The 250,323-nt window shown below is 47.2% G+C and overlaps 1 protein-coding gene and 1 long non-coding RNA gene across 8 annotated transcripts; one reads left to right on the forward strand and one right to left on the reverse strand.

Annotated features, from left to right (window-relative positions):
- Positions 1-36,471: 36,471 nt before the first annotated feature.
- On the reverse strand, positions 36,472-228,326 carry LOC147105278 (tetraspanin-18B-like). Of its 7 annotated transcripts, XM_086011467.1 has the most exons (11): positions 146,538-146,624; positions 99,700-99,872; positions 97,202-97,374; positions 96,838-97,056; positions 50,072-50,172; positions 49,513-49,707; positions 46,693-46,767; positions 46,501-46,599; positions 43,266-43,445; positions 41,218-41,301; positions 36,472-39,647 (listed from the first exon to the last, which is right to left on the reverse strand). In XM_086011467.1, exons 5-11 carry the CDS (start codon positions 50,129-50,131, stop codon positions 39,600-39,602), a joined length of 741 nt encoding a protein of 246 aa, XP_085867593.1. In that variant the 5' UTR covers positions 50,132-50,172; positions 96,838-97,056; positions 97,202-97,374; positions 99,700-99,872; positions 146,538-146,624; the 3' UTR covers positions 36,472-39,599. The 7 variants fall into 7 exon arrangements, with proteins under 7 accessions (XP_085867593.1, XP_085867594.1, XP_085867590.1 ...); XM_086011468.1 differs by lacking the exon at positions 96,838-97,056; XM_086011464.1 differs by lacking the exons at positions 96,838-97,056; positions 97,202-97,374; positions 99,700-99,872 and adding an exon at positions 228,167-228,326 and having other exon boundaries at positions 146,538-146,649.
- On the forward strand, positions 149,496-158,449 carry LOC147105279 (uncharacterized). Its single transcript, XR_015081725.1, has 2 exons — positions 149,496-149,717; positions 156,816-158,449. It is a non-coding gene; the product is annotated as an uncharacterized LOC147105279 (long non-coding RNA).
- Positions 228,327-250,323: the final 21,997 nt, after the last annotated feature.

Raw genomic sequence — 250,323 nt, forward strand, 5'->3', positions numbered from 1 at the left:
TTCCATGAGGCAGCTGTAAAAGCCGACCTTGTGAAACAGAAGAGGAAACGTTACAAAAGACAAAATAAAAATGAGAAATGGTTTGACCACGAATGCAAAAATGCCAGAAAAGACCTGAGAAAAATATCAAACCAAAAGCATCGCCAACCAAACAATCCAGACCTACGTATTAGATACAATGAGACCCTCAAAAGATATAAACACACCATTAGGAAAAAAACACAAAATTATACCCACAAAATACTCGAAGAAATTGAAAACTCCATTAATCCAAATCAATTCTGGGATATGTGGAATAACCTGAGTACAACACAATTGCAAGCATTACCAATCCAAGATGGCGACATCTGGAGAACACATTTTGAAAACCTCTACAAAGACATCCCAATAAACGAAACAAACCCAAGTCAACATCATGTCACAGAAAAACTCCACACATTAGAAGCAACAATTAAAGACAACCAAAACCCTCTAGACTCCCCAATCACATGGAAAGAACTAGCCACAAAAACAAAATCTCTCCACCTAAAGAAAGCCTGTGGTCCAGACAACATCAAAAATGAAATGCTCAAGTTCAGCAATATGGAGATGCAGGGTGCTGTACTCAAGTTATTCAACATCATATTACGTTCAGGCTGTTTTCCCGGTATCTGGTGCCAAGGACTCATCTCCCCCATATATAAAAGTGGAAACAAATCAGACCCAAATAACTACCGCGGCATCTGTGTCAACAGTTGTCTAGGGAAGTTATTCTGCAGTATTCTAAATAGTAGATTACTGGATTTTCTTAACAAACATAATATCCTTAGAAAAAATCAAATAGGCTTTCTTCCAAAACACCGCACCACCGACCATATCTATACCCTTCACACTCTCATTGAAAAACATATACACCAAACAAAAAATGTGAAAATATTCGCTTGTTTCATTGACTTCAAGAAAGCCTTTGACTCGATCTGACACGAAGGGCTCTATTATAAACTTCTTCAGTGTGGAATAGGGGGCAAAGTCTATGACCTTATTAAATCGATGTATCTGAAAAATAAATGCGGTGTCAAAATTGGAGACAAATGCACCGGTTTCTTCACCCAGAGAAGAGGCGTCCGGCAGGGCTGCAATTTGAGCCCGACCCTGTTCAACATATACATAAATGAATTAGCAGACATGCTGGAGAAACGCGAGTCACCGGGTCCCTGTCTCCTGGATGGAGAAGTGAAATCCCTGTTCTATGCGGACGACCTGGTTCTGCTGTCTCCCACAGAACAGGGATTACAGCAACAACTAGACCTACTTGACAAATACTGCCAAAATTGGGCCCTAACAGTAAATCTAAAGAAAACCAACATCATGATTTTTCAAAAAAGGCCCAGGTGTCAGGAAAACAAACACCAGTTTACTCACAGTGATACCATCATAGGACACACTATGAGCTACACTTACCTTGGTCTAACCATTACAGCATCAGGGAGCTTCAACATAGCAGTGAATGCACTAAAAGAAAAAGCCCGAAGAGCCCTATATGCAATAAAAAGAAAATTCTACAACATCCAAATCCCAATCAAAATCTGGCTCAAAATATTTGACAGCATAATCCTGCCCATTGCGCTGTACGGTAGTGAGGTATGGGGCCCGCTCAATCACCATAGCTACACTAAATGGGAAAAACACACAATAGAAGCCCTACATGCAGAATTTTGCCGAAGCATTCTTTGCACCCAAAGCAAAACACCAACAAATGCATGCAGAGCCGAACTAGGCAGATACCCACTGATAATAAACATCCACAAACGAGCACTAAACTTCCTAAATCACCTCAAATCTAGCTCCCCAGACACCCTTCATTTTAAAGCCCTCCAGACCCAAGAGCTAAACCCAGAAAAGAGTCCCCTGAGTCAGCTGCTACTGAAACTAAGTACTCAGCCGGACCCTGACCAGCCCCAGACCAACACAGCCGTCCAAACACCAATCCGAGTGAACCAAATCATTAAAAAATGCAAAGAAACCTACCTGGAACATTGGAACAAAATAACCGAAAGCCAAAGCAGATTAGAATGTTACCGGGCCCTAAAAAGAGAATATAAACTGGCAGACTACCTCACGACCATCAGAGACACAAAACAGAGACAGACCCTCACCAGGTACAGACTAAGCGACCACCAACTGGAAATTGAAAAAGGCAGATACAAGAAATCCTGGCAGCCTAGAGAGAATAGAATATGCGATCAATGTCTGGCCGGCGAGGTTGAAACAGAGATGCATTTCCTCCTAAAATGCGAAAAATTCAACACATCAAGAAACATATTATTCAACAAGCTAAGCCAAACAACCCCAGATTTCAAGGAATTGGATGACCTGTCAAAATTGAGATTAGTCCTAGGAGAAGGAGACAGACCATACCTTGGGGCCAAATATGTAACAACATGTCACAACCTGAGGACTGTTTAAAATTAAGACTGTTTAAAATTAATATTGAACGTACCAAATGAAGTACAAAGACTGTTTAAAATTAATATTGTTTAAAAGTAATATTGTATGTACCCAACAAATGTCAAATCGATTGACACCTACAGAATGTTGGAAAACTGTACCTTTTTGCTATGTAAGCTTTGGCAATATGGTTCTCTGTAAACTTTCATGCCAATAAAGCATTTGAATTGGAATTGGAATTGGAGAGGCAGAGAGAGAGAGAGAGAGAGGCAGAGAGAGAGAGAGGCAGAGAGAGAGAGAGAGAGGCATAGAGAGAGAGGCAGAGAGAGAGAGAGAGAGAGAGGCAGAGAGAGAGAGAGAGAGAGAGGCATAGAGAGAGAGAGAGAGGCATAGAGAGAGAGAGAGAGAGAGAGAGGCATAGAGAGAGAGAGAGAGAGAGAGGCATAGAGAGAGAGAGAGAGGCATAGAGAGAGAGAGGCATAGAGAGAGAGAGGGAGAGAGGCATAGAGAGAGAGAGAGAGGCATAGAGAGAGAGAGAGAGAGAGGCATAGAGAGAGAGAGAGGCATAGAGAGAGAGAGAGAGGCATGGAGAGAGAGAGAGAGGCATAGAGAGAGAGAGCGAGGCAGAGAGAGGCATAGAGAGAGAGGCAGAGAGAAAGAGAGAGAGAGAGGCAGAGAGAGACATAGAGAGAGAGAGAGAGAGAGAGGCAGAGAGCGAGAGAGAGAGAGAGGCAGAGAGAGAGAGAGGCAGAGAGAGAGAGAGGCAGAGAGAGGCATAGAGAGAGAGAGAGAGGCAGAGAGAGAGTGCCCAGAAAGGACACCCCAGCCTATGTAATCCACAACACCAACAGGGAGATCGACACGAGATGTACTGCCCTCCCCAACGTCTACCTGGCCCATCACCCACACATCAACACAAGGGACCTCTATGACGAAATACATCTACTCAAACAGCGGATGTGGGTCTTCGCAAAAAACCTTATAAACACTGCCAAAAGACGCACCCCTCCCACCCCCTCTACCATTGGGAGCCATAACCCAAACAGGACCACCACTGTCCCCCACCCCCCTATACAAAACCAACAACAGAACCGTGCTTTTGTACCTGACCCCAGACCCCCCTCTAGACCACAGACTGTAGACGAAGAACTGAGAAAGATCAGGACGATGTTAAGCACCCTGATTGGAAAGCCGGAGAGGAATGCACTAAATTATTAATATTGTTATTTTATCATTGCTATTACTATTATTAGATAGCAGTATGTGCATGCCTCATGAAATTTATACTAAATCGTCATTTAGCATTATAGAAACTAGTGTTTTCACACTCGTCCCACAAAATAGGTCCATTTTATTTCGTTTTTGAACTATATAAATGCGTTCTTTCCACATAAGCTGCTGGAATATCCAGGGTCTCCGCTCCTCAACTTTTGGGATGAAGAGTACAGACCCTGAATTCCTAAAAGCTATAAAAGACATTGATATAATTGTGTTAACAGAAACATGGTGCCAAAAGGACGTGCCCACCCACTGTCCTCCAATGTACCATGAAATCATTGTGCCCTCAGTAAAGAACACTAAGACACGCAAGGGCAGAACCTCCGGGGGAATCTTGGTGTGGTATAAAGGAGAACTGGACAAACACATCTCACCGATAAAACAGGGGAAATCACATGTATGGCTAAAATTAGATAAAAATATAGGAATAACAAAAAAAGATGTCTACTTATGTGCGATCTACATACCTCCAATAGAATCGCCATATTTTGAAGAGGAGTTATTTGATACTCTCCACATGGAAATCAGCCATTTCCAGGCCAAAGGAAAGGTGCTACTATGTGGGGACCTAAATGCAAGGACCGGATGTGAACCCGACTTCATAGACCCACAGGGCAACAACCATGTGTTTGGCCAGACCCCTTTATATGTCACACCAGCCATCGCAAATCGGAACAACCTTGACTGTGAAATAAATAAAAGCGGTAGGGAGGTAGTGCAACTCTGCCGAGCCTTAGGCCTGTACATAGTTAACGGTAGGTTCAGAGGGGACTCCTTAGGGAGACTCACATATTCCTCAACTCTTGGGTCTAGTGTGGTGGATTATACAATCACTGACCTGGACCCCTGCGATATCAACGCATTCACTGTCAGGCAGCAATCCCCCCTCTCAGACCATAACCAAATAAATGTGTACCTTAAACTTTCTGCCCAAACTACAGACACAAAAAAGGAACCCAGTAAGCTCCATAAAATAAACCAGACATACAGATGGGCCCCAGACAGTGGAGATAAATTCATCACAGCACTAAATTCACCTGATCTCACAAGTAAAATATCAAAATTTAAAGAAAATCTATATAAGATCACCAGAGATGGTGTAAACATGGCCATAGATGATATAAATATGATCTTCCATGAGGCAGCTGTAAAAGCCGACCTTGTGAAACAGAAAAGGAAACGTTACAAAAGACAAAATAAAACTGAGAAATGGTTTGACCACGAATGCAAAAATGCCAGAAAAGACCTGAGAAAAATATCAAACCAAAAGCATCACCAACCAAACAATCCAGACCTACGTATTAGATACAATGAGACCCTCAAAAGATATAAACACACCATTAGGAACAAAACACAAAATTATACCCACAAAATACTTGAAGAAATTGAAAACTCCATTAATCCAAATCAATTCTGGGATATGTGGAATAACCTGAGTACAACACAATTGCAAGCATTACCAATCCAAGATGGCGACATCTGGAGAACACATTTTGAAAACCTGTACAAAGACATCCCAATAAACGAAACAAACCCAAGTCAACATCATGTCACAGAAAAACTCCACACATTAGAAGCAACAATTAAAGACAACCAAAACCCTCTAGACTCCCCAAACACATGGAAAGAACTAGCCACAAAAACAAAATCTCTCCACCTAAAGAAAGCCTGTGGTCCAGACAACATCAAAAATGAAATGCTCAAGTTCAGCAATATGGAGATGCAGGGTGCTGTACTCAAGTTATTCAACATCATATTACGTTCAGGCTGTTTTCCCGATATCTGGTGCCAAGGACTCATCTCTCCCATATATAAAAGTGGAAACAAATCAGACCCAAATAACTACCGCGGCATCTGTGTCAACAGTTGTCTAGGGAAGTTATTCTGCAGTATTCTAAATAGTAGATTACTGGATTTTCTTAACAAACATAATATCCTTAGAAAAAATCAAATAGGCTTTCTTCCAAAACACCGCACCACCGACCATGTCTATACCCTTCACACTCTCATTGAAAAACATATACACCAAACAAAAAATGGGAAAATATTCACTTGTTTCATTGACTTCAAGAAAGCCTTTGACTCTATCTGGCACGAAGGGCTCTATTATAAACTTCTTCAGTGTGGAATAGGGGGCAAAGTCTATGACCTTATTAAATCGATGTATCTGAAAAATAAATGCGGTGTCAAAATTGGAGACAAACGCACCGATTTCTTCACCCAGAGAAGAGGCGTCCGGCAGGGCTGCAATTTGAGCCTGACCCTGTTCAACATATACATAAATGAATTAGCAGACATGCTGGAGCAAAGCGAGTCACCGGGTCTCTGTCTCCTGGATGGAGAAGTGAAATCCCTGTTCTATGCGGACGACCTGGTTCTGCTGTCACCCACAGAACAGGGATTACAGCAAGAACTAGACCTACTTGACAAATACTGCCAAAATTGGGCCCTAACAGTAAATCTAAAGAAAACCAACATCATGATTTTTCAAAAAAGGCCCAGGTGTCAGGAAAACAAATACCAGTTTACTCTCAGTGATACCATCATAGGACACACTATGAGCTACACTTACCTTGGTCTAACCATTACAGCATCAGGGAGCTTCAGCATAGCAGTGAATGCACTAAAAGAAAAAGCCCGAAGAGCCCTATATGCAATAAAAAGAAAATTCTACAACATCCAAATCCCAATCAAAATCTGGCTCAAAATATTTGACAGCATAATCCTGCCCATTGCGCTGTACGGTAGTGAAGTATGGGGCCCGCTCAATCACCATAGCTACACTAAATGGGAAAAACACACAATAGAAGCCCTACATGCAGAATTTTGCCGAAGCATTCTTCGCACCCAAAGGAAAACACCAACAAATGCATGCAGAGCCGAACTAGGCAGATACCCACTGATAATAAACATCCACAAACGAGCACTAAACTTCCTAAATCACCTCAAATCTAGCTCCCCAGACACCCTTCATTTTAAAGCCTTCCAGACCCAAGAGCTAAACCCAGAAAAGAGTCCCCTGAGTCAGCTGCTACTGAAACTAAGTACTCCTACTCAGCCGGACCCTGACCAGTCCCAGACCAACACTGCCGTCCAAACACCAATCCGAGTGAACCAAATCATTAAACAATGCAAAGAAACCTACCTGGAACATTGGAACAATGTAACCAAAAGCCAAAGCAGATTAGAATGTTACCGGGCCCTAAAAAGAGAATATAAACTGGCAGACTATCTCTTGACCATCAGAGACACAAAACAGAGACAGACCCTCACCAGGTACAGACTAAGCGACCACCAACTAGCAATTGAAAAAGGAAGATACAAGAAATCCTGGCAGCCTAGAGAGAATAGAATATGTGATCAATGTCTGGCCGGCGAGGTTGAGACAGAGATGCATTTCCTCCTAAAATGCGAAAAATTCAACACAACAAGAAACATATTATTTGACAAGCTCAGCCAAAGAACCCCAGATTTCAAAGAATTGGATGACCTGTCAAAATTAAGATTAGTCCTTGGAGAAGGAGACAGACCATACCTTGGTGCCAAATATGTAACAACATGTCACAACCTGAGGACTGTTTAAAATTAATACTGAATGTACCCAACGATGTTCAACGACTGTTTAAATTAATACTGTTTAAACTAATATTGTATGTACCCAACGAAGGTCAAAACTGTTTGACACCTACAGAATGTTGGAAAACTGTACTTTTTGTTATGTAAGCTTTGGCAATATGGTTCCCTGTAAACTTTCATGCCAATAAAGCATTTGAATTGAATTGAATTGAATTGAGAGAGAGAGAGGCAGAGAGAGAGAGAGAGAGGCAGAGAGAGAGAGAGAGAGAGAGAGGCAGAGAGAGAGAGAGAGAGGGAGGCATAGAGAGAGAGAGAGAGAGAGGCATAGAGAGAGAGAGAGAGAGAGGCAGAGAGAGAGAGAGAGAGAGAGAGGCATAGAGAGAGAGAGAGAGAGAGGCATAGAGAGAGAGAGAGAGAGGCATAGAGAGAGAGAGAGAGAGGCATAGAGAGAGAGAGAGAGAGAGAGGCATATAGAGAGAGAGAGAGAGAGGCATAGAGAGAGAGAGAGAGAGAGGCATAGAGAGAGAGAGAGAGAGAGAGGCATAGAGAGAGAGAGAGAGAGAGAGAGAGGCATAGAGAGAGAGAGAGGCATAGAGAGAGAGAGAGAGAGAGGCATAGAGAGAGAGAGAGAGAGAGAGAGGCATTGAGAGAGAGAGAGAGAGAGAGAGAGAGGCATAGAGAGAGAGAGAGAGAGAGAGAGGCATAGAGAGAGAGAGAGAGAGAGGCATAGAGAGAGAGAGGCAGAGAGAGAGGCAGAGAGAGAGAGGCAGAGAGAGAGAGAGAGCGAGAGAGGCAGAGAGAGAGAGCGAACGAGAGAGAGAGGCAGGCATAGAGAGAGAGAGAGAGAGGCAGAGAGAGAGAGAGAATGAGGCAGTGAGAGAGAGAAAGAATGAGGCAGTGAGAGAGAGAGAGTGAGGCAGCGAGAGAGAGAGAGAGAGAGAGAGTGAGGCAGAGAGAGAGAGAGGGGCAGAGAGAGAGAGTGGGACAGAGAGAGAGAGAGTGGAGCAGAGAGAGTGTGTGAGGCATGTGATGAAATATGCCATTCATCACTCATCTGTATTCTCTGTGTGATTGTGCCTGTGACTGTGGTTTAGTTTCAGTTTCATTTCCCTTACCTCAGTTCCGTTTCCTCACCTTGTATTGTATTGTGTGTAGGGCTCTGCCCATACCTGGCCCCTATGTATGCAGGCTCAGCGTGCCTCACATCCAGTACTGCAGACCTCTGGATGGAAGACACCTCTCCACTGTGTGTTACCTTCTAAGTTAATAAAAGCCTTGTTTTGTTCCGCTAACATTGAGTCTCGGATTTATTGAGGCACATCAATTTTATTAACTTACTTTTCAACACAATGGATCAACTCTTGAAACCTGAACGTTTGGATTTGGACCAGCATGCTTCGGATGCATCGGCACGCTTCGGACACTGGTTTATGTGTATGGAATTCTTCCTGGACAATTCCGCAGCCGTCACAGGCGCTACGGACACTGAAAGTATGAAACTCGGAATCCTGCGGAATTGGGTAAGCCACAGGGTTTACCCCCTCATCCAAGGTGCCGACACGTACCCGCCGCCTGCGACATCTTAAAGGCGCATTACCAGCAGCCTACGAATGAGGTGTATGCTAGGCATCTGCTCGCTACTCGCGCACAGCGACCTGGGGAATCGCTGGATGAGTTCCTAGTCACCCTGAAAACGCTTGGCAAAGACTGCAAGTGCCAAGATGTAAAAGCCGCAGTGTACACTGACGAGCTTGTTCGCGATGCCTTCATCACAGGCCTCAGCTCCACTTACATCCGGCAGAGACTGCTGGAAAAAACGGGATTGGACCTGAAACAGGCTGTGGACACAGCGCGATCCCTGGATGTGGCCCAGAGAAACTCGGACGCCTACTCTTCAGCCCGCGCCGCCCACGCCGCCTTCAAAAGCATTAAGCGGGATATTGAGCGGGCCACGCTACAGGCAGTGGATGAGAACACTCCCTTTCAAGTGGAAAGTGATGCGTCTGACTTTGCCTTGGCGGCCACCCTCACCCAGGCGGGGCGGCCCGTAGCTTTCTTCTCGAGGACCCTCCAAGGGCCCGAGATCAGACACTCCTCCGTGGAAAAGGAGGCCCAAGCCATCGTGGAGGCAGTGCGCCACTGGCGCCACTACCTAGCCAGCAAACGCTTCACCCTACTTACCGACCAGTGGTCGGTAGCATTTATGTTCAATAATAAACAGAGGGGGAAGATTAAAAATGATAAGATTCTTAGGTGGCGGATCGAGCTCTCCACCTTCGATTATGACATCATTTACCGGCCAGGGGCCCTTAACGAATCCCCCGATGCCCTCTCACGAGGGATGTGTGCCAGCGCCACCGGGGATCGGCTACAGACCCTCCACAACGACCTCTGCCACCCAGGGGTCACACGGCTGTTCCACTTCATAAAGTCCCGTAACTTACCCTACTCGATTGAGGAAGTTCGGTCTCTGACCAGGAACTGCCGCACTTTCGCTGAGTGCAAGCCTCGGTTCTACCGCCCAGATAGAGCCCACTTAATCAAAGCTACACGGCCCTTTGAGCGGCTCAGCTTAGACTTCAAGGGCCCCCTCCCGTCCGTCGACCGCAATGTTTACTTCCTGAACATTGTGGATGAATACTCCCGTTTCCCATTCGCCTTCCTCTGCCCAGACATGACCAGTGCCACGGTCATTAAATGCCTCAACAGCCTGTTCTGCCTGTTCGGTATGCCGAGCTACATCCATACGGATAGGGGGGCGTCCTTCATGAGTGAAGAGCTACGCCAGTACATGCTGTCCAGGGGGATCGCCACGAGCCGTACCACCAGCTACAACCCCCAGGGTAACGGTCAAGTGGAGCGAGAGAATGGGACAGTATGGAAAGCAGTCACTCTAGCTCTAAGGACCAAGGGCCTCCCTATCTCCCGCTGGCAGGAAGTCCTCTCAGATGTGCTCCATTCGATACGGTCGCTATTGTGTACTGCCACTAATGCCACGCCTCATGAACGAATGTTTGTCTTTCCCCGGAAATCCACCTCAGGCATATCCATGCCGTCATGGCTCTCCACCCCAGGTCCGGTATTCGTGCGAAGGCATGTGAGGGGCCACAAGACGGACCCTCTCGTGGAGTCAGTGCACCTACTCCACGCCAACCCCCAATACGCGTATGTCCGGCACGCCGACGGAAAGGAGGACACCGTGTCCATAAAAGACGTCGCCCCAGCCGGTAACGACAACAACCACGGCAGAGAGAGAGTGAGTGAGGCAGAGAGAGAGTGAGTGAGGCAGAGAGAGAGAGTGAGGCAGAGAGAGAGTGAGGCAGAGAGAGAGAGAGTGAGGGTGAGGCAGAGAGAGAGAGAGTGAGGCAGAGAGAGAGTGAGGCAGAGAGAGAGAGAGTGAGGCAGAGAGAGAGTGAGGCAGAGAGAGAGTGAGAGAGAGAGTGAGTGAGGCAGAGAGAGAGTGAGTGAGGCAGAGAGAGTGAGGCGGCAGAGAGAGAGTGAGGGTGAGGCAGAGAGAGAGAGAGTGAGGCAGAGAGAGAGTGAGGCAGAGAGAGAGTGAGGCAGAGAGAGAGAGAGTGAGGCAGAGAGAGAGTGAGGCAGAGAGAGTGAGTGAGGCAGAGAGAGAGTGAGTGAGGCAGAGAGAGAGAGAGTGAGGCAGAGAGAGAGTGAGTGAGGCAGAGAGAGAGTGAGGCGGCAGAGAGAGAGTGAGGCAGAGAGAGAGAGTGAGGGTGAGGCAGAGAGAGAGAGAGTGAGGCAGAGAGAGAGTGAGGCAGAGAGAGAGTGAGTGAGGCAGAGAGAGAGTGAGTGAGGCAGAGAGCGAGAGAGTGAGGCAGAGAGAGAGAGAGTGAGGCAGGGAGAGAGTGAGGCAGAGAGAGAGAGTGAGGCAGAGAGAGAGAGAGTGAGGCAGAGAGAGAGAGAGTGAGGCAGAGAGAGAGTGAGGCAGAGAGAGAGTGAGGCAGAGAGAGAGTGGGGCAGAGAGAGGCAGGGAGAGAGAGAGAGTGAGGCAGAGAGAGAGAGAGTGAGGCAGAGAGAGAGTGAGTGAGGCAGAGAGAGAGTGAGTGAGGCAGAGAGAGAGTGAGTGAGGCAGAGAGAGAGTGAGTGAGGCAGAGAGAGAGACAGAGGCAGAGAGAGAGACAGAGAGAGAGAGAGTGAGACAGAGAGAGAGAGAGTGAGGCAGAGAGAGAGAGAGTGAGGCAGAGAGAGAGAGAGTGAGGCAGAGAGAGAGAGAGGTGAGGCAGAGAGAGAGAGTGAGGCAGAGAGAGAGAGAGAGAGGCAGAGAGAGAGAGAGTGAGGCAGAGAGAGAGAGAGTGAGGCAGAGAGAGAGAGAGTGAGGCAGATAGAGAGAGTGGGGCAGAGAGAGAGAGTGAGGCAGAGAGAGAGAGTGTGGGGCAGAGAGAGAGAGAGGCAGAGAGAGAGAGAGAGGGGCAGAGAGAGAGAGAGTGAGGCAGAGAGAGAGAGAGTGAGGCAGAGAGAGAGAGAGAGTGGGGCAGAGAGAGAGAGTGAGGCAGAGAGAGAGAGTGTGGGGCAGAGAGAGAGTGAGTGAGGCAGAGAGAGAGAGAGTGAGGCAGAGAGAGAGAGAGTGAGGCAGAGAGAGAGTGAGTGAGGCAGAGAGAGTGTGAGTGAGGCAGAGAGAGAGAGAGTGAGGCAGAGAGAGAGTGAGTGAGGCAGAGAGAGAGAGAGTGAGGCAGAGAGAGAGTGAGGCAGAGAGAGAGTGAGTGAGGCAGAGAGAGTGTGTGGGGCAGAGAGAGAGAGAGAGACTGGGGAGAGGGGGCAGAGAGAGAGTGGGGCAGAGAGAAAGAGTGGGGCGAGAGGGGCAGAGAGACATAGTGGGGCAGAGAGAGAGAGACTGGGACAGAGAGAGTGAGAGAGAGAGAGAGGGGAGGCAGAGAGAGGGAGAGGGGAGGCAGAAAGAAAGGGTGGGGAGAGTGGGGCAGAGAGAGAGAGACTGGGACAGAGAGAGAGTGAGAGAGAGAGAGACTAGGGCAGAGAGAGAGAGGGGAGGCGGAGAGAGAGAGGGAGAGGGGAGGCAGAGAGAGAGGGGACAGGGAGAGGGGGGGACAGGTCAGGAACTCAGTGGGGGGTAAAGAGTATGGAGAGCACAGTGGGGATGGCAGAAGAGCGTGATCCAGGTCTAAAGGAGGGGCTTGCGAGCGAGAACGTGATCCGGCTGGTAAGATCATGTTCTTCCAACCCCACCCCCTTTACACCTGCACCACGTTCTCTCTCTCCTCCCCCTAGACCTGGTTGATTTCTCGGAAAGCTCGGTGCCTGTGTGGCAAGTGATATCATTGGACTGGATGAAATCCGGAAGTCATGACACTGTCACTATTCACTTCATACTCAATAAACCTGTTAACAATCCGTGACCCACACACAATGCCCCATCTGTGGCGGGGTGGGGAGGGGGGGAAGGCCAGGTTCTTGGGCAGCGGAGGAGGAGATCAGGAACTTAACCCACGAGGGTGAGCCCTGTTTGTTCCAAATGAGCTCTGTTCTGTCTGGAGTAGGCAGTCAGAATGGCTCGAATTACACTTTGCAAAGTAATTGATTACGTAGGCAGGGAGGATCTATTTACACATTCCAGAGAAACTGTTGGGTGTGGCTTGTCCTCCAAGGGGACCAATCAGCAATCAGGGCTTGTCATCTAAGGGGAGCAATCAGGGCTTTAGGTGTTGCAAATAAACACATCCGTCTTTGAGCCCTCAATCACATTATCCCTTTCTAGTGCTGTAACAATATCTTTGATCAATACTGCCACCCCCTCCTTTTTTTCCTTCTCTATCTTTCCTGAATATATTGTAGCCAGGAATATTAAGTGCCCATTCCACCCCTTGTTTTAGCTAGGTCTCCGTTATTGCCACTATATCATAATCCCATGTGGCTACCTATGCCAGGATGTTGTCGGGGCCCTTTGCTGTATCCAGTGCGCTCAGCCATTTCTTGATATCACGTAGAGTGAATCGAATTGGCTGAAGACTGTGATGGTTGCGAACGTTTCAGCCTTGTTTTTTGCACTCACTTGCTGAGCTCCACCATCATTGAGGATGGGGATGTTCATGGAGCCTCCTCCCATTAGTTGTTTAACTGTCCACCACCATTCACGACTGGATGTGGCTGGACTGCATAACTTTGCTATGTTCCGTTGGTTGTGGGATCACTTAGCTCTGTCTATAGCATGCGATAGCACGGGGAACGGTAGTGTAGTGTTTATGTTACTGGATTACTAATTCAGAAGCCTGGACTAACGATCTGAGAGTCATGAGTTCAAATCCCACCACTGCACCATTCAGTTAATTAAATAAATCTGCAATAAAAAGCTAGCATCAATAATGACAACCATGAAACTACTGGATTGTTGTAAAAACCCATCTGGTTCACTAATTACAACACTGACTCCAGTTCAAATAGTACTTCATTGGCTGTAAAGCACTTTGAGATGTCCGGTGGTCATGAATGGCGCTATATAAATGCAAGTCTTTCTTTCTAATGTCCTTTAGGGAAGGAAATCTGCCGTCCTTACCCGGTCTGGCCTATATGTGACTCCAGACCCACAGCAATGTGGTTGATTCTTAACTGCCCTCTGAAATGGCCTAGCAAGCCACTTAGGTATGGGCAAGTAGACGCCCACATGAATGAATGAAAAAAAGTGCTGCTTCTGCTGTTTTGCATGTGTGTAGTCCTGTGTTGTAGCTTCACTAAGTTGGCACCTCATTTTCAGGTACGCCTGGTGCTGCTCCTGGCATGCTCTTCTACACTCCTCATTGAACCAGTGTTTGACGCCTGGTTTAATGGTAATGGTAGAGTGAGGGATATGCTGGGCCATGAGGTTACAGATTGTGGTGGCATACAATTCTGCTGCTGCTGATGGCCCACAGTGCCACATGGATGCCCAGTTTTGAGCTGCTAGATCTGTCCTGAATCTATCCCATTTAGCACCGTGGTAGTGCCACACAACAAGATGGAGGGTGTCCTCAGTGTGAAGACGGGACTTTGTCTCCACAAGGACTGTGCGGTGGTCACTCCTACCAATACTACCATAGACAGATTGATCTGCGACAGGTAGATTGGTGAGGACAGATTCATAAATGCATCAATAATTTCAAAATTAATTTAAATATCTAATTTAACTCTTCAGGTGGAATAATTTTACAACAAAGTGGAATTGAGTAAAAACTAGCAGAGAGCGAATTGGCTCTTTGTCCATCAGTTTTACTCCAAGTCTTATTCCCCATTACAAATTTGCCTTTTAGCTTAGATACTCTTGTTGCTAGTCACTCTCATAAGTGGTCTGAGTGTCTTACTTTTGGGGTGTGCCTGTACTGCCCAATGTGGAACTATATGATTGTGTAAATAAGAGTCAGAAGGTGTTGGGTTCAAGTACCACTCCAGAGACCTAAGCACAAAATCCAGGCTGACACGGAGTAGAGTGCTGCAGTGTCGGAGGTGCCGTATTTCAGATGAGACGTTAAACCGAGGCCCCATTTGCTCTCTCAGGTGGACGTAAAAGATCCAATGCTATTATTTTGAAGAAGAGCAGGGGAGTTATCCCCAGTGTCCTGGGCCAATATTTATCCCACAATCAACATCACCAAAACAGATTATCTGGTCATTATCACATTGCTGTTTGTGGGAGCTTGCTGTGCACAAATTGGCTGCTGCGTTTCCTACATCACAACAGTGACCACACTTCAAACATTGGCTGTAAAGCGCTTTGGGACGTCTTGAGGTCATGAAAGGTGCTAACTAAATGCACGTCTTTCTTTATTAGGAAAATTCAGTGAAACCAAAGCACCTCTTTTTCAATTTATTTTACAATCTCTATTTAACTGGGCTGATTGTAAACTGGTGCTATCGGTGGGATTATCGGTCAGGGAATGATTGCAGTCAAATTGGTCCTGTGAGAACGCTCCTCTGCAAAAGTTAAAAATGTTTTTTTAATTGCTGAAAGTCTTTATTAATTTGGATTTGAATCATTCCACTCTTCAAAATTTCCAATAAAATTTGTAGAATCGTTATTTATATAATGAATGAAAGAAAAGTGATTAATATTTTAAAAGTTGACAATATTTTTCCTTATTCAAATTGTGTGGTCGAGGTTAATAGCTCCAACCATTCATATGAAGGTATTTAGTGAGATGTAACTCTCCCTGTGCCCTTAGAAAACGATGCATAACTTTAAATCATTGGTTCATTGTACGCTGTCTCACGACTACTGCTGTGACCTAGGGTACAAATTAAGCCAAACGGCATCTTGGTGAATGAATTAAATATGATCCTGATTTAACTTTGATATGGGCCAGCAATTTAGTCTCATTTCATTTTTTTTAAGTCATTGGACCAAGGAGACGTCTTCTCATATTAAAAGCTCCAAACTGATTTGGACAGGTGTGTTTCTTACTGCATATGTGACTAATTGAAGGAAGTTCAAACCAAAAACTTGGGAGTCAAAGATTGCCGGATTCCAAAGCACAATTACTTAGAAATTCACAAAAACATTGTTGAAATATCTCATCCTCTGAGGCGCGGGAAGGCCAGATATTCTGAAGTTCGAAATACCAACAGAAAAAGCTGGAATAACTCAGCAGGTCAGGGCAGCACCCGTGGAGAGAGAAGCAGAGTCAACGCTTCAGGTCGAGGACCTTTCGTCGGGTGGGTTGTTCCAGGAGCTCATCGTTGATTCAGGTGTGTGAGTGGAAAGATTTCTTTATGTAATTGGGGATTCAGCTGGACACCAGAGTCCTTAGCAATGCTGAGTCAATATGCAAATGAGATAATTAGAAGAATATTAGAATCCAATTAGGGAAGCTCATGAATTTTAAATGTGCCCCCCCCGCCCCCCCCCGCCGCCCGTAGAAACATAAAGTTTGAACAGTAAAATCAGAACTGCTTTCTGGGAAACAGGCACTGTGCTTGCTGACAAACGTTAAGTCTGGATAAGGATTTCTGCTGATTATATTACACATGGCAAACCTGTTCTTCCACCTGTTGGTTAATGCTCGAAGGCTGCGGCTGAATTTAAATACAAATTCTTCTATTGTCTAAGATATTGGTCCTGAAACTCCTCAAATGCTTTTGACATAGGGTACAATTGGAGAGGGTGGAGACTGCACAGGAGCGGAAATTAAAGCGCTTTGGGATGTCCTGAGGTCGTGAAAGATGCGATATAAATGCAAGGCTTTCTTTCTTCCCATTTCACACTGTGAAAATACACCTGGAGAAACCACCAGACTGACACCTGGGATGGCAGGAATGACGTATGAGGAGCGATTGGGTCGATCGGGCTTATACTCGCTAGAGTTTAGAAGAATGAGAGGGGATCTCATTGAAACTTATAAAATTCTAACAGGACTAGGCAGACTAGATGCAGGAAGGATGTTCCCGATGGCTGGGGAGTCCAGAACCAGGGGTCACAGTCTAAGGATAAGGGGTAAGCCATTTAGGACAGAGATGAGGAGGAATTACTTCACCCAGAGAGTGGTGAACCTGTGGAATTCTCTACCACAGAAGGCAGTTGAGGTCAAGTCATTAAATATATTCAAAAAGGAGTTAGATATATTTCTTAAGGCTAAAGCGATCAAGGATATGGGGAAAAAGCAGGGACAGGGTACTGAATTTGGATGATCAGCCATGATCTCATTGAATGGCGGAGCAGGCTCGAGGGGCCGAATGGCCTACTCCTGCTCCTATCTTCTATGTTTCTATGAAGGTAGGAGGTTCTTCTTCTTAGGCAGTCCCTCGGAACCGAGGATGACTTGCTTCCACATTAAAAATGAGTTCTCAGGTGACTGATGAGTCCAATGCGGGACCTACAGTCTCTGTCACAGGTGGGGCAGACAGTGGTTGAAGGGGCGGGTGGGTGGGGTGCTTGGGTTGACGTGCGCTCCTTCCGCTGCTTGCGCTTGGCTTCCGCTTGCTCCCGGCGAAGAGACTCGAGGTGTTTGGCATCCTCCCGGACTAGGAGGTTACCACGGGGGGACTGAACAAGATCAGTTTGTTTTTGAGAAAAGGGTATGAATATTTTTTATTACCAAGAATTTGTTTTCAAAGGCAAGATTACCTCCTGTTTGACTCCATACTGCACTTTAACTGTGTTTCATCACTTGTGAAGCTGTAAGAGCCCTGGCATCCCAACAAATATATGCCAAGGAATTAAACAACTCCTTAAACCCCCACCCCTCCACCTTTCACCTCACGAATCAGAGTAGGGGCACGTAAATAAGGCTCCAGAGTTAAAATCGCCCAGGCAACAATCTCATGTTGTCTGCTTCAGCCCCCGCACCCACCCCACCCCCCCCCCGATTCCCACCCCAAGTTAAAATTGGCTCTTAAGGATAGGATTTGTTTAAGGCAAGTCATGTTTGACAAACTTGATCGAGATTTTGAAGTAATGTCTGATTGTATAAAGAGAATAAAGTAGGGTAAATAAATTTTCAGATGGGATTTAATAAGGTGTCTCACAAGTAGCTTGTCACAACAATACCCCAGCGGGAGTCCGCACCCTGAAGTTCTTTTGTCGTGACAGTGTCTCTTTAATATCTAAGTAAGCAGGAAGGGAGGATGAAGGCTGATTACACTGCAAATCCGGTATCTGTCTCATTCAGTGGCTCAAGGCAGGAAAGATCAAAGTCTCGCTCTAACAGAAGACCAGGAACTTGCTTACACACTGCTGACAACAAATGAGTTTTTGTGTGGGCAGGTTTACAGTGGCAGGCTGATTCCAGGCTGCCCCCTGCTGGAGTTCCTCCAGCATAAACTTGGCTGAAGAAATTATCTGATTTTTTTCGCCACCAGCCTTTCATTGACTGAAAAAATGTTCTACATTTCAAACATAAGGAAATTCCACTTGGCTCTTCCCCTTAGCAACACAGGCATAGAAACTCTAAGAACTCCCTTCCAGAAATGTTGGCAGTCATGAAGCTAATATAAACTACAGCATTACTCACAAGCACTTTTATTTAAAGTCTCTTTCTTTCAGCTTCTCTCAAACTTTCTTTGTGTCTCTGAATCTGTCTACAACTTGTTCTCATTCTTCCTTCCTTTGATATACAGGCCAACCTACAAACCTTGGAAAAGCAGTCAAACTCAAGATTTGGCCGTATTTGCAGGAAGGGGACCGAGCTGGGAACTGGGAATTTTTAAAAATTCGTTCATGGGATGTGGGCATCGCTGGCAAGGCCAGCATTTATTGCCCATCCCTAATTGCCCTTGAGAAGGTGGTGGTGAGCCACCTTCTTGAACCGCTGCAGTCCGTGTGGCGAAGGTGCTCCCACAGTGCTGTTAGGGAGGGAGTTCCAGGATTTTGACCCACCGACGATGAAGGATCGGCGATATACTTCCAAGTCATAATGGTGTGTGACTTGGAGGGGAACTTGGAGGTGATGATGTTCCCATGCGCCTACTGCCCTTGTCCTTCTGGATGGTAGAGGTCGTGGGTTTGGGAGGTGCTGCTGAAGAAGCCTTGTCGAGTTGCTGCAGTGCATCTTGCCGAATTACCTAGTCCGTAGGACAGGCCGGGAACCACAGATGCAGGTCGAACCGGGAGGCCAAAGAGAGGTGGCAGAGGATCCTGGGAGCAAAATGGAGGCGGTGCCCCAAAGCTGGACTGGCAGACCTCAAAATGTCTGGGTGAGAGGGGTTATGACCCTCCCGATCCCCCACTGGCTCTGCCACTTACCCTGAATAAATGCCTATGATCAAGGTCATGGCTTCAAAGCAACTCAATAATATTACATTGGTGTATGTAAAGAACTTACATTTCTGTAGCAGTGCTCAAATACAGCAAGACATCTCATTGCACTTTAAGGAATAATGAAATATAACAAGTCAATAAATGATTGCATAGGAGCATTAAGTAAGCTTGCATTCTACCACTCTGCTCCTTACCATACATTCTCCTTCCCCCCCACCCCCCCGGCATCTATTTCCGCCCCCACCCACTTTGACCATAGTTTGGTGACTAATGCACCGGATACTCCTCACCACCCTTCTCCTCTTGGTGGGCCCTCAGAGCCAATGGCCATTAATGTCATCTCTGTATGGCTGGGTACTCCAATTCTTGTGAAAGTTCTCATCTCCGATATACAGAGCTGACAATCAGAGCCAGAAGTGCTGGTAGCACATGAAGAGGAGGAGTGGGGCCTGCCCAGTGTATTAGAGCAGGATGGGCGGAGGGAGAGAGGAGTTTGCCTTGTCCGCTAATTTCAGCCCACAAGACTGGACAGCACAGGCAGGGGAAGATGTCCATCTAGAAAGCGGGCATTTGGCATGTATTCTTTGTGCCAGTCTCTCCTTGTCTTTACCTTTCGGATGCCTCTTAATCTCTGTACGCTTTTCACAGCTCTGTCTTTCTTTCTGCACACCTTCTTTCTCTCTTTCTTCCTTTCTCTACGCCTGGCTCTCTGTCTGCCTGTGACTTACTCTCTGTATACTTGTCTCTTTTTTCCCCCTGTTCATTTGGCATTCTCTGCTTCCCCTGTCACCTGACCCGGAGATACCGATGCAGGAATTATTTGACACCATCTGGATTATTCCAACATTATAAGTTGTTTTATAAACAGCCAATTGATGAAAAATATTAAAAATTACTAGCTATAAAATGACATCGCATTAACTTAAATGAATTCAGAGTCACCATGATCATAAATGTTATCACAAATTAGAGGGAGATGAACCATGGCCCCATTTCAATCGAATTTAAATGAGTATCTGCCTGCCTTCAGAGTCAGGCTGGCTGCAATGAAGATTGGGTTGGACAGCAAGCTGCCTGGTGCATTCAGGATCAGGATGCATAACAACGGCTGGACTCAAGGTTGACCCTTCATGATTTTGATTGCCTCTATCAAATCTCCCCTTAGCCTTCTCTGCTCTAAGGAGAACAATCCCAGCTTCTTTAGCCTCTCCACATAACTAAAGTCCCTCATCCCGACAAGACTTCTAAGACCAACAGATTGTGAAAAGTCACAGTTATATTTGTTTTACATGGTAATATCAGGACATCATTTGTAGGCTCTCTTGTAGGGTGGTGTAATTCTTCCTCTGGTCACAATGAAGTTTTGCTAATGCCAGAAAAGGGTGTTGAGTTTCCAGTTAGCAATAGCCAGACTTGTCAATTTTTGCATTCGGTATAAGAATGGCTCATTTTATGTTAAAATTTGCGATGGCTCAGCGAGTTTATCCAGTCAATAGCTGGGTTATACAGACCAGGCAGGTCCGTGGTTCAATCGCCAGTCTATATTGCATCAGATGATCTCAGCCGTGGTAGCAACGGAAGTGCTACAATTGGCCTCAGATCCGTTAAATTGGAGAGGGGAAAATCAGCCAGTGTGGCGGAGCCACTAAAGGACTCAGACCGTTTGTATATAATTCCCTTTAACAATATGTTAGCTACAGCCTGAGTCTGTATCTTTATTTGTACTGTTTACTTGTATAGAGCGTGATTGCTTTAACAGCGCGGGTAAACGCGATGACGTCACGCCGTACATCACGTGATCCCCCACTGGCGGGAAGAACGTGATGACGTCATGACGTTAACCACGGGACCAGCCAGCAGTCCTCGTGGAGCCTCCGAACTGAATAGACCTACACTCGATGTTCTCCTGCAGTTACTTGTTTAAACCTGTTAGTTTCCATTAAACTTCGTTTTGTTTAAGCGCCTGAGTGGACCTCAGTCTTTGGATAGGAACTAGACATTCCTACATTGGTGACCCCAACTTTTGCGAACGGTTTTCGCAGAAGATAATCAAGATGGAAACGAATGCCGTTACCTTGAAGCTATCGCAGTTCTGGGAGCAACAACCAGCCACGTGGTTCATCCAGGCTGAAGCCCAGTTTGCCACCAGGGACATCGTTGCGGATCAGACCCGTTATTATTACGTGGTCTCCGCCCTCGACAGCGCCACAGCCTCGCGGATCGTCAGCCTACTCAGTAGTCCGCCTACTGATCGCAAGTATGACACCTTAAAGGCGCGGTTGCTGCAGGTCTTCGGGCTCACGAAGTCGGAGCGCGCCCACCAGCTGCTCGCTATGCCCGGCCTCGGGGACTCCAAGCCGTCCGAGCCAGATGCTCACGCTCCTCGGGTCCGAGCCGGAATGCTTCCTCTTCAGGGAGCTATTCCTCAGCCTGCTCCCGGAGCAAGTTCAGGCTGCCCTAGCCAGGTCCGAAGTCACAGACTGCGCGGAGCTTGCTGCCGAAGCGGACAAGGTCTTTGCGGTGACACAACAGCACTGCGCGGCCACGAGGCGCCCATCCCCCACAGACGCTGCTCCAGCTCCTCAATCAGCGGGGTTGTGCTTTTACCACGCCCGTTTTGGCGCGAAAGCAAGATGCTGCCGCCCTCCCTGCAGCTTTTCGCACAAAAAAAAATACATCTTCAGACACCCTGGCGAAAGAGGACTGGATCTAACGAGCGCCCCGTGGCTGCAATGGCCATCGGAGACTCAGGGAAGCTTCTTTTCATCACCGACTCCCTATCTGGTCAACGTTTCCTTTGCGACACCGGGGCGCAGTGTAGCATCCTACCTGCGTCAAATCTCGATATACTAGCTGACGGCCACGGCCCCGCCCTCGCGGCGGTTAATGGCGCAACCGTTCCGACCTTCGGAAGGCGGCGGGTCCAGGTGTGTTTCAGCGGTCAGCATTTCCACTGGGAATTCATCATGGCCAAAGTCACGCAGGCCATCCTTGGGGCGGATATTTTGTGCGCCAACGGCCTATTGGTCGATGTCAGGCACCGCCGGTTGATCAACGCGGCCACGTTCCACTCCATCCCATGCCACCGCGGTAACCCCGTGCCGCGCACTCTCTTCTGTGCGGTCCCACCTCCAGACGACTTCACTCGGCTCCTCGGAGAGTTCCCAGATCTGACCAGGCCCACTTTCTCCTCCTTGGCTACTAAACATGGTGTGGAACATCACATCACCACCACCGGCCCCCCGGTTTATGCACGGGCCCGACGCCTCGAACCCGGCAAGCTTGCGGCTGTGAAAGCGGAGTTCGACACGATGGAGCGGCTGGGGATTATTCGCCAGTCGAATAGTCCCTGGTCTTCACCTCTCCACATTGTTCCGAAACCCAGCGGTGGATGGCGGCCATGCGGCGACTACCGATGCCTGAATGACGCCACTACTCCTGATCGGTACCCGATCCCGCATATCCAAGATTTCTCGGCCCATTTGGCGGGAAATACTTTTTTTCCGAAAGTCGACCTCGTCCGCGGTTACCACCAGGTCCCCGTGCACCCGCAAGACGTCCCGAAAACCGCAGTCATCACCCCATTTGGCCTGTTCGAATTTCTGCGAATGCCGTTTGGCTTAAAGAACGCTGCACAGGCTTTCCAGCGCTTAATGGACTCCGTGCTGCGGGATCTAAAATTCCTCTTCGTCTACCTTGACGACATCCTCATCGCCAGCCCTAGCAAAGAGGAGCACTTCTGCCATTTGTGTACCCTCTTCACACGCCTCAGTCAACACGGTTTGATTATCAACCCGGCCAAGTGCCAGTTTGGCCTGCAGCGGATTGACTTCTTGGGCCACCGCATTACATCAGACGGCGCAATTCCCTTACAGACGAAGGTCGAGGCGGTTACATCTTTCCCGCGCCCGCAGACCGTCAAGGCCCTACAGGAGTTCCTCGGGATGGTAAATTTCTATCACCGGTTCGTCCCTAAGGCGGCTCTGCTTATGCAGCCCTTGTACGAGGCCCTCAAGGCCAAGTCCGGTAAGGATCCCATCAGCTGGACGGCCGAGATGGACAGGGCGTTCATCGACACCAAAGGTGCCCTGACCAACGCAACCATGTTGGCGCACCCGCTTCCAGGTGCCATCATTACCCTTACCACCGACGCGTCGGACTACGCAATCGGCGCAGTGCAGGAACAGTGGGTGAATGGGACGTGGCAACCTCTTGCGTTTTTCAGCCGTCAACTACGGCGAAATGAAAGAAAGTACAGGAAACTTTGTGCTATCCGCCACCGACGGGACCGAGCTGTTGCCGTTCCCTCAAAACTGCCAGACAAACCAGCGTTAATGTTGAAGCATACGGAGCTTTTCAGCTCCATATCTGGCAACAAACACTGTTGCCAACAGCTTCTAAACAGTCGGCCGTACCTTGGAAGCGTCTCTGTTGCTTAGCAACAGCTTCAGAGAGACTTTGCAGAGCCTGACTGTTGAAAAAAAAGCCACGAGAAGAAAAAGAACCTCGAAGAAAAAAAAGCCACGAGAAGAAAAAAAACCTCGAAGAAAAAAACCTAACAAAACGGCTCCTGATTTTTGCCGGTGGCTCGAGCTTGCCGGACATTTAGCCTCCGGATAACAAAGTTTCCTGTACAGCACTTTCGACCGGGAGTTGCTGGCCCTTTTTCTAGCCATTCGCCATTTCCGGTTCTTACTAGAAGGACATCTGTTCACGGCTTATGTGGACCACAAGCCACTAACGTATGCTATGGCCAAGACCGCCGAACCGTGGTCAGCTCGGCAACAACGTCACCTGACGTTCATTTCAGAATTCACCACAGACATTCAGCATGTGTCCGGCAAAGAAAACCTGGTGGCGGATTGCCTCTCCCGCGCGACTGTGCACGCAGTCCAACTCGGAATCGACTATGCCCTCATGGCTGCAGATCAAGCCTCGGACCCGGAGGTCCAAGCATACAGGACCACCACCTCTAGCTTCCAGTGGCCAACGTCAAGTTCCATGCCGCAGGCACCACGCTACTTTGCGACGTCTCCATGGGAGTTCCCCACCCTATAGTTCCAGTCGCCTGGCGCCGAAAAGTGTTCGACGCCATACACGGTTTGTCACACCCTGGCATGAGGGCCTCACAAAGGCTGATGTCATCAAAATTCATCTGGAGAGGTATGCACCTGGATGTCCGCGACTGGGCCAACACCTGCGTGGTCTGCCAAAAGGCCAAGGTACAGCGTCATGTAAAAGCTCCATTGGCCACCTTCGCTGTTCCGGAGCGTCGATTCGACCACGTGAAAGTGGATCTTGTGGGGCTGCTTCCACTTTCTCAAGGTTTTACACACATCCTCACAATGGTAGACCGCACCACTGGATGACCAGAGGCAGTTCCTTTGGTTTCCACCACTTCGGCAGACGTGGCCAGAGCTTTCATCTCCTCTTGGGTTGCTCGTTTCGGCGTACCGGCGGACATTTCTTCCGATCGTGGACCGAAGTTTTCCTCTGAGCTCTGGAACGCTGTGGCTCAGGGGCTCGGCACCAAACTACATCGCACCACCGCCTATCATCCACAGGCGAACGGCCTGTGCGAGCGATTCCACAGGTCTCTCAAAGCCACTCTGCGGGCCAGTCTTCAAGGTGCGGGATGGGTGGACAGACTTCCCTGGGTTCTTTTGGGTCTTCGTATGGCGCCCAAAGAAGATTTACAATCCTCCTTGGCGGAATTCGTATATGGTCAACCACTACGAGTACCAGGGGATTTCCTCCCGTCTCCAACAGAGCCATGGTCCGCCTCCCAGCAACTCGTCAGCCACCAGGAGGCGGCCAGATGTTTCGCTTCAGTGCCTACATCGCATCACGGCTTACAGAGCTCCCACGTCCCAACTGAGCTGAAAAGTGCCGAGTACGTGTTTATCCGCCACGACGCTCACCAGGACCCGCTCAAGCCTCCTTACACTGGTCCTTTCCGTGTCATAGAGCCGGGAGACAAATCCTTTTCGGTCGATATCGGAGGAAAACCGGACCACATATCGGTTGACCAACTGAAGCCGGTGCACTTAGACCTGGACAGCCCAGTCGAAATCGCTCAACCGCCAAAACGGGGCCGACCGCCCAGTCGCCATGCCAGCTCCACCACAACCGCCCGACAGCTCGACCACTGGCCATCAGCTTCCACTTCAGGGTTACAGAAGTCGCTCGGACAGGCTTGTCCAGCCTCCTCGCTGTAGTGTATGTGCCTTTAAGTCAGAACTACTTTTTACAGCTCCTGTATACTGTAGTACCGGCAGTGACCAGACCGGTATATAAGCTTTACGCATGCCTCTGTACACCAGTCTAGAGATTACCCTCCTCCAGTAAAGACCTGTTATTTGTTAATGTACAGCATCCGTGTGATTATTTATCCACTGAACCACGGATCTAACAGTGGCGACGAGTGTCGATTCAAATCTACCTGCAACATAAAAGAAAAAAAAATAGTCGAGGCCAGGAACACGGGCGTCGACCACGAGCAACCGCCCAGCAGTCAGGCAGAGATACAACTTCGCTGGGGAGGCTGTGGAGAGCTGGGCTTGGTTCCCCAGCCACAACGAGCTGTAAGAAACCGACGACAGGTCCAGCGCAGACCCTTCCCGAGCAGCGGCGGCTGGAGCCGACCGACGGCGGAGAGAGAGCCGAGCAGCGTCGATGGGGTAAGACAGAGGGTGAAGAGCGCAGGGCGCAGCCGGGGGTTGAACACCGAGCAGCGTCGAGGAAAAATAAAGCAACCGGAGAGAGAGAGGGTAAGAAATAGCCGGGTCCTAGACTGAGCGGCGTCGAAAAATATCAAAAGAAGAACGCGCAGAGCACAGCCAGGGATCACGGGCTGATCAGGGTCCGCGGGGCGAAGCAAGGGGAGATGCCATTGAGCCACGGAGAAGAAGGAAGAGCGCGGGAGGCGCCATTGAGCTGCGGAGAAGCAGGGAGAGCGCGGGAGACGCCATTGAGCCACGGAGAAGCAGGGAGAGCGCGGGAGACGCCATTGAGCTGCGGAGAAGAAGGAAGAGCGCGGGAGATGCCATTTTTAGAAGCTGCAGCGGAGAAGAAGGGTGAGCGCGGGACGGAAGGAAAGCGCGGGAGACGCCATTTTGTGCTAGCGGAGAAGAAGGGGAAGCGCGGGAGGCGCCATTGGTGATAGTTAATGCACAACCAAGGATGCCGAAGAGTGGCAGTATCTCTACGTTCGACAATGAAGTCGAAGATTGGGCGACATATGTGGAACGTATTGAGGTGTACTGCAGGGCGAATGAAGTGCCAGATGCTAATAAAGCACTGGTTCTGTTAAATTCCATGGGTGCAAAAACTTATGGGTTACTGCGAAATCTAATAACCCCAGAGAAGCCGGTAAACAAGAATTTTGAAAGCATAGTAGAAATCCTACAGGACCACTTAAACCCCACACCGCTGCTGATAGCAGAACGATTTAAGTTCCATAAAAGGAACCAACACAAAGACGAAAGCAACGCTGAGTACCTAACGGAACTGCGCAAGCTATCGAAATACTGCCAGTTTGGAGCGGGACTAGCAGACACGTTAAGGGACAAGTTTGTGTGTGGGCTACAAAGTGAAGGAACCCAGAAACGGCTTCTATCAGAAAAGGACCTTACGCTGGACAAAGCTTTCAGTATGGCAGTATCACACGAAGCAGCCACAGAGATACAACAGAGACCGCAAGAATATGGCACCAACGAAATGACCTATGGAACAGGGAAGTGCTATCGCTGCGGCAGAACAACACATGACCAGAAAGATTGTTGGTTCAAGGACCAAGTGTGCAGACAGTGTGGGAAAACAGGACACATAGCAAGAGTCTGCAAGTCTGGGAAAAAAACCAACAGTAAGAAATTTCCACAGGAGAAGTACAAAAAGGTACACCAGGTGATGGACAGTGGTTCAGACGAACAGAAAAGTGACACAGACTCCGGAAGCAAGGAGTTGTGTTGTCTGAAACTACATAATGTAACCGAAAAGGAGGATCACCAGACTATCTGGGTTACACTCAAGATAGACGGAGTGCAAGTGGAAATGGAATTGGACACAGGGTCAGCTCTAACAGTCATAAATCAAAGAGACTACAAGCGGCTATTTTCACACATACCCTTGAAAGCTACAGAGATTGTCTTGAAGACGTATACGGGGCAAAAGGTCTACCCCAAAGGAAAAATAAGGGTGAAAGTGACATATAAAGGCCAGGAAATACCTAAAATGGATATATATGTATTGCCAAATGGAGGACCACCACTGCTAGGATGTGAATGGATCCGGAAGATACAATTAGATTGGCATTCCATACGGGCACTGAAGGTTGAGGCCAAAAAGGATGACGACGTCACACCTGGACAACTGTCAAAAATGCTAACTGACGCAAAAGAAGTGTTCCAGGGGGGACTAGGAACGCTAAAAGGAATAACAGCAACAGTTAAAATAGAGGAAAATGCAAGCCCAAAGTTTCTGAAGGCCAGACCAGTGCCTTATGCGATCAGGCCAGCTGTTGAAGCAGAGCTGGAAGGGTTGGAACGTTCAGGAGTACTGTCCAAAGTGGACTGGAGCGAGTGGGCTACACCCATCGTTCCTGTAATGAAGAGGTCGTTGAGTAATACGCCTGGGGAACCAAAGAAGGTCCGCATCTGTGGGGATTTTAAGGTGACAGTGAACCCAGTCCTTCACACGGTGCAATATCCGCTCCCACGTATTGAGGATATTTTCACCTCGCTATTCTTATGTTCATTAATAACTAGACATTCTTATTATGAACACAGCTAGCTTCTAGCTAGTCATTTATTCAGTACACGTTCTCTAGGTACAGTATCTGTAGAGATGCAGCATGTGTGCTCCTGTATGCAGGCTGCCATCTTGACTGTTGCCTTGTGGGTAGCCTAGTGCCTCATGGGTAATGTAGTCTTAATATCTATACAGCTGGGTAGTGTAGTCTTATATACATACAGCTATATACAGCTCTACACAGCTCTACGGCTCCACCTAGTGTCCACTATAGAATGACATGTTATTGATCATTACATCCCCCTTTCTTTGAGGTTTAACAAAATCAATATCAATCAACTTTCAAGAAAACAATAAAGATAATATCAGTAACACTTTTGTTAGTGCTCTATAAACATAAACATTTTCAAAACAGTCAACACATTTTCAAAGCTTTACATTGTACTCAAAGATTAAGTCTATCAGGCTTTTTTACTTCACGTGTGGATCTTCTCAACACGGGTAAGTCTGATGTGTCTTCATGAGATTGTTCTGGCGGTGAATGACAAGATGCAGTTGCGGCATTGTCATCAATCTGGTCTTGAATAGTCTCTTGTGTTTTTAGGAGGGAACGGCGGTTCCTCCCGAGAATCTGTCCTTCCTCAGTTCTAACAGTGTATGACCTTGGTCCTACTTCCTCAAGAACTGTAGCTTTCCTGCTCCATGCATCTGGATCCTCAATCCTGACAACATCATCCCTTGTCAATGGTTTTAGAGTTTTGGATGACTTGTCATAGTATGATTTCTGTTTCAGCTTTAACAGTTGAAGTCTCTGTCTCAGTTCCTCACTTTGCTGTTCTTTTGCACAGCAGGGTAGCGTGGTGCGCAACTTGCGACCCATTAGTAGTTCAGCAGGTGAAGAACCACAGTCTAAAGGTGAGGCTCGGTAGCTCAGCAGGGCGAGATAAGGATCAGACTTGCTTTCTGTCACTTTCTTCAGTAGCTGCTTGAGAACTTGAACACCTTTCTCTGCCTTACCATTTGACTGAGCATACAAAGGACTGGATGTGATGTGCTGAAAGTCATAATGTGCTGCAAACTGTTGCCACTCCTTACAGTTGAAGCACGGAACATTGTCGCTAACGGCAATCCTGGGAATTCCATGTCTGGCGAAGATGGATTTCACATGCATTATGACACTGCTTGCTGTGGTGCTTGAGAGCAGCGCCATCTCAGGATAGTTAGAATAGTAGTCAATCACTATTAGATAGTCTTTACCATTTAAATGAAAAAGGTCCATACCAACCTTTTGCCATGGTGCTGTTGGTATGTCAGCTACTATCATTGGTTCCTTTGCTTGTTTGTTTTGGTGTTTCTGACATGTCTCACATTTGCCTATCATGTTCTCAATGTCCTTATTTATGCCAGGCCAATAAACAGTGTCTCTTGCCCTCCTTTTGCATTTTTCAATTCTGAGGTGTCCCTCATGAATCCTTTTGAGCATGTCTTGACATAGAGCCTGTGGAATGACTATTCTGTTCTGTTTTAGTAATAGTCCACTTGCGACACTCAATTCTGACCTTATGTGAAAATATTTTGGACTGGAACCTTTTGGCCAACCATGATGAATGTTCTCTATTACTGTTTGTAATACTGTATCTTTTACTGTTTCTTCTGCTATTTGCTTTGATTTTGTGTCTGACACGGGCAGCGCAGCAGTGACCATACTCACATGAACATCCACGTCTTCTTCAGTAGAGCTCACATGACTCATTGTGGGTGCTCGGGATAGTGCATCTGCTAACACTATGTATTTGCCTGGTGTGTAGATCAGTTCAAAGTCATATCTTTGCAGCTTCATCATGAGTCGTTGAATCCTTGGAGACATCTCATTCAGGTTCTTTTTTATGATGGCAACCAGAGGGCTGTGGTCTGTTTCAACTGTGAAGGCGGGAAGTCCATATATGTAGCCATGAAACTTTTCTAGTCCAACTACCAAGCCTAGACATTCCTTTTCAATCTGGGCGTATCGACACTCAGTATCAGTCATAGACCTGGAGGCATAGGCAACAGGCTTCCAATCTTCACCCTCTGCTTGTAGCAAGACCGCACCTAGGCCATCTTTTGATGCATCTGTTGACACTTTGATTCTTTTTGTTGGGTCAAAGAAGGTGAGTACATGTGTGGCTGTCAGCACTGTTTTGAGGTTTATCCACTCTTGTTCATGTCTTTCTGTCCATGCGAACTCATTTGTTTTATGTAGCAGGTCTCACAGACAGGCTGTCTTGGCTGACAAGTTAGGAATGAACTTTCCAATGAAGTTTATCATCACCATGATGCGTAACACTCCTTTTTTGTCAGTGGGTCGGGGCATTTTGAGTATGGCGTTTACTTTTTCCATATCTGGCTCTATTCCTTTACCAGATAGATTACCTCCTAGGAAAGTGACTTCCTGGACGCCAAACTGACACTTGGCTTTGTTGAGCTTCAGTCCATTCCGGCGTATGCTCTGTAGCACTTTAGTCAGTCTCTCATTGTGTTCTTTCAGTGTGGAGCCCCAGATGATGATGTCATCAACATAGACCCGAACTCCTTCCAGACCTTCAATTATGTGTTCCATCGCTCTATGAAAGATTTCAGATGCAGATATTATCCTGAAAGGCATTCTGAGGAAACAATACCTGCCAAATGGTGTGTTGAAGGTACAGTATTTGGTGCTCTCTTCATCCAGTTTTAGTTGCCAAAATCCTTGTGAGGCATCGAGCTTTGTAAAGTATCTGGCACCTGACATTTCACTGGTGATTTCTTCTCGCTTGGGAATCTGGTAGTGTTCACGTTTTATGTTTGCATTTAAGTCCTTTGGATCCATGCATATTCTTAGATCATTGTTCTTTTTCTTTACACATACCATGGAGTTAACCCAGTCTGTTGGCTCTTTGACTTTCCTGATGACTCCTAGTGTGGTCATTCTGTCCAGTTCATTCTTGAGCCGGTCACGCAGGGGTGCTGGAACTCTTCGTGGAGCATGTACCACTGGCTGAGCATCCTCCTTTAGCTGGATCTTGTAAGTGAATGGTAGAACTCCAAATCCTTTGAACACATCCTGGAAATTATTCACTACAGAATCCACCGAGTCATCTGGTCTGCTTATGGCACAGTTTATACGGTAGACTCTCTTGACCAGTTCTAAGTCCTCACAAGCTTTGTCATCCAGCAGTGAATCAAGTCTTTCAGCCACAACAGAAAACATGAGATGATGCACTTTGTCTTTGACTGTCACTTTAAGTCTGCATACACCTAAGCTATCTATTTTTTGTCCATTATAGTCCTTCAGTAGTACTGACTTTTTCTGTATTTTGGGCTTTTCTTTCATATTGTTAATGTCACTCATACTGATTAAGTTTGCTTTTGCCCCAGTGTCTAGTTTCAAGGTAACAAATGCTCCATTTACCTGCAGTGGGATCATCCATTTGTCCTCTTTTACTGCATTAACTTTATGTTCAGCATTGTCCATTTCTGAGGGCTGCACATTTTCTGTATCCTTTTTGATATTGTCACATGACACCATTCCTACAAAAAATGTCTCACTTAAATCAGTGTCCTCAATTACATTAACTCGTTGCCCTTTCTTAGTTTTTACTTTTGAAAAGCATTGTTTGGCAAAGTGATTCTTTCCATTACACTTTGTGCACATTTTTCCAAATGTTGGGCATTGTCTTAACTGGTGTTTGTAACCACAGCGTTTACAATTAAAAATTTCATCCTCCGATTGCTTTTCATTTCTGTTCTGCCCACGTTTCTTCCCCTTGTAGGACACAGCACCGACAGCAGCATTATCACTCATTACAATCGCATCATTATTAATTTCACTGAAAGTCTTCGCGTGCTTTCGAGCTAGCTCGCTGGCTTGGCATATTTTCACTGCATTTTCCAAATTTAGTTCGGTTTCTCTCAACAGACGTTCCCTGACTTTTTTATCATGAATACCAAACACAATCTGGTCACGAATCATGGATGCTTTGAGCTCAAAGAAATTACATGTCTGTGCTTTCAGTTTCAGATCAGTTATAAAGCTATCAAAAGTCTCATTTTGCTGCTGTGTCCTTGAACAGAACATGTATCTTTCATAGGTCTCATTCTTTTTGGGAGAACAATGTGCATCAATTTTTTTTAGCACATCGTCTAATTTGTCTCTGTTCTCCGCTGGATTAAATACAAATGTATTAAATACCTCTATCGCCTGTGGGCCTGCAACCATAAGCAGCAACGCTATCTTCCTTGCGTCTGGCTTCGTACCGAATCCGATGGCTGCAATGTAGAGTTTGAATTGTTGTTTAAGAGTCTGCCAATTGTAGTCGATGTTTCCTGTGAGTTTCAAACGCTCTGGTGGCTTCAAATTCTCCATGTCACTTTTCACAATTTTCAGCAGATCTTCACCATCCTGGTACCATCTTATGTTCATTAATAACTAGACATTCTTATTATGAACACAGCTAGCTTCTAGCTAGTCATTTATTCAGTACACGTTCTCTAGGTACAGTATCTGTAGAGATGCAGCATGTGTGCTCCTGTGTGCAGGCTGCCATCTTGATTGTTGCCTTGTGGGTAGCCTAGTGCCTCATGGATAATGTAGTCTTAATATCTATACAGCTGGGTAGTGTAGTCTTATATACATACAGCTATATACAGCTCTACACAGCTCTACGGCTCCACCTAGTGTCCACTATAGAATGACATGTTATTGATCATTACAGCTATCTGGTGGTAAACGCTTCACCAAAATTGATCTAGCCCAGGCGTACTTGCAAATGGAGGTAGAAGAAGCTTCGAAACATTACCTTACGATCAACACTCATAAAGGTCTCTATCAATACAACTGGCTAGTGTTTGGAGTAGCCTCGGCTCCGGCTATCTGGCAAAGGGCAATGGATCAGGTCCTGCAAGGGATTCCAGGGACCCAATGTTATTTGGACGACATCTTGGTCATGGGCGAAAATGACGGTGATCACCTCGCTAACTTGGAGAAGGTGCGCACCAGATTAAAGGAGTATGGGCTACGAGCTAATCGCCACAAGTGCGAGTTTTTCCAGAAACAGATCTCGTATTGCGGCCACATCATCGATGAAGAGGGGTTACATAAGTCCCCTGACAAGATTGAGGCAGTAGTCAAGGCTCCAGCACCGGAAAATGTGTCACAACTGAGGTCATTCCTCGGGCTGGTAAACTATTACCACAAGTTCTTACCAAATTTGTCTATGGTATTACACCCGCTGAACACCCTACTGCAAACAGGGGTACCATGGAAGTGGGATGACGTAGACGAGCTTTCCAGAAGTGTAAAGAATTGATCACATCAAAAGAGGTGTTGGCCCATTTCAACCCAGCACTACCAATTCGTTTGGCATGTGATGCATCACCCTACGGCATTGGAGCGGTGCTGTCGCACAAATTCCCAGACGGGTTGGAGAGGCCAGTAGCCTTTGCGTCTCGGTCACTAACCTCAGCCGAGCGCAACTACGTCCAGATTGACAGGGAGGCCCTCAGCCTAGTATGGGGAGTAAAAAAATTCAACCACTATCTGCATGGGCAGAAGTTCACCTTGCTGACTGACCACCAACCACTTGTCTCCATCTTTAATCCTAAGAAGGGCGTTCCAGTAATGACTGCACAGCGGTTACAAAGATGGTCCCTGTTTCTAGGGGCGAATCAATATGAAATAGAATATAAAGGCACGAAACAGCATGGGAACGCTGATGGGCTATCGCGCCTGCCACTGCCTACTGTGGAGGAAGCACCAGCAGTGGACCCTATCGAGATATTTTATTCGTCGATAATTAAACAATTGCCAGAAACGGTTTGCCAGAGCAGATCTGCTCTGATAATGGACCACAGTTTGTGTCCGACGAGTTCCAAAAATTCATGAAAAGGAATGGGGTAAGGCATTACACATCCGCCCCGTATCATCCAGCCACCAATGGATTGGCTGAGAGGTTCGTACAAACCTTTAAGAAGGCGATAAAGGCCATGTGCGATGAGGAAATTCCACTACAGCATAAGATGGACAATTTCTTATTAGCCTACCGAAACGCGACACATGCAGTTACCAACCAGACCCCGGCCATGATGTTCTTTAACCGAAGGTTGAGATCTCGTCTGGACTTGCTCAGACCAAATGTGTGAAGAAATGTTGAGGACAAACAATTCCAGCACATCAATGAGAAGCCGACAAGGAGCTTCAATGTAGGGCAACCAGTCTTGGCCCGTGACTGTCGAACAGAGAAGTGGCAACCCGGAACGATATGTACAAGGCAGGGGCCATTAATGTACACAGTGGATGTCGGGGAGAACATTGTGAGACGCCACGTCGATCAGATCTTAGCGTCACAGGAACGCGTCAACCCCATGTCTCGAGTACCTGGGGATGAACCCGACATACCGGTAGCATCTACTTCAGACCCAGTAGCAGTGGAACCCGATGAACTACCCGATGAAAAGGGGTCAGAATCGCCTCTGCACCAAGAACAAGAACCTCTGGAAAGGGGCTATCCTGAAAGGGTCAGGAAGCCGCCCCAAAGACTGAATCTATAAATGGACTTTTGTTATTTAATGTACATGTAAAAATGTAATTGTTATTTGAATATTAAGGGGATTATTATTAATCTAAAAGGGGAGGAATTGTAGTGTATGTGCCTTTAAGTCAGAACTACTTTTTACAGCTCCTGTATACTGTAGTACCGGCAGTGACCACACCTGTATATAAGCTTTGCGCATGCCTCTGTACCCCAGTCTAGAAATTACCCTCCTCCAGTAAAGACCTGTTATTTGTTAATGTACAGCATCTGTGTGATTATTTATCCACTGAACCACGGATCTAACACTCGCCATCTCACTTTTGCTGTTGAAGACAATTCTGGGGGGGCGCATGTGGCGGAGCCACTAAAGGACTCAGACCGTTTTTATATAATTCCCTTTAACAACATGTTAGCTACAGCCTGAGTCTGTATCTTTATTTGTACTGTTTACTTGTATAGAGCGTGATTGCTTTAACAGCGCGGGTAAACGCGATTACATCACGCCGTACATCATGTGATCCCCCACTGGCGGGAAGAACGTGATGACGTCATGACGTCAACCACGGGACCAGCCAGCAGTCCTCGTGGAGCCTCCGAACTGAATAGACCTACACTCGATGTTCTCCTGCAGTTACTTGTTTAAACCTGCTAGTTTCCATTAAACTTCGTTTTGTTTAAGCGCCTGAGTGGACCTCAGTCTTTGGATAGGAACTAGACATTCCTGCACCAGCATTCCTGCACCTGATCCTCATATGTCGACCTATGCTGGAAGCAAGCTCATGGCTATCAGGTGAGGACAGGTCCCCCCAAAGGTTGGATAGCCTGTTGGCACTTGCTATCAAAGCTCGCACAAATTACTCGGGCAAGTTACCAGAAGATGTCTGGAGCCTGTGAAATGATTTCCCAGCAAGGAGTCAAAGCCTTTAGGAGAGTTGGGGATGGCTCAAAACTGGAGGGGAATTTATTAAATGTGACCCTATTCAACCCACTATGGAAAGTGAAGATTGCTTCATATTTAAACCAAGTGTTAACAGGATTACTGTCTGTGCCACTCTTTTTGGTCATAAGTCTCACTCCTAACAATTCCCTGCTCTGATAGCCCTGAGCACAAACACAAAGATCTACTTTCACCAAATCCAACGCCTGGTACATGAGTTATTGGGCTTGAAGCTGCAATATTTACTGAAGCTGTCACAGTGAGAATGGACTGCTTCAATAAGTATAGGTACTAATAAACTGAGGGATCATTACTTTTTAGGCCAATTGTACTACACATTTCATGTTGATCCAAAGCAGTTGTGCTTGAAGTCACCCAAATCGAGTTTAGGCCGTACTGCAAGGCTTTAGCTCCACGCCAACTGTAGTATAACCAGGCCCAGGAACTTGTGAACCTGCCTAATGTTAGCAAAATGCTGGCTCACTGGTAACATTACAGTTTAATCAGCATTTAGGTGCACACACAGAGCTCCATATTCCCTGGCCAGAGAACATTCAAGATTAGAATGAACAGGTGAATGAAGAAGGAAAGAAAGACTTGCATTTATATAGCGCCTTTCATGAACACAAGACATCTCAAAGCGCTTTACAGCCAATGAAGTACTTTTGAAGTGTAGTCACTGTTGTAACGTAGGAAACGCGGCAGCCAATTTGCGCACAGCAAGCTCCCACAAGCAGCAATGTGATAATGACCAGATAATCTGTTTTAGTGATGGCGGTTGAGATATAAATATTGGCCAGGACACTGGGGAGAACTCCCCTGCTCTTCTTCGAAATAGTGCTGTGGCATCTTTTACGTCCACCTGAGAGAGCTGATGGGGCCTCGGTTTAACGTCTCATCCGAAAGACGGCACCTTCAACAGGGCAGCACTCCCTCAGGACTGTATTTTGTGCTCAAGTCTCTGGAGTAGGACTTGAACCCACAACCTTCTGACTCAGATAGCCAAGAGTGCTACCAACTGAACCACGGTTGAAGGGTTAAAGGGATGTGGGAACAGGGTGGGTAAATGTGATTGGGACTATTTGCTCTCATGGAAGCTAAATGCAGACATGGATTGATTGGGCCGAATGACCAGTTCTCGTTTTGTAACATGTATTTGTAGTAACAGAGGACCATTACAGATTACTTCAGCTCCTAATTCTATCCTGTGCCATCATGAAAGCTTTTATGCCTTCCGAAGGCTGCAGAATAATACTGCACTATAATTTAACTTAAACTTTATCTGCTTACCAGATTTATTAAACAGTAATACAAGGTATGTATGGTAGCAATAATGCAATATATATTTTTACAATTGTTGTTAAACTTAGTTAGCACCTGTATAGTAAAATATAATAGTTTGCAATTGCTGTGTGAAACTATGATAGAAGTAATTTCCTTATATAATAGTTCCTTTCATTTTCTCACCATCTATGGAAACTATCTGGCCTGACTAATTCTCTTCGAAGCTTCCAGACTTACTGATTTGAAAAAGACAGGTTGATAAATACCTTCAAAACATGTAACAGGGTTCCAGTGAATTAAATAGCTGAATATTAAAAGGAGCTGTTAATCAGAAATATAGTTAAACAAGTCACACAAGATGTTTGTATTTGAATTGAATGGCTTGGCTTTTACCTTTGCCAAATGTGTCAAATTAAGCTGGCACATGATTTATGTGAGTGCAGCTAGTTGTACTCCCTTATGTACCATTACAGAAGCCAATAGCCTGTTAAATCTTAGACAGAAAAGATTTCTTTACCTCACTGTCCATTCAATATAGGTTGATTACTCTTTGTGTGAAGTACTTCCAGACATCAGTCCAAAATTTGCCTTTTACTAGTTCTAACCTATATCCACTTATCCTACTCTCACAATTTAGTTTGAAGTAACAGTTTGGGAGTTACCCCGAGTAAGGTGGGCTGGAGAATTTTACAGATATAATTGTAGCACCGATGGAAAATAAAGATGGCTAAATGGTGATGTCCAGAACTAATTAAACTAAAGCAGAAATATTTTACCAGGTGCAACTCTCAAATGAATAAGGATGCGATTCTTATTCAGTTGAATATGTTATCAGATTGGCCAAAAGATCAATGGAAATAAAGTTAGTGGATAAGTGTGGGATTGATAGCAAGGCCATGGGCCACGGCAAGAATCTGCAGAGTAGATTTGGGTCGAGTCCCAAGTTATGGCTGAGGTTATAAATGGTTACTTTGCATCAGTCTCCACGACTGAAAATGATGCTGAGCCAGTGTTGTTACATAAAGATGATGCTAAAATTTAATATGTAGCAGTGGATGTAGAAATAGTTCTGGCAAGAATAAGGGCTCATAAAGCAGACCGGGCTACTGGCCCAAACAGTGTCATTTTAATTTTAATTTATTCGTTCATGGGATGTGGGTGTCACCAGCAAGGCCAGCATTTATTGCCCATCCCTAATTGCCCTTGAGAAGGTGGCGGTGAGCCGCCTTCTTGAACCGCTGTTCTTTGTAGCGGTTTGGTACAACTGAGTGGCTTGCTAGGCCATTTCAGAGGGCAGTTAAGAGTCAACCACATTGCTGTGGGTCTGGAGTCACATATCGGTCAGACCGAGTAAGGACGGCAGATTTCCTTCCCTAAAGGACATTAGTGAACCAGATGGGTTTTTACGGCAATCCGGTAGTTTCATGGTCACCATTACTGACACTAGCTTTTTATTCCAGATTAATTGAATTAACTGAATTTAAATTCCACAGCTGCCGAGGTGGGATTTAAACTCATGTCTCCGGATCATTCGTCCAGGCCTCTGGATTATTAGTCCAGTAACATAACCACTATGCTACCGAAGGTACTAGAAAAAAATGGGGGCTTGTATTATATTATATATATTATATATTTAACAGCTCCAATAGTTCCAATGGACTGGAGTGATGTCTATATTTAAAAAGGGCAGTAAGTCAGAATAGGGATACTATAGGCCCACTAGTTTAATTTCAGTTATAGGCAAGTTGCTATAAGAGAAAAGATGCACTATACAATCATCCAGTATGCTCTGTAAGTTTTTAAAAATCCAATTGATAACCCTGGTATCAGGTACCCAAGTGCCCGTGCTCTGCTGCACGTCATAAGAAAATACTGGGGTAAGAATTCTAAAAGAACATTTATGATTTCACTAGAATTAATTATAACAAGGAATTCCTCACAAATCCATTTCTGATGGCGTTGCCCATAGTGACCAGAGGAATGCTTACATCATTATGCCCAGGTCTGAATTTTTTAGCTGTTTTTAAATGCTCAGAGGGCTCTCCAGCCTTGGGAACAGGATTCCACTTGCATAGCATAATAAATAAATTTTAAAATGTGTAAAAAATGTGTGTTGCCCTCTGCTGCTGCTTTTACATACTAGGCACAAAAGCTCGTTTTCATGTGTGTGCAAACCAAGGCAATGGACTACAACCAGTGCGTGACTAAATAATAGAATATTTCTCTCCGTTAGCACTGAGAGGAAATCTCAGTGGGGAACAACACAGCTCCCACAGTGGCAGCAGGAAACATAAACTAGGGCTGTTGCTGCCATGTTAATGCACTGCCCCGCGGAGTGATGGAGCACGGGCTGTCTGATGGGATTCTTTGAATGGCAAGTCTCCAATCCCAGCAGGCAAGTTTGCGTGGGGAGGTTGCCAAGTTGAATTCCCACCGTGAGGTGGAGGAGGGGCGGGGGGCACAGGGACTGAAGTGAACAAGTTGACCCATATCACTCCTGTCCTTCTCACAACCACCTCAGAAAAACACAAGGCTGGGAGCTGGTCGTCTGTTTGGGGAGGGGGAGAGAGGGGAGGTATAAGTTACAAAGTATGGGGGATAATAAATTAAAAGGGCAGCTTAAAAAAGATGTTTTGTTACAGACTATCAGGTTTAAGGTCAAAAATACAATGAGATAATACAAATATTCAAACAGAAGAAATATGAATATTCATATCACAATCCTTATCTATTACACTGTAATATAATTAGCTCCACATTACATTAGTACCCCACCACCACACAACCATTTAATAAGGGGCAATAACACTGTTAAAAAGTTAAGTGGCACATTCTTAACAGGATTAAAACAAAGATTATAAATGTGTGGACAGAAATATAAAAATGGTTCGGTTTTATCTTGTGTGCGTTTTTCTTTGTGAAGGTTTGCTTCTTTCCTTCTCAAATCCGATTTCAGCCGTTATTTGAATATAGTGTCAGTAAATCACTGCGGGCTACGCACATCCACCCAGTCATTGTCTAGCAAAAGCAGGGTGTTTCTTGCAGTCTGTTTCTTTGTTTGTTCAACACTGACTGGGGCGTTGTCCCTTCCTCCTGACGATGGTCAATACTAGTTATAGGTCCGGTACACGAAGATAGCAAGAGCCATAGCACCAAGCTGCAAAGGAAAAGAAAACAGATTTTGCTCTATGTAGTTTGCGCTGAGTTCATAGAATCATAGAATGATACAGCACAGAAGGAGGTCATTCGGCCCATCATGCCTGTGCCAGCTCTTTGAAAGAGCTCTCCAATTAATCCCACTCCCCTACAAATTTTCAAGTATTTATTCAGTTCCCTTTTGAAAATTACTATCGAGTCTGCTACCACCAACCTTTCAGGCAGTGCATTCCAGAACATAACTCGCTGTGTAAAAAAAATCACTTCATCTCCCCTCTGGTTCTTTTGCCAATTACCTTAAATCTTTGACCTCTAGTTCCTGACCTGTCTGAGTTATTGAACTTTTCCCACACATTGCTTCCCAGGGTGAAAGGGGATGTACAGTGTGTGGTGCATAACAGAAAGTAAAGAGGAAAGGAAGAAAATGGGGCAAAGCATCCACATCACAGGATCTAATTGGAGCAGAGTAACGCAATCGGATGTAATTATGCTTTTCTAAAAATGAATTCATGACATTAAATTTCCCAGAGATTATTATATTTGAATTTATTTCTACTCCTTTCCCTCCATTTTTCTCTAACCATGGGGTATTTTGATTCTGGGCGATAGTGTAAAGCGGGCGCTATCGGATCAGCTGCCCGTTACATATCTCTCCCGATTTTCCCTTCCATCAATGCGGAGAGGTGTATAACGGATCCAACATCGCCCGCTTTACACTATCGGCCAAAGTCAAGATCCACCTCCATGTGCTTGTCCTGCCCCTGCTTGAAAGGTGAACTGCCAGCAGGAAAAGTCACAAACGCAGGGCAGACAGGTTTTATTTGAATCCTCTTTAGATAGCGGAAGGCAATTGCTTGGTCTACTGCAGGGAACTGGAAATACTCACCCAACACAGGCACAGCAGTTTGAGTCTCGGGCACTTTTCTAGTTAATGCTTTGAGCTACCAATTTGGTAGTTACATAAATCAACTGTTCTCCCATCTTCTCCTGAAGCTACAAACTCTTGTTGTGGTTTCACAAACAGCAGCCACCTTCTCTGGTATCTGCAAAAGCACGATTTTCTGTCGCGTAATATGTACCTAGGACTAAGACCATATTTGGTCAGACAGAATTGGGAGGAAATTACTTTGAGCAGAAATGACTCTCCTGGACATTCCTTCCCCTTTGCACAATTGCTTTTTTTTTTAACATCGTTGTTCGATATGACAGTCGTGACAAAACAACCCAGATGACCAGAGATGGTCTTTTGGTTCATTTATAATTTGGCTACGGGCCTCAGACTGGTAAGTGCCTTAAGGCTCCCAGTCAGACAGTGCCCCATTTATACTGCCTGACTCAAACTAGCACTCTCCTGCCCGTCCATGTGCAGACTTTCTCATATAGCAGTTTACATGTTTAGTGAGCAATGGGAAACTTCCTTATATGCTCAAGAACACCTTGAGGGAGGATTTCCTCACTTGCCATTTGTAAACGTAGTTGTAAAAAGCGTGCTTACAGTTTCACTACAAGCACTGAACTTTTATTCTGTGCAGCCTTTCAAGATTTTTATACCTGCATAAAAGTGGCCTTACCTCAATTAAAAGCACTATTATACTGAACGCTCCAACCAGATGGACGTAATTCCGAAAATTCTCCGCAATCATTGAGAAACATCCCTGAAACAATAAAAATTAATGAATACCTCACCTATGAAGATTCAACACTGTGCTATAATCTGTAATTAGGTGAAAGTCTTGTATAGCGCATGCACTTCCTGTATATGTCACACTTACTTCCTGTGACACTTTCCCATGACACTTTGTTGATAACGCCCCAATAGCTCTAACAGCATAGCCCCCAATTCACCATGAGATCTGCTCATGTAATCAAGCAACCGCGGGTAAAATTCCCTTTCTTCCTGTCTCTACCTGCAAACATCTATGTGCTTCCACTTCTATTCATTACTGTTCCTCTGCTGTTTCTCTTCTCATGTATTTGTCCACAACCACAGTCAATCCACTTCAGAAGGGTAACTTATTGGGATAGAAATTGGTATGCTTTGCGCCCGTTTTGTGCCTGAAAATCGGGTGCAACGCCTACCAATTTTGTCCAGGCTGAGAAATAGGCGGCCAAGGCTCCTGCCAGAAACAGGCGGGAAGGGGCCTCATTAATCTATGCAGATTGGGGTCTTATGACGTACATAAGCGCTCGATACCATTCTGGAGTTCCAATGGGCGCATGTGTGCTGCTCAAGCTCCACTCATTGCAACTCTATGTAGAGCAGTCTAGTGGGCCTTAAAACCGCATTCATTAAAAGGTAAGTTTATTTAATGATTTTTGTGGGGCCTGGAAGGAGCATTAATTAGGAGAATTATTAAAATGAGGCCTAACCGTGAAAGTGGTTCGTGTCTCCGAGGAAGTTCATCGGGCAGGCAGTGGGCTCCCATGAAAATGGACCCCAAGGTATTATGCTGGCAATTGTAATATAGACCAAAGGTAGATTCTTTCATACAACCCTTATGAAGGGTTTTGATAGAGCAGATAGGGATAAATTGTTTCCACTGGCAAGAGGGTCGGTAACCAGAGGACATAAATTTAAGATAATTGGCAAAAGGGGGCGATGAGGAGAATTTTTTTCCCGCAGCGAGTTGTGATGATCTGGAATGCACTGCCTGAAAGGGCGGTTGAGGCAGATTCAATAATAACTTTCAAAAGGATATTGGATATATACTTGAAAAGGAAAAATTTGCAGGGTAATGGGAAAAAAGCAGAGGAGTGGGACTAATTGGATAGCTCTTTCAAAGAGTCGACACAGGCAGGATGGGCCAAATGGCCTCCTGTGCTGTATGTGTCTATGAACCCAGCATCAAATCTCATAGGAAGGAACATAGGAAGAGGAGTAGGCCATTCAGCCCCTCAAGCTTATTCCACCATTCAATTAGATCATGGTTGATCTGTATCTCAATACCTTTTACCTGCCTTGGTTCCATAACCATCATAGATCGCTGCTACCTTACTGTACCCCATTAGAAATGTAATCATGTTTACATGGTTTAGTGTCAGCTGTGCTCAGTTGGTAGCACCCTCACCTCTGAGTCAGTCGGTTGTGGGTTCAAGTCCCACTCCAGAGACTTGAGCACAAACATCCAGGCTGACACTCCAGTGCAGTGCTGAGGGAGTGCTGCACTGTTGGAGGTGCCGTCTTTCGGATGAGACGTTAAACAGAGGCCCTGTCTGCTCTCTCAGGTGGATGTAAAACATCCCATGGTGCTATTTCGAAGAAGAGCAGGGGAGTTCTCCCCGGTGTCCTGGCCAATATTTATCCCTCAAACAGCATCACAAAAACAGATTCTCTGGTCAATATCACATTGCTGTTTGTGGGAGCTTGCTGTGCGCAAATTGGCTGCTGCGTTTCCTATATTACAACAATAGTGACTACACTTCAAAAAAGTATACTTAACTGGCTGTAAAGTGCTTTGGAACGTCCGGTGGTCAGGAAGGGTGCTATATAAATGCAAGTCTTTCTTTCCTTATGATTTAATAGATAAATGCATCAAATAAATCCTGAAATTTCACTGGATGGAGCTACAGTGTGATTTATAACAATCCAACCAATAGGGTTTGTAGATATTCCATTTACCTTGTTGTTTATGTAGCCAACGTCTCCCTGTAAACATCTGTTCTTGTCTAGGAAGACCACCCCAAGGATTGTGCTGTTCCTCTTACAACATGTTTCAGGGAGCAGCATATTGGGGAAAAGCTCGTGAAAAGTGGAATTCTGTCCAAAATCCCGAGGCCCGTTTACACCACAGCAAGAAAACTGAAATGGCAAGTCACCAACTTTATGTCTTTGATACAAATTCTACTTCATAATGAAAAGAATATTAAAGGGTACGGGAAGGGAGTAGGAGAGTGGGATTAGACCGGATGGATCACGTGGAGAAAAACACAGACACAGAACTTGATGGGCTGAATGGCCTGTTTCTCTGTGCGGTCATGCATTGCACCACAAGCAGGGTCCAATTCTACCATCACACGACAGCCACACACATGCGCTTTTCAGCAAGGGATTACTGGATAATAACACTGAATCCAATGGAAGAGGTTCTGCAATGTAAATAAGCCATAAAATACCAATCTCACAGTAAGGTACCCGAGGCTGTGTACCCTGTGACTATCAACATGGGCGAGCCAACAGGTCAAGACCATCCAGACTCAATCCAAGGCACTACTGAGTTACTTGCTTTTGCCCAAGGCAGCAGTCAGTGTGCTACAACCGGCACCACTGCCCCCGTGTTAGGGAAGAGGGACTGGTTCTTGCTCCAAAGCACTAACCTGTGACCCCATTTAGGAGCACGGGTGTGGGTGTCAAGTGAGGATGGAATCAAACTCACTTGTGATGCATCACACGGCTAAGCTGCCTGTCGACTCTCACTTGTGAAGCATCACACGGCCAAGCTGCCTGTCGACTCTCACTTGTGATGCATCACATGGCCAAGCTGCCTGTCGACTCTCACTTGTGATGCATCACACGGCCAAGCTGCCTGTCGACTCTCACTTACATACATAGATACATAGAAGATAGGAGCAGGAGTAGGCCATTCGGCCCTTCGTGCCTGCTCCGCCATTCAATGAGATCATGGCTGATCCTTTAATTCAGTATCCCGTCCCCGCCTTCTCTCCGTAACCCTTAACCCCTTTTGCCCGTAGAAATATATCTAATTCCCTCTTAAATATATTTAATGAGCTGGCGTACACTGCCCTCTGTGGCAATGAGTTCCACAGGTTCACCACTCTCTGAGTGAAGAAATTCCCCCTCATCTCTGTCCTAAATGGTTTAGCCCTTATCCTTAAATTATGTCCTCTAGTTCTGTTCTCACCCGCCAAGGGAAACATTCCTTCTGCATCCAGTCTGTCTAGACCTGTCAGAATTTTATACACTTCTATGAGGTCCCCTCTCAATCTTCTAACTACCAGTTACTCCCTCAAAAAATTCCAATAGATTAGTCAAGCACGATTTACCCTTTGTAAATCCATGTTGACTCTGTCCTATCCTGTCCCCATTTGCTAAGTGCTCCGCTATTTCATCCTTAATGATGGACTCCAGCATTTTGCCCACAACTGATGTAAGGCTTACAGGTCTGTAATTACCTGCTTTTTCCCTACCCCCCTTTTTGAATAGTGGGGTAACGTTAGCTACCCTCCAATCCATGGGCACTGTTCCCGAGTCTAATGAATTCTGAAAAATCATCCTTAGTGCATCCGCTATCTCTAGGGCCACCTCCTTCAGTACCCTAGGATGCATGTTATCAGGCCCTGGGGATTTGTCCACCTTCAATCCCTTTAGCTTCCTTAACACCATATCCTTAGAGATATTGATTTGCGTCAGTTCCTCCTTTGCCAATGTCCCTATTTTTCCCGATATCCCAGGGAGGTTTTTTGTGTCTTCCTTCGTAAAGACTGACCCAAAGTATGCATTTAGTTGATCTGCCATTTCCTTATTTCCCATTATATATTCCCCCGTATCTGACTGCAATGGACCAACTTTGGTTTTCACCAGTCTTTTCCTTTTGATATACTTATAAAAGCTTTTGGAGTTAGTTTTTATATTTTCCGCCAGCTTGTTTTCGTAAGCTATTTTGCCCCTCTTGATTATGCCCTTTGCCCTCCTTTGCTCTATCTTAAACTGTTCCCAATCTTCCGCTCTGGCGCTTTTTTTGGCTATTTTATACGCCCTATCTTTGGATTTTATGCTGTCTCTAATTTCCCCTGTTATCCACGGTTGAGTCACCTTTTTAGATTTCCTTTTATGCCAGATTGGTATAAACAATTTTTGCAATTTTGTCATTCTATCTTTAAATGTTTGCCATTGTTTATCTACCTCCAGTCCTCCCAGGAACGTTGTCCAATCAGACCTACTCAGTTCCCGTCTCATGGCATCATAATTCCCCTTGTTTAAATTCAGGACCTTAGTCTCTGAGTCAATTTCTTCGCTCTCCATTTCGAGTGAGAAATCGATCATGTTATGATCGCTCTGACCCAAGGGTCCCCGTACAACAAGATTACTGATTAGTCCCTTCTCATTGCACAGTACCCAGTCCAATATAGCCTGTTCCCGAGTTGGTTCCTCGACATATTGATCCAGATAACCATCCCTTAAACACTCAAGGAATTCCTCCTCCTCATTATTTTTACTGATTAGGCTAGTCCAATCTATATGTAAGTTAAAGTCACCTATGATGACAGCTGTGCTCTTATTGCACGCTTCTCTAATTTCCCTCGTGATGCCCTCCCTAACCTCTATTTTACTATTTGGAGGCCTATATACCACTCCTATTAATGTTTTTCGCCCCTCGCTATTTCTTAGCTCCACCCATATAGATTCTGTATTAACTGAGTTAATATCCTTCCTTTCAATTGCATTTATCCCCTTTTTTACTAGCAATGCTACCCCTCCTCCCTTTCTTTTTTGTCGATCCTTCCTAAATACTGAATACCCCTGTATGTTAAGCTCCCAGCCCTGCTCACCCTGCAACCATGTTTCCGTAATCCCAATTAGATCATAATTATTAACCTCTATTTCCACAGCTAATTCATCTACCTTGTTCCTGATGCATCACACGGCCAAGCTGCCTGTCGACTCTCACTTGTGATGCATCACACAGCCAAGCTGCCTGTCGACTCTCACTTGTGATGCATCACACGGCCAAGCTACCTGTCGACTCTCACTTGTGATGCATCACACGGCCAAGCTGCCTGTCGACTCTCACTTGGGTGAGGCATAAGTTGGCAGATAACACCTGTGGAACTATAAGCAGCATAAATCAGCGCCTTCGGGGGTTGGGCGGAAGGAGAGAATTTTAAAAAAAACTTACGCCTATCATGATGGTGTTCCACGTCTTTGAAAGGGCATCTGTAGAATTGTCTCCTTTATACTTCATCTGCAATTCCTTTAAGAAATAATCCTTTCTTATCTGAATATAAATGACAGTGTTCGTATTTAGTACACTGTAATTACTAACAAATAGCTGAAAAGTAACAGTTTTTTTTTTGGCCATTGTACTTACCTGTTTTCTGAAGACTAATGCAAGGACAGCTGCAACTAACTCCAGGATGAAAATGATCAGAATCAGCAGCAAAAACTGCAATGAACAGGACACAATCAATGAATCCTTACGCCTTAAGCTATCTGCTTGAGTCGCTATGTGGGGAAGAATTCCACTGTTTGCCATTTAGAGCAAAGTCATAAATGTACATAAACAAGTGCAATTGCGATTTCACGGACACCAGAAATCTAAACTCTGACGCTTCAAACCAGAGATATTGAACCCAATGCACTACTTCTAGTTTCTGGGTATTTTGCCTTACACAGGCGCCTGGCCTTTGATTTTCACGAGGCTGTCAGCCTGTGTGATTCTGAAGCTGTTTGAATCGGGTTGGAGAAATTCAGTTGTAAACTGACTAGCAGTTATCTTGTCACGATTACCGATTTATTTAGGGGAGGACTTAAATCAAATTTGTGAACATTATCGAATTGTGGATGCAGCACACAAAATTCACTTTTTATTCAAACATGTACGATTTGGCTCGAGTTCGGTGGGTTTTAGAAAACTCAAGGAAGTGATCCTCTTTTTAAAATAAAATTGCCACACTACAGGATGGAATACGGCATAAGAGATGCCAAATGTAGTATGGATGAGCTGGAATCACCAGCAGGGGCTGCTCACAGCCTAGGACACTGATACTCTCAGCAACAAGCTCCACATTTCGGCTTTGTAACGGCAAGCCCTCAAATACATAACTGCATTAGCTCCTTATTTTCAAATTACTCAGGTTTGCTATTCAGTCAAATTCATTTTGTGATAATATTGGACCTTGGATAAAGGATCAAGAGCCACTGTCCAGGACAGCACCAAAGAAGAGAGGAGTAGAAGACGAAGAATATGAAGAAGAGGTGGCTAAACTTTGTTTAAAAAGCTTGTTGATTATTGAAAGAAGGGCAGACTGGAGGGGAAGGAGTTCCACATTTTTGAGGTAGTGGGAATGAATGAATTAAGAATAGGAAAAGTTACAATGGGTCTTCATTTCAGCACAGTGATTATGTAGCAAAGAATGTGGGGATGACATATTTGTAATTTGTTAAAATAAGCACAAAAGTTCAGAGGAAAAATGATCCTAGTTATATCGACACATTGATAAAGAAACGTCAGGGAGTTTCCACTTTGGAGTTATGATACCAGGTGCTTTAAAAATACTTCTAGCCTGGGAAATCTCACAAAAAGATGGCAGGACTAATGGAATTCTGGAAACTAATGTGACACAATTCTTTAAACCATTGGTTACAGAAGGTCTCGGAGAGTCTGTTATTATTTACAGAAAAACAAAAACAATTGTCTTTATATAGCATCTTTCATGACCTCAGGATGCAACAAAGCGCTTTACAGTCAATTAACTACTTTTGAAGAGTATTCACTGTGGTAATGTAGGAAACATGGCAGACAATTGTAATGTAGGAAACATGGCAGACAATTGTAATGTAGGAAACATGGCAGACAATTGTAATGTAGGAAACATGGCAGACAATTGTAATGTAGGAAACATGGCAGACAATTGTAATGTAGGAAACATGGCAGACAATTGTAATGTAGGAAACATGGCAGACAATTGTAATGTAGGAAACATGGCAGACAATTGTAATGTAGGAAACATGGCAGACAATTTGCAAACAGCAATGTGACGAAGGCCAAATGATCTGTTTTAGTGATGTTGTTTGAGGTATAAATATTGGTTAGGACACTGGGGAGAACTCCCCTGCTCTTCTGCAAACAGCATCATGGGATCTTTTACATCCACCTGAGAGGGCAGATGGTGCCTCAGTTCAATGTCTCATCCAAAAGATGTCACCTCTAACAGCCAGTGAAATGTCAGCCTAGATTATGTGCTCAAGTCTCTGGAGTGGGACTTGAACCCACAACCTTCTGCCCAGGAAGCAACAGTGTTACCAACTGAGCCAAGTCTAACTCCTTGGGAGCTTGTCAATACTTTACAGGGAGTACCTTGGAATGTGTCAATATTTTACAGGGATCACTGGGAGTGTGGCAATATTTACTGGGGGGTCCCTTGGATTGTGTCAATATTTTATAAGGGTGACTGGGAGCATGTCAATATTTTTATAGGGTCCCCCAGTCAGCAAAGCCACCACTTTCAACAATTATCAGACCATCAGAAAGGATCCCTGTGCTTCTAGAGATGGGCGAACTCCATAATTACCTTTAGTTTATTAAAATCATTTTGTCCAATTGGCTGGTGAGCAGACACTAATCCCTGACATAATTAGAATTCGTATGTTAAGAATCTGAATTAAATTTCAAAAAGCAATGTTCTTACATTACCTTTTGATTTTGGGAGGTAATGAAGCATTCGAGATGGATCTAAAACCAAAGCCTTGTACTGAGCCAGGTGATATCAGCAGTAAGGCTTACTGCAAATAGCCTCAATGCTCCTGGACAAGGGCAGGGAAAACCTCAGCCACAGGTTTCTGGTCCACATCAGTACCCAGTGAGCGCCTGATGGAAAGGGCAAAGGTGTGGACTTCAGGCAAGGGCGGTTAGGGTGCTCCCGAGGCCAAATGCTTGCCGCCACTCACCGGGCACAAATATGATGAATGACCAGCTGGGAAAGGGACCGGAGGAAAGGTGACGTATGTGGCACTGTACCCTTGCAAACCTAGCACCTGTTGGTGTTATACTATCGGGGTGCAATTTATCTCATTGATTATAAATTTGGGGGGGGGGAGAAATACAGATTGAATGTTAAGCATTCTCACACCTCTGAACATCAATCAAAAATAATCTGAAAGAATGAAGATTTCAAGTTGCTGTACGTACAGTCATAAGCAGTTGTTTGCTCTCTCGGATGGCTCCCCAGCAACCTAAGAACCCTAGGAAGAAGAGAATTACCCCGACTGACAGGATGATGTAAGCCCCAGTATAGATCAATGGGTTGGCGATCACAATGTTCTTGAAGCCATTGGGGTTGGTTGTAACCCAGATGCCAACTCCCAGCAGACAAATACCCCCTGCCTGTAACAGACCACAGCAATGTTATTACAGTGAGTTGCAGCCTGCTGCATTAAAATTCATCGAGAATCCTGCAATAATCTCCACAGCTCCTGGATATTATTTCATAACTGTTGTTAAGATAAAGTACCCTTTATCTCATAATATAATTAAGCCACATTCTAGACTTTAATAAAATTACACGGTATGTATTTGATTAAAGTTATTGAATAACAATGCCTGTTGCCATGGTCACAGGTTTTAATATCATTTCTTCTAATTACCAATCTCATGAATATTCTCAGAGTTTTCTACCCCAGTGCCTGTCTCCGTGCAGATAGCCATTCTCATCTGTTCGTAAGTATGACCAACCAGTTACAGTACTTACAAAAATTAAACTATTGGACACAAACATGAGGTACTTGATACAGGTCCGAGATTTTTCCATTTGGAATCCAGCAGTTTCTGTCGTTTTAAACGGCTTTCGGTCTGAAATGACAAGTGAAAGAACGCCTCAGTTTACACTTTGCAATCATTTAATTACCAATTTAGTGCGGGTTAATGCTTTTACAATCAACCTCCAAGTGGACTGAATACCACAACAGTAAAAAGACTAAACAATTCGCAACCAGTTCAAAAAAAAGTAGAGAAACTCTCCTTCTTTAATTCATGGATTTCAATACAGTTAGAAACACGGCTATGATACGGGGCTGAAAAGGCTGTTGCAGTTCAGCTGGTTGGTGGCAAAATTCCATAGAAAACATCGCAAAGGGATGATAATAAGTCAATTTAAATCCTTTTTCAAAGTTCCATCATCCCTCAATTTTCTTCACTTCTAAAGTACTTCCCAAAACAACCTGAAATGTCAGCCTCCAATTTTGTTTAATACTCCTGAGATAAAACAGTACAAAGTTTGTTGTACTTATTTAATTCTAAGGCTCTGTATTAACAATGTGGTTGTGATTAGGACCACAGATCGCTAGCAGGTTGGAGAGGTGGGCCCCACGTGCTTGACTTCCAGTCGAACAGATCACAACACAAACTTTCCATCATCAGATTTCTTACCAAACAGATAGGGAAGATAATTTATTTGTCAAGTTAGGATGATTTTGGGGGAGCACGTCAAAATATAAACAGAATGGCACAGATTAAATGGTAGTCAGCCTCCTTCGTACTGTCATAGTGGCAAGGCATTGCGTTGTCAATTGGTTTCACCATAAGCCGGTTACTAACCTCAGGTAGAATTTTTTTTTAAATTCCTTTATTGGATCTGGGCATCGCTGGCAAGGCCAGCATTTATTGCCCATCCCTAATTGCCCTTGAGAAGGTGGTGGTGAGCTGGCTTCTTGAACCGCTGCAGTCCATGTGGTGAAGCTACTCCCACAGTGCTGTTAGGGAGGGAATTCCAGGATTTTGACCCAGCAACGATGAAGGAACGGCCATATATTTCCAAGACAGGATGGTGTGTAACTTGGAGGGGAACTTGGAGGTGGTGGTGTTCCCATGCGCCTGCTGCTCTTGTCCTTCTAGGTGGAAGAGGTCGCGGGTTTGAGAGGTGCTGCCGAAGACCCCTTGGCGAGTTGCTGCAGTGCATCTTGTAGATGGTACACACTGCAGCCACGGTACGCCGGTGGTGGAGGGAGTGAATGTTTAAGGTGGTGGATGGGGTGCCAATGTGAGCAAAGGTACCAAAGAAGAGGCAAGCCGTCTCCCCAAAAGGGGCAGAGAGGAACAGTTGTGGACATTAATGCTCCTCTTGGCCCCACAAAAATTGACCCCCCCCCTCCCTCCCACCCACCACCCCATACCTGACTCTCCACCAGTATCGCTTCTACCCCCTTCCCCTTTAACTGACCTGGACTGGTTGGGTTCTATGGTGGTGCCAGCAGATTTCTCTCCCCGCAGAGTGTGCGAAGCTCGCCGATGGACCGCCATTGTGGGCCGACCATAAAAATGACTCGGGCCTCGGGCTGCTTCCACTGGTCACGCAAGCGAGCTAGCTCCGTCTGCCTGCTGCCCGATGGAAGCGCTCAAGTGAAAAGCGACCTTGTGTATATTAATTTAACATTCCTATCGCCTTTGGGCAGTTTGTTTCCTGGAATTTTAGTCCTACATACTTTCCGTCCCTGCCTGGTGTTTCACCAAGAAGTTCCTGTGAAGCTTCAACCATCTTTCCTTGTATGGACAATGACTAAATGAAGCCTGAACCGTTTGTAATTGTAGAGCTTTAAGCTATTTTCCTAAATATAACTGTCTGCTTCATTTGTGATTATTATTCACAATTAATTCATACTCAAAAACACGCCCTTCCAGACTGTGTGCAGCCCACCACTCCTAAGCTGGAGTACCAATTCACATTGCTGGTGGGGTATTGGTGCTCTCCCGAGACAGCGCAGATTTTAAGCCCCATTTTCCTGCGCACACAGGCAATTCTGTGATGCCGGAAAACACTGATTTGTGTTGCTGATGTCACAAAGTTCCACTAGATGCTGGGATGACTGTAACGTTATGCAGCTAGTGGACCGGAGCACGGTCAGGAGGCCATTCGCCATGACCACCCATATCGTACTGTTACACTCACTAACATCTACCCGTCGCCATGTTCTACTAGGTATAAGACCATGTTTTGGGGGCCAATGCTTCATTCTTATCTGTTGATTTGATGCATTACTCTTAGGTTATAACTAAATTGTACATTTTCCTCAGCTAATATTAGCAAAAAGGTTGGTGCAACTATAAAATGGGGAAGCCTATTTTTTCACTAACAGAGTAAAGTACTTCTAAAGTGGCTTTAATATAAATATTTTGCATCCTTTGCTAGTGTGTCTGAATTCCAACTATAAAATGTTTCTAAAAGACAAATCATAAGAATAGAGATCTCTGGTTATACATTCTTACTATTCATGGAGATAAGCCCATGAGCAAAAAGTATCTTCTAGAAAGTTGAAATTTGAGTTTTATAAACAGATTTTGAAGGGAGTGGGGGAGCACACTGATAAAAACATAATAAAAATCCACAGGAATCTGATTAATGAAAGGATAATGCAGAATCTTCACTGGAGAATAGAACTAATTAAACTGGAGGCCATTTCCTTCTGTACCTGAAGTGAAACGGTCTCTCTAGATTTAGATCTAAATTCATAAAATCTATGCTCACAAAATGCAAGAATCTTCTTTGGCCCTTGTACATCAAGGATATTGGATTCTATGCATTAGAGTTAGGTTTATATTTAGATTCGTACTGTAGTTCAAGTGTCACAAACTGCTGCTCTAGTTGAAGTTACTCAACAAATGGATTTTGCTCTGCTTAAATTATCTATCTGGTTCTGCAAATGGGCGGTGGTCGAGGTTTGTGATTACAAAGTCGGTGTGTTACTATTCACAGCATAGTAATCCATTGAGCAGTAGAATCAAAAACTTGGGGGCACGTTTTTGAAGGCAACCTAGACATTTTTAGCAGCAGGGAAACGGCAGTAGGGCCCAAAAAGCCTGTTCCACCTACATGACTCTCCCATATAAATCAATCCCTTCTCTGTCTAGAATTGTGTCTAATTACACCTAGAACCCATTTATAGTGTCTGCCTCAATAAATTTCCTCTTGGGTAATAAATTCCCACCCAACTCCCATTCATACTCAACGTCCTAATTTTTAAACTGATATTTGAACCCTCCTCCCACAGTGAACAGGTTGCCTGGGTCATCTTTGTCAATTCCCTCCATAGTGTAGTGTATGTAACCGTCTAAGGCAGAGCCGAGCAAGGGGAACTGTGCGAGAGCCAGTCCAGCGGCTGAACTGTCCTCCGTCAACGGGGGGTACCCAGCGCCGGTAGAGCCGAGCGAGCGGGAAAGAGACAGAGCCGAGCAAGGGGAACTGTGCGAGAGCCAGCCCAGCGGCTGAACCTGTTCGCCGTCAACGGGGTACCCAGAGCCGGTCGCCCTGCCATAAAATTTAAAAAAAAAAAGGGAAAGCCTTGAAGCCGACGCGCAGGCTGTGAACCTGAAAGCCAGCGGCCGTCGCCCGTGGGAAAAGTGTACCCCTCCCGCCAGGGAAGAAGCGCGGGAAGCCGCCATTAGGCGGGGAAGAAGACAGAAGCGGGAAACCGCCATTGAAGTGGGCGGGGAGAGAAGATAAGAGCGGGAAACTGCCATTTTCGCGGGAAAACTGCCATCTTAGAAAAAAAAAGAAATAATAATTTAAAGAAATACTTGTGTTGTTCCCAAAGAGAGGAAGATGCCTAAGCGTGGTAACATCAACGATTTTAATTCCGAAGTAGAAGACTGGGCCACGTACGTGGAACGCATTGAGATCTATTGTGAGGCCAATAAAATAGAAGAAGATGACAAAGCTATAACCTTGCTGAACTCGATGGGCGCAAAGACATACGGGCTCTTGAAGCATCTACTAGCACCAGCTAAACCGGCGGATCAGACTTTCGATGATATTGTGGCTGTCCTGGAGGACCACTTGAACCCTACACCGTTGATGTTGGCTGAACGATTCAAATTCTATGCGAGAACGCAACGGAAAGACGAAAGCAATGCGGAATACTTGGTTGAACTGCGGAGGCTAGCGAAAGACTGTCAGTTTAGGGACAACCTGGAAGAGGCACTGAGAGACAAATTCGTGTGCGGAATGTTGAAGGAAGAAACACAAAAACGACTGCTTGAAGAGAACGATCTTCCACTTGATAAGGCTGTCCTTATCGCAGCATCAAGCAAAGCCGCAGTGAAAGGAACTGCGGAAATGCAGCTAAAGGCAGCGGCACTCAGGGTACAACAAATTACTTTGGGTACAACGAAATGCTATCGTTGTGGAAAGACAACACACGACCAGAACCAATGCTGGTTTAAAAACCAAGAATGTAGGAAATGTGGCAAGCTTGGTCACATAGCTAAGGTATGCCAGTCAGGGAAGAAGACCAACAATAATGAGTCACCACAAAAGTGGTACAGAAAGGTACATGAGGTGACTAGGAAGAGTCCGGAGGAACAGAAGTCGGACTCACACTCCAACTGCAAAGGACTGGATAGTTTGAGAGTTCACAATGTGAGTAATGAAGCTGACCGACAAACTATCTGGATCACACTACAGATTGCAAAAGTCCAAGTGAAAATGGAAGTGGACACCGGATCGGCGCTGACGGTCATGAATAAGCATGACTATAAAAAGTTATTCAAGCATATTCCACTACGGGATACGGAACTAGTACTACAGACATACACGGGGCACAAAGTATTCCCCATCGGAAAGATAGAAGTCAAGGTGAGATACAAGGATAAAGATTACCAAAGGATGGACCTGTATGTGTTGCCTGAGGGAGGTCCACCACTTCTGGGACGGGAGTGGATCCGGAAAATAAAGATAGACTGGCATTCACTAAACACCATGACGGTGGATTCCGGAAAGGAAGATGTCAAACCTGAACGGTTGTCCAGAATATTGGACGAAGCTAAAGAGGTATTCCAGCAAGGACTGGGAACACTGCGAGGAATTAAAGCAAAGGTTAAGATTGCAGAACATGCAAGCCCAAAATTTTTCAAAGCCAGATCGGTACCTTATGCGATACGACCAGCTGTGGAGGCAGAACTGGAAGAACTTGAACGATCAGGGGTACTGTCAAAAGTGGACTGGAGTGAGTGGGCCACGCCCATTGTTCCCGTCATGAAGTCTTCACCAAGTAATAAGCCAGGGGGACCGGGGAAGGTCCGCATCTGCGGAGACTTCAAGATCACAGTGAATCCGGTGCTTCACACGGTACAATACCCGCTTCCGCGGATTGAAGATATCTTTGCTTCGTTGGCTGGAGGGAAACACTTCACCAAGATAGACCTGGCTCAGGCATACTTACAAATGGAAGTCGAGGAAGAGTCACGCCAGTACCTCACCAGCAACACACACAGAGGATTGTATCGTTATAATAGACTGGTTTTTGGGGTAGCTTCGGCTCCAGCAATTTGGCAGAGGGCCATGGAGCAGGTATTACAAGGAATTCCAAGCACGCAGTGCTACTTAGACGATATCCTAATTACGGGAGAAGACGAGGAAGAACACCTCACAAATTTGAAACTGGTGCTCACCAGGTTGAAGGAATATGGCCTTCGAGTTAATCGCAAGAAGTGTGAGTTTTTCCAAAAACGGATCTCGTACTGCGGTCATGTCATTGACCGAGAGGGGCTGCACAAGTCACCTGACAAGATAGAAGCTGTCGTGAAGGCCCCCGCTCCAGAAAACGTATCACAGTTAAGATCATTCTTGGGGTTGATTAATTATTATCACAAGTTTCTGCCAAATCTATCCACGGTGCTGCATCCGCTGAATGCTCTGTTGCGGAAAGAAATACCATGGAAGTGGAGTGAGGAATGTAAAAAGGCTTTTCGCAGAAGCAAGGAGTTGATTACCTCTGAAGAAGTGTTGGCTCATTTCAACCCAACGTTACCCCTTCGTCTAGCTTGTGATGCTTCCCCTTATGGAATTGGAGCAGTACTTTCTCACAAGTTACCAAATGGCTCGGAAAGGCCAGTGGCATTCGCGTCCCGATCATTGACCTCCGCGGAGCGAAATTATGCTCAAATAGATAGGGAGGCCCTCAGCCTTGTGTGGGGCGTGAAGAAATTCAATCATTACCTGCAAGGTAAGAAGTTCACATTACTGACAGACCACCAGCCGTTGGTGTCCATATTCAACCCAAACAAGGCCGTTTCCACCATGACAGCACAAAGGTTACAAAGGTGGTCCGTGTTACTTGGGGCACACCAATATGACATCGAATACAAAAGGTCCAAACAGCATGGAAATGCTGATGGGTTATCGCGCTTGCCATTGCCGATAGTAGAAGAAGCGACTACATTGGACCCGGTAGAGATGTTCCACTCATCCATAGTGGAGTGTCTACCAATAACAAATTCGATGATCGAAAACGAAACAAGAAATGACCCGACTCTTTCACGAGTCTATGATTTAACGGTGGAGGGATGGCCAGCACAGGGCGAACCAACACTGCAAGCATTTTCACAGAGGAAAGAACAGCTGTCAGTGTGTAGAGGAACCCTGATGTGTGGATCTAGAGTGGTGATTCCACCCAAACTTCAAAAGAAGGTGTTAAAGGAGCTGCACGAGGGACATCTGGGTGGAGTGAAGATGAAGAACCTAGCAAGAGCGTTTGTATGGTGGCCAGGCATCGATGTAGACATCGAAGAAATCACTAAGAACTGCCTAGGATGTCAGAAGGTTCAGAACGCGCCACCACAGGCTCTGCTGCATCCATGGGAGTGGCCCTCATCTCCTTGGCAAAGGGTACACATCGACTTTGCTGGTCCATTTATGGACTCAATGTTCCTAATAGCGGTGGATGCACACTCCAAGTGGCCGGAGGTAATAAAGATGACCACCACCACCACGGAAAAAACCATCACAGTGTTAAGGACTATGTTTGCTAGGAATGGCCTGCCGGAACAGATCTGTTCTGATAATGGACCGCAATTTGTGTCCGAAGAATTCAAGAAATTCTTAAAGAGCAATGGGGTTAAGCACTACACGTCAGCCCCATACCATCCCGCCTCCAATGGATTGGCTGAAAGGTTTGTCCAGACCTTCAAGAAGGCCATCAAGGCCATGGGTAATGAAGACATTAATTTACAACATAAGGTGGATAGCTTCTTGTTGGCGTACAGGAATGCAACACATGCGGTCACAAATCAAACTCCCGCCATGATGTTTTTTAATAGACGACTAAGATGCCGGCTGGATTTGCTCAAGCCAAACGTCAGAAGGGACGTAGAGAACCGGCAATTCCAGGGCATGAATGAAAGGGCCACTAGATCTTTTCAGATAGGTCAACAAGTTTTGGCCCGGGACTACCGTACCGAGAAATGGCAGCCTGGAACTATTGGAAAAAGGCTAGGGCCGTTGATGTATACGGTGGATCTTGGGGACAGTATAATAAGGCGCCATGTTGACCAGATCATAGGGTCAGCCACAACTGGCCAACCTACTTCACCACCTTACCCGGTTACTGTTGAAACCGAGATACCCAGAACACCTACCTCCGATCTGGTAATACTGGAATCAGAGGAACCTGACACTGTCTTTCAAGCCGAATCGACCTTGTCAGAAGCACCTACTACACTGCCAGGAATGACGACACCACTGAGGCGTTATCCGGACAGAGTCCGGAAACCTCCAGAGAGACTGAATCTGTGAACTGTCTTGCATAAAGTTGTATATATGTTATAATGTATGTTTAATGGGAAATACGTATGTTGTAAGCTAAAAAGGGAGGATTGTAGTGTATGTAACCGTCTACCTTTAAGAGACTATGTATGTAACCGTTCACCTTTAAGAGAACTATTTTAGGTGTGGCACTACTTGTTTGACTTCTGTATACGGTAATACCGACGGTGACCACACCGGTATATAAGTGCTGTGGCATGACTTATTGGGCAGATTCGCCCTGACCTTCGAATAGTAAAGTCCTGTTGTATGTTACTCCTGAAGTCTGTGTCGTAATTAACTGCACAACCCACAGACTTTACACATAGTCCTCAAAACCTGAGAACTGAGGGAATGTTGAGTCTTTTCTCAGATCCAATCAACCGAGGTTTTAGTCTGGTCACTGCAACTGATGTTTTCGCATCTTCACACACTTCTCTTGGAGTACAGTGTGAATTAGTGGGAGGATTTGCAGGCTGATTAACAGTCTGACAGACTGAACACTCCTTTGTGGCTGTAACTATCTTTACAGCAGCCGATGGGGTGGTTGGTATTATACGGCAGGAGGGTTTTACGGGCTCCAACAACACATACGATGAGGATCAGGCCATCCACACTCACCCGACCCGAGTATCCCACTAGATGTCAACCCAGGATTCAGAGCCAGAAGTTCCGGTTTCCACTCGCTGGGACTGTCTGGAGCTGGGATCGAACCTTGCACCTTCTGACTCAGAGATAGGAATGCTACCGCTAAGCCAAAGACTCACTCCTTGGGCAGCATGGGTGACTTGGTGCTTTGACCTGGTGAAGCCCAGCACCACGGTGCGGTGAAACGCAGGCTCATCATTCTGGTGGAAGCAGCAAGCAAAGGCCAGTTCCATATCCATGGGGAAGAGATGGAAAACTAGAGGAAAGATCAACCTTGGCCTTGCTCATACTGCCCCAGCTGTTGATTAAAGGAGCATTGGTGGTGATGGAGGCCTAGGCTGCCCAAGTGTCTCACCTGGAGCTAGGACGTGTTGAGAGCAGAAAATGCAATGGGGAAAAAATAAGCAGGATAGATACATTTAATTCGGCCCCTATTTTCCTTTTCTCAATACTGCGATATAGCCACCTAGAAATAAAAGATCAGTTGTAATGGGGGAGCGGGTTAAGATCGGGACACGATTGGAAGGCAGTGGGATCTGGGGGACGCGGGGGTGGGGGGTGTAATGAAATATGCCATTCATCAGGCACTCTGTATTCTCTGTGTTTGATTGTGCCTGTGACTGTGACAAGCAGGGGTGTTTAGTTTCAGTTTCATTTCCTTACCTGTATTGTATTGTGTGTAGGGCTCCGCCCATACCTGGCCCCTACTTAAGCAGGCCCCAGCGTGTCTCACAGGCAGTGCAGCAGATCTCTGGATGAGAGACACTCCTCCACTGTGTATTACTTTCTGAGTTAATAAAAGCCTTGCTTTGCTCCGTTCACGTTGAGTCTCGGATTCATTGAGGCACATCAATTTTATTAACTCAGTTTTCAACGCAATGGATCAACTCTTGAAACCCGAACGTTTGGATTTGGACCCGCATGCTTCGGACGCATCGGCACGATTCGGACACTGGTTTAAGTGTATGGAATTCTTCCTGGACAATTCCGCAGCCATCACAGACGCTACGGACGCTGAAAGTATGAAACTCGGAATCCTGCGGAATTGGGTAAGCCACCGGGTTTACCCCCTCATCCAAGACGCCGACACGTACCCGGCCGCCTGCGACATCCTAAAGGCGCATTACCAGCAGCCTACGAACGAGGTGTACGCTAGGCATCTGCTCGCTACTCGCACACAGCGACCTGGGGAATCGCTGGATGAGTTCCTAGTCACCCTGAAAACGCTTGGCAAAGACTGCAAGTGCCAAGATGTAAAAGCCGCAGTGTACACTGACGAGCTTGTTCGTGATGCCTTTATCACAGGCCTCAGCTCCACTTACATCCGGCAGAGACGACTGGAAAAAACGGGATGGGACCTGAAACAGGCTGTGGACACAGCGCGATCCCTGGATGTGGCCCAGAGAAACTCGGACGCCTACTCTTCAGCCCGCGCCGCCCACGCCACCACGTGTGCACCAAGGGCGCCGCCATCTTGGAAGGCATCTTCCCCGCCCGGCAGCCCGACACCGTCGGGGCCCCGCTCTCCCCCCAGAAGCCCTACGACAGCCGCGACGCGTCGGGGCCCCAACTGCTACTTCTGCGGGCAGCCGAAGCACACCAGAAACCTGTGCCCGGCGAAAGGCACCACCTGCTTTAAGTGCGGTAAGAAGGGGCACTTCGGGAAGGTGTGCAGAGGGAACCCCGCTGGAATACCTGCCACCGCCGCGTGTGCGTCGTGGGAGCGGCCATCTTGGACGCCATCTTGCCCGACCTCGTGGGGTCTGCCATCTTGTGAGCAGACAGCGTGGACGCCATCTTGTCTCGATCAGGACCCTACAGTGGCATCGGTCACAGTGGACCAGACCAGACCGCACCCGCTATCCAAATCAATGGTGGACATCGAGGTAAACGGGTGCGGGGTTAAATGTTTAATTGACAGTGGAAGCACGGAGAGTTTTATCCACCCTGAACTAGCACAACAACTCTCTCTAACGGTGGTCCCTGCTCGGGGCACCATCTCTATGGCTGATAAAACCCAGACATCGACCATTATGGGTTACTGCGCGGTACAATTGTCCGTTAACGGAACTGTATACGGTAATTTTAAATTACTAATCATGAAGAGTCTATGTGCGAGCGTGATCTTGGGCCTGGATTTCCAGTGTCACCACCAAAGCATCACGCTCAATTACGGTGGGTCCCAGCCGCCCCTCACAGTGTGCGGTCTGGCTACCCTGAAGGTAAAGCCGCCTTCGCTATTCGCGAACCTTACTCCCAACTGCCGGCCAATAGCGACCAAAAGCAGGAGGTACAGCTGGGAGGACAGGCGGTTTATCGCGACCGAGGTGGACAGGCTGCTGAGGGAGCGCGTTATTGAACGCAGCAACAGCCCGTGGCGCGCCCAAGTGGTGGTGGTGAGGGGTAGCGAGAAGAAACGGATGGTGATCGACTATAGCCAAACGATCAACATGTACACCCAACTAGACGCCTACCCGCTACCCCGCATATCAGAAATGGTGAACCAAATTGCCCAATACCGGGTGTTCCCCACCATCGACCTCAAGTCAGTGTACCACCAGCTCCCTATCAGACCAAAGGACCGCCTGTACACCGCCTTCGAGGTGAACGGACGCCTCTACCAATTCCTCAGAGTCCCCTTTGGGGTGACGAATGGGGTCTCGGTCTTCCAGAGGGAGATGGACCGCATGGTCGATGACCACCACTTGCAGGCAACCTTCCCCTACCTCGACAACGTCACCATCTGCGGTCACAACCAGCAGGATCACGACTCGAACCTCGAGAGGTTCCTGAAAACCGCACAAAAACTCAACCTCACTTACGAGGACAAGTGCGTTTTCAACACCACGCGCCTCTGCATACAAGGCAGCGTGGTGGAGAATGGGGAAATCGGACCAGACCCCGACCGATTGCGCCCCCTATGGGAGCTGCCCCTGCCCAACACTTCCAAAGCCCTGAAAAGGTGCCTGGGGTTATTTTCTTATTATGCCCAATGGGTCCCCAACTACTCCGACAAAGCCCGCCCCCTCTTGAAAGCATCCTCTTTTCCGCTCTCTGCTGAGGCCCACACCGCCTTCAAAAGCATTAAGCGGGATATTGAACGGGCCACGCTACAGGCAGTGGACGAGAACACTCCCTTTCAAGTGGAAAGTGATGCGTCTGACTTTGCCTTGGCGGCCACCCTCAACCAGGCGGGGCAGCCCGTAGCTTTCTTCTCGAGGACCCTCCAAGGGCCCGAGATCAGACACTCCTCCGTGGAAAAGGAGGCCCAAGCCATCGTGGAGGCAGTGCGCCACTGGCGCCACTACCTAGCCGGCAAACGCTTCACCCTACTTACCGACCAGCGGTCGGTAGCGTTTATGTTTAATAATAAACAGAAGGGGAAGATTAAAAATGATAAGATTCTCAGGTGGCGGATCGAGCTCTCCACCTTCGAGTATAACATCATTTACCGGCCAGGGGTCCTTAACGAATCCCCCGACGCCCTCTCACGAGGGATGTGTGCCAGCGCCACCGGGGATCGGCTACAGACCCTCCACAACGACCTCTGCCACCCAGGGGTCACACGGCTGTTCCACTTCATAAAGTCCCGCAACTTACCCTACTCGATTGAGGAAGTTCGGTCTCTGACCAGGAACTGCCGCACTTGCGCTGAGTGCAAGCCTCGGTTCTACCGCCCAGATAGAGCCCACTTAATCAAAGCTACACGGCCCTTTGAGCTGCTCAGCTTAGATTTCAAGGGCCCCCTCCCATCAGTCGACCGCAATGTTTACTTCCTGAACATTGTGGACGAATACTCCCGTTTCCCATTCGCCTTCCCCTGCCCAGACATGACCAGTGCCACGGTCATTAAATGCCTCAACAGCCTGTTCTGCCTGTTCGGTATGCCGAGCTACATCCATACGGATAGGGGGGCGTCCTTCATGAGTGAAGAGCTACGCCAGTACATGCTGTCCAGGGGGATCGCCACGAGCCGTACCACCAGCTACAACCCCCAGGGTAACGGCCAGGTGGAGCGAGAGAATGGGACAGTATGGAAAGCAGTCACTCTAGCTCTAAGGACCAAGGGCCTCCCTATCTCCCGCTGGCAGGAAGTCCTCCCAGATCACAGAAATCACAGAAACCCCACAGTGCAGATAGAGGCCATTTCGGCCCATCGAGCCTGCACCGACACATATCCCACCCGATCCCCGTAACCCCTGCACCAACACATATCCCACCCTATCCCCGTAACCCCACGTATTTAATCCCCCTAACACTAAGGGTCAATTTATCATAGCCAATCAACCTAACCTGCACATCTTTGGACTGTGGGAGGAAACCGGAGCACCCGGAGTCGCTATTGTGTACTGCCACTAATGTCACGCCTCATGAACGAATGTTTGTCTTTCCCCGGAAATCCACCTCAGGCGTATCCATGCCGTCATGGCTCTCCACCCCAGGTCCGGTATTTATACGAAGGCATGTGAGGGGCCACAAGACGGACCCTCTCGTGGAGTCAGTGCACCTACTACACGCCAACCCCCAATACGCGTATGTCCGGCACGCCGACGGAAGGGAGGACACCGTGTCCATAAAAGACGTCGCCCCAGCTGGTAACGACAACAACCACGACAACAACAGCAACTCTTACCCACCCACTATCCTTTCATCACCCCCGGAAGAACATCGATCAACGGTGCCCCCACCAACTACCCCTTCAACAACCCTGGCGGCGCCCCCGGCAGAGACCCAGGAGGCCACCGGGGACACCCAGCCAACACCCGCGGCACCACAACAGCTACGTCGGTCACAGAGGACTATCAAACCCCCGAACAGACTAAATCTGTAGAAGGGGTGAATGTGATGAAATATGCCATTCATCAGGCACTCTGTATTCTCTGTGTTTGATTGTGCCTGTGACTGTGACAAGCAGGGGAGTTTAGTTTCAGTTTCATTTCCTTACCTGTATTGTATTGTGTGTAGGGCTCCGCCCATACCTGGCCCCTACTTAAGCAGGCCCCAGCGTGTCTCACAGGCAGTACAGCAGATCTCTGGATGAGAGACACTTCTCCACTGTGTATTACTTTCTGAGTTAATAAAAGCCTTGCTTTGCTCCGTTAACGTTGAGTCTCGGATTCATTGAGGCACATCAGGGGGGCGGGTAAGTGACTGGCCTCATTTTAACTAACCCTGGCTCAGCCCGGTTTCTGCCAGGCAGTGGGATCTGGGGGGTGGGGGGGGGGGGGGCAAGTGACTGGCCTCATTTTAACTAACCCTGGCTCAGCCCGGTTTCTGCCAGGCAGTGGGATCTGGGGGGCGGGGGGGGGGGGGGGGCAAGTGACTGGCCTCATTTTAACTAACCCTGGCTCAGCCCGGTTTCTGCCAGGCAGCGGGATTTAAAATCAGGGCAGCTAGTTGATTATTGCAGTCCCTAACTGCTGTCGTAGGTGAGATGAACAAGCTCAATAGAGACTGGAAATCAAATCTAAAGCCTTCTGTCTGCGGGGTACCCTTATAAAGTGAGAAACTGGGGGAACTGCTTGATTGCCCTTTTCTTTCTCCACACTTTATTGCCCTCTGCACTCATGTCGACAACTTGCTTGTTCCTTTTGAAGGCGGAGGGAAGAGTTGGTTAGCTGCCCCCTTAGTGTGTCCCCTCCCCTATATAACTGCAAAGCTGGCTGCCGACCAACGCCTCTCAGGAAGATGGAAGGTTCCAGGCATTCAACCAGATAGAAATGAGTAACTTCAAAGCTGTAACAAACTTACCGTTTATATAATCTTTATAAATCACTCGTCTGAACAAAGTAATATTATTTTTTAAATTATCAATCACTCAAGCTTCACTTGTGACATCATCTGACCCCTTCCTCCCACATCTCTAATAGGCTTACGGCTCACCCTCAGGTATCCACTGTCTGTGTAATTCACTTGTATCTATTGTCTGTATTATTTACAATCTGTGTCTATCATTTTTGTAATATTGTAGTGTGTCATGCTGTTAGTGTAAAGAAGAAAGAGCTTTCATTGATGTAGCATCTTTCACGACTTCAGTACGTCGCAAAGCATTTCACAGCCAATGAAGTACTTTTGAAGTGTAGTCACTGTTGTAATGTAGGAAACACGGCAGCCAATTTGCGCACAGCAAGCTCCCACAGATAGCAATGTGATGATAATGACCAGATAAGCTGTTTTTTTAGGTGTTGGTTGAGGGATAAATATTGGCCAGGACATTAAGGAGAACCCCCATACTCCTCTTCAAAGTAGTGTCATGGGAACGTTTACATCCACCTGAGAGGGCAGGTGGGTCCTTGGTTTAACGCCTCATCTGAAAAACAGCAACTCTGACAGTGCAGCACTCCCTCAGCACTTGAACCCATAACCTTCTGACTCAGAGGCGAGAGTGCTAGGTAGGTTTTAAGGAGTGTCTTACAGGAGGAGAGAGAGGTAGAGAGACGGAGTGGTTTAGGGAGGGAATTCCAGAGCTTAGGGCCTAGGCAGCTGAAGGCACAGCCGCCAATGATGGAGCGATTAAAATCGGGGAAGCTCAAGAGGCCAGAATTGGAGGAGCGCAAATATCTCAGAGGGTTGTGGGGCTGGAGGAGGTTACAGAGATAGGGAGGGGCAAGGCCATGGAGGGATTTGAGAACAAGGATGAGAATTTTAAAATCGAGGCGTTGCTTAATGGGGAACCAATGTAGCTCAGCGAGCACAGGGGTGATGGCATGGATATGTGGTCGGAAGCTCATTTCGGGGTCAAATATGACACCAAGGTTGCAAACACTTGCGCCTGCTATTATCACCATCAGTCAAACCCTTCGAGCATCTCCCTGCTATTATCACCATCAGTCAAACCCTTCGAGCATCTCCCTGCTATTATCACCATCAGTCAAACCCTTCGAGCATCTCCCTGCTATTATCACCATCAGTCATTTCTGGCCGATGTTGCTCTTTTGCCTCTTGTCAAAAGTTTTATTTTCTTGCACTGCAAAATAGAAAACCCTTTTCACTGCAAGCGTTATAAAACACACTCAAATGCACAAAAAGGTTGCTTGTAAAAGAAAGAAAGACTTGCATTTCTATAGCGCCTTTCACGACCACCGAACATCTCAAAGCGCTTTACAGCCAATGAAGTGCTTTTAAAGTGTAGTCACTGTTGTAATGTGGGAAACGCGGCAGCCAATTTGCACACAGCAAGATCCCACAAACAGCAATGTGATATTGACCAGATAATCCGTTTTTGTTATGTTGGTTGAGGGATAAATATTGGCCCAGGACACCGGGGATAACTCCCCTGCTCTTCTTCAAAATAGTCCTGTGGGATCTTTTATGTCCACCTGAGATGCAGACGGGGCCTCAGTTTAACGTCTCATCTGAAAGACGGCACCTCCGACAGTGCAGCACTAAATGTAGGAATGTGAGGCTAAATTTTGTGCTCTCAAGTGGACATGACTGACTGCCCCCAGGCCTGGGTTTGTGATCTGTTATACTTTTATTGATCATTAATGTCACTCCTTACATACATGGGTTAAATCATTGACTGGCAAGCTTAAAAAGCTGGTGGTTGCCATGCATGTGTGAATTTAAGTGGGCGAACTGCCTCGCTCGCCTTGGCCCTGACAGTTTCTTGGATGTGCAGAGTGCTCCTCCTGCAACCAGGTTGCCAACTCTGGTTGGGTGTATTCCTGGAGGATCCATCACATGACCTCCCGCCACAAACTGCCCCGCCCCCACACTCCTGCCATTGGTCCATCCTCCACCGCCTTCCCACGCCAATGGGAAAGGGAACTGACTTTGTTACTCAATTGAATTAATGTTGACAGTTGGTGCAACAACCTTTTTTTCCCCTATCTCCAATATTTTTTTACCTAATAAATGAAGGTGTTCATTGATGACAAATGGGAAAAAAATGCAATTTTGTTGAACACCCCTATGATTTTTCTCCTGGGTTGCTTGCAGCAGTTTCTTGGAAGTTCACCTTCAATTCCTGAAGACTCCAGGACATTCCTTGGCACCACTACTCCTGCTGCTTTTAAAAAGTGAAGGTGGAGAAGCAGCAGCTTCAGCACTTGTGAAATCACCGTCGAACAAACTGTCTCAGCCTGTGTGCCCTCTTAAAACTTTCCTGCTGCCAGTCTAAAGCAGCATCCTGCTGTGCCTCCCACCTCATCCACTGCCACTACTCCCATGGTCCCCAAACACTGAGGCCAATGCCACAACACCACCCATCCTAAACCAACTCCAGGCCTTGGGCAAGCTACGCTCCCTCTCGCCAATCCATCTCCAAAAGTGCTCTGGCCTTTACCATTACTTTCTCTCTCACCTGCGTGCGTCACACGACGTACAAGAGCCGGTCAGCAAAACAACGTGTGCAAGTTGAGGACAGATACAATGGGAAAAGCAACAGGAGACCAAGCGGAGGACAGACGTACAGAGAAAGGGAGAAAGAAAGAAAAAGTGTCACAGAAAAATGGAGATGTACAGAGAAGACGAAAGGGTCTGACTGAGGGCCATAAAGGCAGAGATAAATAGTGGAAGCTAAAATGAAACACACAGAAAGAACTGGACAGTGGGCGAGAGATGGAGAGAGAGACACAGCAAGAGAGACCCAAATCTTAATTTAATTTCTATCCATAAGCAACGCCACAGGAGGTTGACTGGTTTTCTCGATAATTCATGCTCAAGGACCACTAGTCCTCATGTAATGCATTCCCAGGTACCCACTATTCTCTAATACATTCCCAGTACTCACTATTCTCTAATACATTCCCAGTACTCACTATTCTCTAATACATTCCCAGCACTCACTATTCTCTAATACATTCCCAGTGCTCACTATTCTCTAATACATTCCCAGTACCCGCTGTTCTCTAATACATTCCCAGTACTCACTATTCTCTAATACATTCTCAGTGCTCACTATTCTCTAATACATTCCCAGTACCCGCTGTTCTCTAATACATTCCCAGCACTCACTATTCTCAAATACATTCCCAGTGCTCACTATTCTCTAATACATTCCCAGTACCCACTATTCTCTAATACATTCCCAGTACTCACAATTCTCTAATACATTCCCAGTACTCACTATTCTCTATTACATTCCCAGCACTCACTATTCTCTAATACATTCCCAGGTACCCACTATTCTCTAATACATTCCCAGCACTCACTATTGTCTAATACATTCCCAGTACTCACTATTCTCTAATACATTCCCAGTACTTAATATTTTCTAATACATTCCCAGCACTCACTATTCTCTAATACATTTCCAGTACTCACTATTCTCTAATACATTCCCAGTACTCACCATTCTCTAAAACAATCCCAGTACTCACTATTCTCTAATACATTCCCAGTGCTCACTATTCTCTGATACATTCCCAGTTTGCAATATTTTCTAATATACTCCCAGTACTCACTATTCTCTAAAACAGTCCCAGTACTCACTATTCTCTGATACATTCCCAGTACTCAGTATTCTCGAACACATTCACAGTACTCACTATTCTCTAATACATTTCCAGTACTCACTAATCTCTAATACATTCCCAATCCTCATTATTCTCTAATACATTCCCAGTACTCAGTATTCTCTAAAACATTCCCAGTACTCACTATTCTATAATACATTCCCAATACTCACTATTCTCTAATACATTCCCAGTACTCACTATTCTCTAATGCATTCCCAGTACTCACTATTCTCTAATACATTCCCAGTACCCACTATTCTCTAATACATTCCCACTACCGACTATTCTCTCGAATGCAGTCCCAGTACTCTCTATTCTCTAATACAGTCCCAGTACTCACTATTCTCTAATACATTCCCAGTACTCACTATTTTCTAATACAGTCCCAGTACCCACTATTCGCGAATATATTCCCAGTACTCACTATTCTCTAATACATTCCCAGTATCCACTATTCGCTAATATATTCTCTGTACTCACTATTCTCTAATATATTCCCAGTACACCCTATTCTCTTGAATACATTCCCAGAACCCACTATTCTCTAATACATTCCCAGTACTCACTATTCTCTAATACATTCCCAGTACTCACTATTCTCTACTACATTCCCAGTACCCACTGTTCTCTATTCCATTCCCAGTACTCACTATTCTCTAATACAATCCCAGTACTCACTCTTCTCTAATACAATCCCAGTACTCACTATTCTCTAATACATTCCCAGTACTCACTATTCTCTAATACCTTCCCAGTACTCACTATTCTCTTGAATACATTCCCAGAACCCACTATTCTCTAATACATTCCCAGTATCCACTATTCTGTAATACATTCCCAGTACTCACCATTCTCTAAAACAATCCCAGTACTCACTATTCTCTAATACATTCCCAGTGCTCACTATTCTCTGATACATTCCCACTTTGCACTATTCTCTAATATATTCCCAGTACTCACTATTCTATAATACATTCCCAGTACTCACTAATCTCTAATACATTCCCAGTCCTCACTATTCTCTAATACATTCCCAGTACTCAGTATTCTCTAAAACATTCCCAGTACTCACTATTCTCTAATATATTCCCAGTACTCACTATTCTCGAATATATTCCCAGTACTCACTATTCTCTAATACATTCCCAGTACTCACTAATCTCTAATACATTCCCAGTACTCACTATTCTATAATACATTCCCAGTACTCACTATTCTCTAATACATTCCCAGTATCCACTATTCTCTAATATATTCCCAATACTCACTATTCTCTAATATATTCCCAGTACTCACTATTCTCTAATACATTCCCAGTACTCACTATTCTATAATACATTCCCAGTACTCACTATTCTCTTGAATACATTCCCAGAACCCACTACTCTCTAATACATTCCCAGTACTCACTATTCTCTAATACATTCCCAGTACTCACTATTCTCTAATACAGTCCCAGTACCCACTATTCGCGAATATATTCCCAGTACTCACTATTCTCTAATATATTCCCAGTACTCACTATTCTCCAATACATTCCCAGTATCCACTATTCGCTAATATATTCTCTGTACTCACTATCCTCTAATACATTCCCAGTACTCACTATTCTCTAATACAGTCCCAGTAATCACTATTCTCTAATACATTCCGAGTATACACTATTCTCTAATACATTCCCAGTGCTCACTATTCTCTAATACATTCCCAGTACTCACTATTCTCTCATACATTCCCAGTACTCACTATTCTCTAATACATTCCCAGTACTCAAAATTCTCTAATACATTCCCAGTACTCACTATTCTCTAATACATTCCCAGTACTCACTATTCTCTAATACATTCCCAGTACTCACTATTCTCTAATACATTCCCAGTATACACTATTCTCTAATACATTCCGAGTATACACTATTCTGTAATACATTCCCAGTGCTCACTATTCTCTAATACATTCCCAGTACTCACTATTCTCTAATACATTCCCAGTACTCAAAATTCTCTAATACATTTTCAGTACTCACTATTCTCTAATACATTCCCAGTATTAACTATTCTCTAATACATTCCCAGTATTCACTATTCTCTAATACATTCCCAGTACTCACTATTCTCTAATACATTCCCAGTACTCACTATTCTCTAATACATTCCCAGTACTCACTATTCTCTAATACATTCCCAGTATGCACTATTCTCTAATACATTCCCAGTACTCACTATTCTCTAATACATTCCCAGTGCTCACTATTCTCTAATACATTCCCAGTACTCACTATTCTCTCATACATTCCCAGTAGTCACTATTCTCTAATACATTCCCAGTACTCACAATTCTCTAATACATTCCCAGTACTCACTATTCTCGAATACATTCCAAGTACTCACGATTCTCTAATACAGTCCCAGTACACACTATTCTCTAATACATTCCCAGTACTCACGATTCTGATACATTCCCAGTACCCACTATTCTCTAATACATTCCCAATACTCACTATTCCTCGATACATTCCCAGTACTCACTATACTCTCAAATACATTCCCAGTGCTCACTATTCTCTAATACAATCCCAGTACTAACTATTCTTTAATACATTCCCAGTACCCACTATTCTATAATATATTCCCAGTAATCACTATTCTCTAATATATTCCTAGTACTCACTATTCTCGAATACATTCCCAGTACTCACTATTCTCTAATACATTCCCAGTACTCACTATTCACTAACACATTCCCAGTACCCACTGTTCTCTAATACATTCCCAGTACTCACTATTCTCTAATATATTCCCAGTACTCACTATTCGCTAATACATTCCCAGTACTCACTATTCTCTAATATATTCCCAGTACTCACTATTCTCTAATGCATTCCCAGTACTCACTCTTCTCTACTACATTCCCAGTACTCACTAGTCTCTAATACATTCCCAGTACTCACTAATCTCTAATACATTCCCAGTACTCACTATTCTCTAATACATTCCCTGTACTCACTATTCTCTAATACATTCCCAGTACTCACTATTCTCTAATACATTCCCAGTACTCACTATTCTCTAATACATTCCCCGTACTCACTATTCTCTAATACATTCCATGTACTCAATATTCTCTAACACATTCCCAGTACTCACTATTCTCTGATACAGTCCCAGTACTCACTATTCTCTAATACATTCCCAGTACTCACTATTCTCTAATACATTCCCAGTACTCACTATTCTCCAATACATTCCCAGTATACACTATTCTCTAATACATTCCCAGTACTCACTATTCTCTAATACATTCCGAGCATACACTATTCTCTAATACATTCCCAGTGCTCACTATTCTCTAATACATTCCCAGTACTCACTATTCTCTCATACATTCCCAGTACTCACTATTCTCTAATACATTCCCAGTACTCACTATTCTCTAATACATTCCCAGTACTCACTATTCTCTAATACATTCCAAGTACTCACGATTCTCTAATACAGTCCCAGTACACACTATTCTCTAATACATTCCCAGTACTCACGATTCTGATACATTCCCAGTACCCACTATTCTCTAATACATTCCCAATACTCACTATTCCTCGATACATTCCCAGTACTCACTATACTCTCAAATACATTCCCAGTGCTCACTATTCTCCAATACAATCCCAGTACTAACTATTCTTTAATACATTCCCAGTACCCACTATTCTATAATATATTCCCAGTAATCACTATTCTCTAATATATTCCTAGTACTCACTATTCTCGAATACATTCCCAGTACTCAGTATTCTCTAATACATTCCCAGTACTCACTATTCTCTAATACATTCCCAGTACTCACTATTCTCTAATACATTCCCAGTACCCACTGTTCTCTAATACATTCCCAGTACTCACTATTCTCTAATACATTCCCAGTACTCACTATTCACTAACACATTCCCAGTACCCACTGTTCTCTAATACATTCCCAGTACTCACTATTCTCTAATATATTCCCAGTACTCACTATTCGCTAATACATTCCCAGTACTCACTATTCTCTAATATATTCCCAGTACTCACTATTCTCTAATACATTCCCAGTACTCACTCTTCTCTACTACATTCCCAGTACTCACTAGTCTCTAATACATTCCCAGTACTCACTAATCTCTAATACATTCCCAGTACTCACTATTCCCTAATACATTCCCCGTACTCACTATTCTCTAATACATTCCCCGTACTCACTATTCCCTAATACATTCCCCGTACTCACTATTCTCTAATACATTCCCAGTACACACTATTCTCTTGAATACATTCCCAGAACCCACTATTCTCTAATACATTCCCAGTACTCACTATTCTCTAATACAGTCCCAGTAATCACTATTGTCTAATACATTCCGAGTATACACTATTCTCTAATACATTCCCAGTGCTCACTATTCTCTAATACATTCCCAGTACTCACTATTCTCTCATACATTCCCAGTACTCACTATTCTCTAATACATTCCCAGTACTCAAAATTCTCTAATACATTCCCAGTACTCACTATTCTCTAATACATTCCCAGTACTCACTATTCTCTAATACATTCCCAGTACTCACTATTCTCTAATACATTCCCAGTATACACTATTCTCTAATACATTCCCAGTACTCACTATTCTCTAATACATTCCGAGTATACACTATTCTCTAATACATTCCCAGTGCTCACTATTCTCTAATACATTCCCAGTACTCACTATTCTCTAATACATTCCCAGTACTCAAAATTCTCTTATACATTTTCAGTACTCACTATTCTCTAATACATTCCCAGTATTCACTATTCTCTAATACATTCCCAGTACTCACTATTCTCTAATACATTCCCAGTACTCACTATTCTCTAATACATTCCCAGTACTCACTATTCTCTAATACATTCCCAGTATACACTATTCTCTAATACATTCCCAGTACTCACTATTCTCTAATACATTCCGAGTATACACTATTCTCTAATACATTCCCAGTGCTCACTATTCTCTAATACATTCCCAGTACTCACTATTCTCTCATACATTCCCAGTAGTCACTATTCTCTAATACATTCCCAGTACTCACTATTCTCTAATACATTCCCAGTACTCACTATTCTCTAATACATTCCAAGTACTCACGATTCTCTAATACAGTCCCAGTACTCACTCTTCTCTACTACATTCCCAGTACTCACTAGTCTCTAATACATTCCCAGTACTCACTAATCTCCAATACATTCCCAGTACTCACTATTCTCTAATACATTCCCCGTACTCACTATTCTCTAATACATTCCCAGTACTCACTAGTCTCTAATACATTCCCAGTACTCACTAATCTCTAATACATTCCCAGTACTCACTATTCTCTAATACATTCCCCGTACTCACTATTCTCTAATACATTCCCAGTACTCACTATTCTCTAATACATTCCCAGTACTCACTATTCTCTAATACATTCCATGTACTCAATATTCTCTAACACATTCCCAGTACTCACTATTCTCTGATACAGTCCCAGTACTCACTATTCTCTAATACATTCCCAGTACTCACTATTCTCTAATACATTCCCAGTACTCACTATTCTCCAATACATTCCCAGTATACACTATTCTCTAATACATTCCCAGTACTCACTATTCTCTAATACATTCCGAGCATACACTATTCTCTAATACATTCCCAGTGCTCACTATTCTCTAATACATTCCCAGTACTCACTATTCTCTCATACATTCCCAGTACTCACTATTCTCTAATACATTCCCAGTACTCACTATTCTCTAATACATTCCCAGTACTCACTATTCTCTAATACATTCCAAGTACTCACGATTCTCTAATACAGTCCCAGTACACACTATTCTCTAATACATTCCCAGTACTCACGATTCTGATACATTCCCAGTACCCACTATTCTCTAATACATTCCCAATACTCACTATTCCTCGATACATTCCCAGTACTCACTATACTCTCAAATACATTCCCAGTGCTCACTATTCTCCAATACAATCCCAGTACTAACTATTCTTTAATACATTCCCAGTACCCACTATTCTATAATATATTCCCAGTAATCACTATTCTCTAATATATTCCTAGTACTCACTATTCTCGAATACATTCCCAGTACTCAGTATTCTCTGATACATTCCCAGTACTCACTATTCTCTAAGATGTTCCCAGTACTCACTATTCTCTAATACATTCCCAGTACTCATCATTCTCTAATACATTCCCAGTACTCACTATTCTCTAATACATTCCCAGTACTCACTATTCTCTAATACATTCCCAGTACTCACTATTCTCTAATACATTCCCAGTACCCACTGTTCTCTAATACATTCCCAGTACTCACTATTCTCTAATACATTCCCAGTACTCACTATTCACTAACACATTCCCAGTACCCACTGTTCTCTAATACATTCCCAGTACTCACTATTCTCTAATATATTCCCAGTACTCACTATTCGCTAATACATTCCCAGTACTCACTATTCTCTAATATATTCCCAGTACTCACTATTCTCTAATACATTCCCAGTACTCACTCTTCTCTACTACATTCCCAGTACTCACTAGTCTCTAATACATTCCCAGTACTCACTAATCTCTAATACATTCCCAGTACTCACTATTCTCTAATACATTCCCCGTACTCACTATTCCCTAATACATTCCCCGTACTCACTATTCTCTAATACATTCCCAGTACTCACTCTTCTCTAATACATTCCATGTACTCAATATTCTCTAACACATTCCCAGTACTCACTATTCTCTGATACAGTCCCAGTACTCACTATTCTCTAATACATTCCCAGTACTCACTATTCTCTAATACATTCCCAGTACTCACTATTCTCCAATACATTCCCAGTACTCAATAATCTCTAATACATTCCCAGTACTCACTATTCTCTAATACATTCCCAGTACTCACTATTCTCTAATAAATTCCCAGTACTCACTATTGTGATACATTCCCAGTACTCACTATACTCTGAAATAGATTCCCAGTACCCACTATTCCCTAATACATTCCCAGTACTCACTATTCCCTGATACATTTCCTGAACTCACTATACTCTCAAATAAATTCCCAGTAACCACTATTCTCTGATACATTCCCAGTACTCGCTATTCTCTGATACATTCCCAGTACTCACTATTCTCTGATACAGTCCCAGTACTCACTATTCTCTAATACATTCCCAGTACTCACTATTCTTTAATACATTCCCAGTACCGGCTATTCTCTCGAATACATTCCCAGTGCTCACTATTCTCTAATACATTCCCAGTACTCACTATTCTCTCGAATACATTCCCAGTACTCACGATTCTCTAATACATTCCCAGTACTCACTATTCTCTAATATATTCCCAGTACTCACTGTTGTCCGATACATTCCCAGTACACACTATACTCTAATACATTCCCAGTACTCACTCTTCTCTAATACATTCCCAGTACTCACTATTCTCTAACACATTCCCAGTACTCACTATTCTCTAATAAATACCCAGTACTCACTGTAGTGTCCATGTGTTGATAGAGACACTGAAGACTGGAGTTGGTTCATTGGTGTTTACTAAGCAAAGTCTGGAGGGGTACTAACGGATATAACACAATATACAGGCTTATATAGCCCGAGTGGCCATTACCGGCATTACAGCACATATGGGGCTCTTAAAGGCACATGCACTACAATTCCTCCCCTTTTAGCTAGCCAGTACATCATATTTTAAGTAATTATTAATTACATGTTATAAGAAAAATAATATACACATTGCTGTAGTTAATTAATAATAAGTCAGTCTATCTGGAGGCTTCCTGACTCAGTCTGGATAACGCATCGGTGGTGTAGTAGTTTCTGGTGGTGTAGTAGGTTCTTTTGGCAAGGCTGATTCGGCTTCAATGCCAGTGTCGGGTTCATCAGGTTCCAGTATCACCGGATCGGAGGTAGATATGGGTATCTCTACTTCATCGTTCGGCGTATAGAGTTGTGGTGCAGGTTGTCCCTTTTCGGATGACTCTATGATTTGGTCAGCATGGCGCCTTATTATGCTTTCTCCGATGTCCACGGTATACATCAGTGGTCCTAGTCGTGTGCAGATAGTTCCAGGCTGCCATTTCTCGGTACAGTAGTCCTGGGCCAAAACTTGTTGACCTATCTGGAAGGTTCTAGTTGGCCTTTCATTCATGCCTTGAAACTGTCGGTTCTCCACGTCCCTTCTGATGTTGGGCTTGACCAAATCCAGCCGGCATCTTAGGTTTCTATTGAAGAACATCATGGCGGGAGTTTGATTGGTAACCATATGTGTTGCATTCCTGTATGCGAACAAGAAGTTATCCACCTTGTGCTGAAGTTTTATGTCTTCATTACCCATGGCCTTTATGGCCTTCTTGAAGGTCTGGACAAACCTTTCACCCAATCCATTGGTGGCGTGATGGTATGGGGCGGACGTGTAGTGCTTAACCCCATTGTTTTTTAAGAACTTCCTGCATTCTTCGGACACAAATTGCGGTCCATTATCAGAACAGATCTGTTCCGGCAGGCCATTCCTGGCAAATATGGTCCTTAATACTGTGATGGTTTTTTCCGTGGTGGTGGAGGACATCTTTATTACCTCCGGCCACTTGGAGTGTGCATCAACCGCGATTAAGAACATTGAGTCCATAAATGGACCAGCAAAGTCGATGTGTACCCTTTGCCAGGGAGATGAGGGTCACTCCCATGGATGTAGAGGGGCTTGTGGTGGAGCGTTTTGGACCTTCTGGCATCCTAGGCAGTTCTTGGTCATTTCTTCGATGTCTCCATCGATACCTGGCCACCATACAAACGCCCTGGCTAGGTTCTTCATTTTCACTCCACCCAGATGCCCCTCGTGAAGCTCCTTTAGCACTTTATCCTGGCGTTTGGGTGGAATCACCACTCTGGATCCTCACATCAAGGTTCCTTGGCACACTGACAGCTGTTCTCTTCTTTGCGAGAATGCTGGCAACAGTGGTTCGCCATGTGCTGGCCATCCCTTCACTGTTAAATCGTAGACCCGTGAGAGAGTCGGGTCATTTCTCGTTTCCCTTTCAATGGCAGAATTTGTTACTGGTAGACATTCCACTATGGTAGAGTGGAACATCTCCACTGGGTCTACTGTAGGTGCCTCTTCTACCGTTGGCAATGGTAGGCGCGATAAACCGTCAGCATTCCCATGCTGTTTCGATCCTTTGTATTCTATGTTGTATTGGTGTGCCCCTAGAAAAAGGGACCACCTCTGCAGCCTTTGCGCTGTCATAATGGGAACACCCTTTTTAGGGTTGAATATGGAGATGAGGGGTTGATGGTCAGTCAACAAGGTAAATTTTTGTCCGTGTAGGTAATGGTTGAATTTCTTCTCTCCCCATACCAGGCTGAGTGCTTCCCTGTCGATTTGGCCATAGTTACGCTCAGCTGAGTTCAATGAGCGTGACGCAAAAGCTATCGGCCGTTCCGAGCCATCAGGGAATTTATGCGATAATACTGCTCCTATGCCGTAAGGGGATGCATCGCACGCCAGTCTGATTGGCAGTGATGGGTTGTAATGAGCCAAAACTTCTTTGGATGTGATTAAGTCTTTGCATTTATGGAAGGCAAGTTTGCAGTCTTCGTTCCATTTCCAAATTACTCCTGTTTGTAGCAGTTCATTAAGAGGGTGTAGAAGAGTTGATAAGTTCGGTAAAAATTTATGATAGTAATTTATTAATCCCAGGAACGACCTTAATTGTGAAACATTTTCAGGTGCTGGGGCTTTTATGACCGTTTCAATTTTTTCAGGTGACTTATGCAACCCTTCCTTATTTATTATGTGGCCACAATATGATATTTGATTTCGGAAAAATTCGCACTTGGGGCAATTTGCTCGTAGGCCCCGTTCTCTCAGCCTAGTGAGCACCTGCTCTAAATTGGCAAGGTGCTCGTTGTCGTTTTCTCCTGTTACAAGGATGTCGTCTAGGTAGCATTGAGTCCCTGGAATGCCTTGGAGGACTTGCTCCATAGCTCTTTGCCAGATAGCTGGAGCTGATGCTACTCCGAAAACCAGTCGATTGTACTGGTACAGACCTTTGTGTGTATTTATCGTGAGATATTTTTTAGAGGCCTCTTCAACCTCCATCTGTAGATATGCCTGTGCCAAGTCAATTTTGGTGAAACGTTTCCCTCCGGATAGTGAGGCGAAAATATCTTCTATCCTCGGAAGAGGATACTGTACCGTGTGAAGGACCGGGTTTACAGTCACCTTGAAGTCTCCACAGATGTGAATTTTTCTCTGTTCTTCAGATTTATCATTCTTCAATGCTTTCTTCATGACTGGGACGATGGGTGTTGCCCACTCGCTCCAATCTATTTTAGATAATACGCCTGCCTTTTCCAAATTCTCCAGCTCTGCCTCGACTGCTGGACGAATTGTGTATGGCACCGGTCTTGCCTTAAAAAACTTGGGAATTGCTGTATCTTCCACTTTTATTGAGGCAGTGATGCCTTTCAAGGTTCCTAGTTTCTCTTGAAACACTTCCTTGGCGTTGGCCAAGATGTCTTTTAATCGTACAGATATGACGTCATCATCATTTTTTTCCTTACTGGTCACCGTCAGTGCCTGAATGGAGTGCCAGTCTAAACGTATTTTTCTGATCCATTCACGTCCCAACAGCGGTGGACCACCATCTTGTAGAACGTATAAATACAACTTCTGTATTTCCTTGCCGCTGTATACAACAGGCACCCTTATTTTTCCTTTGGGGTATACTTTCTGCCCCGTATATGTTTTCAAGATAATGGATGTGTCTTTTAAAGGTATATGCGGAAATAGCCGCTCGTAATCCCGTCGATTTATGACGGTCAGAGCTGATCCTCTATCTAGCTCCATTTTAACTGGGGACCCTGCTATTGTGAGGGTAGCCCAAATGGTCTGGTAATCTTCTTTGGCAATTACATTATGTAATTTGAGAGAGCTTAGTCTCTTGTTCCCGGAGTCGCTATCGCTCTTCTGGTCTTCGGAGCTACTGTCCGTCATCATTTGTACCTTTCTGTGCTTTTCCTTATTGATTCTTTTCCTGTTAGTGGACTTTTTGTTTCCAGATCGGCACACCCGTGTAATGTGTCCCATCTTTCCGCATTGCCTGCATGCTTTGTCCTTGAACCAGCAGTCCCTCTGGTCATGGGTGGATCTGCCGCAGCAATAACATCTCTCGAAACCCCGTGTCACTTCATGGGTGCCGAAGTCCTGTGGCCTTTGCTGTATCTCTGCAGCTCCTATTGCACTGAAAGCCTTGTCCAGTGTTAAATCTTTCTCAGAAAATAGCCTTTTTTGTGTTTCTACACTTAGGGGACCGCAGACGAATTTGTCTCGCAGAGAATCTGCCAGTCCTGCCTCGAATTGGCAGTGTAGGGTATCAACAATCTCCTTAAAATTCTTGTCCATCGGTTCGGCTGGAGTGATTAAGTTTCATAACAGCTTGTATGTCTTTGCGCCCATTAGATCCAGAAGTACTGAAGCTTTTTCCTCATCATCTATTCCATTTGCGGTGCAATATACCTCCACTCTTTCCACATATGTGGTCCAATCCTCTATCTTGTTATCAAAAGCATCAATATTGCCAGAATTAGGCATCTTAGAAAAGATATGGCGCTTCCCGCACTTTTCTTTCTTTTCTGTAGAAAAGATATGGCGCTTCCCGCGCTTTCCCGCCGCTGCTGCCGATGACAACGCTGTTTCCCGCAGTTTCCGTTCTTTTTTTATTTATTTATTTATTTACAGTTGGAGACTCATTCCCGCCGGACTCTCTCTGTAGGTCTGAACGCCGACCTGCTTGCAGCCGCGGCCGTCTCCCGAGTGCTCCCTCCCCGTCTGTTACTGCTTGCCTCCGCTTTCGCTGCTTGGCCCAGCTGTAGAGCCAGCCGCTGGAGCCCCAGCCTGACGCCCAGGAAGGATTACCGTAGTACCTGCCACCAGCTTGGCCAGCTGGTGAAACAACAGCTTCTTTCACTTCTTGATTCTTCTGGACGCCAGAGGAATCGATGTCCTTGAGGTGCTGCCGAATTGTAGGTAAGTCCGTTTCCACTTCGTCGCCACTGTCGTGTCCGTGTGCTGATAGAGACACTGAAGACAGGAGTTGGTTCATAGGTGTTTACTAAGCAAAGTTTGGAGGGGGACTAACAGATATAACACAATATACAGGCTTATATAGCCCGAGTGGCCATTACCGGCATTACAGCACATATGGGGCTCTTAAAGGCACATACACTACACTCACTATTCTGATACATTCCCAGTACTCACTATACTCTGAAATAGATTCCCAGTACCCACTATTCCCTAATACATTCCCAGTACTCACTATTCCCTGATACATTCCCAGTACTCACTATACTCTCAAATAGATTCCCAGTAACCACTATTCTCTGATACATTCCCAGTACTCGCTATTCTCTGATACATTCCCAGTACTCACTATTCTGATACATTCTCAGTACTCTCTATTATCTAATAGATTTCCAGTACTCACTATTCTCTAATACATTCCGAGTACCCACTTTTCGCTGATACATTCCCAGTACTCACTATTCTCTAACACCTTCCCAGTACTCGCTTTTATCTAATACATTCCCAGTACCCACTATTGTCTAATACCTTTCCAGTACCCACTATTCTCTAATACATTCCCAGTACCCACTATTCTCTAATACCTTCCCAGTACCCATTATTCTCTGGAATCTATGTCCAACTATCTCCTATTCAAAGTGTGTTTGCCAATATGATCTTCAGTTTTTGTTAATTCTCATTTGGTTTGAAATGATTTTCTTCAAAACTCTATCAAACATACAGTGATGGTCTACACTTTGTACTTACTGTGCCTTGATGTTGGGGGAAAAACATGGAATTTACATGTAATAACTGTTTTGGCTCAAGTCTTTGTGAATTTGGCATGCTTGACAGTTGCAGCCATTTATTTAGGCTGGTAACAGTGCCTGGGGAGCTTATTTTACTCCAGTTCTACAGTGCCTTTCAGACAGAATATATTATATTTCAAAAGCTTGAAATAATCAAAGCTTCAGTATTTGGCAGAGATGGAGCAATATAATTCCTCAGCTATGTGGATGCTCAGATCAAGATATCGAAAACAATCATATTTAAATCTTTCCATTCTGTACATAAGCCCTGAGCAGGGGAATCGGGAAATACTGAGGGTGATTTTAAAAAATTTCCTTCCAATCTACTTTTCCCCGATACTGAATCTCACCTTGTTAAACAACGAATACACTTTGCCATTCTGAACGTTAAATTTTATTTTTTGTTAATGTGTTATTGTTTGATTACTTGAGGGGCATTTAAGAAAGAACTTGCATTTATTTAGCTAATTTCACGACCTCAGGACGTCCCAAAGCGCTTTACAGCCAACAAAATACTTTTTGAAGTGTAGTCACTGTTGTAAGGCAGGAAACGCGGCAGCCATTTTGCGCACAGCAAGCTCTCACAAACAGCAATGTGATAATGACCAGATCATCTGTTTTTTCAGTGGTGCTGGTTGAGGATCATGTTCCTCCAAAAGGAATGATTTTGAACCGAGGGCAGGTAGGGGAGACTAGGAGACGACAGCCCAAGGTGTCATCTGTAGTGTATGTAACCGTTCCACCTTTAAGAGAACTATTTTAAGGGTTGCACTACTTTATCTTGGCTGCTGTATACTGTAATACCGGTGGTGACCACACCGGTATATAAGTGCTGTGTAATGATTTATTGGGCAGTTCCGCCCTGACCTTCGACTAGTAAAGACCTGTTAAATTTTACTCTTGTGGTCTGTGTAGTAATTCTCAATATAACACACAGACTTAACAGTGGCGACGAGTACGATCTTACCCTGCGGCAGAGATACATCCAAGGCAGTTTAACGGGCGTCGAGAGGAGGCATCCGCCCTCATCATTCTGCTGAGAGAAGACTCGGGTCTGCAGAGCAAAGGAAGAATTCTGACACGAAGCCTTCCATCAGCAACAGGCAGTGATCATCCCTTCTATCACGGTGGTGGGTAAGCCGATCAGCGACGAGCAGCAAGTCGGCCACGTTGGCTGTGAGTAAGGGAGGGAAAAACGGAGGATATAAGGGCGGAGAACTCGACCACGGCCGGGGAAAAGAGCCGGACAGAAGTCGGGGCCAGAGGCGCTGAGACTGGGGCAGCATAAGGCACGGGAGCCGCGGTGAATGCAAATGCAGCCGGTGCGAAAGACCGGGCTGCAAGCGGGCTGGGAGACGCAACAGCGTCGAGAGAGAGCTCGACCGCCACCGGTGAAAAAGGCCAGGCAGCTACCGAGGCCACGAGGCGCAGCGACCGGGTCAACGTAAGGCGTGGGAGAAAATAAAAAAAATTAAAAAAAACGCGGAGAACTCAGCCGCAGCCGGGGGAAAGGACCGGACTGCAAGAGGGGCTGGGAGGCACGATTTGAAAACCGCTGGGGAGGGCGAACGCAGCAATACGGCAATCGCCATTACAGCCAGCGGGGGAGAAAGGCAAACGCGGGAAGCCGCCATTTTCGTAGGCGGGGGAAGAAGACAAGCGCGGGAAACCGCCATTTTGAAAAAAAAAAGAAAAGAAAAATTTCTTTTTGTTTCGCAAGAAGATTGCGAGGATGCCTAAGCGTGGTAACATCAACGATTTCGATCCCGATGTTGAAGATTGGGCCACGTATGTAGAACACATAGAGATATATTGTAAGGCAAATAAAATATCAGATGAAGATAAAGCACTAACCTTACTAAACTCAATGGGTGCGAAGACATACGGGCTATTGAAGCATCTTCTATCACCAGCTAAACCGGCGGATCAGACTTTCGCTAAAATTGTTGCTGTCCTGAAAAATCATTTGAACCCCACACCGCTGATGTTAGCGGAACGATTTAAATTTTATGCGAGAACGCAACTGAAAGAGGAAAGCAACGCGGAGTATTTAATTGAACTGCGCAAGCTAGCGAAATACTGTCAGTTTGGGGAAAGTCTGACAGAGGCACTGAGAGACAAATTCGTGTGTGGATTGTCGAAAGAAGGAACACAAAAGCGGCTGCTTGAAGAGAATGATCTTACACTTGATAAGGCTGTCACTATTGCAGCATCGCACGAAGCCGCAGCGAGAGGCACTGCGGAAATGCAGCTGAAGGCAGCGGTACTCAGCGTAGATCAAATGGCTTTGGGTACAACGAAATGTTATCGTTGTGGAAAGACAACACACGATCAGAACCAATGCTGGTTTAAAAACCAGGAATGTAGAAAATGTGGCAAGCTTGGTCACATAGCTAAAGTATGCCGGTCAGGAAAGAAGACCAGCAACAAAAAGTCACCGCAGGAAAAGTGCAGAAAGGTACATAAGGTGGCTGAGAAGAGTTCGGATGAACAAAATTCGGATTCAGACTCCAACAGCAAGGAACTGGGTAGTCTGAGAATTCACAATGTGAGTAAGGAAGTGATATACCTATCAATTCATCCAATGAAAAGCGACGAGTTAAGAAAGTAACTATAGGTTTTTATTGGCTAAATAACAGAGCCCACCCTCGTGGGTGATCGGGTACAACAAGGAGGAATGCCAGCCAGTCGACTACCTTTATACCTGGGCAGGTAGGTGGAGTCATGGGCGGAGTCAGCAGTGGTCAGCCCAGGTATAGCAGCGTGACAAGAGGCGACCTCGTATAGTGGTACAACAGTGTGAACAGTGATAACCATAGAGTAACGATATAACAGTGATAACTATAGTGTAACGATAGTGAACGATAAAAGTGGTTTACCACATTCACCCCTTGTTTAGATTTGAGTCCGGCGGGGTGAAGTGTACTACCAGTTCTGGTATGTCAGTCTGTCCGGAGGCCTCGTAAGCCTTTCTGATCGTCGCAGCGGCGGTGTTGCATTATCCGGTGTTAATGCTGGTGTCTGCGTGGTCGGCGAAGGCTCGTGGGGTTCCGGCATGCCGTCTACCTGGTCTGGAATTGGGGGGGTGGTGGGGGGTGGTGAAGGTGGTGTCTCCGGAGTGCCCGAGGGTGCGAGGTCTCGTAAGGAGACTGTGTCCTCCCGCCCGTCTGGGTATGCCACATAGGCGTACTGGGGGTTGGCGTGCAGGAGGTCCACCCTCTCGACCAGGGGGTCCGTTTTATGGGCCCTCACGTGCTTTCGCAGCAAGACGGGCCCCGGAGAGGTCAGCCAGGTTGGTAGCGAGGTTCCCGTAGTCGGCTTCCTGGGGAAAGCAAACATTCGTTCATGGGGGGTGGCGTTGATGGCAGTGCAAAGTAGTGACCGGGTGGAATGCAGCGCTGCCGGGAGGACTTCCTGCCAGCGGGAGGTTGGGAGGCCCTTAGACTTTAAGGCTAAGAGGACGGCCTTCCATACCGTCGCATTCTCTCTTTCTACCTGGCCGTTCCCTCGGGGGTTGTAGCTGGTGGTCCTGCTTACAGCAATACCTCTCGCTAGTAGGAACTGACGGAGTTCCTCGCTCATGAAGGAGGAGCCCCGGTCACTATGTATATAGTTTGGGAACCCGAACAAGGCGAAGAGGTCGTTCAGGCATTTAATGACCGTGGTACTGGTCATGTCTGGGCAGGGGAAGGCAAAGGGGAAACGGGAGTACTCATCAACAATGTTGAGGAAGTACACATTACAGTCAGAGGACGAGAGTGGCCCCTTATAGTCGATGCTCAGGCGCTCGAAGGGGCGGGTGGCCTTGATCAGGCTTGCTCTGTCCGGCCTAAAGAAGTGCGGTTTGCACTCGGCACAGGTCTGGCAGTTCCTGGTCATGGTCCTGACCTCCTCGATGGAGTAGGGCAGGTTGCGGGCCTTAATGAAGTGGTAAAGTCTGGTGACCCCGGGGTGGCAGAGGTCGTTGTGGAGGGTCTGAAGTCTATCACTTTGTGCGCTGGCGCATGTAATTCGTGACAGAGCATCGGGGGGTTCGTTCAGCTTACCTGGCCGGTACAAGATATCATAATCGTAGGTGGAGAGCTCGATTCTCCACCTCAAGATCTTGTCATTCTTGATTTTGCCCCTCAGCTTGTTATTAAACATAAAAGCGACCGAACGTTGGTCGGTAAGGAGGGTAAATCGTTTGCCTGCCAGGTAGTGCCTCCAGCGTCGTACCGCCTCCACAATCGCCTGGGCCTCCTTCTCGACCGACGAGTGTCGGATCTCAGGGCCCTGTAGGGTCCTTGAGAAGAAGGCCACCGGTCTCCCCTCCTGGTTAAGGGTGGCGGCTAGGGCGAAGTCGGATGCATCGCTCTCGACTTGGAAGGGGATGGACTCATCCACTGCGTGAATAGTGGCCTTGGCAATGTCTCCCTTAATGAGGGAGAAGGCTGCGCACGCTTCCTCCGTAAGGGGGAAGGATGTGGACTTCATGAGGGGTCTGGCTTTGTCCGCATAATTGGGCACCCATTGGGCATAGTAGGCGAAGAGCCCCAGGGTTCTCTTCAGTGCCTTTGGACAGTGGGGGAGGGGTAGCTCCATGAGGGGGCGCATTCTTTCGGGGTCGGGGCCGATGACTCCATTCTCTACTACACAGCCGAGGATGGCAAGGCGCGAGGTGTTAAACACACGTTTATCCTTATTGTAGGTGAGGTTCAGCCATTGGGCCGTACGGAGGAATCTCTCAAGATTAACATCGTGGTCCTGCCGGTCGCGGCCGCAGATGGTGACGTTATCTAGATAGGGGAACGTGGCGTGCAGCCCGTTCTGGTCAACCATCCGGTCCATCTCCCTTTGGAAGACCGAAACCCCGTTGGTGACGCCGAAGGGAACCCTAAGGAAGTGGTAGAGGCGGCCGTTCGCCTCGAAGGCTGTATACTGGCGGTCCTCAGGGCGGATAGGGAGTTGGTGATAGGCCGACTTAAGGTCGATGGTGGAGAATACCCGGTACTGCGCAATCTGATTGACCATATCAGATATGCGGGGAAGGGGGTATGCGTCCAGCTGGGTGTACCTGTTTATGGTCTGGCTGTAGTCGATGACCAGGCGGTTTTTATTGCCGGTCTTAACGACCACGACCTGGGCACGCCAGGGGCTGGTGCTCCCCTCGATGATGCCCTCCTTCAGGAGACGCTGCACCTCAGAGCTAATGAAAGCTCTGTCCCCGGCGCTGTACCGCCTGCTCTTGGTAGCGACGGGTTTGCAGTCGGGGGTGAGGTTAGCGAACAGGGAAGGTGGCGGGACCTTGAGGGTGGATAGGCCGCAGGTGTTACGCGGTGGGCGGTTTAAAATCTGCTGGTTGTCGACTGTGAGTGGGGGGAGGGGTCCGCCGTATGCTAGCGTGACACTTTGGAGGTGGGATTGGAAGTCTAGGCCTAGTAGGACGGCAGCGCATAGCTGGGGCAGGACGAGGAGTTTAAAATTTTTATACTCCGTACCCTTAACCGACAGGGTCACAACACAGTAGCCGCTGATGTCTGTGGCGTGTGACCTCGATGCCATCGAGATCCGGTTGCGCGTTGGCAGGACAGGGAGGGAGTAGTGGCTCACCGTGTCTGGGTGGATGAAGCTCTCCGTGCTTCCGCTGTCGAACAGGCAGGTCGTGGCGTGGCCGTTTACTTTGATGTCCATCATCGACTTGGACAGGTGATGCGGGCGGGCCTGGTCCAGTGTGACGGAGGCTAGTGTATAGCTGAGCGAGTTGTTGTAGTCTGCGGTTGAGGCGGTAGTCGGGTCTAGAGGCACGGTGGCGGTCGGGCGTGGTGGGTAAAATGGCGTCTCCCATGAGGTTGGGCAAAATGGCGGAGAAGATGGCTGCCCCCATAACTCACATGAGGCACTGCTGGTGTCGGCTGCCTGTATCAAAGATGGCCACCCCCATGACTCACATGTGGGGATGCTGGCCTCTGTTGCCTTGAAGGAAGATGGCCGCCCCCACAGCTCGCATGAGGCACTGCTGGCCTCTGATGATCCACCTCTGCAGGCCTTAGCGAAGTGGCCTTTCTTCATGCAGTTAGAGCAGGTAGAGTTCCTGGCTGGGCAGCGCGACCTCGGGTGTTTCGCCTGGCCGCAGAAGAAGCAGCCGGCGGCCTGATCGCGGGGGTCCGATGTCGGAGCCGGTACCGGGGGTGGCGGTCTCGATCGGGTCCGGGACGCCGACGCTGAGGTAGGTCCCAGGGGGGTTGCTGCGGGGGGTATCGCGGTCGGGGTCGGTCCCAAGTCCCAGGGTCGCGAGTTACAGTACCTTGAGTATGCCTCGAGGTCCCGATGGGCCACCTCTAGAGAGAGAGCGAGGGCTGCAGCTTTGTCCAGGTCGAGGTCCCTTGCTTCCAGTAGTCTTTGCCGTGAGTAGTCGGACCGCAGGCCTTTCACGAAGGCATCGCGGACATTGTCTTCAGTATTTTCTGCCGCCGTTACCGCTTTAAAGTTACAGTCTCTGCCGAGTGCTTGTAGCACCCGTAAAAATTCCTCCACGGGCTCTCCTGGCTGTTGCGGGCGGGATCTCAGGAGGTGTCTGGCATACATGGAATTTACCGGGGTTTGGTACTGTCTTTTCAGCCGGTTGATGGCGTCCTCGTATGTTTTAAGGTCCCGGATGAGTGCGAATACTTTAGGGCTCACTTGGGCGTTCAGAACTCTTAGCATGGATTTCTGAGGCACGCCGGATTCTCCCAGGTAGGCTTCGAAGCAGCTCAGCCAGTGTTCGAAGTCGAGGGCTGAGTTTGCTGCCTGTGGGTTTAGATCCAGGTACGGTGGTCTGAGGGCTCGCAGCCAGGCCGGCTGCTGTGGCTGTTGTAGCTGGGCATCTGGCTGGTCGCTTGGCTGGTCGTTTGACTGCTCAGGTGTCGACATTTTAAAATTTAGCCAATAAAATTGATATACCTATCAATTCATCCAATGAAAAGCGACGAGTTAAGAAAGTAACTATAGGTTTTTATTGGCTAAATAACAGAGCCCACCCTCGTGGGTGATCGGGTACAACAAGGAGGAATGCCAGCCAGTCGACTACCTTTATACCTGGGCAGGTAGGTGGAGTCATGGGCGGAGTCAGCAGTGGTCAGCCCAGGTATAGCAGCGTGACAAGAGGCGACCTCGTATAGTGGTACAACAGTGTGAACAGTGATAACCATAGAGTAACGATATAACAGTGATAACTATAGTGTAACGATAGTGAACGATAAAAGTAGTTTACCACAGGAAGCTGACCGACAAACTATCTGGGTCACACTGCAGATAGCAGGAGTCCAAGTGAAGATGGAATTGGACACCGGATCGGCGTTGACGGTCATGAATAAGCAAGATTACAAAAGGTTATTCAAACATATTCCCCTACGGGATACGAAGATAGTATTGCAGACATACACGGGGCAAAGAGTATACCCCATCGGAAAGATAAAAGTCAAGGTGGTACACAAGGGCAAAGAACACCAAGGAATGGACTTATATGTACTACCTGAGGGAGGTCCACCACTTCTGGGACGGGAGTGGATCAGGAAAATAAATATGGACTGGCACTCCCTAAACGCAATAACGGTAGATTCCGAGAAAAAAGATGTCAAACCTGAACGATTGTCCAGAATATTGGATGAGGCTAAAGAGGTGTTCCAACAGGGACTGGGAACACTGAGAGGAATTAAGGCAAAAATCAAGATTGCAGAACATGCAAACCCAAAATTTTTCAAAGCCAGACCGGTACCTTATGCGATACGACCTGCTGTGGAAGCTGAGCTGGAAGGGCTAGAACGTTCAGGAGTACTGTCTAAGGTGGACTGGAGTGAGTGGGCCACGCCCATTGTTCCCGTCATGAAGCGTTCATCGAGTAACAAGCCGGGGGAACCGGGGAAGGTCCGCATCTGTGGAGACTTCAAGATCACAGTTAATCCGGTGCTTCACACGGTGCAATATCCGCTTCCGCGGATTGAGGATATCTTTGCTTCATTGTCTGGCGGGAAACGCTTCACCAAGATAGACCTGGCGCAAGTGTACTTACAGATGGAAGTTGAGGAAGAGTCGCGCCAGTATCTCACAATCAACACGCCAGAGACTTGTATCGATATAATAGACTGGCTTTTGGAGTGGCTTCGGCTCCAGTAATTTGGCAGAGGGCCATGGAGCAGGTATTACAGGGAATTCCAAGCACTCAATGTTACTTGGACGATATCCTGATTACAGGAGATGACGATGAGGAACACCTTGCAAATTTGAAACTGGTGCTCACCAGGTTGAAGGAATATGGCCTTTGAGTTAATCGCCAGAAATGTGAGTTCTTTCAGAAACGGATCTCGTACTGTGGTCATGTCATTGACCAGGAGGGGCTGCACAAGTCACCTGACAAGATCGAAGCTGTTGTGAAGGCTCCCGCTCCGGAAAATGTATCCCAGTTGAGGTCGTTCCTAGGGTTGATTAACTATTACCATAAGTTTCTGCCAAATCTATCCACGGTGCTGCACCCGCTGAATGCTCTTTTGCAGAAAGAAGTACCATGGAAGTGGAGCGAGGACTGTAAGAAGGCCTTTCGCAAAAGCAAGGCATTGATCACCTCAGAGGAAGTGTTGGCTCACTTCAACCCAACGCTACCTATTCGTTTAGCTTGTGATGCTTCCCCTTATGGTATTGGAGCAGTACTCTCACACAAGTTGCCAAATGGCTCGGAAAGGCCAGTCGCATTTGCATCCAGATCATTGACCTCCGCTGAGCGCAACTATGCTCAGATAGATAGGGAGGCTCTCAGCCTGGTGTGGGGAGTAAAGAAGTTTAACCATTACCTGCAGGGCCAGAAGTTTACACTGCTGACAGACCACCAGCCGTTGGTATCCATATTCAACCCTAAAAAGGGCGTTTCCATTATGACAGCGCAAAGGCTACAGAGGTGGTCCCTTTTCCTAGGGGCACACCAATATGACATAGAATACAAAGGATCAAAACAGCATGGGAATGCTGACGGGTTATCGCGCCTACTGTTGCCAACGGTAGAAGAGGCGCCTACAGTGGACCCAGTGGAGATGTTCCACTCAACCATAGTGGAATGTCTACCAGTAACAAATTCTACCATCGAAAAGGAAACGAGAAATGACCCGACTCTCTCACGAGTCTACGGTTTAACGGTGAAGGGATGGCCAGCACATGGCGAACCACTGTTGCCAGCATTCTCGCAAAGAAGAGAGCAGCTGTCAGTGTGCCAAGGAACTTTGATGTGTGGATCCAGAGTGGTGATTCCACCCAAACTCCAGCATAAAGTGCTAAGGGAGCTTCACGAGGGGCATCTGGGTGGAGTAAAAATGAAGAACCTAGCCAGAGCGTTTGTGTGGTGGCCAGGTATCGATGGAGACATCGAAGAAATGACCAAGAGCTGTCTAGGATGCCAGAAGGTCCAAAACGCCCCACCACAAGCCCCTCTACATCCATGGGAGTGGCCCTCATCTCCATGGCAAAGGGTACATATCGACTTTGCTGGTCCATTTATGGACTCAATGTTCTTAATCGCGGTGGATGCACACTCCAAGTGGCCGGAGGTAATAAAGATGCCCTCCACCACCACGGAAAAAACCATCACAGTATTAAGGACCATATTTGCCAGGAATGGGCTGCCGGAACAGATCTGTTCTGATAATGGACCGCAATTTGTATCCGAAGAATTCAGGAAGTTCTTAAAAAACAATGGGGTTAAGCACTACACGTCCGCCCCATACCATCCCGCCACCAATGGATTAGCTGAAAGGTTTGTCCAGACCTTCAAGAAGGCCATAAAGGCCATGGGTAATGAAGACATAAATCTACAACATAAGGTAGATAACTTCTTGTTGGCGTACAGGAATGCAACACATGCGGTCACAAACCAAACTCCCGCCATGATGTTTTTCAATAGAAGACTAAGATGCCGGCTAGATTTGATCAAGCCAAACATCAGAAGGGTCGTAGAGAACCGGCAATTTCAAGGCATGAATGAAAGGCCAACTAGAACCTTCCAGATAGGTCAACAAGTTTTGGCCCGGGACTACCGTACCGAGAAATGGCAGCCTGGAACTATTTGCACACGACTAGGACCGCTGGTGTATACCGTGGACATTGGTGAAAGCATAATAAGGCGCCATGTTGACCAGATCATCGAGTCATCCGAAAAGGGACAACCTACTCCACAACACTATACGCCTAATGATGAAGCAGAGATACCCATAGTATCTACCTCCGATCCGGTGATACTGGAATCAGATGAACCCGACACTGGCATTCAAGCCGAATCGACCTTGCCAAAAGAACCTACTGCACCACCGAAAACTACTACACCACCGAGGCGTTATCCGGACCGAGTCAGGAAGCCTCCAGAGAGACTGAATCTGTGAACTGTTTTTACATGAAGTTGTGTATATATGTTATGATGTTATGTTTAATGGGGAATATATACTGTTAAGCTAAAAAGGGAGGATTGTCGTGTATGCAACCGTTCCACCTTTAAGACAACTATTTTAAGGGTTGCACTACTTTATCTTGGCTGCTGTATACTGTAATACCGGTGGTGACCACACCGGTATATAAGTGCTGTGTAATGATTTATTGGGCAGTTCCGCCCTGACCTTCGACTAGTAAAGACCTGTTAAATTTTACTCTTGTGGTCTGTGTAGTAATTCTCAATATAACACACAGACTTAACATCATCCCTCAGGAATGAAAAGCTACACATGGAAGGGGAAATGTCCCTCCATTCACTAACATTAGGGGACGTCCGCATTAGTGTTAACATGGGTCATTCCCTGCTTTAGACTCACACCAACTTGCTCAATATGTTTATCAAACAGAAGAAAATATACCCAAAGAGTCATTCCTTATTTAATTATTATTAAAGATCATTTTACCTTTTTTCACCCTCACATTTCCCCTTCCCTCCTGACTCATGCTGAAGTACAACTCCAACGCTGCTGGTTGTGCTCCAGTATCTCAACCAAGGGGACATTCTTCATGCCAGAGCCTGGACGATGGGTGTAAGAAGGCTATTTTTTCCATGGAGAGCATCACAACCAAGCTCGATCCTGTCCCTGACTCATGACTCATAACCACACATGCTGTGGGGGGCGGGCGACGTGGCCGGGGTTATCAGAAAGCAATCAAGAGCAGAGACCTTGGCCAGTTCTACAGCTCAAGGCCCACCAATTGAGGCCAATTTGTACCTTGAACCAAGCACTGGGGATTGAGCCAACCTGGAGTCGTTCTGGTTTGTGTGGTTCAGTATTACAGTACATTTACCCACCGAGCCCTTTTACCCCCATTATATTTTTAAAAATAATACTCTTAACTCCTCCTCCCTTCTTTTATATTTTACTGTGCCTTTGCCAGGTCCACAGGGCGGGCAGGCAAACTGCTCCCAGGCCCTACCCGACAGCACTTGATAACCAGCTGCTGAAAGCCCACGGCACCACACTGACTGACTCACCCACTGCTTTCCCCTCCTTATCCCATGAGGAACAGCCTGAGTTCCATTCACCACCCAGCAGGGTTTGGGAACATGCGAGGGGAACATAGATGTGATCCCACAGCTGTGTGTAGCCAAGCTGGCCAATGTTAAGACATTGAGGTAAAGGTTTAGGGATTACAATCCATCTTTCCATTCAACCAGAGTGAGTAGGACTAGTTAGTAAATGTTTTTACAAACTTAATACTGTACACAAAAACCATAAATGTTTCATAGGATTACATAGGATATACTGCACAGAAACAGGACCACAGAAACAGGTCATTTGGCCCAACCAGACCATGCCAGCGTTTATGCTCCACTCGAGCCTCCTCCCGTCTTTCTTAATCTAAATCTATGTTTATGTTAGACTTGTTAGACTTGGCATTTGATCCTGATTCTGACCCCAAAGTGTATTAGTCGTATATAGTCAGAAGTGGGGATGTTCGCTGATGACTACACAGTGCTCAGTGCCATTCGCAACTCCTCAGATAATGAAGCAGTCCTTGCCCACATGCAACAAGACCTGGACAACATTCAGGCTTGGTAAGTGGCAAGTTACATTCGTGCCACATAAGTGCCAGGCAATGACTATCTCCAACAAGTGAGAGTCTAACCACCACCCCTTGACATTCAATGGCATTACCATCACCAAATCCTTCACCATCAACATCCTGGGGGGTCACCATTGACCAGAAACTTAACTGGACCAGCCACAAAAATACTGTGGCAACAAGAGCAGGTCAGAGGCTAAGTATTCTGCGGCAAGTGTCTCACCTCCTGAAAGGAGTGTGATGGAATACTCTCCACTTGCCTGGATGAGTGCAGCTCCAACAATACTCAAGAAGCTCGACACCATCCAGGACAAAGCCGCCCGCTTGATTGGCACCCCATCCACCATCTTACATATTCACTCCCTCCACCACCGGCGTACCGTGGCTGCAGTGTGTACCATCTACAAGATGCACTGCAGCAACTCGCCAATGCTTCTTCGGCAGCACCTCCCAAACACGCGACCTCTTCCACCTAGAAGGACAAGGGCAGCAGGCGCATGGGAACACCACCACCTCCAAGTTCCCCTCCAAGTCACACACCATCCTGACTTTAAAGTATATCGCCGATCCTTTATCGTCGCTGGGTCAAAATCCTGGAACTCCCTCCCTAACAGCACTTTGGGAGTACCTTCACCACACGGACTGCAGCGATTCAAGGCGGCTCACCACCACCTTCTCAAGGGCAGCTAGGGATGGCCAATGAATGCTGGCCTTGCCAGCGATGGCCAGATTCTATGAACAAATAAAAAAATATGTGGCGCACTTACTGGCTGTGGCAGATGGGTTTAGTCCTCTGCTCCAAAATGTTGGGAACATCTATGCCAAGGTATCAACGGTTGATTCCTTCTGTTACTTTCCCAGCATTGCAAACACTGATGCTTCACTCAAGTCAGGGATGATTTTGTAATGGTCACAACTCACGTGGAAAATTCAAATATTTAGAGAGCTAAGTTTAAGTGTTCTTTGAGAATCACATGCATTAAAAAAAACGTCTGCAAGTTGCAAGTGCTGGTAACGCTGCTTGCCTTTGTGATAGTGTATATAATGAATTGCTCAGACAAAAACAATTCAAAATACAATTAATATAAACAGCTGTACCCTATTTGCAAAATGCTGTCTGGTTTATTCAACAACAACAACTTGTATTTATATCGCGCCTTTAATGTAGTAAAACGTCCCAAGCTGTTTCACAGGAGTATTTTAAGACAAAAAATTTGACACCGAGCCACATAAGGAGAAATTAGGGCAGGTGACCAAAAGCTTGGTCAAAGAGGTAGGTTTTAAGGAGCGTCTTAAAGGAGGAGAGAGAGGTAGCAAGGCGGAGAGGTTTAGGCAGGGAATTCCAGAGCTTAGGGCCTAGGCACAGAAGGCACGAAGAAGAGGTGTGCAGGAAGAAGTTTAATGACCTCACATGGTCAGAAAATGTAATTGTGGTGGCAGCAGCTGTCATTCATCTATATTTTAAACTTTACAGACTATATCAGTCAAAGTGTAGCAGCCAATTTAAGATTATAACCCTGTGAACTAATACCAATAAAATAAAATAGTGAACATAGAGTAAAGCTAAACTTTGCACACAATTTCACAATTCAAAGCTACTTAACTCTGGTGCATTAGCTAGTATTAGCCTCAAAGTGTCAGTGTGGGTTGGGGAGAGAACAGAAAGGACAGATAGTGTGGGGAAATAGAAAATGTGTTTTGTGGTGCCAAACATAATGTTGGATTAAAATCAAAACATTTTACAAGTTCAGAATTTAAATTTTGCAGATGCCAACTATGAATAAAATGTGCTGGAAGCTGCAAAGATATTCAGTGTCATTTTCACCTCTACTAAATTTTAACTACAGTGCAAACACAAAGTAAAAAAAGTGCTTTTTCTGTAGATCAGAAACAGCCGGCCAAGTGTTCCGTTTACCTTCTCTTAGCATGGCTGAATGACACGCTGGCATTTTACCACGAGGGTACACTGTAAAAGAGATTAAAATGGTGGCCTCCTGTGCAAAAACGGAGTCAGATCTTAATGCACAGAGGGAATTAAATGCAAAAATGATATTGTTGGCACCAATCAGGAGTGCAATACCAGCAGCAGGACATACATTTTTAACACTGTTAAATTGTTAATCACAGAAGATGTTTTGAACATCAGAAAACTAAAACTCATGTTAATCAAAAATCACAACTCATAGATGAAGGAAAATAATACATCATGGCTTTGAAAACACCAAAACCAAGAAAAAAATATCCTCCTAGCCTCACCCCTCCCTATCTCTGTAACCTCCTCTAGCCCAAAAGCTTTCCCCTGAACTCAGTTCTGACAGAAGGAGCTCAGTCAGCACACCTTGCCTGTGCCAGTGTAAGCTCCACATTGAACAATTACAGTTATATCGCATGTCTCTCAGAAATGTCCCAAAACACTTTGCATACAATAAATTACTTAGAAGTACAGTCACTGTTAGACAAATGCAGCAGCCATTTTGCACACAGCAAGATCCCACCAACGAGATGAATAGTAGTCTTTGATGGTGGGTAAGAGAGGAATGTTTGCTAGGACACCTGCTCTTCTTCAAATAATGCTGTGGGATCTTTAACCTCTACCTACTCTAATGTAATCTCCCCGCGTCTTTTAATCACTTATCCAGGTTTGCTTTTAGAAAGGAACAAATGAGAGGGGCACTGGTCGAGTTCTATGTGGACAGAAACCCGGGCAGTTAATCAATTGCAGTGACAATTGTAAAGCACTCTTTATTGGAACACTTTAGGCAGGTTTCCTGTGCGGTTACGGTGAGGGTACTATCACTACATTAATACAGCGTTGTTAGTCAGGTGGTGCCCATCATTACATGACAACATCCAGAAACCAGCACGAGATCTCACTGAATATCCTGGTAGTTGCATTTAATCTATTCACTTCTGGTCATGCAGATTGTCCTCAGCTCCACACATACAGAGTTCTGCCTGTTGCGAACTTACTCCCCAAATATTGATTTCTTACATCAATTATTGATGACCTATTTTAATTATGCTAAAATCCTTGCGGAGTACACCGGTTTGAGCACAGCTGTGCGAGGGCATCGCCTAAAAAAGAGAGCTGCCAAACTAAGCCCCGCACTGTGCAATCGCAGCCTTTGTCTTCTTTCCATGTAACTCACAGCCCCACAACTTCCAGCACTCCAAACACCTATCCCTCAGCAGCGCAAGACTCCAGATCTCACTGTATTAAAAACAGCGCGCAGTGATTGCTTCAGCAACCAGCATTCACAGCACCGGGATTTCACACCCTTCCAGTCGCTGACAGCAAACTGTGGATGTTGGAAATGACAGTACTCAAGGCAGTCACTGCCAGGCTATTCGGGCACAGGTTGTTTTTCATCCTTGCGTCATTTAACTCGGTAAACTTGCCCAACATCCCTGCACTCATCCAACTCTCGCTGCCACACTTCTTGAATCTGAAACACTTGCAGTTAAGAAAAATACTGCCTGCAGAGCAAAACTACATAAGTATCCAAGTACAAGACTGTGCTGGAAAAAGGGTTTGAGAAAATCACTTACCATGAATTATAATGGTAACAGAATCAGCAGCAGCAGAAAATCCCTGTACAGTCACAATATTTGATTAATAGGAATATTAGGATAAAGGGAATATTTTAGCTGATACAGAGTGTTCCTAGTCAGCAGCGAGAGACTTAAAAGCTCACAATCTATGATCAACAGTTCACCCAAGTGCCACTCATACATTCAATATTTTATATATATATACCAAATAAAATCCCATCGCTTAAGAAAAATGCACAATATTTCACAGCCAAATGACATCCAGTTCAACTCACCTTTATGTTGAGAGTATGAGTCTGTGGTGCTGGGAGCCTAATGCTTTCGCACAGTTGCCAGCACTTAGAGGACAAGCATAACACTAACTACACGCACATGGCTAGCCCATCCATCATATCGTAATAGAACATGACACGGGGCAACACCGAGGGTGAGAAGCGGGCAGCACTTCCCCTCAACGCTGCTGCACTCTGTGGCCAAGCCCACCACAAGGAGTTCTGCAGAGAGAAATATGCAGAGGAGGAGATAAAGAGATAAGGGTGGAAGTTGCTGTGAGCTCAAGCCTTTTATTAACAGCAATAAAAATGAAAACAGCATTTACACGGTGTTATTTTCTTAATGCAGAAGGATATAGAGACTGACCTAGTTGATTAAAGTGAGTAATGTTTTCATCCCTGGAGAGAAGGAATAGTTTTTTTTTCTCTCTGCAGTTGGTTTTTCTATACAGGGCTCAGGGGAGGTTTGCTCAATGCCTTTCTTTACAACAAAATTTAAGCCGCTCACTTGTGCTGCTTGAGGTTCGACACCCAGTAACCCTGCATTAAAAAAAAGTGCAGTTACTACCGAGTCTTTTCTCCAGTTTTAAATCCATGCCATGTTTACACGGTCACTCTTGGGTAATCCGCGCCTTCCTTCTCCTCGACCCCTCCCAAATCAGTAACCTCCTGTAAAAAATTCCGCAAGATTCCTGATCATCTTTGAAACCAGCATTGCGTGACAGTATCGCAGCGGATTGACTTTCTCTCTCTTGTAGATCTTACAGAGTCCTGCAGGGCAAAGCATAATTCCTCCAATGCTTTTCATAAGTAGTCGGCCATGAAAAGGTTCTTCACAGCCTGAGGTGGGTTTTAGCCGCCCCTCCTCACCACCACGCGCACACTCTCCTAATACAATGCCTAATCCTGAATTTGCACCACACAGTTTGTTCCATGTTTCAGGTTGCTGAGCTGTAACGAGAGGCTAAGGAAGGTAAATCTATTCCAATTGGAAAACTGAAAAATTAAGGAAAGGGGGCAGGGTTTTTTTTTACAAATGTCTTCCTTCCTTTTCTGAAGGTGTTTACTCTTACTAGGTCTGGCTCCACAGATACTGGCCCCTCATTGGTCATCCAAGGAACTATTGTTCATGTGTGAGCCTTGACAATGAGAATATTCACTGATGGAAATGGGGGAGCGGGCGGGGGAATGGGGACGAGAGCCAAATGTGATCGCATCCTCCGCTGACACCAGGCTTTCCAGCACAGATCACTAGATAGGGGTCAACAGTGCGAGCCTTAGGGTTGACAACTCTGGTTCACATGAATTCCCACCTCCAACCTCCACGCCCAGTCAAATAGCTTTTTCCCCCAGCCCCAATATTTTATAACTAATAAACAAAAGCATTCAAAGTAAATGAAAGAAAACACACTATTTTTTTTTAAATGCTCCAATGATTTTTCTCCCAGTTTGCTTACAGCACTATCCATGAGATTAATCTTTCGTTCGGGACAATCCTGGAGGGGTAGCAATCCTCAGAAGCCCTGGTTGCTGGGAGCCTAATGCTTTCGCACAGTTGCAAGCACTTGGAGGGCAAGCATAACACTAACTGCACGCACATGGCTAACCCATCCATCATATCGTAATAGAACACGACACGGGGCAACACCGAGGGTGAGAAGCGGGCAGCACTTCCCCTCAACGCTGCTGCACTCTGTGGCCAAGCCCATCACAAGGAATTCTGCAGAGAGGAATATGCAGAGGAGGAGATAAAGAGATAAGGGTGAAAGTTGCTGTGAACTCAAGCCTTTTATTAACAGCAATAAAAATCAAAACAACATTTACAAGGTGTTTTTTTCTTAATGCAGAAGGATGGAGAGACTTCCCCCCCGCCCTGGGTCAGGACAGTTCTAGCGCCCCAACACTATAGAACTATATGGAGTTTGGAAGTATGGAAGATTAAGGGTGATCTAATTGAGATGATTAAGATGATTAAAGGAATTAATAGGATAGATAGAGAGAAAGTACATCCTCTGGTGGGGGAGTCCAGAACAAGCAGGCATAACCTTAAAATTAGAGCTAGTCCGTTCAAGGATTGATGGCAGGAAGCACTTCTTAACACAAAGGATAGTGGAAATCTGGAATTCTCTCCCACAAGGAGCTGTTGAGGAGGTCAATTGAAAGATTTCTGTTAGGCAAGGAAATTAAGGGTTACAGAACCAAGGCGTTAAGATACAGACCAGCCATGATCTAATTAAATGTTGGAATCGGCTCAAGGGGTTGAATGGCCGACTCCTGTTCCTATTTTCCTCACTGCTCTCCTGGCTGAGATCAGCTAATGCAGCACTGCTGTTAGCATGTCCCGGTCAGTATAGCTCTGTAGACAAGCTACCCACTGGGTCATAAGAATATAAGAGATAGGAGCAGGAGTAGGCCATACAGCCCTCAAGCCTGCTCCGCCATTTAATAAGATCATGGCTGACCATCGACTTCAACTCCACTTTCCCGCCCGATCCCCATATCCCTCAATTCCCTTAGAGTCCAAAAATCTATCGATCTCAGCCTTGAATATACTCAACGACTGAGCCTCCACAGCCCTTTGGGGTAGAGAATTCCAAAGATTCACAACCCTCTGAGTGAAGAAACTCTGCCTCATCTCAGTCTTAGTTATTAATTTGAAAAAGAAGAAAGGGCTCAATATGTAGGGAAATATTTTACAGAAAAAACAGAGGATTTGACAAACTAAAGAAGCTTTGGTTAAAGTTATTGGGGAAGGAAAAGCGGGGGGGTGGGAGGGGGGAAGGGGTCGTACTTTCTGTTCTAAATACTGCCACAGTTTTCTCTTAAAAGATGAACATATAAATCACACATTCAGGCAGTAAGTACCTTGTATTCAAATCCTCGACTGTTTGCATCCTTCTGGAAGAGATGTAATGGCTGAATTTACTTCCTCAGCTGGTCCGTTTCCCTTTCAGTAGTAATTCCTTCGCAGTGAGAATCTTTTACTCAGAGAATACACTTCTAACGTCTGACAGAAAATACTGGCTTCCTTGAAGTCTCTGGGAAGGAATTGGATCGATTGGTGATTTGGCAAAAATTAGAAGGGAGTTGGCCAGAATATTGAAATAACTTAGAGATAAAAAAAGAACAAACTGGAAATGTTTGAAATCTGAACTATATAAAAAACAAATCTGCTGGGACTGCACATCAGGTTCAATAAACATATTTAATAGAGAAAAGACAGGCCAATGTTATGATGAAAGTCTCTACCCAAATTTAACCTTTTTTTCTCTGCTCTTTCTTCAAATGTTGATGGATGTGTGTACCTCATTTTATTCTCTCAAAAAATAATAGGGTGAGGACAAATATGTGGGGATGAAGAATATCCCAGCGTTTCTCACAAAGTGTCAGTGCCCTCTAAGTTTCACCAGCTGTGTTTAGTGACAGGAGTCACTGTTCAGTTCATTTCCATTATAAATAAGGGAAGAGAGGGGTACACAAAGTAGCATAGTGGTTATGTTATTGGACTAGTAATCCAGAGGCCAGGACTCATAATCCAGGAATTGTGAGTTATAATCCCACCATAACAGCTGGAGAACTTAAATTCAGTAAATAAATCATATCAATAATGTCATTATAAAACCCATCTGGTTCACTAATGTCCTTTAGGAAAGGCAGTCTCCTGTCCTTACTTGGTCTGGCCTATATGTGACTCCAGACCCACAACAATGTGGTTGACTCTTAACTGCCCTCTGGCCTAGCAAGCCATCTCAGTTAAGGACAATAAATGTCAGCAATACCCATATCCTGTGAATGAATTTTAAAAAAGATTGTCTGTGGGGTGATGAGGGGATACTGACATAGAATTGCCCCTCAGGAGATTCAGTGGCAGGGGTAGATTGCATGAGAGAGAGATTGAAGGCTTGTGAAAGGAACAGGCTTGATGGTCCAAATGACCTTTTCTCACTACACACTGATGTTCATATATAAATGTGCTGTTCTAAGCAGCAACACCTTGGGGAATTGCAAAAATAATTCTGGTACACAGCAGGCACCATATGAATTTAAACAAAATCATCAATTTTACAGATTCATTTTATCCAGAACTGTTCACATTTTAAAATCAAACACAAACCAGTTTTAACCATGGATTGTTTAACAAATTCTTGGCATTTGAGCTTTGGATCGCAGTGTCACATAATTCAAGAAAATAAAACTTACAATGTAACCCAATGTAAGGGTCACACACAGCTCCAAACCTTGGCCACAAGTAAAGAGTTTCTAAACCACCCCAGGATATTGCACTCTGTATCACGGTGTACACATTAGTGTCAGTGCCCTCTAAGTTTCACCAGCTGTGTTTAGTGACAGGAGTCACTGTTCAGTTCATTTCCATTATAAATAAGGGAAGAGAGGGGTACACAAAGTAGAAATTGTGAAAGACAGCACATTAATGATCAATAACATGTCATTCTATAGTGGACACTAGGTGGAGCCGTAGAGCTGTATATAGCTGTATGTATAAGACTACACTACCCAGCTATATATATATTAAGACTACATTACCCATGAGGCACCAGGCTACCCACAAGGCAACAGTCAAGATGGAAGCCTCTACAGATACTATACTGGTCCACATGTGCTCAATAAAGTAACTAGCAAAAGCTAGCTGTGTTCATAATAAGAATGTCTATTTATTAATGAACATAACATGGTACCAGGGTGGTGAAGATCTGCTGAAAATTGTGAAAAGCGACATGGAGAATTTGAAGCCACCAGAGCGTTTGAATCTCACAGAAAAAATCGACTACAATTGGCAGACTTTTAAAGAGCAATTCGAACTCTACATTGCAGCCATCGGATTCGGTACAAAGCCAGACGCAAGGAAGATAGCATTGCTGCTCACGGTTGCAGGCCCACAGGCGATAGAGGTATTTAATACATTTGTATTTAATCCAGCGGAGAACAGAGAAAAATTAGAAGATGTGCTAAAAAAATTTGATGCACATTGCTCTCCCAAAAAGAATGAGACGTATGAAAGATACATCTTCCGTTCTCGGACACAGCAACAAAATGAGACTTTTGTTAGCTTTATAACTGATCTGAAACTGAAAGCACAGACATGTAATTTCTCTGAGCTGAAATCATCCATGATTCGTGACCAGATTGTGTTTGGTATTCATGATAAAAAAAAGTCAGGGAACGTCTGTTGAGAGAAACCGAACTAAATTTGGAAAATGCAATGAAAATATGCCAAGCCAGCGAGCTAGCTCAAAAGCACATGAAGACTTTCAGTGAAATCAATAATGATGCGATTGTAATGAGTGAAAATGCTGCTGTCGGTGCTGTGTCCTACAAGGGGAAGAAACGTGGGCAGAACAGAAATGAAAAGCAATCGGAGGATGAAATTTTTAATTGTAAATGCTGTGTTTACAAACACCAGTTAAGACAATGCCCAGCGTTTGGAAAAATGTGCACAAAGTGTAATGGAAAGAATCACTTTGCCAAACAATGCTTTTCAAAAGTAAAAACAACAAAAGGGCAACAAGTTAATGTGATTGAGGACACTGATTTAAGTGAGACATTTTTTGTAGGAATGGTGTCATGTGACGATATCAAAAAAGATACAGAAAATGTGCAGCCCTCAGAAATGGACAATGCTGAACATAAAGTCAATGCAGTAAAAGTGGACAAATGGATGATCCCACTGCAGATAAATGGAGCATTAGTTACATTGAAACTGGACACTGGGGCAAAAGCAAACTTAATCAGTATGAGTGACATAAAAAATATGAAAGAAAAGCCCAAAATACAGAAAAAGTCAGTGCTACTGAAGGACTATAATGGACAGAAAATAGATAGCTTAGGTGTATGCAGACTTAAAGTGACAGTCAAAGACAAAGTGCATCATCATGTTTTCTGTTGTGGCTGAAAGACTTGATTCGATACTAGGTGACAAAGCTTGTGAAGACTTAGAACTGGTCAAGAGAGTCTACCGTATAAACTGTGCCATAAGCAGACCAGATGACTCAGGTGATGAAGCAGAGAGCCTATCAAGGATGAAAAGGCCAAAGGGTATCCATGTCTTCAAAAAGCCTAGTTTCTCCAAGAAGAAAGAAAAAGACTTTAAGGTCAAAGAGAAGCCAAAGGAAGAAAAGCACAAAGAGGAAAAACACAAGGAGAAAAAGTCCAAAGATATAACCGCAGCAGATGTTGTTAAGCAGTGGAAAGAGAAAAAGAAAAAGAAGAAGCCTGCACCAGAGCAGGAAGCAGTTCCGGTGGATACTCCTTCTTCCCTCAGGCCAATCTTTGGTGTTCCATTAGCCGAGGCTGCTGAGAGGACTATGCTGTATGATGGGATCCAGCTGCCAGCAGTTTTTCGAGAGTGCATTGAATACATTGAGAGTTATGGCATGAAGAGTGAAGGAAACACTGAAACCCTCTCCAAGCAAAGATCGCAAGGAGACCTCGATCTATACAAGAGCAGATTGATGACAATGCCGCAACTGTATCTTGTCATTCACCGCCAGAACAATCTCATGAAGACACATCAGACTTACCCGTGTTGAGAAGATCCACACGTGAAGTAAAAGAGCCTGATAGACTTAATCTTTGAGTACAATGTAAAGCTTTGAAAATGTGTTGACTGTTTTGAAAATGTTTATGTTTATAGAGCACTAACAAAAGTGTTACTGATATTATCTTTATTGTTTTCTTGAAAGTTGATTGATATAGATTTTGTTAAACCTCAAAGAAAGGGGGATGTAACGATCAATAACATGTCATTCTATAGTGGACACTAGGTGGAGCCGTAGAGCTGTATATAGCTGTATGTATAAGACTACACTACCCAGCTATATATATATTAAGACTACATTACCCATGAGGCACCAGGCTACCCACAAGGCAACAGTCAAGATGGAAGCCTCTACAGATACTGTACCAGTCCACATGTGCTCAATAAAGTAACTAGCAAAAGCTAGCTGTGTTCATAATAAGAATGTCTAATTATTAATGAACATAACAAGCACCTCCGACAGTGCAGCACTCCCTCAGTATTGCACAAGTGTCAACCTAGATTATGTGTTACAACTACTCTGGAGTGGGGTCTTGAACCCACAACCTTCTAACTCAAAGACAAGAGTGCTACCATTGAGCCACAGCTGACACCTGAATAGTGAGGACGAGCAGCAGGACACTCAGCACAGACTGGGGTAGAACCGTCTGGCCTGTATGGTCCATTCTACAACTGTGAATTTACCCACTACAGCCCCTGGGGCCACCGGCTGAGTGGTTTAAAGAAGATTAAAATTACATCACTGTACACATTTCCCAGAATTTCATTCATGAATATTTTTAAAACGCACAAAACAGCAATTTTCTTTTCCTTGTTGTGCTTTGCCCTCTTTGATCGACTTCAGACTAGAAGGAATTAGCCTATATTATCTGGGAACACTTCTCGCTGCATTCATCGCTTAAACCGCAAGATATCACAACTGTCACAGTTTTCTGATTGCAGTTATTTTCTGAGAAGTGTAGCAAAATGGATCAGCAACAGATAAAAAAAAAATCAAAGTTCAGAGCAGCTTCCCCAGGACCAAGACTAAGTGTCATTTTGAAAAGATGGCCATGAACAAAACTAGACAGAGAGGCCTTGGGAAAACCAAGGTCAAGTTGTTTTAAAAGTATTGCTATGCAGATGTTATTTTATGACAGTTGTAAAGAGAACCCTTAGTAATTTCTTGTAAGTTCTTTTAAGGTGGCGGTACATCAGCTTGGTAGCACAGTGCAGTGGTGTGATGAAACACAGGGTAGGGAGAGGTGCTCGTGGGTTTGCACCCATCAGTGTGGGGTACGGTAGGGAAGTGGATATGTTACAGTAATCCAGTAGGCCCAGGCTAATAATCCAGAGGTTGTGAGTTCAAATCCCACCATGGCCTTTTTAGAATTTGAATTCAGTTTTAAAAATCTGGAAGTAAAAAATATTTTAAAATATCAGTATACAATGATTGTCATAAAAAGCCAACTGGTTCACTAATGTCCTTTAGGTAAGGAAACCTGCTATCATCACCAATGTTCCCCCGAATTTTAAATTTGGGTGCACGTTCCCTTTAACGGGCTGCGTGGCCCATTCAAGTTCACATTGTAAAAGCCGGTTCTGGGCAGCGTGGGACCGGCAGACAGTTGCGGGCCGTGCACCTTAAAGGGAATAGTGGTCATTACCCGGTCTGGCCTATGTGTGACACCAGTCACACATCAGGGTGGTTAACACTTAACTGCCCTCTGAAGGGTCCTTGCAAGCCCCTCGGTAGTAACTAGGGATGGGCAGTAAATGCCAGCGACGCCTACACCCTGCGAATGAAGTTTAAAAATTCCCCATGTGCTGAGTCCCCCTAATCATAGAATCTTACAATACAGAAGGAGGCTGTATGGCCCATCGTGCCTGTGCCGATTCTCTGAAAGAGCTGTCTATTTATTCCCACTGTCCTGCTCTATGCGAGGCAGCCACCCCCCCCCCCCCCCCAACACCCCCCGCCCCAATCGTGGGCAGGCACCAGATTTTCTGGCCACATGAGACAGGTGAGCACCAGAGATATGCCAATAATGGCATGGGTACCCGCTGGTATCATGTCAATTAGGTACCCTCCCACTGACCTTGCCAAATTCAGCAAGGTCAGTGCCAGGAGGGCAGCAGCAGGCAGAGCGCACACCAAGGAGTTTCAGAGCCATTGTATATAGCACAATATTGAATGTGTTCATAGATATATCTACCTGGAACTGAAGAACAGAATGAATAATAAAATTCTATTTTTTAGGAGGGTGAGAAATTTGTATTCATCAACGTGAAGGGCATCCTACTATTGGCACCCAATCGCAAGCTGAAGTGTTCCCAGGTCAGATACTTCACAGGTCAGGTGAAAAGCAAAGCTTCCTCTCTCCGGGGAAGCTGTCCTCTGGTCACAATGTAGAGACAACATCATAACCATAGCAGGAAGATTTCCTTTGCTCATTATTTCGGGTGAAATAGTAAAAAGGGTTCGAAAAGAACAGGTTTAGAACTCTGTAAAAATAGTAACCGCAGGAAAGCTTCCCCAAATTATCTTAAATGAACTTCAGAACAAGACTCTCTACTTCATCAGTGTGATACTGTTCCATTTCCCACACTGCCAAGCTTGTGGTCACTCTGACCAAAATTGTCAGTCTGATGCTGGTAGTTGCTGAATTAATGGGTCATTTTAACTTAATTCTCCAGGCGAGAAACCCATGGGATAGAAACATAGAAACATAGGAGCAGGAGCAGAAGTAGGCCATTCGGCCCCTCGAGCCTGTTCCGCCATTCAATGAGATCATGGCTGATCATCCAAATTCAGTACCCTGTCCCCACTTTCTCCCCTTTCTCCCTTTAGCCTTCAAAAATATATCCCTCATAGAATCGTGTGGGACGTCAGTTTTGCACCCTGTCTAATATTGCTCTCTATTGACTTCAATGGTTAGTAAAATTGGGTGGGCTGTAAAACCAGCATTGCACCCGATCCGGTGAGATCCCCGGCGGACGGTTGACCCCCGATATCACGTAGCTTTTTGCTGTGGGTTGAAACTGCTCAAATTTATTTCCAGTGGGACTCTTGCAGCTGGCAAAGAGAGTGAGGAAACGTTGTCTCCACACCAACAGTCACTTGAGACGAATGAGTTAATGCTGACTTTGTTCAGGTTTTGGTACAGAGATTGATTGTCTTAGTATTTAGAGAGCGCAGCGTTCTAATCGGGCAGAAGCCAATTGAAAATTACTTTCTCGCAAATGGAGTTACAAACGTGAAATATCACAATAAATTTGAGCTGCCATCTCCACTTTTCAATAATCCGCTTGTCTTGTCAATTTCAGGTTAATTTCTTCAGTACAGAAGAAAACAAAACAGCAAATGATTTATGTTCGGATTTAGTAGTAGTTTATGTTTCGAAGTAAAATCGTCTGGGACAAACAGATTTCAGAAACTCTATAAAACGAAGGGTAATTAGAGAGGAGGCTCGTCTCATCACCACCACAGGGCACCATGAGGCATCACCAATAACCATTTATATCGCCAACGGTCAGGAACATCGGAAGATTATACTTGTGACTGTGGTCAATTCCTGGGCACAATCTCTGCAGTCAGCTCTCCCCCTCCCCCATAACTTAGACGAGGTACTCGTTTTATTCACCACAGAAGGCTGAATGAATTCAATCCACCACGCCACCAACCTGGCACTCAAAAAGAAAAGTAATTAAGAGAATGTAATTACAGGTCTTCAATTGGAGGGAGAACGAGACAGTTTAAAACATTCCTGTATGGGTCTATAAAAATAGCCAGGCAGAGGCATAAGGCACCTTAAAGCCTATAATATAGAAACAGAATGAAGTCATTCTCTCTGCATAAAAAGAGGCCAGTATTATTTTCCCTCTCGCTCAGGATGTGTCTCTATCCTCAATAATCTCTCTCGCTATCTAACTTTTTCTCTGTATCCTGATTCTTCCAGCAAGTTTCCTAGTGCAAAGCCGGGTGGGAATGTAAGTTGTGAGGAGGATGCAAGGAGGCGTCAAGGGGATATAGACAGGCTAAGTGAGTGGGCATGGCAAATGGAATATAATGTGGAGAAATGTGAAGATATCCACATTGGTCGGAAAAATAGAAAAGCAGAGTATTTTTTAAATGGTGAGAGATTGGGAATTGTTGGTGTTCAGAGGGACCTGGGTGTCCTTATACACAAATCACTGGAAGTTAACATGCAGGTACAGCAAGCAATTAGGAAAGCAAATGGTATATTGGCCTTTAATACAAGAGGATTTGAGTATAAGAGTAAAGTTGTCTTACTGCAATTATATAGGGCCATGGTGAGACCACACCTGGAGTATTGTGTACAGTTTTGGGGGGAGAAATTCGGTATAGCCCTGTTTGGGGCGCCATTAGCGGCCATGCGCAAAGTTTAGCGCCTGGCGCTAATTATCACCTCCGACGGCAAACTTGGCTTTTACCGCCCCTGGAGGTGATTGGAGCGCTAAATCAGGCGCTTCACACCTGTCTTAAGGCGCAAAGGCCGAGGAGCGAGGCGCTACCTCAGAGCGGTGGCGAAGCTCATGTGATGTCAGTCAGCAATGGAACACAGACACACTGGCACCGTCCAATTCTTAAAGGGGAGTTCTGACGAATGGTCATCGACCTGAAACATTAACTCTGTTTCTCTCTTCACAGATGCTGCTTGACCTGCTGAGTTTCTCCAGCATTTTCTGTTTTTATCTTAAAGGGGAGGGTTGATCTTGCTCTCCATCCACATTCTGCTCATTGCAGCCTTGAATCTCGGCCTGTACATCAAACCTGCTGGAAAGAACAATGGAGAGACCCAGGGAAAGAGCTCAGAGTGCAGTCCCCACAGTCTCTTCTAAATCGATACAAGGAAGGGCAAATCAAAATCAACCTGCTGCTCAGTACCCAAAACTCCTTCACACAGCGTTGAATCTCTCCAGAAGTCTCTCTCTCTCTCTCTCTCAGAATGCGTGGTGCAAAAATGTCACCAACAAAAAACGGCAGGAAGTGGTCGCCTTTAAATAGCGCTCCCCCAGTCCCTTTCTGACAGCATAACACTCCCCTCAACCTGTCATTGCTAGCGGCAGGCAGTAAGGCAGGGGGCACCACTCAATTTCCGGTCCTGGGCGTTGTGCACTCGACTGACACCACAATCGGCCGGCGCAGGAGATCGTGGCAGTAGTGTTTAGCGCCGCCGCAAAATGTCTAGTTAATTTCGCGAGCGGCGCAAACATTGCCACGCCCAGGTGCTAGTTGCTTTGCGCCCCATTAGCGCCCTCTTAAGGCGCTAATGGGAGGCGCGAACAACTGAATTTTTCCCCCTTGGTCTCCTTACCTAAGGAAGAATATACTTGCCATAGATGGAATACAACGAAGGTTTACCAGACTGATTCCTGGGATGGGGGGATTGTTCTATGAGGAGAGATTGAGTAGACTAGGCCTATATTCTCTGGAGTTTAGAAGAATGAGAGGTGATCTCATTGAAACATACAAAATTCTTACAGGGCTTGACAGGGTAGATGCAGGGAGGATGTTTCCCCTGGCTGGGGAGTCTAGAACCAGGGGTCACAGTCTCAGAATAATGGGTCGGCCATTTAGGACTGAGATGTGAAGAAATTTCTTCACTCAGAGGGTGGTGAATCTTTGGAATTCTCTACCCCAGAGGGCTGTGGAGGCTCAGTCGTTGAGTATATTCAAGACAGAGATCACTAGATTTTTGAATATTAAGGGATTCAAGTGATATGGGGATAGTTCAGGAAAGTGGAGATGAGGTAGAAGATCAGCCATGATCTGATGAAAGGGAGGAACTGAAAGAGATCAGTATTTGTAGGGAAATGGTGTTAGGGAAATTGATGGGCTTGAAGGCCGATAAATCCCCAGGGCCTGATAATCTACATCCTAGGGTACTTAAGGAAGTGGCCCTAGAAATAGTAGATACATTGCTGGTCATCTTCCAAAATTCGATAGACTCTGGAACAGTACCCATGGATTGGAGGGTAGCTAATGTTACCCCACTGTTCAAAAAAGGTGGTAGAGAGAAGACGGGGAATTACAGACCGGTGAGCCTGACATCGGTAGTGGGGAAAATGCTCGTGTCCATTATAAAAGATTTAATAGCAGAGCACTTGGAAAACAGTGACAGGATCGGACAAAGTCAACATGGATTTACAAAAGGTAAATCGTGCTTGACTAATCTACTGGAATTTTTGGAGGATGTAACTGGTAAAATAGATAAGGGAGAACCAGTGGATGTGGTGTATTTGGACTTTCAAAAGGCTTTCGATAAGGTCCCGCATAAGAGATTAGCGTGTAAAGTTAAGGCACATGGGATTGGGGGCAAGGTGTTGACTTGGATAGAGAACTGGTTGGCAGACAGAAAGCAAAGAGTTGGAATAAACGGGTCTTTTTCCAAGTGGCAGGCAGTGACTGCAGGGATCGGTCCTTGGACCCCAGCTATTCACAATATTGGCCCAGAAATTCGGGTCCCAACGCGTGAGTACGCACGGGGTACTCACGCGTGGACCCGATGGAAGTGCCGGTTTCTTGCATGCACTGCGCATGCGCGGGAAACCAGCACTTCCATTCCTCTGAACGAAGGGGTTCAGAAGTCGAACGCGTGCGCGCGGGAGTCTGCGCGTGCGCTTTGAACTTACGTTTTTTTTACAGGTTTTTCCGTGAGGGTAAGTCTTTAGATTTTAGAAATGTAAAAACCAGGCGTAAGGCCTGCATTTTAAAAGGTAAGTGGTCAATTAATTAAAATTAAAACATTTTTTTAGCCCCGTTTTTTTATAAAATTATTTTTTTCAAAAACTTAAATTATTCTTTAAAATAGTTATTTAATGTAATTTATAGTTTATTTAAAAAGTGTGGCTTTTTAAAAATTTATTTGAAGGTTTACTGTTATTTTGGGGCCCGTATATTCATAAGTTTAGACAGGTCTTCCTGTCAATCTTATGAATGGGCTTTTCCCTCCTCTGATTGGCTGCCCATGCCTTACGTGATCCCAGGGGATGCATCGCACTAACTATGCCCCTGGGACATGCAAGCACAGTGCGCCAGGAGTTGGAGCAGGCCTCGGGTCGGAATTCCACGGGAGCCCAGAGCTCAACGGCCGGCGCGCAAGGTAAGTGCAGGTCGGGGGCTTGCACCCGCGGGAAGCCCCCGACCCGAATTTCTGGGCCAATATATATTAATGATGTAGACGAGGGAACTAGATGTAATATCTCCAAGTTTTCAGGCGACACAAAGCTGGGTGGGCGTGTGTGCTGTGAGGAGGATGCCGAGAAACTCCAGTATGATTTGGACAGGTTGGGTGATTGGGCAGAAGCATGGCAGATGCAATATAACGTGGATAAATGCGAGGTTATCCACTTTGGTGTCAAAAACAGGAAGGCAGATTATTATCTGAATGGCAATAAATTGGGAGAAGGGGAAGTGCAACGAGACCTGGGTGTCCTTGTGCACCAGTTGCTGAAGGTAAGCATGCAGGTGCAGCAGGCGGTTAAGAAGGCAAGTGGTATGTTGGCCTTCGTAGCGAGAGGGTTTGAGTACAGGAACAAGGATGTCTTGCTGCAGTTGTACAGGGCCTTGGTGAGGCCACACCTTGAGTATTGTGTGCAGTTTTGGTCGCCTTATCTGAGGAAGGATGTTCTTGCCATGGAGGGAGTGCAGTGAAGATTCACCAGGCTGATACCTGGGATGGCAGGAATGACATATGAGGAGAGATTGGGTCGATTGGGCTTATACTCGCTGGAGTTTATAAGAATGAGAGGGGATCTCATTGAAACTTATAAAATTCTAACAGGACTAGACAGACTAGATGCAGGAAGGATGTTCCCGATGGTCGGGGAGTCCAGAACCAGGGGTCACAGTCTAAGGATAAGGGGTAAGCCATTTACGACAGAAATGAGGAGGAATTTCTTCACCCAGAGAGTGGTGAACCTGTGGAATTCTCTACCACAGAAGGCAGTAGAGGCCAATTCATTAAATATATTCAAGAAGGAGTTGGATATATTTCTTAAGGCTAAAGGGATCAAGGGATATGGAGAGAAGGCTGGAACGGGGTACTGAATTTGGATGATCAGCCATGATCTCATTGAATGGCAGAGCAGGCTCGAGGGGCCGAATGGCCTACTCCTGCTCCTATTTCTTATTTTCTTATAACGTAAAGACACGCACAGGGGCCCTGCAATTTCATTCACCTCATCACCTCGTGATTCAAACAACCCGACCTCGGGAACAAAAAGATTGATTTTACAACAAAACATGACAGTGATTGGAGTGTCGAAGCAGTGAATAAACTTTCAGGTATGGCTTAAATATGACATATAAATTAAGTTTTGTCCTAATATTGGACTACATCATCCTCCCTCCTGAAACTTACTGGTTACATAGACCAATGGCATTCGGTATGTTATTGCTTGATAAACAAATAAACAAGGAAAAAATTACAGGGCTATGGGGGAACGGCAGGGGAACGGGACTAATTGGTAGCTCTTTTAGACAGCTAGCACAGGCACAATGGTCGAATGGCCTCCTTCTGTGCTGTATGATTCTATGAAACAGCTGAGCCTTCTTTATGATAGCAAAATACTGCAGATATAACAACAGAAAATGCTGGAAAAACTCAGCAGGCCAGGCAACATCCGTGGAGAGAAATTAGAGTCAACATTTCGGGCCAAAACCCTTTGTCAAGACTAAAGAGGCACAGGGAATGAAATAGATTAAGAGGCCCGGCTGGGAGAGAACAAAAGAGAAGAGACATTAAGAGTTATTCAAAACGAGACGAGATGGTGATAGGACTAGTGGAGACAAAAGACAGCTCTAGATTAGGTGTGAAATGCGCCAGCAGAATGGGAGACAGCTGCCATGTGGGAGAGAGAAAAAAAGGAGAAGGGGGTGGGGGAAAGGCCAAAACAAAGGTGTGGATAAAAAATATAAGTAAAAATGTAATAGGGGCCAAGGTTATGATCTGAAATTGTTGAACTCAATATTGAGTCCGTGTGGTAAACCACTTTTATCGTTCACTATCGTTACACTATGGTTATCACTGTTATATCGTTACACTATGGTTATCACTGTTTACACTGTTGTATCACTACACGAGGTCGCCTCTTGTCACGCTGTTATACCTGGGCTGACCACTGCTGACTCCGCCCATGGCTCCACCTACTTGCCCAGGTATAAAGGTGGTCGACTGGCTGGTATTCCTCCTTGTTGGATCCGATCACCCACGAGGGTGGGCTCTGTTATTTAGCCAATAAAAACCTATAGTTACTGTCTTAACTCGTCGCTTTTCATTGGATGAATTGATAGGTATATCAATTTTATTGGCTAAATTTTGAAATGTCTTTAACGGAGCAGCCAAACGACCAGTCAGACGCCCAGCTACAACAGCCACAGCAGCCGGCCTGGCTGCGAGCCCTCCGACCGCCGTACCTGGATCTAAACCCACAGGCAGCAAACTCAGCCCTCGACTTCAAACACTGGCTGAGCTGTTTCGAATCCTACCTGGGAGAATCCGGCGTGCCTCAGAGATCCAAACTAAGAGTTCTGACTGCCCAAGTGAGCCCTAAAGTATTTGCACTCATCCAGGACCTTACTGCATACGAGGCCGCCCTCAACCTGCTGAAAGAGCAGTACCGGAGCCCGGTAAATTCTATGTATGCCAGACATCTCCTAGGATCCCGCCCGCAACAGCCAGAAGAGTCTGTAGATGAATTTTTACGGGTGCTACAAACACTCGGCAGGGACTGTGACTTTAAAGCTGTAACGGCTGCAGAAAATACTGAAGAGAATATCCGCGATGCCTTCGTGAAAGGCCTTCGGTCCGACTACTCACGGCAAAGACTGCTCGAATCAAAGGACCTCGACCTGAACACAGCTGCAGCCCTTGCTCGCTCTCTGGAAGTGGCCCATCGGGACCTCGAGGCCTATTCCAGGTACTGTGCTGCGCGACCCTGGGACTCGGGCCCGACCCCGACCGCAATACCCCTCGCACCGCCGCCTCTGGGACCTACCTCAGCGGCGGCGTCCCGGACCCGATCGGGACCGCCACCCCTGGTACCGGCTGCGACATCGCAGCCCCGCGATCGGGCCGCCGGCTGCTTTTTCTGTGGCCAGGCGAAACACCCGAGGGCGCGCTGCCCTGCAAGAAACGCGACCTGCTCCGACTGCCACAAGAAAGGTCACTTCGCGAAGGCCTGCAGGGGGAAAGCCACAGACGCCAGCAGTGCCTCATGCGAGTTGTGGGGGCGGCCATCTTTCATCAAGGCCACAGATGCCAGTATCCCCTCGTGTGAGTCGTGGGGGCGGCCATCTTTGATCAAGGCCACCGACACCGGCAGTGCCTCATGTGAGTTGTGGGGGCGGCCATCTTCTCCGCCATTTTATGCAACGTCGTGGGCACCGCCATTTTGTTCACCACACTCGACCGCCACCTTGTCAAAGTAAACGGCCACGCCACGACCTGCCTGTTCGACAGCGGAAGCACGGAGAGTTTCATCCATCCAGACACGGTGAGCCACTACTCCCTCACTGTCCAGCCAACGCGCAACCGGATCTCGATGGCGTCGAGGTCCCATTCAACAGACATCAGCGGATACTGTGTTGTGACCCTGTCGGTTAGGGGCACGGAGTATAAAAATTTTAAACTTCTCGTCCTGCCCCAACTCTGCGCTGCCGTCCTACTAGGGCTGGATTTCCAATCCCACCTTCAAAGTGTCACTTTGGCATACGGTGGACCCCTCCCCCCACTCACAGTCGACAACCAACAGCCTTTAAACCGCCCACCGCGTACCACCTGCGGCCTATCCACCCTCAGGGTTCCGCCCCCCTCCCTGTTCGCCAACCTCACCCGCGACTGTAAACCCGTCGCTACCAAGAGCAGGCGGTACAGCGCCGGGGACAGAGCTTTTATTAGCTCTGAGGTGCAGCGTCTCCTGAAAGAGGGCATCATCGAGAGGAGCAACAGCCCCTGGCGTGCCCAGGTCGTAGTCGTTAAGACCAGCGATAAAAACCGCCTAGTCATCGACTACAGCCAAACCATAAACCGGTACACCCAGCTGGACGCATACCCGCTTCCCCGCATATCTGATATGGTCAATCAGATTGCACAGTACCGAATATTCTCTACCATCGACCTTAAGTCGGCCTACCACCAACTCCCTATCCGCCCTGAGGACCGCCAGTATACCGCCTTCGAGGCGAATGGCCGCCTCTACCACTTCCTTAGGGTTCCCTTCGGCGTCACCAACGGGGTTTCGGTCTTCCAAAGGGAGATGGACCGGATGGTTGACCAGAATGGGCTGCAAGCCACGTTCCCCTATCTAGATAACATCACCATCTGCGGCCGCGACCGGCAGGACCATGATGTTAATCTGGAGAGATTCCTTCGTACGGCCCAATGGCTGAACCTCACCTACAATAAGGAGAAATGTGTGTTTAACACCTCGCGCCTTGCCATCCTCGGCTGCGTAGTAGAGAACGGAGTCATCGGCCCCGACCCCGAAAGAATGCGCCCCCTCATGGAGCTTCCCCTCCCCCACTGTCCAAAGGCGCTGAAGAGGACCCTGGGGCTCTTCGCCTACTATGCCCAATGGGTGCCGAATTATGCGGACAAAGCCAGACCCCTCATGAAGTCCGCCTCCTTCCCCCTGACGGCAGAAGCGTGCGCAGCCTTCTCCCTCATTAAGGGAGACATTGCTAAGGCCACAATGCACGCGGTGGATGAGTCTATCCCTTTCCAAGTGGAGAGCGATGCATCCGACTTCGCCCTAGCCGCAACCCTTAACCAGGAGGGGAGACCGGTGGCCTTCTTCTCAAGGACCCTCCAGGGCCCTGAGATCCGACACTCCTCGGTCGAGAAGGAGGCCCAGGCGATCGTGGAGGCTGTACGACGCTGGAGGCATTACCTGGCAGGCAAACGATTTACCCTCCTCACCGACCAGCGTTCGGTCGCTTTTATGTTTAATAACAAGCTGAGGGGCAAAATCAAGAACGACAAGATCTTGAGGTGGAGAATCGAGCTCTCCACCTATGATTATGAGATCTTGTACCGGCCTGGTAAACTGAACGAACCCCCAGATGCTCTATCACGAAGTACATGCGCCAACGCGCAAATTGATAGACTGCAGACCCTCCACAACGACCTCTGCCACCCTGGAGTCACCAGACTTTACCACTTCATTAAGGCCCGCAACCTGCCCTACTCCATCGAGGAGGTCAGGACCATGACCAGGAACTGCCAAACCTGTGCCGAATGCAAACCGCATTTCTTTAGGCCGGACAGAGCAAGCCTGATCAAGGCCACCCGCCCCTTCGAGCGCTTGAGCATCGATTTTAAGGGGCCCCTCCCGTCCTCTGACCGTAATGTGTACTTCCTCAACATCATTGACGAGTACTCCCGTTTCCCCTTTGCCTTCCCCTGCCCAGACATGACCAGTACCACGGTCATCAAATGCCTGAACGACCTCTTCGCCGTGTTCGGGTTCCCGAACTATATACATAGCGACCGGGGCTCCTCCTTCATGAGCGAGGAACTTCGCCAGTTCCTACTAGCGAGAGGTATTGCTGCAAGCAGGGCCACCAGCTACAACCCCCAAGGGAACGGCCAGGTGGAAAGAGAGAACGCGACTGTCTGGAAGGCCGTTCTCTTAGCCTTAAAGTCCAAGGGCCTCCCAACCTCTCGCTGGCAGGAAGTCCTCCCGGCAGCGCTGCATTCCATCCGGTCACTGCTTTGCACTGCCATTAACGCCACCCCCCATGAACGAATGTTTGTTTTCCCCAGGAAGTCGACTACGGGAACCACGCTACCAACTTGGCTGACCTCTCCAGGGCCCGTCTTGCTGTGAAAGCACGCGAGGGCCCATAAAACGGACCCCCTGGTCGAGAGGGTGGACCTCCTGCACGCCAACCCCCAGTACGCCTATGTGGCATACTCAGACGGGCGGGAGGACACAGTCTCCTTACGAGACCTCGCACCCTCGGGCATCCCTGAGACACCACCGTTACCCCCCACCACCCCCCCAAATCCAGCCCAGGTAGACGGCATGCCGGAACCCCACGAGCCTTCGCCGACCACGCAGACACCAGCATTAACATCGGATACTGCATCACCGCCGCCACTGCTGCGACGATTGGAAAGGCTTACGAGGCCTCCGGACAGACTGACATACCCGAACTGGTAGTACACTTCACCCCGCCGGACTCAAATCTAAACAAGGGGTGAATGTGGTAAACCACTTTTATCGTTCACTATCGTTACACTATGGTTATCACTGTTTACACTGTTGTATCACTACACGAGGTCGCCTCTTGTCACACTGTTATACCTGGGCTGACCACTGCTGACTCCGCCCATGGCTCCACCTACTTGCCCAGGTATAAAGGTGGTCGACTGGCTGGTATTCCTCCTTGTTGGATCCAATCACCCACGAGGGTGGGCTCTGTTATTTAGCCAATAAAAACCTATAGTTACTGTCTTAACTCGTCGCTTTTCATTGGCTGAATTGATAGGTATATCAGTCCGGAAGGCTGTAAAGTGCCTAGTCGGAAGATGAGGTGCTGTTCCTCGAGTTTACGTTGAGCTTCCGTGGAACAATGCAAGAGGCCGAGGATGGTGAGGTCCGAGTGGGAATGGGGCGGTGAATTAAAATGACAGGTGACCGGAAGCTCGGGGTCACCCTTACGGACTGAACGGAGGTGTTCCGCCTTCTTTATATCTCTCTGGCAAAGTACAGGGCAGTTCATCCTATGTTATTTTCCTGTGCAAAGACTAAAACTAACATATTCCTGTCCCCTGAAGCCATTGTACGTCAGCAAGATCAGAACTCAACCAAACAGTGATTTACAGCACCTGCCCTGTGAGACCTGCTGTCTGGTTCTACAGTTTCCTGTGATGTATGGCTGTGCACACTCTTGCTGACCAGCTATCCAGACTCTAATGGTCCATGCACAATCTCTTTAATAATATTCCTTCCGGCATCCTTAACAAGAAGAAAGAAGTCACTGATCCATTGGGAAATAGGGTCAAAAGTGGAACTGTCTAATCACTCGAAAGCTTGTTGATCTGAATGGTTTCGGTTCAACAAAGCTAAGCATTGCCTGTTGCTTCAAATTCAAATAAATTGCTTCTATGAATTAACCAGCGGTGTTAACAGTGGGATTAGTGAGCCATATGGACCATTAAATTCCCAGGCTCACTCTTTGGGCCATGCTGAGGTGATGGATCTGCTCTCTACCAGATCATAAGAATCTCTATATTGTATATTTGCAAGTGAAATTTTAACTAGACCAATGCCCTGGCATTTTTGAAGTGGACGTCAGCCTGCAATTACCCAGGAACTGCCCTTGTTTAAGCAGTTGGAATACAAGGTCAGGCCATCTGCTTTGATATCCGTTTCCACTTTGAACTCTGCTAACCAAATGACACACTTTTTGCAGAACAATGGATATCTAATTTTGGGAACACTTATCCGAGAGTGTCAAAGAATGCAGGATAGCAGCCGTTTCCCATTGTTGCCCCATCAGAGCGTCTCCTGCTAGGATAAAGAGCCATTGGGGGGAATTTTAACATGAGGCAGCGCGTGGGTTTAGGTGCGGGTCAAGGGTTAAAGTCAGCGATAAAGCGCTCACGTCCGGAAGCTGGCTCCAACCTGCCGACTTCCGGGTTTAATTCGGGCACATTCGGCTGGTTGCGTGTAACACCCTCCAGACGGGTTAGCAATTTAAATATTTTAATCGCTCCATTGTAGCGATATTTCAACCTACATTCGAATTTAACGGCGCATCCTCGGGTTTCCCGGGCTTCCTGAAACTCACCATTAAAGGCGAGAACGGAACAGCAATTTCTTGGGGCTCATTAAAAGTCAGGCAAATACAGCAATAAATACTCAGTGCTCACAGCTGCTTTCTTACCTACCACTGGGAAAGGGTTTGTTCCAAGTACTTGTGGTGAGAGGTTAGTTTCTGCACTTTGGAGGTATTAAGACTCAGATCAGGGTGGGTGGCGCCATGGCTGCCTTAGATTGGACCTCGGACAAGGAGCAAGATGACCATCAGTAGCAGAATCAGCCTGCTGTGGAGAAACCTGCAGTTGTTGAGCAGAGAGGGGCGCAGCAGAGGGCTGGAACTCGCAGGAGGCACTATCCGCATAACATGGTGTACAGGCAGAGGCTCAGCTTCCTTGACCTTTCAGAGGAGCAGTGTCTCCAGAGACTGAGGTTGTGGCGTCAGATGATGGCAGATATCTGCAGCCCCCTAGAAGAAGACCTGCTCCCTGCTGGGCCTGGTGGCCACGCATTACCAGTGGTTGTGAAAGTGATCACCGCCATCAATTTTTTTGCCTCCTGATCCTTCCGGGGTGCGGCCGGAGACATATCCCCGATCTCCCAGTCGGCTGCACATAAATGCATAAGGCAGGTAACTGATGGGTTGATTCACAATCATGTGAACTTCGCCTGTGATGAAGCTGGTCAGAATGAGCGGGCGCTCGGGTTTGCGTCTCTGGCTGGTATCCCACAGGTGCAGGGTGTCATCGACTGCACACACGTGGCAATCCGCGCACCCCCAGATCAACCAGGAGTATTTGTAAACCGCAAAGGGTTCCATTCCATCAACGTGCAGCTGGTGTGCCACCACAAGAAAAGGTTTATGCAGGTTTGCGCCAGATTCCCAGGGAGCAGTCCAAGTAGACTTAAGGGCTTACTGCTAAGAGACAAAAAATACCCCCTTCAAACTTGGCTGATGACATCCATGAGAAACCCAACCAATGAGGCCCAATGAAAGTCATATGACAACCAGATGCGTCATTGAGCAAGCAATCGGCATGCTCAAGATGCCTGGACAGATCTGGAGGTGCCCTTCAGTATTCACCTGTGAGGGTCTCCAGAATGATCGTGGTGCGCTGCGCTCTGCACAACATTGCACACCTGTGAGAATTGAAGCTGTAGGAGGAACAAGGCGCTGAGCACACATCATCTGCAGACGAATCTGAGGAGGAGGAGGGGGAAGATGGTGACCCCAACACAGCACCAGCTGCTCACATTACTGCTCGGGATGCCAGGGATTCACTTACAGCTGTGAGGTTCAGTTACTTACCACCATTGGACTGATGTAACATCCACACCCAACAGTCACTCTCATTTTCCCCTCCCCCCCCCCAATGTTCCCCCTAAGATGCATGGGTGCATGGCCGCGCATCAGGCAGGAGGTCCCTCGCAGGCCGTTCACAAGCTGTTGCCGCTGAAAGATATCGCACATGCAAATTTAAAGGGACCGCGCACAAAAAAAAATTAGAAGGAACATTGGCCTAGAAATTCACTATGGCCCCGCCAGCTGGCTAGCGCCCAAAAGTTAGCACTGGGCGGGAAGCCTATAGCGATCATCAGATATTCATTGTTAGCGCCCCAATTCAGAACCGGGCGCTATACCAGGGTGTGCCCGCCTCCGCTTGGGGCGCTGACACTGAATATCAGCGCTCTTGGCGCCGCTGCGCCACTCGCTGCGGAGCGGCAGGCTGCGGTACTGCAGGCCTCCTCCTTCTCTTAAGGGGGAGCTGCCTGCAACGGGGAGATCGCCGCTGGATAGTGCCGGCAAATGAGCCCGGCACCACGGAGAAGTGCCGGGCTCGCGGAAAGCAGCCGGCAATGCTGTGGGGGTGGGGGGGTGGAGGAGGCCGGGGAAGGAGGTGCGGGCAGGCGGCCGCCGAAAAAGCGGCCGGCTGCACCTTCCGCTTTAAAGCGCCCCACTAAGGCAGCAGGACGGCCCCGTTTTCTGGTCGCTGTTTGCGGCCGCTTCGGAGGAGGCGGCCGCAACTAAATATGGGGATCGGGCCGGTTTCGGGGCGGAACCGGGGCACTGCGCACACCGATGACGTCATCAGTGCCGGCGCAGCGCTAACGGCTACCGCCGCCAATACCGCTGCGCTGAATATCTGCGCAAACTCATTTCTGGCGCAAAATCACTCTTTAGGCGTTAACTGGGCGCAAAGCTGGCAGCGCCTTAATGAATTTCTAGGCCATTGTTCCCCTCCCCGCCCCAATCCCACTGATACAAAGCAGTCCTGCTACCGACCAACCACCCATTGGTCCCCACCAATTCATGTCTTCCCATTCATCAACAAGCAACTGAAAAGGCGAGTTGCCACCCAGCAACTAAAAAGTTTTACTCTTCCTTTTCCTACCCCTGTGGCTTCAGCAGAGGAAGAGGCAGGCTGCTCAGATCCCTGCTCTGACTGTGGAGATGCTCTTGGCCGGCGACCTCTGGGTTTTGGAGCCCATGAGGGCCCCGCCAAAGACTGCTCCATCTGCACCTGTGCAGGGGCAGACTTGACCATCGGGAGAGGAGGAAGCATGTCGGGTACTGACTGGAGTGGGGGGGGGGCAACAGGTAAGAAGTGGGAGCGCTTTGAGTGAAGTCCCCACTTCCATGTCCCCCTTCACCATCATCCCTCTCATGGGCCAGCCGCACTTCACTCCTACCACTCTGCTGGAGAGCAGCTTGGTGCAGATCAGTGACTCGCTGTAAGATCAAGGCTAAGGTGTCTGTCATCCTATTAAAGGCACCAGACATGTTGTCATCCAGAGTCTGCACAACCGTGGTCAAGGCCTGCATGGACTCCTTTGATTGCTGCGATTGATGTTCCACAGAGTTGGCCACTCTATCCATGGAAGAAGACATCCTCGCAATGCCCGGCGACATCATCCCACTCATGCTTGAGATGTACTCCTCCATTCTCTCTGCGATCGTGGACAGTGTGTGTGGAAGGCTTGTCAGTACATTGCAGAATTTCTGCTGCCCCTCAATGATTCTCCTTTTCATCGATGGCCCCCGGGGGTACAGTATCTGTGTCCAGCTGAACAGAGCTGGGCCCTCCGACGCAGACGCTCCACAGCTGTCTCTGCCACCACGGTCTGCTCTTGCTCACTTGTGAACTGAGTCACTGGATGAAAAAACCCAACTATTTTTCTAGCTGGTCCTACTGAAGAGTGAGTATCTGCGCTGGTGCATGGTAAGCATGAGTCCTGTGATGGTGCACCTTCAGAAGGAATTAGCTCCTCCGTGGATTTGTCGTCCGCGAGGTCCATCGACCGCTGCGGCACACATGAAGGCCCTGGCAGAGAGAAAAGACAAGGTAAGAATGTTGCAACTTATTACGAAAATGATCATATTTCACTCGCTGCTGAAATCAAGTCAACATGACTGAGTTGTGTATGACATGTGGGTCACTGATATTTAATTTTGTCACCAGGTAGCTGCGAGGTCCCAATCTCCGAAACGCCACTGATCTCCAGCACTTCCACCTCTACAGTTGTCAGCTGTGAGATCTGTGGAGGACCACCTCCAGTTTTCCCACTCTCCCTTGTGCTTTGCACGTCCTTCTCATGCAACAGGGGAGAGAACGGACCTATGAGAGACTGCAATGAAATGTGTTCACCCGATGGATGCAGTGCATTTTGTGAGGGTGACTATCAGGAAGGGCCATCAAATTGCTTAAGGATGAGGGTGAGTGGCAGTGGTGGATGGGTAGATGGTGATGTGAGGAAGTGCATAGAAAGAGAAGGATGGGTGCGCTTGCAAGGTAAGTGGGTGTGAGGAGTGATGTGATGGAGTAGGCTTGACAAGGCAGAGTGAGTAGGGGGATGTGCAAAACAGGATGTAGGTGAATGTGCAACTGTACTCACCTTTCCTGACCTGGTTAGGTCATTAAAGCGTTTCCTGCACTGGACCCAGGAGTGATGCACAATGCTTCTGCTGCTGACCTCTTGGGCCACTGGCAGCCACGCCTTCTTTGTGGCAGCAGCAGGTTTCTTCCTCCCGTTGCCGGTGAAGCGTATCTCTCTCCGGCTTCTCACTGCACCCAGCAGTGCATCAAGAGAGGCGGCACTAATGCGGGGCGCAGACTTTGAGCATCCCGAGTCCATATTCTGCAATTGGTGTCTCTGTGCCAAACCTCACAACTCCTCCAAATTCCATTTTTGGATTGGCCCTTTAAATACTCGAGTTGAGATCGTGTCATGCGGGTCCTCATCATGACCACTGCTGCGCATTCAACGCCAAACCCGGAAGTAAAATTATAATGAGGTGCCTGCGTTAAAATGCCACAGACAGACGCGCTGAAATTTCTTCCGGGTTTCCCACGCGATAACGGACCACCTCCCCCACCACCGCTCCCAACATGCCTCGAAGTTAATGTCGAGGCCATTACTCTGATGGTCTGTTGCATCTTTGGGTTCTCTGGGCTAGAAAGTGGTTTAGGTCTGTTTGCAGGCCTGAAATAGCACTTGCCAGGAGCTGGAGAACTCAAACTTGTCCCGGACTGCTCCACGGGCCTCATCAGCATAATTCCGGCAAGCTGCGGACGGCAACTGGGCATCCAGACACAGCTTGCCGGTTGACTCCCCACCAATTGGGGTTGGGTGCGACACCGGCAGTGGCCGTCAGGTAGGTCCTGGGTCGGGATGGAGAATGGTGGGGGGCACAAACGCGGGTTGTCAGCGGCCCTCAGGTGCACTACTGCTCCTCCTGGCTCCACACCAAAGTAAGTTAAGAAGAAGAAATGTACCTTTCTTTGGTGGCCTCCAGCGGTCCCTTTGGACCACTAGTTAAAACAGGAAAACCTGAGTGGAGCAGGCTCAGAGCTTAAACAGGCATTAAGCCCCTCATTAGCATATGCAGGGGGCCTAACACTTGTTTAAGGTGGTCTCCAGGGATAGCATCACAACCTGATCATATCCTTACGCAATGTCCAGACATGCGCACATTAACAGGTGTTGTTAGGGCATGATCAAGGATGGAAACTCTGGATAATTTTACTGCTGCCTAGCCCAGGGCTGCTAATTAGTCCCTCAACTGTTGCCTGAGCTAATATCAACTAACTCACTACTGTATGGCTCCGTATCACACTGGACAGTTAGTTTCCCCACTATATAATTGAGGAAGCTTGTCGACCTACTGTGATTATTTAGAAGTGCATGAAATTCTCAGGATTTTATTTTACAACTGATTCAACTAGGACAGCAATGGGTTATTGAAGCTGGCAAGAGAGACAAATTTGCTGTGGTTGTAGCATTGCTGTCATTGATAAGACATATGCTAAATACAGCAAGTCCTTTACTGCAACAGTTTGAGCTAACCTTTGTTTCTGTGTATCCTTAATTCTAAATAAAACTGATGATGTTGGCTGGAGATTTTGTCATCTATTGGCACAATGATGCACTGATCTGCTGCAGTACCAGTGGTAGGACATTGCTCGGTATTCTTTGCATGCCAAGTTCCCAAACTGTCCTGCGCTGTCAAGGAAAAGCGCTGAGTTGTGGCTTGCCATTCGCCATCAAGAGCAGCTTCCATACAGATCAGGACGGTCCCCAGTCTGTGCTGAGATAGCTGAAATTGGCAGTAAGGGTTTTACAATTGATCTAGGCCCTGAAATGTTAGCACGGTGTAATGTCGAGAAAGCAGCGGCTACCACTCTTCCGCCAGCTGGTGGTGGGTCTCACAAGCAGTAACTCTACACTGGTGTTATTGGGGAAATTAATTACTATTATTGCCCCAGGCCTCCATCCTAGGACCATGTATAGCAATACCACAGACTGCATTCGGAACTTTTCTATTATCTGTTGAGGACCAAGCAGGTTACTGCGCTGTCCTTTCATATCTAGAACCTGGACCTGTGTTCACCCAGACTGATGGGATGAAAGTCCCCTCTCTCTGCTGGCTCTGCATTCCCCATGAAATGAGTTTGAAGAAGCGTTAACCAAATTCTTGGTGGCTGCAAGTTGTAAGGTTCGCAAAATTCTGCAAAACCCCAAAACAGAAGAATAACCTTATTTAAAACGATTTTGGACCATTACAGTAGAAATCTGTAAAAAGGATAAAATATATGGTTGGGCCTAACAGAAGAATTCAAAGAGTTAAATTACACATTTTCCCTAAATGTAAGGACAGAAGAGATTTTGGACTGTTTTAAGGAATTATTGGGCCAAAGGGATTTAAAATTAAAATCCCAGGAAGATTTGGCTGGTTTAAAAGACATGTTCAGGCTTGCAAAAGGCTGTGACACAAGGGAGGTGGGGTGGGCCCCCAAGTTTGGATATTGGACAGTCTGGGAATGTCGTGGGCCACCTCAGCCTTTACATAAAGACAATAAAACCTGTTCCCGCCAAAATTCACAGAGCCAAGGTACATGACTAAAACAGTACATGTCCCCAGCAACACAAAGGAGAGAACATAGTCCAACAGGAACCAACATTAAAACAGCAGTCCAAAACCAATCAAAGAGATTTCCAAACGATTTACATTTTTAAACTAGTTTCAGGGCAATCCTGAAACCAATTGAAGGCCGATTAAAGTTAGATGGACCATCCCCGAAGCTCGCTAAGTTTAGATGGGCCATCCCGAAGCTCGTTAAAGTTTTAAAACCTATTAAAATTAACGAGCCCGCCAAATTTAACAAAGAAACCCAAGATTTGGCGGTCAGATAAGCCAGGCCTCACACTAGTATAATTGAGGCCTGCCTTTTCAGTGTTCAGACAATTCATTATCAAGGCAGCGAAGCACGGCGAGTACAGCAAGAACAGCAAGATCAACAGTTCAGTACAGCTCAATGGATCATCATCACCGGAGACTCGAAGGAACAAAAGGAGAATGAAAGTCGCGGCAACCGAAGGCCTACAGAAACCAACAACCACCAATATTACCACCAACCAGGTAATGTTGGGCCACCACAACCAACAAGAAACCAACCGCCGAAAAACTCACAAACCAAAGACTTGTTTCCACTCTACAGGCTAGTCTGACTTACCCCTGGGTAAGATTTGGACACAAAAGACCCTAAAACTAGCCCTAACCAAAGAAAATTGGGTACTCACCCGATACATTCAACAGCGCGACTAACCGCATCAGCGGACCAACCCAAACTGAAGACCCAATGCAGGTGCAGTCTTCTACCACGTACGGGGTATGGCAGGCCCCAACCGCCACAACTAAGGAGAACCCCGAAATCGCGAACCTCTACAATCTGTCAAGAAAGTCATTTTGGTGAGCATTTCCTGGTCCTCTGGATTCCAGCCTAGTTAGTGTAGTGGGGTTGGGAGGGTAAGGGATTTTGTATATTGTAATTCTCCCTCGCTTATTCCGAGTGTTCCCCACCCTTTTAGAGCATAAGTTTTTATTGTATTGTATATTTTCCTGTCTCAAAATAAAGATCTGAATTCTTTTGACCAACCCAGGTGTCTGTTGCAAGTTCATTACAACCCCCAAATAAGTCCAAAGTCTAGAACAAAAGGGAGTGGGAGTGATTCGAACCGCTCAAAGGAGTCAGAGGTGAAGCTGACAAACAACCCACACACCACCCCTTACAAAGTCCACAGTATGAAACTGTCATCCATCATTCTTACTGAGCAAAAATAAAATTTAAAAATTTGTTATTTCTGGGTATGCATAGTGATTGAAATTGCAAAGAGCCATCAGAGAAGGAGGCCATTCAGCCCAACACATCTGTGCCAGCTGCTCTTGAGCGATCCAAAACTAGTCCCACTGCTCTGATCGTCCCCACTAGCCCTGTAACTTTCTCTACTTCAAATGCTTACCTTCTTTTCCCTCGAAAGATGCAATGGTCTCTTGCCCCACCTGCTCCATGCTCAAACAACTCTCTGCATAAAAGCAAATTCTACTAACCTCTCTATTTACTCTGTAGAACCACTTCCAACTCCCTCTAAAATGATTGGCGATAGAATGTAGCCATATATGGTAGTTTACATTTTACTCAATATAGCCTTTCTGTACAAGGAAAACAATAAATTATTTGCAATTTTCAATTAACTGTAGCCTTGAATTCTGATTCAATAATAACTTGAAATCTTATTCAACTAGAATGATGCTTTATTTAAGACGACAGCAAGTGATTGTTTTTTAAATGCTGCACCCATTTTGTTTTCTTAGCTGGTCACTTTTAACTGCTATATTACTGCACGCTAATCCTTGCTGCTAAAATAAATGATTTGCTACATTACAAGCAGCACACTGACTTGCACCAGTTATGATTTAACAAACATTTACCATAATGGTCTTTATAACTAGCATGAATCCCAGGGGTATTTGGAAATTACCTGATAATTTAATTAAAATGTTGTAACACTGAATTGAACTATTACACTTTTGCTGTGCAGAAAAATGTGGAGCTAGCTTTCACTACTTTACCCCATCAAGGTTACTTAACCCCTCATCTCAGTAAAGCTCCCCCCCACCCCCAGCACTCTGTTTGTCATGTGCCTATGATTGGGATTCTTAGGAAGTGGCTACTGCTTTAGGTTTATGGCTGTCAAGATGTAGGAGCTAAATTTTTATTAGCTTTCATATGTGTGATAAAAATGATAACATCCGGGAAGTTATGTCATCACTTCCTGTGAACTATGAACTATGAACTATGAACTGTGTACATACCTCACTTCCTGTAAATGTCACTTCCTGTTGGACTGGTATAAATACTGGTCTGTTCAGTATTGTAAGAGGCTTCTACCAGAGGCATGGTAAAGACCTCTCTTGTATATAGTGTGTTTATAAGTTACTTAAAGCTTACTTTAAAGTTACTTGATGGTAAGTCTCCTTTTTCTTACATCAATTTAAGTAACTTAGTATTTACACTGACAAATACTAGACCTTCAGACAAACTCGGAAGTTAAGGATCCAGGGAACCACCCATCATGGAGAAAATCCTTAGACCTATTCGTCTGGACTTGGACCCGAATACACCAGCAGCTGGCAGGGTATGGAAGCATTGGTATCGTACTTTTGAGAATTTTCTGGATGAATGTAAAGTGGATGCTCCTGCTAAATTGAAGATACTTGTCAATTATGTGACCCCAAAAGTGTTCGAATATGTTGATGACTGGGATAGTTACGAAGAGGTGATTCGGGCACTTAAGAAACTGTATGCGAAGACCCCAAATGAGGTCTATGCTAGACATCTACTGGCCACAGCCCGACAAGGGCCAGGGGAATCAATTGACGAATTCCTGCAAGAACTTCGCAGGCTCAGCGTAGATTGTAACTTTCAGGCAGCCTCAGCTGAACTGTACCGCCAAGAAATGATTCGTGATGCTTTCATCTGCGGGATTGCCTCTCCATTTATACGCCAGCGTCTACTAGAAAGTAAAACACTTGAGCTACAAAAAGCTTTTGACCTAGCTTGTTCACTGGATTTGGCAAAGAGAAATGCAGACCTCTATCAGCTGCCCAGATCTCGATCTGCTGCTGTAGCTGCAACCAGACAATTCAAGCGGTCTCAGGTGAACCCTATCATGGGGGAATCTAATTCTGATAATTCTGATGAAGAAGAGGAGGACGACCCCACTTTAGCAGCCTCTTGGCAATCTAGGAAGGAATGCTTCTTTTGTGGAGATGCTTTTCACCCTAGGAAAACCTGCCCTGCTCGCAATGCAATCTGCAGTTATTGCGGGAAAAAAGGACACTTTGCTAAAGTTTGCCTATCAAGGGCCTCTACGAGGGCCAATCCAGCTAAGGCCTACCGAACTGCCCCAATTAGGGCCTATCAAGATGCTCCAGCTAGGACCTATCAAGCTTCCTCTCGAGCTCTCTCCCGAAGAAACACACCGAGAGTTTTAGCCACTCTCTGTGCAACGACACCAATTACAGCTGCTTGCCCACAGAACCTGTCTCAGGCAGCCACAAAAATTTCAATTAAAGGGCATACCTTAGATGCCTTAATTGACTCAGGAAGTACTGATAGTTTCATTAAGGAACAGATTGTTGCGAAATTGAAACTACATGTCTTCCCATCGGACCAGGCAATTGCGATGGCCCAGTCATCACTTAATACCAGAATCTCCGGCTTTTGTGTTGTTGATATGACACTTCATGGTCGTATGTATCCCTCCACCCGACTTTCGGTGCTCAAAGACTTATGTAGTGATCTCCTCTTAGGGCTGGACTTCCAAAAACAGCATAAGAAACTCACCATTGAGTTTGGTGGATCCAAACCCGGACTTACTATTTCTAATATACCATCTAAATTACCATTTTGTGCATTATCAGCAGCTTCACTTAATGAACCCTCATTATTTGCCAGTATTCCGCCTCAATGCCAACCGATAATAACGAAATCGCGGCGCTTTAATCAGGAAGACCAATCTTTTATTGCGGCTGAAATCTCTCGACTTCTAGCAGAGGATATCATTGAACCATGTTCGTCGCCCTGGCGGGCTCAAGTCGTCATTGTCAAGAACCCTCTAAAACCTCACAAACAGCGACTATGCATCGATTATTCGCAAACCATCAATCAATATACCGACTTGGATGCCTACCCATTGCCACGCATTGATGATATGGTTAATAAACTGGCCGAATACAAAGTGTTCTCAACTTACGATTTAAAAAGTGCCTATCATCAGTTACCCTTGAAGGTCTCAGATAAGCAGTACACAGCCTTTGAGGCTAATGGACGGCTGTACCAATTTTGTCGCCTCCCATTCGGGGTTACTAATGGAGTGGCTGTCTTTCAACGGGCAATGGATGGCCTGGTTAAGCAGGAAAACCTAAGGGACACTTTTCCCTATCTTGATAACATTACCATTGCAGGTCACGATCAACAGGAACACGACTCCAACCTCCAAAAATTTCGGGATGCCCTCCATCGCCGTAATTTGACCCTGAATGAATCCAAATCTGTTGAGTCGCAACCGACCATCAACATCCTTGGCTACTGCGTAGGCAATGGTATCATTAAGCCAGACCCAGAAAGACTTCGCCCGCTCCAAGAGCTCCCGTCACCTAAGAATCCAGCTTCTTTACGTCGGGCTCTCGGTCTGTTTGCATACTACGCTAAATGGATTCCTCATTTTTCGGACGAAATCCAACCCTTGCTGCATGCTAGATCATTTCCACTGGGAACAGCGGCTGTTGCAGCCTTTAACCTTCTCAAAAAACAGTTGGAGAAAGCGGCTCTTCACTCCATTGATGAGAATCTCCCTTTCGTGGTTGAATGTGATGCCTCGGAGGTGGCGATCTCGGCTACTCTGAATCAGGAAGGTCGTCCTGTAGCATTTATGTCCAGGACCTTACAAGGTGCCGAGCTACATTATCCTCCGGTTGAGAAAGAAGCCACAGCCATCATAGAGGCAGTACGGAAGTGGAACCATTTTCTAGCTCGCCAGCACTTTACGTTGATCACGGACCAACGATCAGTCGCCTTCATGCTCGATAATCGAAAACGAACCAAAATTAAGAATAATAAAATACAACTTTGGAGGATGGAACTGGCCTCTTTTGGTTATACCATTCTCTATCGGCCTGGCAAGGAGAATGTGGCCCCGGACACCCTCACACGGGCATTCTGCTCCACTATGTCATCCTCCACTCTCATGGATGTCCACAATGGTTTGTGTCATCCTGGCGTTACGCGCATGCTACATTTCGTACGATCACGGAATCTCCCTTTTTCCACTGGAGATGTAAAGAAAATATGCTCAGAATGCCGGCTTTGTGCGGAATTAAAACCTCAGTTCTTCCGCCCCTCAGATGGTATACTCATACATGCAACCCAACCGATGCAACGACTTAGCATCGATTTTAAGGGCCCAGTGCCCTCTTCAACTCGGAACACATATTTGCTCACCATGATTGACGAATATTCACGTTTTCCGTTTGCCTTCCCCTGCTCCAATATGCTGGCGTCCACAGTAATCTGCTGCCTTGAGCAGGTATTTTCTCTCTGTGGCATGCCGGCTTATATTCACTCAGATCGGGGTCCATCCTTTATGTCAAGGGAACTCAAGGACTACCTCTCAGAACGGGGAATTGCTACAAGCAAAACAACACCATACCATCCCATCGGAAATGGGCAGGTAGAGAGGTATAACGGTATCATCTGGAATTCCGTACGTCTCGCTTTAAGATCTCGGGGCCTACCAGACCAGCAATGGGAAACAGTGCTTCCGGATGCATTGCACTCTATACGGTCCCTGCTTTCTACAGCCACAAATACTACACCTCATGAGCGGTTCTTTGGATTCCAGCGTCGCTCATCTCATGGGACATCACTCCCGTCATGGCTAACTACTCCTGGACCTGTATTACTCCGAAGATACGTTCGGACGTCTAAAAATGACCCTCTTGTAGATGAGGTCGAACTAACCGATGCCAACCCCACCTATGCAAACATACGATATTCCGACGGCCGAGAATCTACCGTATCATTACGGGATCTGGCTCCCTGCCCACCAGGACCTAGTGGGACATCGGGTGATGGCATTTCACCAGGAAACTCTTGGGACCTATCGGGTACCCCTCTCCAGGATCCTGATCGGACACCAACTAGCTTGGTGCCGGTAGAACCCCGTGCTCAAGGTTGCGACCCTCCCAGTACCGCGCATGAAAGTACTGATCCGCCACAGACCAGCTCTGCACCTCCCTCTGAACAGAGGCAGTCCGACTTTGAACCTATTGGGGCTCGTACTCGAAGCCATGATCTCCCCGACCCTTCACAGGGCAATCCAGGCCACACAGACTCTGACCAATGGCCAACCGCATGTAAGCGGACCAGCGACCCTCTACGACGGGAATCCAAACGGGTGCGACTCTTCCTTGTTCGGCGGCTGCGGACCAAAAGGTAGACCACAGCCTCCTAATCCTGCAGGAGGGAAGAATGTGATAAAAATGATAACATCCGGGAAGTTATGTCATCACTTCCTGTGAACTATGAACTATGAACTGTGTACATACCTCACTTCCTGTAAATGTCACTTCCTGTTGGACTGGTATAAATACTGGTCTGTTCAGTATTGTAAGAGGCTTCTACCAGAGGCATGGTAAAGACCTCTCTTGTATATAGTGTGTTTATAAGTTACTTAAAGCTTACTTTAAAGTTACTTGATGGTAAGTCTCCTTTTTCTTACATCAATATGCATTCCATTAAGGGGTGATATATTGACTTTTTAAAAAAAAGATGTAATCTTTTTTTGATTGCGTGCGCATTCCAAGGACTGCCCACAAGGTGACTAGGGTTAAATTAGTATTCTGAAAATACAGACTCTATTATTTATTATTATCGATAAAACTATGTGAAGGGCATCATGAAAGACATGCATTTATATAGTGCCTTTCATGACCGCAGTACATCCCAAAGCACCATAGAGTCAATAGAGTGTAGTCACTGTTGTAAATTAGGAAACATCAATTGCACATACAGACAGCAATGTGATAATGACCAAGTAATCTGTTTTAATGATGTTGGTTGAGGGATAAAAGTTGGTCAAGACACCAGATGGGCCTTGGTTTAATGTCTTTGGTGAAAGGCAGCACCTTCAACAGTTCAAAATTCCCTCAGTACTGCCCTGGAGTGTCAGCCTAGATTTTTGTGTTCAAGTTTCTGGAGTGGGACTGTGAACTCACAACCTTCTAACTCAGTAGGCAAGAGTGCTACCCACTGAGCCACAGCTGACACCTTGACACCATGGTGGTTGAAGCCTGTAGGAGAGACGATAAGGTAAATCAAGAAACAGTGGTTAGGTGATGTCAAGCCTGAGGATTGCAGGGAAAAAAGAGACCAGTGAAGGCAGTAAGGAATTCCTCACAGTTTTAGATGTTGTGGAAAAAATGAGTTAGAATAGGAGATAGCCAGGAAAGAAGTGTTTACGATTTGCATACTTGCTTCCCTGAATGTGACCGTGAGGATAACAGGAAAATTCAGAGAAGCAATGATCATAATAGTGCTGATAAACTAGAGAGAGACAAGAAGGGTTGCGTTGGAAAGAAAAGTTGGAGGCAAGGGTTGAGAGAGGGTCCACTACCGGAAATAAAAACATTTCAAAGAGTGATGTGAGAAGGGCCACCTCCAATATGGGAACTGTTTTCTCGTTTGGGACAGAACTGGATTATATAGGGAATTAAGATTTGTTATGAACACAGGGAAAACAACAAAGTTTAATATCTGACAAGGGATTTTAATCGGCCCAATTTTCAAGCCTCTCTTCTTTCTCAGTACAATGGGAAATGCCTGATTTTTGTTGCTTTGGTAGCATGCAAACTAAAACTGGTACAATTCAGAAACAATCATGACTATAATGCTGGTTCTTGTTCAGTTTTGCCTTTCTCTGCTCATCAATGTGAGCATGTCACTGTTGGGGAATGGAACATTTTCAGCATTCATCACTGTCAGATCAGGAATAGTGTAAGATACTTGTGGAGTTGGTTTCCAGTACTTTACTTCAACAAAGTCCGTTAACCCCAACCACAGAAGAGGACCCCCGTCAATACTGTAATACAGGAAACTTTCGATTTACCGGCACCTAAATAACCGGAAATCTCAGTTAACCGGCAAAATTCAGGAGTAGGTTCAGGTAATTTTTATTACTTGCCTTCCTCCATGTGTTGCTGTGCAAGGGTGTGGCTACAGCTGTTGCTAAGCTACAGAGACGCTTGCAACTTGTGGCCATTGTTTTGAACGCAACAGGGTTTGTTGCTTTATACGGAGCTCTCAGCTCCGTATCTTTTACTATAGCTTTCGGTTATCCAGAATTTTTGATGAACTGGCACCACGTCGGTCCCATCGGTGCCGGATAAAAAAAAGTTTCCTGTAGCAAGAGCATGTTTCAGTTTCCACACCAGCTATCCTGATGACCTCTCTGTGTAAAGATGCCAATTTAGTTGCATTTAGTGTTGGAATGTCGCTAGTTTTGTGCTCCATTTATGAGCAACTGGGTAGATCATGCCTCAACTCAATTCAGATACAATGCTTGCAGCCAGCAAAGAGATAGTTGCCTGGAGTCTCTTTGTCTCTGCTGCAAAGTTAACAGGCCTTCAGTAGGGTGGGATATCTGCCCGGTCCTTGTCTGTGCTCAATTCCTGGAGTCAGGATAATTTATATATTGGGCAGTGGGTGTGAGGACACCTGATGGTGCCACTGGGGTACCTGCCTTAGGTGGGGTGGAGGGGGGTAGATAAATTGCTGCAGTGCCTTGCCATAAGGTGGCGAGGCTGGCAGTCCTAGTTGTAGATCTAACAAAACTTCAGCACTGGATGTTAGAATGTTACAGCACTCCTGATGTCAGACGATGCCAAGGCTTTTGGGCATCCAATGGCATATCTACTTCATTGCTATTCCATTTGAGAACACCCACCCAAATATGGATGGGCATATTCAGCAATCGCCGTCACTCCGGAGTAAAATCCTGAAGCAGTGGGGCATTGGAGACACAGCTCTGCTTCTTGTTTCCCTCCTCTGCCCACCCCAGTACTGTATCACCTAATAATAGGTGGAAAGGGAGAGGAAACTCTAGCCTCATTAGTCTGGGCTGAAATTAAACTGAGGTCCAAGAGTGAAAGGACATGTTATCCAACTGCCCCAACCAACTCTCACGTTACATTCATTGTCTAACAAATCTAACACGTACTTCTTTAAAAAAAAACTTTGGCAACAGACAATTAGCAAAATATTATTTTATCAAGCTACGTACATATTAAATAATTGATATAGGATACACACTGTGCTCAGAAGCCATGTGAGGACTATCTCAATGACCTTGTAACAATGTGAAATCATAGGCACACAATGAATCCTCAGAAAAGTGCTTTGGCAATGATGCAGGTTTTCATGGAACATCAGAGGAATGGAATAAGAAAGTTCCTGAGTAAATGTCTCTCCTCATAGAAGAGCTCTTGTGCTCTTTATCTGGTCTGAGGGAGTCCATGGACAAGCTAAGCAAAAGAGGCATCTGGTCAACGGGAATCAGCATGCGTGTGAATCTACCCAATCTGTCGTTTGATTTATCTTAAAGAGACTTTTCCTCGTGCCAAACATGTTCATCACAGGCTGGGCCTGAAACATAACCTGGGGGGCATGTGAAAAAGAAGAGAAATTGTTTGACTCTCCCTATGAAGCTGTCATTTGTATCAGCCAGTCTAAGGAAGAGGTGAGGGAGGAGACAGGGCTCAGCATCAGATTGAGAGTCTGAACAAAAAAACAATGCGATGACAGCAGGAAGAATTACTTTCATTACTGTTCCTTTAAATTAGATTGAAATTTACCCTATTACAAATCTAGGGTCTGCCTTAGATATTCATCCGGGTTCAGTGATGCTGGTCACTTCCATAAGTGGTCCTAGTATCTTACGTTCAGGGTTGTGCCCATAATGCCCAATAACTAATCATACAACCGCATAACACAAAGGTATAACAATAATACCCTCTTGTGATCTGAGCTGGATATCGTGTATTTCATACATGCCCTCATGCACGTTTCTCCAATCTTTTTGTTGGCAGACTGAAAACAGGTTAATGAGAAAATACCAGCTACAAATCGCTAAGTTGCTTTATTTTACAGGCAGCAAGTGAACATACAGACTGACAGTTGTAATAAAATGTTACCTTTTTTTTATTTGTTTATGGGATGTGGGCATCGCTGGCAAGGCCAGCATTTATTGCCCATCCCTAGTTGCCCTTCAGAAGGTGGTGGTGAGCCGCCTTCTTGAACCGCTGCAGTCTGTGTGGCGAAGGTACTCCCACAGTGCTGTTAGGGAGGGAGTTCCAGGATTTTGACCCAGCGACGATGAAGGATTGGCAATATACTTCTAAGTCAGGATGGTGTGTGCCTTGGAGGGGAATTTGGAGGTAGTGGTGTTCCCATGAGCCTGCTGCCCTTGTCCTTCTGGGTGGAAGAGGTAGCGGGTTTGTGAGGTGCTGCTGAAGAAGCCTTGGCGAGTTGCTGCAGTGCATCTTGTAGATGGTACACACTGCAGCCACGGTACACCAGTGGTGGAGAGAGTGAATGTTTAAGGTGGTAGATGGGGCGCCAATCAAGCGGGCTGCTTTGTCCTGGATGATGTTGAGCTTCTTGAGTGTTGTTGGAGCTGCACTCATCCTGGCAAGTGGAGAGTATTCCATCACACTCCTTACTTGTGCCTTGTAGATGGTAGAAAGGCTTTGGGGAGTCAGGAGGTGAGCCACTTGCCGCAGAACACCTAGCCTCTGACCTGCTCTTGTTGCCACAGTACTTATGTGGCTGGTCCGGTTAAGTTTCTGGTCAATGGTGACCCCCAGGATGTTGATGGTGAGAGATTCAGCGATGTTAATTCCATTGAATATCAAGGGGTGGTGGGGGGTGAATGTCAAGGGGAGGTGGTTAGACTCTCACTTGTTGGAGATAGTCATTGCCTGGCACTTCTGTGGCGCGAATGTTACCTGCCACTTAACAGCCCAAGCCCGAACGTCGTCCAGGTCTTGTTGCATGCGGGCATGGACTGCTTTATTATCTGAGAAGTTGTGAATGGCACTGAACATTGTGCAGTCATCAGCGAACATCCCCATTTCTGACCTTATGTTGGAGGGAAGGTCATTGATGAAGCAGCTGTAGATGGTTGGGCCTAGGACACTGCCCTGAGGAACTCCTGCAGCGATGTCCTGGGGCTGTGATGATTGACCTTCAATCACCATAACCATCTTCCTTTGTGCTAGGTATGACTCCAGCCAGTGGAGAGTTTTCCCCTGATTCCCATTGACTTCAATTTTACTCCTTGATGCCACACTCGGCCAAATGCTGCCTTGATGTCAAGGGCAGTCACTCCCACCTCACCTCTGGAATTCAGCTCCTTTGTCCATGTTTGGACCAAGGCTGTAATGAGGTCGGGAGCAGAGTGGTCTTGGCAGAACCCAAACTGGGCATCAATGAGCAGGTTATTGGTGAGTAAGTGCTGCTTGATAGCATTGTCAATGACACTTTGCATCACTTTGCTGATGATTGAGAGTAAACTGATGGGGTGGTAATTGGCCAGCTTGGATTTGTCCTGCTTTTTGTGGACAGGACATACCTGGGCAGTTTTCCACATTGTCGGATAGATGCCAGTGTTGTAGCTGTACTGGAACAGCTTGGCTAGAAGCGCAGCTAGTTCTGGAGCACAAGTCTTCAGCATGATAGCCTTTGCTGTATCCAGTGCGCTCAGCCATTTCTTGATATCTCGTGGAGTGAATCGAATTGGCAGAAGACTGGCTTCTGTGATGGTGGGGACCTCAGGAGGAGGCTGATATGAATCATCCACTCGGCACTTCTGGCTGAAGATGGTTGCAAACGCTTCAGCCTTGTCTTTTGCACTCACGTGCTGGGCTCCACCATCATTAAGGATGGGGATATTCATGGAGCCTCCTCCTCCCGTTAGTTGTTTAATGGTCCACCACCATTCACGACTGGATGTGGCAGGACTGCAGAGTTTTGATCTGATCCGTTGATTGTGGTATCGCTTAGCTCTGTCTATAGCATGCTGCTTCTGCTGTTTAGCATGCATGTAGTCCTGTGTTGCAGCTTCCCCAGGTTGGCACCTCATTTTTAGGTACGCCTGGTGCTGCTCCTGGCATGCTCTTCTACGCTCCTTACTGAAGCAGGGTTGGTCTCCTGGCTTGATGGTAACGGTAGAGTGAGGGATATGCCGGGCCATGAGGTCACAGATTGTGGTGGAATACAATTCTGCTGCTGCTGATGACCCACAGCGCCTCATGGATGTCCAGTTTTGAGCTGCTAGATCTGTTCTGAATCTATCCCATTTAGCACGGTGGTAGTGCCACACAACATGATGGAGGGTGTCCTCAGTGTGAAGACGGGACTTTGTCTCCACAATGACTGTGCGGTGGTCACTGCTACCAATATTGTCATGGACAGATGCATCTGTGACAGGTAGATTGGAGAGGACGAGGTCAAGTAGGTTTTTCCCTTGTGTTGGTTCTTTCACCACCTGTCGCAGGCCCAGGCTGGCAGTTATGTCCTTTAGAACTTGGCCAGCTCGGTCAGTAGTGGTGCTACTGAGCCACTCTTGGTGATGGACATTGAAGTCCCCCACCCAGAGTACATTCTGTGCCCTTGCTACTCTCAGTGCTTCTTCCAAGTGGTGTTCAACATGGCGGAGTACTGATTCATCAGCTGAGGGAGGGCGGTAATCAGCAGGAGGTTTCCTTGCCCATGCTTGACCTGAAGCCATGAGACTTCATGGGGTCCGGAGTCAATGTTGAGGATTGAGGGCCACTCCTTCCCAACTGTATACCACTGTGTCGCCACCCCTGGTGGGTCTGTCCTGCCGGTGGGACAGGACATACCCAACGATGGTGATGGAGGAGTTTGGGACATTGGCGGAAAGGTATGATTCTGTGATTATGACTATGTCAGGCTGTTTTTGCTTGACTAGTCTGTGGAACAGCTCTCCCAATTTTGGCATAAGTCCCCAGATGTTGGTGAGGAGGACTTTGCAGGGTCAACTGGGCTGGGTGTGCGTTGCCGGTGCCGAGGTCAATGCCGGGTGGTCTGTCCAGTTTCTTTCTTATTATTTTGTTTTGTAGCGGCTTGTTACAACTGAGTAGCTTGCTAGGTCATTTCAGAGGGAGTGTAAGAGTCAACCACATATAGGCCAGACCGGGTAAGGACAGCAGATTTCCTTCCCTAAAGGATATTAGTGAACCAGATGGGTTTTTTACTAATCCGCTAGTTTCATGATCACCATTACTGATACTAGCTTTTTATTCCAGATTTATTTAATTAATTGAATTTAAATTCCTCAGCTGCCGTGGTGGGATTTGAACTCACGTCTCTGGATTATTAGTCCAGACCTCTGGATTACTAGCCCAGTGACATTACCACTGCGCTATCGTTCCCCTAAATTCAATTCAATTAATTTCCTAATCCTCCTCAGGAACAAGAAAAATAATTTAAAAATACGCCACTCTATCCCTATTAGTGGGCTCACATAACTTTTCCTGGTCAGCTGTCTTTTCATGACCAGCTCTGGGTCTGAAGGAGAAAATTCCCCCTCACTCAGCCAGGCTCTGTTCCCAACTGCCCATGAGCTGCTTTCCTCTCCCTGCATTCACAGGACGTGGAAGGACGTGCTTCCGACTCCTTTGCCATCCAGGGATTTGCCAGCAACCAAAGTGGCTCACCGAAGGGTATATTCTCAGCAGACTCCCGGACTCACATGAATAGAATCATCCCCGCCATAATAGGGATGGATGTTTATTAAGCCATCTGAGATGAGATTTTTAAAATCGCTTAAAGTCCCCTATCATTGTGCGACCTCTTCAATGCCGGGCGCTTTAATATCTCAAACCCCCTTCTGGCCCAGTGGCTGCAGCCTGTGGCTTTTTAAACCTGTGGGAATTCACTTGGTTTTAAAACACAACACTTAAGTGTGACTCACTTCCAAATGCATTCGGCAGAAAAAAACTCTGAAACATGACAGCCCCATAAAGGAAATTTGTCTGTGCAGATAAAGCTCCATTTAGTATTATCGCTGAATCAGGTTTCAAGGCTACAAACAGATTACAGTTAATTGGAAATTGCGAATCCATTTGTTATTTTCCTTGCATAATGAGGCTACACAGAGTGTAATGTAAACTATCACATACAGGCCTCTTTCCATGGCTACAGAGATATTTATTATTTTAAAAATCATAATTAATCTACCCCTAATCTATATGGTCTTGGCTCGCTGCAGATAACCTGTTCTTGCGCACTGAACAGTGAGCCCATTACATCTGTCTCTATCTCACAGGAGCAGCACGGTCAGATTGCAGGTGGGATACAAGAGGACACTTCCATTTAAAGTGGTGGCCTTGGAGGCTGAGCTGGAGTATTATGCTTCACACTTTTATTTCTTTTTCAACAGGTTTTTTTAACTATAGATTTTCAATTGGTAGAGCAATTGGTGGTAAAATCATTAATATTAGCACTTCCACCACTACTGCGTCGATCAAAGCCTGCCTTATCTGACCAACTGAAGACATGCAGGGAAAGGCAGTAGATTCAGGAAATGGAGCAGGGACAGCACTTACTAAACATGATGCAAATTGGCTTGTTACTAACCAGGATCTTTTCCAAACTGCAAGAAAATGTTTCAGTACAAACGCGTTGTTTTGAGGGGCAGCCCTAAACCCGGGAGCATTTTTGAACAATGTTATGTTCAACGTTAGCAACTGTGGGACTTTGACTGAACTCAATGTCTGATTCACAATGTTTATAACAATGTGGTAGTATTTTTTTTTAGCAACAGCTGCTTATTTCCTATTTCTTTTATACAGCACCTTATCATATCCTCAGGATGTTCCAAGAAAGAAAGAAGAAAGACTTGCATTTAAATAGCACTATTCACGACCTCAGGACGTCCCAAGGCACCTCACAGTCAATGAATTACTTTTGAAGGGCAGTCACTGTTATGTAGATGGACAATCGCAGCAGTGACACATTTTTTTTTAATATATGTTCTGAGGATGTGGGTGAAGTTATTACAGTACTTGAAAAGGTGGTGGTGAGCCTCGAGTAGTAATTGTTTTTATAACTGAGTGACTTACTAAGTCACTTCAGAGAGAATTAAGAATCAACATGATGTGCCTCAATGAATCCGAGACTCAATGTTAACGGAACAAAGCAAGGCTTTTATTAACTCAGAAAGTAATACACATTGGAGAAGTGCCTCTCATCCAGAGATCTGCTGTACTGTCTGAGAGACACGCTGGGGCTTGCTTAAGTAGGGGCCAGGTATGGGTGGAGCCCTACACACAATACAATCCAGGTAAGGAAATGAAACTGAAACTAAACTAAACACAGAGAATACAATGCCTGATGAATGGCATATTTCATCACACAACACATGTAGAGTGGGATGACTGGAGTCGAAGGTAGGCCAGACCAATGCCAGGCTCCCATCCTGGAAGGACATTAGTGAACCAGTTGGGTGTTTAGTATCATTCTTCCTTCCTGGTGCCAGCCACAAATTATCACACTTACTGAATTACATTTGAAAACTTGACTTGGAGCTTGAACTAACAACCTCTAAGGTTACTAGTCTAGTACCATAACCATTACTGCACTACCCATGGGATAAATGACCAGTTAATCTATTCTTGGTGGTGTTAGTTGAGGGAGGAAGGTTGCCTGGGATATCGGGAGAACTTCCCTGCTGTTCTTCAAACAGTACAAGTAGATAAGGCCTTGGTTTTAATGTCTCACGCAATGTTGCAGTACTTCCTCGGTACTGCACTGAAATCTCAGCTTAGCTTTAACAAGCCAACTTAAACAGCAAAAGTTTTTTGGGGGGGGCAGTCACATTTAATGTGTGATGTCAGTTAAGCAATCAGAAAAGACTGCAAAAGTTTTAGTTATTTATAAACAGCCAACTGTCCAAATAAAAAGATCAGTAGGTAGGACCTCTTATCCTCACCATCCCAGCTGCTAAACACGTGTTTCCCACAGTGTAGACATAATCATGACAACAAACCTAATATACCACCATACTCATAGAATCATAGGAATTTATGGCACAGAAGGAGGCCATTCGGCCCGTCGTGTCTATGCCGGCCGAAAAAGAGCTATCCAGCCTAATCTAGTTTTCCAGCTCTTGGTCCGTAGCGTTGTAGGTTGCAGCACTTCAAGTGCATATCCAAGTACTTTTTAAATGTGATGAGGGTTTCTGCCTCTACCACCCTTTTAGGCAGTGAGTTCCAAACCCCCACCACCTTCTGGGTGAAAAAATTTCTCCTCAACTGCCCTCTTCTACCAATTACTTTAAATCTACGCCCCCCCCTGCTTATTGACCTCTCTGCTAAAGGAAATAGGTCCTTCCTATCCGCTCTATCTAGGCCCCTCATAATTTTATGCACCTGAATCAAGTCTCCCCTCAGCCTCCTCTGTTCCAAAGAAAACAACCCCAGCCTATCCAATCTTTCCTCATAGCTAAAATTCTCCAGTCCTGGCAACACCCTCGTAAATCTCCTCTGTACCCTTGCTAGTGCAATTACATCTTTCCTGTAATGTGGCGACCAGAATTTTACACAGTACGCTAGCTGTGGTCTAACTAATGTTTTATACATTTCAAGCATAACCTCCCTGCTCTTATATTCTATTCCTAAGCTAATAAAGGAAAGTATCCCACATGCCTTATCTACCTGCCCTGTTACCTTGAGGGATCTGATGACATGAACTCCAAGGTCCCTCTGTTCCTCTACACTTCTCAGTATCTTACCATTTATTGTGTCTTCCCTGGCCTTGTTAGCTCTCCCCAGAAGCATTACCTCACACTTCTCCAGATTGAATTCCATTTGCCACTGTTCTGCCCACCTGACCAGTCCATTGATATCTTCCTGCAGTCTGCAGCTTTCTTCCTCACTATCCCACAAGCACCGTGCAATCAAAAAATTTCTACTCTACCTGTAAATAATACGTTGAAAACTTAATTTTAAAAATTCATCATGCTAGAATAGCTACTCTCTTCACTTTATTGCATTCCACTATCACAAAAAGGCAGTGCATCAAGCCTATCTTAAATGTCAGCTTGGCTTAGTTGGCAGCACTCTTGCCTCTCAGTTAGAAGATCTTGGGTTCGAGCCCCAATCCAGAACTTGAACAAATAATTGAGGCTGATGCTTCAGGAGATTGCTGCATTGTGAGAGGTTCCATTCTTTGGATAGAATATTAAGTCAAGACCCCATCTATCTGCCTGTTCAGGACATTAAATATTCTCTGGCATTATTCAAATAAGAGTTGTCCTGGTATCCAGGCCAGTATTCCTTCTTCAACAAACACCACTGAAGCATATTAACTGGTTGTTTCGTGCATTGCTGTTGGCATCACTTAGTGATTAATTCTATTCCATGTATAATTAATCACGCAGAAGTGCTGCTCACAGCAAGAAGTACAACACATTGTGTGTGAAGTACTCTGAGAAAGACGCAATAAGGTATTATACAAGCATGGTTCTTACTTTCACCTTCAGGTGAATCATTGTTACCATCTGTGTTACTGTATTAATTGCACCATTTGTGAACTTCGCTGCCAAAACGTAGCAGCTAAAACTAGTAAGTAATTTAAACCTGGCTTAGTAATGAATTGAACAACTATCTGGTGTGTGTATGTATAAAAATGGCTGACAGCAATTGTATTTAACCCCTCTATTGAACTGTGCATCTTGCTGCCAATCCGCTTCACAGAGAGGTAATGGACCACTGGAAAATCCACCTCACCTTCCAAAAAATATCATGTCAAATACCATTTATCAATATAAACTGTGCAAGGTCTGTCTACCATTAGTATTGGTGAAGGTTCAACGGTTAATGAACTATTAATCAGCCAACTTTCTGACCAAGGGTTCCAAATTCCATTGGAATAATTAAGAACACGCCTGCAACAATATCATTCATCAGAAGATCGATGATTAAAAACAAGTGATCTGATTACATGATAAAAGACCATCAATCATAACAGCCTGAAGCAAGTACAGCAGGCATTCTTAACTTGCTCTACCCTATTTATGTTATAATAAGCATTCCCATGCACTGGGACTTGGGGCCTTATAATAACCAAAGGACTTGGCTGCTCCTTATCCATTTATCAGATGTTTATTCCAGTACAAACAGATTGGAGTTTTCATTAGAACCAGATATAAATTCAAATATTCAGATCTCTACAATGGAATTAAAATTAGATGGGGTAGCTCGGTGCAGTGGGTTATACATTGGCCTTTCACTCAGATTGATGGGATGAAATGTCTCCTCTGTCTGCTGATTGTAGGGACACGTGAGTTTGGGCGGTCTCAATCCAGTTCCTAATGGTTCATGTGTCCACCGCACAAAATTGGCCTTAATTTATGAGTAATTGGCCTCAACTCAGTAGTCGGAGAAGCAGCAGGGGAGGGCTAGTGTGGGAAACTGAAAATGTCACCCTGGAGTAATACCTCTTCTGAGATTGGAGCTGAGAAACATTGTTGGGGAGGATAGAGGGAGTTGGCCTGGCAATATCTGACCCGAGAGTGTTTGACGCTGACATTGGGGTCCAAAATGGAAAAGTGTTTCACATCCCAGCACCAGCAACTCTCACTTCGACAAGCAGAAAAGTTCACACAAAAGAAGTAATTAAAAAAATGAATCACAGATAACACTTTTGAAACAAAAAGTGAAAAATAGAAAATTGTAAAATGGGGGCCAGCATTTTATTAGTTTATAAATGTACAGGTCATGGTAATGAGGTGAATACAGGAAGGAAGAAGGTGACATTGGGTCACCATTGACCAGAAACTTAACTGGACCAGCCACATAAATACTGTGGCGACAAGAGCAGGTCAGAGGCTGGGTAATCTGCGGCGAGTGTCTCACCCCCTGACTCCCCAAAGCCTTTCCACCATCTACAAGGCACAAGTAAGGAATGTGATGGAATACTCTCCACTTGCCTGGATGAGTGCAGCTCCAACAACACTCAAGAAGCTCGACACCATCTAGGACAAAGCAGCCCGCTTGACTGGCACCCCATCCACCACCTTAAACATTCACTCCCTCCACCAGCAGCGCAACGTGGCTGCAGTGTGTACCATCTACAAGATGCACTGCAGCAACTCGCCAAGGCTTCTTTGGCAGCACCTCCCAAACCTGCGACCTCTACAGCCTAGAAGGACAAGGGCAGCAGGCGCATGGGAACACCACCACCTCCAAGTTCCCCTCCAAGTCACACACCATCCTGACTTAGAAGTATATCGACAATCCTTCATCGTCACTGGGTCAAAATCTTGGGACTCCCTCCCTAACAGCACTGTGGGAGTACCTTCACCACACCGACTGCAGCGGTTCAAGAAGGCGGCTCACCACCACCTTCTCAAGGGCAATTAGGGATGGGCAATAAATGCTGGCCTTGCCAGCGACGCCCAGATCCCATAAATGAATTTTTAAAAAATTAATAATACATGAAAATAAAGATGTCCCTGTGTCAATTCCTGAATTCACCTTCACTTTAAGGCATTGTCATATTGCAATAGCAGTCTGAGGCCGGTAGCCTTGAGAGTAATGTGGGGCCAGCAGGCCGGAGTTATACTACCAGTTCCATGTTGCTGTCTGATCAGGTAAAGTGGAGCTCTGTGTATGCGTGCACGCTTGGACGTACAGAGCTCCACTCACTGGCATAAGAATGCTAGTTAAATCTTAAATGGTAAACATAGAGGAGCTGGACAATTGGCTCTGCTAATGTTAAAATGATTAAGAGTAACGGATGTGAAATTTGTCTTGTGCAGTAGCGCAAGGACGATAGCGAATTGGTAGACCGTTTTTACATGCCGCACGATTTTCTCCATTGAGGTCACGGAAAGGAAAATCAGACGGATTGTAGAACAGGTTACCAATTCGCTATCGCCCATTTTGTGCTGCCGGCCGAGACAAATTTCACCCACAATGTTTCTCAAGTTCCCAAGTAGTCCAATGGACCACCTGGGAACCTTGTAGGCTTGCTACGGTTGAGCTACAGCAGCGGTGAAGTTGAATCGGAACAAGTCTGTGCCCTGTAACGGGCCTTACATCGCAACATTTCCTGCATTACAGCAGTGGGCGACAGTATAAGTGCTTCATTGGCTGTAAAGCGCTTTGGGACATCCTGAGGACGCGTAAGGCACTATAGAAATGCAAGTCTTTCTTTTCTTTCATTACACATCCTGCCTAAGAGCTCTTCAAGTAACTTCGCATCTAAAGTGCACTACACAGTCTTTTGTTTTTATTGGTTTATTTTTAAGTTAATCAAGTTCCATTTTTTGAATTACTTTCTCTTAAGTTTACAAATTAAAAAATAGCATATGTGCATTTCTGCCTTTGCAGGTGACCTTTCTACAGGTCAGTATAATCCATACAAAGCAGCAGTCAGTAGTTTAAGTTCCTGTTATCATCTTATTTTCTATCACTTCATGTCTAATAATTGAAATACCCAGTTTTACCCTGGATCCTGCACTCCTATTGAGTGGTAACTTGCTTCCCATAATTGGTACAAAGTTATCAAGGGTTTACACTTTGGAGGAGTCCCTATATATTACATTGTACTGGAAAACTACTTTATGAAGAATATTGCTATTTTATATTTACAGAATTCTTTAAAAAGCTTCAGTAGGAGATTATGCTGGTTTTAACTATAGTCTCCAGATTATTTAAAGATTATTATTTGGAACACTGGCACTGTGCATTATTTCTTCATTATTAAACATTTAGCAAAGGAGGTTCTCTTTTACAATGCATGGCTCCAACATGGTGAGTTGTGGGAGAATGTTCACAAATAATCAAATACTCCACCTTGGGAAGCCAGGAACTTCCCCACGTGGAAGGAGGGAAAACGAGAGAGATCATTTCCAGACTGCGGTCGCGCAAACCCTAAAGCAACATCAGGATGAGGCCTGGACTAAGTCAGCCGCCAACCCCTTTGGGCATGCATGGTGTGCAGGGCTGCCAACCCTCCAGGATTGCCCTGGCGTCTCCAGCAATTAAAGACTAATCTCCAGGACTCTGCGGAGAGCAACCCAGGAAATAAATCACAGGGGCAATAAAATTGTGTTTTATTTTTAATTTTCTTTAAACACTTTTGTTTATTAGTTATAAAAATATTGGAGGTGGGGGAATAAAGGCTGTCAAGAATCATCCAATCGGGTCTATTCGCTTTCCGATTGGTGCGAGAGGGCGGGCACCATGAGGATGGACATGTCGGGTGACCGATAGCAGGAGTGTGGGGGCGGGGCAGGGCGGGGCAGTTGGAGGCGTGCGATGAAACCGCCAGGAATATGTCCAACCAGCGTTGACAACCCTAATGGTGTGCGGTACAGAAAATCTCACAAATGGAAGGAAGTGAACAGCTTAAAAACTAAGAATCTCACACTTAGCACATCGTAAAATAGCACAAGCTCCCACACTGTGTAAACAAATGGTAAATTGACACATTCATCAAGTACAGATTGCTGGACATTTTGCACAGACAAATCCATTTGTTTAATATTCCGATAGCAATAATTACACATGCTTTGCAAAGCCTTAGCACTTATTTCATATCAAATAGATATTAATCAGCTTCTTTGTCAGAGGAGACTGAGTCATAAGATGCAGCATTATCACTAATTAATTCAAACTGGTCCTTTTTCTTACCTAATTGGAATGAATCATACTGGTCTAATATTTTTTACACCATGGAAGCTTTCAATGTTATTTTCTGAAGATGTTTTCCTATCAATGCGCCTTCAACATCTGTTACATTTAAACGAAGAACTAAGGAACAGATGTAAATAGTCGTTTGTAACATTTGATTTGTCTCCTTCAAATATTAATTCATAAAAATACTATTTTATTTCTGTTTTTCAATCCTGGTTGGGCGGATAATCTGAAGGATTCACCTACCTGAAGGTGTTCGATGTGTGTCTGTGCCCTTCCCGTTCCTATCAATAGTGACCAGCATAAGGCAAGCTCCCAGAGGAGCAGAGGTGATAAACGGTGTCAACGTAACAGCCTCCTAAACAGCGACACGAAAAAGAATCATTAATTGCACCTCGAAGGACAAGAACTAATTAGCAAAGAAATGTAATCCTTGCATATTAAAATATATATGTAATCTATAGAACACTATGTCAGTCTCAGTTATACTGATCCTCTTGTATTTTCAGAGATATTTGAGTTGACTGCTTCACTGTGAGCCTAAATTGGATATTTGTGATTGTTGGATATCTGCCTTCACTGTCCCTTTGAGCGCTGCCTATTTTTAATGCCCTACGGCATATTGGTATGACTTGCTTCTACAGGAATTCCAAACACTTTACCCTGTGAAATGTTAACACTGAATTTAATGATCCGTGAACCGGTTACCCCCTGGTCTTTACATCAGGGAAATAAATGTTTGATTCCGTATTTTGAAAACACTTTCAATTTATTATTCTCAAGGAAGTGCTTTTTAAAAAAAAATTCTTTTGTTGAGGAGACATTTATGAGGTGTGACCAGTGAAGTGATATTAACATGTACTAAAGATCAGCACTCAATCAGTTCCAAATCTCAGTTGCGTCAATTTGGATTTGTTCAGATATTTCTGAATTTGCCCAAGTGGATTAAGTTAAACTGGGTTTTGACAATGAGCCTGTCAGATGAGGGGAATGAAGTTAAACTTTTTAAGCAAAGTTACTGTGGATGCACAATCCAGAAGTTGCACTATGGAAAAAAAGTGAAGGGTTCACTGAGCCCCAGCATTAGGTTCAGATATTTGAGAAGTGGGCTCCTAATTATGAACCAAAATCACAGAATCACAGAAACCCCACAGTGCAGATAGAGGCCATTTCGGCCCATCGAGCCTGCACCGACACATATCCCACCCAATCCCCGTAACCCCTACACCAACACATATCCCACCCTATCCCCGTAACCCCACGTATTTAATCCCCCTAACACTAAGGGTCAATTTATCATAGCCAATCAACCTAACCCGCACATCTTTGGACTGTGGGAGGAAACCGGAGCACCCGGAGAAAACCCACGCAAACACGGGGAGAATATGCAAACTCCACACAGACAGTCACCCGAGGCCGGATTTGAACCCAGGTCCCTGGCGCTGTGAGGCAACAGTGCTAAACACTATGCCACTATGCCACCGAATATGAGATTCCAAATCCACACTGTCTCAAAAAACTCAAGCCAACAACATGCTACTGTAGTATCTTCACAAGAGTAAACACATTACGGTGCAGCTTTAGGTTCAAAAGGTTCAATCACAATACTTTAGTTTGTGATGTAAGCTTCTGCTCCAAAGGGTGAATCCAGTTGTAACGCCTGATGTATGAATAAGAATTTAACTTCGGGCCATCCAGCTTTTATCCAAAGCTAAAGCAGAACTTCAGATAACCATATCGGAAGTACACCACTAAAAACTTTGTACATGTAAAATATATGTTTCAGTACCAAATTTAAGATTGGGAAGTACAGTAGTCATCACCAGGATTGTGGCCTCGAAACATGCTTTTTGCCCAGATGCTTGAACAATTGCCAGCACATATAGTACATGTGGGACCGTGCAGGCCCAGCTCGCTCTACCGTTTTCTCATATACATGTGGCGGGTTTTATTTTGGAAATGTGGTTATATTTTTGTGTTTTGTGTACAGTATTTGCTGATTATATATAAAATTCTGGACTAAACTCCAGTTTTGCAATATATTCCTGTGTGTTTGTGGAAGTTACTGCAGAATTATGGCTCTGCATCCATTTTGGTTCAGGACGATGACACAATGACCGAAAAATTCAGTTGCTTTGCGCCTCCCGTTAGCGCCAAAGCAACTAGCGCCCGGACATGGCACCGCCAACGCCTCCCATGAAATTCAACGGGAGGTTAGCAGCGGTGGTAACCGTTAGCGCCCCGCAGCGCTGCGCCGCCGGCGATGACATCATCGCTGTGCGCAGCACCCTGCTCGTGCCCCGGCCGCAATCTTCGGTAGCACCCCCTGACTTACCGCTGGACACTATGTCCGACAGGGTCAGGGCAGCCTACCTGCGGCGGGGGCAGTGCTAATTAACGGTGAAGTGCCGGCCGGCCATTTTTGTTGCTGGCCGCCTGCCAGCACCTGCCTCCGTTGCCATCCCTGGCCTCCTGAGCAGTCCCCCCCCCCCCCACCCCCCCCCCGCCGCAGAGTGCCGGCTGCGCTCCATGAGACCGGCACTTCTCTTGAGTGCCGGGCTCTTTTGTCGGCACTCCGATCCCTGGTGGCCCGGCTGGGCCCCGGGTCGCACTGCGCAAGGCCCCCCCCCCTTTAAGAAGGGGAGGAATGCCTGCAGTACCCTCGCAGCACCCCAAGAGGGAGGTGAGACGCTACGTTTCCCTCTTGGGGCGCTACCGATGAATTTCAGCCTCGGTGGCGCTAATTTTTTCAGGGCGCTAAAAGTAGCCAGTACAATAGCAATCGTGTTGAGGTGCACCAGCCAATTTTACCAGTGAGGTTAATGTTCTGAAACTGCATGTATAATAAATACAAATGGTATAGATAGCATTATAAATGTGCAGGTTCAGCTCTACAGCCTCAATACAGCACAGATGTGAGAAGAGAATGATGAAAATTTGTGTCACTGCCGAAAGGATTACTTTACAGATCAATGAAGTGAAGATAATGGCCGGGAATTTGCGGTCCTGATGACAGCGAACTGGTAGCATTCACCGTCATTTCACCTTTGAAACTGACCGCAACTTCAGGATTTAGCGCATGCGCAGCCTAACACGGAAATCCTGCAGTTGCGTCTGTCATTCATTGCTCCTCCACAGGCTGCGCTGTGACCCCACCCCTTCGCCGCCGCACTCCGCCCCCTCCCCACCCCCCATCCCCGCCCACAGAGCCGGCAGTTAGTGTAATCACCCAAATCAGGGAAACCGATGAAAACTTAGGCCGAGATTTTCCGCGGGGGGGTCAGCGGGTGCAATCGGTGACGGGTCAGGTGGGAAAGTGTTTTTTTTCCCCAGTGGGTCGGGACCCCGCTGTGAACCCATCGCCACGGGCCTTTCCCAGGGTCTGCTGAGCAGACCCGACACACAGCGGCAGGGGACCCAATTCAGGTAATTATGACCTTGTTTATAGATCATTAAGGATACATTTGAGCTCACCTTTTGATTTTACGTGCTCGCCCATGGGGTCCTCGCTGGTCATGGACCACGTCTGTGAAGCTGAGGTGGGAGTTCAGTGGCCATTGAATCAGCTATTGAGTTGACAGCTTCAAAGGTGAAGTAAAAGCTCCCACCTTACAGAGTTATCTTCCATCAGCCACAAGCTCTTCCTCACTGCATTTCCACAACAGATTCAGCATGCCGCAAGTCTTTACACAAGTCTCCATCGAGTCTGACCTCATTACCTCTCTCACCATTAAGAACATAAGAAATAGGAGCAGGAGTAGGCCAATCGGCCCCTCGAGCCTGCTCCGCCATTCAATAAGATCATGGCTGATCTGATCCTAACCGCCAATCCACTATCACAGAACCAGCTCCTGAATCTAACAGAATTAGACACACGAAATGGGAGCAGGATCAGGCTACACGGCCCCTGGGCCCGCTCCGCTACCCACAGGGCCATGACCGATCCGAACCTAGACTCATGTCCAAATTCCTGCCCGCTCCCCGTAACCCTTAATTCCCTTTACTTCTAGGAAACTGTCTATTTCTGTTTTAAATTTATGTAATGATGTAGCTTCTACAGCTTTTTGGGGCAGCATATTCCATGGACCTACCACCCTCTGAGTGAAGTAGTTCCTCCTCATCTCAGTTTTGAAAGAGCAGCCCCTTATTCTAAGACTATGCCCCCTAGTTCTAGTTTCACCCATCATCGGGAACATCTTCCCCGCATCCACCCGATCCAACCCCTTCACAATCTTATATGTTTCAATAAGATCGCCTCTCATTCTTCTGAACTCCAATGAGTAGAGTCCCAATCTACTCAACTTCTCCTCATATGTCCATCCCCTCATCCCCGGGATTAACCGAGTGAACCTTCTTTGTACTGACTCGAGAGCAAGTATGTCCTTTCTTAAGTATGGACACCAAAACTGTACGCAGTATTCCAGGTGCGGTCTCACCAATACCTTGTACAACTGAAGCAATACCTCCCTATTTTTATATTCTATCCCCCTAGCAATGAAAGCCAACATTCCATTGGCCTTCTTAATCACTTGCTGCACCTGCATACTAACCTTTTGAGTTTCGTGCACCAGGACCCCCAGATCCCTTTGTACTTCAGTACTTTCCAGTTTCTTGCCATTAGGATAATAACTTGCTCTACGATTTTTCCTGCCAAAGTGCATAACCTCACACTTTCCAGTATTGTATTCCATCTGCCAAATCTCTGCCCACTTACTTAGCCTGTCTATGTCCCCTTGCAGGTTTTTTATGTCCTCCTCACTCACTACTTTCCCTCCCATCTTAGTATCATCTGCAAACTTTGATATGTTACACTCGGTCCCCTCCTCCAAATCGTTAATATAGATTGTAAAGAGTTGGGGACCCAGCACTGACCCCTGCGGAACACCACTAGTTACTGATTGCCAGTCTGAGAATGAACCATTTATCCCAACTCTCTGCCTTCTGTTAGATAGCCAATCCTCTATTCATGCCAGAATATTACCCCCAATCCCGTGATTTTTTATCTTAAGCAATAATCTTTTATGTGGCACCTTGTCAAATGCCTTTTGGAAGTCTAAATACACTACGTCCACTGGTTCCCCTTTATCCACCCTATATGTTACTTCCTCAAAGAACTCCAGCAAATTTGTCAAACATGACTTCCCCTTCATAAAACCATGCTGACTTTGTCCTATTAAATTATGATTATCCAAATGTCCTGTTACTGTCTCCTTAATAATGGACTCCAAAATTTTACCTACCACAGATGTTAGGCTAACCGGTCTATAGTTTCCAGCCTTCTGTCTACTGCCCTTTTTAAATAAGGGTGTTACATTAGCAGTTTTCCAGTCTGCCGGGACCTTTGCCGAGTCCAGGGAGTTTTGGAAAATTATTACCAATGCATCCACAATCCCTACCGCCACTTCCCTCAAGACCCTAGGATGTAAGCCATCAGGTCCAGGTGATTTATCCGCCTTGAGTCCCATTATTTTACCGAGTACCACTTCCTTAGTGATTTTGATCGTGTTTAGCTCCTCCCCCCCTTTAGCCCCCTGTTTGTCCAGTGTTGGGATATTCTTAGTGTCTTCTACTGTAAAGACTGATATAAAATATTCATTCAGTGTTTTTGCCATCTCCATATTTCCCACCATTAATTTCCCGGTCTCATCCTCTAAGGGACCAACATTTACTTTAGCCACCCTTTTTCTTTTTATATAACTATAAAAACTCTTACTATCTGTTCTTATATTTTTTGCTAATTTACTTTCATAATCTATCTTCCCTTTCTTAATCAATCTTTTTGTTATTTTTTGCTGTCTTTTAAAGTTTCCCAATCCTCTATCCTCCCACTAGATTTGGCTACCTTATATGCCCTTGTTTTTAGTCGAATACTATCCTTAATTTCTTTACTTAGCCACGGATGGCTGTCTTTTCTTTTACACCCTTTTCTTCTCAGTGGAATATATTTTTTGGAAGTTGTAAAATAACTCCTTAAATGTACACCACTGATCATGTATCGTCTTACCCTTTAATCTATTTTCCCAATCCACTCTACTCAATTCCGCTCTCATACCTTCATAGTCTCCTTTATTCAAGCTTAGCACGCTTGTTTGAGATCCAACCTTCTCACCCTCTAATTGAATATGGAATTCAACCATGTTATGGTCACTCATTCCAAGGGGATCCTTTACTAGGACATTTTTAATTAATCCTGTCTCGTTACACAGGACCAGATCTAAGGTTGCTTGCCCCCTGGTCGGTTCAGTTACATACTGCTCAAGAAACCCATCCCTAATACACTCAATGAACTCATCCTCAAGGCAGCCCTGCCCAATTTGATTTGTCCAATTAATATGATAGTTAAAATCCCCCATAATTATAGATGTTCCCTTATTACAAGCCTCAACTATTTCCTGATTGATACTCCGTCCAACAGAGTTGCCACTGTTCGGAGGCCTATAGACTACGCCCACTAGTGTTTTTTCCCCTTATTATTCCTTACCTCCACCCAAACTGTTTCATTATCCTGATCTTTTGACCCAATATCATTTCTCTGTATTACAGTGATTCCTTCCTTTATTAACATAGCCACCCCACCTCCCCTTCCTTCCTGCCTGTCCTTCCTGATCGTTGACAGATTGCTTCTGTCATCTCTACTTCACCTGCCATCTATTCCATCAGCATGGGTGCCCTTTATACTCTCTCGCCTTGGTCCTCAGAATCCCACCACGATCAGCCCCAACACCAGCATCACCAGGCACACCAGCAGCACCAACAACACCACCAACCTTCTCCGCAATCACCTGATGCTGCATAGGACAGAGGGCATCAGCACCCGACCACATTGCTGCCCGGGAGGCCAGGGATGGCCTCACCATGGCCAGATTTACTCCACTTGATGCTGTACATCCTGGTTGGCACCACTCCACACCAACAACAACAACACCATAAAGCATCCTTACAATGCCCAAACCATTCCTTTCACACTCATCACAATTGCGGGGGGTACCGTTATGTCTCACCATTCACTGCAACTCACTAAGCCACTTCCAAAGGTGCACACAAATCTGTCCAAGGAGGCAAAGTGTTGAAAATAAAGGTTTCAATGTTTGACACCACATTAACAGAAGCTTTACATGAACATTGCATAAAACACCCAAGTGCCTACCCTTGTGTGTTGTTAGTTGGTATGATTGCACTAGGATGAGGGTGAGTGTGAGGGGTGGCTAGTGAGATGGGGAAGTGATAATGTAGATAGAGAGGGATGGGTGGAGGTGCAAGGTAAGTTGGTGTGAGAAGGATGTGCAGGAGTAGGATAGGGAAGGCAGAGTGATAGGGATGTGATGAGAGGCACAGCAGGATGAGGTTGAGTGTGGCTTTGTACTAATGTTTTGTGATATACTGAGATCATTGAAACATTTGAGGCACTGCAGCCAGGTCCTCCTGACCACATCCCTGCTTGTGCCCTCCTCTGCAATGTGCAACCAGGCTGCGTTGCTCTCCTGGGAGGTCTATTCCACCCATGGGAAGGGAAGAGGACTTCCCTGCATGCTGTGACTCCCTCCATAAGCATATGCAGGGAGTCATGGGAGAGCCTGGGTGCAACCCTATGCCTTTATGCAGTGATTGTCAGTGTTTGCAGCACCTCAATGCTGTAGAACACTGACAGCACAATTGTCAAATTGAAGTTGGCCATGGTCCCTTTAAGGAAACTGGCTGATGACGTGTCATCAAATGACATCACCAGACCCGCTTCCTCTAATTGGCCGGGAAAGGCACTGGGCGGGCTTAACAAACCCATCAAGGGAAATTCTTTTTTTACAGAGCGGGATGGAGCGGGGCCGGGACCCGCCAAGGTGAGCAAAGTCCCGGCCTTAGACTCTTCCACGGTAATTACGCTGTTAAATACCCCATTAAAGGTCAGACCCTTTTGGATTAGGTGTAACTGGGGTTTTAACAGCATATTGACTGCTAAACAAAGGTTATGGACCTGAAAAACTCATTTTAATTTTGTGCAGTGTTTCTCCATTTTAGCTAAAAAAAAATTTAAGATACTTTAAAAGAAAATTTAATTAAAAAAAAAAGTGTTCATCTTTATTTCAAATTGCCTTTTCCCCATGTGAGAGCCCCAATCTTTGTTTTGCTCTCTCTAACAGTTTTAAAAAGTTAGAATTTTAGGAGCTTACCCACTTCCTGGTTCACTGTCAGTGAGAATTCTGCGTACTGATTGGCTACTTAGACAGCTTGTTAACATCACAGCAGCTTTTCACTGGGAATCCCCATTAATGTCCGTTGATTTGAAATACGCGTCAGAAAACCTGAAATTCTCGACACAGATCTTTGTGCGAAGCTTACATTGCTTCGCCACTGACCGCAAATTCCAGGCCAATTAACAAAATATTTGGCATTTGAACTCAATCTCCAGGCTCATGGCTATTTTGAGGCTGTTGTCCTACTGAGTCTTTTTATTTTATTCATTCACAGGCAAGACCAATATTTATTGCCCATCCCTAATTGTCCTCGAGGAGGTGTGGTGAGCCACCTTCTTGTATACAACTGAGTGGCTTGCTATGCTATTTCAGTCTGGAGTCCCATATAGGCCAGACCGGGTAAGGACGGCAGATTTCTTTCCCTAAAGGACAATAGTGAACCAGATGGACTTTTACGGCAATCCGGTAGTTTCATGGTCACCATTACAGATACCAGCTTTTTATTCCAGATTTATTTAATTAAATTAATTATTTAACTAAATTAACCCAGCTGCCATGGTGGGATTTGAACTCACGTCTACAGATCATTTATCCAGGTCCCTGGATTACTGGTCCAGTAACATAACCACTATGCTACCGTACCCAGGCATATATAATAGGGAGTCACTAACAACCAAAAAATCCTGTAGTGATTAACCTAAATCTCCAGGTTGTAGGTCATTGGAAGCTCTTCCTATGTAATGGCACATGTCGGATCTTTCACTAACTAGGTGGTAGAAACAGAAAACTTAAGTTGCCTGTAACTCTATAGTGATAAAAACAATTTAAAATAATCCTACTTCTGTAAAACAGTGTGCTTCTAGATAAAATAAACACCCAGACTTATCAAAGAAACAAGTACATTACACTGTAGTAAGCATTAAAAATACTGTACACCACTGTAAATGCTCAAAGGCATGATCTTTTGAAACTAAATGGTATTCACTGCACTAAAGAGTCCTTTACACTGAAGTCTGTAACTCTGGTAATCTACTGTAGACAATGCAACCAAATTTAATGCTTATCCAGGTAACAGAATCAGACGACTGAAAGTTATGCTTTTTGGGCTTTAATGGTTTCCCGCCACTGACTTTAAAAGCTTCCACATTTACTTCGTCATTTAGAGCCCGATTAGACAATTAAATCCTTGTCTTTGTATCTACTCCTTAAATCAAAGCATTTCAAAATGAGTTAATAGTTGAGAGCTGGCAAGCAAGGGGATATGGAAACAGATTTATTTAAAGGATGTGATTAGACACCAACATTCTTTTTAAAACATCCAATCAAAGGGTCTTTGTTCAAAGTACTTCCTCATCTTATAATGCAAAATAGTATAATCAGCAGAATTTTGCTTAGTACAAGGCACAAGTCAGGAGTGAGATGGAATACTCTCCACTTGCCTGGATGAGTGCAGCTCCAACAACACTGAAGAAGCTCGACACCACCCAGGATAAAGCAGCCCGCTTGATTGGCACCCCATCCACCACCTTAAACATTCACTCCCTCCACCACTGGCGTACCGTGGCTGCAGTGTGTACCATCTACAAGATGCACTGCAGCAACTCGCCAAGGCTTCTTTGGCAGCACCTCCCAAACCTGCGACCTCTACAGCCTAGAAGGACAAGGGCAGCAGGCGCATGGGAACACCACCACCTCCAAGTTCCCCTCCAAGTCACACATCATCCTGACTTGAAAATATATCGCCGTTCCTTCATCATCGCTGGGTCAAAATCCTGGAATTCCCTCCCTAACAGCACTGTGGGAGTACCTTCACCACACAGACTGCAGCGGTTCAAGAAGGCAGCTCACCACCACCTTCTCAAGGGCAATTAGGGATGGGCAATAAATGCTGGCCTTGCCAGCGACGGCCACGTCCCAGGAACGAATATAAAAAAAATATTTTCTTACCACCAATGGAAACCTTCAAGTTTGATTTTCCTCCCCACTAGGCCACTCACTGATAGGGAGTTTTCCCCATGTGGCCCAGAGCACCTCCATAGAAAGCAGGGGTCCAAACGTCACACTGAAGTGAAGAGAGAGCCGCACCAGACCAGTGGAACCCCACGATGCTGCCTGCTCTGTGTCCCCAGCGACAGTCATCAACCCAGCTTTTCCTAAAGAACCACTGTGGGACACAAAGGAATACTTTGTACCTGTTGTGTATGTACCTTTAAGAGAATAACTGGTCTCAGACTGCAGTACCGGCAGTGACCACCCCTGTATAAAAGGCGCTAGTGAGCCTCTGTTGTTTCAGTTTCACTATTGACTTCCAGCAGTAAAGACTTGTTTTGTTCAGCTCCTGCTGTCCGTGTCTCAATCATTCACGGACGTAATACTGGTGACGAGGATGGGATACGAACCTACCTACAGTCTGCACCACCTCCTGGGATCCATTCCTACAGCGAAGTGAGCAGAGGTCAAGGCCAGAAAGAAAAGAAAGTAAGAAGCAGTAGAAACGGGCGTCGACCGTGGGCATCCGCCCTGTGTTGCGGAGTTGAAGATTGCTGGAGAAGCTGTCGGAAACGGGGCCTGGTTCCTGTCGACGGTGCTTCAGCTAATCGGGCTGGTGGCAGGTAGTGCACTGATCCTTCCTGGGCTGCGGCGGTCGTGAACTCGAGCGGGTGGTTTGCAACGGGGCCGAGCAGCGTTGTCGGGAAGAAGAGAGAGAGAGGGTGGAGCACACAGGGCGCGGCCGGTGCTACGAAGCCGGGCTGCGTATAGACCCGCAAAGAGGGAGGCAAGTGTCCCACAGGGTTGTTCCACGACGGGAAAATAATTTTTTAAAAATATATTAAACGCGCAAGAAACCGCGGAAAGCAGCGCTAACAACAGCGGGGAAGAAGGCAAAGCGCGGGAGGCGCCATTTTGTTAAATCGGGGAAGAAGGCAGAGCGCGGGAGGCGCCATTTTAGATTTGCAAGATGCCGAAGACTGGCAGTATCACTGCTTTTGATAATACAATAGAGGAATGGACCACAGTTTGTGTCTGAAGAGTTCCGGAGGTTCTTAAAGAACAATGGTGTTAAGCATTACACATCTGCCCCATATCATCCAGCCACGAATGGATTGGCCGAGAGGTTTGTCCAAACATTCAAGAAGGCTATCAAGGCAATGTGTAATGAAGATATACCCCTACAACACAAGGTGGACAACTTCTTGTTTGCCTACCGGAATGCGACACATGCGGTTACCAACCAAACTCCAGCCATGATGTCCTTCAATCGAAGACTGCGATGCCGCTTGGATTTGGTTAAGCCAAACGTCCGACGAGATGTGGAGAACAGGCAGTTTCAGAATATGAATGAAAGGCCAACCAGGAGTTTTAAGATAGGTCAACCAGTTTTGGCCCGGGACTACCGCACTGAGAAATGGCAGCCAGGAATGATTTGTACACGGCAAGGACCTCTCATGTATACCGTGGACGTTGGAGAGAGCATTGTAAGACGCCATGCTGACCAGATTCTAGAGTCACTGGAAAACGTCAACTCCACACCACGATCTGATACACCTGGTAATGAAATCGACGTACCAATTGCAGCTACCGCAGAACCGGTAATATTGGAAGCAGATGAACCAAACAACGACATTGATCCCAACTCAACATTGCCAGAAGAACCTGATACCCCAAAGAGGTGTTATCCAGACAGAATCAGGAAGCCTCCTCAAAGACTGAACTTATAATTGCTTAAACTTAACCAATGTATCTAGCAACCGTAATTGTGATTGTAATTAGTTATCATTTAGTTGTTAAATGAATGTTATGTACTGTTTATCTAAAAGGGGAGGAATTGTTGTGTATGTACCTTTAAGAGAATAACTGGTCTCAGACTGCAGTACCGGCAGTGACCACCCCTGTATAAAAGGCGCTAGTGAGCCTCTGTTGTTTCAGTTTCACTATTGACTTCCAGCAGTAAAGACTTGTTTTGTTCAGCTCCTGCTGTCCGTGTCTCAATCATTCACGGACGTAATAGTACCGATGATGTTACTGTAGCAGCCAGCAAGGAGAAAAACTCAACTCGGATCTCCGTGCCTTTAAAAAAATGTTTAACCAAAATGTCAAACAAAATTCAGCTGTGTGTGTCATTTTACTTTATAAAATGGGGAAGGGGGAGGGAAGAGATGAACAAAAAGTAGTCCCCTTAGGTTTTCTCTTTCTCTTTTTCACCCTGTGTTTTCAGTCTTGTAGAATTTTTAATTTGTACAGGAAACTTTGTGCTATCCGGCACCGACGGGACCGAGCTGTTGCCGTCCCATCAAAACTGCCGGACAAACCAGCGCTAATGCTGAAACATACGGAGATTTTGAGCTCCGTATCTGGCAACAAACCCACAGCTTCTAAACAGTCGGCCGTACCTTGCAAGCATCTCTGTAGCTTAGCAACAGCTTCAGCGAGACCTTGCAGAGCCTGACTGGTGAAAAAAAAGCAACGAAAAAAAAAAAACCTACCGAAACAGCTCCTGATTTTTGCCGGTGGCTCGAGCATTCCAGACAGTTAACCTCCAGATAAACCAAAGTTTCCTGTATTTGAAGTATGTGCAATTTTCCAAACATCCAGCATCAGATCTGCTTGTAAAACCCTGTGAGTCCAACAAGGACAAAACTCACTTTGTTTTATCATCACCTCTGGACTACTTCCTTGTCAATATTAATCACTTTGTCTAGAAGGACATGCTTGGAAGGAGACTCCAATGGGATCACTCTCTATTCTCAAATCTCTCTGCAGCCAAAATATAATCGTGTGAAATTTAACACACCAGCCATGTGGAGAACAAACGTCCTGTGTCTGACCAATGGATTGTAAAGTTTCCAGCCCCAAAACTCACAAAGGGACTTCTCCCTTCTACAGCTATATTGCTGGTGTTAGAGTGAGACAGAGCTGAGACAATATATTTTAATGATACTTGTTTTAGTTATTAGGGTCAGTATAATGTTTAAGAATACATTGAGAGCAACTTTATCTATATATCCATCTAACTACCATTAGAATTACTGTAGATTTCTCGCCCACGTATTAATTTCACATCTCATTACAAACATGCCCCTTTTCTCTCGGAATAATATCAACGTCACACTTACACCTAATTGGCTCAAATTTCACACAAATTACTGTGAACTAATAAAATCACCGTAAGTTCTTTTTAAAACTCCTTGCAGCTGCCATCTGATTATCTCCACTAAGTTGCAGACTAACCACTGGATATAAGGTTAGTAACATAATAAAGACATTAAAAATTACAGCAATTTACAAGAACGTGATTAACCGTTTCTACACAATTGCCTTTGCTGTGTTTAAAATATACCTAACAACATTTTTCATCAGAGGTCTATGCCTATCTGGGAAACCGAGGGCTTGTGTTAAATGGACTGCCCAGAGCAATCACTGAGGAAAATCAACAAAGTCGTAAATTACAATTCCCAGGAAGCATCTACACTTACAGCCCCTAGAAATATCTTATGGTCGATAGCAAGACTGACTGTTCACAAAGCATGCCAGGATTTTCTCTTTGTAAGCCCTTGTTGTCCATCTTGTGAGTCGGGAGAGATCCTGTTACAATTCAGGCCGTATCCCAATTCTCCTTTTTTGGGATCACAGGAAAAGGTGCTTTTCATAAACAGATCCCTGTATCCTGTGATCTGACATTTACTATCTTAGTCTTGTTGTGTATGGGAGTACAGGAAACTTTCTGGTATCCGGCACGGACGGAACCGAGCTGGTGCCGGCCCATCAAAACTGCCGGAGAACCGAGTGCTATAGTTAAAAGATACGGAGCTTCTGAGCTCCGTCTAAAGCAACAAACCCTGTTGCTTACCAACAGCTTCAAAACAATCGGCTCAGCTTGCAAGCGTCTCTGTAGCTTAGCAACTGCTTCAGCTAGATGCTTGCACAGCCACAAATGAGTAAAAAAAATAACTAAAAGTAAAAAAAGTTATCTGAACCGACTCCTGAATTTTGCCGATGGATAGAGCGTTCCGGATATTTAACTGCCGTTTAAACGAAAGTTTCCTGTAGCATGCGGCAGCATTAGCAAGTACTGCCCACCCTGCAATCCAGTCTACTTCAAAAGGTGGAAAACACCAAACTATCAAATATCATTCAGGGTGCAACTCTAAGTCGAATTCATTTACAAGAATTATAATTAAACACAAGCAGACGAAGATACAAAGAGACTGACAGTACAAACATTCATAAAACAGCAGAGATTGAATCAGTCCACCAGAGTTAAAACATCTTCTTCAAAACATATTTCTTACACTATCTGATAATCTGCAAGATTTTTGGGGGGGGGACACCGACTTTCATAGACCTCCACAGGTGATGTTTTTATGTGAGTGAGTCCTGCATTGCTGCAGAGTCCAGCAGTCAACTTACACACCCCTTCAAACTAATGAAAGAGAGAAAATCCACACCTACTACCCCAGTCCACTGGGCCTCTAAGGTAGAATACAACACACAAGATCAAAACAGTTCTCTCCTACTGGGCAGACGATTATGTTAAGCAATTGTAGTAATGTGTTTGAAGAATGCTGGCTTTCTTTACCTTTGACGCTTGATTTGCATATCAAACACCTTGGTTCTGAGAAGAATGCTAAAGTGTTCAATAGTTTTCCGCAAGGTTCGCACATGTTTAAAAATGTCCAAAACGTGAAGGAATTGCAGATGCAATAAATGAGCAAGTCTAAGCAATCAACGGCACTGTGTTCTCACTCAGGCCAACATCCCCAGCATTGAAGCTCGATCAGCTCCGAGGGACGGGTCACATTGTCCGCATGCCCGATACGAGACTCCCAAAGCAAGCGCTCTACTCGGAGCTCCGGCACGGCAAGAGAGCCCCAGCTGGGCAGAGGAAACGCTTCAAGGACACCCTCAAAGCCTCCTTGAAAAAGTGCAACATCCCCACCGACACCTGGGAATCCCTGGCCCAAGACCGCACAAAGTGGAGGAGAAGCATCCGGGAAGGCGCCGAACACCTCGAGTCTCTTCGCAGGGAGCAAACGGAAGCCAAGTGCAGGCAGCACAAGGAGCGCACGTCAACCCAAGCACCGCACCCACCCGCCCCTTCAACCACTGTCTGCCCCACCTGTGACAGAGACTGTAGGTCCCGCATTGGACTCATCAGTCACCTGAGAACTCATTTTTAATGTGGAAGTAAGTCATCCTCAGTTCCGAGGGACTGCCTAAGAAGAAGAAGAACTGTGGGGCATTGATTGCTGCCTCCTCTCAAAACGAACCTCTAGACAGATGTATATATTGTCGTACTTTGCCACATAAAGACAAAATCATTATTTTAACACTACAGCTAACTACAGTGAAATTTTAAATTCACACTTTTATCTTAAAAAAAATACAGTACATATTATTATGTGAGGCATGATGGAGACCTGCTTCTGTTACAAAGACTTTATTAGAAGCAGTTAAAGTCATTTGATTTTGCTCTTATTTGTAAAAAGAATCAAAAAAATGTAAAAGCATTAACTTTGAAACTTTATCTGAAGTAACTTTAACAGGAACTCAATGTAAGTTATTATCTTCAAAGGGTTGTCTCGTTCAGTATGTTACATGTGTGACAAGTGAAGCTTGATACTTTGAAATTTCAGCAATGTTTAATTTTTATATATTTTCTGGTGTATTCTAAAAAAAAGCCCAAGCATTGCCCTGCTCTCTATATTACTCATAAGGAGTGTGGAGGAGAATGCCTCTCCGAATCTAACATTTCCAGATTATGTATTAGAGGTTTCAGAAAGAAGCAAAGAGGATGACTCTACAATTCAGAGACGCATTGGAACTGAATTGGTTTCCATTGAAGAAGGAAAGATTGAGGTGTATAAAATTACGAGGGGCATAGATAGAGTGGATAGGAAGGACCTATTTCCCTTAGCAGAGAGGTCAATAACCAGGGGGCATAGATTTAAAGTAATTGGTAGAAGGATTAGAGGGGGGTTGAGGAGAAGTTTTTTCACCCAGAGGGTGGTGGGGGTCTGGAACTCATTGCCTGAAAGGATGGTAGAGGCAGAAACCCTCATCGTATTTAAAAAGTACTTGGATATGCACTTGAAGTTCTGTAACTGCAAGGCTACGGACCAAGAGCTGGAAAGTGGGATTAGGCTGGAACGCTCTTTCTCGGCCAGCACGGACACAATGGGCCAAATGGCCTCCTTCTCTGCCATAAATTTCTATGATTGGGAAGTTACATGAACAGAGTGTTTGATATGCTGGGAAACATGGAATTGTGGATCTAAGTTGGTGATTGCAAAATCAGAAGGGCTGGGTACAGAATGAAAGAAACCTCAGGCAGAATGAGAGATTAGAAGACATTTTTAAAAATCGGTATACATATGAGATAGATTGCCTATAAATGTATTTAATGCTACGTCGATTAATTCCTATAAAAAAGGAGCATACAAAATATTTAAGAACAGGATGGAAAGTTATAATAAGCATGAACATAAATGAACAAATACTCTAAGGAACATAATGCTTCCCATGATGGAAAATTCATCTGTGAATACAGCTGGTCAGGGTTGAATAATGTAACTTGCACTGTTAGACTGATGCTCTGAAGTTTTGCTAGATTTCTTCAGAGAGTGATGGAGAAAGTTCACACAGTTTTATGTTTTGAAACTTTTCCCTCAGGAGATTAATTAAGTAGGCCCTGAAATTTTGATCCAGGGCAAAGTGTGGGAGAATCGCCTGGCAACAGCTAGTAATGCCATTACTGTGGTAATGCCTTGGGCTGTTGTAAAATTTACTGTAATCATCGTTTGTCTTCATTCAGGACAATAAGTGATACTTTAAACAGCTATAGAATTATAGAATCATAGAATGGTTATAGAAGAAGGCCATTCGACCCATCGAGCCCATGTGATTCTCAGATAGTCCCATTCTCCTGCCCTTTCCCCGTAGCCCTGCAATTTTTTTTTCTTCAGATACTTATCCAACTCCCTTTTGAAAAATTAAATAGAGTCTGCCTCCAACACCCTTTCAGACAGTGCAATCCAGATCTTAACCACTCATTGTAAAAAGTTTTTTCTTACGTCGCCTTTGGTTCTGTTGTGTATGTACCTTTAAGAGAAGAACTGATTTTATACTGCAGTACCGGCAGTGGCCACCCCTGTATAAAAGGCCCTAGCAGGCTTCTGTACTTCAGTCTGACGTTACCCTCTGTTCAGTAAAATACCTGTTTAATTGTTCTCCCGAAGTCCTTGTATTATTGAGGCGCGGACATAACAGTGGCGACGAGCAAGTTCAAACTCACCTGCAGTACTGCATCACCTCACGGGGACCTTTCCCTGAGAAGAAGTTTCTTGGAGGTCGAAGTCAGAGCAACGGGCGTCGACCGCGGGCAACCGCCCAAGGATCCATCGGTGTTCGGAGAATTACGGGAGAGGCTGTGGAGAGCTGAGCTTGGCTCCCCAGTCAAGGTGTTCCAGCAAATCGTGCTGGTAGCAGGTAGTGCGCTGACCCTTCCGGACTGCGGCGGGCTCGAGCTCGATCGAGCGGCTCTACAAAAGGGGCCACGCAGTGTCGCCGGGAGGAAAGAGAGAGAGAGAGGGTGGAGCGCACAGGGCGCAGTCGGTGTTCAAGAACCGGGCAGCGGAGAGAAAATAAATGAGGGGAAGGAAAAGTGAGACGCGCCGAAGCCGCAGGTCACCGCCATTACCCTGTAGAACGCTAGGAGCAGCGTGGCAGCAAGGGGAAGAAGGAAAAGCGCGGGAGGCGCCATTTTATTCCATTGGGGAAGAAGGAAAAGAGTGGGAGGCGCCATTTTATTCCATTGGGGAAGAAGAAAAAGCGCGGGAGGCACCATTTTAAATCACCCAAGATGCTGAAAAGTGGCAGTATCACTGCTTTCGACAATGAGGTAGAAGACTGGACCACGTATGTGGAAAGAATTGAAGTGTACTGCAAGGCAAATGAGGTGGCCAATGGAAAGAAGGCGTCGGTATTATTAAATTTGATGGGCGCGAGAACATACGGCCTATTGCAGAATTTAATTACCCCAGCTAAACCAATGGAGAAAAGTTTTGAGGAGATTGTTAATATCTTACAGGAACACCTAAACCCTACACCGCTGCTGATAGCAGAAAGATTCAAGTTCCGTAAAAGAAACCAGCACAAAGATGAGAGCAATGCTGACTATCTTACGGAACTACGCAAGTTATCGAAGCACTGCCAGTTCGGAGCAGGACTGGCAGACACTTTACGGGATAAGATTGTCTGCGGGCTCCAGAGTGAAGGAACCCAGAAGCGACTACTTTCGGAAAAGGACCTGACGCTAGAACAGGCTTTCAGCGTGGCAGTATCCTACGAAGCAGCAGCACGGGGAGCTGCGGAAATACAACAGAAACCACAAGAATACAGCACTAACGAAATGGCGTATGGAGCAGAAAAGTGCTATCGCTGCGGCAGAACAACCCATGATCAGAAGGACTGCTGGGTTAAGGACAAAGTATGCAGGCAATGCGGGAAAATGGGACATATAGCAAGAGTCTGCAGGTCGGGAAAGAAAACCGACACTACAAGAACTACTAAGGAAAAGTACAAGAAAGTAAAAAAAATGACAGACAGTAGTTCGGAAGATCAGGAGAGTGATAACGACTCCGGGAGCAGGAGATTAAGTTGTCTAAAGTTACACAACGTGATCACAAAGGAGGATCACCGAACCATTTGGGTCACCCTCATGATAGCAGGGTCCCAAGTAAAGATGGAATTGGATACAGGATCAGCCCTAACTATCATGAATCGACGAGACTATGAGCGCCTATTCTCACACATACCCTTAAAGGACACGTCCATTGTATTGAAGACATACACGGGGCAAAAAGTCTACCCCAGAGGAAAAATAAGGGTGCCAGTTAAATATAACGGCAAGGAAACACAGAAACTGTATCTATATATACTACAAGATGTAGGACCACCATTATTGGGACGTGAATGGATCCGAAAAATACAATTGGATTGGCATTCCATTCAGGCGCTAACTGTGACTGACAAAAAGGATGATGACGTCGCACCTGGACATCTGTCACAAATTCTAACTGACGCGAAAGAGATGTTCCAACAAGGACTTGGGACTCTAAAAGGAGTAAAGGCAACGATAAAAATCGAAGATAACGCAAACCCCAAAATTTTTAAGGCCAGACCGGTGCCGTACGCGATCCGCCCAGCCGTCGAAGCGGAACTGGAGAGTCTGGAGCGTTCGGGTGTGCTGTCCAAGGTGGATTGGAGCGAGTGGGCCACACCCATCGTTCCTGTAATGAAGAAATAATTGAGCAGCACGCCTGGGGAGCCGAAGAAGGTTCGCATCTGTGGGGACTTCAAGGTAACTGTGAACCCAGTCCTGCACACAGTACAATATCCACTTCCACGGATGGAAGATATTTTCGCCTCACTATCTGGAGGGAAACGCTTTACGAAGATTGATCTGGCCCAAGCGTATCTACAAATGGAGGTGGAAGAAGCGTCTAGGAAATACCTCACGATAAACACTCACAAAGGCCTTTACCAGTACAATCGACTGGTATTCGGGGTAGCATCAGCCCCGGCTATTTGGCAGAGGGCAATGGAACAAGTCCTGCAAGGGATCCCAGGGATCCAGTATCCAGTGTTATTTGGATGACACCCTGGTGACGGGCGAAAATGACAGTGAACACCTTGCCAACCTGGAGCAGGTGCTCACTAGATTGCAGGAATATGGGCTACGAGCCAACCGCCCCAAATGCGAGTTCTTCAGGAGACAAATCTCGTATTGTGGCCACATGATTGATGAGGAAGGGTTGCATAAGTCGCCAGACAAGATTGAGGCTGTAGTCAAGGCTCCAGCACCGGAAAATGTGTCGCAACTGAGGTCGTTTCTCGGGCTGGTGAACTACTACCATAAGTTCTTGCCGAATTTATCTACAATTCTGCACCCACTGAACGCCCTGCTGCAAACTGGAGTAACATGGAAATGGAGTGATGAGTGTAAGCGTGCCTTTCAGAAATGTAAATGCCCAATCACTTCAAAAGAAGTATTGGCCCACTACAACCCAACACTACCGATTCGGTTGGCATGTGATGCGTCTCCCTACGGCATTGGAGCGGTGCTGTCACACAAATTCCTTGACGGTTCAGAGAGGCCAATAGCCTTTGCATCGCGCTCGTTAACCTCAGCCAAGCGTAATTACACCCAGACTGACAGGGAGGCCCTCAGCCTGGTGTGGGGGGTGAAGAAGTTCAATCACTATCTGCACGGGCAGAAATTCACCCTACTGACTGATCATCAGCCCCTGGTCTCCATTTTTAACCCAAAGAAGGGCGTTCCGGTGATGACGGCGCAACGGCTGCAAAGATGGTCACTTTTTCTAGGGGCACATCAGTACGACATAGAATACAAGGGTACGAAGCAGCATGGAAACGCTGATGGGCTGTCGCGCCAACCGTTGCCTATGGTAGAGGAAGCACCTGCAGTGGACCCTGTTGAGATATTCCATGCGACCATAGTCGAATGTCTGCCTGTTACAAACTCAAGTATAGAGAAGGAAACCCGAAATGACCCGACACTCTCTCGGGTCTATGATTTGACGGTGAAGGGATGGCCAGCATATGGCGATTCACTGTTGCCAGCATTCTCGCCAAGGAGAGAACAGCTGTCAGTGTGCCGGGGGACCTTGATGTGTGGATCCCGAGTGGTAATTCCACCCAAGTTGAGAGACAGAGTGCTCAATGAGCTTCATGAAGGTCATCTGGGAGGGGTAAAAATGAAAAGCCTAGCCAGGGCTTATGTGTGGTGGCCGGGAATCGATAAACAAATCGAGGACCTGACCAAGAGCTGCTCAGGATGCCAGAAAGTCCAAAATGCACCACCACAGGCCCCTCTACACCCATGGGTGTGGCCCTCATCTCCATGGCAACGGGTACACATTGATTTTGCTGGTCCATTTATGGACTCAATGTTTCTAATCGCCGTGGACGCCCATTCGAAATGGCCAGAGGTCATCAAAATGTCCTCCACCACCATGGAGAAAACTATTGCAGTCCTACGGACTATCTTCGCCAGGAATGGCTTGCCAGAACAGATTTGCTCCGACAATGGGCCACAGTTTGTGTCCGAGGATTTCCGGAGGTTTCTGAGAAATAATGGGGTGAAACATTACACATCTGCCCCATATCATCCAGCCACAAAAGGTTTGTTCAGACCTTTAAAAAGGCAATAAAGGCGATGTATAACGACAACACAAGGTAGATAATTTCTTGTTTGCTTACCGGAATGCGACACATGCAGTCACCAACCAAGCTCCAGCCATAATGTTCTTCAACCGAAGGCTAAGATGTCGCCTGGATTTGCTCAAACCAAACATAAGACGAGATGTTGAGGATAAGCAATTCCAGCACATCAACGAGAAGCCAACCAGGAGCTTCAAGATAGGACAACCAGTCTTGGCCCGCGACTACCGAACAGAAAAATGGCAGCCAGGAATGATATGCACACAGCAAGGACCACTAATGTACACAGTGGACGTTGGAGAGAGCATCGTGAGATGCCATGCTGACCAGATTCTAGAGTCACAGGAACAAGCCAAACCTATACCACGAGCATGTGCACCTGGTAATGAGCCGGAAGTACAGATTGCGTCTACCTCAGAAGCAGTGGTATTGGAAGCTGACGAACCAACCAATGACAATGAGCCAGAATCGACACCACCGCAAGAACAGGATACTCGAGAAAGGCACTATCCAGTCAGGATTAGGAAGCCTCCTCAAAGACTGAACTTATAAATGATTATTTCAGTTGATGTATATAGTACCGATAAAATTGTAATTGTAATTAGTTATTATTTAGTTGTTAAATGAATGTTATGTACTGTTTATCTAAAAGGGGAGGAATTGTTGTGTATGTACCTTTAAGAGAAGAACTGATTTTATACTGCAGTGCCAGCAGTGACCACCCCTGTATAAAAGGCCCTAGCAGGCTTCTGTACTTCAGTCTGACGTTACCCTCTGTTAGACCTCATTCTCAGCATTGCTGGCTGTGCAGCAGCAGACAAGGAGAAGGAGCAGCCAGACCAGGAGAGTGGAGAGTGGACTAAAGTGGTGGTCCCCTGACCAGGAAGAGGAGGAGAACGCTGGACCACCACCACCACCAACTCCACCATCATCATAACATCAACTGAGGTGCCTGGAGAGAGAGGACAGAGGAGGAGAAGGAGAAAGGAGACCAGCAACAACACCAACCAGGGGAGAGGCCTTTCCCATTACTGCCTCCCCAAATTGGCCTCCATTCCAGGAGAGAGGGGAGAGAAACAACCAACAACCACCAACTGTTTGGAAGGAGGGAAGAACAACATCATCTTTCAGGTGGGTGTTTTTTGGTGCACTCTCCCAAAGACTTTGTATTTTAGGTGGGGGGAGAAAAGAAGAAAAAAGGGCCGGATCATCAAGGGGTGTCTGTGTGTGTCTGTGGCTCTTGTTAAAAGCTAGGCCACACACACCACTAATAAGCACCCCTTCAATTGCCTGACCTGGGACAGCTGGAGCTGCCTAGGTGAAGTCCAATTACATCGTTAAGACCTGGTGTGGGAATGAGCCTGGGGCATCACCAGCTTTCCCAGGTGAAGACATCTTCTCCCCCTGCCAGAAGACCACCACCATCAAAGACTTTAAATTCCCATCGGAGAGTGCACCCCTGCCAACACCCACCCACCCACCATCCTGAGTGGCAACCCTGCCCTTGCGGCCTCCCTCCTTCCCACCACCCCTCTCTCTCTCTCTTTGTCTCTCTCTGCCTATTTCTCTGAGGCACCTCAATTTCATCTCTTTTTATTCATTGCCTATTGAGCAGAGGGGAGAAGGCCCCTCTCCCAATTTCAATCAATAAGGGGAGAGGTGTGTCTTCATTTTAAACAGCTCCCTCTGCTCAATAGAGGACCAAAAAATACCTGAGGCCATTAACACCTTCGGGCCTGTGACTTGGGGTGAGTGTAGCCCTTATAAAAACACCCCATAATGGTGACTGCATCTTCGCCGGTGGCGGGGCCAGCCAGGACTTATGCGGGAGTGGCAGCCACAGCCACAGCTGCTCCCGCTGCTTCTGCTGCCCCGTCACCTTTTAAGCTTATGACAAAAAAGCTTGGGGTGAAGAGCTACACTCACCCCACTATGACCATTGAGGCCTGCGTTAAAGCCATGGCTGGGGTTGTCGGCCCCTCAGCAATCGTCGCGGCCTCAAAAATGTACGGGAAGGCTGTGTTCTTCCTGGGGTCGGAGCGGGCAGTGTCCCTGGCCGTCGCCAAGGGGCTCACCGTGGGCGGGACCTTCCTGCCGGTGGATCCTCTTAAGGCCACCGCGCAGAGGATCGTCATCTCGAACGTCCCACCCTATGTTCCTGGTGAGCTCCTCCTCCCACATTTATGCCAACTTGGGGAGGTGAGGTCGGGGATTACGCCCAACCTGCTCGGCTTCCGGGAAGCCAGCCTTCGCCACGTCTTCTCCTTCCGGCGCCAGCTGTTTCTCCAGCTGGCGCGGGAGGAGGACACCGACGGGGCGTTCGTCGTCCACCACGAGGGGACCGCCTATCGCGTCTTCTGGACGTCGGACGGTGTGCGGTGCCACGCCTGCAAGGAGGCGGGGCACATCCGGAAAAACTGCCCCGCCTCCAAGGCCGCCGGATCATCTCGTGTGGCCGAGGATGGCGCCACCGCCGCTCCTCCCCCTGGATCTGCCCGCGCGTCGGGAACGTCTGATGCGCGGTCGACGTCGGGGGCCGATGCCACCAAGGCCTCCGGCTGGGGGGAGGGAGCGCGTCCGGCCGGAAAGAAGGCGTGGCGAAAAAATAAACACCTTAGGGCGGGTCCCCCCGTGGATGGCCAGCCCTTGCCCCTTGCGCCCCTTACACCCGCGCTCCTCGCGGAGTTAATCGGGGCAGACGCGAGTGGGAGGGGCCTCGTGCCTGAGCCTGTGGCCGCAACCGCCACGGCGGTAACGCCAATACCTGCGGCCGGGCTCGGGCCCGAGGAACCCGACAAACCTGCTCCGCCGGAGGGAGCAGAGGAGGAGGCCTCTGCAGACATGGAGGTCTCACTCGCTCCCTCCGTGCTAAAAAGAAGGCGCGACCCCCTGGAAGAGGAGGAGGACCGGGAGGAGGAAGGTCCCTCCGAGCAGGGGGAGTCGTCGCCCGCCGCGGGTGCTGCGCCCCACCCCCCCGCTGTCGTCATCACTAGCGATCAGCAGGGGTCGCCTGTCCCTCGGGAGGCTGAGGCAGATGTGTCTGTCCGGCACATGCCTCCCGGGGATGGGGATGAGACCCTGCCCATGGGGGGGGTCGCGGAACAACCCGCGGCTATTGACATTTTATCGGTGCCGTTACCCCTCGCCGGGTCGGTCGGCCTGGGGTCTGGGTCGGGCGAGCTCGAGGAAAATGAGCTCGCCCAATGCGACCCGGACATCTCCCAGGGGCTGCTCGACCTGGTAGAGTGTTTAAATCAAAACACCCCATCCGCTGGGTCGGAGGTTGGTGGCGGGGAGGAGGATGGCCCCCTGGCTGCGTCTCTGGTGCCGGATGTACTGGAGGAGCTGGGAATTGTTCTCTCCCCGGTTTCACCGGTCGTTCCGGCGTCTGGGGCGGAGGGGAGATCTGAACCGCCGACGTCTTCTGGCCCAGCGCCCCTAGAGGAGCCCAGGGAGGAATCCACTGCCGCCGATCCTGGGGGTGGGATCCAGGCGGAGGCGGGGCTGGCTGGTGCGGCCAAGCCATTCGATGCGCACTGCGCGACGGACGGGTCAGCCACTGGTGACGACCCCCTGGAGGAGGATGGGGACTCGGTGATGGGCACGGAGGACGATTCGGACTCCAGCGTCGACGAGGCGATGGATGACCTCATGCCCCTTGCCAAGTCTCCCCTCATTCCCGCAAGGGAACTCCGGGATTTTATGGCCACGTGCCTGGGTCGGCGCAATAAGGTCCGGCTGGCCCTCGACAGGTGGTCGGAGCTGGCGCTGCTCATCGTGTCCGTCCGCACCGCAGTTAAGATCATGGGCGCGGACGAGGGTGTGAACCCGCTCGAGCTGCGTCGGCTCAGAACGTTCCTCACTGGGCTGCTGAGGAAGTGGCGGCTGACCAGCGGCTGCGCTTCCTCCCACTGTTAGGTGTAGGTCGAGGTTGCACTATGCTTCTGACATGAAGATAACCATAGCCAGCCTCAACATCAATGGCAGCAGCGAGGCGCGCCGCAGATTCAATAACTTCTCGGTCCTTCGGGACGGGAAGTATGCGGTGTGCTTCCTGCAAGAAACCCACACTGTTCCGGGAGACGAAGCCACGTGGCTCCTGGAGTGGCAAGGAGGGGTCAGCATGAGTCACCTCTCCAACAATTCCAGCGGGGTGGCTATCTTGCTGGCCCCGCATTTTCAGCCAGAGATCTTGGGGGTCAAGGAGCACGTGCCGGGCCGTTTGCTCCAGGTCACTGTTCGCCTCGGGGGGGCATGCCGCTCCATCTAGTGAACGTGTACGCCCCTCAGACCGGTGCGCAGCAAGTGCGCTTCATCTTTTGGGCTCCGTCAACGTGGGCGAGTGCGTCATCCTTGGGGGGGATTTTAACTGCACCCTCGAGGCGAGGGACCGTTCGGGCCCCCCGCGAAGCCCGGTGGCGATGGAGAAGTTGAGGGACCTGGTCGGGTCCTTCGACTTGGTGGACATCTGGCGAAATCTCCACCCCGACTCCAGCGCCTTCACTAGAGTGAGGTCTGGGGGAGGAAGGTCCAGAATCAACCGCCTCTACATTTCCCGGGCGTACATCTCCTGCGTTCCAGCGGCTTCCATGCGGCCGGTGTCGTGCACGGACCACCACCTGGTGTGGGCGGAGCTCGCTCCGCTGCGCGCGCGGGGGGTTCCGCGTACTGGCATTTTAACAACCTGCTGCTGGAGGACGCGCGGTTCCGGGATTCGTTTCGTCGGTTCTGGGCCGACTGGAGAAGGAAGCGGGGGGGCTTCCCCTCCTTGAGGCTATGGTGGGATGTGGGCAAGGCTCACATCCGTCTCTTCTGTCAGGAGTACGCAAAGGGGTCGACCAAGAGGCGGGAGGCACGGGTCGGGCGGTTGGAGAAGGAGGTGCTCGACCTGGAGTCCCGTCTCGGTCAGGTCGTCGAGGACCCGGCCCTGCGGAAGGTGTATGAAGAGAAGAAGGGCGCGCTGAAGGACCTGCAGCTCATCGGGTCCCGAGACGCGTACGTGAGGTCGCGGATCCAGCTCCTGCGGGACCTGGACCGCGGCTCCCCCTTCTTCTACTCGCTGGAAAAAAGACGGGGGGTCCGTAAGCAGCTCTTGGGGCTGCTGGCCGATGACGGATCTCTGGTCTCGGATCCGATGGGAATCAGCGCGGAGACCCGCGCCTACTATGGGGCTCTGTTCTCTCCGGATCCGTCCAGCGAGGATGCGCGCAGAGTTTTGTGGGAGGACCTGCCGAAGGTCAGCCCGGAGGACGCCGAAAAATTGGACACTCCGCTAAGCCTGGCGGAGTTGACCGGCGCCCTCCGCCAGCTCTCTAGGGGAAAGTCCCCGAGGCTGGACGGGCTGACCGTAGAGTTCCACAGGGCATTCTGGGACGTCTTGGGGGGCGACTACGCGCGGGTCCTGGGGGAAAGTTTGGCGACCGGGGAGATGCCCCTCTCTTGGCGCAGGGCGGTCATTGTCCTGCTGCCTAAGAAGGGCGATCTCCGCCTCCTTAAGAACTGGCGCCCGGTCTCCCTCCTCAGCACGGACTATAAAATCTTTGCCTGGGCCATGTCTGCTCGCCTTGGCACCGTGCTGGCCCACATGATCCACCCCGACCAGTCCTACACGGTCCCGGGCCGGACCATCCACGATAACATCCATCTGGTCCGGGACCTGGTCCACCATTCCCAGAGGGCTTGTCTGTCGGTCGCCTTCCTTTCCCTGGATCAGGAGAAGGCGTTCGACAGGGTGGATCACGAGTATCTCTTCGGGACTCTGCGCGCAATCGCGTTCGGGACGCATTTCGTCGCCCGGATCCAACTTCTGTACGCCACCGCGGAGTGTCTGATTAAAGTTAACGGGTCCTTGACAATCAAAAAGAGTACCCTCTGCTTCAGACCTCATTCTCAGCATTGCTGGCTATGCAGCTGCCTCAGTCAGCAGGAGGAGAAGGAGCAGCCAAACCAGGAGAGTGGAGAGTGGAATGTGGCGGTCTCCTGACCAGGAAGAGGAGGACAACGATAGGCCACCACCACCACCTCCACCATCATCATCACATCAACAGGGGTGCCTGGAGAGAGAGGACAGAGGAGGAGAAGGAGAAAGGAGGCCAGCAACAACATCAACCAGGGGAGAGGCCTTTCCTATCACTGCCTCCCCAAATTGGCCTCCACTTCAGGAGAGGGAGAGAGGGGAGAGAAACCACCATCAACAGAAAACAACCAACTGTTTGGAAGGAGGGAAGGAGAACATCTTTCTGAACATCTACAGCTGGGTGTTATTTGGGGCACTCTCCCAAAGACTTTGTATTTTAGGTGGGGGGAGAAAAGAAGAAACAAGGCCGGATCATCAAGGGGTGTCTGTGTGTGTGTGATGGCTCTTGTTAAAAACTAGGCCACACACACCACTAATAAGCACCCCTTCTATTGCCTGACCTGGGACAGCTGGAGCTGCCTAGGTGAAGTCCAATTTCATTAATTACATCGTTAAGACCTGGTGTGGGACTGAGCCTGGGGCATCTCCAGCTTTCCCAGGTGAAGACATCTTCTCCCCCTGCCAGAAGACCACCACCATCAAAGACTTTTAATTTTCCATCGGAGAGTGCACCCCTGCCAACACCCACCCACCCACCATCCTGAGTAGCAACCCTGTCCTTGCGGCCTCCCTCCTTCCCACCACCCCTCTCTCTCTCTCTTTGTCTCTCTCTGCCTCTTTCTCTAGGCACTTCAATTTCATTTCATCTTTATTGATTAATTGCCTATTGAGCAGAGGGGAGAAGGCCCCTCTCCCAATTTCAATCAATAAGGGGAGAGGAGTGCCTTCATTTTAAACAGCTCCCTCTGCTCAATAGAGGACCAAAAAAAAATACCTGAGGCCATTAACACCTTCAGGCCTGTGACTTGGGGTGAGTGTAGCCCTTATAAAAACACCCCATAATGGCGACTGCATCTTCGCCAGTGGCGGGGCCAGCCAGGACTTATGCGGGAGTGGCAGCCACAGCCACAGCTGCTCCCGCAACTTCTGCTGCCCCGTCACCTTTTAAACTTATGACAAAAAAGCTTGGGGTGAAGAGCTACACTCACCCCACTATGACCATTGAGGCCTGCGTTAAAGCCATGGCTGGGGTTGTCGGCCCCTCAGCCATCGCTGCGGCCTCAAAAATGTATGGGAAGGCTGTGTTCTTCCTGGGGTCGGAGCGGGCGGTGTCCCTGGCCATCGCCAAGGGGCTCACCGTGGGCGGGACCTTCCTGCCGGTGGATCCTTTCGAGGCCACCGCGCAGAGGATCGTCATGTCTAACGTCCCGCCCTATGTTCCTGGTGAGCTCCTCCTCCCCCATTTATGCCAACTTGGGGAGGTGAGGTCGGGGATCACACCCATCCCGCTCGGCTTCCGGGAGGCCAGCCTTCGCCACGTCTTCTCCTTCCGGCGCTAGCTGTTTATCCAGCTGGCGCGGGAGGAGGACACCGGCGGGGCGTTCGTCGTCCTCCACGCGGGGACCGCCTATCGCGTCTTCTGGACGTCGGACGGTGTGCGGTGCCACGCCTGCAAGGAGGTGGGGCACATCAGGAAAAGCTGCCCCGCCTCCAAGGCCGCCAGATCGTCTAGTACGGCCGAGGCTGGCGCCGCCGCCGCTCCTCCCCCCGGGTCTGCCCGCGCATCCCGAGTAACCGAAGCGCGGTCGACGCCGGAGGCCGATGCCACCAAGGCCTCCGGCGGGGGGGAGGGAGCGCGTCCGGCCGGAAAGAAGGCGCGGAATAAAACTAAACACCATAGGGCGGGTCCCCCCGTGGGGGGCCAGCCCTTGCCCCTTGAGCCCCTTACACCCGCACTCCTCGCGGAGTTAATCGGGGCAGACGCGAGTGGGAGGGGCCTCATGCCCGAGCCTGTGGCCGCAACTGCCGTAGCGGAAACACCAATACCTGCGGCCGGGCTCAGGCCCGAGGAACCCGACAAACCTGCTCCGCCGGAGTGAGCAGACAGGGAGGCCCCTGCAGACATGGAGGTCTCCCTCGCTCCCTCTGTGTTAAAAAGAAGGCACGACCCCCTGGAAGAGGAGGAGGACCGGGAGGAGGAAGGTCCCTCCGAGCAGGGGGAGTCGTCGCCCGCCGCGGGTACTGCGCCCCCCCCCCCCGCGCTGTCGTCGTCATCAGTGATCGGCGGGGGTCGGATCCGGGCACTTCGTTGCCCGGATCCGACTTCTGTACGCCGCCGCGGAGTGTCTGATTAAAGTTAACGGGTCCTTGACGGCGTCCCTTCGCTTCGGGAGGGGGGTGCGTCAGGGATGCCCCATGTCCGGTCAGTTATACGCCGTTTGCGTGGAGCCTTTCCCGCACCTCTTGCGGAAGAGGTTGACGGGACTGGCTCTGCAAGGGCCAGGCGTGGAGGTGGTCCTCTCGGCTTACGCCAATGACGTGCTCCTCACGGTCACAGATCCCGCTGACTTGCGGAGGATGCGGGAATGCCAGCAGATTTACTCAGACGCATCCTCCGCCAAGATCAACTGGGAGAAATGTTCCGGACTCCTGGTGAGTCAGTGGCGGGTGGACTCCCTGCCGGAGGAGTTCAGGCCTTTCGCCTGGAGCACCACGCACCTCCTCTATTTGGGAGTCTACCTTAGCCCTGCCGAGGACACCTGGCCGGCGAACTGGCAAGAGCTGGAGGCCAAAGTCACCGCTCGCCTAGGACGCTGGACAGGACTGCTCCAAGTGTTGTCCTACAGGGGTCGAGCGCTGGTCATAAACCAGCTGGTGGCCGCCATGTTGTGGTACTGGTTGGTCACTTTGATCCCTCCCCCTGCGTTTGTCGCCAAGATGCAGAAGAAGCTCATCGACTTCTTCTGGGACAAAAGGAAGCACTGGGTCTCTGCCGCGGTTCTGAGTCTCCCGCTTAGGGAGGGCGGTCAGGCGCTTGTTATGTACTTTGCAGAAGGAACTATATTCTGCAGCCCCTGTATACTGCAGTACCAGTAGTGACCACCCCTGTATATAAGCCTGTGTAGTAACTTTGCATAGTTAGTTCCAGTTTGTCGCCACTCAGTGAAGACCTGTTGTAACCAACTCCTGCAGTCCGTATCTCAATTACACACGGACATAATACTGGCGACGAGCAGATCTGAACTTACCTGCAGTTCTGCACCACCTCATGGGGATCTATCCCTGAAGTGAAGTTGTTAGAGGTCGAGGCCAGAAGGAAGAAAGCAAAAAAAAAACAAACAGAAGAAACGGGCGTCGACCGTGGGCAACCGCCTCTGATTCATCGGAGTTGGAGATTTGCAGGAGAGACTGTCGAGAGCGGGCTTGGTTATCCTGTCTATGGTGTTCCAGCTAATCGGGCTGGTGGCAGGTAGTACACTGATCCTTCCTGGGCTGCGGCGGGCTAGAGCTCGATCGGGTGGCTTTTCAACGGGGACGAGCAGCGTTGTCGGGAAGAGGAGAGAGAGAGAGAGAGAGGGTGGAGCACACAGGGCGCGGCCGGTGCTACGAAGCCGGGCAGCGCACAGACCCAAGAAGAGGGAGGAAAGTGTCCCGTAGGGTTGCTCTGACGACGGGAAAATAAAAGAAATTAGAAGCGCAGAAAGCCGCGAGGAGCTGCAGTTTGCCACAGGAACCACGGAGAGCGGCGTTAGCAGCAGCGCGGGGGGGAAGTGCGCAAAGACCATAGGGCATCGCCATCAAGGCATAAAACGCCAGCAACAGCGCTAGCAGCAGCGGAGAAGACGGAAAGCGCGTGAGGCGCCATCTTAATCCAGCGGGGAAGAAGGCAAAGTGCGGGAGGCGCCATTTTGTTAAATCGGGGAAGAAGGCAAAGCGCGGGAGGCGCCATCTTAGATTTCCAAGATGCCAAAGACTGGCAATATCACAGCCTTCGATAATGCAATAGAAGACTGGACCACGTATGTGGAAAGAGTCGAAGTATATTGCAAGGCAAACGAAGTAGCCGATGAGAAAAAGGCATCGGTACTACTAAACTTAATGGGCGCAAGAACGTACGGCCTATTGCGGAACCTGATCACTCCAGCCAAACCAATGGCGAAGAGTTTTAACAAAATTGTTGATATCCTACAGGAACACCTAAATCCTACACCGCTGCTGATAGCAGAAAGATTTAAATTCCACAAGAGAAATCAGCATAAAGATGAGAGCAATGCTGATTACCTTACGGAACTACGCAAGCTATCAAAGCACTGCCAGTTCGGAGCAGGACTGACAGACACTCTACGGGACAAATTTGTCTGTGGACTCCTGAGTGAAGGAACCCAGAAGAGGTTACTCTCAGAGAAAGAGCTGATGCTAGATAAGGCTTTCAGCGTGGCAGTATCGTACGAAGCAGCAGCAAGGGGAGCTGTGGAAATACAGCAAAAGCCACAGGAATACGGCACCCATGAAATGACACGGGGATTTGAAAAATGTTATCGCTGCGGCAGAACAACCCATGACCAGAAGGACTGCTGGTCCAAGGACAAAATATGCAGGCAATGCGAAAAGATGGGACACATTGCACGAGTTTGCAGGTCTGGGAAGAAGACTAACAACAACAAAAAGGCTACTAAGGAACAGTACAGGAAAGTACAAAAGATGACGGACAGTAGTTCCGAAGACCAGAAGAGCGATAGTGAATCCGGGAACAAGAGACTAAGCTGTCTCAAACTTCACAACGTAATCGCAAAAGAGGATCACCGAACCATTTGGGTCACCCTCACGATAGCAGGGTCCCAAGTCAAAATGGAATTGGATACAGGATCAGCCCTGACCGTCATGAATCAACGAGACTATGAGCGGCTATTCTCACACATACCCTTGAAAGAGACATCCATTGTCTTGAAGACATATACGGGGCAGAAAGTATACCCCAGAGGGAAAATAAGGGTGCCTGTCGAATACAACGGCAAGGAAATACAGAAATTGTATCTGTACATACTGCAAGATGGTGGACCACCGTTATTGGGACGTGAATGGATCAGAAAGATAAATTTAGACTGGCACTCCATTCAGGCACTGACGGTGGCTGGTAAAAAGGATGACGACGTCACACCTGGCCGATTGTCAAAAATCTTAGCTAACGCCAAAGAGGTATTTCAACAAGAACTGGGAACTCTTAAAGGCATAACCGCCTCGATAAAAATAGAAGAGAATGCAATTCCCAAGTTTTTCAAAGCAAGACCGGTACCATATGCAATTCGCCCAGCCGTCGAGGCAGAGCTGGAGAATCTGGAGAACGCAGGCGTGTTATCTAAGGTAGACTGGAGCGAGTGGGCGACACCCATCGTTCCTGTCATGAAGAAAACATTAAACAATAAGTCTGAGGAGCCAAGGAAGGTTCGCATCTGTGGGGACTTCAAGGTGCCGGTGAACCCAGTCCTTCACACAGTACAATATCCTCTCCCGAGGATAGAAGATATTTTCGCCTCACTATCTGGAGGGAAGCGTTTTACAAAAATTGACCTAGCACAAGCATATTTGCAGATGGAGGTTGAAGAATCCTCCAGGAAGTATCTCACGATAAACACTCACAAAGGTCTTTACCAGTATAATCGACTGGTATTCGGAGTAGCATCAGCTCCGGCGATATGGCAAAGAGCGATGGAACAAGTCCTGCAAGGGATTCCGGGGACTCAGTGTTACTTGGACGACATCCTAGTGACAGGTGAAGATGACAGTGAACACCTTGCCAACCTAGAGCAGGTGCTCACTAGACTAAGAGAACATGGGCTACGAGCTAATCGCCCCAAGTGCGAGTTTTTTAAGAAACAGATATCGTATTGTGGCCACGTGATTGATGAAGAGGGGTTACATAAGTCCCCTGACAAAATTGAAGCGGTGGTTAAGGCTCCAGCACCTGAAAATGTGTCGCAACTGAGATCATTCCTCGGATTGGTGAATTACTACCATAAGTTTTTGCCGAATTTGTCCACAATTCTGCACCCACTGAATGCCCTACTACAAACTGGAGTAGCATGGAAATGGAGCGATGAATGTAAGCTGGCCTTTCAAAAGAGTAAAGACCTAATCACTTCAAGAGAAGTATTGGCTCACTACAACCCATCACTACCGATAAGACTGGCGTGTGATGCGTCTCCCTATGGCATTGGAGCGGTACTGTCACATAAATTCCTTGATGGTTCAGAGAGGCCGATAGCTTTTGCGTCACGCTCGTTAACTTCAGCCAAGCGTAACTACGCCCAGATTGACAGAGAGGCCCTCAGCCTGGTGTGGGGGGTGAAGAAGTTCAATCGCTACCTGCATGGTCAGAAATTTACTCTACTAACTGATCATCAACCTCTTGTCTCCATTTTCAACCCTCAGAAGGGCGTCCTGTTAATGACAGCACAACGGCTACAGAGGTGGTCCCTTTTCCTAGGGGCACCCCCATATGACATCGAGTACAAAGGAACTAAACAGCATGGGAATGCTGATGGATTGTCGCACCTACCGTTGATGACGGTGGAAGAAGCACCTGCAGTGGATCCTGTGGAAATATTCCACTCGACCATAGTCGAATGTCTACCTGTGACAAATGCAAACATAGAAAAGGAAACACGAAATGACCCGACACTCTCCTGGGTCTATGATTTAACGGTGAAGGGATGGCCAGCACATGGCGAACCACTGTTGCCAGCATTCTCGCCGAGAAGAGAACAGCTGTCAGTGTGCAGAGGAACCTTGATGTGTGGATCCAGAGTAGTAATTCCACCCAAATTGAAGGATAGAGTACTCAATGAGCTTCATGAGGGTCATCTGGGAGGGGTAAAAATGAAGAACTTAGCCAGAGCGTTTGTGTGGTGGCCGGGAATCGATAGAGAAATCGAAGAGATGACCAAGAGCTGTACAGGATGCCAGAAGGTCCAAAATGCCCCACCACAAGCCCCTCTACATCCATGGGAGTGGCCCTCATCTCCATGGCAAAGGGTGCACATTGATTTTGCTGGTCCATTTATGGACTCGATGTTTTTAATTGCGGTGGATGCACATTCAAAGTGGCCAGAGGTAATAAAAATGTCCTCAACCACCACAGAAAAAACTATCACAGTCTTACGAACCATATTCGCCAGAAATGGGCTGCCTGAACAGATTTGCTCCGACAATTGACCACAGTTTGTGTCTGAAGAGTTCCGGAGGTTCTTAAAGAACAATGGTGTTAAGCATTACACATCCGCCCCATATCATCCAGCCACCAATGGATTGGCTGAGAGGTTAGTTCAAACATTCAAGAAGGCTATCAAGGCAATGTGTAATGAAGACATACCCCTACAACACAAGGTGGATAACTTCTTGTTTGCCTACCGGAATGCGACACATGCGGTTACCAACCAAACTCCAGCCATGATGTTCTTCAATCGAAGACTACGATGCCGCTTGGATTTGGTTAAGCCAAACATCAGAAGAGATGTGGAGAACAGGCAGTTTCAGAATATGAATGAAAGGCCGACCAGGAGTTTTAAGATAGGTCAACCAGTTTTGGCCCGGGACTACCGCACAGAGAAATGGCAGCCAGGAACGATCTGCACACGGCAAGGACCCCTAATGTATACCGTGGATGTTGGAGAGAGCATTGTAAGACGCCATGCTGACCAGATTCTAGAGTCACTGGAAAACGTCAATTCCACACCACGATCCGGTACACCTGGTGATGAAACCGAAGTACCAATTGCATCTACCTCAGAATCGGTGATATTGGAAGCAGACGAACCAAACAACGACGTTGATCCCGAATCAACTTTGCCAGGAGAACCTGATACCCCAAAGAGGCGTTATCCGGACAGAATCAGGAAGCCTCCTCAAAGATTGAACTTATAATTGCTTAACTTCAGCTAATGTATCTAGCAACTGTAATTGTAAATATGTTATTTAATTATTAATCGAATGTTATGTACTGTTTAGCTAAAAGGGGAGGAATTGTAGTGTATGTACTTTGCAGAAGGAACTATATTCTGCAGCCCCTGTATACTGCAGTACCAGTAGTGACCACCCCTGTATATAAGCCTGTGTAGTAACTTTGCATAGTTAGTTCCAGTTTGTCTCCACTCAGTAAAGACCTGTTGTAACCAACTCCTGCAGTCCGTGTCTCAATTACACACGGATATAATAGTGCTGGTGTGCCTTCGCACCCAGGCTGCGACTTTCCGTCTTCAGACGCTGCAGAGATACCTGTACGTCGAGAATCCTCCGAGATGGTGTGCGCTGGTGACGTATTTCTTCCGCCAGTTGCATGGCCTCAATTACGACACGCAGCTCCTGTTTGTGAAAGTGGGTGGCAGGCATGCCGGCCTGCGAGAGCTGCCTGTCTTCTACCAGGAACTGCTATGGGTTTGGAACTACGTCGCTTCCAGGCGGCGCTCTCACCCGTCAGGAGCGGCGGCTCTCCTTCGGGAGAGTGTCAGTTATACGCCGTTTGCGTGGAGCCTTTCCCGCGCCTCTTGCGGAAGAGGTTGACGGGACTGGCTCTGCAAGGGCCAGGCGTGGAGGTGGTCCTCTCGGCTAACACCGATGACGTGCTCCTCACAGTCACAGATCCCGCTGACTTGCGGAGGATGCGGGAATGCCAGCAGATTTACTCGGACGCATCCTCCGCCAAGATCAACTGGGAGAAATGTTCCGGACTCCTGGTGGGTCAGTGGCGGGTGGACTCCCTGCCGGAGGAGTTCAGGCCTTTCGCCTGGAGCACCACGCACCTCCTCTATTTGGGAGTCTACCTTAGCCCTGCCGAGGACGCCTGGCCGGCGAACTGGCAAGAGCTGGAGGCCAAAGTCACCGCTCGCCTAGGACGCTGGACAGAACTGCTCCGAGTGTTGTTCTACAGGGGTCGAGCGCTGGTCATAAACCAGCTGGTGGCCGCCATGTTGTGGTACCGGTTGGTCACTTTCATCCCTCCCCCTGTGTTTGTCGCCAAGATGCAGAAGAAGCTCATCGACTTCTTCTGGGACAAAAGGAAGCACTGGGTCTCTGCCGCGGTTCTGAGTCTCCCGCTTAGGGAGGGCGGTCAGGCGCTGGTGTGCCTTCGCACCCAGGCTGCGACTTTCCATCTGCAGACGCTGCAGAGATACCTGTACGTCGAGAATCCTCCGAGATGCTGTGCGCTGGCGACATATTTCTTCCGCCAGCTGCACGGCCTCAATTACGACACGCAGCTCCTGTTTGCGAAAGTGGGCTGCAGGCATGCCGGCCTGCGGGAGCTGCCTGTCTCCTACCATGAACTGCTATGGGTTTGGAACTACGTCGCTTCCAGGCGGAGCTCTCCCCCGTCAGGAGCGGCAGCTCTCCTTCGGGAGCCGCTGCTCAGGAATCCGCACCTCCACGACCGCGGGTTTGGGCGGCTGGCGGAGGGCAGGGCTGTGCCTGGCAAGGTGACCAGAGTCAGGGACCTGCTCGATGGCGGAGGAGCGGGCTGGATGGCGCCGGAGGAGCTGGCACGGTGCCTGTCCTGGGCTAACATCCGGCTCGCGGTCGAAGCCATCGAGTCGGTGAAAGTGGCACTGGGCCCCGACTCCACTAGGTGTATCGAGGCGGCTCAAGCACGTGGGGCGATCCCGTCCGAGCTTACCCCCGTTCGGACGGAATTCCTCATCGGTGCCCGGCCCCGAAACTCCCCTCGGGAACTGGCGCCTCACAACTTGAGCCGTCTCGAGGAAATACCCTCCGTGCCTTTTCATTCCGCGCGGAGGGGTTTCCTGTACGGGCTGCTCCTGCACACTCTCCACTTTGCCATCTTCATCTGCCGTCCGGACACGCCTTGGCGTGTCGTCTTGCCGACCGGTGGAGGCGGAGGTCCCCAATGGAGGGCTCTCTACGCGGGAGTCCTCCCTTGTTCCATCGGGGACTTGGCCTGGAGGGTGTTGCACGGAGCGGTCCCGTGCAATATGGTTTTAAGTAGGTTCACGGACTCCCAAGCCGCCTGCATTTTTTGCGGCCTGGAGGAGTCTGTGTTTCACGTTTACGTCGAGTGTGAGAGGTTGCAGCCCCTCTTTCACTACTTGAAGGGGCTGCTCCTCGATTTTTGGTTGCACTTCAGTCCCACGCTCTTGATCTACGGTCACCCGGTGCGGAGGGGAGTGGGCAGGTTGGAGGACCTCCTTGTAGGCCTGCTCCTGGGCCTGGCTAAAAGAGCCATCAATTGGTCCAGGCAGCGGGCGGTCGAGGGGGTCGTCCGGCCGGATTGCCTGCCTCTCTTCCGCGGCCATGTTCGCGCCCGGGTGGCCCTGGAGATGGAGCACGCGGTGTCCGCCGGCACGCTTGAGTATTTCCGCGACCGGTGGGCGTCGCGGGGACTGGATTGCATCATCAACCCGGAAAACCAAATTTTAATTTGATTTGTTAAGTTTTAGTTGAACTTTTGTTAATTTACAGTCCAATTTGTTTTGGGTTTTTTTTTGGGTCCAAACAAAAGAGTACCCTCCGTTCAGTATAATACCTGTTTAATTGTTCTCCCGAAGTCCGTGTATTATTGAGGCGCGGACTTTACAGGTTCTTTTGCCAATCACCTTAAATCTGTGTCCTCTGGTTCTCGACCCTTCTGCCAATGGGAACAGTTTCTCTCTATCTACCCTGTCAAGACCCCAAAGGATTTTGAACACCTCTATCAAATCTCCTCTCAATCTTCTCTGCTCCAAAGAGAACAACCCCAGCTTCTCCAGTCTATCAAAGTAACTGAAGCCCCTCATTCCTGGAATCATTCTCGTAAATCTTTTCTGCACCCTCTCTAAGGCCTTCACATCCTTCCTAAAGTGTGGTACCCAGAATTGGACACAGTACTCCAGCTGGGGCCTAACCAGTGTTTTATACAGGTTCATCATAATTTCCAAACTTTTGTACTCTATACTTCTATTTATGAAGCCCAGGATCCCGTAAACCTTTTTAACTGCTTTCTCAACCTGCCCTGCCACCTTCAACGATTTATGCACACATACCCCCAGGTCTCTTTGTTCATGCACCCCCTTTAGGATTGTATCATTTAGTTTATATGCCCTCTCCTCATTCTTTCTACCAAAATGTATCGCTTCACACTTTTCTGCGTTAAATTTCATCTGCCACGTGTCCGCCCATTCCACCAGCCTGTCTATGTCTTCCTGAAGTCTATCACTATCCTCCTCACTGTTCACTATACTTCCAAGTTTTGTGTCTTCTGCAAATTTTGAAACTGTGCCCTGTACACCCACGTCCAAGTCATTAATATATATCAAGAAAAGCAGTATAAAAGAAGTCAAAGAAAAAAAAATCGGAGGCGGTGTATAATGGGCGGCCAATTTCCAACTGTCAGCTTACCGCCTGTGTCCAGAGTGAACATTACCCCCCCGCTGGATTGGTTTATTAGGGGGATTGTCTATTCATGCTCTTGGTGCAGTTTGTCCAATTGCTCCAGCCAGCGAGGCAACAAATTCCACTTCTCTCAGTAACTGAGCATCCTACTGGACACCCATTATGTCAGGTCCTAGTTGGCAGCAGCTGCATCTGCCTGTATTTTCATTAAAAAAATATGTATTTCTGAAGAGATTGTAAGAGGCAATTCTAGATCACATCCTAGAAACCCTTCATACTCAGTGGTGATACTAAAGCTGTGATGGGCTCCGTGGTTCTCTTTTTCTTTGCACTATAACGTGCCTCATTTCAAGAAACATGACAGCAGTCATTAAAGATGTAAAACGCTTTGAAGCCACAAAACGTTCCCCGAAATCAGCATTTTAGCAATTTTACCAATTATTTCCAGCTAAAATGACGAGCCTTCAAAAACAAATGAATATTTCAGTTTAATTTTGAAGCTTCCCGGGCTCAGCTTTCTTGGATCATTGCTGCAGTGTACATGGTCCTGAGCACCACGTGCAGACAATGGGACTAATAGTGATTCCATGGGGCCTGTAGTGCATCAAAAGTATCGGGCTGGATTTTCATTCAGGTGCGGGTTGGTGTCGTGTAATCTGCATTTCGTGTTATCCACACGAATCTAATTCGATATGGGAGATTGATGCAATTTTAACTTAGTTGCCCAATTGAGTTCCAGCGTGTGGGAACCCATAGCAAATAAGTATTTCCAGTCAGAAAGTCGCATAATATGACATCATTATTGCTGCTGCATTTAAGGTCTGCAACAAGCCTTGCTTCTTCTGCAGGCTGCCAACCTTTTGGCATTTACTGTTAGAGGAACCTGGAGTCACAATGGCCAGCGACAGGCCTAGGGCTGCTCCCAGGTTTGACAACGTTGCCCTGCAGGCTTTAGTGGAGGGAGCAAGAGCTCACAAGGAGGTGCTCTTCCCTTCATCAGGGAGGAAGAAGCCTCCCCAGCAGACCAAGGCTGTGTGGCTGCAAGTGGCAGAGGAGGTCAACTCCTTATCGGCGACCCGCAAAACCTGGATACAGTGCAGGAAAAGATTTCATGACCTTCAGCACACTGGAAAAGTGAATATGAATTTCCCATCACCCTCAATCTGATCCCCATTGCCTTTCCTCACCAGCACTCAGCTTTAGCAATGTCTTCCTCCACATCCCACTTGACACTGACATCCATGCACCCTTACCCATTCCTTCTCTATGGTCACATTCACTTAACTATTCGACTATGAAGCCCTCACACTCCCTATCACTCTGATGCTATGAAAACAACTGACAACACACAGGGAGGGCCCTTGGTCTTGCCACCTCACTCCATCTTTGTCTCCTTCTAAGCATCTATGCTATGGATTCTGAACACTCACTCCTTCATTCTCACTCAACCTCCACTTGTCTCCCTCATTGCAGGAAAAGAGAGCTCACAATAAAAGAGAACGAGCGAGGACAGGAGGAGGGCCACCATCAGTAGCCCACCTCACCCCCTGGGAGGAGGCGGTCCTGGAGATCGTAGGACTGGAGGACGACGCGCATGTGGGGAACGGACAGATGGGTGCATCACACCAAGCTGGTGACAGAATAGTTTTGCACCTCTCTCATTGACATTGCATGAGTCGCTGATAATGTTTCGGAAGCTCTAACAGGTGGACTAATGATCATCTGCAATATGCAATGTGCATGTAACCCTGGCATCACATCTCTGACTCTTTCCTTTACTCCCCCACAGGACCATCGCAAGCATCCATCCCCACTAGCCAGGAGGAACAGCATGAGCCTCAAGACTCCTCAGAGGAAGCTGCAACCTCTGAGGGCACAGCGTCAGCAGAATTCAGCACACCCAGCACCAGCGCAGACACTCACACCTTGGTGGGACCTTCGGGACATAGAGTAGTGTTGTCACCTGGTGTATCACAGCTCACAAGTGAGCATCAGCAGATTGTGGAGACAGGGACAGCAGTGGAGAGTCCTAGTCGGAGGGCGCAGGACTCTGCCAGCTCAGCTCAGCTGCATGTTGACCCTCTGCCTTTGGGTCCATCCACAGTATCAGTGGTGATGGCACTCCAGGAAAAGATGCAGGAGTCTCTGGCAGGTTTTGTCTCCAGGGTTGCTGCGAGTGTGGAGCGAATGGAGGAGTCCATAGCGAACATGAGCAGAGCCTTTGTGGAGTAATTGGCGCATGAACGCATCACCACAGAAAGGATGACAACCTCCATGGAAAGGATGGCTACAGTAGAGGAGAGGATGGCTACAGCCATGGAGGAGCTAAGTCACCAGAGTGTTGAAAACATGGTGAGTGTTCAGAATAGACTGACATCTCTGGAGGAGTGATGGTCAGCTATTGAACAGAGAAACCAGACCTTCATGGCAGTCCCTCTGAGTAGGACTGCCAGTGCAGATACGGGTCCCCATGGCCCCCCTGATGTGCAGCAAGGTGCTCTCAAGCCACTTGCAAGCACTGAGGGGGACCTGACCCATGAGAGGGAAGTTGCTGGCAGACATCAAGGAAGTGGGGGCTCCTCTCCAAGTGCTCACACTTCCATGCCACTGCAGAGCCCTCGGTCAGAACCCCACTGGAGTACACACCCAAGTGAGATAGGCGTCTCAACCCCTGCACAGCCGCAGGAGCAGCAGACTGCTGATGAGCCCTCACAGGTTCGCCACCCCAGAGGACGCCCGCCAAAGGTGTCAAGACAGGAGCAGCAAGAAACTCCAAGGGGCCTCCACATCTGCTGAAGCCACAGGGGAAGCACCACGTAGGAGCACGTGTGAGAGAAAGATACTGCACAAATAGTCACAAGGGTAGTCACTTGGGTGAAATTTGATGTTTTATGTGTAAAAGCCATCATATGAATCATGTACATAAAAAATCTGATGGCTACTGCTGTAGTTGTGGCACGTGTCATTTCGCAAATGGGACTTCCACATTGATGGCTTAGGATTACTTGCAATTGTCAGTATGGTGGTCAAATTGCTAGGAATCAGCTGGTTCGTGGCCATTGTCGATACTCAGGTAAGAAGATGCGAGGCAAAAGTGCTTGAGTGGCTAGGCTAAGCAAATCTGGCCAAGATGAGTGTGTTCCTTGCATCCCGGGCAGCTATGTTCTCGTGTACTGCTGCCGCTGGTTGATGGGCCTCTGCAGGATGTTCGTTTTCACTCTCCTCCTCCTCCTCCTCATCTGAGGAGGATATGTGAGGAGCCACTTGGTCCTCAAGAATCTGCAAGCCACGACGCTGTGCCATGTTGTGAAGTGCACAGCAAACCACGACGATTCTGGAGACCCTGGCTGCTGAGTACTGCAGGGCTCCACCTGATCTATCCAGGCATCTGAAGCGCATCTTCAGCAAACCGATGGTTTGCTCGATTATGGCTCTCGTGGACATGTGGCTGGAGTTGTAGCTCTCCTCAGCTTCATTGGATGGTCTCCTCAATGGCGTCATTAGCCACGTCCTCAGGGGATAGCCCTTGTCTCCAAGTAGCCATCCGTTAAGTTGGTCTGGCGGACTGAATAGCAGAGGCACACTAGACTGGCGCAGTATGAAGGAGTCATGGCAACTGCCAGGGCACTTGGCACAAACATGCAAAATTTCCTTCTTGTGGTCACACACCAGCTGAACGTTAAGGGAGTGGAAGCCCTTGCGATTGACAAAAATACCTGAATTGTGATGGGGTGCCCTAAGGGCCACATGTGTGCAGTCAACGATGCCCTGCACCCTTGGAAAGTCTGCCAGATGAGCTAATTCAACTGCACGCGCCGTGACACTTGCTCGATCCTTGGTGAAATGGATGTGATTGTGCACGATGGCAAAGAGGGCATCGGTTACCTGCGTGATGCAAGTGTGTGTGGCCGCCTGGGAGATGCCGCTGATGTCTGCTGCTGATCCCTGGAATGAGCCCGAGGCAAAAAAGTTCAGTGCGGTGGTGACTTTGACGGCCACTGGTAAGGGTTGTCCACCTGGTCCTCTGGCCTGCAGGTCTTGTTGCAGCATTGCGCAGATGTCACCCACTACCTCTCGCGAAAGTCGGAGCCGCCTTTGGCACTGCTGCTCAGACATGTTGAGATAGCTGACCCTGTGTCTGTAGACCCTGTTTGGGGGGTATCTCCTGTGCCGATGGGCTTCCAAGCACTGGCCCCTTCTGGCCTGTGCATCTTCAGGTGGGTGAGCAGCAGCCTGGTGCTCCTGTTGTTGCTGCTGCTGTTGGGGCTGCTGCTGTTGTTGCTGCTGCTGTTGGGGCTGCTGTTGTTGTTGCTGCTGTTGTTCGGCCTCATCTAATATCCAGAAGGGAAGGAAATAAATGGCTCCCATGCTTCTGGTAGATGCCTCAGTTGAGGAAGCGCTCAGTGAAGGTGGCGAGAGGGGTTTCCCAGGAGGTCACACTGGAGATGGGTGTCAGGCTCCAAACTTCCACAGCTGTGGTTATGCCTTCTAAAAGTTCCCCCAGACCTGAGACTACAAAGTCCTGCCACCTGCAAATGATGGCTGATCAAATTTCCTCTTTAATGGTTGACCTGCAGCTGATAGTCAGCAATCCAATTGTGCTCCCACCAGGTTTCACCGTCGTGTTTCCCACCAGGCGTGTTTCACGTGGGAAAAGGGTTAAAATCGCAATAGCCATTCAAAATGGCATTATAGAGGCAATTTCGAGCTTGTTAAGGGCGTTAACGGCCTATCCCGCCTGTTGGAGGCGGGACGGAGTCGGGACCATTAGACACGAGTTTTTGAAAATTGCGTGGAGGCGGGATGGAGTCGGGGTCGGGCCTACCCGCCAGTTTTGCAAATTTAACCACCCGCATGCCTCCAATCCCGCCTCCACGGCCCAATGAAAATCCTGCCCATCGTCCCTAATCAGGCTGTGTTCGAGATACCGGGTAAACTTTCTACTTCTGCTCTCCAGGCATGGTGAAAATAAATGCAAGTCTTTCCTTCACTCTGCATTTGGAAACCACCTTTTCACTATCAACACAAGATGGGAGTCGAACCATTCCTACTGAAATTTAAATGTTGTGGAAATTGGGCAGAGAATTTACTAAAATCTGGTAGCGTCTCTATCTGTGGCAATATGAAATTTAAAAACTCAAATTTTCATATTTCATCCTAAAAGAAAGATTTGCATTTATATAGCACCTTTCACGCCCCAGGATGTCCCAAAGCGCTTTATAGCCAATGAAGTACTTTTGAAGTGTAGTCACTGTTGTAATGTAGGAAACAATTTGCGCACAGCAAGCTCCCACAAACAGCAACGTGATAATGACCAGATAATCTGTTTTTAATGATGTCGATTGAGGGATAAATATTGGCCAGGACACCAGGGATAACTCCCCTGCTCTTCTTCAAAATAGTGCCGTGGGATCTTTTACACCCACCTGAAAGAGCAGACGGGGCCTCGTTTAATGTCTCATCCGTAAGACGGCACCTCCAACAGGGCAGCACTCTCTCAGCACTGCTCTAGAGTGTCAGCCTAGATTTTGTGCTCAAGTCTCTAGATGTTATTGAAACAGAAAAGGCAATAAGCATATGTGGTGTCAGACAGTCGGTGACTTAATGAATCAGTCATTGCATGACCAATCCCATAATCACACACTCCTCAACGTTCTCTCACAGAAATATTGAATTATTTTCAAAAAATGCTTAGGAACTGATAACTTTAACGAGCTCCCCTGAGATTATCAAATGTAATAGAGATAGTGAGGTTTCCACCTCTGGTTTTCAGCTGGACACTATAAGCAGGCTATCAGGTTTTTATTTTGCATTTTAATGTAAAACAGAGCTGCTTAAGTCTGGTTTTATAAGCTTAGGTCCAGTTATTGTACAGTTTTCAGTGGATTTTTTAACAATATAGTATTGAGCTGTTTACAATAAAATAGAAAAATCAGACTGATTTGAACTGCTTCGCCTGCTATTAAACCAATAGGGCCTCAAATGTAGGTCAGTGCCACCAGTAAGGAGAGGAGCAACACTGAAATAAGTGTAGCCCCTGTAAACAAAACCAAGACTTGCATTTATATAGCACCTTTCACAACCTCAGGACGTCCCAAAGCGCCTTACAACCAGTGAAGTACTTTTGCAGTCACTGTTGTAATGTAGCAGTTGAATGTTGAGCCCACACAATAGTTGAAATCATTTTCCGTAATACAATTTTTTTCAACAAAAAAAATAATTGTAAGTCACATTCTGTCCTTGCGCTCCATCAGATTGGGCTTGATAAAAAGCTGGTAATCGTGAGTGGGGTCACGCAGGCTTCATGTTTTTGAAAGTCTCAATTCGGGCCTACGAAAGGCCAAGGAATGTGCATGAAGAATTTCACTCCAACTCAGCTCCGCTCCGCAATAGCTAGATTAATCTTTCATGATTAGTCTCGTCACCAGCAAGGAGAGCAGCAACACTGTAGCCCCTGTAAACGGCAGCTACCCTATCACACTTCATAACCACAATTAGTTAGCAGAAGTAGCAAAATGGCTTCACTAACCTGGTAACTCAGTAATTGTAGGCGGTATATATCATACACATTTTCAGAGAAATGTAGAAAAGCAGTTGCTGCTCCTGTGTGCACAGTATATTCTGTGCAATGGAAAATCTTGGCTAGCATTGCAGGTTTTAGGCACTAGCTTCGAAGCATGTTTAATGATATTTTCCTGTTTGCTCTGTTTATTTTGGCAAAATATACACTAGTTCTGTAGGAACGATCTTTGAAGCAGGTCTCTGTAAAGTTACATTTATAGTACTGCAGCCAACCAGCGTTCAGGACTCTGTCCAAACTACAGCAAAGTTAGAATGTTTCTACTGTGTCAAAAATAGTTGAAAGAAAATTTCATGCACTTTAAGTGGTTGAGTGTTTAACTTTGAACGAGAATGTCATCTACAGACTGCCGGTCACTTGCACTCATCCACTTAAGGTGGGCAAGTTTCTGCCCTCCCCTGCTTCTGTTGGATGAGTTCCAGGACTATCTGCGTCTCTGAATTTTGGACACTAAGGGAATCAAGGGATATGAGGATAGGGCTGGAGAGTGAGGTTGAGGTAGAAGATCAGCCATGATCTTACTGAATGGTGGAGCAGGCTTGAGCGGCCACATTGGCCTACTCCTGCTTCTATTTCTTATGTTCTTAAATTCCCCTGTCTCTGTTGGATGAGTCCCAGGACTATCTGCCACTATAAATTCCCCAGCCTCTGTTGGGGATGTTGTCAGCTTCTTGGAGTGAAGAGGGAGTAATAATTCCATCTGTTGTATCCTACATTTCCCACATCAAGAAGTACAAATTTCAAAATTTGAAATTGGGCCCAAGTGTCAGAGACGAAAGCAGAAGTTATTTTTTACTGCAATTTTCTGAATATACAACATATTTAAGTTCTGACCGCCAATGATTTGTGCATTAAAATCCAAAGTTAACTTCAAAACATGAATTGTATTGGACGTGATGTTGCCATCACTCTTTAATGTGATATATTCCACTGAACTTTACTGTGAACTGAACAGAAAATACAATACCACTGAGATTCAGTTCGAGTCAGTGGGACAGTTCAATGAGAACAGGGTGAGCAGCTTAATCTACGCAGTAACATTTTCCTGAACAATATTTGGGCAATTTTATTATTTTTTGACCTCACTGGGAAGCATTGATTGCTCACTGGGATGTGGTCGCCTCACTGGGCTCCATCTTGTTCAGATAGTGTGTGTGTGTGTGTACGCGTGGACTATGGGAGACATTATCGCTGACCTTCATCCAACATCTAAAAACATGTATTTTAAACAAGGGTAATTGGATGACAATTAAGAATGGAATCCCCCTAACCTATGGGATCTAAAACCATTTATATCACCCCTTCCTCTGCCCTGGCTAAGATCAGATAACTCAGCAAAGACCAACAATTGAACCTGGAAGCTTCCTGATCTGAGTGCTTTAGTTGCTCTCCAGATTACGTGACTTAGCCATTTAGAATGGTATATACGCTCATTTTAAACAGCGACCAGTGGATCTTCCATGACGTTAGCAGGTTTGTGAAAGATGAGGTGAAGGAAGAGGATAGAGGTAACGGCCTAGAAATTCAGTTGCGTTCGCCAGCCATTAACGCCATAAGAGGGGTATATTTCCAGCGCTAGGCACTTAGCGCCCGGGCGCAGGCCGATCTGCGCCTACGCCCAAATTCAGTAGACATTTAGCGCCGGCGCAAAGTGTTTGCGCCCGCTCAGCTGCGCGCGCAGCTTATGACGTCATTTCGTCGTGCAACGCTGTTTGTGCGCCCCAAACCGGAAATTCAGTGGCGCCCGCCCAATGTGGGCGTGGCGCTGTTAAGAACTGTGAAGTGGAACGCAACAGAGGCCCTGTGGGCCTCGGGGAGCGCTAATTAAAGGGCACTTACACTGACCTATAAAGCCCAGCCATTTTGCTGCAATGACTTTACTGCTTTGGATTTCTGGACAGAGACCAAGGAACAGAGCTTACTGATTTGGGACAACATAGGAGAGGTATTTTTGGCTTCTGGCCAGAGCTTTGACATTTGAATCATTGTGATTTCACTGTTTGCAAGTTTATTATGGGGGCTGTATGGGGTTCCAACCCTCAGTTGCAGCATTATGTGCGAAGGGCTCGCAGACGCTGTGTGAGAGGGCCAGCCATGCCTAGACGCAGAGGGGCCATCAGGCGTCGGCAACGTAGGCCTTACCCACTCAGGCAATACCGGCAGCAGGCGTCCTATCTCACCATGACTGCGGCGCATTGTGTTAAGAGGCTGCGCTTCAGAAGGGAGGTGGTTGCAGAGATCTGCCAGCTGCTTCACAGAGATCTGCGTCCACAGCTGATGTGCAGGACGTCTCTCTCGGTGGAAGTGAAGGTCACGGTGGCTCTGAACTTTTATGCAAGCGGCTCCTTCCAAGCCGCTGCTGGGGACATAGCGAACATCTCCCAGTTCGCCGCGCATCGCTGCATCCGGCAGGTCACCGATGCACTTTTCGCGAGGAGACACCAATTCATCTCATTCCCCATGACCCTAGAGAGGCAGGAGCAGCGTGCAGTCGGATTTGGCAGGATCGCGGACTTCCCCATGGTGCAGGGCGCCATTGACTGCACGCATGTGGCTATGCGGGCACCTATCGACAATGCCGAGGATTACCGCAACCGGAAGGGCTACCACTCCCTCAATGTACAGCTGGTGTGTGACCACAGGCAGCGCATCCTAGCTGTCAATGCCCGCTTTCCAGGAAGCAGCCACGATGCATTTATCCTGCGCCAGACTACTGTGGCTGACATGTTTGAGGCACAGCCTCCACCAAGGGGATGGCTTATTGGGGACAAGGGCTACCCTTTGTGTACATGGCTCATGACCCTGCTCCGTGCGCCCAGGACCCCAACGGAGGAGGCATACAACGAAAGCCATCAAGCCACAAGGAACATCATAGAGCAAACGATTGGCGTCCTCAAGCAACGGTTCCGCTGCCTGGATCGTTCCGGCGGATCTCTACAGTATTCGCCGGATAGAGTCTCCCAGTTCGTCGTCGTGTGCTGCATGCTGCACAACCTGGCTATCCGCAGGACTCAGGCAATGTAGAAGTGCATCAGCATAAATATATATATCCACACATATTAGTATAAAATAAGCACATATACTCTCTTATATTAAAATGGAGTCTGGAACTGTTTCAACAGGCCAAAATGGCTTCACACAGTATAACATAAGGGGAAACGGGCAGGCCCATATTAGGAAACGGTTTAAGGAAGAGGATGTGACTCCTTTGTAGCTTGCAGGCTAGACAGTTCCATAAACAAGATAAGCTTAACAGAACAAAAGCATGATAAACCAAAGGACATGTACTGTAAACATTCGTATGAATGTCCAGAACCAAAGTGAGAGACAAACCGTCTCCATTGTATAAAATTAATTAACTTTATCTAAAGGTATTCCTGCATCATGACTTTTGATTATCTATGGGCTAACCTTATCTTAAGACACCGAGGCTCTGCTGACCCTTTAGTCATCTTCTTGTTGACCTTAAACATTTCTTACTCATCTCTTCCTTAATGTTATTTAGTTGTGGCTGGGGGAGTGGCAGTGTCGGCTGCACCAATGGGGGCAAGCTGGCTGATGCCAGGCGCGCGCTGTTCGCCAGAGACACTGGCACTCGGCCGGGCTGGCAGTGCAGCAAGCGCAGCAATCTGGTGGAGGCCAGACCGCTGTGCTGCAGCAGGGCGGTGGGTGCCCTGGCGATGCCTCCGCGCCACAGCGAGTGTGGCAGAAGTGAGTGCCCGAACTGCCCTGGTATGTGCCCGCATCAGATCTGCCAGTGTCTGGACGGCACCACTCATGGACTCGCGACTCGCGTCCTGCGCTGCCGCGAGTTGCTGGACACCCCTGTCGTGTGCTGCCGCGAGTTGCTCGACCCCCCTGGCCTGTGATTCCCCGAAAGCGACCACACTATGAGCCAGGGACTCAATGGCCTGAGGCAACTGTCCCACAACCCCCATGAACTCCTTGTGGCGCCGCTCCGACGCCGCGGACATCTCATCAAGGAGGCGCACCTCCTGGGTGAGGACCGTCTCCGGACTGGAGGGCGGACTCTCCCTCTGGGGAGAAGGCCGCCGAGCTGCCCGACCCTTCCCGCGTGCCTCGACCCCACTGGGCCCAGGAACTGCCCTCCCCTGCAACACTTCCCCCCTCTGGGGAGAAGGCCGCCGTGCTGCCCGACCCTTCCCGCATGCCTCGACCCCACTGGGCCCAGGAGCTACACCCCCCTGCAACACTTCCCCCTGCCTCTCCTCCAGGCCAGACGTCTCCCCTCCATTGCCACCCCCTGGCGCGGATGAGGGTTCCCCCGATGTGCCGCCTTCCTCCTGGTCCTCGTCGTCCTCCTCCTCCAAGGGCCTGGCACTCTGAGCTTCAGGGACCACCTCCTCCTCACCAGCTGAAAGCAGGACGGCACAAGAGTAGCTTTAGAGTGAGGACAGGGCGTCAGCGAAGGAGGCATGAGTGGTGGCATTATGCGCATTGGTCGGACAGTGGGAAAGGATGTAGATCTGAAGCGCAAGGGCAACGAGAGAGGTCCAACCGGTCATGTCCTTACCAGTGGGTCCCAGTACAGGGTCCGCATCTCCAATGGCAACAGGGCCAGTCACCCGGCCACGCATGAGTCGAGCCACGCTCTCCTCCAGCTCACTGAGCGCCTGGTACTGGGGACGGCCTCCCCCGGTGGCAGACTGGCTCCTCAAATTCCGCGCCAGCTTGGCCTGCAAGAGAAAGGACGGCCTCTAAGTACAGTGTGGTGCCCTGTTGCTGTGTGCACTGCCTCCCATGGTCAAATAGCTTGGCCAGTGTGGTGCCCTGTTGCTGTGTGCACTGCCTCCCATGGTCGAATAGCTTGGCCAGTGTGGTGCCCTGTTGCTGTGTGCACTGCCTCCCATGGTCGAATAGCTTGGCCAGTGTGTTAAGTGCAGAAAGTGCTATTGATGATCATGCCAGTGCCATAGCTGCGGGAGGAGGGCTGGCCATTAGGCCTTTGAGGTCCCTTTGCCCATAATGTGAGGTGCACATGCAAGGATGAGGAGGACACTGGAAAGGGTACTCACCTTCACCATCCGAGTGAGGTCGTTGTACTTCTTGCGGCATTGGGCCGCACTCCTGGGGACATCGCTGGTGGATGACACCCTGTGGGCGATTTTCTTCCAGGCTCTCCTGTACTGCCTCCTGGGAGCCTTCTTGCCACTGTCCGGGCACAAGATCTCTCTTTTCTTTTCCACACCATTAACCAGCACCCTCAAAGCATGCTGGGAGAAGCGCTGCGCTCGTTCACGGGCCTTCTCCATGGCTTCAGGCGCTATTTGGGTCCACCAGCAGTGTTGAGGCCTAGCTGCAGGGCTCCACTATGCAGGGCGTGGCAGCAGTCAAAGTCGACCCTTCCCCCTTTAAGAGCTGGCCGGTGTCAGGGTGTCTGCTGTCAATCAAAACATGACCGCACCTGCGCTGCGCCCGGCCTCGGCGTTATCAGTCCGCATCGCCGGCTTAGCGCCTGAAGATAGCAGTGCAACGCCAGTTTCAGCGCTCGCCCAAACTCTTGGCCAAATCTACTGAATTTCGGCGAAGTGGCCTACACTTTCCGGCGGGCGCTAACTTTAGCGACCGCCCGACTTTACCGCCCCAAAAGTGGCCAGACTGAATTTCTAGGCCAACATGTTTTTTGATTGGCTCTCAGCTAATTAGAAAATGATGACAGATTTGATATCACCACAACAACAACGTCCAAGGCGCTGCACAGGAGTATTATAAGACAAAAATATTGACACTGAGTCACATAGGAGAAATTAGGGCAGGTGGCCAAAAGCTTGGTCAATGAGGTAGGTTTTAAGGAGCGTCTTAAAGGAGGAAAGAGAGGTAGAGAGGCGGAGAGGTTTAGGCAGGGAATTCCAGAGCTCAGGACCCAGGCAACAGGAAGTACGGCCACCAATGGTTGAGCGATTATAATCAGGGATGCTCAAGAGGGCTGAATTAGAGGAGCGCAGATATCTCGGGGGGGGGGGGTTGTAGGGCTGAAGGAGATTACAGAGATAGGAAGGGGCGAGGCAATGGAGGGATTTGAAAACAAGGATGAGAATTTTGAAATTGAGACGTTGTTTAACCGGGAGCCAATGTAGGTCAGTGAGCACAGGGGAGATGGGTGAACGGGACTTGGTGCGGGACCTGACACACACCATACGCAGACACACCATGCAGACACACAGACACAGACATTTTTTGTTACTGTCTCTAGACTTTCTCCTGTACCACATACCAATTCTTGGTTGAGACAGAAAGCAGATAACCTCTTCCCAACAATGATCTGCATCTCTGGTCTGTACGGACCTTGCTCAACCATCACATCAAGATCCAGCAGCCAGAAATCAAATAGCAAGTCATGGCTTTCAAAAGGCTGCAGAGGCACGATTTGTTCCATTCCCGTGGAACCCACAGGCTGATTCTTTAGTCCAGGATATATAGAATTACATCGAATTTTACAGCGCAGAAACAGGCTATTTGGCCCAACAGGCCTATGCTGGTGTTTATGCTCCACACGAGCCTGTTTGTGGCAGAACCGGCTTCTTCTTGAAGCGGTTCCATAATATAAAAGAGGCATCAGATTCACAGACCACTTTGTGCACTGTTATGACTTTCTCCAGTTCCAGCAAGATTATCCTGCAGATATTCCTCTTGTGCAATTTGCTCAAAACCTATGACGTTAAAGCTCTGTGGAGGGTTCAATCATTGTTTGTTTTTGTAAAAATAAACATCTTACTAATGTGTCTTTCGTGTTGCAGTAAAAACAAATACACAGAATTTATAGGGCAGAGAGCTCCTTCCATCTCTGTGATTTCTCAGCAGTTTTTAAAATCCAGAATGAGTATTTATTTTTCATAATTGTATTATTACAATGAGCACAAACAATGGGATGACCCAGACTATATATGGGACTAGAGAAGGAGAATAAAGACTCTAGATCTGTATTCTAGAGGCCTGGACTAATAATCCAGAGAACCTGAGTTCAAATCCCACCATGGCAGCCTGAAGCCTGGACTTTCCCGTTTCCCACCCACAAGGTGGGGGACGACCCGGGAGACAGCGTGTGTGCGACGTAAAGGGTAGGTTCCCTGCCTGGAAGCCAGCCTGATTGACAGGCTGGCTTCCAGTCATGCGGGAAACGCGGACCAAGAGGCCGCAAGACCAGGTAGGTGCTGGGCCCAGGCTGGGGAGGGTCAGATCCCCGACCCCAGAGCTGAGTCACGATCCCCGACCCCAGAGCTGAGTTGCGATCCCGAGGGGTTTTCCAATCCCTGGGGGGGGTCTGATGTCTGACCCCAGGGGGGGGTTCCGATCCCCGGGGAGGGGTGGGCTGGTAGTGGGGGGAGCTTGGGGGGCCGGGAGGAAGCACTCCTACTCCTCCCAGCCCACAAGGATGGCTCCCCAAGACTGAGGCCGATCCCCAGCGCCTGCAGTAAAACCTGCAAAGCAGGTTAAAATAGAGGCTGCAGGCCTCATTATCATATTTAAATTGCCAACCCGCCTCCTGGCTGCGGGTTGGCTGCCCGCTCCTCCGTCCCGCCTGAGTAAATGGTGAAAGTGGGCGGGTTGGGGTCGGGTTTTAGATTTTTACAACTTTCAACTCCCCCCACGCCTCTAACCCACCTGTCCTTTCCTGTGAAAATTCCGGCGGAATTTCAATTCAATTAAAAAAAAAATTAAATCTGGAAATAAAAAGCTGGTGTCAGTCACAGTGACCACGAAGCTGAGAGATTGTCACAGAAACCCAACTGGTTCACTAATGTCCTTCAGGGAAGGAACTTGCCACCCTTACCCGGTCTGGCCTATATGTGCCTCCAGTCCCACACAAAGGTGGTTGACTCTTAACTTCCCACTGATGTGGCCTAGCAAGCCACTCAGTTGTATCAGACCACTACAAAGGCACAAAAGAATGAAACCGGACAGACAACTCGGTTGCAACCTAGACAAAGACTCACCCAGCCCTGTCGGCCCTGCAAAGTCATCCTCACTATCATCTGGGGAGTGGGGACTGGTGCCAAAGTTGGGAGAGCTGTCTCACAGACTAGTCAAGCAACAGCCTGACATAGTCATACTTACAGAATCGTACCTACCAGCCAACGTCCCAGACTCCTCTATCACCATCCCTGGCTATGGGGGAACAATGTTATACAATCGGGGGGTAGTCGGCCCTGGGAATCCTCAACGTTGACTCTGGACCCCATGAAGTCTCATGGCTTCAGGTAAAAGATGGGCAAGGAAACCTCCTGCTGATTACCGCCCTCCCTCAGCTGATGAATCAGTACTTCTCCGTGTTGAATACCACATGGAGGAAGCACTAAGTCTAGTAAGGGCACAGAATGTACTCTGGGTCGGGGACTTCATTGTCCATCACCAAGAGTGGCTCAATATTACTACCACTAACCGAGCTGGCCGAGTCCTAAAGGACATAGGACGCGAATTTGCCGGCGCTCAGAGGGCGGGTTTGGAGGCGGGTCTGCTGTCAAAATAGCAAAGATTGACAGCGGGTAGGAAACCCGCCTCCACGCGAGTCTTCCAGGTGTCGGGGCTGTCACCAGAAAACTGACCCGACATCAAGCGGCGGGGGATACAATTGAGCTAGTTAAATGGCTTGTTAAGAGCCAATTTAATGCTATTTTGAGGCTTCCTTCCAGTTTTACGTTCTCCCCCATGGGTTACCCGCTGTTCGGGGAACACCCCAGCTCAACCTGGCGTGTTGTGAGTCTGCTCTGATGTTTCTGATAAGGTGACAGCTGCAGAAGTGGTGTAAAGGATGCCATGTTAGCAGATGGTGAGTTTCAGAGCAAAGAAAATATTGGTTACTGCATTTTTAATACATGTAGAGATTTCTTTAGCTTACAAGTTTTTAGATCCAACTGTATGTCCAGTGCCACCTCATTGGGAGAACCTCTCTCACCATTGGCAGATCACTTCTGTCATCTCACCTGCAGATGCCACCTATTCCAGCAACATCGGAGCCAATGAAACAATCAGACCATGGTCCTCTGAATCCTTCCACGATCAGCCCCAACACCAACATCACCAGGCACACCAACAACATCACCAACCTTCTCTGTCATCACCTGATGCTGCACTGGACACAGGGCATCAGCCCCAGACAACATTGCTGCCCGGGAGGCCAGCGATGGCATCACCATGGCCAGATTTACTTCACTTGACGCTGTTAACCCTGGCTGCCACATGATGCGCCAGGTTGACACCATCCCACACCAGCACCGTGAAGCATCCCTTTAATGTCCAAGCCATTCCATGCACACTCATCACTATAGCTGGGGGGGGGAGGTCAGCGGCGGTGGTGGAGAGGAAGTTATGTCTCAACATTCACTGGAACTCAGTAAGACACTTCTCAAGGTGCGCTCAGATCTGTCCAATAAGGGTCAGTTTTGGAGAAATAGATTTCACTGTATGACAGCACATTACCAGAAACTTCACATGGACATTGGCTAAACCTCTCAAGTGTTTACCCTTGTGTGTTGTTAGTTGGTATGCTTATAGTAGGATGAGGGTGAGTGTGAGGGGTGGCTAGTGAGATGGGGAAGTGATAAAATAGATAGAGAGGGTTGGGTGGAGGTGCAAGGTAAGTTGGTGTGAGTAAGGATGTGCAGGAGTAGGGTTGGGAAGGCGGAGTGATGGGGATGTGTTGAGTGGAACAGCAGGGTGAGTTTGAGTGTGGCTTTGCAGTAATATTTTGTGATCCACTGAGATCATTGAAAGGTTGGCACCACTGCAGCCAGGGACCCCTGACGACATCCCTGCTTTTGCCCTCCTGTGCAATGTGCAACAAGGCTGCGTTGGTCTCCTGGGGAGGTGTCTTCCGCCCTTGGAAGGGAAGAGAACCTCCCTGTGTGCTGTGACTCCCTCCATAAGCATATGGAGGGAGTCATTGGAGAGCCTGGGTACAGCCGTGCACCTTTGTGCAGTGCTGGTCAGTGTTTGCAGCACCTCAGTGCTGTCAAACACTGACAGAACAACTATCAAACTCCATGTGGACATGGTCCCTTTAAGGAAACCAGCTGATGACGCATCATCAAATGACATCATCAGACCCACTTTCTGTTAATTGGCCGGGAAGCCCGCAGGGCCGACTTGAGGCCAATCAAGGGAAAATCCTGTTTACAGAGCGGCTGTAGCCAGGTTCGTGACTGGAACCCGGAAACCAGCTCTCCCGCCACCATCCCGCCTCTGCTGGAAAATTCGCGGCCATAGCTGCCAGACTGGGTTTGTAGCAGGTGGCGAGAGAACTAACACAAAGGAATAACGTACTTGACCTCGGCCTGAACAATCTGCCTGTCACAGGTGCATCTATCCATGACAGCATTGGTAGGAGTGACCACAGTCTTTGTGGAGACTAAGGGGGAAAAATTGGGTATCGCCCATTTTGGGGCACTAATATTGGCCGGGTGCAAAGTTTAGCGCCTGGCGCTCATTATCGCCTCCGACTGCAAAATTCACCTCTATCGCCCCTGGAGGTGATTTGAGCGCTAAATCAGGCGTTACACACCTCTCTTAAGGCGCAAATGTCAGGGAGCGAGGCGCTACCTCAGAACGCTACTGAAGCTCAGGCGATGTCAGTTACCATGGAAACCAGACAGACCGGCACTGTCCAGTTCTTAAAGGGGAGGGGCCATCTTGCTGGCCAGCCACTCCCTGCTCATTGCAGCCTTGAATCTCGGCCTGGAGAGACCTCAAAAGCAATTGTGTTGGAAGCACTAATGGATAGGCCCACGAAAAGAGCTCGGCACTTAGGAACCTCAAAAGTGGTGCTGAGGGCCAAAACTCCTTAGCACAGCGTTAAAACCAAAAATTTTGCTGACAAGAAAAGGCAGAAAGCGCCCGCCTTTAAACAGCGCTCCGCCAGCCCCTTCCCGACTTGAAAACGTTCCCCTCTACCTGTCGCTCCTAGCGGCAGGCACTAAGGCAGGGGGCACGACTCAATATCCGGTCTGGGACGCTACCGGGGCATTGCACGCTTGACTAACGTCATGATCTGCGGGCACAGGAGATCATGGCGGTAGTATTTAGCGCCACCGCAAAACGATGGGTCAATTTCGCGAGCGGTGCTATAACCGCCACGCTCGGGCGCTAAGTTCGTAGCACTCCCGGAGGCGCTAAAGGGAGGCACTAACCAACCAAATTCTTCCCCCCAAGTCTCATCTTCACACTATTATTATTGTACTGTGGATTTACTTCATGAGGCGCATGTAGCTGCATACATTTCAAACTATGTCGTTGTCATGGGAGAGTTATTCCCACATCCATTCAACCCATGTTATTGGCAACAGGGGGCTCAGTCAGCCTGAGGGTAGCGACAATCTACTCTAAAGAAAGGAGCTGATAATTTTATGGATTCTTGATTAAGATATTTCAGTATATTTGCTGCTGGAATGCACAGCAAGATGTTAACTATGCTGTCGTTTGACAGAGCAAGTAGACTGCATTCAGAATCAAGACATTCTAATGTCTTATTTACAGTGGCAAATGGATGCCAAGATTGGGAGCTTTGTCACCCTGTCTGTGATACTGTCTGCTTACAATCAAAATAGCAGTAGGACCACTGCACTTGGCCTCATCACCCTATAATTGATGAAAAGAGCTCTTCAGTCCACATGATCTCATCTTTCCAGTAGACCGACCCTACTGTCTTCACATTACAGCATTTTAATGTACACCTGAGTAGGTAGACCAGAACACTCAGATCATCCTATCTGAAGGACATCACATCTGGCTGAAGATGCTGCCTCTGAATCTGGAATGGAAGGAGGGGAGAATGCACAGGACAGAGACAGCAGATCAGAGGACATCAGTGGGGATGTGGAGCCAATGTCGATCAGTGAGGATGGAGGTGATGGGGCTTACAGTGGAATAGGATGCAGGCAGCAGAGTTTTGGATGACTTGAAGTTAATTTATGCTAGAAGCTGGGAGATATGCAAGGAGAGACTAGAGGTGCCGAAGGCATAAATAAGGGTTTTAACAGCAGTGGGGGAAACATAGGGGTGGCGGTGAGCAATATTGTGAAGGTAGCAGCAAGCAGTCTCATTACTAGGCAGGAGATGGGCTTTGAAGCTCAACTCTGGCTCAAACAGAATGTTGAGGTTGAGGGTGGAAAATGATGGCTTTGATGTTCCCAATATTCTATTGTAGCAAATTCTGGCTTATGGAAGTCTTTGTCAGACAAGCACAGAGATAGTCATTGGATCAAAGTTAGTGGTGGAGAGGTTGAGTTGGATGTTGTCAGCATACGTGTAAAAGCTGACCCCATGTCTATGAATAATGTTACAGGGGACAACATGTAGATGAGGAAAAGGAAGGTGCCAAGAATGGATCTTTGGGGAACTTGAGAGGAGACCATGCAGGATATAGAGGAGAAGTCATCACAGGAGATGTAATGAGTGGAAGCATGCAAGGGCAATCCCATTGATGTGGACCACAGAGGAGAGGCAATGGAGGATGATGGCGTGGTCATCCATGGTTAATGCTGCAGAGAGGGCACGGAGGACAAGAGAGAATAAAGTGCCTTAGTTACAGTCACAGAGGGTATCGTTGGTGACTTTGGCCAGGGTGGTCTCAGTGCTGGGCGCAGGGTGGAATCAGGATTGAATGGTTCGAACAGTGAGTTGTGGAAGAGCTGAGCACACAGCTGGGAGGCAATGACACATTCAAGGACCTTGAACAAGCAGAGTTTAGGGATTAGAAAGTAGTTAGAAGAGACGGACAGGCCAAGGTTGGCCTTTTTGAGGAGAGATGTGATGATGGTGGTTTTGCCTGGAAACAGAGAGTAGTGGTGAATGGTTTTTCAGACTGGAGGAAGGTATACAGTGGTGTTCCCCAGGGGTCGGTACTAGGACCACTGTTTTTCTTGATATATATTAATGACTTGGATGTGGGTGTACAGGGCACAATTTCAAAAATTGCAGATGACACAAAACTTGGAAGTATAGTGAACAGTGAGGAGGATAGTGATAGACTTCAAGAAGACATAGATAGGCTGGTGAAATGGGCGGACACGTGGCAGATGAAATTTAACGCAGGAAAGTGCGAAGTGATAGATTTTGGTAGAAAGAATGAGGAGGGGAAATATAAACTAAAAGGTACAATTCTAAAGGGGGTGCATGAACAGAGAAACCTAGGGGTATATGTGCACAAATTGTTGAAGGTGGCAGGGCAGGTTGAGAAAGCAGTTAAAAAAGCTTACGGGATCCTGGGCTTCATGAATAGAGGTATAGAGTACAAAAGCGTGGAAATTATGATGAACCTCTATAAAACACTGGTTCGGCCTCAACTGGAGTACTGTGTCCAATTCTGTGCACCGCACTTTAGGAAGGATGGGAAGGCCTTAGAGAGGGTGCAGAAAAGAATTACAAGAATGATTCCAGGGATGAGGGACTTCAGTTACGTGGATAGACTGGAGAAGCTGGGGTTGTTCTCCTTAGAGCAGAGAAGAGTGAGAGGAGATTTGACAGGAGCAAGGATGTCTTGCTGCAGTTGTACAGGGCCTTGGTGAGACCACACCTTGAGTATTGTGTGCAGTTTTGGTCGCCTTATCTGTGGAAGGATGTTCTTGCCATGGAAGGAGTGCAGCGAAGATTCACAAGGCTGATCCCTGGGATGGCAGGAATGATGTATGAGGAGAGATTGGGTCGATTGGGCTTATATTCGCTGGAGTTTAGAAGAATGAGAGGGGATCTCATTGAAACTTATAAAATTCTAACAGGACTAGACAGACTAGTAGCAGGAAGGATGTTCCCGATGGCGGGGAAGTCCAGAACCAGGGGTCACAGTCTAAGGATAAGGGGTAAGCCATTTAGGACACAGATGAGGAGGAATTTCTTCACCCAGAGAGTGGTGAACCTGTGGAATTCTCTACCACAGAAGGCAGTTGAGGCCAATTCATTAAATATATTCAAGAAGGAGTTAGATATATTTCTTAAGGCTAAAGGGATTAAGGGATATGGGGAGAAAGCAGGGAAAGGGTACTGAATTTGGATGATCAACCATGATCGCATTAAATGGCGGAGCAGGCTCGAGGGGCCGAATGGCCTACTCCTGCTCCTATCTTCTATGTTTCTATGTTTCTATGATAGAAGTGTTCAAAATCCTTTGGGGTCTGGACAGAGTAGATAGAGAGAAACTGTTCCCATTGACAAATGGTTCGAGAACCAGAGGACACAGATTTAAGGTGATTGGCAAAAGAACCAAAGGCGAAATAAGAAAAACTTTTTTACGCAGCGAGTGGTTAAGATCTGGAATGTATTGCCTGAAAGGGTGGTGAAGGCAGACTCAATCATGGCTTTGAAAAGGGAGTTGGAGAAGTATCTGAAGGAAAGCAATTTGCAGGGCTATGGGGAAAGGGCAGGGGAGTGGAACAAGCTGAAGTACACTTGCAGAGAGCCGGCACGGGCTCGACGGGCCGAATGGCCTTCCTCCGTGCTATAACCATTTTATGATTCTATCTAGTGATTACTACCGGGAAGTGCGCATTTGGGGATACCAAGGGTAGTATTTCCCAATCTCCTGCCATTGCTTCAACAGATGATCGACAGAAACCATAGGGCCTGCTGTTTCTAGGGGTTTTCACCAATCTCCCACTGAAGTTATGGTGGGAGATGAGGAGAACTCCCACAGAATTCTACTCCCAGATGAGGACTGGCTCCCCCATTCTCAAATAGACAAATAACACTCACTGTCTGAGCTCATACATGAAGAGTAGTCACTTGATAAGATCTTGGAGAGAATCAGGCGAACTTGGAGCCGTACCCCAGCATGAATCAATGCTTCAGGAAAGGAGGGGAGAAGAGGCAAGAAAATTGGGGGGGGGGGGCGGGGAGAAAATGCACCTCTGCAAATCTTGGTTGTGAAAAGCACATCAGACTTTCATTCCATGGCTGTATTTGCTTATTCTAAGCCGATGCAGTTGTTATGGTGACAATTTAGGCTGTTTTGCACTGTTACTATAATCATGCTTGAAATGTATAAGAGAAGGGTAAAGGCATTCTCAAGGGAAGTGTTCATAACATCCACTGGCTAACATTCAGAACACATTGACAATGAAAACTGCTGCCATAAAGTTCTCATAGCCTGCTCCTATCTCTGGTAGAACACAATGTCAACAACACAGTGTAATGTTTAGGCAATTACACAGCCATTAACGCAATGCACATGTATTCCGAATCATTTCTGTAATCAAACGACTGATGTCCTTCGAAACTGATTAATCTCCAGCTGTGGGACTGACTTTGTTCAATCTGGGGACTGACAGTGATTTTGGACCATCTTGATTGTGTCACACAAACATCAGTTGTTCTGTGAACCAGATTAGTGCATTCCAGTTGGCTAGCTTGTGCCAGTTATTCTTGGCAGACATTTTGAGTTGAGAATAACCTAAATTCTTTAACAGGCAACAGAAAACACGCAAAAAATAACATTCTATTTATAACAGTCAAGAGGAAACAACTCATGATCAAAATATGGATACAAAAGAAGGGTCTGCATTATCCACTAATACCTATACAGAAAGAATGTACACTCACGCAGCACCATTCACATGCTCAAGACAACCCAAAGCACTTTACAGCCAATTAATTACTTCTGAAATGTAGTCATTATTGGTTTATAGGCAAATAGGAACAGGAGTGGGCCATTACGCCTGCCTGCCTTTCAATTAGATCATGGCTGATCTGTACCTCAACTCCATTTAACCAGATCTCAGTCTTGAAAATTTCAATTGACCCAGCCTTTTGGGGCACAGAGTTCCAGATTTCCACTACCCTTTGTGTAAAAAATTACTTCCTGATTTTGCACCAAAATGGCATAGCTCTTAGCATTCAAGATTATGCCTCCTTGTCCTGGATTAAGAACATAAGAAATAGGAGCAGGATTAGGCCATATGATCCCTCGAGCCTGCTCCGCCATTTACTAAGATCATGGCTGAACTTTAACCTCAACTCTACTTTCCCGCCCTATCCCCATATCCCTTGCTTCCCTTAGAGTCCAAAAACCTATCGATCTCTGTCTTGAATATACTCATTGACTGAGCATCCACAGCCCTCTGGGGTAGAGAATTCCAAAGGTTCACCACCCTCTGAGTGAAGAAATTTTTCCACATCTCTGTCCTAAATACTGTGGCAACAAGAGCTGGTCAGAGGCAAGGTATTCTGGAGTGAGTGTCTCACCTCCTGACACCATCTACAAGGCACAAGTCAGGAGTGTGATGGAATACTCTCCACTAGCCTGGATGAGTGCAGCTCCAACAACACACAAGAAGCTCGACACCATCCAGGACAAAGCAGCCCGCTTGATTGGCACCCCATCCACCACCTTAAACATTCACTCCCTCCACCACCAGCGTACCGTGGCTGCAGTGTGTACTATTGACAAGATGCAGCAACTTGCCAAGGCTTCTTCGGCAGCACCTCCCAAACCCACCTCTTCCACCTAGAAGGACAAGGGCAGCAGGTGCATGGGAACACCACCACCTCCAAGTTCCCCTCCAAGTCACACACCATCCTGACTTAGAAATATATCGCTGATCCTTCATCGTCGCTGGGTCAAAATCCTGGAACTCTCTGCCTAACAGCACTGTGGGAGTACCTTCACCACACGGACTGCAGCGGTTCAAGAGGTGGCTCACCAGCACCTTCTCAATGGGCAACTAGGGATGGGCAATAAATGCTGGCATTGCCAGCAATGCCCTGATCCAATAAATGAATTTTTTTTTAAATGGCTGACCCCTTATCCTGGGATCCGGGGAGCGGGGAGGGTGGCGGGGGGGAAAGGGAGTCCGATATCACGTGGGAAACCTGGAAGTATGTTAAGCGCATCAGAGGCTTTTTAACGCAGCCATCTCATTATCATTTTAGTTCCGGGTTTCCTGTCCAATCAGCGGCAGCAGGCGTGTTGAGGACCCGCATGACGTGATCTCAACTCCAGCATTTAAAGGAACATGGCGGAGATGCAATTTGGAGGTGTTGGAGTTCAGGCGAAGGAAGGTGAGGAATGGAAACGAAATGGGCAAAGGCTGTGCCCCGTTTCAATGATGCCTCCCTGGATTTACTGCTGGGGGCTGTGAGGAGCCGGAGGGAGATACTGTTCCTCAGAAACAGGAGGAAGCAACCTGCGGCAGAAACAAAGAAGGCATGGTTGGAGGTTGCCGAGGAGGTCAGCAGCAGGACAGTAGCGCCACGGTCCTGGATGCAGTCCAGGAAGCACTTTTATGACCTAACCAGGTCAGGAAATGTGAGTACAGTGGCACATTTACCTACATCCTGCTGTGCACATCTCCCCACCCCCCTCACTCTGCCTTCGCAAGCTATTCCATCGCATCACTCCTCATACCCACTTACCTTGCAGGTGCACACATCGTTCCCTGTCTATGCACTTCCTGACATCCCCATCTATCCATCCATCACTCCCACCCACCCTCATCCTTATGCAATGTCTTGCCCCCTGATACTCACCCTCACCGAATGCTCTCCATCCATCGAATGCACTCATGCCATTGCTCTCACTCATACGTCTGTTCTTTCCCTCCTTGCAGGAGAAGAGAGCACAGACACCAGGGAGAGGCAGAGAACCGGAGGGGGCTCTCCAGCCATCTCGCAACTCACAAGTGGAGAGGAGGAGGAGCTGGAGATCAGCAGAGTCCCGGCGTCCCTGGCTGTCAGATATGGGGGGATGGGAACCTCCCAGCTACCTGGTGACACAATTAAATATCAGACAGCCACATGTCATATGGTGCTCAGTCATGTTGGCTTGATTTCAACAGCGAGTGAAATATGATCATGTTGATAATGAGAAGTTGCATCATTCTTACCGTGTCAGGACTCATTCATGTCTTTGCTCTCCCACAGGGCCATCACGCATGCAGCAGGAGTTGGTGGAGCTCGCAGACGACGATTCCTCGGAGGAGCTCAATTGTTCCGAGGGTGCGCCGTCACAGGACTCCGTACCATGCACCAGCTCAGATACTCGCACTTCGGTGCAACCAGTAAGAAGGATAGTTGGGTTTTCACAAGTGAGCACGAGCAAATGGCAGTGGCAGGGGCAGCAGTGGCGAGTCTGCATCACAGGGCCCAGCCCTCTCCAAGCTCTGCTCTGCTGGACAGATGCTGTATCTGGATAATCACTGAGCAGCAGCAGAGAATGTACAATGGACAGGCCTTTCAAGCACGCTGTCCATGACTGCAGAGCGATTGGAGGAGTCAGCCTCAAGCATGAGTGGGTTGATATTGCACGGCACTGGGATGATGCCTTCTTGCATGGATAGACTGGCCAACTGCATGGAGCATCAAACGCTGCAATCACACCAGTCCATGCAAGCCTTGAGCAAGGGCTTGTGGACTCTGGAAGCCACCTTAAATAGGATGACAGATACCTTAGCCTTGGCCTTGCAACACCTCACTGATCTGCAGCAGAGTGCTTCCCAGCACAGTGGGAGCAGTGAAGTGCAGCTGGGCTATGAAAGGGGACATGGAGGTGAGGACTCCACTCAAAGCCCTTCCACTTCTCACCCGCCCCAAGTCAGTACCTGACATGCTGCCATGCTGCTTCGTGTTACGATGGCCGAGTCTGACCCTGCACAGGCGCTGGTGGAGCAGTCTCTGGCGGGGCCCTCACGGGCTCTAAAACCCAGAGGACATCAGCCAAGAGCATCTCGACAGTCAGATCAGGGATCTGAGCAGCCTGCCTCTACCTCTGCTCAAGCCACAGGGGTTGCACCACATAGGAGCGCTAGGAAAAGGAAGAGTAAAGATTTGTAGTTGCACAAGGGTACGCACATGGGTATCTTAGACATTGTTATATTGTTAAGTTTCTGTTCTTTATTTGCAGCACGTAAATATTATTCTTTTGCACCACTTTCCCTTCTTGCCCACTCTTGGTTGCTGGTTGGTAAGTAGCCTTTTAAGTTGTTTGATGATGAATGGGAAGTCCTGAATTGACAGCGACCAATAGGGGGATGTGAAAGGGGTGGTTGGTTGTTTGCAGGACTGCTTCCGTTAGTGGCATTGGGGGTGGGAGGGCGGGAAAGTGTCTGTTCCATGTGGTTCTGAGATGGGTCCACTGGTGGAATCTAAGTGAATCTCGCAATAATCAGGGCATCCCTGGCATCCCAGGCAGCAATGTGTGTAGCTGGTGGTCCATTGCCCTCATCACCTTCCTCCTCCTCTTAATCTTCCTCCTCGGAATCCTCTGAATAGGCTCTGCACTCTACGCCTTGGTCCTCCTGCAGGTCCAAACCTTGCTGCTGTGCAATGTTGTGCAGAACACAGCACAGCATGACCATTCTGGAGACCCTGGCTGGTGCATACTGAAGAGCGCCTCCAGATCTGTTGAGGCAGCTGAAGCGCATCTTCAGCATGCCGATGGCTTGTTCGATGACACATCTGTTGGTGATATGGCATTGATTGTCGTGCTCTTGGGCATCATTCCTCGGGTTTCTGAGAGGTGTCATCAGCCACGTTTTAAGTGGGAGTCTCTTGACTCCTAGCAGCTACCTGTTAACTCTGCTTCCAGGTGCAAAGACGTCTGGGAAGGTGGACTGTCGCAGGATGAAAGCATCATGGCAGCTGCCCAGGAATTATGCCCACACCTGCAAAAAGATCTTTTTGTGGTTGCACACCAGCTGCACATTGATGGAGTGGATGCCCATGCAGTTGACAAATAATACTGGGTGATCTGTGCCTGCCCTGATTGCCACGTGTGTGCAATCAATGATGCCATGCATCTGTGCGAAGCCAGCTAGAGCTGCAAACCCGAGAGCCCGCTCATTCTGATTGGCATCATCACAGGCAAAGTTGACATAATTGGTGGCCCTGGCAACCAACCCATTTGAGCGTCGCTGACTGGGAGATCCTGTAAATGTCTCCAGCAGAGTCCTGAAAAGATCAGAAGCAAAAATGTTGAGGGCAGTGATGTCTTTGACAACCACTGGTAAAGCATGGCCACCAGGTCCAGCTGGCAACAGGTCTTCTTCTAGCAGGCTGCAGATGTCTGCCACCACCTACGCGATAATCTGAGCCTCTTGAGACACTGCTGTTCCGACATGTCGAGGAAGCTAAACCTCTGCCTGTAGACCTTGGCGAGCTGCACCTCTCTGCGGCTCCCCTTTCTCCTGTGCAGCTTCAGGTTTGTGACCAGCAGGCTGCTGCTGATGCTGTTGCTGGTCATCTTGGTCCTCAGCTGAGGTCCAATCTAAGGCAGCATAAAGCAGTACATTTCCTGATCTGATAGATCAAACCTCCAAAGTGTGGAAGAAACCTCAAGTGTAGAAAGTCAACTCTCAGCAAAAGTACTGTGAATACCCTTTCCCGCTAGCAGGTAAGAAAGCAGCTGTGAGTACTGAGTATGCATGCCACATTTCCCTGAGATTGATTGACCCCCTCAATTGCTGCTGTGTACTCACCTTGCGAGTTTCAGGAAGTCCAGGAAACCCATGGATCACACTGTAAACTCAAAAATCTGTGTCAATATCACGTTAATTGAGCGATTAACATATGTTCATTGGCAAGCCACCTCTCCTGAGGTGGTGTTCGCATGCAGCCTAACACGCTGGAGTGAAACCCGGAAGTCAGCAGGTTGGAGCTGACTTCCCAATGCGCTGTCAATTTCATTGGCTTTAACCCCCTCCCGCTCCCAAACCCACACACTCCTCCATATTAAAATTCCCCCCTCTGTCTCTGATGATTCCAGTAACTTCCCCACAACTGGAGTTTAACTGACAGGTCTATATTTACCTGGTTTCTCCTTTCCTCCCTTCTTAAATAATGGAGTAACATTTGCAATTTTCCAATTCAAATGCACAATTCCTAAATCTAGAGAGCTTTGGAAAATTATGACTAACCCATCTGTAATGTCCTCACCTATTTCTCTTAATACTCTGGGATGGAAACCATCAGGTCCTGGAGAGCTGTCTATCTTAAGTCCCATTATTTTCTCCATTACCATTTTTTTAACTGATATTAAATCTATTATATTCCTTCCCTTGACTTATTTTTAGGTTCCCTTGTACCACTGATATTTTATCCTCTTTCCCTACTGTGAAAATGGATACAAACTATTCATTTATCAAGTATGCCATTTTCTTACTGTCCATTATAGTCTTGCTGCTTCCATCTTTAATGGGCCCAAATTGCCCTTTACCACCTTCTCTTTTTCTTAATGTATTTATAAAAACTTTTGTTGTTGGCTTTGATATCTTTTGCAAATCTTTTCATATTCTCTTTTTGCCCCTCTTATTACTTTCTTTACATGCCTTTGTTGCATTTTAAGCTCTCCCAGTCTGCTGGATTTCTACTTTGCATTACATTTGTGTAAGCCATTTCTTTTAACTTGATACTGACTCTTACCTCATTTTTTGACCGTGGTTGCTTAAATACACAATTGAAGCCTTTGGCTATTAGAAATGTGTACTGATTTTGTATCGTACCAAACACTTTTTTGAATCCTTCCCACTGTTTATCTGTTGGTTTACCTGTTAACAGCTCAGCCCAGTTTACTGCAGTCAATTCATTTCTCATTCCTTTGAGGTTTGCTGTACTTTAATTTAAAACCTTGGTGTGCGACTCTCCCTTCTCCCTCTCAAACCTAATATCAAATTCAATCATATTATTGTCACTGTTTGCAAGAAGTTCCCTTACCATTAGATTGTTAACATAATTCTGGTTCGTTACTTGTCACCGAATCTCGTATGGCCAATTCCCGCAAGAATGAAGTAAATGACAACCAGTTAATCTGTTTTTGGTGGTGTTAGTTGACGGATAAACGTTGACCAGGACACTTCAATGCTCTTCTTCAAATAGTGCCTTGGGATCTTTTACATTCACCTGAATAGGCAGACTCTCATCCAAAAGATGGTGGGCTAGAATTTCTACAGAGGTTTTTCCGATCTCCCACCATAACAGGCGGAAACCCTGCAGAAACAGCGTAAATGGCCATCTCTGCCATTTCTCTGGGATTTCCACTGACCTTCCACTCAAGTTAGGGTGGGAGATCAGGAGAATCCCTGAGGAATCTCCAGGTGGGGACCTCCAGCAATGCAGCACTCCCTTAGTACTGCACTGAAGTGACAGCCTCGATTTTAAGCCCCCAATTTTCTGGCTCAGAGGCAAGAGTGCAACCATCAAGTCAAGATGACATTAAGAAGAGACGTAACTGCAGCATATCGCTTGTACTTTTAAGACAGTAGCTATATAAGTAACTATCGTTGGTATAAAGCACGGTATAGCCACAGTTTTGCTGATTTTCCTCAATATGTGTAGTTTTATTTGACATATTTTGTATTATATATTGCTGCTTGACAAGAGTCCAATTGTATTTCTTCCTACACTGGTACATTTTATTGTCTGTCCATGAATTCTGTAAATAGGTAAATGTGTTGTATAGGATGCAGTCAAGAGCATTAAACTTCCTGCTATCTGGATCAGTCATCATGACTCCATTCTTTTTTTTTGCTGATTTCAAAATGGCTGATGACCCTCAACATTGGTACTGTAGACACACTACAGTTATGGAAAGAAAGAGTTCTTGATCAATTAGGCACCATTGTTGTAGGAACTTCTGTCAAAGTGAGAGATTTTGTTGCTGTATCATTTTCCTGTTCTACCTTTTGCACCCACTGTAAGCATAAAACATATGCAGAGTAAAGGTCCTTTTACTCTGTCTCCATGGTGTACCTTAATCACAGCCACAGTATAGCACTTCCTACTGCAGCAGTGTGAAGTTTTCTATTTCCCACACCAGCAATTCTTGTGGCCTCTCTAAATGAGATTACAGAATTGTAGGCAGTTTAGTGTTGTGGACCCATGGAAACTAGGAACTGGATCAAAAAATGGCCAAACTCATTGCAAGTAGGGCTCTAGCAGCTAGTAGAGAGAGAAAACTTTCATTCCATCAGTGTGGGCTGGATTTGAACTCCTGTCTGAGAGCATGTTACTCCACTATCTGCCCAAGCCCATTTGGAGCTCTGGATTTAATAAATGAAAACTTGTACAATGAATCAGAAAAGGATTTGAAGTCTCAGACTTTGACCCAGCTATGTACTGAGGTTGGCATGTTTTAAACATAGAAACATAGAAGATAGGAGCAGGAGTAGGCCATTCGGCCCTTCGAGCCTGCTCCGCCATTCAATGTGATCATGGCTGATCATCCAAATTCAGTACCCTGTCCCTGCCTTCTCCCCATATCCCTTGATCCCTTTAGCCTCAAGAAATATATCCAACTCTTTCTTGAATATATTTAATGAACTAGCCTCCACTGCCCTCTGTGGCAGAGAATTCCACAGGTTCACCACTCTCTGGGTGAAGAAATTCCTCCTCATTTCAGTCCTAAATGGCTTACCCCTTATCCTTAGACTATGACCCCTGGTTCTGGACTCCCCGACCATCGGGAACATCCTTCCTGCATCTAGTCTGTCCAGACCTGACAGAATTTTATAGGTTTCGAAGATCTTAAGGAAAAGTTAAGTTTTCGGGATAGTGACTGAAACACTCACTGTCTGTGTTCCTACCATCTTTCAGATCCCTGCTAGACTAAGCATGGATATTAAGCATCAATGTCCTAACTAAATTATCATGTCAAACTGAAAAAAAATAACTGTTCTCTGCCAGGGTTATGGGTTCCATTGGCTGTGGTCACCTAGTAAATTCTGTTACTAAATTGCAATTTGTTTATAATAACTGTTTAGTGGAATAGCCTTTTGTTAATGTTACATCTAGTCAAGTGTAACACCTTATCATGTAACATGGCATCTGCTTTATGACACTTGCACTACAGATTTCAGTTTGAGACAGATACCCGCTGAAGAGGCGCTTTGTTGATTCTGTATCGTTCTTTAATCAAGTGAGCATGGTGCTCATAGGTGCACGGGCAGAGCGCCAAACCCAAGTTAAAATTTTAATTTTAACCTTTTTGATAACACTAAAAAATTATTTCGTAGTAACTGCAGTTGTCTGGCAGTTATACTAGAGCCAGTGTGAAGCAATATGAAACTAACTCCTCAAGGTGCCATCACACTGCTTGTAAAAACAGGCTACACCGTCAATTCAGAAACTTTTCTCCACACATCACATCAACACAAAAGATGCAGTGTAACTGGGCTATAAATGAACTGAAAGCACCAGAGGTTATATGCAAATAGGGGGCATAATGCCTGCTTCAGGCGTGGGTAAAGAACGCCTCTTGTTTGTCCTTCCCCAATATGTCAGGCGGCACGCTTCTGGTCAGAAGAGTACATACACGTCCTGCCTGCCATTTTGGTGCCTTAGGTCATCCCTTTCCTTTCCAAAGACCTTGAATGTGCGGTCACCTCCCAAATCCATGCCCATCTCTCCCGAAGCTCCATGTTTGAATCCCTCCAATCAGGTTTCCGCCCCTGTCACAGTACTGAAACAGCCCTCATCAAAGTCACAAATGACATCCTATGTGACTGTGACCGTGGTAAACTATCCCTCCTCGTCTTTCTCGACCTGTCTGCAGCTTTTGACACGGTTGACCACACTATCCTCCGCCAACGCCTCTTCTCTGTCGTCCAGCTGGGTGTAGGGTTCTCAAAATTCCCACATTCCACAAGAGTTATGGATAAAGGGACCCTGTATGGACAAGTTATTAAAAAGGGTACCCAAAATGGCTTCTGAAACATCGTGACCAAAACGTACAGGATTTTAAAAGCAAGGCCCTGCAAAAGGCAGGCACTTTCAAAACCTGAAACGAAACCTAACATGCATGAATCTGTGAAAGACTTTGTGAAGCCAGACAGCTAGATAAACACAGAATATGCATTCCTCACCTTGGAACAGATCAAGTTGGAATGGGCCTAATCTTGAGGCCATTAAGTTTCCGCATATATAATCGGTAACAGCTCACAGTAGCCATCAAGCCAGGATAAGGACAATTAGATTTCATAAATAAAAAACCGCCAGGATATCAGAGCCATTAAACCAGGAGACAACCGCCCCAAAAGCCGTTAAAGTGGATGACCGTAATCACTTTGGATGAGCCCGCCAAAAGTTAGACAAAGGACTGACCTGATTTGGCGCGCAGATAAGGGATGAAGAACCGGATATAATTGTAGGCCCACCGGTAGCCAAGCTCTCTCTCTCTTGCCGCTCGTGCTTCTCGACTCTCTTGCCCTGGCCTTGTGGCGGGCTCTCTTCTTGCTCCCCGTGCCGCTCAACACCAAGGACGCCCGTTACTACACCGAGGGCCGAACGCGGGAGGAGAACGAGACCCGATTCAAACAAGCACAGGACATACGGGGCCACAAACGGGAAGACGAGACGAGACGAGATGAGACAAGACGAAGAAAATGGTAAACCGGTAAAGGCAGAGAAGGGCAGCGGGAAGATGCGTTGGGGGACAAACGGCCTGGTTATAAGCTGGCGTTTGATGAATAGGTTGGTGTTCGAAGCATGGATAGTAAAAGCATATTGACAATATAAACTGCCAACCGAGCCCCAACCGTAATAAAAACCGTCGGCGACCAAACCGCCAGAAGAAGAAGACCCAGCGCGACTCAACAAAGACGTTAACGGAAGAAAAGGAGGGTGCTTTGCACAAACAACTCCATCGCCGTGCCTGTGACCACGTGGCAACAACACACCCCAAAGGACAGCAAGAGTGGACCCTATTAAATCCGTGAATCTTAAGGTATGGTGTTCTTCAATAAATAGACGGAGACTGCAGATCAACAATCAACAGGTGTTTACTGGATGAGAGTAGTCTAAAAACTAACAGTACAGATGCCTGCTCAGGGCTTATATACAGGTGTGGTCACTGCCGGTACTACAGTATACAGGAGCTGTAAAAGTAGTTCTCTCTTAAAGGTACATACACTACAGACCCCAAAACTCACAACCAGTTAAAAAGTCAACAGGTTTCGAATTGGTGAGCATGAATCCCTGGCCCCTCATAGCTTAATCTAGTTAGGTACTGGGGGTGGGATAAGGATAAGGGGATTTTAATGTGTTTGTTCCCTCGATGTGCCGTGTGTTCCCCATTCCCAAATAAGTGTATTGGTTTTTATATGCCTGTAATTATCTTAGTAATTCTCAGTATTGTGATTTTGTTTTGCCTTTAATAAAAATTACGGTTTTCTTGCACCGAACCAGCTGTCTACTCGTTTTTCTGTATCGCTGCCTGTACCCAAGTCCGGTGTCTAGAACCCAGGGGTGTGGGCGCGGTTCGAACCGCTCAGGGACAGTCAGGGGCAGAGCTGACTGGGCACACGCCACCCCCTACATGGGTGGGACTGCACTCACCTGGTTCTATTCCTATCTATCCAGTCGTAGCCAGAGAATCACCTGCAATGGCTTCTCTTCCCGCTCCTGCATCATTACCTCTGGTGTCCCCCAAGGATCTATCCTTGGCCCTCTCCTATTTCTCATCTACATGCTGCCCCTCAGCGACATCTTCCGATAACATACCGTCAGTTTCCACATGTACACTGACGACACCCAGCTCTACCTCACCATCACCTCTCTTGACCCCTCCATTGTCTCTAAATTGTCATCCAGTTCTGGATGAGCAAAAATTTTCTCCAACTAAATATTGGGAAAACCGAAGCCATTACCTTCGGTCTCCACCACAAACTCCGTTCCCTAGCCATCAACTCCATCCCTCTCCCTGGCAACTGTCCGAGGCAGGACCTGACCGTTCACAACCTTGGTGTCGTATTTGACCCCAAGACGAACTTCCAACCACATATCCGTGCTATCACAAGCCTACTTCCACCTCCATAATGTCGCCCGACTCCGCCCCTGCCTCAGCTCATCTGCTGCTGAAAACTCATCCTTGTCTTTGTTACCTCTCGACTTGACTATTCCAACGCACTCCTGGCCGACCTCCCATCTTCCACCCTCCATAAACTTGAACTCACCCAAAACTATGCTGCCGTGTCCTAACTCGCACCAAGTCCCGTTCACTTATCACCCCTGTGCTCGCTGACCTACATTGGCTCCCGGTCCTGCAACACCTCAATTTTAAAATTCTCATCCTTGTTTTCAAACCCCTCCATGGCCTCGCCCCTCCCTAACTCCATAACCTCCTCCAGCCCTACAGCCCTCCGAGATATCTGCGCTCCTCAAATTCTAGCCTCTTGAGCATCCCTGATTATAATCGCTCCACCATTGGCGGCCGTGCCTTCAGCTGCCTAGGCCCTAAGCTCTGGAATTCCCTCCCTAAACCTCTCCGCCTCTCTACTTCTCTCCTTTTAAGACACTTCTTAAAACCTACCTGCTTGACCAAGCTTTCAATCATCTGTCCTAATACCTCATTATGTGGCTCGGTGTCAAATTTTGTTTGATAACGCTCCTGTGAAGTGCCTTGGGGGAGGGTTTACTACATTAATGGCGCTATATAAATTCAAGTTGTTATTTTTATGACCACGTAGCGCCTAAAAAGGGAGCTATTCGGCTCAGTTTAACCTCCATAGTGTCGACTCAGTCATACAATGAAGTTAACGGTTCAGCGTAACTCACTTTTAGATTTATTCAGCCATACATTTTTTGTTCACAGACACTTGTATAAGCTGACTGCTTACCAATTTAGAAAGACCCTTAACTCAAAATATCTGCCAGGAAGTGGTTGGAAAATCAAAATCTTAGATTTTACTCAACAATCTGCTAATCTATGGGGAAGAACTGCTCTGTCACTCTCGGTGGCTTTGCAAGCATTTACAATCTTGCTACACATGGTATTCAGAGCTCTCCCAGTCCCACCCCTCAGTTCACAAAAACAGTTGAAATTTGTGTGAATAACTGAGGTAGCCCAAAATCCGTTACTAGGCAATAACAGGCCAATCCCACAGCTGAAGAATAATTCGTTTAAAAAACCCAGCATTTATGTGATCACAGAAATTATCTTAATCACGTGTACTGAGTTAATGGCTGTGCATTTGTGTAAATATTACACTATAATTATGACATTTTTTGTTTTCAAATGTAAGGAGGAGCATATTAAGAGAAGTTTATAATGAGAAGTAATTTTCTTGCCGAGTGTGTTCTGAATGTTTGCCAGTGAACATTATGAACACTTCCCTCGAGAATGTTTTTACTCTCCCCTCAGAGTTTCCAAATCATATACATTTCTCATCACAAGACTGGAAGATCTGGCATCCACTTCAACATCTGTAACTATTTTAGAATTGCATACAGAGTAGTCAGACAGGAAATAGTTTTGAAATGATATGGCAGGAGAAACACATTTTAGCACCAAATTGCACAGTTTGCTAAATTGCTCCTTGTAACAGGGGCCTTTCAGTGTGGATATCCACAGAAAAGAATATGATGTTGGCACTTAAGATACAATAGCACAGTAACATCACTGCTACCCCCCTCGCCCAGGCAACCCCACTTGCCCCATGTCCAGATGGGACAATTATAGGACAATAAATTTGCAATGTTTTTCTACTTGCACATCAACATTTACATCTGTAGGAGTAATCTACCAGTTCCTGCAAGCATTCAGACAGACATCTTAAACAAGCATCCTGGGGTACAAACCTTCCCTTCTCTCACAACTATCAGGTCCTTCATGAAACACCTTTGCCTAATCTCAACGCAGTTGATGGTATTTAATTTAACAAAGATGAGTATATCCCACCCTCACAACAGTTACTCGCATTTATATTGCACCTTTCAACATAAAACGTGTCTCGCGGTTGTTGTGTATGTGCCTTTAAGAGAAGAACTGATTCTATACTGCAGTACTGGCAGTGACCACCCCTGTATATAAAGCCATAGCAGGCTTCTGTATTTCAGTCTTAAGTTACCCTCTGTTCAAGTAAATACCTGTTTTATTGTTCTCCTGCAGTCCGTGTATTATTTATACTCAGACATTACACTGGCGACGGGCAGGTTTGAACTCACCTGCAGTACTGCATCACCTCACGGGGAACTTTTCCCTGAAGAGAAGATTCTTGGAGGTCGAAGTCAGAACGGCGGGTGTCGACCGCGGGCAACCGCCCAGGGATCCATCGGAGAGTTGCAGGGGAGGCTGTGGAGAGCTGGGCCTGGCTCCCCAGTCGAGGTGTTCCAGCAAGTCGTGCTGGTAGCAGGTAGTGCGCTGACCCTTCCGGACTGCGGCGGGCTCGGGCTTGATCGAGCGGCTCTGCAAAGGGGCCGTGCAGCGTTGTCGGGAGGAAGAGAGAGAGAGAGGGTGGAGCGCACAGGGCGCGGTCGGTGCTCAAGAACAGAGCAGCGTGGAGAGGATAGAACGCGGGGAAGGAAAAGTGATACGAGCCAAAGCCGCGGGTCGCCGCCATTACCCTGTAGAACGCTAGGAGCAGCGTGGCAGCAAGGGGAAGAAGGAAAAGTGCGGGAGGCGCCATTTTATTACATTGGGGAAGAAGGAAAAGCGCGGGAGGCGCCATTTTATTCCATTGGGGAAGAAGAAAAAGCGCGGGAGGCGCCATTTTAAATCACTCAACATGCCAAAGAGTGGCAGTATCACTGCTTTCGACAACGAGGTAGAAGACTGGACCACGTATGTGGAAAGAATTGAAGTGTACTGCAAGGCAAATGAGATGGCCGATGGAAAGAAGGTGTCGGTATTATTAAATTTGATGGGAGCGAGAACGTACGGCCTATTGCGGAATTTAATTACCCCAGCTAAACCAATGGAGAAAAGTTTTGAAGAGATTGTTAATATCTTACAGGAACACCTAAACCCTACACCGCTGCTGATAGCAGAAAGATTCAAGTTCCATAAAAGAAACCAGCACAAAGATGAGAGCAATGCTGACTATCTTACGGAACTACGCAAGTTATCGAAGCACTGCCAGTTTGGAGCAGGACTGGCAGACACCTTGCGGGATAAGTTTGTCTGCGGGCTCCAGAGTGAAGGAACCCAGAAACGACTACTTTCGGAAAAGGACCTGACGCTAGAACAGGCTTTCAGCATGGTAGTATCCTACGAAGCAGCCGCACGGGGAGCTGCGGAAATACAACAGAAACCACAAGAATACAGCGCTAACGAAATGGCGTATGGAGCAGAAAAGTGCTATCGCTGCGGCAGAACAACCCATGATCAGAAGGACTGCTGGGTTAAGGACAAAGTATGCAGGCAATGTGGGAAAATGGGACACATAGCAAGAGTCTGCAGGTCGGGAAAGAAAACCAGCACTACAAGAACTACTAAGGAAAAGTACAAGAAAGTAAAGAAATTGACAGACAGTAGTTCGGAAGATCAGGAGAGTGATAAGGACTCCGGGAGCAGGAGACTAAATTGTCTAAAGTTACACAACGTGATCGCAAAGGAGGATCACCGAACCATTTGGGTCACCCTCATGATAGCAGGGTCCCCAGTAAAGATCGAATTGGACACAGGATCAGCCCTAACTGTCATGAACCCAGTCCTGCACACAGTACAATATCCACTTCCACGGATAGAAGATATTTTCGCCTCACTATCTGGAGGGAAACGCTTTACAAAGATTGATCTGGCCCAAGCGTATCTACAAATGGAGGTGGAAGAAGCATCTAGGAAATACCTCACGATAAACACTCACAAAGGCCTTTACCAGTACAATCGACTGGTATTCGGGGTAGCATCAGCCCCGGCTATTTGGCAGAGGGCAAAGGAACAAGTCCTGCAAGGGATCCCGGGGACCCAGTGTTATTTGGACGACATCCTGGTTACGGGCGAAAATGACAGTGAACACCTTGCCAACCTGGAGCAGGTGCTCACGAGATTACAGGAATATGGGCTACGAGCCAACCGCCCCAAATGCGAGTTCTTCAGGAGACAAATCTCGTATTGTGGCCACATGATTGATGAGGAAGGGTTGCAAAAGTCGCCGGACAAGATTGAGGCTGTAGTCAAGGCTCCAGCACCGGAAAATGTGTCGCAACTGAGGTCGTTCCTCGGGTTGGTGAACTACTACCATAAGTTCTTGCCGAATTTATCCACAATTCTGCATCCACTGAATGCCCTACTGCAAACTGGAGTAACATGGAAATGGAGTGATAAGTGTAAGCGTGCCTTTCAGAAATGTAAATGCCTAATCACTTCAAAAGAAGTATTGGCCCACTACAATCCAACACTACCGATTCGGTTAGCATGTGATGCGTCTCCCTATGGCATCGGAGTGGTGCTGTCACACAAATTCCCTGACAGTTCAGAGAGGCCAATAGCCTTTGCGTCACGCTCGTTAACCTCAGCCAAGCGTAACTACGCCCAGATTGACAGGGAGGCCCTCAGCCTGGTGTGGGGGGTAAAGAGGTTCAATCACTATCTGCACGGGCAGAAATTCACCCTACTGACTGATCATCAGCCCCTGGCCTCCATTTTTAACCCAAAGAAGGGCGTTCCGGTGATGACGGTGCAACAGCTGCAAAGATGGTCACTTTTTCTAGGGGCACATCAGTACGACATAGAGTACAAGGGTACAAAACAGCAGGGAAACGCTGATGGGCTGTCGCGCCTACCATTGCCTACGGTAGAGGAAGCACCTGCAGTGGACCCTGTTGAGATATTCCATGCCACCATAGTCGAATGTCTACCTGTTACAAACTCAAGTATAGAGAAGGAAACCCGAAATGACCCGACACTCTCTCGGGTCTATGATTTGATGGTGAAGGGATGGCCAGCACATGGCGACTCACTGTTGCCAGCATTCTCGCCAAAGAGAGAACAGCTGTCAGTGTGCCGGGGGACCTTGATGTGTGGATCCCGAGTGGTAATTCCACCCAAGTTGAGAGATAGAGTGCTCAATGAGCTTCATGAGGGTCATCTGGGAGGGGTAAAAATGAAGAGCCTAGCCAGGGCATTTGTGTGGTGGCCAGGAATCGATAAAGAAATCGAGGATATGACCAAGAGATGCACAGGATGCCAGAAGGTCCAAAACGCTCCACCACAGGCCCCGCTACATCCATGGGAGTGGCCCTCATCTCCATGGCAACGGGTACACCTTGATTTTGCTGGTCCATTTATGGACTCAATGTTCCTAATTGCTGTGGACGCCCATTCGAAATGGCCAGAGGTCATCAAAATGTCCTCCACCACCACAGAGAAAACTATTGCAGTCCTACGGACCATCTTCACCAGGAATGGCTTGCCAGAACAGATTTGCTCCGACAATGGGCCACAGTTTGTGTCAGAGGATTTCCGGAGGTTTCTGAGGAATAATGGGGTGAAGCATTACACATCTGCCCCATGTCATCCAGCCACAAATGGATTGGCTGAGAGGTTTGTTCAGACCTTTAAAAAGGCCATAAAGGCAATGCATAATGACGACATACCACTACAACACAAGGTGGATAATTTCTTGTTTGCTTACCGGAATGCGACACATGCAGTCACCAATCAAGCTCCAGCCATAATGTTCTTCAACTGAAGGCTAAGATGTCGCCTGGATTTGCTCAAACCAAACATAAGATGAGATGTTGAGGATAAGCAATTCCAGCACATAAACGAGAAGCCAACCAGGAGCTTCAAGATAGGGCAACCAGTCTTGGCCCACGACTACCGAACAGAAAAATGGCAGCCAGGAACGATATGCACACAGCAGGGACCACTAATGTACACAGTGGACGTCGGAGAGAGCATCATGAGACGCCATGCTGACCAGATTCTAGAGTCACAGGAACAAGCCAAACCCATACCACGAGCAGGTGCACCTGGTAATCAACCCGAAGTACAGATTGCGTCTACCTCAGAAGCAGTGGTATTGGAAGCTGACGAACCAACCAATGACAATGAGCCAGAATCAACTCCGCCGCAAGAACAGGATACTCGAGAAAGGCGCTATCCAGTCAGGATCAGGAAGCCTCCTCAAAGACTGAACTTATAAATGATTATTTCAGTTGATGTGTATAGTACAGAGAAAATTGTAATTGTAATTAGTTATTATTTAGTTGTTAAATGAATGTTATGTACTGTTTATCTAAAAGGGGAGGAATTGTTGTGTATGTGCCTTTAAGAGAAGAACTGATTCTATACTGCAGTACCGGCAGTGACCACCCCTGTATATAAAGCCATAGCAGGCTTCTGTATTTCAGTCTTAAGTTACCCTCTGTTCAAGTAAATACCTGTTTTATTGTTCTCCTGCAATCCGTGTATTATTTATACTCGGACATTACAACGGTGCTTCACAGAAAGTCTTGAGGAAAATGAATGCCCAGCCAGGAAGAGAGACTGAAAGCTTGGTCGAGGACATGGGTTTTGAGCAAGTTCTTAAAGAAGGAGAGAGAGGTGGAATGGCAGCGAGGCTTAGGAAAGGAATTCCAGAGAGTAGGCCCCGAGCGACTGTGTCAATGTTGGGACAACACGAGAGGAACGTACAAAAGGCTGGAGTGAGAAAAAAATGAGCGTTTGAGATGGGGATATAGAGCTGGAGGAGATTGCAGAGATAAAGTGGGGCAAGGCCGTGGAGCAATTTAAAGACAAGGATGGGGATTTTAAATTGAGTGTATTGGTGGGCAAATGTATGTCAGGAGAGACATGGGGCAATGGCTGAGCGGAATATGCAGCAGAGTTTTATGGAGAGTGGTGGATGGGAGGCCAGTGCAGAGAGTGTTGGAGAAGTTGACTCTGGAGGTGACACAGGAATGTACAAGGGTTTCAGTGACAGTGGGGTTGAAGTCGAGGTGGTGGCGGGCGATGTTGCAGAGATGGAAGGATGCGGTCATTGTGCCGGAGAGGGTATGGGGTTTAAAGCTCAGCTCAGACCAGACAAGACACCAAGTTGCAAAGAGTCCATGTTCAGCCCGAGACAGTGGCCCAGAGGGGGATGGAATCAGTAGCAAGGGAGCAAAATTTGTGGCTGGGGGGCTAAAGATGATGGCTTCAGTCTCCCTAATGCTGAGCTGGAGGAAATTGCGACTCAGCCAACAGTGGATGTTGAATAAGCAGTCCGACAGCCGAGGGATTGAGAGAGGTGGGGAAAGGTAGCGCTGGATCTCATAAGCGTGCATATGAGAGCTGGTCCTATGTCTGCGGATGCTGTGACTGAGGTACAGCATGTAGATGAGGAGGAGGTTTTCAGACGTGACGTGAAAGACACTGCTAAATCCGGACTTCTGTATTGTATCATTCGACTGCTGAAACAAGTTGTACTTTGAAAGAAAGTAAAAAGAAAAGACTTGCATTTCTATAGCGCCTTTCACGACCACCGTACGTCTCAAAGCACTTTACAGCCAATGAAGTACTTTTGAAGTGTAGTCACTGTTGTAATGTGGGAAACGTGGCAGCCAATTTGCGCACAGCAAGATCCCACAAAACAGCAATGCGATAATGACCAGATAATCTGTTTTTGTTATGTTGGTTGAGGGATAAATATTGCCCAGGACACCGGGGATAGCTCGCCCTGCTCTTCTTCAAAATAGTGCCATGGGATCTTTTACATCCACCTGAGAGAGCAGACAGGGCCTCAATTTAACATCTCATCTGAAAGACAGCACCTCCAACAGTGCAGCACTCCCTCAGCACTGCACTGGAGTGTCAGCCTAGCTTTATATGTTCAAGTTCCTGGAGTAGGACTTGAACCCACAACCTTCTGAGCAGAGGTGAGTGTGCTACCCACTGAGCCACAGCTGATATACAAGAGACTTTAGCTTTAGCTCTTTAGTGCAATGACACCTACCTGCCTCCAGCTGTCACCACACAATGTATAAACAGTATACGTACCATGCAATATTTACAAGATATGGGTTGATGACATCTAGTGGCCAAAGAAGAGCATTTAAATGTTAATAAATAAAAGAGACGGAAAAGGAAAAAAAAATTGCTGTAAATCCGAAATAAAAATAGAAAATGCAGGAAATACACACTGGGCCAGATTTCGCTGTAACAGGGCATCTGCCGTTAGTTCGACTTGCCCTTGCACCCTTCGGCTCAAAATATTTTAAACCATAAAATTGCTGAAAGTGCGAGCTGATAAAGTCGCAGCGAGGGGAACCGGGCATCGGGGACCTGAGTGATCAGGGCAAGCAACTGTGTATCTCCTTCACCGATCAGATTTATAAAGATTGGGAAATAAACAGCGCAAGGACTGAGAAGCAAGTGTATATTAGAGTGGGCAAATTCACTGTCAAACCAGGTACAGAAAGAAAAGTAAAGAGAGGGAAAGAAAGTTTGGATTCAGAGAGAGAGAGAAAAAGACAGAAAGGAAAAGGAAAAACAAAATTAAATTTTAAATATTACATTTTAAAAATCTCTCCCCTCCAAAAATTCAAAACCTGAAGGAATGAGACTTGTAATAGTTAATTTTCGGTGCCGGAGAGGTTGATTAGCAGTAATTAACAATTATCATCGTTAAAAGGGTACTTACGCTACCAAATACTAGTACTAAATATCTGCAGCGGGTTTAGTCTGTATCTACCGTGCAAATACAACAACATTCACGACATTCAATGCATCAATGGTGAGGCAGATAATTAAATGCCATTTTCGGAACGCTAATGGCAGAGCAGCACAACTCAGACAGCAACCTTTGGATAGTCGCATTCAACCGCGCATCTGCTCCTCCCTAAAGTTGCTGCACCATTTACGTATAAATAATGAGCGCCATTAGCCTCACCGTTATTTTGACAGCAAATTCTGACCCAGTAGGTCAGACAATACCTCAAAGAGAAAGGTTAACATTTCAGGTGGAGCCCTTAATCAAAACTCATCTATTAGCTCATCATTAACAGTTGCAACTTACATTTCTATTGCACTCCTCGCATACATGGAGATGTCTGAGAGCTGTGGACAAGGTGGTGGACAACAACTACACACAGGAAAAGAGGGCTTGGGAGGGGGCACGGTTGAAGAGATTTATTTTTTAAGTGGCTGATGAAAGCAGGGAGGAAAGTGACAAAGCAAAAGATAAGGGAGGCTGCTCCAGAGGGCATGGATATGGTGGCTGAAGGAGCACTGTCACTGAGCCCAGAGGGAATGGGGAATGAGCAATAAGAGCCTGTCGGAGGTGCAGAACGTGCATGAAAGGCATGAAAGAGCCGGCACAGGCACGATGGGTCAAATGGCCTCCTTCTGTGCTCTAAGATCCTATGATTCTATACAGCTGGAGGAGGTTGCAGAAGTAGGGAGGGGTGAGAACATGGAGTGATTTGAAGGTGGGTGATTTCGAGGATCTGGGGCCGAGAAGCCAGTGGAACTTGGCAAGGATGGAGTGATGTGAATATGGGCTGCAGCAATTCTTATTTCATGCTGGAACATCCTCACAATGCAGTCCCTTTAACATCTGTTCCATTATTGTTTACAGCCCGTAATAACCTTACTTTAAAACATTGTTCTTTCACCTCTGGGATCTTGGTTTGAAACTGTGTAAACCATCAGAGTTAAAAACGCCTAATCTAACGATGTAGAAAAGTAAGGTGACTGGAGTTTGAATCATTTAGTGTCGTATCAGGGCACACATATATAGAAACAGATTTAGAAGAATAAGGGGCTTAGGTTGCAGTATTTAAGTAAGTTGTACTTAAACATCTGTACTGTGTTATCCTGATAGAAGGAAACGTCTTGAAGAGATGTCTACGAGAAGCTTTTGTTAGCTTTCACAAGCTGCTTCGCGTGTCCCACAGCAGCAGGCTTCCCGTTCAGCCACAACAACTAGTTTAAAGTTAGCAAACGCACACAGTCAATCAACAGCTTGCAACTGAGAATAGCACATACACAACTCACCTGCACAGCCGGCCTGGTTAAACTCAAACCCTTGTAGTACGTCCGATTTCTTTTGGCACCTCCCGATTTGCCTGTATGTTCCACCTATGCTCGAGCTCGTCTGTGCCATAACTGGCTCCAACCGCATCTGGGAAAAAAAGCAGTGCCATAAAATAGATTTGTTTGGCCTGCTCGCTGCTGGGACAGTGGGAAAGGCACGTGACACAGGAAATGATTCAGTGCAATTCCAACCTCAAAGAAATTACCACAGAATCCAGCTATTCCTTAGCTGTGATATCAGACCAGGCTCACTTTACAAAGCCAAATATTTTACCCGGAGGATTCGGGGCCACAGTGCATTATTATTATTACTGTCCTGATACCCCTTGACCCTGAGCTACGATACAGCCTAGTACAAACTGGACGGAATAAAACGTACAAATTCCAGAAATACATAGCAAGCCCATCAGCAGTTGAAAAGAAAAAAGATGGGTTAGGAATATAGGAACAGGAGTAAAAACAGAAAATGCTGGAAATACTCAGCAGGTCAGGCAGCATCTGTGGAGAGAGAAACAAAGTTAACATTTCAGGTCGATGACCCTTCGTCAGAACTGGGAAGTTCTGTCCCAGTTCTGATGAAGGGTTATCGACCTGAAACGTTAACTCTGTTTCTTTCTCCACAGATGCTGCCTGACCTGCTGAGTATTTCCAGCATTTTCTGTTTTTATTTCAGATTTCCAGCATCCGCAGTATTTTGCTTTTGTATTAGGAACAGGAGTAGCCCATTCTGCCCCTCGAGCCTGTTCCGCCACTCAATTAAATCATGAGTGATCTGTATCTTAACTCCATTTACCCGCCTTGGTTCCGTAACCCTTAATACACTTTAGAAACATAGAAGATAGGAGCAGGAGTAGGCCATTCGGCCCTTCGAGCCTGCTCTGCCATTCAACGAGATCATGGCTGATCATCCAAACCCTAGCACCCGGTCCCTACACCGACAGGCAACCCACCCAAGCCCTATCCCCGTAACCCCACGTATTTAATCCCCCCTAACACTAAGGGTCAATTTTTATCATGGCCAATCAACCTAACCTGCACATCTTTGGACTGTGGGAGGAAACCGGAGCACCCGGAGGAAACCCACGCAAACACGGGGAGAATGTGCAAACTCCGCACAGTCAGTCACCCGAGGCCGGATTTGAACCCGGGTCCCTGGCGCTGTGAGGCAACAGTGCTAACCACTTTGCCTAACAAAAATCTGTCAATCTCAGTTCTGAAATTTTCAAGTGACCTAGCTTTTTTTGGGGGGTGGGGGGAGAGTTCCAGATTTCGGGTTGATGTTTCAAGAGCAAAACCCCTAGAATCTGAACTGTGACAAAGGGTTTCCACCTAAAAACTCGGACCTGCCCTTTCCCTTTCAGAGGCTGACCGACCTGCTGTGCTTTTCCAGCATTTTCTCTTTTTGATTTCGGATTTCCAGCATTCGCAGTTTTCTTTTCGTCCCAAACTGTCTGGCAGCCATGAAGAATTGCGTGCGAAGCAATTTCGGGATGTCTGAAGCCCAATTCCAAGTGACTCCACAGCACGGAGCTTCCAATGGTTAACCACACAACAGCGAGGTAATTCATTCCACACTGAGCAGGACTTTTATTATCTTGAGCCAGCGAGACAGCTTCCTGAGCCTGGGGTTCACCTGCCAGTTTTCCTGCAGTGTCAGTTCTAAGGTTGCCATCTCGATCTTTTCCCAGGAAAAACCACCTAGATTGGCATGTTGGTATATTTTTAATGTACCGAGCCCATTATTTGCCCTGGTTCAGATCTCTGAAAGGACCAGTTGGCGGATTATAACTGTGTATAAAAGTCACATACACTGGGGGGTAATCTTCTGTGTCGATGCCTGGGCAGGATCCTGAGGAGCCCGTTGTAGAACCTGTCCAAATTTCATCCAGTCGTCATCATACGTGTCTTCACACTGTTCCCTTTGGGGAACCGTATGAAGTGGTGGAAGGATTTCTGGCCGTGATTAACGCTCCTTCCGTGGCCGTAACCATCTTCGTACCAGCCATTAGAGTGGTTAGTCCTATGGCGGGAGGGTTTTACAGGCTCCCACAACCCATACGAGGGGGGGGGGGCCACCCACACCCATGGACGCAAGTATCGCGCTGGATGTCAACCCAGAATTTAGAGCCGGAGCTCCGACTCCACTTGCCGGGACTGTCTGGAGCGGGGTTCGAAACCCTACACCGTCTGGCCCAGCAGCGGGGATGCTACCGCTACGCCAAAGGCCCACTCCATTTCATCCAGTGAAATCAAGAGATGAGAATCGGAGGTGGAGGGTGGTCATCTCTACAACAGGCTTCACCACGTCACCACCCTGGCGGAGAAATTACCCCCTATTAAGTCGCATGCATTCAAATAGAGTTAATTAATTTAGGTTGGAGCTTAGATTCACTGGGGGTCATTATAACTTTTGTGTAATACAGGCAATATCAGACTAGCCACCTGGTACCTTGCTCGATCTTGGTTTCCAATCCAATCCAACCCGCTATTGCTCATTTTACACGATCAGCAAGATTTAAAGTTACCCCCACAGTCAGAGGTTAATGTAAAGATTTTACAGCAAAGCACCAAAAATGCAGGGAATGCACAGCAGGTCAATCAGCATTTGAAAGAGACGATTGGTTAATGTTTTGGGGAGTGACCTTTGACTGGAAGGAACAAATCCAAATGCCTTTTACAGGAAACTCTCTGGTATCCGGCACCGACGGGACCGGGATGGTGTCGGTTGATTAAAAATTCCGGATATCGGAGAGGGTTATCTACCGAGGCTATTTTTAACAAACAAAAATTAAAAAATCAAGAAATGTGCAGTATACAGTAATTGGACTTCCGACAGTGCCAAGAAGCCGAGTAGTGGCAGTTTGGAGAACCACCCTCACTGACTAACTCGGTCACCGCGGGAGACTCGGACTCGGACTCGGCAACATTGCCGGTTATTGAGGTGTTGTTTTTGGAGTGTGAATTTTGCCAGTTAATAGAGAATTCCGGATATTTAGGTGCTGTTTAAATGAGAGTTTCCTGCATTTGAGTTTTATGTTGTGTTTCATGCGTTGTGGCGGGGGTTTGCTCCCTGGCATGATCTGAAGTTTAAGTTTGGTAGGGCGGGCTTTCCGCCTGCCAAATGCAGGCAATAAAGGGTTGCTGCTGCGGAACTTAGACATCGGCAGCAGCTCAAAGGGCCAGGCAGCCTCAGGAATAATTTGATGTTGCTGTGTCCAATCGAGATTCAATGAAACAGCAGTGGGGGATTGCAAATCTATAGTCACTCCATTGATTTGACTTTCTGCTGCGGAGATTTGATTTGTTTTACTGGCTCACAAATGGTTGTGATTGTTTGGAATTCTCTACCCCAGAGAGCTGTGGATGCTCAGTCGTTGAGTATATTCAAGGGATATGGGGATAGTGCGGGAAGGTGAAGTTGAGAGAGAAGATCAGCCATGATCTTATTGAATGGTGGAGCAGGCTCAAATGGCCGAATGTCCTACACCTGCTCCTTTTTCTTATGATCTTATGTTCCACATTGCTTAGCAACACTGGATGCCTGTTGTGTACAGGCAGAAGTAGCTTCTAGTGTTACTGAGGTGGTAATGAGGGAAATGTATGACATCACATGGTCATTATTTGCATCATTTAAATGTGCCTGTCCATATTCGGTCAAGTGCTACTGGCATCTGCAGAAGTGATGCTGGAAATCCTGCTTGGATGTACAAACGGGCAGAGAGCCAATGTAATGAATCCCTGCCCAATTTTTCCGCCTTTACAGCCCACCATCATCAGAAAACTGACAGTAAAATAGAGGAAAATCCTGTCTCTCATGTCCTATTATTGGTTTTGTGCGTGAATATCAGAATCTCAAAGTAAGTATTGCTGATAGTAACTTCAGTATATCAAAGCTGCTGCTCGTTATCATCAGTGTTAACAACTGCTTGAATAATCCACCCTCACAATGACCTGAAGACCCAACCCTCCAGATTTTGCCCGTTGTTCATTAAGGTGACACCCCTTTCCTTACAGAGCCTTGAATTTGCTTTTATCAATATTAGTGTAACATATTCATGTGATATTCCTTTGTTGGCTCTTTAAGTGGAGGATTAAACCCATTTAAAATAAATTAATGCCTGTGTTAAAATAGTGGACAAAGGAATGACTCCTAATATCACCAACAGGCTGACGGATCTTGTTTATGCAAATGTCAGGAAACAGAAAATACCCGACACAACCAAGTGCTTCTTTTAAAACGAGTACATGCTTTACTTGTCAAACATGACTGCATTGTTAGTTTGATTTATAACCTGTCAACCATCCCAAAAGTCTCAGGATTTCTGGGATTCTCTCCTAATGTTCCTTGACTCCGATCCAGATTCCAGGAATTTCTTGTTGACAGTATCTAGCTGTTCAGTGCAACATCACAGAATAAATATAGATGAGAAAAGCCAGTAAAGCCCATCTTAGCTCAGTTCTTAAGAATAAAGAAAAACTTACATTCCCTCATCGTGTAATATAACAAATTTGAAAGTTACTATTAAATCTGCTTCCACTGCACTTTCAGGCTGTGTGAAAAGATTCTCATCAACTCATCTCTGGTTCTTTTGCCAATTATCTTAAATCTGTGTCCTCTGGTTACTGTCCCACCTTTTTGTTTAATTCATTTTTGGGATGTGGGCGGCGCTGGCAAGGCCAGCATTTATTGCCCATCCCTAGTTGCCCTTGAGAAGGTGGTGGAGAGCCGTCTTCTTGAACCGCTGCAGTCCGTGTGGTGATGGTACTCCCACAGTGCTGTTAGGGAGGGAGTTCCAGGATTTTGACCCAGCGACGTTGAAGGAACGGCGATATATTTCCAAATCCGGATGGTGTGTGGTTTGGAGGGGAACTTGGAGGTGGTGGTGTTCCCATGCGCCTGCTGCCCTTGTCCTTCTAGGTGGTAGAGATCGCGGGTTTGGGAAGTGCTGGCGAAGAAGCCTTGGCGAGTTGCTGCAGTGCATCTTGGTAGATCATGGATTCTCAACCAGGGGTCCGCGAGACGTTTTCAAGGGGTCTGCCAAAAATAAATCTTAGATGATTGCAGGAAAAACAGTGTTGCTCCCTGCCATTAATCCGGGAATGTCCAGTGGCGGGTCAGTTTGCCCCTTGCGATGGGCAGTGCAGGCCGATCTGTGAGTGACAGTAAGAAACAGGATTGTTCCTCGGGTCACAGAGGTCGCGCTCTGTTATTGAGTGAACTCCAGTCTATTCAGGACACAGCACTGACAGCACGGGTGTTCAGCTCAAATATTTTATATCAAACAGGGAGTGACTTTAAAGTTCAACAATAACTGTTTGTAACTCAGCAGAGAGCGGGACCGAGCTCAGCAGGGCAGAGATTGGAGCCACTGTCTGTTTACTGTTCACTCATCAGCCCTATTTTACCATTTGTGATCCTGTTCCAGGCTCCACAATCATTTACTTTCAGTTTCACGGGAGGCTGTTTCGTTTATTAAACCGGGACCGACAGGAACACAGAGGGCAGATTAATGTCAGCATCAGAACCCGGGGAATGTGCTGAACCGGGTCATAATACAGGAAACTCTCTTTTAACCGGCAAAATTCAGGAGTAGGTTCAGGTAAGTTTTACTATATATTAGTGGCCGTGTAACCGGGGTTCCTAGATCTGTGGCCGTGTAACCGGGGTTCCTGGATCTGTGGCCATGTAACCAGGGTTCCTGGCTCTGTGGCTGTGTAACCGGGGTTCCTGCACCTGTGGCCGTGCAACAGGGACTCCTGGATCTGTGGCCGTGTAACCGGGGTTCCTGCACCTGTGGCCGTGCAACAGGGACTCCTGGATCTGTGGCCGTGTAACCGGGGTTCCTGCACCTGTGGCCGTGCAACAGGGACTCCTGGATCTGTGGCCGTGTAACCGGGGTTCCTGCACCTGTGGCCGTGCAACAGGGACTCCTGGATCTGTGGCCGTGTAACCGGGGCTCCTGCACAAGTGCCGTGTAACCAGGGCTCCTGCACCTGTGGCTGTGCAACAGGGACTCCTGGATCTGTGGCCGTGTAACCGGGGTTCCTGCACCTGTGGCCGTGCAACAGGGGCTCCTGCACAAGTGCCGTGTAACCGGGGCTCCTGCACCTGTGGCTGTGCAACAGGGACTCCTGGATCTGTGGCCGTGTACGGGGCTCTCGTACCTTGGTAAGTATACCTCTCTGTAATCCGGACTTTTTGATCAACCAGCACCACGCCGGTCCCGTCGGTGCCGGATAAAAAAGAGTTTCCTGTACAGGGGCTGGTCCGGGATAGAAGTAAAACAAAAGTAATAAAATAAATATATGTTTAATTGTAAAACTAATTTTTATACAGAAAAAATACTTGTGTTGTGTTACAGGGGTTCCATGAAATTTTTATAACATGGGAGAGGGCCTCAGAAGCAAAAAGCTTGAGAAACCCTGTTGTAGATGGTACACACTGCAGCCACGGTGCGCCGATAATGGAGCGAGTGAATGTTTAAGGTGATGGATGGGGTGCCAATCAAGCGGGCTGCTTTGTCCTGGATGGTGTCGAGCTTCTTCACTGTTGTTGGAGCTGCACTCATCCAGGAGAATATTCCATCACACTCCTGACTTGTGCCTTGTAGATGGTGGAAAGGCTTTGGGGAGTCAGGAGGTGAGACACTCACCGCAGAATACCCAGCCTCTGACCTGCTTTTGTAGCCACACTATATATGTGGCTGGCCCAGTTAAGTTTCTGGTCAATGGTAACCCCCCAGGATGTTAAAGGTGGGGGATTTGGTGATGGTAATGCTGTTGAATGTCAAGGGGAGGTGGTTAGACTCTCTCTTGTTAGAGATGGTCATTGCCTGACACTTGTGTGGCACGAATGTTACTTGCCACTTATCAGCCCAAGCCTGAATGTTGTCCAGATTTTGCTGCATGCGGGCATGGGCTGCTTCATTATCTGAGGAGTTGCGAATGGAACTGAACACTGTGCAATCATCAGTGAACATCCCCACTTTGACCTTATGATGGAGGGAAGGTCATTGGTGAAGCTGCTGAAGATGGTTGGGCCTAGGACACTGCCCTGAGGAACTCCTGCAGCAATGTCCTTGGGCTGAGATGATTGGCCTCCAACAACCACAACCATCTTCCTTTGTGCTAGGTATGACTCCAGCCAGTGGAGAGTTTTCCCCCTGATTCCCAATAACTTCAATGTTACTAGGGCTCCTTGCTGCCACACTCGATCAAATGCTGCCTTGATGTCAAGGGCAGTCACTCTCACCTCACCTCTGGAATTCAGCTCCTTTGTCCATGTTTGGACCAAGAGAATGCAACCAGTTCCTTATTCAGCCTAAATTCTGCTCACTAATCCTATAAGACTCAATGGGGGAAAAATTCGGTTGATTTGCGCCTCCCGTTGGGGCGCAAAGCAACTAGCACCCGGGCGTGGCGCCGCTAACACCTCCCGCGAAATTCAGCAGGAGGTTAGTGGTGGCGGTAAACGATAGTGCTCCACGGCGCTGCGCCTCCAGCAATGATGTCATGGCTGTGCGCAGCGCCCCACTCGCGCCCCGACCGTGATCTTCAGTAGCTCCCCCTGACATACCGCCGGACGCTACTTACCGGGGCGGCACAAATTAAAGGGGAGACGGCGGGCGTTGCTGTCCCTGGCCCCTTGTGAAGCCCCCCCCTCCCCTCGCGGGGTGCCAGCTGCGCTCCGTGAGCCCGACACTTCGAACCTGACAAACCCAGCTGGGCCCCGGGTTGCGCTGCGCTAGGCCCCTCCCCTTCAATAAGGGGAGGAAGGCCTGCAGTACCGCGGCACGTAGCGCCGTGATATTCCCTCACAGCGTCCCACCTCCTTCTTGGGGCGCTACCAGTGAATTTCGGGCACGGGGGTGCTGATTTTTTTGGCGTGTTAAAAGTAGCGCCCCGGCAAAGTTAGCACCCCAATATTGCCCCCAACCTTACTTAGTAGCCTTTAGTGCTGCACTTAAATCAAAGGCTTTTTTTTAAGTCTAGATAGTGGCTGGGCTTCCATCATCCACCAACTTTATAACTTCTTCCCAAAATTCAACCGTCAATATCTAAGTCCTTCTTTTCTAGAGTCATGGTGAGATTCACTGATAACATGTTCCTTCAAGGTAATGATACAGTGCATCTTTTGTGATCCTCTTTTAGCAACTTGCCTATAACTGTTGTCAAACTAATGGACCTATAATTTTCTGGTACAGACTTACGGCCCTTTTTAAATATAGCTACCGCATGGGCCTCTCTGCAGTCCAAGTGAATAATCGCAGAGTCCAGCAAGCAGTTAAATATACGAGCAAGTGGTTCACAAAGCACAGTCCCTATTTTTTTGAGAACCCTAGGGTAAATGTTGACAGGGCCAGCAACCCGATCTGTTTTAAGAGCATTAATTCTGTAATTTGGCATAAAAAGTCCCAAATGCAGTGAGAGGATTTTAATGGTGAGAAGTAATGTTCTGCAATAAATCACTTGCCTTATCTATTACTATCTGTTTGAGAGTGTGTCATAGGTTCTTTTGAGAAATGGGCATTGATGGTTAATAAGCAGCTGAGCAGTGACACCTAATGCTGAAAGGATGAACTACAGCTGCGGGGCATTACAGTTAGAATTCTGTTCTGATTTATTTTAACTTAATTTTATTTTAGCAAGGGAGGACAGAGAGGTGCTGAAGTCATCACCAGGGAACTGCGTCTAATGATGTTTTAGGGCTTAACTGACATTCACAGTTGAGATGATGTGACTGCTGAAGCAGCCTGGATTAAGGCAGCAGGACAGGTAAATAAGGTGGTTAAAAAGGCATATGGGATACTTGCCTTCATTAGCCAAGGCATAGAATATAAGGGCAGGGAGGTTATGATGGAGCTGTACAAAACGCTAGTTAGGCCACAGCTGGAATACTGTGTGCAGTTCTGGTCGCCACACTATAGGAAGGATGTGATTGCATTGGAGAGGGTGCAGAGGAGATTCACCAGGATGTTACCTGGGCTGGAGCGCTTCAGCTATGAAGGGAGACTGGGCAGGCTGGGGTTGTTTTCCTTGGAGCAGAGAAGGCTGAGGGGGGACCTGATTGAGGTGTACAAAATTATGAGGGGCATAGATAGGTTAGATAGAAAGGAACTTTTCCCCTTAGCAGAGGGGTCAATAACAAGGGGGCATAGTTTCAAGGTAAGGGGCAGGAGGTTTAGAGGGGATATGAGGAAAAACGTTTTCACCCAGAGGGTGGTTGGAATCTGGAACTCACTGCCTGAAAGGGTGGTAGAGGCAGAAACCCTCACAACATTCAAGAAGCATTTAGATGAGCACTTGAAATGCCATAGCATACAAGGCTACGGACCAAGTGCTGGAAAATGGGATTAGAATAGAGAGGGCTTGATGGGTGGCGCGGACACGATGGGCCGAAGGGCCTCTTTCTGTGCTGTATGACTCTATGACTCTATGAATGGCCAGTGGGACAATTTGCACAGAGTGGTGAACCTTGTTGGAAAGAGAATCAGTTTGGAGGGCTGCACTCATGACGGTTAAGGTCAATACAAGAGAGGCAAGCACTCCCACAAGTTTGACAGGCCCAAACGTCCCATTTGGGGGTGACAGACGGCTGCTGTTCATGTTCCTACCGTTCCCGCTTCTTCAGAGATCAGCACTGTGGTGCCCATACTGACTGGCACTGTCATGTATCACTGCTCACCAGTTCATGCCATCAGCTGTGAGATTTTTACAATTCATTTTGTATGGTTTGAGGTTATGCGTGGCCTGTCCTTAGATTTCTTTCGCTGCCTGACTTTCTCCCACTTGGTCTGTTTCTGCTCACTGTGTAGGATCTCTTTTCGGCATTCTGGAGTCTTCCATACAGATGTTGTGTCCTGACCAGGACATCTATGCTCTTATGATAAGCATGGCCTCAATGCCAGCTGTCTTGCTGCATTCAAGAATATTGCAGTGGTAATTTTTTTCCTGCCACCTGACGTGAATGATGAACGTCAGGTTTTGGAGGTGAAATTTGTCAAACTACCAAATCTGATAACAGAAAGACGTTTGTATAGAATGGTAGGAATGACAATAGCCCTTCATGCTTTCAGATTTGTTATGCTCTTGATCCCATGCATGCTCCAGACATATGTTATCAGTCTTCCAAAAGCAGAACTGTTTTTTTCTGATGTAAGAGGGAACTTCATTGTTATAGTGTAGGGATAACCAACTGGCATCTTGCAAGCTGTAAAGGGCTCCTTTGTGGTGAAATGTGGCTCTTTGAACACCTTCTCTAGCTGTCCTGCACACACACGCTTTTAGTTTCTTTCTTTTAATTGCCAAATTTTTCAACGCTTCCATGGTAACTGTAAAGTCTGTGGGTTGTGCAGTTAATAAATACACAGACTTCAGAAGTAACAAACAAACAGGTCTTTACTATTCGAAGGTCCGGGCGAATCTGCCCCAGCAATCCGGCCACAACACTTATATACTGGTGTGGTCACTATCGGTATTACAGTATACAGAAGCCAAACAAATAGTGCCACACCTAAAGTAGTTCTCTCAAAGGTGAACGGTTACATTCAATAGTTCCCTTAAAGGTAGACGGGTACATACACTACAATCCTCCCTTTTTAGCTTATTACTTACAGAGTCCCCGTTAAACATACATATCTTCATCTTCCTATAAAACAAATTACAGATATAATCTCGGTGGAGTCAATGTCATATAAAACAATTTACAGATATAATCTCGGTGGGAACAGTTCACAGGTTCAGTCTCTGCGGAAACAGTTCATAGATTCAGTCTCTGATCTTGACTCGTTCCGAACAACATTTCTTTGGTGTAGCCGGTTCACCTGGCTAGCGTGACTCCTCCATAGCCTTTTTCTTGACGTAACAGCTTGAACTTTCGTCCTGTTGAACCAGCAGTGCGGACTTTTACAACCAACTGGCTGTCTTGACATTTTCCAGTTTTTCAACTAATTTAGCTCCTTTCGTAGTGTCCCGCCTGAGATGGTAGAAGTGCTAATATTTTAGACAGTTATTATCTTCTGCTTCTTCTTTTTCTTTTCTGCCTTTTTGAAACTCTCAGAGCTCCTTTCTCGGCTGCCAGCTGTAGCGCCACCAACTCTCTATGTTCCTTAGACCTTAAGTGCTTCATCCGGATTTCAGCACTTTGGGAGTTTTCATCACAAGCTGGGCAGACCACATCCTCGTAATATTCAGTGTCACTCAACAGGTCATGGTAATATTCGGGTTTGTCCTGAGTTAGGCCAGCGAGAGAGCCTTCTTCTTCCTCCTCACCCGTCTGGACGTTAGCTGACGGTGGTTCCTTCCCTAGACATCTTTCTTGAAAAGACTTCTTCATGCATTCATATTCATCCCGCTCTTCCTGGGTTATCTGCCATTCCTTCACGACGGACCTCATTTGTGAGTTCAATACCTTCCCTTCCATCGGGAATTGCGTTATCAGGCTATTTAATCCTTCTACTGAAGTAATGGTTTCCACATTCTTCTGTTCACCTTGACGTGATTCAACGTACTTTTGGCATCCTTGTAAAATTTGTGTTGCCACCTCAGCTATCTCCGTGACTTTTGAGAGCTCCGAACTCGTTCCCCCTGAAGATTGAAGCTCGTGTTCAGATTGTTCCCCTTGCAGAGTCTTGTCCTTCAGCATATGAAGGAGTTGGCTGACCGTTAACTCTTCCCTGGGAACACGGTGGATCAGAGTCTTCTCCATTTCATCCACCTTTTCCTCCAATACTTCCACCTTCTGTTCCTCTTGAACTTTGGCTTTCAGCGCTCGGAAAAGTTGCGCCCTGATGCTCTCTAGTTCATGTTCAGGGACCATTCTTACAGTCTCTGAGTTTCTTACAGTTTCCTTTTCTTCCACTGAAAGGATTCCCAGTTGAATCTGTTCTTCAAGTTGTTGAACCTCGGTCATTGCCGCCTCATATTTGTCTTGGGTGTCCTTCAATGTTTTTATGAGTTCTTGGACATCCTGTCTTTCATGCTCTGCCATGTTTTTCACCTCTAATTTCTCATCTATGGATGGAACTTCTACCGATGAGTCTGTCTTGGCCTTGAGCTCATCAAGAATTTCCTGCAGCCTTTGGACTTCTTGCTCATGTTCAACCTTTAGTTGTTCATATGCTTCTACTGAAACTAGCTTTTCGGAGGTTGCCGAGTTAACCCCCTCCAGAATTGTAGCCTGGGCCTGTTCATACTGTTCTTTCAACTTCTCACACTCTGCTTGTAAGGAGTCGTAGAGAAGAACTGGAATAAAATCCTGGCTTCCTGAAGATTCCTCTTCCTTTGGTTCGTTCTGTAAATATTCTAGTTCCTGAACAGCATCAGGGGAATGTGATTGGTATTTGGCCACGATGGCTCTATGGTCGCTCTCTGCTTGAGCTAGCTGTCTCTGGTGTCTTTCCAGGTTCTCCCATTCGGTGTCCCAGCACTTTTCCATATTTTTCATCTCTTGTACGAGACGGTCACTCAACTGTTCTAATTGTTGTCGTACTTTGACATAAGTTTGCGTCCGAGCTCGGTGTTCTTCCGTCGTGGATGAATCCTTTGCTTGAATAGGCTCAGAATTCTCTGTCAACCTGGAGTTCTGCTCTGCAGCTTTATTCTTCTTGGTACCATAAGTCCTTCTGCATGTCTTCGTTTTCTTCCCCATCGTCGGCAAGTCCCTTTTAGCCTTGTCTTCCATATTCGAATTGGTCTTATCATCATCCATTTCAGAATCTGAGCTAATAGCTTGCACCGAGTCCTCCCTCATTATGGCTTTTAGGTAATGCCATTCCATGTCTATTTTCTTAATCCACTCCTGTCCTAGAAGTGGTGGTCCTCCCTCAGGTAATACGTACAAGTTCATTCTTGGGTGTTCTTTACCCCTATCTCTCACCTTGACTCTTATTTTCCCCACGGGGTATACGTTATGCCCCGTGTATGTCTGTAATGCGAACTTGGTATTTCTTAAAGGTATGTGAGAGAATAGCCGGTGGTAGTCCCTTCGGTTGATGACTGATAGAGCTGATCCAGTGTCCAGCTCCATTCTTACTTGGACTCCAGCTATTTTTAGTATGACCCAGATGGTCTGTAGATCCGTTTCTTTACCCACATTGTGGATTCTCAGACTACCCAGCTCCTGGTTGTTTGGGTCTGAGTCTGAATTCTGTTCGTCTGAACTCTTCTCAGCCACCTTGTGTACCTTGTTGTACTTTTCTTGTGGTGGCTTCCTTTGATTGTTGGTCTTTTTCCCGGACCGGCATACCTTCGCGATGTGACCCAGTTTGCCACATTTCCTACACTCTTGGTTCTTAAACCAGCATTGATTCTGGTCATGCGTTGTCTTCCCACAACGGTAGCATTTTGTTGTGCTTGAAGTAATTTGGTCCACCCCGAGTGCCGTCGCCTTTAGTTGCATTTCCGCCGTTCCTTTCGCTGCGGCTTCGTGCGATGCAGCTATAAGGACAGCCCTGTCCAGTGTGAGGTCGTTCTCTTCCAGTAGTCGCTTCTGCGTCCCTTCTTTGGACAATCCGCATACGAACTTGTCCCGCAGCGCTTCTGTCAGATTCCCTCCGAACTGGCAGTATTTCGCTAGCCTACGCAGTTCGACCAAGTATTCCGCATTGCTTTCGTCTTTCCTCTGCGTTCTTGCGTAGAATTTGAATCGTTCAGCCAGCATCAACGGTGTGGGGTTCAAGTGGTCCTTCAGCACAGCCACAATCTCTTCGAAGGTCTGATCCGCTGGTTTATTTGGTGCTATTAGATGCTTCAAGAGCCCGTATGTTTTTGCCCCCATCGAGTTTAGCAATGTTATCGCCTTGTCGTCTTCCTCTATTTTGTTGGCTTCGCAATAGATCTCTATGCGTTCCACGTACGTGGCCCAGTCTTCTATTTCAGAATTAAAATCGTTAATATTCCCTCTCTTAGGCATCTTTCTTCCCTTGGGAGCAGCACCAGTATTTCTTTAAGTATTCTTATTTATTTGTTTATTTCTAAGATGGCGGTTTTCCCGCGAAAATGGCGGTTTCCCGCTCTTCCTTTCTCTCCCCGCCCCCTTCAATGGCGGTTTCCCGCTTCTGTCGTCTCCTCCGCCTAATGGCGGCTTCCCACGTTTCTTCCTGGTGGAAGGGGTACGCTTTCCCCACAGCGGACAGGTTCAGCCGCTGGGCTGGCTCTCGCACAGCTCCCCTTACTCGGCTCTGTCTTTTCCTCCCGCCCGCACGGCTCTACCGGCGCTGGGTACACCCCGTTAACGGAGGACAGTTCAGCCGCTGGACTGGCTCTCGCGCAGCCTCTCTCTCCGTACCCGGCTCTGTCACTCTCTCTCCCGCACGTTCGGTTCTACTGGCCCTGGGTGCCCCGTTGGTGGAGGACAGCTCAGCCGCTGGACTGGCTCTCGCGCAGTCTCTCTCCCCTTGCTCGGCTCTGTCTCTCTCTCCCACCCGCACGGTTCCTGTTCGCCTCCCAGCCCTCTCGCAGACCGGTGTTTCCCTCCCCGGCTGCGGCTGGGTTTCTCTTCCCGCGCCTACTCCCAGTCTCAGCGCTTCGTGGCTGCGGTCGCTGCCCGGCTTTTCCCGCCGATCGAGGTCCGACTGTCTCACGACGCCGTTGGACCCGACTTTCTGACCGGCTCCGTTCCCCCCTCGACCGTGGTCGAGTGCACAGCCCTTATCCTCCGGATATTCTCTACACCTTCCCCTACTCACAGTCTCCGCGGCCGCCTTGTTTCCTGCTGATCGGCTCACTCCGCACCGTGGTAAAAGGGTAGTCAGTGCCTGTTGCTGATGAACTTTTGTTGCTAGTCTGCTTCCTTTCTGTTGCTGCTGCCTCGTGTTTTCTCTTTCTGTTGCTGCAGCCTCGTGTTTTCTCCCAGCTGCACGACGAGGGCGGTTGCCTCTCTTCGACGCTCTTCGCTGCTTTGGTAGTCTTGCCGCAGGGTACGATCGGACTCGTCGCCACTGTAAAGTCTGTGGGTTGTGCAGTTAATAAATACACAGACTTCAGAAGTAACAAACAAACAGGTCTTTACTATTCGAAGGTCCGGGCGAATCTGCCCCAGCAATCTGGCCACAACACTTATATACTGGTGTGGTCACTATCGGTATTACAGTATACAGAAGCCAAACAAATAGTGCCACACCGAAAGTAGTTCTCTTAAAGGTGAACGGTTACATTCAATAGTTCCCTTAAAGGTAGACGGGTACATACACTACAGTAACTATACCCACTTTCCCCTGGTCTCATTTCAATGAAGCTAAATTACAGCTTTTCCATGACTCCAAAAGCATGCCTACGGTCGGGTAACCCGAGCACAAAGACTCACTCAGTAGGAGCACCCTAGCACAGAGACTCGCTCAGTCAGAGCACCCTAGCACAGAGACTCACCCAGTAGGAGCCCCTAGCACAAAGACTCACTCAGTAGGAGCACCCTAGCACAGAGACTCACTCAGTCAGAGCACCCTAACACAGAGACTCACTCAGTAGGAGCACCCTAGCACAGAGACTCGCCCAGTAGGAGCACCCTAGCACAGAGACTCACTCAGTCGGAGCACCCTAGCACAAAGACTCAGTCAGTAGGAGCACCCTAGCACAGAGACTCACTCAGTCGGAGCACCCTAGCACAAAGACTCACTCAGTCGGAGCATCCTAGCACAGAGACTCACTCAGTCAGAGCACCCTAGCACAGAGACTCACTCAGCAGGAGCACCCTAGCACAGAGACTCACCCAGTAGGAGCACCCTAGCACAGAGACTCACTCAGTCGGAGCACCCTAGCACAGAGACTCGCTCAGTCGGAGCACCCTAGCACAGAGACTCACTCAGTAAGAGCACCCTAGCACAAAGATTCACTCAGTAGGAGCATCCTCGCACAGAGACTCACTCAGTCGGAGCACCCTAGCACAGAGACTCACTCAGTCGGAGCACCCGAGTACAGAGACTCACTCTGTAGGAGCACCCTAGCACAGAGACTCACTCTGTGGGAGCACCCTAACACAGAGACTCAATCTGTAGGAGCACCCTAGCACAGAGACTCACTCAGTCGGAGCACCCTAGCACAGAGACTCGCTCAGTAGGAGCACCCTAGCACAGAGACTCACCCAGTAGGAGCACCCTAGCACAGAGGCTCACTCAGTAGGAGCACCCTAGCACAAAGATTCACTCAGTAGGAGCACCCTAGCAGAAAGATTCACTCAGTAGGAGCACCCTAGCACAGAGACTCACTCAGTCGGAGCACAATAGCACAGAGACTCACTCAATAGGAGCACCCTAGCACAGGGACTCACTCAGTCGGAGCACCCTAGCACAGAGACTCACCCAGTAGGAGCACCCTAGCACAGAGACTCACTCAGTAGGAGCACCCTAGCACAGAGACTCACTCAGTAGGAGCACCCTAGCACAGAGACTCACTCAGTCGGAGCACCCTAGCACGGAGACTCACTCAGTAGGAGCACCCTAGCACAGAGACTCACTCAGTAGGAGCACCCTAGCACAGAGACTCACTCAGTAGGAGCACCCTAGCACAGAGACTCACTCAGTCGGAGCACCCTAGCACGGAGACTCACTCAGTAGGAGCACCCTAGCACAGAGACTCACTCAGTAGGAGCACCCTAGCACAGAGACTCACTCAGTAGGAGCACCCTAGCACAGAGAGTCACTCAGTAGGAGCACCCTAGCACAGAGACACACTCAGTAGGAGCACCCTAGCACAGAGACTCACTCAGTAGGAGCACCCTAGCACAGAGACTCACTCAGTCGGAGCACCCTAGCACAGAGACTCACTCAGTAGGAGCACCCTAGCACAGGGACTCACCCAGTAGGAGCACCCTAGCACAGAGACTCACTCAGTCAGAGCACCCTAGAACAGAGACTCACTCAGTCAGAGCACCCTAGCACAGAGACTCACTCAGTCGGAGCACCCTAGCGCAGAGACTCACTCAGTAGGAGCACCCTAGCACAGAGACTCGCTCAGTCGGATCACCCTAGCACAGAGACTCACTAAATAGGAGCACCCTAGCACAGAGACTCACTCAGTCGGAGTAACCTAGCACAGAGACTCACTCAGTCGGAGCACCCTAGCACAGAGACTCACTCAGTAGGAGCACCCTAGCACAGAGACTCACTCAGTCGGAGCACCCTAGCACAGAGACTCACTCAGTAGGAGCACCCTAGCACAGAGACTCACTCAGTAGGAGCACCCTAGCACAGAAACTCACTCAGTCGGAGCACCCTAGCACAGAGACTCACTCAGTAGGAGCACCCTAGCACAGAGACTCACTCAGTCGGAGCACCCTAGCACAGAGACTCATCCAGTAGGAGCACCCTAACACAGAGACTCACTCAGTAGGAGCACCCTAGCACAGAGACTCGCTCAGTCGAAGCACCCTAGCACAGAGACTCACTCAGTAGGAGCACCCTAGCACAGAGACTCACTCAGTCGGAGCACCCTAGCTCAGAGACTCACTCAGTAGGAGCACCCTAGCTCAGAGACGCACTCAGTAGGAGCACCCTAGCACAGAGACGCACTCAGTAGGAGCACCCTAACACAGAGACTCACTCAGTCGGAGCACCCGAGCACAGAGACTCACACAATAGGAGCACCCTAGCACAGAGACTCGCTCAGTAGGAGCACCCTAGCACAGAGACTCACTCAGTAGGAGCACCCTAGTACAGAGACTCACTCAGTAGTAGCACCCAGCACAGAGACTCACCCAGTAGGAGCACCCTAGCACAGAGACTCACTCAGTCGGAGCACCCTAGCACAGAGACTCACACAGTAGGAGCACCCTAGCACAGGGACTCACTCAGATGGAGCACCCTAGCACAGAGACTCACTAAATAGGAGCACCCTAGCACAGAGACTCACTCAGTCGGAGCACCCTAGCACAGAGACTCACTCAGTCGGAGCACCCTAGCACAGAGACTCACTCAGTAGGAGCACTCTAGCACAGAGACTCACTCAGTCGGAGCACCCTAGCACAGAGACTCACTCAGTAGGAGCACCCTAGCACAGAGACTCACTAAATAGGAGCACCCTAGCACAAAGACTCACTCAGTCGGAGCACCCTAGCACAGAGGCTCACTCAGTCGGAGCACCCTAGCACAGAGACTCACTCAGTAGGAGCACCCTAGCACAGAGACTCACTCAGTCGGAGCACCCTAGCACAGAGACTCACTCAGTAGGAGCACCCTAGCACAGAGACTCACTCAGTAGGAGCACCCTAGCACAGAGACTCACCCAGTAGGAGCACCCTAGCACAGAGACTCACCCAGTAGGAGCACCCTAGCACAGAGACTCACTCAGTAGGAGCACCCTAGCACAGAGACTCACTCAGTCGGAGCACCCTAGCACAGAGACTCACTCAGTCGGAGCACCCTAGCACAGAGACTCACTCAGTCGGAGCACCCTAGCACAGAGACTCACTCAGTCGGAGCACCCTAGCACAGAGACTCACTCAGTCGGAGCACCCTAGCACAGAGACTCACTCAGTAGGAGCACCCTAGCACAGAGACTCACTCAATAGGAGCACCCTAGCACAGAGACTCACTCAGTCGGAGCACCCTAGCACAGAGACTCACCCAGTAGGAGCACCCTAGCACAGAGACTCACTCAGTCAGAGCACCCTTGCACAGAGACTCACTCAGTAGGAGCACCCTAGCACAGAGACTCACTCAGTAGGAGCACCCTAGCACAGAGACTCACTCAGTAGGAGTACCCTAGCACAGAGACTCACTCAGTAGGAGCACCCTAGCACAGAGACTCACTCAGTAGGAGCACCCTAACACAGAGACTCACTCAGTCGGAGCAACCTAGCACAGAGACTCACTCAGTCGGAGCACCCTAGCACAGAGACTCACTCAGTAGGAGCACCCTAGCACAGAGACTCACTCAGTCGGAGCACCCTAGCACAGAGACTCATCCAGTAGGAGCACCCTAACACTGAGACTCACCCAGTAGGAGCACCCTAGCACAGGGACTCGCTCAGTAGGATCACCCTAACACAGAGGCTCACTCAGTTGGAGCACCCTCGCACAGAGACTCGCTCAGTCGGAGCACCCTAGCACAGAGACTCACCCAGTAGGAGCACTCTAGCACAGAGACTCACTCAGTCGGAGCACCCTAGCACAGAGACTCGCTCAGTCGGAGCACCCTAGCACAGAGACTCACCCAGTAGGAGCACCCTAGCACAGAGACTCACTCAGTCGGAGCACCCTAGCACAGAGACTCACTCAGTAGGAGCACCCTAGCACAGAGACTCACTCAGTAGGAGCACCCTAGCACAGAGACTCACTCAGTCGGAGCACCCTAGCACGGAGACTCACTCAGTCGGAGCACCCTAGCACGGAGACTCACTCAGTCGGAGCACCCTAGCACAGAGACTCACTCAGTAGGAGCACCCTAGCACAGAGACTCACTCAGTAGGAGCACCCTAGCACAGAGACTCACCCAGTAGGAGCACCCTAGCACAGAGACTCACTCAGTAGGAGCACCCTAGCACAGAGACTCACTCAGTAGGAGCACCCTAGCACAGAGACTCACTCAGTCGGAGCACCCTAGCACGGAGACTCACTCAGTAGGAGCACCCTAGCACAGAGACTCACTCAGTAGGAGCACCCTAGCACAGAGACTCACTCAGTAGGAGCACCCTAGCACAGAGACTCACTCAGTCGGAGCACCCTAGCACGGAGACTCACTCAGTAGGAGCACCCTAGCACAGAGACTCACTCAGTAGGAGCACCCTAGCACAGAGACTCACTCAGTAGGAGCACCCTAGCACAGAGAGTCACTCAGTAGGAGCACCCTAGCACAGAGACACACTCAGTAGGAGCACCCTAGCACAGAGACTCACTCAGTAGGAGCACCCTAGCACAGAGACTCACTCAGTCGGAGCACCCTAGCACAGAGACTCACTCAGTAGGAGCACCCTAGCACAGGGACTCACCCAGTAGGAGCACCCTAGCACAGAGACTCACTCAGTCAGAGCACCCTAGAACAGAGACTCACTCAGTCAGAGCACCCTAGCACAGAGACTCACTCAGTCGGAGCACCCTAGCGCAGAGACTCACTCAGTAGGAGCACCCTAGCACAGAGACTCGCTCAGTCGGATCACCCTAGCACAGAGACTCACTAAATAGGAGCACCCTAGCACAGAGACTCACTCAGTCGGAGTAACCTAGCACAGAGACTCACTCAGTCGGAGCACCCTAGCACAGAGACTCACTCAGTAGGAGCACCCTAGCACAGAGACTCACTCAGTCGGAGCACCCTAGCACAGAGACTCACTCAGTAGGAGCACCCTAGCACAGAGACTCACTCAGTAGGAGCACCCTAGCACAGAAACTCACTCAGTCGGAGCACCCTAGCACAGAGACTCACTCAGTAGGAGCACCCTAGCACAGAGACTCACTCAGTCGGAGCACCCTAGCACAGAGACTCATCCAGTAGGAGCACCCTAACACAGAGACTCACTCAGTAGGAGCACCCTAGCACAGAGACTCGCTCAGTCGAAGCACCCTAGCACAGAGACTCACTCAGTAGGAGCACCCTAGCACAGAGACTCACTCAGTCGGAGCACCCTAGCTCAGAGACTCACTCAGTAGGAGCACCCTAGCTCAGAGACGCACTCAGTAGGAGCACCCTAGCACAGAGACGCACTCAGTAGGAGCACCCTAACACAGAGACTCACTCAGTCGGAGCACCCGAGCACAGAGACTCACACAATAGGAGCACCCTAGCACAGAGACTCGCTCAGTAGGAGCACCCTAGCACAGAGACTCACTCAGTAGGAGCACCCTAGTACAGAGACTCACTCAGTAGTAGCACCCAGCACAGAGACTCACCCAGTAGGAGCACCCTAGCACAGAGACTCACTCAGTCGGAGCACCCTAGCACAGAGACTCACACAGTAGGAGCACCCTAGCACAGGGACTCACTCAGATGGAGCACCCTAGCACAGAGACTCACTAAATAGGAGCACCCTAGCACAGAGACTCACTCAGTCGGAGCACCCTAGCACAGAGACTCACTCAGTCGGAGCACCCTAGCACAGAGACTCACTCAGTAGGAGCACTCTAGCACAGAGACTCACTCAGTCGGAGCACCCTAGCACAGAGACTCACTCAGTAGGAGCACCCTAGCACAGAGACTCACTAAATAGGAGCACCCTAGCACAAAGACTCACTCAGTCGGAGCACCCTAGCACAGAGGCTCACTCAGTCGGAGCACCCTAGCACAGAGACTCACTCAGTAGGAGCACCCTAGCACAGAGACTCACTCAGTCGGAGCACCCTAGCACAGAGACTCACTCAGTAGGAGCACCCTAGCACAGAGACTCACTCAGTAGGAGCACCCTAGCACAGAGACTCACCCAGTAGGAGCACCCTAGCACAGAGACTCACCCAGTAGGAGCACCCTAGCACAGAGACTCACTCAGTAGGAGCACCCTAGCACAGAGACTCACTCAGTCGGAGCACCCTAGCACAGAGACTCACTCAGTCGGAGCACCCTAGCACAGAGACTCACTCAGTCGGAGCACCCTAGCACAGAGACTCACTCAGTCGGAGCACCCTAGCACAGAGACTCACTCAGTCGGAGCACCCTAGCACAGAGACTCACTCAGTAGGAGCACCCTAGCACAGAGACTCACTCAATAGGAGCACCCTAGCACAGAGACTCACTCAGTCGGAGCACCCTAGCACAGAGACTCACCCAGTAGGAGCACCCTAGCACAGAGACTCACTCAGTCAGAGCACCCTAGCACAGAGACTCACTCAGTAGGAGCACCCTAGCACAGAGACTCACTCAGTAGGAGCACCCTAGCACAGAGACTCACTCAGTAGGAGTACCCTAGCACAGAGACTCACTCAGTAGGAGCACCCTAGCACAGAGACTCACTCAGTAGGAGCACCCTAACACAGAGACTCACTCAGTCGGAGCAACCTAGCACAGAGACTCACTCAGTCGGAGCACCCTAGCACAGAGACTCACTCAGTAGGAGCACCCTAGCACAGAGACTCACTCAGTCGGAGCACCCTAGCACAGAGACTCATCCAGTAGGAGCACCCTAACACTGAGACTCACCCAGTAGGAGCACCCTAGCACAGGGACTCGCTCAGTAGGATCACCCTAACACAGAGGCT

This window comes from Somniosus microcephalus, chromosome 18 (assembly GCF_052327205.1).
Source record: "Somniosus microcephalus isolate GS21.2 chromosome 18, FLI_Smic_1.0, whole genome shotgun sequence".
In the NCBI taxonomy this organism is placed as follows: domain Eukaryota; kingdom Metazoa; phylum Chordata; class Chondrichthyes; order Squaliformes; family Somniosidae; genus Somniosus; species Somniosus microcephalus.

Bases quoted from the DNA above. Each gene is read 5' to 3' on its own strand.
- LOC147105278 (XM_086011463.1), bottom strand. From the start codon at position 228,293: ATGCGGTTGGAGCCAGTTATGGCACAGACGAGCTCGAGCATAGGTGGA. The intron at 41,302-43,265 runs GTAAATGGAATA...TTATTGTTTCAG, and splicing joins TTGGCTACATAAACAACAAG to GGATGTTTCTCAATGATTGC. The intron at 39,648-41,217 runs GTAAGGCCACTT...TTTCCTTTGCAG, and splicing joins TAATAGTGCTTTTAATTGAG to CTTGGTGCTATGGCTCTTGC.